Source organism: Cydia fagiglandana, chromosome 16, assembly GCF_963556715.1.
Source record: "Cydia fagiglandana chromosome 16, ilCydFagi1.1, whole genome shotgun sequence".
NCBI lineage: Eukaryota > Metazoa > Arthropoda > Insecta > Lepidoptera > Tortricidae > Cydia > Cydia fagiglandana.
In genome coordinates, this window is record NC_085947.1 from 11,394,874 (window position 1) to 11,683,231 (window position 288,358).

Consider the following 288,358-nt stretch of genomic DNA (forward strand, 5'->3'; position numbering starts at 1 on the left):
TGCCGTTCTTTGCGTAATGGTACGGAACCCTGCGTGTGCGAGTCCAACTTGCACTTGGCCGGTTTTTTTTAAATTAAGTACCTCTTGGAGAATATCAAATAACTGATGAGGGCAATGTATCTCGTACGATATTATTGATTGGCGACATTTTATTTAGTTTTCGGCGAACATTTGCTAAGTAGGTAGTACTAATAGCCATCTAGGAAAATAAGTACGAAATATGTCCAAATAATTGAGACTATCAATTTAAAGCATAAAAAGATAGAGCAAGAGCATCTGCACTGATAGGAAAACAGTAGGTATCCAACTAAGGTCTTTTCGTACGCCGCCGCTGTGAGTAGGTAGGTATTTATCGCAACGCACGAAGTTACGCGCGACACAGGTACCTACATATGTGACGTTATCTATGAAAAGGGACCTTATTGTCGATGGCGCTTCCGCCATTATTAACGATGCTCTGATATAAATACCACGCCGCGCGACGCAGTGCGTCGTAAGCGCCATAGACAATAAGGTCCCTTTTCATAGATAATGCCACAATTAGAATTCATAGATAATGCCACAATTAGAATTAGAACTTACTCGTTATTTTGACTGACTTTCAACTTTGATGAAATCGGAGATTCCATTTCCATATTTTGCAGTCTGTAAATAAAGATAAATTGTAGTATATAGTGAATTGTGTTACGTAGGTAGGGCTAAAAAGCACAAGTCAAATAATTATACTCACTCGATGTAGTCTAAAGATATAGTATCATCTTCGGCTGTGAAATTATCCAATTTTCTTCTTTTCCTAGAAAGACAAAAAAGCAAAAAGTTTAGACGCATGACAAATCACGAGCTGAGGTTCAAACCCTCGATAGGTGGATGGATTGCTAGAACGCTTTATGCGTGTAATTGTGTGCGTTACATGTATTACTGTGTGCTCGTATTTATAGGAAGGCCCACTACACCGCAACCGCGTAACTACGACTCACGGACACGCACACATAGACGGCAATGTTTTCTGCTTTGCCGTGGCGCTAGTGCCGCGTGGTGTAAACGTCGCGAATCGCAATATCCTTTTAAGCTATTTGGATGATGACTTGATGACAGTGTTTAACCGGTAGATGGAGCGATTATTAAATTTTAGAATGTTTTAAGTTATATGGATTACTAATTAGTACGATCAAGTATATATTAAATTAAGTAATAATTACTTATTTTCACTGTGTAATAAATATACATTTTTACTTACGTTTGTTCCATTGTTTGTTGGAATCTTCTGAGTTGTCTTTTTCGAGATGTCTTCTTTTTAATGAGTTGCTTGTTACCCATTATAGGTTTTGGTGCACACGGTATACACACAACACACACTAGCCACAACTAGCTAGCTAGCTAGGTGCTAGGACACACAACACAGAACAGTTTTTATAACTAAATCTTATATTTGTTTTGGGGACACGTAGTACAGGTCCGTCTGGCACGAGCGCTCAGCCATCACTGTCTCATTTCGAAAGACGGACGGAGATAGAACATGCAGGCCGAAGTCAATATTTTGTTACGATAGAATTAGTTGATGTTTATTTATTTTAAAAATATTGCCTCTAATTATCGTTTTTCTAAAGCTGTCAAATTATTGTTATAGTTATGATTGATTTTTCTCCTTTTTTTGTTTCATAGTGTCACATAGTAAAGAAACAAGTAAAGTTGGAGTATAAATTCGAATTGGAGGTTACTTTGGGAATAAATTGTATCGAGCGAAGTGTTATGAATCGTGTATCGAAAGCTGTGTTATGAAAGATAATATAATCAAGAATTATATATATTTTTCCCACGTCTACAAATATCAACGTTTCTTAGAAAAATAGGATAACAATTGGGGTATTTTTACATTTCTGGCTCAGGGAACGGCCTTAAAAACTAATACTTAATAACAATTGATATTATTAAGACTTATAATTAAGATACTCCTTTATATTGTAAAATGAGTTTTTTAGTAAGAACTTTTTTAGTTTGTTGAAGAATGTTGAATCTTTCTCTACATGTTTTAGTTCTGACGGTATGTTGTTATATACTGTGACTGCCATATGATAAGGACCGGAGTTCACTATTTTTAGATTTGTGAAAGTGCTAACTAATTTGTTTCTTTTCCGCAGATTTTGATTCCGTGGAAAGTTATGACAAATGAATGACCAGTGACAGTTACCTCTTGTTGCCAATTAACATAATGACCATGTTGGAGTTTGAGTGCTGGCGCGCGTCCTCCAGCCACGTGGTGAGGTGGTTGAAGGTGTCCCGCCGCGTGATGTCATACACGAGCAGCGCCCCCGCCGCGCCGCGGTAGTATGACCGGGTGATCGACCTGGAATTTGTTTTGTATTACCGCATATCATTTGTTGGATAAAGGAGGTACGCGTATCAGTAGGTAGCAGAGGCGGCGTGTCCATAAAAGCCGATTCCCACCGGCTTGCCTGTTTTTGGATGTTTGAGCAGAGTTATAAAGGAAATATGTAAGCCAAATTATCCCCCGCTTGCCTACGGATATGCTTGACGCGCCGCCACTGGTATTAGGTAGTGGGGGATTCGATCCCAAAATCGTCAGCTTTTGAGATAGGCTTACAGTCACTACTAACTAGCTAAACAGCCATACGTACAAACCTTACATACATATACATGTATATAGGATAGGATGTAGACCAATTTTCAATCAATCTTCTTAGCTAGAATATTTAAATCCGCTGTTGTAAAACAAAGACTGAGAATGTCATTTTGTGTATAAAGGATTGCCCTCAAGGGTGGTTCACGTTTGTATGGGAAAAATTCAAACTCTAGCTAGAAGAAGCGGCACCCTCCCATTTTGTTACACTTGTTTTATTGACTAAATATGCCAAGTTTTGTAATCTTATCTCAACTACAAGGGGGTGCTCAAACACTTTGAAATTTTTCAAAGTTGTATGAAATCCAAAAAAATTAAGTTATTATTTTTTTGAGTTTTATGTAAGTAGTAGTTTTCACATTATTTGAAAGTGTGATTTAAAAGTTATTTGGTGAAAAACCATTTTTATTTCTATTTTTTATGATTTTTTTAGGTGAAATTCAAAAAATCTTACTTTTGAAAAATTATAAAAAATTGAAATAAAAATGTTTTTCTACTTAAAAACTTATAAATCACATGTGCAAATAATGTGAAAACAGATACTTAAATAAAATTTTGAATAATAAATACTTGTTTTTTTTGGTTTTCATACAACATACAAAATTTTCAAAGTGGTTGAGCACCCCCTTGTAGTTGAGATAAAATTACGAAACTTGGTGTATTTTATCAGCATAATAAGTGTAACAAAATAAGGGGGTGGCCCGTCGGAAAATAAAAAAAAATGTTTTTTGAACCACCCTCCTCATCCAAATGTGAAAGAACTTATCAATCGCTCACTTCCCCACACTTGTACGAAAAATGGCTCGAGTCAACATACTGAAGTCAGTAAAGGTTGGTTTGTTCAGTTCAGTCATGCGTGAAATTCTTTAAAGCACACTTCTGCAAAGGAAGACTATAATTTATAATGTAATTAATTAATTTATAATGTAATTAATTAATTTATAATGTATTATTAACACATCACAAAATAAATAAAAACTCAGGCCACTCCACATACAAATTTATTTTTACCTAATAAAATTATTAGTATTAATTCATCTTTTCCTTTCTTTACGCTCTCAAATGTTTAGTTTTGGGTAACTTTAAAAAAAAACAGATGATTTTACATAATGATTTTTTTTACATGGTGATTTTATGTAAGTAACAAATGAAACTCTAGGTCTAAACTTTAGCAATATTGTATAAGTACTGTTTGTAAACGACTGTATGTTTCTAAAAAAATATAATATAATAAATAAAATACCTGTTGCATTTGTTGTGCATTAATAAAGAAATTATCAATGTGTAATTTAACCTTAAACTACTAAAGCATGAACTATTTGGATCGAAAACAAGCAACGTTAACAGACCAAATAGCAACCTCAATCCCAAACAATGGATACAGAATGTGTATTTCATACAACAAGCCTTTACTAATCAAGTATGTTCACCTTTTATATTGTTATATTTATAAACTAGGTGAACACTTCCTAATCTAAGTTATTGATTAAGCATTATCTTTGTTTTCTTTTCTCAATACGCCGTTAGTAGGTAGCCAAAACAATGAAGTTGGTTACGGATGCAGTTTGTTTTGTTATTAAAATAAAAATCTTATTTGATCTAGAGTTATTTTAGGTTGGTGCCTAATATTTTACTTATGACGAAGGAAGTGATTTTTTAAGCGGCATAAAATAAATAATAGTACCAGGTACAGAACACTCACTCTCTCACAAAACGCGTCGGTTACGATCAAGACAGATATGGCCGCTAGGTGGCGACAGCGCCACGCGCGCCTTATGGCTAGCCACCAAAATTGGTGTGGAATGGATGTACTTTTAGCTACCTGTAGCAAAGCGGCAAAATCGCAGAGGGCGCCACGCCTGGTACCGGAAATCCACACTTGCTAACTGCAACAAACCTTTAAACTTGTACTTTTTAATGTGGAAAACAGAACATACCTGAATGCTTCCTGTCCAGCCGTGTCCCATATTTGCAGTTTGATCTGCTTGCCATCAATGGTGATCATGCGGGCTCCGAACTCCACTCCGATGGTGAGATCATGCACCGGCTGGAACCTCTTGTCCGTGAACTGTAGCAGCAAGCATGATTTGCCGACACCTAAACATTCGTAACATTACAATTTCATTGATTTACAATAGGTAAACTATCTTCTAAATTGATTAATGCAATTAGTTTTAACTATTAAATTATTTTCATAAAATATTTTCATTTGTTTTTATTTCAAGTAGAAACACTACTATATAAATTATAAACTGAAATTAATGACATATACTAAGAAGAAGTGACCAAGGCCTCCAGCGCCCCAGGCTGGAATCGAACCAGCATCCTCTGCTATTGCGGCAGGTGCCTATGCCATTCGGCCACCGGGCCACAGCGGCATATCAATATTTATTTTATTTCAGTTTGCAATTTGTTTTTATATTGGATCCATTATGCACACATATGAATCACCAAGCTGTTATTAAATTAAAGGCACAGCCTAGTGAGAGAGAAAGAGACTGCATGCACTTGGGAGGGACAACATTATTTACCCTTTATGGTAAAACATTGTTTTTGTTAGACAGTATGTATTCTGTACTACTATTCTGTGACTGAACACAACAATTAGTAAGGTAGAGATGTAGTGTAGATATAGATTGAACACTCATACTGGAAACATTAGTCATACAGATCAATAGATATAGATAGTATGTTTATTGTAACAGGTGAACTGTAACTGAGAACAAAGTAATCTTGGTTATGGGTTAAATCTCCAAATATAGTCTCATTTCAATCATAGACAGAGAGAATCATACTATCTTTGTCTTACACTAGTACTAGCACCCAAAAGAAAAGGATGAGTATAGTTTTCCTAGTTCTTACTGACTGACAAATTGGTCTGACCAACTATAGCCAAGTTGTAATGTAGAGTTGAGTTGCTATTTCATCCCCGATAGAATATTATAAAGAAGACAAGGTTTTAAATGTGATTTTTTTATGAATCAACATATGTTGGTATGAATTTCTTATATCAATAATTTTCATGTTAATGATTCATAGCTTGACTTTACATGATGTCTGCAATTAAAAACCGGGCAAGTGCGAGTCGGACTCGCGCACGAAGGGTTCCGTACCATAATGGAAAAAAAAAAAAACAAAAAAAAGCAAAAAGAAAACGGTCACCCATCCAAGTACTGACCCCTCCCGACATTGCTTAACTTTGGTCAAAAATCACTTTTGTTGTATGGGAGCCCCATTTAAATCTTTATTTTATTCTGTTTTTAGTATTTGTTGTTATAGCGGCAACAGAAATACATCATCTGTGAAAATTTCAACTGTCTAGCTATCACGGTTCGTGAGATACAGCCTGGTGACAGACGGACGGACGGACGGACGGACGGACGGACGGACGGACGGACGGACGGACGGACGGACGGACGGACGGACAGCGAAGTCTTAGTAATAGGGTCCCGTTTTACCCTTTGGGTACGGAACCCTAAAAATGTACATATGATATTGCATTAAATGGAACCTAAAACATTTCTAGATGCTTATTTACATTACATAATTAATGTGCCATTTCTAAAACTAAACAACCAACAGAAAAACAAACAAAGGAGGTCCTTGACTTGCAAACTTTTCTTGTTTAACTGATCTACTCATAGCCTGTTTGCCCCTATAATAATCACTAACGAATTTAAGATATGCGCTGAATATTAAGCGTTCTGAAACGAGCGTGGGCGGAAAACAAGAGGCAATATAAGATAACAATCATCCACACATCCCTTACACCACTAATAGACACGTAACAAGTTATATGAACCATCGTTAAAGCTTACATCGAAACTTGTGACGGACCTATTTACATCCTAGATAACACGGAACGAAAACAAAAAAAAAATTAGTAGATATAATATCAGGAAATAAAATCAATACCTGTGTCGCCAATGATGATGTATTTGAACAAGTAAGCGTATGCCATTTCGAACTGTTATTCTTCAGATCTTAGTAAATACCGAATAAGAACAAAGACGGGTAATGTTTTAAAGCGCAATTGTTATTAATTGAGACGCAATTTTAAGATATTTCACAGCTGGTCGAAGTAACTTGTCATTGTGGAAAAACTGAAAACTGATTGAATGTATGAATGATTTAGGGAACGAAAGAGTGAGTGAAACTTGAGGCGTTTTTTTCGATGACAACCACAAGCATGTAGTTAGAAACGCGAACAAAACTGATATTGAACCGATTAATCATTCGATTCGATCATTTCGATCATTCAGTCAGTGCGAAACTGAACTGAAAACAACACTATTTTGAAGGCGAGTCTGTTGAACTAAATGTCAATTTGGGTTTTTGTTATTATTCAGAAATGTAATACTTCTCATGCTTCTATAATGTTACTTTAATTGATTGTCGTCATAAATGAGCAATAGTTTGTGTTTTGTGTAAAATTAATTACCACGCGTTTAATCTCTACTCAACTTGCTTTTGGTAACCTTAAAGTTAATTAATGTTTACAATGCCGACGAATTTCGTGATATCGTAGCCATGGATTCTATCGAAGACGGTGGTTGTGTGAGAAAATCCTATAAACTGAATAGTGAAGATGATATAAGTAGGAATTGTAAAGGAGCATCAAAACAGCGAGGTTTGAACGAGAATAGTGAAAATGTGCGTCCTGCGTCGGATTCCATTTCCAATGACACAAACTGCGTACCACCGAATGATACCCATTCAAGGCGCTTGATCTGCTCGAGCAGCGGCGAGCCAGGGCCATCGGGGAGACTCGCCGCTGACAGTGAGGAGTGTTGTAATAAAAACATAGCTAGCAGCCAGGCTGTAGGTGCCAGGGTGAACAACAGTTACCTTGAGGTTGCAGGCAGCAGCAAGGGCGATACTATTGCGCGAGATAATGGCATCCCCAGCACCCAGGAACTACAGACCTGCCAGAGGCACAAGGTGTGCCAGGAAAAAGCTGGAAACACCTACAATTTAAATTTCCCCTCAACAAGTGCCACAAGCAGGGTTTGTGATAATTTCTTTGACAATGCAGGACTGAGAGAAAATAGGAAGAGGCCTTCAAGTTTGAAGTTAAACAGGCCTAACTTAGATGCAGATGACAGCTCAAGTGACACTGGTAATGATGACTACTCTTTAGGCTCTGAAGATGGCTGTATCTACACTTACAGAGGTGGGGAGCACTTGGCAGACCTGCCTAGCTCCTTCTTCAGTCTTGACATGGGTCTCCCCCTGGACAGACACCTGCCCATACCCCCATTGTACCAACAGCAACCTGCAGGAGCAAATGCTAGGGAACATGGTTCTAGAGCTTCAAGCCCTGATATGGACTTTTTAGAAATGGACTTTGACCCTGGACCCTCTTGTGAAGTGGACACAGGTGACGAGTCCACACCGGATGCCGATTTAGATGTGGCTGTGAACATGCCTGAGGAGAATGAGCCAGTGTTAAGGGAACCTACACCAGAATTTGTTCCATTAAGGAACCCAGAGCCTAGTAGACCGGTTAGTTCAACATCACAATGCCCGGAGCCTTCTAGCCACCATTACAGCATGCCATCCACTAGCAGAGGCATTCCTACAGCACACAGTAGTGCAAGAGAAGATTCAGGGAACAACTACACCTTTGGCCCTTACATTACCCATGTTAATTTTAAAGGAGAACAGCTGAAAGTTCGTAGAACAATGGCTCGGGGTCCCTGCATTTTGCCTGTCAGCCTGCATCTTACAAATGGAGACTTGATTACACCTAGAGAAGTATTACATCGTAAGTATATTTAATTATAATTATGCTGTGCAGGTCAGGAACAACATAACATTTTGCCCTCATTATGCATTTAATTTCTAATTAGAATAATTAGGACTGTTGAGGCAAGTAAGCTTGAACGCACAACCTTGGCTTTTAGGGTTACCATACCCAAAGTGTAAAAACGTGAGTCATGACTCTATGACTAAGACTTCACTTTCTGTCTGTCTGTGTGTCACCAGCTCTATCTCATGAACCATGATAGCTAGACAGTTGAAATTTTCACAGATTACGTATTTCTGTTGCCGCTACAACAAACACTAAAAAGTATGGAACCCTCGGTGGGCGAGTCTGACTCGCACTTGTCCAGTTTTGTTTTCAAACTAAATTTAAATAGGTATGAAGTTAAATATTTTATTTACCTAATTTTGATAAATGCATCCAATAATAATTTCAGTTTTGTCCATTAAGCTGCGTAACACCTCAAACATTGATAATGCTACGGACTGATAACAAACATTGTATTATAATGATGCTTTGTTGTGAGCGCAGTGACTAATTGGTCAATAATTAGGTTGCTGTTAAGTAATGACTATATTGGTCATTTAACCATAGTGCGTATGAGGACAAAGGCAATATCACTTTCAATTAAAATATGGTATTAGTTAATTTGAAACAAATAATATACAATACTAGTGTATACATGTCCCCACACCACTGCCCTATTGCACTCACATAGGGGATGAATATTGGGATAAAAAAAATCCTGTCCTTCAGTATATACATTAATAAAGGTCTGTGTGCTGAATTTGATCAATTCAAAAGCCATTCAGAAATTTTTAGCGATGTAGGAACAAATATCCAAATATCTCACATATGTAATAATACTCACTGAACTTACATACCGTCACCCACCCTGTTAACTGTACATCGGTGGACCTTATGCCTTTAGAAATAGAAACATCATTTATTTGCCAGAAATGTGGTACATAAATTAGGTGGTAACATTCTTCTTAAATCGAACATCACATCTCACTGAGAGTATAGGCATGCAAATTTTACTTACAATCTAGCATTTTAAGATTACCTATATACATATTTACAATTACAACAAAATGGTACAATTGCCAACACAAAATATAAATAAATTCAATGTTAAGAAATAAGCTCCACCAATGTACAGTTAGGAGTGTTGCTATTTGTACAAACCTATGGTTATGGAGAGCTTGCAACTTTAGGAGAGAATACTGTGGGTTGGTATTTTTTAACCATTATCAATTTTTTTTTTCGAATGTCTTATATTCTTATATGGTCATGGTCAACATTAATGTGTCATTTACTATGCATTATTCCCAGATGACGAAAAAATGGAAGAAGAGGAGGCGCCCCTAGCACATCAGATCAACCAAGGTGAAGGCTCAGGGATCGACCCTGTCAATGTCTCCACCGCTCTGTTCCACATGACCATGGCGAAGAAACTGATGTTGGAGAAGAATCGATCGGATGAAGAGACTGAAGGAGTTGCGGTGGTAATAATCCATGTTATTAATTATTCACCCTGTTCTAGCCTTTGCCATAGATATCTAGGGACTGGCTTTACGGGCAATAATAATGAGGCATGACAGGGGCCAGTACAGCGGTGTGAAACCTCTACAACGCGATTGGTTGATGAGTTCGAATCACGCGCGCGATTGGTTGACGAGTTCGCATTACGCGCGCGATTGGTTGACGAGTTCGCATTACGCGCGCTATTGGTCGCAACTAGTTGCGTTAGAATGCACGATTGGCTGGAATTCGTGAGTAACACCGCTGAACTAGTACCATTTTTAGTGCCCTATTAGCCCGTCCTTTGCACCTCTTGGGTGCCTTAGGACAACAACATTAGCCCATCCTTAGATATTATACGTTAATGCTGGTGGCCGAAATTGGCTAGGAGTTTCGGCCTCCGCGACTTAGTATCTAATGTAGTTAATCACACAACAAGAACACTACAATCTTTTCTGCTTTGCCTTAAGGTTGACTGGTAGAGAATGCCTCATGGCATTAAGTTCGCCTTTTGTACATTAAGTTGTTATTTTGAGCAATAAATTTAAAATATACAAAATAATTTGAAGATTTTTCTCTTGAACATCAAATGACAAACTTATTAATGTATTTACCTACAGTCCGGGGAAGGCCCGTCAAGTTTAGGAGTAACAGAACCGCCTACCAGCATGGTGTGGTCGGAGCGGGAGGCCTGCGAGCGCCAAGTGACGCAGATAGGCGTCAGCGCGTGCGGCGCCACCGCCGTCGTTAATGTTTTCGTGAGTATTTTATGTCTAATATTGTCATGACGTAGACCTATTTGTTACGGATGTATACTCTGTATCTTTAGGTATTTAAATAAAAGTAAACAACATTTACTTCAAATGGTTCATAAAGCCAGTTGAGGGTAGATGAAAACATTATATGATCAAATAATGTAGGTTAAAGTAGTCATCCAGGCGGTTTTGTAATTGGTCGGTTAACCAATAAATGTTATAACTACCCGAAAATGTACAAATTGTATGTTTACTTTTATTTCAATAACTAAAGATACAGACGTAGATAGATGCACTTTTGTCTCAGGCGATGCTGTTTGTCACTTTTATTCCTTGGATCGCGGGTACTAAGCTCAACTTATGTCCTAGCCACGAGATTAACTCTTGGCAACTCTAGGGAAAAAAACGTGTCCAGTTTGTTCTCTATTTTTACCTACATGTGGCTATCAGGTCAAGTTTGGTATCATTGCTGTATAAATTGGAGACGAAAAATTCATTTATAAAAATAATAGTCTTATGTCACTATTTTGCTCTTCACAATCACAATCACGATTTGAACTAAATAAAAATCAATTTTTATAAGTTCTTCTTTATTATGAAAAATAACACTTCAATAGGCATGCATAATTATTATGAAAATTATATGTGACGTCGTCAATCAAAAGGTAACACTTTGTCGCTTACCATAACGACGAAATTTGCTTGTATCTGGTGTCATTCTGAATCCCTAACAACGTTTGTCCTAAAGTCACTTGCCCTAACTGGTTTGTCCTAATGGGCACATGCCCTAACGATCAATTGTCATAACGATTATCTTCCATAATGTAAGGTTCTGAAAAATGGTTAGGTTTTAGAACTTGCTGCCACAAAAGTGGGTTAGGTTAGGTTGGAACTGCGACCCTCGCAAAAAAAAATGCTTAATAACATTAGGATAAGTAATCAATATTTAGGGAAACAAAAATTAGGGTTTTTAGTGTTAGGACAACTGTTCATTATGACAAACAATATTAGGGAATGCAAAGATAGGTGAAAAGACTTCCCTTGTATCTTTATAAGAATAACCTGACAATGTGGTACCTTTTGATTGGATACGTCACATATTATAATGATTTTTCGTTAATTTGGTTTACAGATTGCATTAGGCGTTCCAGTTAACATTGAAAAAATCAATACAGCTGTTGGAACGAGGCAGAGAGCTAACAACGCGCCAATACCCAGGTAAATGATAATCATTGACCGGGTCCACACAGAGCGAGCGTACGCGCGAGGCAATTTCCTCGTGCACAAAACGGGCACTGACGTGTCTCGGCCGAGGCGGCGCGCGCGAGGCACGTCTACGCGCGTATGCTCGCTCTGTGTGGATCCGAACGCTGTGAAGTGTTGGAAACGTTGGCATATATTTTTCACCACACCAGCTCGGAAAGGCTTACTTTGCACTTCAAAAACGGATAGCAAAGTTGCATTTTATTCACATGTGAGGCAAAGTAATCAAATGCCAATTGAGAGTTGTTTTCTTATGATTGCTCGTAGAATTGACTTTTAAGTGATGATTTTGGATTATAAATATTTAATAACATTAATTTGGATTTAATTTGGTTTGGTTTTGTTTGATATTTTACTATTTGCTTCGGATTGGTGTGGTGAAAAATTTTGTGTTTCACTCGGGGGCAAATTTTGTTTAACCCGCGTTCTTTGAAATCCTCGCAACGCTCAAGATTCCATTTTTTGAACCACTCGTTACGCTCGTGGTTCAATTTTGGAATCTTTCGCTTGCTCGGGTATCAATATTAGCACGAGCGGTTAAACAACAACTTTGCCCCCTTTTAAAACAAATAACTATTAAATTTATTATACTATGTGATATAATCCGTTTACATTACGTGAACACTTTGTCGACAGGTACCTGTTATCGCGTTGCGTGGCCGGCTGCACGGCGGCCGACCTCGTGAACGGGATCCAGAAAGCTTCCGAAGGTCTGGTGGCCGCCCGGTTCTTCCCCATGTATCCGGAGCGTGCGGTGTCCCTGTCGCATTGGCTGGCGGACTGGATATCAATAGGTCAGAATTACCCCACCTGTCATTTAATTTCGCCCCTAGAAATCAGCCGTCTGCTTTTATTCTTGACCAAGCTCCGACCTTATCTTAATTGCCGACCGCTTAAATGAGTCCTACTGGGTGGCGAGGACGGTGCGAGCGGCAGGCGTACGGCGCCCGCACCTTCTCCGAACTCTTAACGATACGAACAGTTTGCTGCAACCGACCCTAAGTCGCGGACTCGTTTAAGCGGTCGGTCTATTCTATAGTGTATTTTTTGTGATCATTCTAATACAGGGTGAAATTTAAATCACTGGCCATATTCATTCCCGGCACTAGGTTACACTTAAGGAATCTATTTAGCGAAAAAAAAGAGTACACTTTTTTTTAATTTTCATTTTTCAATTTTTAAATATTTTCCACGAGTCGTGGTCACCCTATTACCACAAATGTAAACAAACCTAATAGTAGGTTTTAACAACAACACCAGCAAAACCCTTATCTGACCTTCACTAAAACTTATAATCGTTGCAATAGGGTCCACCCAGTTAGTGTTGGCGATGGTAGGCAGGTTTATCAATTTCGAGGGTAGTCTAAACTAAACCATTCCGCGCTAGCGGTAAACATAACGGTAAGCATAAATGATTAGTCACTCGTCACTCGCCAACCTTAAAATAATAATCGCGCGCGTACTAAGGTTAAAAAAAATGTTTTCGAACCGGGAATATTACGAAGTGGTACGGTGTTATTTATTAAGTGGTGAGTGTTTACGTGGTGCACAAAGATTATACGAAATGGAATCCGTTCCACGCCTTCGCAGACAAGGATTGAATCCAAGAGTACCATCTCGTGGGACTTTCGTTAATTGCGTCGATTTTTAATCAAATGTACGTAAGTTGATTCAATTTTTTAAATACGCCTGAATGCAAAGATTCCTGACCTAGTTTTTACTCATTGTTTTTAAGCCACGGAGGTTTTGTTAATAATCATTAGTCAGAAATAAAATTTTAGATTAAAAATGGGTTGCCTTTGCATTTTGACGGTTCTAAGCCCGTTAATATGAAAGGAAAAATTAGCAACTTATGTAGGTAATCTCGCTGCAATAGGGTTCATAATTGGTGACGCGATTGCAAACAGCGGGAGGGGCGGGGTGTCAATGACCTTAACTGATAAGAGAGAAGCGGGTGTAGTGGGTAGTTGTCGGTTCACCATAACGTACGAGGTTTTTAGGACAACTTGATGATGAGTTATTTCGAAAAAAAAGTAATGAGCGCTATTAAAAGAAAAAACACGTGTTTAATATTTTTTCGAGTTCTTTCGGTTGTTTCAATTTGGCCAGTGAATTAAATTTCACCCTGTATAGAGTAGTCAATTTTAACATATACCTACAACAAAGGCGATTTTAAGTGCATGACCTCAATCGACGGATAGATTGGACTGTTAACCCTTTACCAGGGTGACAGTTAAAAAATGATAATCGAATGTCAGTTCTACTGATCGAAAATACGACACATTTTTGAAGTGTCGTAGTTGTGGGAAATATATATCCCTTAGCTTGATAAACGGTTAACATAACTAAGCAGAAAACCGAAATATATCTATGAACATAATTAAGATTACAGACGATTTTGTGCAATCGATCGTCAGAGAAAGATTTATGTACTTGATTGATCAGTTTTTTTTTGCGTAGCATCATTGGTTTTTGAAAATGTGTGGCAGTAAAATAACTTCTTTAGCGAAGCCGAGTTTTATCAATTTGAATTACTCCTACCGTTGGATGCAAATTCATTAGAAATTAACGGTTATTATGTATCGATAAAATGTGTTTGAAATTGAGAAACTTTTAATAAAAATTGTAATCGGTCAGATCCTCACAGAGTGCCCTTGCCTAATGCGTACTCGTGACCTAATCTTGCGCGGACACATATTACGCCCGGAGGAGGTAAAGTCTCTCGAGACCAAAAGGATCCTGCAGCTGTTTGAAGTTGCAGGGTTGGATCGAGAGTTGTAGTAGGTGGCGATCACAATAGATCTGGAATGGTCGCAGTGATACATAGGCTTTGGAGCCTTATATAGCCCCTAATAAAGAAGAAGAAGAAGAATCGGTCAGATACGGTTAATTAATATTTTCTCCCTTTTTATTGCAGGGGCCGTCCCAATTTTAACAATGAACCTGCAAGTGGGCTGCGAAGGCGAAATCCCCGACGCGTGGCACCATCAAATGGTGTTCGGCGTCTCACCTCGCGGCATTTACCTCAGCAACCCCGTAGAGTGCACAAGAGAATGCGCGCTGTGGCCGAAACTTACGTCGCCGTCGGTTCTGCTGGTTAGAACCAGGGACGTGCTGTCGAGATTCACCCCGGATACCGATCTTACCCCGCTGATGGCTGTGCCGGATAGGAGGTTCAACACGTTTAACGTTTTAGGTGAGTTATCGGAATACTTTTACTTTCGAAATCCTATAGAGTGTACAAGAGAATGCGCGCTATGACCGAAACTCACTTTTCATCCGGGATGAGATAGCTTACGTGTTTGGGTAGCTATAGCTACCGTTCCTCAACCCACTAACGAAGCGGCAGCTGACGTCCACGAGGGTTCATTACACATCGCCCCTAACCACTTTACGAGTTATTGCCCGGTATGCGGTGACCGATGACATTTGCGCCTGGTCTTCGGTCTATTAGGCAGCGGCAGTAAGAATCTATTCTGTGATTAAACTATATTTAACCATTTACCAGGCTGACAATCCAAAAATGACTATCAAATGTCAGTCTTACTCATCGAAAATAGAACACATGTTTGAGGTGTCATATGTGGGAAATGTATATCACTTAGCCTGGTAAAGGGTAAAAAGCCCTCGTTTGAATCTTAATTTTATTTTCAGGTCAAGTAGTAAACGTGATCCGCGAGTGGCGCTCGGCCGGCTGGGCGGCGCACGGGCCGCGCACGCGCTACGTGCGGCTGCCCGCCGCCTACCAGGCCGGCGTCACCGTGGCCGCGCTCACCGGCTCGCAGGCACACAAGCGACTCACCACGGCCGCTCAACTGCCCATACTAGCCCCGCATGTTGAGAAGTTCGGCGTCGGATAGTGAGGAACATGAGGTAATAGTGTGTTGCACTGATGGTAGCAGAAACCTGTGAATATAACCTGTACTAGATGAAAACCCGGCTTCGCTCGGGTAAAATAAATTATAATAATAGGTACTAATTTTGAATTGAGTAATTATTTACTTTAAGACTTCAAACCTTCATCAAGGCGGTTACATACCTATCTCATCTCCGATAACTTTAAATCCATAACATACAGTATAACTCTAAACGTACTATTCCGATATATCTAAAAACAAATATGTAATAAAAAAACGTAATCTAACCCAGGTTAGGTTTTTTAACTACACTGGTTAGTTACACTTTTCTGGTAGCAGTTCGGTTCTGTAAGGGTCGCAGTTCTAACCTAACCTAACCCACTTCTGGTTCCAGTTTGGTTCTATAACGATCGCAGCTCTGATCTGACCCACTTTTCTGGTCGCAGATCGGTTCTGTAAAGCCCTTATTTATAACCCCCCCCCCCCCCCAAATCATCCATAAATCATGCTTCGAATGACCCCGTTTCCTCCTACGTCATGCTACCATCGTCCGATGTCCGGACCCCCCCCCCCCCCCATTTGAAATGACGTAATTTATGAATAGCCCCAGAGGCGCGTTTTCCGGGCGGGGCGCGAGCGTTTAAATGAAAAAGCGGCGCGTGAAAAAGCGGCGCGCCCCGCTCACGCGCCGCTTACAAAACGCGCCTGTGTAATGGGAGCCTTAAATGTTATATACTAAGAAAAACCGACCAAGTGCGAGTCGGACTCGCTCACGAAGAGTTCCATACTTTTTAGTTATAGCGGCAACAAAAATACATAATCTGTGAAAATTTCAGCTGCCTAGCTACTTACATATCACGGTTCATGAGATACAGCCTGGTGACAGACAGACAGACGAACAGTGAAGTAAACTGAAATAAATGTCATATACCTTCTAAGAAGGACTGGCCAAGTGCGAGTCGGACTCGCGCACGAAAGGTTTCGTGCCATTACGCACAAAACGGCAAAAAAATACGTTTGTTGCATGGGAGCCCCACTTTATTTATTTTATTCCGTTTTTAGTACTTATTTGTTGTTATAGCGGCAACAGAAATGAAATATCGGTGAAAATTTCAACTGTCTAGCTATCACGGTTCATGAGATACAACCTACAGACAGACAGACGGATAGAGGTGTCTTAGTAATAGTAGGGTCTTGTTTTTACCCTTCGGGTACGGAACCCTAATAAAGTGTATAGATTTGTAACCGGTCAGAGATGCAGAGAGAGATGCTTTCTAGTCACTAATAGCCTTGTATGCTTGTTTGCCACCAACATGGCATTTTAATAAAAACTTACTCATTTCATCGCTCATATCCAGCCTAGTATTGGCTTTAATATATATTGGGTCTTATATTTTTTTTATTAAATTTTTTAATATTTGTTGTTATAGCGGCAACAGAAAAACACCATTTGTGAAAAATTCAACTGTCTAGTTATCACGGTTCATAAGATCATGAAATACAGACAGACGGACAGGGGAGTCTTAGTAATAGGGTCCCGTTCAACAACAGGGAAACATCAAAGGTCTGATAGGATTCCTCGAGGAGCTGGGCTGGCAAGACTAGCCCACCCCATATCACGCAAAATAGGCGCAAGACGTCGAGTTGCGGAAAATCGCCCGTACTACAATACAATACAATAGGGTCCCGTTTTTACCCTTTGGGTATGGAACCCTAAAAAGTGACCAAGGCCTCCAGTGCCCCAGACTGGAATCGAAACAGCATCCTCTAGCGGCTGGTGCCTGTGCCATTTGGCCACCGGACCCCAGCGGCATAGGTCGAATTTTTCCAAGTATATGCACTTCTTACTGAAGGCCCAGCGTTCCACCTGGCCACCCCTAAGGTAAAATTGAAATTATGTAGAATTGGGAATATGTAGAATTAAGCTTCTGTAAAATTGAAATTATGTAGAATTGGGAATTTGTAAAATTGAAAATCTGTAGAATTGGTAATCTGTGATAGGTATCTGTAGAAATGAGACTAAACCCTTAGTAATAGGCGTCCCGTTTTTACCCTTTGGGTGCAGAATCTAAAAATCAACCTTGTTTTGGTACTATGTACTAAGCTTCACTATGACTCTGTAATTGTAGCAGTAATTAATTTTGTTTTAGTTGTCACCTGACGATTTATTTAAGTCAAACTCTGAAGTTAATATTCACACTTTTATTTGAATCAGCATAAAATATATCTTTTTATATATACTATATATATATATATATTTTAATCTTATATTCAACTTACATTGATTCCGGAGATTACTTCTTCTTAAACCTTGCGTTTTCCCAGCCTAGCGCCGGGGTCTGCTTTCCTGCTCAGTCTTCTCCACTGCCCGGTCTTCGGCATCCACTCACATCACTCAGATTCTTTGAAGTTAGTCTAAAGCACAAATATGTCCACCATACACTGTAGTTGTTCGCACTGGTTCACATCACACTGGATCATATAATCAGAGTGGAGTCAACTGATTCTTTAACTCAAGAGTTTCTTTGAATTACTTTTGTGACTTAACTTCACTTTCATCTCGCTTTAGTTTGTCAAGCACATTCCTTCAAGGTTCTTCCTTCCATTCTGAAATGTATAAATACAACTGAGTATACTGTATATAAAATTTGTGTCCCGTCTGGTCTAGTGGGTGGTGACCTTACCTATAAAGCCAAAGGTCTTGGGTTTGAATCCTGGTAAGGGCATTTATTTGTGTGATGAGCCGAGATATTTGTTACCGAGTCATGGATGTTTTCTATGTATTTAAGTACTTCCAAAGAGACGTTCAGCGCTATCAGCTATGAACTTTGTAACATGTAATGGGTCTCACATATGGAATACAATGGGAACTATTGTCATAAACCAACAATTGTGGCAAGGTTTGTCCAAGTAACAAAATTATGTGAGAAATTATGTATCAACAACAAAACAATAATGAAAGTTGAAACAATTATATGGTTTGAAGATACTCACGATTTTCGGCATAGGTTTATATATTTGTTTTACGCGTTGGTGCCGTGTCATCGTTAGTATTGTAGTCACAAACATTTAAACTGAAAAATAAGTTTCCGTTTTTCATCAATAATGCATCTGTCATCTTACACAGATAGTGATTATTATATTCTCTTTGCAGAGCAGAGCAGTGACAGTAGTCGTTTTTTTTTTAAATAGGCTTTCTACACGCTCGAACCAAACACCTTGCCGTATGTCACACGCATGCCGGATCTAAAGGTAATTCAGAGTTTCCGAACGCACTTGTCAATGTCAACCAACATGACCGACCTTTTGTTTGACATTGATATGGCATTCATTGTCGAAATTTTTTCACTTTTAAATGCAAAATACTCGACAATACGAATTTTGCGGATACATGTTCTCGATTCAAAAGTGATATTTTTTCAAGCTCTTTCGATTGAGCATAATTTCATTTAGGTCTACCGTCAGAGCGGCTCGCGTTTATAAGGAAGAAGATTACAACTACGAAGGGCACTATTGGTAAAAAGAGTGATAATTATAAAGGTATAGCTACTTTATGAACCCGTTAACTATCGTCGCCGTCGTGGCCGCGCTCAGGCCGCGCTCACCGGCTCGCAGGCCCACAAGCGACTCACCACGGCCGCTCAACTGCCGATATTGGCCCCGCATGTTGAGAAGTTCGGCGTCGGATAGTGAGGAACATGAGGTAATGGTGTGTTGCACTGATGGTAGCAGAAACTTGTGATTATAACCTGTATTACAACTACGAAGGGCGCTATTGGTAAAAAGAGTGACAATTATAAAGGTATGCACCTACTTTATGAACCCGTTAACTATCGTCGCCGTCACTGTGGCCGCGCTCACCGGCTCGCAGGCACACAAGCGACTCACCACGGCGGCGCAGCTACCTATACTAGCCCCGCATGTTGACAAGTTCGCCGTCGGATAGAAGTGTTGCACTGATGGTACTTGTGCGAGCGAATATAACCTGTATTACAACTACGAAGGGCGCTATTGGTAAAAAGAGTGATATTTATAAAGGTATATGCACCTACTTGAACCCGTTAACTATCGTCTCGTTTTACCGACTCCACAAGAGATTCACATCGGCGGCTCAACTGTCGATATTGGCCCTGCATGTTGAGAAGTTTTCTGTCGGGTAGTTGGGAGGTAATAATGTTGCATTATTGGAATGTGTGCGAGCAGAAACTATAGAAGGAAACAAAAAGGTCGCAATTTGAAAAAAGAGTGGTAATTGTAAAAGTATGTATGCGGGAATAATTTATGAACCCATTACCAACCGGCTCAACGGCCCACAAGTCTCACTACGGCCGCTCAACTGCCGATATTGGCCCCGCATGTTGAGAAGTTCGGTGTTGGTTAATGGTATGTTGCAGTTGTTTCACTGATTGATGTGTGAGCGGAAAGTAGGGTTATAACGTAACCTATTTATCGAATGATAGGCAATAAATGTACTAGCATATTGGGAAAACGGCCCGTCTGCCCATACTAGACCCTCATGTTGAGATTGGTGTAAGGTAGAAAGTAACAGTATGATGTAATTTTGGAATTCGTATGAGCAGAAACTTATTATATAACCTGTATCACAACTACATTAGGACCTCTATAATCCGAACTAATTGGGACCCAGACGAGTTCGGATAATCGAAATGTGGGTGTTTTCGAATGAAATCAAACAATAACAACACCTTTTAATGTAAAACCAGTACGGTATTTTCAAATTAGACGTCGATATTAACGTTGAAATATAAAACACCTATAAATTGTTTATTTTTTATTTTTGAAGTCGTCACGGCAATTGAAATTTACAGTAATGTGTAACCAGCTAAAACAAAATTGTTACAATTACATCTGTCACTGATTCAATCCATAAGTTTTTTGTTACTATGAAAGTTATGTGATCATCTATCACATATCAATCCAAAAATGTTTCGATTTTTGCTCTGACTGTCACTGTGTCACTAGATTGTGATGTTGTACGTAGATATTGACTTTAAAAAATAATGTACTAATTGGATGCCATTGTGAATGCAAACACTCTTTCACAAGGCGGAGTCAACCGAAAAAAACCACATTGACTTCCATTCTGTATCAAAAGGGGCTTAGGGCAAAAGACCTCAAAAAGTTACTTTTGGCACTCACTAATAAAATATATTATGATCTTTTCCTGTTCTGAGCAACACATTTCTACGTATTGTTAATGTATAAGTACCTGTTATTTTTATTATTATTGTGTAATTTTCAATTATCATCATTTTTTTAACACCATAAATAATTTGTATCATTCTATGAACACTGCAATATGTAGCAACCCTGGACCAATTTTCTATCTAATGCACTTATATTTTGTAGCACACACACAATTACACACAATTTTTGTAAAGTTTGATTTTAAATTTAAACTTTCATAAAGTGCATTTTCCCTTAACTCTCAATTGAGTCGCTTAACTTCAAACTCGGGTAAATCCATCTGTCAGATTATGCGATTTTGGTATTAAGAAAACGTAATAAATATAGCTGGTCAAGCAGATCTTGTCAGTAAAAAAAGGCGCGAAATTCAAATTTTCTATGGGCCTATATCCTTTCGCGCCTACATTTTTCAAATTTGCCGCCTTTTTCTACTGACAAGATCTGCTTGACCGTCTATAGATATTTGCTGAGAGGGTCCAATGGATTTACCCGAGTTTGAAGTTAAGCGACACAATTACGCTTCAACACTTTCCTGCAGTAACTTGGACTCTATGGCTACGTTAAGGACAACTATTAGGTACTTTTGTAAATTTCAAATTTCAAAATAATATACGCTGTTGCTTTTACGTGCCTATATTTTACGATTATGGCTAAATCTTATGAGAAAACGTATGCATATATGTATTTTAGTCTTAGCCCTATAGATAATGTACAATATATTTTGTAATACCAAAAGTTTATTGTTCCAATAAACCAATTTCTCATAAGCATTTTGCCTATATTCCTTTGCGTATCTTCATTAATACAGTTATATTGTACCTTTAATACTTTATAATTATTATCGACCCTTTACTGTTAATATTTACTTAAATTAAGTATTGTTTTGTGTTTCTTTTTTCTAGATATGTTTTTAAAGTTTCGCTCAAACGTTTGATTTCATTGTGTAAAATTAATTATAGGACTTTAGCGTAACTATGTATTATGTATCGTCAGTAGAGGTTATGTTTGGCTAAATTTTATTAGCCATGAACACGATTGTAAATATAAGAAGTTTGATTCGTTCACCGCCACACAGAACACCAACACTTACAGTGGCGGATTTGCCCTAACCTCCTAAGACCCAAGGTCCTACCTATAGTACTTATTCAGTTCAATGAAATTTAAATCATATTCGATTGGAACAGAGTTGCTTTTGCTTTGTTTCGTTCAGTTTTTTAATAGCGCAAAATCAACTCTATTTCCTACAATAAAGGTTAAAATTTCTATGGCAAATATTTTATTTTTCATTTGTATGGCTGGGCCTTAGGAGGCTAAGGCCCAGTAGTCCCGGGTCATGGGGGGCAAAAAATTATAGTTCGTTTTTTTAGCATTAGAAATAAGGTAAACAATCTTGATGTGTATTTTAAACGAAAAACACATTTTAAAAATAAGTGATAGCAAATATGTTCAATTATGAATCTAATACGATTATTTATATTCTTCTGCTTTCATAAGTAATAGTTACTGATTATTAAAAAGCGTTTTTCAATAAAAAGACACGTCAAGATCGCTTACCTTCTTTCAAGTTCTTTCTAATGCTAAAAAAACGAACTATAGGGGCGGCAAATTGTGACAAAAAATTCGCTGATGATAACAAGAAATAACTTAAAATGTAGTCAATATGATGGGTGCTGCGAAAGGGGCGGCTACAGGGCCTGGGGCCTGGGGCGGCAAAGCCTGCAAATACGCCACTGAACACATTATTATAGCGTAGGCCGCACGCCATTTACGACAGAGTGTCGTTAAAATACACACCGTAAAGTGTGGATCACATTTATCAGTATTGAGCCGTATTTTATATGTATACGAGCCCCGATGCACATGTTTTCGTCTAGTGAGACCATTTTTTGAGGTTCTCGCGTTTGTTCAAAAATAATGTTTTTGTTTAAAAATTACTAATATTTAATGCTTATACTAATGTAATTTAATTTTATATGGTAATACTCTACAATAACTAAATCCAAATACAAGAAATACCGTTTGTACTGAAAGAATAAAAATAATGATTTTTTATTTTTTTATTGACGGGTAGGATTACAACATATGTGAAAAGGGCTATTACTAGGGAAAGCAATAGGGCTCTGCCAATGTACTGACAATTTTGTTTCGAGCTCATGCATGCAACAGTGCTGTAGGTGAGGACAATATGATTTGGACAACGTTTTTGAAAAGTCCTTTTTTTTCACCAATAAAAGTCTCATGCAATTTTATTATACGATCAAAATAAACTACATTAAACATTGCTATTATGGTTCCCATTACTGGGTCATTTTATGTTCATGTGTATAATTTATTACAATAAACAAAATTGTTGCGTGGAACTAGACGAAATAATTTGCATCGGGGCTCGTATGATAAATCGCTCCTTAATAAGAAGATGCATACGCAAGCTTTCAGCTTCCCAATGCGTACGCGCCTTCATACTAAGGAGTGATTTCCCATATACCTACTCGTATAATGCGGCTCGCTACATGTATAGCAATGTCTCGGATACGAAGACCGACTTATCTCCTTATTCATAAAACTTTACGGGCCTGATTTAGTTAAATTATGTTATATCTCGTTCTTAGAAATACATAAGTCAAAATGACAGATAAAGACAAACGATTCATGGCTAATTCAGGGCAGTAACGCGGTAATGAATAACGCCATTAATGTTTAAGGTGTGGCGCTGAATGTGTTAAGTGATAGTTTACAGGAAGAGGGACCTTATGTGTGCCACACAACGTCGAAATTTCAATAACGTAAGTTCCCTTTTCCGTTGTTTATGACGAATATGTATTAGGGCAAATTGGTGCTTACTAGTCAAAATTATATTAGCACATGTTATCTTATTTCTGATCCAATAAACCTCTGTAACCGACCTACTGCACAGTTTATCCGACAACACAAAGTTACGTATTCAATGTGTTTATTTATTAACTTATGGTATAGACTAGGAATCCTCTAGACAGAGCTTAGAGCAATTATTTCATGAAACCGATGCTGTCAAAAATACAGGGGTGCGGGGGACGAGGTAAGCGAGTCCCACAAAGACACTTGACTCGAAAATGGAGTAAAACTACCGTATATTTGCGGCAGAGGGGGTAGCGCTACTATGCTATGTCTGGAGGATTCCTAGTCTATGTCTTATTGTAAGTCTGTGGTTATTGTGGCTTGGTGCATGAAACCCTATATTCGTGACTTATGGGAATTGGTATAGAAATACTCTCCAGTAAGGCTTAGATTGTCTTCAAATTGTAAATAAGAATATTTTTGATCAAGCCAACCACCTGACTAAAGTGTCAACTATGGAACTTGCTAACTATGTAAACAAACCGCCATATTGATATTGTCATAGTCTAATAAAACATGGTGTTCTCTTCCCAGAGTGACACAAGCCTACGTCACAATAACATTGCCACTTTATACATATACGCTATCGCATATTACCATATAGCGCTGGATGACGTAGGCTTGTCAGTCACGTGACCACGAAAAGACGGGAAGAGAGTACCAGGCGGAGTATATTATTATACCATGGATATTGTCAAAGAATAATGAATTTACTAGTGACTTGTTTACATATCAAGTTCCATAGAATAACACTATAGACAAAACATCTCATATAATTGGGTGTTTTATTTGTCCATAGAACTGTCAATTCTAAACAAATCAAATAGTATTTGTATGAACGCCGCAGCTCTATGAAATTAGGGTTTTATTTCTATTTTAAATTTTCCAATCCCACGCACTGTAATGACTACGTTCATGCAAGCCAGCTGTACCATTTCTACAACCATGTAATATCTTATGGACGCAATAATATAATGCGTTCAATCCTAAAAATTACCACCTCCGGCCAAATTTCAACCTTATAATAATGTGTATAGAGTTCAAGAGTGTACGATTGTATTACGGTCGGTGGTAACTTCTGGGAATGACCTGTTGAGTCATTGTATTCTACTCATAAGCAAGAGACGGCAACATAGCAATGTAAAAGCAATGTTATGTTATGTATAACATTATATTTTTGGAATATACTACGATAGAATACGGTTGTTTTATTTAATACGTAAACTGTTTTAACTTTTCCTGGGTTACGCTCAATAATCAGAAATACACCGTTTGATTTTGTGTTAAGGTCGAAAATGGAATAAACACAACCCTCAGTCAGCCTCTAATGGCTCCTCTACACGATGGGCCAACGCCGGCCATTCCAAGGGACACATTTATGGGTTAGAGGGAGCAAGTGATATTGCTATCTCATTCTACCGCATGGCTGCGCCCCTTGGAGTGGCCGGCGCTGGCCCATCGTGTAGAGGAGCCATAAACTAGAAAATGTAATGCAAATCTGATATTTTTAATATCAATAGATATCATTATCTTGAAGCGATTTACCGACGGTGGGAAACCTAATACCTTATTAAATAAAAAATTAAGTAAATAACTTTAATATTAGAATCAATTTTATTCATAAAATAATTATCTTATTTTACTTACAACAGTTAAAACAACATTTAGATATTTAATACATTTAAATCAACATTAATAATCATTACAATTTATATTTTATGTTACACATTTTTCTCCAAACAATTCTAGTTTAACTAGAGTCAACCAAACAATCAAAACATATTTTTTATTTAAATAATCTGATAAATACTCTATGTATTGGCACAGTTTAATGGGTCGATCAACTATTTCTTGTTGTTATTCTGTCCCATGAGCCAGGAGACAATAGAAGCATAGTTTCTTAGAAGAGCTGCTGTACCATGTTCTACAAACGTGCTTAGTAGACTGTAGATGTCCCATTATGGAAAGGCCAACTAAATAACTACCAAAAAATTCAAGTTTGGTTCATTTAAATACGAAATAACTAGTATTTTAAGAGTGACCCAGGAGACCGTAAGGGCAACTAGTGACAAGAAAAAGTTGATTCACCCTAATGCTATGTGCACTAGATAGGCGTGCGCCTGGCGGCTTTGGGCTATATTAACAATTTGTCCTCTGTCAACGAAAAAACTCTTTTTATACATTTAACATGTAATCTGACATGAATAATTAATTATTACTTGAGCCCAAGAGTTTTTATTTTTGCCACGACGTGCGCTGCAATCGCATTTGGTTCCCCGACACTGTACTTCACATATAGCCAATACATGGAGTTATAATTGTATTGTGCGACAATTCTATCTATAGTGGAGCGTATTTTATACATTTCTGACTAAAATTCGAGGTACATTATACATAGAAGTTATCAGTCTTTGAAGTCATGTTTAAAGTCCCATTTAGACTGTTATTTTCGATACATTGCTATAACCATCTGTGGTGGTGGTGGTGGTGGTACAATGAAGTCAGTCGATCGACCAAATACGGCAATATAATGAAAATCGCATGTAAGTTCTTGAACCGTCTAAAATGGGGCTTAATAAGTACAGTCAGCAGCAGAAGGTTCAAAGCGCGCCAGGTGTTCAAAATGATCTTGACGCGACTTTATTGTTAAGAGAATAAGAGGTGTCAAGGTAATTTCGAACACCTCGCCCGCTTAGTAACTTCTGCTGGAGATTGTACTAAGAGCATAATATGTACCTAATATAAAAGTTGCCAACACCTTACAAACACCTCCACCCACATACTACTACACTGATATACCTAAAATAAATTTTAACCCTGGACAGATTTTGTCATACCTCATATGGCCCTCGTTAAATACAAACTTTTCTTTTTTTAATTTGAACCTTGTGGTGCAGTAAATTGGGATGAATTTCATTTGTTTGGATAAAACTATGAATAAAAGAAATGCTTCTAGGTATTTGGTTTACGAAAGGTTCTATAAGTGTAGCTCCTAAATCAAATATACCTTGTGAAGGCTTAAATATTGACCATTTGAGTTAAGGTAGTAAATTAATTGGATTAAAACAATTTGTCATTCACGAATATACATAACATAACACATTCAGTGCCAGCGCGATATTGAAAGAAAAAACGTGAAATAAGAATAGCAACCTCAGTATTTCATTAGGTATATCGTAGCAATAGTTTATTTTATCCATATGCATAATAACTTATTTGACTTAGATGTGTGGTAAATATCGAAAAAATGCCCATAAATATATTTAATTCAACATCATTATATACAGTCAATTCGTTTTAAAACATGTACAGTCAACGGTAAAAATATGGGTGTAAGTACAAATCATTTCAAAAATATGTCCCGTAACTCTTTATGTCAGTGAATTAAGAACTATGGGACATATTTTTGAGTAAGTTGTCTACACCCATATTTTTACCGTTGACTGTACCTACTCATATTAAAATAAGCAAAACTAGAGAATATGTCAACATCACATATGGATTCCTACTGATGTAATTAAGATGTTAAATACAGGGTTACTCTTTTACCGGTACAATACATTTTACCACATCATTGGTATCGATAATAGATCACATTGCACAAATATTTTTTTTTTATTTCGCTACAATTAATTTATCCTTCACCAATTTAGTAACTTCTGGTTGCACTAATTACAAGGTGTCAACGGTATGAAATCGCGCGCGATGACGTAAACAAACAGTTGCCAGTTCGTGCGTTTGCTAATTGATGCGTAAGGCATCCACATTTTCTAGTACTTTAGCGGATAAGTTCGGGCATTGGTATTTTTGTTTTTTTGTTCCCAAATAGTAGTAACAAAGAATGCTGGTATTTTTTATTTTTGGCAACAATTACGTATGTTGATTTATTGTACTGGTAAAAAAGTAACCCTGTATATAGTGTATCACTTTAAATAAACAAATAGGTAGCTATGTGATCAGACCTTCGTCAGTAACAAGTGCCTTCGACGAGAAAAAAAAACTAGTAAATTATTGAGCAATGAATAAAATCGACTACAATATCAAAATTTGACGCAAAACTACCAATCACTATTAGCATCGTCAATAAACTTTAACCGAGAGCTTTGGAAAATATATAAACATGTGCAGATGTAGTGCATAATTTTTTTCCATCGTATTTTCTCGGAAACGTTCGTATTTGTCATGCTAGTTCAGTCAATGTCAGTACTTTTTTTACCGAGACTGACTGAAGTAACAAGACACGTTCGTAAGTTTCCGTGAAAATACGATGGAAAATATGCACTAGATCTGTATTATTTTATGATGTTATTTATCTACCTACACACCAATACCACTTTTCCAGCCTATCAATAGCTCCTCTTGTTGAGCATATCAATAAGTTTGACGAATAGAGTAGGCGACAGATCTTCGGGCATCGCTCGAGCTTGGCTTATCAGCGAGTCGTACATTTTCGCTTCCGTTTCCGCGTAAAGTTCCGGCAGTTGTAACTGTCTGAAAGAAAAAAATAATTTTTAATAAAAAAACAACTGGTTGCACTCCGGGAGTGCCGTCAGAAGTGAAAACTCAACGACATTGTAACTCAAAATATTAATAACAGCGCCATTTAGTGCAAAATGTCTGCAGCACTATGTATAATTGAGGTTAACGCCATCCAGAGTTATTTCGTCGCATTACTTGAAACCCCTAAGCACATCACTATGAGTAACTACAGTTATATTAATACCAGTTTGAGGGAAACTCACTAGATGGCAAAACCACAATGACATTGTCCGTCACACGTGACGTCATGCAAGCGCCCTGCGCCGCCTAAAGGAAACAACAGGCTCAGGCATACATTTTCGCCGCGCGGTAGAAAGAGAGGGTTACGCTTTACGCCTTACGCTGTCTCGAGTCTAACATTTTTCCCCACCTCAAAAAGTGCACAGCGCCGCTAAAGAAGTTTTCACTTCAATTACCTATATACCTACTTATAATTCAATTGATGTAAGTAAGATATGCACGTGGGGCGTTTTTATAGAGATACGTAAAGTCCTTTCTTGTCTTCGGTAGCTATTGCTACCGCACCGGACCGTGACCTCGGTACCTACTCATCAGTTATCCATGTGCCAGAGAAGCATCTGCCAGGGAGAACTGGCGTAGAATCGTACGTCGTTGACCACGACTGCACTGCTCAGAAATCTCATAAACAAACCTGTATAGTATCCTTATCCGCTCAATATGCGCCGGCTCGCGGCTGCCGTAGCAGGCGCAGAACACGGTCCTCTGGTTGGCGTCGCACCGCTGCAGCGCCTAAACCGCGAACCACGAGCACTTGCCCTCTTGGATGTCCGTGCCTTTCTTGCCGCTTACTGACTCGTCGCCGTAGCGAAAGAGAGGCTCTCAGCTACGGTCAAAGCGCGTATCCTCAGATACTTCGGACATCTGACGCGACGTGGAGAGCGGGCCATGGTGAGACTTGTTGTTGGCAATGGCAACGGCTGTAGGACAGGAGGACGTTCCCTATACCCCACTTAACACATGTGCCAGAGAAGCATCTGCCAGGGAGAACTGGCGTAGAATCGTTCGTCGTTGACCACGACTGCACTGCTAAGATAAGAGTAATTCAGAAATCTCTTGAACAAACCTGTATAGTATCCTTATCCGCTCAATATGCGCCGGCTCGTGGCTGCCGTAGCAGGCGCAGAACACGGTCCTCTGGTTGGCGTCGCACCGCTGCAACGCCTGAACCGCGAACCACGAGCACTTGCCCTCTTGGATGTCCGTGCCTTTCTTGCCGCTTACTGACTCGTCGCCGTAGCAGTCTATGTAGTCGTCCTGGTGAACAAATTCAATTTGGTTACTTTTTCAAAAAATTATAAACCAGACAAGTATGGGTATTAAAATCTTTTTAATTTTACCTACTTTAACTGTATGACCCTGCACTAACTCGAATCTCTTCGGTTTAGATCATGGTTGACTGACATAACGTGGACATAACAGCCTACCTAACAATAGTACCTATATACTCCAACCAAAGTGCCCACGTCGCCATACTAGCTGTATAGAAAAGTGGATAGGTACTTATGTTACGGCACCGACTGTATCTATAGTTTTCCTCAAGTGACCTACTTATGCAAGATAGAAAAATATGACTGATTACAATCTGAGAGAGCTCAAGCATGCGGCGTCACGATTTTTGAATTATCTATCTACATTTTAAGACAATTCGGTGGACTCGACTGCGATCGCCAACCCGCCTGCCAAGCGTGGCGATTATGGCATTTACCCCCCAAAAAAGGGGGAGGCCTATGTTCAGCAGTGGACGTCTTATGGCTGAGATGATGATGATGATTTTAAGACAATATTTTCCTTTGTGTATTCACAATGGGGGGTTTTAATATTAGACAGACCTAGCAATTATACTGACTCTTGAATAAACGCGTTGACAAAAGAAGAGCACATGTAAGATCATGTCTAAGCTAGTATTTAATGCAAATTCACGCATTAATATTCCAAGTATTTCCTGTATGCGATCATGGCACGGATATGCAGATTTTATAGAAGCAAGAGTTGGCTCTGGGTAGTAGGTTTACGTTTTACTACGAAGTAAGCAAAAGCAAGTATGGAAATTTTTAATGCCGAGGCCTCAGTCCAAATTAATTTATCGTAAACGGTTTATATTTCAGTAAACACTGAACAAATTGGTAAATATTTATCACATTGATAAAACTTACCTTGACACTAAGGTCACTAAGTGGCAATATTTCGTTAAGTGATAACCAAAACTCACTAATTGCAAAAATATAATTAAACAAAAATTAACCTTATTTTGGTACTAGCAGTTCTAAATTTGGCAACAGTAACTAGCGGCTTTTGGTCGTCACCTGACGATTTGTCCAATGACTCTCCCCCTTGATGCACTTGAGCGTATATTGTCATTTTTGTTGAAACTAGGCTGTATATAGAAAAGAACAATTGCATATGGTTACGACTTACGACCCTTAGACGTGAGGGTACTACTAGAAATTTTAGAAAATAGGCACCTGAAAGAACCTGCCAACAACGAGGCATACAAGGTAAATGGTCTCAATAAACATTAGACAGACCCTTAAAATATTTAGCATGTGGATATAACTTACCTCGATACACTCTAAATGACAATATTTATACTCACCTTTTATATTCACTTCTTAAGCTAATTATACCTTTTGGTTTTGTTTATTACGAGTTTAACCGGGCTGCATGGAGATAGCAATGGCCACGAACACCTCACACTTGAGGTAACGACACAGAATAATTACTAGTGCTAGGTACAGAAGACTCACTCTCTAACAAAACGCGTCTGTTACGATTAGGACAGATATGGCCGCTTGGTGGCGACAGCGCCACTCGCGGTTTATGACTAACCACCAAAATTGGTGTGGAACGGATGTACTTGTAGCAACCTGTTGCAAAACGACGAAATCGCGGAGTGAGCCACGCCAGGTGACGACTAGAAAGAAGTGTAAACATAAGCACCTGTATTTGAAAGAATCTGCCAATATCGAGGCAGATGTCCTCAACCTTCTTATGCTTGGCCTGATCCGCAAGCCCAAACACACCGGCAGCTTGAACGTGTAAACATACCTGTATTTGAAAGAATCTGTCAATATCGAGGCAGATGTCCTCAACCTTCTTATGCTTGGCCGGATCCGTGTTGTTGGCCAACAGCAAGCCCAAACACACCGGCAGCTTGAACGTGTAGTACGCAGTCTTGTACTTGACGATAGCGTTGTACTGTTCTATCGTGATCCGACTGTACTTGTTTTTGTGACGATTAGAACAGACTAGTCGTTTTTGTGACGATTAGAAGAGAACAATTGCATATGGCCACGAACCTCACACATGAGGGAACGACCAGAAGGAAGATCAGTAAACATACCTGTATTTGAAAGAACCTGCCAATATCGAGGCAGATGTCCTCAACCTTCTTATGCTTGGCCGGATCTGTGTTGTTGGCCAATAGCAAGCCTAAACACACCGGCAGCTTGAACGTGTAGTACGCAGTCTTGTACTTGACGATAGCGTTGTACTGTTCTATCGTGAACAGACTGAAGTCGTTTTTGTGACGATTAGAAGAGAACAATTGCATATGGCCACGAACCTTACTCATGAGGGAACGACCAGAAGGAAGATCAGTAAACATACGCACCTGTATTTGAAAGAATCTGCCAATATCGAGGCAGATGTCCTCTACCTTCTTATGCTTGGCCGGATCCGTGTTGTTGGCCAATAGCAAGCCTAAACACACCGGCAGCTTGAACGTGTAGTACGCAGTCTTGTACTTGACGATAGCGTTGTACTGCTCTATCGTGAACAGACTGTAGTTGTGACGATTAGAAGAGAACAATTGCATATGGCCACGAACCTCACACATGAGGGAACGACCAGAAGGAAGATCAGTAAACATACGCACCTGTATTTGAAAGAATCTGCCAATATCGAGGCAGATGTCCTCTACCTTCTTATGCTTGGCCGGATCTGTGTTGTTGGCCAATAGCAAGCCTAAACACACCGGCAGCTTGAACGTGTAGTACGCAGTCTTGTACTTGACGATAGCGTTGTACTGCTCTATCGTGAACAGACTGAAGTCGTTTTTGTGACGATTCGCCATCGTCAGATCTAGGTGTTGCCCGATTGAGGTTTGGAACAGAGTCTGCAAATGAAATTTTGATTTTATATTTCTTATATGGTGAGCTGCCGCGTAACAACGTATGTTGCAATAGTGGTACAAAATACCTACCTTATAGTTTAGTGGAAAGAGGCTTTAAAAACACTCGTGTCGATTTAAAACACTCCCTTTGGTCGTGTTTTAATTTATCGCCACTCGTTTTGAATTTCCTCTTTTTCGCACTTGTATCGTAATAGTACATTTCGATGCTAGTGCGGAAGGTATGTCATTACTTCACGAGTACCGAGATATCTTGCCACGAGCCGCAGGCGAGTGGCAAGACTCGGGACGAGTGAAGAATGACATTTCCGCACGTGTATCGAACGACGTTTTTTAATACAGTTGCGAAAAAATAAGAAAAACATTGTTAATCGTACACTAAACAAAAGTGGTAACAGTGACAGCTCGGTTAGACGTCGTCTTTAAGTATATTATATCTATGGGCGTTTGGCAGCTATTCCGTTCCATTCAGTCAACTTATTAAGAACGGAATTTTCAATATTGAATATTAAAAAATAAACGTGTTATAATGATGAAGAGGTAAGTAATTAAATATGAAATATGTAATATTTTTCGTATTCTTACATTAACGGTAGGTTTTTATGCTGATTACGACGTTGAAAGGAAACTAATATTAACACTCATCAATAAGTAGTCGTGAATTGGAACAAGTATAAATTTAAAAAAATTGGAAAAGTAAAAAGCACTAGTTCGAGATAACCAACTTTCCGCACGCTAAACAGCTACGTAAAGTAGCACTTTTTGAGCAACTGTATTAAAAATAACTATTTACGTTTTTTCACATCTGTATATAGTCGTTAAAAAGAGAGAAAATTTTACAGTACCTAGCCTGCTAAATTTGAACGATATTCACCGTTAAATTTCAAATCGTCAGGTGACAACAGAAACTTACTAATTACTAAAAACAATATAATAAAAACCAACCTTATTATAGTACTAATACAGTTCACTATAGCTATGAACTTGTAGTGGTAGGTATTTACTATTTAGTGAGTTTTGGTGTAACCTGACGAAATATGAGTGATACTGATGCTTACTTTCTTACCTCATTAAACAATTCCAATATCTTGGTATAGAACTTCTCTCCCCCGAACTGCGTCTTGATGACGTGGAACATGGAGGAGTAAATCAAGATGGCGTCATTAATGGCGCGCGTGCCGACGTCCGGCAGACGGTACCAACACGGCATACCGCGGCGCGTCGACGAACTGTCCATTATGTCGTCTAGTATGAGCAGGTATGCTTGTAGCTGAAGGAAACACAGAAAAATAACCCTTAAAACTATAACACGGAAGGTCCTGAGTTCAATCCTCCTCGGGGCTCTATTTGTAAATAATGATTCTGGTTAGGAAAATAATGCAAAAAGAGCTTGAAAGGTTATTTTGGGCGTTGTAGAGTTATGAAAAGAGTTAGTTAAGTAGAATATGTATCTAATCTAATCATTTTTTTTTTTACAATTGTATCGGTACATACAAAGATCAAGACTCATAAGTCATAATTAAACACTTGTAAATCTTTCTCGTACAAATTAGATGTGCGCGTATGCTTGAATGGACACAGTTCCCCAAAATATAACTCGGTACTTTAACAACGCGTGATCATATGCATAGTACCTACCTGTATCTCCTTAGGATCTGTGATTTCAGTTGTGTGAAATCGTAACTAAATAGTAAAATAGTACGAGTAGTAATAGTAGTAGTATCATAAATATGATTACGGGTACACATGCAACTTGCATGGAAAATAGGACATGGTGAGTAAAGTAAGGACCCCTATTCGACAAGCGACGTTTGACGTATCGTGTTGATCTCCCGTTGATGTGGGAAAAATCATAAGTTCTCGAATACGTACAATAAAATTTGACATTAACAATCCACAGTTAGGGTGACAAGCGAACCAAGCCGAACCACCCTTAGTTTAGAGTTGAGTTTTGGTTGTACCAAATGATATTATCCACCGTTGATGGAATCAACACTCAGTATGCAATAAAATCTGACAGTTGTACTTGTCGAATTTGGCCCAAGTAAGTAAGTAAAGTAAATACACTTTATTGCACCACAAAGGAAATACTATAACAGATTTACAATGTATATAAAGGTAGCAACAGGCGGTTTTATCGCTGTAAGCGATCTCTTCCAGACATCTTTGGGGTTCCTTGGAGGATGGTGAGTTTAGTTTAAGTAGTATAAAAAAAAATCGAATACAAGATAAAGACACTTACCATCTCCACACACCAGCCAAGCATTTTCGCTGAATGAATGGTTTCGTCAGTTACATTCCCTGGTTTCTCAAACATCTCATACGCAAGGAGTGTTGTCATACCTCTCGTTTTCTTCCCTCCTCCTAAGTTATAATCCAGCGTCTGCAAAACGCAACTAATTCAGTCACACCCAACCTTAATCACTTTAATCAGTCTGTAGCTAGCCTTAAAGGAGCCCACTGATTAACAGTCCACTTGACAATATCGGCCTGTCAGTTAGAACAAAATTTTGACAGTTCCGAACAACTGACAGGCCGATACCGTCCGGCGGACTGTTAATCAGTGGGCCCCTTAATAAATTCTTACCAACCGCCTCACATAAATGCTACACCTAGAAGTACTTCGTTTAGTTACCTTTTTCACCCAATTCCCAACTTCGGGGACGTCTGCAAACTGTGTGTTAGTGGTGATAGTGTCCATGATGCTTGGAAGCGCGTCCTCAAAAGATTCTTTCGTCTTTTGAGTGATTAGTTGAGATGCGTTACTTGATACTGACATTTTGCAGAAATTTAATGGTTTCATGTACCTGAAAATAAAATAAAAACATGATTTATTTTTCTCAATATACAATTTCACTTATAATTATACGAGGTAAATTCTTAGTAAGTAATTTATATTGAGATTATCAGTTTGTATTCCTTCATATAAATATAAAAAAGAACACTATAATTTTATTAATAAAGTTATTAATTTTCATTGACATTTATATGATACCTAGTAACACGATTTCATTATTCGCTCGGTAGACACTAGAATAGATGATTTATACATTATACACCCTCGGCCAACTGCACTTAAATTAAAATATTAATTCAAATCAGTTGTTATCGTATAGTATACATATTACAAATATCCAGTTTCTACATTGTATTATGTTTCTAAATAGGTACCAAAAAAACCCTGGCATTGAACTATAAGTTTTTTTTTGTGTCAGAAGACAATAAGTATCCACCTTCAAATTTAAATACAAAAGATTAAAAAACTATATTTTTTACCGTAATTGTTTCATAAAATAAATTACACTGTTATTCATTACTAAACTATTTATGAGCTACTAAAAGTACTAAATAAACTATCTTTCAGAAAAAGAAATAGTAAAATTGTAACTGTCTTATAGTTCGTTTTTTTTAGCATTAGAAAGAACTCCACAGAAGCAAGCGTGCAGTTTTTATCAGGCTCTTTAATTGTTAATAATTATTGAATTATCTAAAGTAGCATGGTCAATATATATAATTTACTTCAAATTATTACCGCTAAAAGTGCCGGATTTGGAACCACAAGCTTACTTCTGCGAAGTTTTTTCTAATGCTAAAAAAACGGACTGTAGTATTCAGAGGACTATTCGTTTTTAACAGCGTAAAATGTGTACCTCCGAAATACAAATAACGAAGTTTGCTTACCATTTATTATTCATATCTTCAATTTGTATTGAATTCTTATCTGATTCAGAACTTCCTGAGATATATCTAAAAGGTCGTGAAGTAAGGTCTCAAGATAACTTTCAGACAAAGGTGACGTTTAGAAATGGTAATAAAGAATAATTATCTTTGAATCCTTTAACACCGCGCTGGTGGAAAACAAGCACACGGCTTCTAAAAAAAGCTATAACTCCCTAGGAAGTTATAGTTTTTTCCACAATCTATAACTGTCGCGGGAACAATATATACATTTTCACTTAAGTACCTACACCTGCATGAAATAATATCTTTTCCGAGCAGGTGTGATGAAAAGTACCTAAGTAAATATTCTTTTCTCAAACATGCAATGAAATATTGATGTTATGTTCCTTATAATAGGCTGCGAAGTATGACGTTTCAGGCGCGGCTAGGACAAAAGGTCGTTAATGGAATTTCATACACATCTTGCAGGCCTAGGCCGGCAAAGTCCTCTTTTTTAATTTTCATTTCACAGATATTTGTGACACAGCATCGTGGCATTCATCCATAAAAAAAAACTAGAGGCAGTATTTGCTTTATGGTTCGTAATGACACTCTGCCACTACGCCTATAAAAAAAAACAAAAAAACAATGTTTGCTATAATTTGCAGTTTTATTTGTAATAAATCAACATGAACTTAATAAATAAAACATTCTATAATTTTAAATTATAAATTTAACTACTTACACAAATAAAAACGTTTAAAATATTTCATCTAAACGTTAGCGGTAAAAAGGTCTACTCAAACACGCGTGTTATATTTTTTAAATTGTTATGGAGGTAAAGTTGAAAAATATTCATTCATTCATTTTGACTTTAATATATATATGAGTTCCGTCGAAATAATGAAATTAATATTAATTGTATTCGTAGGTGTTGGAATTGGCAGCGTAAGCAGAATTATTGATTTTAAATAACTTGCTGCCTCTGCCGCCAAGTCAAAGACGAAGTATGTATATGGTTGCTTATGGCAATTTTATTATTTGAGAAACTAAGAAAAATGGCTTACAGTTTATTAGAAACAGTTTTTTGGCATATTTTAAATGAATGTAACTACAAATTCGTCAACACTGTGGAAATTATACTTATTTACTCCATGCATAAACCAATAATGTATGTGAAACATGATATCAACATGAATGACTATGTAAACTTATGTGACGAAAACGACAGTCAGACGGATACAAGGCGAAAAAATCAAAGATACATGAAAATATACAGGTAGTAAAAATACACGACTCGTGTAAAACATACGCGTGATAATGATATAGGTACGTGTTGGTTATATTTTGGGTGTAGTTTACTTTTAGTTTTTTCTATAAATAAAACTTGGGTTTCGTGGATTTTTTATTTTATTTATTTCATTGCATGTTTGAGAAAAGCACTATACATACCTTGGCGGGAAATGGGGTTGCCCGCGCTCAGACCTATCCGGCCTCGCTTCGCTCGGCCGTCTATATGTCTTCGGCCGGCAACCCCTTTCGTCCCGGCCTCTGTAGTAATGTACTATTATTGTGCACCATTAAGTTAATAAATAGGTACACAGAACGCGAAAGCGAAGCATATAATTTCATGTTCAAGAGATTAATGTCTTTTTCTCAATCACGGAAAAGTAATAATAATAAAGAAGTAAAATAATACACGAGTACCTATTCTAATAGGTGTCGTGATTCGTGATCAGGCATTACAATAATGATGGAATTTTCAAGAATGCGTATATGAGCCACTTGGCGGTTTAGGCATTGTACATATATTTAGGTAGGTATAAGGCTGCACCTGACTTTTTGGGAGAGCGCTTTATAGACAAAGGACGGCGCCAGTTATGTTCCAATGCCATTGCCATGGGTTTTCCCAGAAACTAGGGTACCAACTAACATCCGTCGGGCCTTTTACCGTACCGTATGAGTTTATTCTAGTGCCACTGAATAACATGAATGCATTGACGTATAGGTATCTAAGGACTGGCCTTACGGGCAATAAGAATGGGGCCAGTACAGCGGTGTGACACCGCTACAACGCGATTGGTTAATGAGTTCACACCACGCGCGCGATTAGTAATCACTAGTTGCGAGACTGCACGATTGGCACGAATTCTTCAGTGACACCGCTGAACCAGTACTATTTTTAGTGTTACGGGCCCGTCCTTAGATATTATACGAAAATGCATGAATGTAATTTTGCGCGAACGTAGCCGAGGGCACAGCTAGTGAATATTTTTTATCACTGTGACACATCATTAGGTATGTTTAACTATTGGCAGTAAAAAAATCTAGCTCAATACCTATATTTAGTTACATAATATGTGAAAGAAGCTAGAAGCTAGTTCGTCTTAGATTGTTTGGTTACAATGGTGGTAATCATTTTAACGATATTTCTTGTCATTGCTTACTTCCTGTATTACCACTTCACAAAATACAACAATTATTGGAATGAACGAAATGTTGTTGGCCCAAAACCGACATTCTTCTTCGGAAATGTAAAGGATGCAGTTCTCAGAAGAAAACCTTTTGGTCACGTATTCAAGGATATCTACGATATGTACCCAGAAGAAAAAGTGGTAGGAATGTTCGTGATGAGATCCCCAGAATTGTTAGTAAGGGATTTGGATGTGATAAAGAATATACTAATAAAAGACTTCGATGTTTTCTTGAGCCGTGGCTTTGAGTTTAAGAAAACGGGTTTTGGAACGAATTTGTTTCATGGTACTGCTGATACCTGGCGACTGCTACGAAGCCGCTTGACTCCACTTTTCACATCAGGAAAGCTAAAGAATATGATGTATATTTTAAACGAATGCGGGGAAAAATTTGTGGAGTATGTAATCCGAGTCACACAGTTAAATCCGGAGCAAGAAGTCCGCGATATGACACAAAAGTTTACCCATTCTGCCATAGTTGCTTGTGCGTTCGGCGTAGACATCGACACTTTTAATCAAGAACACGAAACCTTTCGTAGGGTCCACAATATAATGTCCCACATGTCCCTTAGTCGTGACCTGGAGCTGATGTACCCTGGAATTATAGTGAAAATTGGAGGCTCTCTAATTTCAGCAGAAGTTATCACATTCTTTATCGATTTGGTCAAAGGCGTCACCGAGCAAAGAAATGGTAGACCAACCAATAGAAACGGTTTTATGGATTTAATGTTGAAAATGAGAGAAGAGAAACACATTTCCGGACCAATGAGAAAAAACAATGATACTGAGACGAGATTGGAGCTAACTGACGAGGTCATAGCGGCACAGGCATTTAGTTTTTATGCTGGGGGTTATGAAACCAGTTCGGCAACCTTAAGTTTCTTACTGTACCAATTAGCTCACAACCCAGAGATCCAAGACAAGGTGGTTGTAGAAATAAAAGAAGTACTTGAGAAACATGATGGCGTGATGACTTTACAAGCTGTTTTCGATTTATCTTACATGGGCCAAGTTTTTGATGAAACATTAAGAATGTATCCAGTTGTTTCTGATTTGAAAAGAAAGTCTAATCGCGCCTATACGATACCCGGTACAAATGTAACTATAGAGAAAAATCAGTTGATTAAAATTCCAACACTTGGTATCCATTATGACGAGAAGATATACCCTAACCCTGAGAAGTTTGACCCAGAGAGATTTTCCCCAGAGAATGTGGCAGCGAGGCACTTATGCGCATATTTGCCTTTCGGACTTGGACCTAGAAACTGCATCGGTAAATGTCATGATCATGAGTTATTTTGGTACCTAATATCAGTACTACTGTTTCAGATCTAATTGATATGTAGTTTGTGCCCTACAAGTATGTCGCCTTCAGATATATCGGAGCGACCAAAGTGTTAATTATATCTGAACACGGACTCCCAAATGCCCAAAGGTCTAATGGCTGATGTGCTTTGATTCTATATTCTTTTTTAGTAATAAATGCTTGATAGACTGGTCATTCTGCTGTAATTGTGCGAGTTTATCATAGATGAATAGGTGATAGTCTCGATGCGTGAAAATGCATCCGCAATCACGTTATCTTGACCACTTACATGCCTGATATCGCTGATAAATTCGCTAACGAATGACAGCTGTCTGAAACGGCGAGGATCGAGTTTCTGACTCGGATGCATTGACGTATAATATCTAAGGACGGGCCTTACGGGCACTAAAAATGGTACTAGTTCAGCAGTGTCAGCAGGCTTGTTTCCAGCAAAGTTGGTATTTTGTTTGATAATTATTTTCTGTATTGCATTATTTCAGGGATCCGCTTCGCACAGCTACAATCGCGGGTGTGTTTGGCGAAGCTCCTCTCTCAGTTTCGGGTGGAACCTTCTAAAAATACCCCCCTTCAATTGCAGTACGATCCTCGGCGTATCATATTGTATCCTATAGGCGGTATACCGATCACCTTCATTAAGAGACATTGATATATGACGACGCGGCATTACATCTACCTTTGACATTTAGATGCAATACGTACGAACATATACTTTATTGCGCGAGACTAGGGTATATAATTGAACAAGTTTTTCAATTGAATGAATATAATTGAATTGGTTTTTAAATTTAAGGTATTATTCAATTCAATTCATTTATTTAATTCAGACACACATATCCATAAAATTGTTAGTAATTACATATTCACAAGACTTATCAAAACTATGGTTAGTAACATAGTATATGCAAGTAATTTAAAAATAAAATAAAATAAAATCCAGAGTTAATTATTATAACTGAATAAGTTTTTCAACTGAAAGTATATAATTTAAAAAGTTTTTCAACCGAAGGTATATAATTGAATAAGTTTTTCAATTTAAAATAAGTTTATTTTAATTTCTAAGTACTCGACTCGAGTAAGTATTATACATACATCCTATTACAATAAAAAAAAGTTACAAATGCTGGATGAGTTTTAATTTTGACTTTTGAGATCAGGATAAGTGAGATAGATCAAATTAAATTTGTATATAATATGTTTATTGTTCTTAAAGTTTTTCTTTATAACGATCTTTGGTAATGGTAACGCCTTAAGCTGTAAAGCTCTGGTTTCCTAGGATAGTGGTGCCGTCATAATAGCAGTCGTCTCCATATAAAATACTACTCCATCCATCTGTCCAGAAATAGGAGCCCCTACAACACAATTTGCCCTTTCAGGTATCTAAACTTCTAAAGCAACCTCACGAACCTATCCCATGACTGATCTTACGATACTTACGTTCAGATCAGTTGGCGAGCGGACGCATCAGGCCAGGAACAGGAACGTTTCGTACCGTTAGTGTTGCTTTGAAAATATCTGTCCCGCCGAGTTTGTCACCGGTCCCATACGTAGGTTGCCCTGAAAGTTTCGGGAATTGCATACTTAGGAACGTATATTTGACATGTGTTATACCTCTTTGTTACAAGCATAGTCTCATTATTCGAAAACACTGGCCACTTAGAAAAAAAAAACAATGTTCTATTTTCAATTGTTTTTTAAAGTCGTTGAGTCGCTGGTGAAAATGGAGCTGTCCCGCGAAAGTTTTAGAGCAATGATTTATTATGACTTTAAAAGTGGATTAACACAACAACAATGTGGAGACCGATTGACTATTGCTTTTAGTAGTGAAGCACCTTCGAAGACGACAATATACAGGTGGTATTCGGAATTTCAACGTGGCCGTGTGTCTCTTGCGGATGACGTACGTGAGGGTCGACCGAAAACTGCCGTTACCGATCAAAACATCGATGTTGTTCGCCAACTGATAAAAGAAGATAGGCATGTTACATATCGGGAAATTCAGGAGACTTTAGGCATTGGAATGAGTCAGGTACAAGTTATTTTACAGCAAGAGTTGGGCGTGCGGAAGTTGTTTTCCCGGTGGATTCCTCACTTGTTATCTGACGACCAGAAAACGGTCCGTGTCAATTGGTGCCACAAAACCCTAAAAAGATTTAATGGAGGAAGCTCAACTGCCGTTTTTAGTATTGTGTCAGGTGACGAGTCATGGATTTACGCATATGAGCCTGAATCCAAAAACCAATCTCGAGTATGGGTTTACGAAGACGAGCCGAAGCCAACAAAAGTTGTTCGTTCTCGCAGCACGATCAAAAAAATGGTAGCCACGTTTGTCTCCAAATCGGGTCACGTGGCGACTATTGCTCTTGAAGATCGAAGAACTGTCAATGCCGATTGGTATATAGGCGTTTGTTTACCGATTGTTTTTGCTGAACTGCGAAAAAATAACCCTAACCGCCGTATTATACTACACCATGATAATGCCAGCCCTCATACTGCTCAGAAAACAAACGACTATCTGAAGGGCGAAAAAGTCGAATTACTGGACCATCCTCCGTACAGCCCCGACCTAAGTCCCAACGATTTTTTTACTTTCCCGAAAATAAAGAATCGGTTGCGTGGTCAGCGTTTTCAGACCGCGGAAGAAGCAGTCCACGCTTATAAAATGGCCATTTCGTCAACCCCCAGTTCAGAGTTCAATAACTGTTTTGAAAACTGGTTTCAGAGAATGAAAAAGTGCATTAAACACAAAGGAGAATACTTTGAAAAACAATAAAAGTACTTTTATTTCATTTAAACGCGTATTTTTTCCAATTCCCGAAACTTTCAGGGCAACCTACGTACCTACACTTACATACATCACTGGCTCAGTGACCCAAAGAGGATCTTGGCCTCTGACACAAGAGAGCGCCATTCTGCCCTATTCTGCGCCACTTCACGCCAGTTGGGTATTCCGAGGGCGGACAGGTCTTTTTGCCTACTTACACCTACCTATACCTACACTTACTACATTTAAATCTTCTTGGGTCAGAGGTGTAGGATTAGAGCCAGCGTAGCTTTATTTGACGTTCATAAGCGCATTTTAATATGCTTTCTTTAATAAAGATTTGAACGGTTCAATAAATGTGATCCTTTTATTTGAATTCAAACCAATTCTCAATTTAGTGGTAGTATGGTTAACGAGTCCGAATGCTTATTACTTTATGAGCTGCTAGTTAGCATATATATTAGCAGGCGTGGCTCACTCCGCGATTTCGTCGCTTTGCTACAGGTAGCTACAAGTGCATCCGTTCCACACCAATTAATAAGTCGTAGCCGTAAGCCGCGCGTGGCGCTGTCGCCACCTAGGGGCTATTCATAAATTACGTCATTTCAAATTAGGGGGGGGGGGGGCTTGGACATCGGATGATGGTAGCATGACGTAGGAGGAAACGGGGTCATTCGAAGCATGATTTTTGGATGATTTTAGGGGGGGGGGGGTCAAAAATCTATGACGTAATTTATGGACAGCCCCCTAGCGGCCATATCTGTCCTGATCGTAATATACGCGTTTTGTTAGAGAATGAGTCTTCTGTACCTAGTACTATTATTTATTCTGTGATATTAGTACTGGATACATTGAGGTACTGCGCCCTCCGCTTTAGGCCTTCCCTCCGTCATAACATAAATCAATTCAGCATCCCCGATTAACTTAACCTCGTGCCGCCCAAGAAAAAAAACGCAAGATCAGCTAAACGCCCAGTGTGCAATATATGAGCCATAATATAGTGAAGTCGTAACTGCCCACGCACTTCAAATATTTTTTTTTTACAAAAATCTCGAGCAGGATTTTTTATATTTTTTTCTGGGTATATGTGAATAAAAATGAATACAGTAAAATGAATTCTACCATCGTATCTTTTGTTCATTTAAATGCACATTGGGTTTTTGATTGATGTTATAAGTAATATAATATACTTTTTTAAATCAACTTTAAGGCACGTAATCGCGATAACGTAGCCTCTGACTATTATTATTCGTCTTAAATAGTTATATAATAAGCAACGTAAATCAAAAATAGTAATTAGATAATTTTTTTAGGTTAGGGCCACTTTTTCATGTATGTTAACATTCATATTTGACACTGAAATGCTTTATAACACGGTCTGAAAAATAGTTAATAAACTTCCTTAACATAAAATTTAATATCCTTCTTATTAATATATAAGTTATTGTATGTTTGGTGTATTTCAGTATCACTTTCTTCGAAACTTTTTCACTAAGACTCTAAATATTTGGTTCATCACCAGAAAGTTGGTATTCAGGATCACGAATTTTATTATCTGATGGCAAAAAGTCTTCCATCGCGTATTCAACAAGTAAATAATTATGCAGACCTAAAAATAAACTATCAAAAAAGAACCTTCAGTTGTAGGTTATATTATGTATTTTTATAACAGTAGCGCCCAGTGTGCAATATGATGAACATAATCTTACAATTAAGAAAAAAATATATTTATTTGTGCCTTTGTAAAAAAATTACAGTATATTTCAATAAAACAAACATTTAGGATAATTTTTATGTCACTCTCTAAACGAAAAAAGACAAGGTTCGTTTAATAAATCAAGATTATATACCCATGTGTCGCGTGTGTTTGAATAATTGCGGAAGTACAACACTATCTATGAATATCTGTCAAACGTCAGCTGTCAAAATGGTCGCCACTGAACCGACCATTCACGACCTCTAGATAAATTCCAATTTTGCGCGAAAATTATAAACTTACATCTGATTAACTTTTATGTACAGCGTATTGCACACTGGGCGTTTAGCTCTGAATTTAATTTCTTAAGTCTGGGCAGTTATGCTGAGTGTCACTTTGTACAATGTATTGCACATTGGGCGGCACGAGGTTAAAAGCGATACCTACCAAACCTCTTAACCGATTACCTAGTTGTTTATCTGATGGAACAATCAAGATATACTTGAGAATATCAAGATAAAATTACAATTTATATCAAAAATCTTGGTGGCTCTGTCGCAGCCAACTGCTGAAATTAGCCAGTTAATTAGTTGGCTGAAGAAGAACCAGCCACGTCATTGATCGCAACGTTTAATTAACCAGATGGCCGAACGTCGTATAGTCATTTAGTTATTTTGGACGTTGATGAATTTTATGTTCTGTTAGGTTATAGGTTCGAACTTTTTCAGATTACATTTAAATCACTTGGCTGAGTGAACCAGTCCTTTTCAGAGACCTGGACTTTCAATTTTCAATAAGTTGTTAAACGTTAAGTGATCCTTCATCGGCCTAGGCGACTAATAAGCTGGCTAACTAAACTACGAGCCCGATGCATATGTTTTCGTCAGGTGACCCCATTTTTTGAGGTTCCCGCGTTTATTCAAAAATAATGTTTTTGTTTAAAAATTACTAATATTTAATGCTTATACTAATGTAATTTAATTTTATATGGTAATACTCTGCAATAACTAAATCCAAATACAAGAAATACCGTTTGTACTGAAAGAAAAAAAATTATGATTTTTTTTTTGACGGGTAGGATTACAACATATGTGAAAAGGGCTATTACCAGGAAAAGCAATAGGGCTCTGCCAATGTACTGACAATTTTGTTTTGAGCCCATGCATGCAGCAGTGCTGTAAGAGAGGACAATATGATTTGGACAACGTTTTTGAAAAGTCCTTTTTTTCAGCAATAAAAGTCTCATGCAATTTTATTATACGGTCAAAATAAACTACATTAAACATTGCTATTATGGTTCCCATTACTGGGTCATTATATGTTCATGTGTAAAATTTATTAAAATAAACAAAATTGTTGCGCGGAACTAGACGAAATCATTTGCATCGGGGCTCGTAGATGCCTGCGACAGCTCCACTTCTTTTAAATCCACCCTTGGGCCCTAACGAACAATCTTTCCGAAAGAAATCTTTGGTTCACGAAACTAATGCAAGTAGCCCATTTAATGTTTTTAAGTATTTAATGTTAGTTACTGAATCACGGAAAAGTAATAATGTTTTAATGTTTATATATAATAAAAAAAGTAAGAATAAGATACAAGTATATATTAGGTGTCGTGATTAGGCCATAAACCGTGATTTATTTATTACATTATTTCAGGGATCCGCTTCGCGCAGGTACAATCCCGGGTATGTCTGGCAAAACTCGTGTGGAATGGAACCCCCCAACAACATTCTCGTCAATTCTAGTAGGTACTAACCATTACTCTCATGTTGTATGTATCCCAAGAGCGGCTTCATCAAAAGATATTGACCATCCTTGGTTTTTCAAAGTAAACTCGTTAGTAGAAAAATAAGAATAACTGGAAGAGGGCGTCAAATTAGTTATACAAGTGAACCCCCAATGCCATCTGGACCGTCCCAAAAACCACAGCAGCAACGAACATCCGTCGGGCCTTTTAAGGGGCCCACAGATAACCAGTTCGCCGGACGATATCAGCCTGTCAGTTAAACGCAAAAGGTGACAACTGTCAACGAACAACTGACAGGCTGATATCGTCCGGCGAATTGGTAATCTGTGGGCTTCTTTACACCACAGTGAGAACCTACATTTATACTAATAGTATGACGGAATACCATGAATTTGTTTCCCCGCAAACATATTTGAGGGCAAAGCTAATAGTCATTATCGTATTACATTACATATTTGTTATCTCTGGTGTGACATATCATAAAGTGTGTTTAACTATTGGTAGTAAAAGAATTATCTGTATATTTATAACAAGAGAGAAGTTAAGTATTTTACTTATTTTCATTAGCAGTTTGAAGTTTGCATTAGATTGTAAGGTTACAATGGTGGTAATCATTTTAACGATATCTTTTGTTATTGCTTCCTTCTTGTACTACCACTTCACAAAGTACAATAATTACTGGAATGAACGAAACGTTGTTGGTCCAAGGCCGACCTTCTTCTTCGGAAATGTACAGGATGCAGTACTGAGAAGAAAACCCATGGGCCACGTATTTAAGGATATCTACGATATGTACCCAGAGGAAAAGGTGGTAGGAATGTTCGTGATGCGATCCCCAGAATTGTTAGTAAGGGACTTAGATGTGATAAAGCATATACTAATAAAAGACTTCGATATTTTCGTTAACCGTGGTTACGAGTTCAAGAGAACGGGTTTCGGAGCGAATTTGTTTCATGGTAATGCCGACACCTGGCGACTGTTACGAAGCCGCTTCTCTCCGCTTTTCACTCCTGGAAAGCTAAAGAATATGATGCATCTTTTAAGTGAACGCGGGGATAAATTTGTGAAGTATATAGCCCGAGTCACACAATTAAATCCGGAGCAAGACGTCCGCGATATGACACAAACGTTTACGCTGGCGACCATAGCCGCTTGCGCATTTGGCATAGACATAGATACATTTAACCAAGAACACGAAACCCTTCGTAGGATCGATAGAAAAATATTCACCATGACCCTTAGTCGTGACCTAGAGATGATGTATCCTGGAATATTAGTAAAAATTAGAGGCTCACTTTTTCCAAAAGAAGTTACCACTTTTTTTATCGATTTGGTCAAAGACGTCACTGCGCAAAGAAATGGCAAACCAACCAATAGAAATGATTTCATGGATTTAATTTTGAAAATGAGAGAAGAGAAGCACATTTCTGGACCAATAACGAAAAAAAAGGATATTGAGACTGGTTTAGAACTAACTGACGAGGTAATAGCGGCACAGGCATTTAGTTTTTATGCTGGGGGTTATGAAACCAGTGCGACAACAATGGGTTTCTTACTGTACGAATTAGCTCTCAACCCACTAATTCAAGACAAGGTGGTGGTAGAAATAAAAGAAGTATTAAAGAAACATGATGGCGAGATGACCCTACAAGCTGTTTTAGATTTATCTTACATGGGACAAGTTTTCGATGAAACATTGAGAATGTATCCAATTGTTTCTGATTTGAAAAGAAAGTCTAGCAGCAACTATACGATACCCGGTACAAATGTAACTATAGAGAAAAATCAGTATATTAAAATTTCAACGCTCGGTATCCATTATGACGAGAATATATACCCTAACCCTTTGAAGTTTGACCCAGAGAGATTTTCTCCAGAGAATGTGGCAGCGAGGCACTCGTGCGCATATTTGCCTTTCGGACTTGGACCTAGAAACTGCATCGGTGAGTGTTATGAGTTATGAGTTATTTAGGTAATTTTAGAAGTTTATACATATGTACATTTTTAACCTATAGTTTGTGCCATATGATATGAGTCCTCTAAAAGTATATAAACAAAACAAACTACGTGATTGATGTTGTTTATTTTGTATAAGTAGGTACATTATTTTGAGATTCACTAGCGACCCGTCCCGGCTTCGCACGGGTTAACAAATTATACACCTAAACCGTCCTCAAGAATCACTCTATTGATTGATTGATAGGTGAAAACTGCATGAAAATTCGTTCAGTTGTTTTTAAGTTTATCGCGAACATACAAAAACACAAACAGATAGACGCGGCGGGGTGACTTTGTTTTATAAGGTGTAGTGATATGAAATTCATAATATACAATTATGTAATTATGGAATGTAATTATGTGTGTGTTAATTTATTCCTAGGCTCAGATTCAACGGGACTAAAACGCTTTAAATTTTCGATTAGAATTATCGCAAAGCTGCTATTTTGTCTGATATGTTGATATGAATTTGAATTGTGACATGATGATAATTAGTTTTTGTATTGCATTATTTCAGGGTACCGTTTCGCACAGCTACAATCGCGGGTGGGTTTGGCGAAGCTCCTCTCTCAGTTTCGGGTGGAACCTTCTAAGAATACCCCCCGTCAATTGCAGTACGAGCCTCGACGTATTGTATTGTATCCCATAGGCGGTATACCGATCAACTTCATTAAAAGACATTGATATATGACGACGCTGCGCTATATCTAACTTTGGCATATAAGAGTTCTGCTCTGATATCCATAACAACTTATGCTACTCCCCTCCCCTTCAAAGCCCAAACCCCCCGTAACTCGAATAAATGTATTGTTTTAATAGAAACCTCTATACCACGAAATTATTTACTAACAGACCATTTACTTTAAGTCCATAGCTTATTTAAGACGAAAACTCGTTAACATGAACTTTTTGGCGTTTCCCTTGAGATTCGTGCTATTGAAGTCCTACCCTATTTGGATATATAATTATATATGTGTAATTTTATATACTTACCTGTGTATATATACATATATTTTGCAAAAACAGAGATGCGTATGACTACAGATATGTCGTGCGCACAAACACACAAAATTAATTTCCAGGATACTATGGTGTGTCCGCCAGGCTTGGGCCGCATCATCCAGGATAGTATCCATCCTGGCCCGACCACAACTAGATAATAAGATTATTTAATGATTGTACGTATTCATTATTATTAGGTGCTATATAGTGCCACCAATCCCATGAATTGGTGCTTATTATTGAGTCATGGTTGGGCCAGAGCGGCTACCGCGAAAACCGAAATTCGCACATTGCGGGGATCTTTCTCTTTTACTCCAATGAAGGCGTAATTAGAGTGACAGAGAAAAATCCCCGCAATTTGCGAACTTCGATTTTCGCGGTTATAGCCCATGGATCCATAACCCCTAGGGTGGTCTTTTCTTTCACCTAACTGCCTCCAGCGGCTAGAGGAGGAAAAGGAAAACTTTTCCATTTCGCCCCAGATTACCATTGTGATATAACGTAATGTTATGCCAGCTATTTAATCCAGTAAATTTGTCGAATTTTGTAACCTGGCTCTTTTCCGTCAAATCCGGTAGTTCTGATTTTCTGCAGACTTGTTTATGATGTTGGCCCAATGGATAATCCAAGTTTGTGACCTCGAGCGCCGAACGCAACTTTGTCAAAAATAGAATAAACCGCAATTTTTTTTAGATTTGGGCGATTATAACCCTAAAGTACTAGTTTTTGGTAGTAACTTCCTAGGTCGTTTTTAAAGTAGACTAAATTTGCTACAATATGACACTAGAATTATCTCTGTACATCTAATATTTTCCGAGATAAAGCCTTTCAAAATTTTATGCCATAGTAAATGGCGATAATCATTTTAACACTATTTATTCTCATGCATTTTTTCATTCTTGTACTATCACTTCACAAAATATAACAATTATTGGAAAGAAAAAAATGTTGTAGGCCCAAACCCTACTTTTTTCTTTGGAAATATAAAGGAGGGGTACTCAGAAGAAAACCCATTGGCATCGTTTTCAAAGGCAGAGGAAAAAGTGGTAGGAATGTTCGTAATGAAATCTCCTGAATTGCTAGTAAGGGATCTAGATGTCGTGAAGAATATACTAATCAAAGACTTTGACATTTTTGTGGACCGTGGTGTTGAATTTAATAAGAAGGGTCTTGGAGCAAATTTGTTTCATGCTGACGGCGATACATGGCGAGTTTTGCGAAGCCGCTTCTCCCCGCTTTTCACTTCTGGAAAGTTGAAGAACATGATGTACCTTATAAGTGAACGTGAAGATATGTTTTTAGAGTATGTATCCCAGGTCACACAGTTAAATTCGGAACAAGAAGTTCACGGTATGGTACAAAAATTCACCCAGGCCGCCATATCCGCCTGCGCGTTTGGCGTAGACATCGATACGTTCAACCAAGAACACGAAACCCTTCGTACGATCGACCGTAAAATATTTACCGTCAACTTTGCTCGTGAACTTGAGATGATGTATCCTGGTATTTTAAAGAAAATCGGAGGCTCCCTTTTTCCAAAAGAGCTCAATAAATTCTTTTTCGATTTGGTCAAGGACGTAATTGCGCAGAGAAATGGTGAACCTACAAATAGAATCTACTTTATGGATTTAATACTGAATTTGCGAAAAGAGAAGCGCATTGCTGGACGAATGAGAACAGACGATGACATTGAGAGGAGTATAGACATAACTGACGAGGTCATGGCGGCACAGGCATTTGTTTTTTATGCCGCGGGTTATGAAACTAGTGCGTCAACTATGGGTTTCTTACTGTATCAGTTAGCTCTCAACCCAGAAATCCAAGCCAAGGTGGTGGCCGAAATAAATGAAGTAGTCAAGAAACATGACGGTGAAATTACTTTGCAAGCTGCTTTGGATTTATCTTACATGGGTCAAGTTTTCGATGAAACATTGAGAATGTATCCGATTGTTACTGAATTGAAGAGAAAGTCTAACAGCACCTATACGATACCTGGCACTAATGTATCCATAGAGAAGAATCAGTTGGTTAAAATTCCGGTGCTTGGTATCCATCACGACGAAAAGATATACCCTAACCCTGAGAAGTTTGACCCAGAGAGATTTTCTCCAGAGAATGTGGCAGCGAGGCACTCGTGCGCATTTTTGCCTTTTGGACTTGGACCTAGACACTGCATCGGTGAGTGTAATCTTAGTCCGACTGTATTATCAACATATTACCTCAATAAGTGCATGTAACTGTACATATGTGCCTGTACTGTGTCTAAATATTAGTGTGCTAGCGAACTGCGGAAAATTACGCATACTTCTTTATATATAAACGCGAGCCGGTTTAACGGTAGACCTAAATGAAATTATGCTCAATCGAAAGAGCTTGAAAAAATATCACTTTAGAATCGAGAACATGTATCCGCAAAATTCGTATTGTCGAGTATTTTGCATTTAAAAGTGAAAAAATTTCGACAAAGAATGCAAATGTTCAATTTGTTGATTGTCATTTGACAGCGTTTGTTGCGTTTAGAAACTGCAAACATGCTTACAAGTTAGGTTGGTCGTTTTTTTTTTTAAATAAAAACCAAGACGAATATTACTGTTTATTTGATGACTCCGGTATGTATAATGGTTATTATTTGCATTAAGTTTCGTTTCATATGGATATGTATACCGGTATAATTATTACATAATTTTTTTTAAGCCAGAACGTGCGATAGTCTGTTACGGCTTTTAAGACGATAGCAACACTGCCTAGACGTCAACGACGGCTGTTATTCGAAAATACTTTATCCGGTACTCCAGACGTGATAAAAACCTGTTAAATAGTGTATTGTGTGTGTTAACAATAAAAAAATAGTCACCGAACATAGTGCAAAGTACAAACGCCATCGTAACATAACGAGATTTGAACTTCAAAGCGTTCCATGGGAGTATTGTGTTTAGTATAAACATCGGTCTCTCAGTTGTATTTTAATATTTCAGAATGGTTCCAAATATTCTTACATGTCAAGGCACTACTAGCTACCTGGAAAGCAACCTTGAAGCAGCTGTGATAAACTAATAAGTGAGCGAGATGAAAATGACGTTGTTCAAAGAAACTTTGAGTTTAAGTGCCAGCTGACTGTAAACAGTGTGAAACAGTGAAAAAGCTACAGTGTATTGTGGACATATTTAATAACTGTGCTTTAGTTTAGACTATGAATCAAATTTGAGGTGTATCGGTGAATTGGAAAGTGAATAAAAGCTAATAAGTTATCTCTGGAGTCAATGTAAGTTGAATATAAGATTAAATATAATAAGATATATAGATAGTATGTATATATGTCGCAGTCAAAAGTGTGATCTGGTCAAAAGAACTTTTAACCGACAAAAACAGGCAAAACTGCTTTTGACTGAGCGTGTTGGTCAAAAGTTGTTTTACCTGAAAATCATTGGTTAATAGTAATTGTGACTGTTACTATCAGTCAAAAGTACTCTCAGAGATAGGTAGGTTAGGGTTTTTTTTTTGCTACGCTCAAAAAATGTAACTGTTCCCAGAGTTTGGTAGGTTAGGGTTATATTTTTTTGCTACGCCCTAAAAACGAAACTGCTGCCAGAAATAGGTATGATTTTCAGGTAAAACTACTTTTGACCAACATGCTCAGTCAAAAGCAGTTTTGCCTGTTTTTGTCGGTTAAAAGTTCTTTTGACCAGTTCACACTTTTGACTACAAAAGGTTGGGCTGGACATATGGCAAGGGAAGGTAAAGATAAGTGGGATAGAGAGGTAGCGGAATGGTATCCTAGAGATGGAGAAAGGAAAGAAGGAAACCAATAATGAGGTGGTCGGATGACATAAAGAAGCATGCGGAGCCGAATTGGATAGGGACGGCAAGGGATAGAGAGCTGGGGGAGGCCTATGCCAAGAAGGCAGACTGAAATAATTATTAAAAAGCAATGACATAAAAAATATTTAATAAAGTTACTAAGGAAAAAATATTGAAAAACTAATTTATATAAATGAAATGTGAATTTATTTAAATGTAATATGTACTGAAATTTAATTTTTTGGGCAATAAAGGCTATTCTATCCTATTCTATTCTAATTTGACAGGTGACAACAAAAAAAACATTAATTCCTGCTAAAATTTCAGAGTCATAGTTAAGCGTAGTACCAAAACAAGGTTGATTTTTAGGGTTCTGTAGCCAAAGGGTAAAAACGGGACCCCTATTACTAGGACTCCAATATATTATTAGAACAAAACAAATTATTTTCAGAAAATATTTAATTTAGGCTTAGGGATGGCGAGGCTCCATAAGCCTTCAGTAAGTAGTGCATAAGTATACTTGGAAAAATCCGACCTATGCCGCCGTGGATGGCCCGGTGGCAGAATGGCACAGGCACCTGCTGCAATAGCAGAGGACGCTGCTTTGATTCCAGCCTGGGGCACTGGAGGCCTTGGTCACTTTTTAGGGTTCCATACCCAAAGGGTAAAAACGGGACCCTATTAAATACTAAGACTGCTGTCCGTCTGTCTGTCACCAGGCTGTATCTCAAGATCTCATGAACCGTGATAACTAGATTAACTAGACAGTTTACATTTTCACAAATGATGTATTTCTATTGCCGCTATAACAACAAATACTAAAATCAAATTAAAGAAATATTTAAGCGGGGCCAATGAAATGAGTAAATTTTTTATATTATTTTAATATGTTTTAATATGACATGTTGGTGGCAAACAAGATACAAGGCTGTTAATGCCGATGGTAAGTGGGAGTTTAGACTAGACCTCTGCTTCTCCAAGGGACTCACATTGCTGACCGAGTAAATTTTTATTAATATGTTTTAATATGACATGTTGGTGGCAAACAAGCATACAAGGCTGTTAATGCCGATGGTAAGTGGGAGTTTAGACTAGACCTCTGCTTCTCCAAGGGACTCACATTGCTGATCGAGTAAATTTTTATTAAAATGTTTTAATATGACATGTTGGTGGCAAACAAGCATATAAGGCTGTTAATGCCGATGGTAAGTGGGAGTTTAGACTAGACCTCTGCTTCTCCAAGGGACTCACATTGCTGACCGGTTACAAATCTATTACACTCATACTAGGGTACCGTACCTGACTAGGGTACCGTACCATACTAGGGTACCGTACCTGAAGGGTAACTAAAAACGGGAACCTATTAGCGATTCCGACTCGCACTTGGCCGGTTTTTCTTAGTAGGTATATGACATTTGTTTCAGTTTTACTTCATTGTCCGTCTGTCTGTCTGTCTGTCTGTCACCAGGCTGTATCTCATGAACCGTGATAGTCAGTTGAAATTTTCACAGATGATGTATTTCTGTTGCCGCTATAACAACAAATACTAAAAAGTATGGAACCCTTCGTGCGCGAGTCCAAATCGCACTTGACCGGTTTGATATTTCAGGCTCCGTCACACAGGCGCGTTTCGCGTGCGGCGCGTGAGCGGGGCGCGCCGCTTTTTCATATAAAACGCTCAGGCCCGGCTCTGAAAACGCGCCGGTGTGGCGGAACCTTTATTTCAGTTTACTCCACTGTCCGTCTGTCACCAGGCTGTATCTCATGAACCGTGATAGCTAGACAGTTGAAATTTTCACACATGATGTATTTCTGTTGCCGCTATAACAACAAATACTTAAAAGTGTTCCGTTCTTGATGGGTGAGTCCGACTCGCACTTATCCAGTTTTTTTTTTAACGAATTTAATATTAACGGATAGGCATTAATATTAAAGAATGAAATAGTAGTCATAATTTCCATACTTTCACTTTAGTGCCATGAAGGGTAGGTACAAAAGGGTTCCCTCTTTTGAGATTGGAAAGTGGGCTAGGTTATAAATGCGGCCTTCACAGAACCGATCTGCGACCAGAAAAGTGGGTCAGGTTAGAACTTTGATCCTTATAGAACCAAACTGCAACCAGAAGTGGGTTAGGTTAGGTTAGAACTGCGACCCTTACAGAACCGAACTGCTACCAGAAAAGCAGATGAGATTTTTTTAATTACATATTTGTTTTTAGATATATCGGAATAGTAAATTTTTCGAGTTAATGTTACGGATTTAAAATTTTCTGAGATGAGATAGGTTTGTAACCGCCTTGATGAAGGTTTGAAGTCTAAAAGTAAATAATTACTTAATTCATAATGAGTATTACCTATTACTATTATTTATTTTACCCGAGCGAAGCCGGGTTTTCATCTAGTAAATTAATAAGTTCGAACATCGAATATCGCAATTCCATTATCTGCGTCTATGGCTCTTGCATATTCCAACTATAGAGAACTCTGTGCGTTTATCCTCATTATTGGATTCACCGAGAGCAAACATGTTTTTAGTATTGCATTTTTTCAGGGATGCGCTTCGCGCAGGTACAATCCCGGGTGTGTCTGGCGAAGCTCCTCTCCCAGTTTCGGGTGGAACCCTCCAACAACACCCCCCGTAAATTCCAGTACGAGCCTCGACGTGTCGTGTTGTACCCCAAAGGCGGTATTCCAATAAACTTCGTCAAAAGGCAATGACGTACTTAGATCGTACTTAAGAATACAAGGCCAGATTATCCTGCCATAGCGTCGTCACGCATAAAAACCCTATGTTATATTGTTCAATTGTGTATGTACTTTATTCTCGCGCAATAAGTATACATTTATTCAACGCGAGAATTCCATCTTCACCAATTAGATGGCTGGCAGTCCTCTACTGTGCGTCTCTCCAGAAACTTCCTGCTTCCCACAGCTGAACTATGGAATGAAGTGTTGCCTGCGGTATTTTCGGACCGTTACAACTGTCAAAACTTCAATAAAAGAGCATACTCAGGCCGGCAATAGCACTCCTGTGTTCCGGGTGTCCACAGGCAACAGTAATCGCTTCTTCTCGCTTACCATCAGGCAATTCTTCTACTGGTCATTAAAAAAACGTAACATAGGAGTGTGGTAGGAGCCCATTCCCACTTGTCGGCAGTCGGGCCTGCATTTTAATTGGACGTCCCTGTGGCAGAACATTTTATATGAAGCTGTTCACACTTGTCTGACACTGATTTTTTTTTGCCACTGGGACATCCAATTAAAGTGGGAACTGGGTCTAAGGGGAAACAGGATTAGTAGTTACCAAGGATAATACGTAAATGCCTTGTGGATACACCTTTGGGACTGTAATTTTCTAACCAAATAAAGAGAAATTGACTACTGCTTTTTGCCACATCACATTCAATAATATTAAAGTAGTTTATTATTTTATATTTATAATGTAATTAAGGTTTACTCGGGTAATTCCGAATGTCGAAAACTGTCGGATAATTCCGAAAAGAGACTTTTATTATGATGGAATTTAGGGTGATTTTCATCTGAATTTCGGAATTATCGGACATTCGGTGTTACCCGAATACACCTTATATTAATATATTATGAATTAATTATTAATGTAATTGACCATCATGAGAAGATAAAAATAATTTTGACGAATGTAGCAAATTTATAGTGTAATTATCATCTTGAAATAAATAAATCTAAATCTAGTAATAATAAGAGAAGGCTTCTGTATTATACTTAGTTAACCCTTTGATGGCTACAGTGGTCAAGGCACAACATCAGATTGCCATGACTATGACAGGATGTCCAATACCAACACAAATTGTACCATCAAAATATCTCACATAAAACTAGTATCTACTTTTAAATAGGTTTTAACTTATTAATGGTGTTGAATATGTTCAAATAATATTAATTAAATGCAACAAATGAATGTCTATGTTTGAACAGGTGTTAAATTATTGTTGCATGCATTTACGTCAATGATGAGTTTCTTCTACAGATACTGGAACTAATATTATGTACACAGATGAAATTTAATTAATAAATAGATAATATATAAATTAATGAAGGGTAGTATTTTGTTGCCCCACTGAACCAAATAATTTTTCTACTGATATTATAGAAAATATAGTAAAAATATATAATCTATTACATCCTGTACCTGGCTAAATAATAATAGTCAATAATCTTACCTGGGCAAATGTCTGTGATTCCTGAACAGTGTACTGCTCCTGACCATGGATCTAAGTAAGTTTGAGGTATTCATCTTCCAATAATAATTTGGCAATGGCCTAATGAACTAACTTTCTCCTGGTTAATGACCGAATTCCTGCAGTTATTTCGAATCTTTGAAAGAGTCACACAACTATGTTCGTAAAATTAAATAGCATGATAAAAATACCGTCCTATAGCGGGCACTTGATAAACAGATGCAATATGCAAATATTAGTACAATTTCTAACGTTATTTTAAAGTTAAAATATAAAATACTCGTCTATAACTAACTACTTTTCTTCAAGTTCTGACTGCTTCATGACTTGTAGTGCAAGTGGCATTTATGTCAAATCAATGTCACTGTCACGTTTAGTTGTCATTTTGCAAACGTCAGCTAACATGCCATCGGTTTAAAAAGTGTCTCGAATTCATTTTTAGAAATTGTGTTTATTTGATTTTTTCTTGGAGGATATAACCAACGGAGACGCCATGTCTAAAATTTTCGGTACAAAATAGTCTGCCGTTTTTTGCGGGGGAGGGGCACATCAAATGTATAGGTACGTCATGTCAGATAAACGTCAGTCCATACATATAATTGACATGTGGTTGACCATTGGCCGCCTATTTTCGACAGAGGGGAATGCCTGTTAATGGCGGCTCCATTGTTAATTACTCCGAGGATTTTTTATTTCTATACTATTTAATGTCGCATATGTTCTCCTTGTTTAATGTGAAGCCCCCTCCAGACTATGCGCGTGAATCGCGGGCGAAGCCGCGAACGCGAGTGTGGAGCAAGGCCTGTTCACTTCCTAAGAAAGTTTTGTCCCCAAATAATTGCGCATGTGTGCGCCTTAAGCTTCTATGTGTGCGTTGGCCTCCGGGAAAAAGTTGCGAGTAATAAAAATAAAAACATTTTTCTACAGCAACATTGCTCCCAACTCTGATTTAAATTATGACGAATTTTATACAATATTAATCATAAAACGGGACTTAAAACGCTTAAAACTTAATTACATGCGATTAAGTTTTATAATGAATATTTGCTTCCAACTGTCTTTATCAATGTTCATAAAATATATGGAGGGTAGGTACGTCTACCCACCATAATAAAAAATATATTTGTCAATGACTCTGTCCAACTGCTGTGGTTAAAGTTCATAACGAAAATTTTATTTATTAACTCTTTAAATAATACATACAACGTGTACCGCTACGTACCACTTAAGACTGTAAGTCTGTACCTACATGGATTACAGCAATGCACATAGAAAATGTGCTAAATGCGGAGCAACGGCTGTTGAAGCAGCCAGAGTGAAATTTACAACTTTAGTGGGTTCAGAAGGAACCGAGTCATAACGCATCTGGAAAGCGTATTAATTAACCGTGAAGAAATGTATGAATACAAGTTGGAAATCTGTGTAAAATGCCGTGTGTAAAGTGTAGTGTATCTGTGTGTAAAGTGTAATAGGTAGGCATGCCTAATGTTATTTGTATAAAAGGTACTGAAAACTTTGTGAACGCGCTTTATTAATGTCTATTTTTTTATTAAGTTGTCAGTTGCCAGTTTTCAGTGTATATTTTTATATGTAAAACATTTTTTAATAAATAATATATATAATGTTATAAACATAAACATGCCTTTTATTTAAATTAATTGATAATACCACAAACAAGGGGTAATATTTGCATCTTGCATATATTTCGTGACATGAAGATAACAAATATGTTTATCAACAGAATTACTACCTACCAATACCCGCCAGGCTAAACCGGTTGTTAACTTTAGTTCCATTGGTACACAAAGACGGCGCCACTAGTATAAACGTATAAACGGTTGGGGACATTTTTTTGTATGGAGTTACCGTTCTTCTCCTAGTGAGTATTATATTCTTTGGTGTGGAGTCGATTTCGCAGGTCTGCGTTCAGGACTCCACACTCGCGTTCGCGGCTTTGCGCCGCGATTCGCGCACGAATGAGGAGGAGGCTTTATAAAAATTATCACTTATATATATTTGTATACATCTGTATAGTCATGCCATTCATTATGCATAAAATATTTTGAGCTTTTTTATAGATATCTTGAATAATTTATAAAACTAGATAAAAATCAAGCTGACAATTTAACAACACGAGTAACATGGTAACTCATTGGTAACTTGACTTGAAAGAACACGACAGTTGACACTTTACGTTACTCTGTGAAAATACGTCATAAACTTACCGCGTCAAAATCAAAATGAAAGTAAATAAAATGGTTTTTTATTGTGCGTATATGATTAATAAGTTGCCTATACTACTCTCCGTTTACTACTATTTCGTCAGTAAATTACTAGAGAAGTATAAATGTATAATGTCAATAATGTTAACCAAATATATTGGAGATGGAACTCCATCATTTTAAAAAGTTCCAATCCGGCATCAAATACTTATCATTTTTACAATGCCTGAGCCAGCTGAACTTTCGGGGTAAGTTTGAAAGCTTTCCTTTACTCATGCTTTACGGAGTAGGCCTAACAAAAAGGAATACCTAATAACAATAGTAGATTGTGTTACAAGGAATCAAAATGATATATTTCAGTCAAGGGCGTACAGTACATTGAATCCTGAATGAAGCGATGGATTATAAATTAGAATCCTGAGCGTAATGAGGGATTCAAGTGTTAACGCCCAAGACGAAATAATTTTGATACCATGTGACACACTGCTTTTCACATCAACTGAAAATAAAGAAATCTTAGTGTTGACACAATCTGATGCTTAAACAGATTATTTAAGCTAAAAAAAACAATGCACAAAAAATATAAAAATATGTAGTGTGCTTGAACAGAAAAGTGTTACTTTGATCCCTCCTAGCAGGGAGGAAAAGTGCCACTTTGATCCCGCCTAGCACGGAAGAAAAAGCTCATTTCCGAATAGATGGTGTGAAAAAGTGGTATAAAGTTATCGAACCATAGGTTTAAGAGTTTGCCACTTAACTAAGGGTGGTATTCCACCTATCCAATTTCTTTGTTTTATTCCAAAATTTTATTTAAAAACTAAACTACCGTCTGCAAGAAAACCACCAAGGAACTTCATTGTCTATTGCTAGTTATACCAATAAAAGTTTTTGCTCAGAAAGGCAAGTACCTATTACAATCACTAATTCATATTGAGTACTTACTACAAGTTTCCACCGTAGGTTTGTATGTTGTACGTACCATATCATGGCAAATACCAGTATATCAATATACATTCAATGGGCACAAAACAGTCCCAAAGAATAAAACATTATTGTTTGGGACTGTTTTGGTGGTTTGTCAGTGAGTAAAAATCAAACACTCTGATTCATTTTTATTTAATAAACAAAATTTGTATATTTACATCTACATTTTCAAAAGTCGCACATACACATCCAGCTCTAACAATATAATGATTACATAAATACATCTAAATTAATTGATATATTATATTTTTAGAACTGAATTTTATATCTTAATTAAGAGAAAGTGGTTATTGGATCGACAAACTTATCTAAGCTTGTTAAAACTAATAATTGCAACATTTCATCACACAATCATACACATCTTTCATCACAAGACTATTAATACCTTTCCTAATTTATAAAAATGCTCCAGCTATATATAAAGTTAATAATTACATTACATTTTGTCAATTCATAATCAACAAAAACATTATTAAGTAATAAAAAAAGTCCAGCTTTTTCTTTTATATTTGTCGCCTGAAAATGTTGTCCAAGATTTTGAAGAATAAGTCGTGAGGTAGGCCTCTTGTGACCTGTTGTATTTGTGTTCTAAGGAGATCATACGTAGTGTCTTCATACACGGAGTATGTGTGGGGGAGCTGGAGGGATTCATACAGATCTTTAATTTTCTCTACACTTTGGGGGTTTGAGTTGCCATAGTGTTCTTCAATGACTTGTTTCTGGGTTGAGGATGCTCTTTGTAATGCTACCACCGCCAGCCAAGTGCACTTGCCTTCTTGGATATCGGTGCCGTTCTTGCCTGTGACTGCTGGGTCGCCAAAGCAATCAAGAAAGTCATCCTGAAAATTAGAGGGCATATTATTAAGTTGTGTAAATTTATAAGGTTCGATTGACATATTTGAGCATAAATTACTTCAGCAGGCATTTTATAATTGCTTTTGTAGGACTCCGAGGATAGGGCTGAATAAACAAGTTCTTTACTTATTGGTAATGTAAGTTTTGTTGAGATACATAGACTTCCACATGTGAGGAGATTGTAAATAGGTACCTACAATGTGAATTGATTGATCTTGATCATAAATTCATAAAACAGTGTGGACACATATTACATGTCTAATGATATTCGACTCTTTATATCCGGATCATCAAGTATTCTAGCTATTCTATTTCTAATCAAACTCGCTTATTAAATGTAGTTTTCCATCACGGAAGGGTGCTTTATGCTTCAATCCCAATAAGGATCATTTTATCTGAAATTTCAACAGAAATTTTGATAGAATTGCATATGAAGCATAAGGAGGACCCTTCTCTAATGGAAACCCATATTTAATTAGCAAGTTTGATAATCAACAGCACCAACCTGGATCTGGAAGAACTGCCCCATTTCCAGCAAAATAGTCTTCGCCTGCCTATGCGTTTCCGGGTCATCAATTCCAGCCATGAGCAGAGCCAGCCCCACAGGCATTTGGAACGTGTGGTACGCGACCTTGTACTTGGCGATCGTCAGGTATTTCTCCATTGTGAAGTTCTCAAGGTCGGGCTTGTCGCCTTTCATCATTGATTTTTCTAAATACTGGCCGGTGGAGCATTTCAGGAGCATCTGTAGGTATAGACAAAAATGTTTAAAAACTTACTCTTTGTGGGTATATTTTTTAGTAGGTATATATCTACCTATAGTCCGTTTTTTTTAGAATTAGAAAGAACTTCGCAGAAGTTCGCTTGTGGTTCTAAATCTGGCACTTTTAGCGGTAACAATTTGAAGTAAATTATATGTATTGACCATGCTACATTAGATAATTCAATTGTTAATAATTAAACAATTAACGAGCCTGATAAAAACTGCACGCTTGCTTCTGCGGAGTTCTTTCTAATGCTAAATAAAACGAACTATACATAAAAGTTAAAACATTTCCCTAAGCAAAAATTCTTTCAGCTCCGACTTTCGCTGTCCGGCTGCTCTCCCCTAACTACAGGTCGCATTTTTCGTGCAATTTACAATCAATTCTCGTGAAATTTTGCAAGAAGTTTCAATAGGACTTTCGAAGATCTATATTGAATCCTTATGAATGAAAAAAGGTTCGAATATATCAAGTGAATATGTTAAGTAATCGCTTTTCATCTTCAATTGTGCCTTATTACGCATACCTAAATGCGACGAATCCTAAAAATAAACAGTTGATAAACGACCTTGAATAAAATCATGATACCTAGGTAGTTATTTGCGCTTATCAATAAGTACCTAGGTGCCTGGCTAGCTACCGCTGGCTACCGTAAAAAAATATATACATTTTTAAGTAGGTACTTAGTTGATTTCTTTTAGTGACGATCATTCAATTGTAACAAAACTTAGCAATGATATCGGAAGTTTAGCAATATAATTGTGACGTCCCACGGATAAAGGTACCTTATGGCGGTTGGCGCTTACGCTATTATTAACGTCGCTCCAATATTATTGCGGCGCTATGTAAGCGCCAGCCGCCTTTTGTCGTGGAACGTCACAATTACACATGATATCGAAAAGAAAACTGTTTAACTATCGGATAACGATGAGGTAAGTGACGAATAAAACGACGATGTGTTTCTAGGCGCATTTAATTATACCTACCAATTCAATTATTAAAAATGTAAGTACCTACCTATCTACATATATATTCGCAACGTCGGTACATGCAGATTATCTATACCTACACATCTCCTGTACTTAAATTCAATTTGCGTGAAGGTTAGTCATTAGTCATTAGTGTCATTACTGTTATTAAAACCGTGTTACTGTACTGATTATAAAATCACGCAGTACCTAGGTTTATAATTGGTACCTACTTATTCAGAAGGCTATGTCAGAAGGTCTTTAGCCACAGGCCTTAATATTTCCATTTGTTTCCCAAATACGCTCGGTAATATCGTTATTATTATAGCCAACAGTAAAACAAACAATAGACATGAGTATCAATTAGCTCTTAGCACGATAAATATTTATAAGTGTACAAATAGGACGATTTCCCGTATGTCTGATAAGATAACTAGAAACTAATTATGTAACTATGTAATGAAGGTATCTAAATGTGAAGTTTTATCTATGCCGGTTGCCGGTAGTTACGGTCCGCTGACCAAAATTAACGACAACGTTAATTTTCGTGATACGACAAATATATTGTTGTAGGACTATTCGTAGATCGCCGCCAAAATCTAGGTAGCGGAAAAATATGCGACGGTGACCACTTTAAGACTACAGAAACGACCCATAAATTACAAATAACGATCGGTTGTCAAGAGTAAAAAAGTTGTTGTGTAGTATACAATGATTTAGGATATGAGAATAAGAATTAGTAGGTACTAAACTACAGGCTACAGTATTGATGATAGGACGCAACTTGCGTGTTGCGGGTAGTAACGTAGTATTTTACAACCGAAGAGCCTGTCTGGTGACTTGGTGAGTCGCGGTATTCATTGACACTTATGAAGCGACGCCTGTGATCGGAGTCAGACTAGACAAATTCTGAAGGCTCTTACCTCGTTAAACATTTCGATGACATTCTTGTAGTAGGGCTTGGCGCTGAAGTGCCTCTTGAGGGTCGAGTACATGGCAGACTGGACTAAGATGGCGTCGTTGATGCCGTTGAGGCCGACTTCAGGGCGGCTGTGCCAGCTGGGGGCGCCGCGTCGCATCTCGCGACCTTCTATGATGTCGTTCATGAGCAATTGATGCGCGTGGAACTGAAATTAGAAGAGTCATATCGTTAGGTACTGATATTTAATTTGAAAAGTTAAATCGGTGTAGTTTATCCTTACATTATTATTTGCTATTACCGATTGGCTTTATTTTTCCTAATTAGAATTAGCTGCGGTCAGCTCTATTGCCTGGCAAATAAAATCTGGCAAATATAAGCAAGGTACCTCATTTCTTGACCTTGTCGTAATTTGCCAACAGGAGAATATCAATAGGGTCTATTGTGGATCTTAAGGTTTTACTTTTTCGAGACAGTTTTATGTAGCTCTACATTTTACAGAGTAGGTACCTAACAGTGTCGTGGCGTCATACACGGTTATAAGAAATTACTTATTTATTTAAGGATTATAAATTAGTTGCTTACATATCCGAAAAGCAAATGTGAATTTTACAATTGTACCCGACAGAGGAGGATCGTCCCTGACGTTTCTCTAACTGACTGTAACTTCAATATTATTTCAAATTCCTCAAACGTGAAGTTATTGGCAAAATTAGCTAAACGTCAATTATTATGCGCTATACTCGTAACAAGAATCAATAAATTTAGTACTACCACTAGTACCATTTGTTGGCTACCGCTTGTTTATAGCAACTATCGAAACAGACGAAACGCGTTCAATTCACATGCCTGACTTATTTCGCACCAGCTAATGTAAATGATGTATTGTAGGTACTTGAAAGGTCTCATTTGCAACATTATAAACTCAGTGGCAAGTAATTAAACCGTTAAACTATTTGGAATCTTATTTACAGAATGGAAGGAGCATATTCACTTTGTCGTGTTGAAACGCAGCACGCTGTACCTGCGTGTCAATTGAGGCAAATTACGAAACCATGTTCAGTGAGTCGACGTCGACGCAAGTGCATATATGTACATACCTTATACGCATTTGTAAATATTTAGTTGTATATTGTACGACGGTGTCTCTCGAAACTTGTAGGTAACCAACTAACCACTAACCTTAACTTTGTACAATGTGTACATGTACTTATAATTAATCAAGATAGAAAAATATAAAACCCACTATGTTACATGAGGACATCAACTTATGGAGGGCATATTATCTAGGCTTAGCTGATTTTGTCGAAAAACTGTTAGGAGTAGCCTATTATATTCATGATTATAAATAATGTAATGTAAACAAAACGATTTAAAGTCTGAAAAAGTTCTGTCTGCATCTACATAACTTGTTCCTAAATGGGAGCGCAAAACTCGTATAAAATAACGTTTTTATCGCGTCGCCATTTCGGGCACACAGGACGCAAAAAATGGCCTTGAAATAAACGGGTTCCTAACACGCAGAAAATCTTTTAACAGTTCTATTTGAAATATGAGTACTTATATAGTATTTATAGATGCCTATATTAGTTCTAGAGTTCTTTTTGTAGGAACAATCTAACTTGATACAATAATGGGCTTCTGTTTCTTTCCTTTATACAATTAAATGCCATAAAAGTAATTTAACATGCAGAATTTAATCTAAGTAGTTTGACGTTGTGATATGCTGATATGTTTATAAATAAATGACTTACAACGAGTCGAGTATCTAACATGTTATTATGTCAGTGGCTTGGAATACATCACTTAGTAAACAACAAATAAAGTAAGTACCCGTAAGTACGTAGTACAAACATTATACGCGTATCCTATGCAGTCACGTCCTTCCTCAACTACTTGGCTATTAATGGTCCGATTGTTGTAAACACATTCTACGGTTACCTAAACATTTACATAGAACTAAGCAGCAGCAGTGCCTAGTAGATACAACAAGTAATCAATTAAGGTATTAGCCATAAATAGGTTTTCATATTATATCCAACATACATCCATACGTTATCAGGGTTATTATCTCCGCTGGACAACCGGTTTGACTTGTTTTGTTTAACATTTATATTATAACGCAAAGCAACTGAAATGCGAATAACTAATACTTTTAATTAAGCAGATAAAAATTAACATCGGCGAAACGTATACTCATTTCAAAATAGAAGAGCAGGCTCAGTCATCTCCAGAGATAGAATTAGTTGACCTTTAGCATGTTTGTATGCAATAGAATAAATAGGTACCTAAGTTAACCGTAAATAGAATAACTGAACAAACATTATTACATGATAAAATATTGAGCGTTCTCAGCGAATTCACTGTTGAAAAGTAGAAAGTTAACCTTGATTGTTTTTTTTTTAATCCATATTTCTTGACTTCGATAAAAGGCCAAGATTTTTTTATATAGGTATAAATTAAATACCTAACCCTCATGATGTCGATGATCAATTGTAAAAGTACCTAATGGAGTGTTATTCATTATTTGACCTGGTCAGTTCAAATACGTACGTATTAGGTTGTTTGTGTTCCTTATCGCGCCATCCATAGCAAGAGCAAGACGATAACTCTCGAGCAAATATAATACATTTAGCATAACTAACGTAATTCAAGGTCTGCTACCCATGTGTTATTTAATAATTCGTACCATTGTTTTTACATAATCTGGTTAAATCAAATATTTGAATATTTCTTATAGAATTGGAAGAATGATTTTGTATGACAAAATCCTATTTTGTATGACTATCCAAAACAATGTGTATATTTGCTATACCTACATATAGGCTTGGCCTTTAAATCGCTTGACCTTTAAATCATAAAATTCATAAAGCTAAATATCAGCTTATTTTTAACATCAATCGTTTTATAAAAATAAAATAAGTATAAACAGTTGTAAATACACCGCAGGCCCACGCAACTGCACTCAGTCTAAAAGAACCATCATCCCAGTCCTGTTCTAAAAATAGCCGCGCCCATGCGTGTTAGTCGTGTTACCGCATACCATCCTACCAACAATCCGTATCAGTAACTCGCAATAAATACTTCGACTTTGTGTTAAACTCACTAACCATGCGACTCCGTCCGTATTCACTAACTTTGCGATGAAAAAACTTTAGTAAGTATTTAATTATATCTACCTGTCAAATTACGATTTTTATGCCACTGCGCTTCCTTTCAACAGACAGTGACTGCATAAACGCCGTAAATTTGAAAGACGAACACACTTATTTTTATCATAAAATACGTGGTCCAGTCGGCCCAGAACCTAAATAAGCCCCATGACATTATGGTTTACGTTTGTGTCTGTTAGGTAACTTATTCGGTATCCTAGCGAAATAGGTAGTACACACTTACCATTTCGGTGCACCATCCCATGACGTTGGCCAAATATACGTTGTCTCGACTAAGGTTCTCCGGTTTCTCCAACATTTTGTAGGCCATCACGGTAGCCAGCCCTCGATTTTTCTTCCCATTTGGCACGTTGTATTGCAAAAGCTGTAACAAAAGCAATATTCATGACACGTTTTTTATAAACACAAAGGAAATAACGAGCACATTGCAATTTATTATAGGTAATGTTTGACCAAGTGCTGGCAGTTTTATTTGATTCGTCATCAATGTTGTGAATATTTAAATGGAGACTCAACTCAAACGGCGGCCGATGCCGATGATATCATTGTTTGTTAAGACTGGAGATTATATTTTAGCGAACACTAAGCCAAAGGTCGACCACGTGTTTTGTTATCAAATAATGCAATAATAACGCGATCAACTCTGATAATATCAATACCTAAAAACGCGACCTGATTATAGGTTTTATCTGCGATTATTATGATTATTTCGTTGTACACGGTCACCGAATTATGTAGGTATTTGCGGGACCATGGTAGTAACTAAAAACCTAAATAAACTAGTAAGGCGACAAATTGAATGAAGGTTCGAAAGAAATCCCACACATACAAGATATCTATTTATAAACAATCCAGTCCTCTGCAATTTGAAACTGCTTTCTCCGGCTTTCAATATCCACACATACGACGAAGGTGCACTGTACAGTTATGCACTGGTTTATTATAGAACTTGAAACTTAAAGAATTACATACTAATGTATTTAGGTACACAAGAACACAGCACACTACATTTTCTACAACACCTATAGTGTTACATATGCAGCTCTTTAGCTTGAGTTTACCAACATTGGGAAAAATGTTATATTCTTTAAAATGTTTGTAAGTACTTACCTATATGATCGTTGATCAGTCATTAAGAATGACATCGATTGTGAAAAATTACACTGAGAAATGCAATACGTGCAATACCGCACTACTTCGCTATAAGTATTGCACAAAAGAGCCCACTCAATTTCGATTAGTAAATGTAAAGAAGCTTACAGTCTAATGAGTTTAACTTCTTACTGGGCAAATCCATAATCCATATTAGTGAACTCAAGCTGCTACCCACTGACTAGTACAAAACGTACCTTAGCCAACCATTTGCTGGCTTCCGGCACGTCAAGATGCTTCCCAGTCTCCGTGAGGTCCCTCACGATGTCCGGGAAGCAAGCCATGAACTCCCTGGACTGGTCCTTGGGAACGGCCAGTCCACGGGTTGCCAGGGGCATTTGCTGGGGTGTCAGGGTCGACAGGAATCTAGAGACCAAAAACATTCGCTCACACAGCTGACAGTGCACGATAGTTCTGGCTATAGAAACTGTGACTCCTACAGAAAAACTCGTCGAATACAATAGAAAAGCATTATCGCATCCATCCAGATGATCAATAAAAAATCCTTTGACAGGCACAGTGTTAATTTCCAGTTTCTTTCAGACTTTGACTTTCAAGGTATCAATCAATACTTAAATAAATATTATAGATAATACATAATTTGGTTCGGAACAGACTTATCTGGGTTAATAACACTTAAATAGATATAGAATTTATGGCATTTTGTTGTAGTGCGATCACCGATCACGCAGAAACGAACGCTCCATGCATGATGGATAACAAACAGTTGAAATAAAAAATATGTACTTAAGTACCTATACAAGTTATGTCCTATTACGTGGGAATTAATTGCAAAAGCATTATTTTATAAGTCGACCATGCATATTCGATGTGACAAAAGATAATCAAAGGTTTTTTTTTTAATATTGCATCCGGCACGTGCCTTGCTGGTGCTGGTGCAAGTTTTGTTAAAAAAGAAGAGGGTAAAGCTATGTATTTTTCTTTAATACAAAGAATGAAGGTGAACAAAAATATTACTGCATATGTATTTGGGTACCTGGTACGGTATACCCGACTCTAATATATATAGAGCCATTTATGTAAAGGTATGCCTTTGTTTTAATTTCTTATGAGTTCCTAAAATAACATTATTTATGTAGAGTAGATATCTAAAATACCATATTTGAGCATTATTTAATTACTTAACTCATCTAATTTGTATCTAAATGACTGACTGGTACTGAATACTTAAAATCAACTAATATAAATGGTTTCGTATTGAACCGGTCTTCATGGAGTTAAGCTTGATCGCCATATCAGTGATAAATGGTAATATAAAAAATGCTAGCCGAAATAGGTTAGGTATAGAATTCTAGATAAATAACATGTGTCGCTTAACTTCAACCTCGGGTAAATCCATTCGACCCTCTTAGGAAATATCTACCGTATTACCTTTTTTTAATACCAAAATCACATAATCTGACAGATGGATTTTCCCGAGTTTGAAGTTAAGCGACTCACATATAACACACCAAGTAAAAGCCTGAAAGAAACTGTGAACGTTACAAAACTTGCAAAAAGTTTCGACTAAATAAATTAACTTCGCGCACGGTTAACAGAGTTCACTGACCTGTGGTATTTCTGCAGTTTGAGCAGCTTCTTTGGGAGTCCGGTTTCATCGTTGCCCGGATGCTTATTGGTAGGTTGGTCCAACTTCGGAACCATGGCATCAGAGTTTGTCACGCTGGTAGTTTTGCTGATCTGCCGGCGGACTTCATTCTTGTAAATCTGGACGATCTTCTCTAAACTTCTTGCCGTTGAAAACATCTTGTTTTATTTTTTCTTGTATGAACTGTCTGTTAAAATGTTGACGTAATTTGTATGCGCATAAATTTAGCAGTCAAGCCTGCTTGATTCTCATAGAATATCCAAATTCAGAAACAGTTATCGCAGTCGCGCGCGCACGTCTGATCAACATGGGCATGTATGACCGACTGATTCTTTGTTGTGTTTCGCCTCCTTGCCTTGCCTTGCCGGTTTCACTACACTCAATCAAAATACACTATAGTGATGCACTTTGTGTTTACATCTGATTCATCGATATTACATTTCTCTATTGTTAAATACATTGCAATATACAATAAACATCATTGTTATCAAATGCCGGCAAATACTACTATTACTTACGGAAATGGACGTTAATGATGCAGCAACTGTTATTATTTTGTAAATAAATAGATAGGTACAAGAAAGAAATGACAACTGTCATAAGTATGTGCCTATTCCGATTTCTGTATGAATTTCATATTTACATCAATAAATAAATGTATAATTCTTACATCACAATTATGTACATACCTAACCTCAGAGATAATCTCGTAAGAAAAAATAATATGTACATATTAATACAAATAAGTAACATGTACGAGCTACATCAAATGCCTAATTAAAGTTTTGAGTTTGGTATAAAGAAAGTACGGGTGATTACTACTTTTTTGGCCAGTGAAGTACATATGTTGTTTACTTGCCTAAAATTTAATTTGTTTACATCGACTAACAACAACTCAACAAATTACATTTTGTTATAACTTGGTTTTGTTACACAAGTGACAAGTATTGATGGCAAAACAAAAATATTGATGGCATTTTACAATGTTGTACGAGTAGTACGAGTAGACTTCTTATTCGTCTTTGTAGCAGCTCTACAACTTTCAAGCAATTGTGTTTACTGCATGACAGAAAAATTATCAATAGCCGTCCAACCGGCCCAACTATCGATAAAGCCAATAGATGAGCATCGACCTCTGCCCGTACCTAGCGAGCTGCGTGCGCAGCAAAACAAACTCGTTGCCCCCACCTCGGGGCTGCCACGCGGGCTACGTCACGTAGGCACCGGGCACCCGGCAACAGCGAGCGCCACCATACCGGGTCCCTATTCACAACCAAAATACATGAACAGGCCAGTATAACTCTGACCTCAGACTGCCCAATAGTTACTAGGAATGTAAGGTTCTGGTTTTAATGGGATCTACTCGCCGTAGAGATAAAATGTTTGACGGTGATCATGCCGGTGTTCCACGCGTTCTTAAACGTGACCCAATTTTTACAAGCGTGTGCAAAAAGCCACGTATGCAACTATCCGACCATCCAGCATATGGCTCAATATGATCCCATACAAAATTACATGTAGATACTCTAAATTGGAAGTCACTATTTCATCAAATTATATCTTAATGAAACAGTTTTAAATAGTCAGGCGTATATTTTCTTTTATTGTGTATGTATGTATATTTACTTAAGTAGGTATTATAATATCTCGATCAAGTCATTAACGAGAAATATTAAATTGGGAACATGCAATTGATGCAATCGTAACTTCTTAGCAATGTAAATTAGCTAATCAGTGATGCAATGTTATGATGTTTGTTTACATACTTGACAAATTATAACATGGTAGACATAATAAATTAAATTATTACTTCGATTATGTAGGTGCCATTAAGAGACTAAGTAGTATTTGTTTACCCAAAGTTAAATTATTAATAAAAATGGATAATTGCTTGACCCTCACCTGATACTCTACTTGTACTTGTTACTGTAATTTGGAATGAAATTGGAAAAATCTATACTTAAATAATATTTTTAACACTCAAGAGGCACTCAAGAGAGTCTTTACCACTTTGTGTAACTACCTAAAGTTTCTCTATTAGTTAAAGGTCTCCGACGGTGGTTGAATCTTCTTATACAACACAACAACAACAAGCTGTTTATCTATAAAGTGAATAAATAACGGTATCTAATCTAGGAGTACTATTTCTATATATATAAAAGATTCTGATAAATTGTCATGGATATACTTTGTACTATATTCATATCCTGTGAAATAAATAAATCTAAATCTTCTATTTGAGGCTATTTATGTGACCAGATGTTGTATCTCTCTCATGAACGCTTTTTATGGATATCTAGAAGTGTCCAGTCTATAACTCATTGAAATAAGTAGTCACGCTCATAACAACTAGAATAACTAGATCAAGGCATGGCGAGGAGATCACCTTAGTAGGTAGGAGATACATAGATTATTGCAGCGACCTAGGTCCAGATTCAGATATCATTAATTGTGAAGTCCCAGGGGAAAAGGTACCTTATGGCGGTTGGCGCTTACGCTATTAATACGAATACTATATGGATATATGATTCGAAATAAATAAATAAATAATTGAATTGAAATCGAATATTATATAGGTCGAGATTGTACTATACCAATGATATATCTTTAGTCTTAGTAGTAGAGACGGGCTCCATTTTCTAATTTAATTTAAAATTATGTTTTGTATTTAATATTACTATTATCTTTTCCAGAGCGGTTTGTACGAGCGTTTCAACTGGGCCATGGGTAATATGTATTTTTTGCTTCATGATTGATTTCTCTGTAACCAGGCAGAAAGTAGTAATTGCACGGAGTTGCTTAACCGTTGCCCAACGGTAAACTGTTACAAAATGTCGTTTGCGACAACTCAAAAAAGGTCATAAGCCGAAAGTATATTGTCTGGAAATATATATGAATCATAAAATGGCACTTTTAAACTGGTTATTTAAAATTTTACAACACCATATAGTTTTGATAATTTATATTTAGTGATACCCCGCAATTTCCAACGTACTAAGTATACGTGTGTTTTTACACACTTTTTAATGAATATTTAGCTTGACCTTTTTGTTGTTTATTTATTTATTTTTTGGATCAAATCTTATAACTTAAATATGAACCTGGGAGCCGAGCCGATTTTTGAATTTCGATCGCTAAAAAAAATCGCTTACCTTCTTTCAAGTTCTTTCTAATGCTAAAAAAACGAACTATAGACATGCAAATGAGAATAAATACAATCAGCAATAGAAATATGTTTCACATTTTTTCATCCACTATTTTAATTTAGTCAAACATTGACATTAAGTATATGAGGATAAAATTAAGAAAAAAAATAGATAATTTTATTACACTTACTTACCTACACATTTAAATATTAAGGCATTCTCGATGATTAACTTTACTCAACTTACATAGGATAAGGAATTTCAACCTTTGACTTAGAATGTTTTATTTTTAAAAGATAGATGGATGGATGTATATACCTGCCATTAAAACCGACTAGAGCAAAAACATTAATAATAAAAACAAGGAAAAATGTGTAGATAAAGGTATTCTGTATGCGTTGCAATAACATTAGGATGCAAGCTCAGTAATTCGTTTAACTCTTTTGGGTGAAGCACTAACATTTTGCTAGAATCCACAAATCCCACAATCAAGTTAACAGATTATCAGTTTGTACAGTTAACAGTGGGCATCTAATAGTGTGGTGAGTAGTGTAGTAATATCAAATCCTCCTAGGCTTAATTTATTTAAAGTTCTACACTGCATTATCTTTTTCATGCAATTTCTACTCAAATTCGTCTTGAATTTTTCGATCCTAATAAGATACCTATATAAATGACAAAACATTTCCATACCTCTATTTTTGGTTCTGTCCAATTCGGTTTACGTCATACGTAAAATTTATGTCAACTGAAATAATAATCTGTAATCTTGGCATACTTATTCTTTATTCTCCTAATAACTATTTAGTATTGAAAGAGCTCGTTATTCTGAGTAGAAATAAAATAATCTGTCATCTGTGAGCCATTATAAATTTTATAATAGCATTTCATCAAAGACGACCGCTTAGGTTAATAAAATAAACTCAACTGTTTGCCAATTCATTTGATTTAGTAAATTAAATTTAAAACCATAAATAGCTAATATTTAATGTTATTTTTCATCTCAACTCAAATTAAGACGAAACAGGACGTCAGCCCGATCTTAGTTTTGAGATTTTGAGGTGAATATCGCCGTCGCGCTGACGGGGGTGGCGCTGCGTAGTGAAGGACTATCCCTGTGTGTGTGGTGCGCGCACACAGACGCACACGTCACTTTGCCTTCACGGGCCTCGCGAAGCGGTCGGCCCGGTATAGCTTTGCTACACCTAGTTCTTTTCTTATAGTACAAACTTATTCTTCGGTGGTAACTCGTTAGCTCGCTACCGCCACTAAGCGTTTACTTATTTGATTCGGTCAAATTGTGTTTTTTGAAAAACTAACTAAAGCCAGTATTTTATGAATGTAGTATGATACCTTTGGGTATGGTGCTTTACGCACACTAGCGTCCTACCCCCTCCCCCTGACGCAATCCCCCCTCCCCCTTTTAGCTTTTCCCGGTTGGCAGTTTTATTTTTATTTTTGGGGGGGTTGCGTCAGGGGGAGGGGTCGGGACACTAGTGTGCGTAAAGCACCATACCCCAAGGTATCATACTACATTCATTGAATGCTGGCTATAATTTGTTTGTCTTCCCCATACATTAGAACACAATTTGACCGAATCATATACCCTGTTATTGTGATTTAACTTCTTGACTTTAGGTACCTAACTGAATTCAATATCCGTCTACAACCTGCAATCAAATTAAAATCTTAATAACTGTTTTATTAGTGGTCCGATATTTAGGGTTGCGTAGTCACCAAAGAAACCCTTATTGTTTCGCCATGTTCGTCTGTCTGCCTGTCTGTCTGATCCGAGGCTTTGCTTCGTGATCGTAAGTGCTAAAAAGCTGCAAGTTGGCAACTTATTGGCATGGATACATGAATCATGCATTGCGACGGAACGGTAAAATAAAAACTATTAAAAAAGAATTGCAGACCTGAGACCTCCCATACAATATTCGATACCTTTGGGTTCAATTGGCGTAAAGGACAAAATGCTATTTTTCAGGAGACAGATTTTTTTAAATGATGATTTATTTTTGTTGTTTATGGAGCTATATTTTTGATGTGTATTAAAAAAGTACTCAAAATGTTAGTCTCTTTAACCTGAATTGCAATCATATGTACAAATTAAAAACGAAAGAAGTTAATGTCCTAAAGAATTGGTCAAAAACACTATGAATGTCCTTTACACCCATGCTGCGTTTTTGATAATATAGTGTATCTTGTTTAGTAGAGGTCGTAAGTGACATTCTGAGACTATTTTATTCCAAATTCGGGGTGTATTAGTTACCAGCCACGGTACCTACACATGTTAACTGTTTTCAGCATAGTTTATAACGAAGCTTAAAAATGTATCAAACGGTAGTTAATGATGCTAGGTATAACCCGATTAGGTGCAGTTGTTATTAATATTTTGCTAATAATATAGTAATAATAAAGAAAGCACTGGGCCCTGCCACGCTGCTGGCGGCACCCTAGGTTAGGTTTTTTATGATGTGTTTATACTTATTTTTTGTTGTTTTTTTGTGTTTTTGTATTTTACTTTTATATTCATGTTATAAATGACCTAGCCTAAGAAGAAAAATAAATAAAAGAAAAATATTGTGCTAATATAAAATAATTACTTGCTCACAAAGTAGCTAATATTCGGGAATGAAGGTAAATTAAAAGTCCCAGTGCTTAACACTAGCCGCCTTTAATCATAAAATGACAGCCTTTAGTCATAACAAGGGAAGTATAAGATCAGCTAACGATGCTAAGAATTAGCATATCAAGCATTTGGAACGTCCTTAGTGAATAAAATACTATAATTCTATAGTTTCAATTTTTCAAGATGTCTTATTTCAAAATACGAAATAATAAGATATTAAATCGTTTTTTTATTCCTATTTAAGTAGTAATTTCTGTGTTATTTCATCCCTGTTAACTGTAGCTGCAATAATTTCTGATTTCAAACACTTAAAAATATCTTCTGTTAGAACTATGTACATATTATGAAACAAGTAAGTAAACGAATTAATTATAACCGATTCGGTCATTAAGAGCCCTTCAACGTGCACACTAGCGCCACAGTTAAATAATCGTGATTATTTAAATTTAACGAAAGATTTTGAAAAAAGGAGGCCGCTACGTACTCTATTGTGTATTGATGTACCTTTTGAATACATCAAACTAGTTTTTATGTTCCTGGTTTCGCCGATCTAGGACCTCAAAACAAAAACGGCCGTTTTAACTTTGGACGCATAGATTGACGAATCCAGCAACATAAAAACTAGTCTGATGTATTCAAAAGGTACATAAATACACAATACAGTCCGTAACAGCCCCCTTTTTTCAATATCTTTCGTTAAAATGAAATATTCACGATTATTTAGCTGTGGCGCTAGTGTGCGCATTGAAGGGCTCTTAAGTATTAATTACCACTTCGACCAGATACGTTCCAATTTTTGTGAGTGTGTTTGAAACGAAGCATTGTTCTTTATTTCAACTAGTTATTGTAGCCAAGCTCAACCAATGACACAAATAATTAAATTACCCACAAAAAACAACTTCCACCGCACAGGAACGGGTAATAAATAGTCAGGAGCGAGGCAATGGGCAATCGCTGATACACCTTACCTACAATCCAAACTATAACATAAAACGAACTTTCATTACTGTAGCGAGATCTTGTCATACTAGAACAACCTTTGCGAACTCACAATTTAACACAAAATCCGCTTTCATACATAATAAAATCAATAAAATCCTAAACAATCCCATGAATGTAAGTCTACTGTAACCAAATGGCTCAAAACTAAAACATATGAGAAAACAGAGAGCCTTTTACGATTACTTTTGAGTACCATCACACACACACACACCACACACACACACACACACACACACACACACACACACACACACACACACACACACACACACACACACACACACACACACACACACACACACACACACACACACACACACACACACACACACACACACACACACACACACACACACGCGCGCGCGTGCAGGCTTGAGTACTTTTCCGATCACATATTTTTATTGTTGTCTTTATGTTGCTTGTAGTTAATAGTTATAATTAATGTATTGCTTGTAATTAGTATATAATTATTATTTGTAAATAGTATAGGTAGTAAATATTTTGCGACTTGTAAATAGTGTAGCTTAGTATTAGTTACATTTCAATAATAACGGAAGAGCGGTGCCTCCCAACACAGGCATATATTGCTTACCGGGAGACACCATCCCTCAAATTATATGTACAGTTTTTATGAAATAAAGAATTTTGTATTTTGTACCTGTCTCGTTCTCCTAATCAACAAGAAATGCGAGTCGGAAAGGTTCAGAGTGTATTATGCACAGGCTAGTACATATGTTATTGTCGCAAGACTATAAGAGATTCCACTGCGAGAAACACAGTAATAGTTGCGGAAAAACACTGAGCTAGTTTTCTAATTTGAAGGGCAAACGTTATATTTTGGTAATAAAGGATCCATAAAACTATTTATCAATTTGGCTTTACAGACCTTTACGTGCATGAACAAAGATAACTGTGGAAAAAACTCTTGCGTAAATGCTTTCAAATTTGACGGCAAACATTACATTATAGTAATAAAGGTCCCAGAAAACGACTTTTTTGATAGTCTACATACTGCTACGTCCATGTTATTTGTTTGCAATTTGGAGTTTAAACGACACAAAAGTTAGAAAAGTCCTTTACAATTTGTTCGCCTCGTATACTTAAGGTAAAATCATTTTTAGGACGGGTCGTAAAGGGCAAGTAAAATAATTTCAATAGTCAAATAATGTCCTTTACGACCATCTTGACCACACGATATGAAAAATTATCATGACCAATGAAGGGCTAAATGACGACAAAGGACATGTTAGTATTGTTAGTCCTTTACAACATAATTTAATTACAAAAAAAAGAAAAAATAACTGGTCATTTACGCCCCTTGAGCTAAGCTGTTTTTGCAAGCTCATAGTGTAAAAATTGGGTCGTAAAGGCAACTTTTTACGAGATATCGAAATTTTAACTATACAGAACAAAAGCGCTTTGAATTCTGAACAAAACTGTATATTTATTTATTTAATCGTATGGCATGCATGATTAGGCAATCAGAGTACAGCTTTGAGGTTGTTAAGCCAGGTATTAAAACTGTATATATAACTCATTTTCGCTAAAATGTCCTTTACGTCAATTGAACTCAAAGGTATATACTCGTATATATATATTTTTTTCTTATTTGCTTAGTCCCCTTACCCCCTTACCCTTACCCTACCCTTGGATAGGTGTTTCAAAACGAATAAAGGTCTCCTTAAAACATTTTTTGATAAATTTATATATTTTCGGAAATAATCGCTCCGAAAGAAAAAAAAATATCCCCACCACCCCCTAACTTTTGAACCATGGTCCAAAATCATGAAAAAAATCAACAAAAGCTTAATAACTACTTTTAATGAAAACTATATAGCGAATATGACCGGACTCCAGTCGGTTTTGAGTTATTGCAAAAAATCTTCTGTTCTTAGTAAAAATCTAAAAATACGCAACACGCTCTGTACTCCCTTGTAAACGTATGATACTGACTTATCGCCCCGGTTTGGCCTATTTTGACAGAACGGTAACTACGAAACTCTACACTGATCATGACTCGACATGCTCTCGGCCGATTATTATTTTTGAGTCAGATTTGGATACATTTAGGTACCTATGTTTGAGGAGCTCCTGATTCTGGTCGGAATAAATACGAAACCCCAATTTGGGACAACAGTATAGTACAAGTTCAAAGGTGTGATTCCTCATTGGATTCGGAATGATGTTTAGAAAAATGTATTCAAAGCGTTTATTACCACAGATATGAAATCAAAAATTATTATTAAATAAAAGTGTGTCTACTCAGCTTTGTATGAACCAAGAAATAATAGTGTTAAACGGTTTCCCCTGAGGCAAAAGTGCAATAGGTATTACTTACTTCACTAACTTTGCCTACTAAGAGGCAAATCGCGACTTTGTTATGGTTTATCGATAACTTCTCACATCACTAGATTATCGATATTACATGTCGACTATTGCCCATCACTTTTCTGTCTGTGTACGTATTTAGAAACTTGAACCCGCCCCTAAAATTAGTGCGATAGGGACAACTGCAGCTGAGGCGAAAAATCCTGCGTAAAAATGTCAAAAATCGAGGTTTCGTAGTCCTCTTTTTCCTCCTCCAAATCTTAACCAATCGTAACCAAATTTGGAAATCTGAAAGATTATGAAATTATCTGTGTCGGACCGTTTTGCTTTTTTGGCTAACTGATATCAGTTTTGAATATCACGCCTCTCATTGCGGCATAGTCAATTAGGCCATTTTGGCCATTTTTGAAGGGCTCTAGCGCCTTAAAAAACAAAAATATCAAAAAAAGCAAAACGGTCCGACACAGATATTCACAATATTAATCTGTGTTGAAAAAATCATTGCTCTAGCTTCAAAAACCACGGAGGAAAACGAGGACTACGTTTGTATGGAGGAATGACCACTCCTGTTGGCTCTTAATATTTTTACCGAATCAGGGCTATAACCACGAAAATCGGAGTTCTTGAATTTCGAGTAACTATATCTCACTGTATATAACGCCTTATTTGGAGAAAAGAGAAAAATGCCCGAAATTTGCGAACTTCGGTGTTCGCGGTAGGCCCTCAGAAGCGGTTCTGCATTTCTTAATTGAAATAAACACGCTTCCATTCCGTGTAAAAATAACCACTTCTTATAAGTCTCTCAAGGTTAAGTTCAAAGCGCTTATCGTTAGGTACATAGAAATACATAAATACAAAACGTGCTAACCTGCAATATACAAATACATTGCTTCTTAAAAAGAACCAATATGCCCGATTGGTATAAGAATACAGCAATGTAAAACAAAAAATATTGCATTGTTTCTGTGATGTAGTCTTATCTCACTGTCTTGCACGGATTATAATAGGTACCTACTCAGAGGGGCAATTATATTTAATTGTTTGCAATCATGTTCAATTGTTCACTACATGGGATAAGTTGATGATAAAAAAGCTGAAGTTTTGCATAATCTGATAACTGTGCGAAGCCGTTTAATTTTTCAAAAAGATATGTGAAGTAGGTCTAGAAGCCTGCCTGTACATAAGTATTGTTGGTACACTTAAAAAGTGAAATATGGCTCTGTTGGTAGTGGTTTATTTATCTTTACCTTGTGGAGACTGATTATTAAATAAAAACACTAAATAAACATAAGTGTAGTAGCCAGATATGTTAGTAGAGAGTCAAATATCGAGACTAACAAGTTCCATCATGCAACCTAAATATAAAGCAGTGAAAATTTCGCGCATACTATTTTAGAATGGAGATTAAATAATAAAATAATTGCTGAAATAGTCCGTCAGGCTTTGAAAAGGTATACTTTGGCCGCCCATGTTTATTAATCGCGAACCAACGACTTAGAAAATATACCCGATTGGTATAAGAATACAGCAATGTAAAACGAAAAATATTGCATTGTTTCTGTGATGTAGTCTTATCTCACTGTCTTGCACGGATTATAATAGGTACTCAGAGGAGCAATTATATTTAATTGTTTGCAATCATGTTCAATTGTTCACTACATGGGATAAGTTGATGATAAAAAAGCTGAAGTTTTGCATAATCTGATAACTGTGCGAAGTCGTTTAATTTTTCAAAAAGATTTGTAAGTAGGTCTAGAAAGCCTGCCTGTACATGTTGTTGGTACATTTAAAAAGTGAAATATGGCTCTGTTGGTAGTGGTTTATTTATCTTTACCTTGTGGAGAATGATTATTAAATTAAAACACTCAATAAATATTAGTGTAGTAGCCAGATATGTTACTAGAGAGTCAAATATCGAGACTAACAAGTTCCATCATGCAACCTAAATATAAAGTAGTGAAAATTTCGCGCATACTATTTTAGAATGGAGATTAAATAATAAAATAATTGCTGAAAAAGTCCGTCAGAATTTGAAAAGGTATAGGCCGTCCATGTTTATATCCATGTAAGTAAAGGCCGTCCATGTAATCGCGAACCAACGACTTAGAAAATAGATTGTTTATTAATCGCCAACCAACGACTTAGAAAATAGATTGTCCGCCCACGGGGAGACTATTGAATTTATTTTACGAGAATGGAATGGATCTTCTTAGATATAACGCTGCCTACGTATTTAAAAAGGACAAAGTTTGTGAATCAGCTTACAGCTATACATCAGTTACAGCTGGGATAAGTTTGTGACCTACTTTCAAGGAGGTTATTGCTAAGCAACCTACAAGGGCTACAAGTAACTCTGTAGTCTGTGTGCGTAGCGTGACAGGGCTATTCGGATTTCAAGATAATCACAAGATCTAGAGACGATTTAGAGATCAACTAGATCTACATTAGATATCGACTAGATGTGACTTGGATATCTAAGTCATAACTTGTCGAAATCGTTCAAGACCTCCAGAATCGCGGAAACGTCAAATTTAACATATCTATCTTACAAATATCATTAAATTATCCATATTGTAACTTGTTGAAGTCTAGTAGAAATCTAATTCATTTTCCGAATCGAGCCGTGAGTCGCGTGACAGACGTCCTTTACAGGGAGCGCCTAGCGAAGCATCTTAGTAAAAGCATAATTTAAACAAAAAACAGTGGCTGAGTGGCAACCCTTACGTTACATTTTTAAACCTACCCATTTTAAATGTTTTATTCACTTATTGACTGATGGTCTTGTTGATATCGTCCGAGTCATACCGAAGGGCGGATATTGGCTACGCCAATGGCGAATAGATTTCAGTATTTTTCAACTTTCCTTTTAAAACAATGCAAATGAGATCCAATCGCCTCTTTGTAGTCAAAATAGCCATATCAGTTCAGTTCACAACCAACATTAAAAATTGGTTGTCTTCTTAATGCTAATATTAATTGTCGAGAAATGGCTGATAATTTATATAAATATTTGGATATGTCTCAGGTCTCAGATGTCTGTGTCCCACGTGATATCTACATGTATTATGATAATACAGAGTGATTCATGAGACGTGAGCAGGACTAATCCTGCACACTCAGTAACTGATAATTGATCGATCACCGTCGTATTTAGGTGAAACAACCACACTTTTTCCTATTTTTTAACTTTTTGGCGATGGTAAATTTAATTCTCTACAATCATGGTCACCCTACAAGATCTAATTAATAAACATAAAACCTCTTTAACCGTAATGACAGCGTTATGATTACGAAAAAAATAAACTGTCAAACTTGAGTGAGATACGACTTTTCAAAAGTAACCAGACCGTGATGAGCAGGGGTCGGACAAAAAGTGCGGATGACGTAAAAATGACGTAATCTTGCACACAGGATGATGTTTGAGTTTGTATTTAAACTTCCGTGGCACGTATTCGATTGCCACAATATTCGAGTAAAGATGACATTTTAGAGCGTTTTCTTATAGGTACATTAGTAAATATAAATTTTAGCTAAATATAATCGTGAAGATGCAATAGCTAAACAATAACGAAGTCAATTTATTGTTCATCTGATTGACAATGTGTCAGTCAAAAACGTACTTACTCATTTCAAGTGGCGATATCGTTCAATAAAGAGGTTGATAAATGATAAGTGATAATTGTTTATGAAAATCAAAAATACTATTTGAAATCATCCTATAAGTGGTTTGACGTCATCCGCACTTTTTGTCCGACCCCTGGTGATGAGTTGATGACATTCAATTTGACACAGAATATCGGTAGTTTAGTATTCTAATTGTAGGGTGACCATGCATGTCGTAAATAAATTAATAACTTTTTTTTCAACACGACTAGAAAATTAACGTTAACCTCACTAATACTGGTACGAAACAGTTGCTTATAATTTACGAAATGCGCAGTGTTAGTCCTGCCCACGTCTCCTGAATCACCCTGTATATAGACGAGTATAATTTTGCTTCTTATTTTGAAAACGGCGGGTGTTAATGTAAATTGTAAACAGTTTGAGGGTCAAAGATCGGTACCGGCCAGTAGCATTGTCCACCACAGACATTTATCGTGTACTAGATTAACCAAATGAATTAAACGAGATGATTGATAAGTGCTCAGACATGACAGGAGATCCGCCCTTATTATATGAGTTTTACATCATATTGAACAAATTCTCTGAACCGAGAGGTCGACCTGCAATCTTCGTTTGCATCTGCGCGAGATGAACGCTGTAACCGCTGTCAAGGTCAGTTTGAAACAAAGTAATGATAATTGTATCATTTGTAATGATTTAATGATGTTTATCACCAGGTTTCGCGGAGCGGCGCGCGCGCCGGCCGCCATATTGGCCGCCATTGTTGCTGGTTTCCGGAAAAGCGCACGGTTTGGGGTCACTGAGTGTACATCAACTTGGATGCGTCTTATGTTAGAAGTTCGCTGGATTAAAGCTAAAGGTAACTAGTGATTCTAATGAAATATCTGCAGAATGTGGATGGTAAACTTGGTTTTTTATAATCTTAGACTTTTTATAGTATGTACCTACCTATATTTAGCCTCATCATCATCATCATCATCTCAGCCATAAGACGTCCACTGCTGAACATAGGCCTCCCCCTTGGACCTCCATTCGTACCGGTTGGAAGCCACCCGCATCCAGCGTCTTCCGGCGGCTTTAACAAGGTCGTCCGTCCATCTTGTGGGTGGACGTCCTACGCTGCGTTTGCTAGTCCGTGGTCTCCACTCGAGCACTTTTCGACCCCATCGGCCATCTTCTCTGCGCGCAATGTGGCCTGCCCATTGCCACTTCAGCTTGCTAATCCGGTGAGCTATGTCGGTCGGATATTTAGCCTATGTAGGTGTAAAAGCAATCCAACACTTTCACATCATTATCTGCTAAATCATAATTCATGATATGAGTCAGTTCCTACTTAACAGGGTTAGTAGAATATCAAAATAGTTTGATGCGTTGCATGGAAGGATCACTTCCAAAAAATACTTACGGACTCTTCAGGGAATACAATCTACACTCGTTATCCGAGAAATACAAACGGTCAGCATAGCCTCAGCATGTCTGAGATGTAGAAGTTTTCCTTGTTTTTACATGTCTATTAGTCACCTCTAAACGCTCGTAAGTATTATCCAGTTTTTTTTGTACTAAATTACAAATTAACTTACAAATTAATACAATATAATATTCTGCTTTATACTCTTAATACTTAACACAATTAACTTGGCCAACAAATGGTTTGTTCTGTACTATATTTTGAAAAGGGGAGTAGGCTTGTTACGTGGATTTATGGTCACTGAATTCTTTTCAACCACATTTTCCCAAACATAACGGCATTGTCGAAAAAGAATACCTAACAGTTATAGTTCAATACGTATTAGTTTTAATGAGCACAGTGAATTCTGACCAACAATGACAAAGGTATTTTAATATGATCCCAGTCTATACTATCCTTCAATGGAAAAGAGTGATAAATAGATATGAGGCTTGTAAAGAGTTAGAGCGTTTTTCGAATGTATGGGGTATGGCGCACTCGTTCGGTCAGTGCGGGGTCGTCATGGAAAATTAGCGATGCGTGGCGATGGTGTGATTCGCCCACATCAATGCTCTCCTATTGTCGTCCCCCACTAAATGTGATTTAACTGAATTATTGTGTAAAAAAGTCCACAATTTGTTTTTGACTGTCCTGTGGAGTGGCCGCGCGGCTCCCGTGGAAGTTGTTGAAGTGTGTATTGGACTGTGCCTACTGAACTGTACTGTGCTACGCTACGCGATACGTAGAGACTCGTGACGGGAAAGCTCCAAGTAAGTGCTTCTTCGTAGCGATTGAAGAAAAGCCTGAAGCTACGAATGCCCTTTGCGCAATGACGTGGATAGTTTTGTGATGATGTGTTGAATATTATTTTCAGTACGAAAGTGGTTACGTGTTGCGTTGTTAGTTTAATCTTTTATTTGCAATAAATGTGGTATATAAATTAGGTGGTGACACGGATTTTGTATCGAACTTCACATATCGCCGAGAGTGTAGGCATGCAAATTTTACATCCAAACTATTTTGATTAAACTTCCTTATAATAGGTATATCTTCACGTTAGCATATATACATCTATCTTAATCTATATCCATCCATCTATAGTTGATATTGCTCCCACGGGATCAAAGATTTTATTTTAGTTAGATGCATGTCACTAAGACAGCGTGATAATCAAGCTATAAGGCGGTGGTTACATATTATTATTACTGGCTCTGTGAGTTGTAGAACTGGTTGTAGACCTCGCGTTAAGCTAAGAAAATGAAAAGTGAAAAATACTTAGTTCATTGAGTCGTTATCACAGTGAACTCACAATAGTCTTGAGCGCCATAAGCGCTGTTGCCACTTAAGTCCAAGCGGTTGGCGCTTATGCTATTATTAACGCCACTGCAATATTATTGCGGCGCTATGCAACGTAAGCGCCAACCGCCATAAGGTACCTATTGCCGTGGAACGTCACATATACTTACCTAATAATTATTGACCATCTAATATATTAATTAACATATTCTTTACATAGTTTTCGATTGCAATTTCAAGATTGATTTCTTGCGTTTTATGCTACACGTATTATTATAGCGAATAGCGACATCTCGAACACATTTATATTTTTTACGATAAATGAAAAACAGTACAGAGAAAATTTTAAACAGGAGCTAACAAACTCTTAAAATAAGTTACCACTCTGTTTTACTCAACTTTTGTCTCTTTTATTTCCCTATTTTATTAAGTTTGGTGGTTCGTTTAGCCTCAATGTCGTTTATTATCATTTTTTTAATTTATTATTTAGTAGATACAATTGGCTCAGTTTATAGTATTTTTTCAAATTCGATGCAGGGTAGGGGTTTTCGAACCGACTGCAATTTGTATGAAAACTGCACGCCGATTGCACGTCAACTGCAAGCCCGTTAAGCCCATGATAATGTCCCAGCACTGAGTGCCAGAGACGTTATCTAATGAAACAACTACTTAACTCTTTCTAAAGCACCGAGTTTACACTTATCTATATAGTAGCATGGTCGGGTGGGCGGCTCCCGTGTTTGCGCAGTGCGCTGTGACTGCGTTATGCAACCGCGGCGCGTGCGTGCCACGTGCATACGCACCGGAACCGAAAGTGTGGTAGACGGCGAATTGATTTGTAAACTCATCAGTGATATATCGATACAATGCAATTCTCGCGGGCTAACCCATCATGATTTCAATAAGTTGAATACTTATCGATCTTATACTTAGCTACATATATCAATAAGCTTGTCTGCGAAGTAAATTTAGCGCAATGCCGCTGGAATACATATGACATCATAAATATGGTACGAGAGTCAAAATAAGGGGTCAAAGTGTGATCAAAATTATTTAACTTTAAACAATCACAAAAGTATCGAAGTCTAAGATCAATTAATAATAATAACAAAATCCTTTTCACCACACCAGCTCGGAAAGGCTTACTTTGCACTTTAAAAACGGATAGCAAAGTTGCACTTTGCTATCAGTAATTCACATGTAAGGCAAAGTAATCAAATGCAAATTTTGAGTTGTTTTCTTATGTTTGCTGGCAGAATTTACTTTTAAATGATGATTTTGGATTATAATCATTTGAATTTGATTTGATTTTGTTTGATATTTTACATTCAATATTTGCTTCGGTGGTGTTTGGTGAAAAATTTTGTGTTTCACTCGGGGACAAATTTTGTTTAACCCTCGTGCTTTGAAACCCTCGCAACACTCAAGATTCCATTTTTCGAATTATTTAATTTTGGAATATTTCGCTTGCTAGGGTATCAATATTAGCACGAGCGGTTAAACAACAACTTTGTAAATGTGCTGTGCTGTCAAAATCTTTGTAGACTAAGGGTTCCCCCAAATATGTCAACGCGGAATCGGCAAAATCCGATGGAAAAAAGCTTTATGTCTGCGCAATAAGAGCGAAAAAGTCGTCGTTCGGCTCGGCTCGCATCGGCCGGCGCCGGCCGACGCGTCGACGGCTTATTCGCTCTTATTGCGTGGACATAAAGCTTTTTCCTATCGGCTTTTGCCGAATGCGCGTCGATATATGTGGGGAGACCCTTATCTGTGGTCTAACTCTAGCTAGAGTCGGACCAAGAAAAGTCTGCAGTGGATTAGATAGCCCACGCAGTGCAAGTGTTATTTATACGTGGTCAGACTCTATCAAACGAATTCACATGTTCCGGGGCCATGGCATGTAAGTTGACAGCTTATTCGATGTGACTTTTACAGTTGAATAGTATTTAAACATAAAATTAGACTTTATGTTATAAATGACCATGACCCTTCTGTTTAAAAAGGGCAAACTGAAAAGAAGACTAAGATCTCACTAATAATAACTTAGTAGCAACCTACAGGTTTAAGTACTTTGCAAACATTTGTAAGTAAATTTATCATCACGTGCAAATTCATGTGGACGATGATAGCGGCAAGTTCTGTAAATGTTTGAGGATTAACGTTGTTCAGCCGTTGGATTTTATTCGTTGGTAAAAGCTCAAATTAGCTCATTCATATTTACACAGGAACTTATTAGGTATTCTCTCACTGTAGAGACCATTTTATTAATATAAATTACTAAAAGACATAAACACTAGAGATAATAATAGCAAATACAATTTAGACGTAAACGTACTGGTGCTCGACGCGGTCCCAGTACATGTCATCTTGAAACTTAAGTCATTGTCATTCATTAGAGGTGACAGCAAGGTGTCATCTATTGGGCATTAGCATGTCGAGCACTAGTACGTTTACCTTACGAGTTTAAGACCCAAATTGTTATATTTGTGCAGTTCCGTAAATTATTCATGGTAAGGAAACTTAACCTTTTATAAATATTTTGTTTCCTAAAATTCTTAATCTACTAATTCTCTGATGAACATAAACAAAATGTATGAATTTAGAAAGTGCACATTCTTCAAACATTCTTGGGGTAGTAATATATTCTTTATATAAACGGCTTCTAGTATATTAAACTCCGAAGCCTACATACATATAAATTCCATGTCATTGCCTCGAATGGGTGCGCCTTCAGGATGTCGCAAGGGCCGTGTCGGGATGCTGCCTTTCCCACGGCCGACCTAGCCGCTCCTACATTTCTACAATACTCCGAACAGTTTTCACACCGTCCCGCGTGAATGGACATGAAATGTGATGGAACAGTTTCAACAGTTACTCGGGACTTCTGACATCCGCATTGCTCTTTAATTGATGAATGATGGGAGTGACCCATATATTGTAATACATTTTCTCATGAGTCTGTCGCACAATTGGGCAAAAGGACGAATGCATGCGTATCTATTGAACTTCTGAACCCAATATACTTCTTTTCTCAAGTTATCATTATTCTAAAGACAAGCATTGTCAATTTAATTTGGTACCTACATTGTATGGAAATAGGTATGCTGTATGTGAACGAGGATTAGACATCCTTTTGTTTATTTATTTCTTCATGAGCTTTAACATCATCTTTCTTATGGTAGTCATCTTGTAGTTTCGTCCTCAGCAGCAAAATCTACGCCGGTATCAGTATTTCCGACAAACTTGTTTCAAGGCCTTTCAAGCTTCTCTCCTGGTATTGACTAGCTGTCATGATCTTGGGTGTTTATGTCTATGTGCATTTTTCAATAAGTAATTGCATACCTAGTGTCTATTTATATCGCGATTATTATACATCTTGCGATGTCACTTTGCTAGCTTTATAGCTAAATATTTTTTTATTTCCAAATATGTGAGCCCCACAGAAAGATCATCCACAGTAAGAATACCTTATACAAACAATACCTTGACCTCTAGATCTGCAGTACTACTTCGTTTCTACCCACTGGCCCGTTGGAGACTGATAAAGTCATGTCAAGGTAGCTTGTCCAAAAGCATGGCGTCAAATTAACCCGCTGGGCGAGCCGGTGCATTTTATCCTTTCTTTTTTTTTTTATTGTCTGAAAAGGGCTCTAGTTGCCTGGATTGGCTAACGCTACGTCTTACGTAGGCGAACAACGCGCGAACGCGGCGCGGCGCGGCGCGGCGAAAGCGGCCGCCGCCGCGCCGCGCCGCGCCGCGCCGCCTGACATTCGCGTGCAAATCGCGCCGCACCGCGTTCGCAACGAGATCGCTTACGTAGGACACTTCTATGGGCATCAAAGGATTGACTTCGCCGCGCCGCGCCGCGCCGCGTTCGCGCGTTGTTCGCCTACGTAAGACGTAGCGTAAGTCGGTGAGAATCTACACATGGACAAACTTAGAGGAACACAGAAAAAAAGTTCAATTACTAATTTTGAAATTACTTTAGGTGATATAATCCAGTATATAACCTTTTTTTTTGCGTTTCTCCAAATTTGTCCATGTGTATAGTTTTAATTAATCGCCCAACCATAATTTGGATGTATGTATTAGATAGGTACAATGGACACTTTACAATGGAGACTTTATGAAGTCAGGGAGCAACGATTTATTAAAAGTCATAATTCGCACTACAAACCGCGCGAACACTGGCCAGACAGCGATTTCACGATACAGATAACTGTATAAAATTTGGACGCGACGTCATATCGTGGAAAATGCTGCGCGAGGACATCGCTCGTGCACAATAACCCGGATGCCTACATCCGGTTTCCATCGGCACATTTTGGTGAGCGCCAAAATTTTCATAGTTTTGGGCCTCATCGCTTTGTCATTCAAATTTCTATATTTCGTACAGCGTATGCATTGAGGCAAATTGTTTGCAAAGTACGCCTAGTACATGCGTATAAATGATACGTGTTTTGCTGAACGAAGAGTTAATTTTATTACTACATAATAGTTGGTCAAGCAGATCTTGTCAGTCAGTGGAAAAAGGCGGCAAATTTGAAAAATGTAGGTACAACCCATACAACCATTTCCAGTCGCCGTTACGACGCGGTGTAGACACATCTTGTGTCGACACCGTCTGTTTCGGTCACAATTCCAGTCGCAGAGTCGTCGCCGTGTCGACACAGTTACCAGAAATGGGGAAGGGTCGACACATGACACAAAGTGACATAAAGTGTGGTCGCCGTGTGCACACATTGTTACTAGTTTGCGACTACTTTATGCCAAAATCATTCGTTCATTCGTTCATTTTGTTCCTGTCAAATGGAAACTGTCAGATGGAAAAATAGTTAAATAAAAATAAGTGACATTAATACGCCATCTCTAAAACGGATTACAAGACGTAATTATATATTGTTTGCATTTATATTACAATAGGACTTAAATTATTATGGGGAATTAAACTGCTCGAGTGATTTGATAAACTAAGTGTAATATAATCAACGCGCCACCACATTGTTTTAGTTTAGCCGGAAATGAAATTGTTTACTTCTCAGTGCTTGTGTTCATAAATATATTATTTGATGCATTTTTAGTACTTCGATGCGTATACTATACTTAGATAACAGAAATAACGCTTTACATACTACGAAACTTGTTAATTATGATGTATAAATATGGTTTAAGGCTGAGAAATATTGCAGTCACAAAGTAGTCGCAAATGTTTCGACTTTGTGTCGACTCTGTGTAGACACATGACACGCGCTGTCAAAAGTAATAACAAAGTTACTCGATTTGCAAAATGGCTCCTTGTGTTCATTTGTTTTCAGATATTCTCAAAGTGTAAAAATGACGTGGTCAGAGATGGGACTTAATAGATTAACTGTTTATTCGACTAAGGCCCACTTGCACCGTCCCACTAACCCTGGGTTAAGCGGTTAAACCGTTAACCCAGTATCAAATTGTACTGGTAACCATGGTAACTCCAGGTTTAACCAGTTAACCCCGGGTTAGTGGAATGGTGCAAGTGGCGCTAATTAATGGAATAAAAAAAGTTAATCCTCAAATTTTAATCACGATTAGGTTAGTCGACCTAACATAGATTGAATTTGAATGAATCTGAACATTAATCGAATAAATTATCGATTAAATCTCGGTTGGAAGTTGACAGGGGGCCATTTTTGTACGTAAAAATAATAGAAATGTCTTGCATGCAGATGGTAGCCAAACACTTTGTCATAAAAGTCGAGATGGGTGTCGATTTATAGGTTTTAGGGAGTGCCGATTTCGAAAATGATGACCATTTTGGATTCCAAAATGGTGGCCATGCACTATGTCATAAAAGTCGTCATGGGTGTCGTTTTATAGGTTTTAGGGGGCGCAGATTTCGAAAACGATGACCATTTTGGATTCCAAGATGGCGGCCATGCACTATGTCATAAAAGTCGTCATGGGTGTCGTTTTATAGGTTTTAGGGGGCGCAGATTTCGAAAACGATGACCATTTTGGATTCCAAGATGGCGGCCATGCACTATGTCATAAAAATCGTCATGGATGTCGTTTTATAGGTTTTAGGGGGCCCCGCTTTCGAAAATGATGACCATTTTGGAATCCAGAATGGCGGCCATGCACTATATCATGAAAGTCATCATGGGTGTCGTTTTATAGGTTTTGGGGGGCGCAGATTTCGAAAACGATAACCATTTTCGATTCCAAAATGGCGGCCATGCACTATGTCATAAAAGTCGTCATGGATATCGTTTTATAGGTTTTAGGGGGCCCCGATTTAGAAAATGATGACCATTTTGAAATCTGAAATGGCGGCCATGCACTGTCATAAAAGTTGTCATGGCTATCGTTTTATAGGTTTTGGGGGGCGCAGATTTAGTAAATGATGACCATTTTGGATTCCAAAATGGTGGCCATGCACTATGTCATAAAAGTCGTCATGGGTGTCGTTTTATAGGTTTTTGAGGGGGCGCAGATTTAGAAAACAATGACCATTTTGGATTCCAAGATGGCGGCCATGCACTATGTCATAAAAGTCGTCATGGATGTCGTTTTATAGGTTTTAGGGGACGCAGATTTCGAAAATGATGGCCATTTTGGAATCCAAAATGGCGGCCATGCACTATGTCATAAAAGTTGTCATGGGTGTCGTTTTATAGGTTTTAGGGGGCCCTGATTTCGAAAATGATGACCATTTTGGAATCCAAAATGGCGGCCATGCACTATGTTAAAAGTCGACATGGATGTCGTTTTGTTGGTCATGGTCATCATTTTCGAAATCTGCTCTTCCTAACACCTATGAATCAACATCTATGACGGCTTATATGACAAAGTGCACGGCAGACATCTTGGAATCCAAAATGGTCATCATTTTCGAATTCTGCACTCCCTAAAACCTATAAAACGATATCCATGACGACGCAAGTTATCTTTATTTTCAGATCTAACAAATTGCTACAGAATACAAAGGACAAAAAAAGAAGCGAGGAGGTAATGAAACAAGCAAAAATACAGATGATTGCTCGACGCAATGGGATGCTTCTTAAATTGTGTCCAGATTTTTTGTCATAAAAGTTTTTATTTTTCACATATTACTCTCACAAGTTCCGTGACATTTCGACCTTGTAATTTTTTAAGTAAATGTTTTTGTTTATCTGTGAGGATCTCACTAGAATAATATAATCAAGGTATGTTTATATTTGATGATTGAAATAGTAACGCAAAAAAATATATATCTGTGTCTTATATTCCTGCCGAAGACTTTTATTTTTCCTTTTCCTTCTACACAAGTTTGGTCAAGTAATAAGAATTTAGGGCTCTCAATTTTATTTTGACTTCTACAACATTAAAGCTACGAGGCCATGTTTGGTATCGTTTTCGTATAAATTCGCAGTACCAAATTTAGTTATGGTATCACATTGACACCATTCCAAAGTAAAAACATATACTTTCTTAAAAGAAACATATTCTTTCTTTAAAAACTCCTCTTCACGCTTAAACTGCTGAACAGTTTTAATTTAAATTTAGTACACATATATATTGAGTCCCGAGACAGGACATAATAAGTTATCTCAAAAATCATCCTTTAAAGGTGTGAAATGAGGTGTAGGGGGGAATTCAGAATTGACTTCTTGAAGTTAATACTGTTTAAGTTTAGGTCATGTTTTTTTTATCATTTTTAACTAAATCAAAGATGTAGACCATCCCAAATTTAATATAAATCAGTTCAGCGGTTATTGATTTCCCGTACAAATTTCCACGCCACTTTTCACACCTTCAAAAGATGATTTTGGTTATAAGATCTATCCTATGTCCTGTTCCGGGACGCAAACTATTTCTATACCAAATTTCTACGAAATCGATTCAGCGGTTAAGCGTCAAGAGGAGTTTAAAATAAACCGGCCAAGTGCGAGTCGGACTCGCGTATTAAGGGTTCCGTACATTAAGTCCGACTCGCGCTTGACTGCACATTTCTAATAGGTTTTCCTGTCATCTATAGGTAAAGAACTATTTTGTGTATTCAGACAGACAGACATACAGACGCACGAGTGATCCTATAAGGATTCCGTTTTTTGCTTTTGAGGTACGGAACCCTAAAAAGATATTTTTTTATTTTGTGGAATGGTGTCAATGTGATACCTTAAATGGATTCAGCAACCCAGATTTATACGAAAACGATACCATACACGGCCTTGCACCTTCACTGATGTAGATATATCAAGATAAAATTGAGAGCCCTAAATAAACTTTCAAGAGCGGATATCTCAAAAACTATTCAACATATCGAAAAAATTGACGGAATAAACTTGTAACAAATTAAATTAACTTGCATTTTGTATAAGTGGCCATGTCGCTAAGATGCATAGTTTCCGAGATATAATCGAAAAACCGGAAAATGGGACCTTCAAAGCCCCCTCTCTTCCCCCGCTCAAGGGCTACGGCAGGGGACTTTTGATATGTTCACCTCCTAACTTGTCCAAACCAAGTTACAGAGTCAAAAATTGTGTTCCGAGCATTTCCCTCTACAACTTTTTGGAGCATTCGTTGGCTGACCTAAGTAGCTTATTGCATTTCTTTAAAAACTTTTCTGTAAAAGGTTGACGGGTGTTGGGTGTTTATATGGTTTTGGTCGATTATTATCATTTGCATCGCCCATGATGACTTACTAGAATTACTTACGAGCACACGAGACACTAATAGTAGTTTGACAAACCTTGGTTTTCAAGAGGTATTTTATATTGACATTTGCTGTCACAAATTTGCTGTCAGATTTAGTCGCAAACCGCACGCAAAGTGCACACAAATGTGTCGACACCTTGTTACGGAAAAGTGTACACACGGCGACGACACTTTGTTTCGAAACAATTCTAGACACATTGTGTGGACTCTGTTACGACACATCTGACATTTAGTTACCACTTTGATGATTCTGCGACTGGAATGGTTATATGGGAAAGGGATATCGTTTCATAGAAAATTTGAATTTTTTTCTCATACTGACAAGATTTGCTTGACAATCTATATTTTCTGCTTTAACCTCTAGCCGCCCAGAGACCTATAAAAAGGTCTCCTGATCCATTCTAATTTGAATTTTGTGTTGACAAAATAAAATTTCATTTTGCTTGGCAAGGTTTGACGTATCCTCGGACCTCTAGCCGCCCAGAGGTTAAAAACCACTAAAATTATTGGGCTATCGAACGCACTCATAAAATTGTACTAAGTCAATCAGACATTGGTATTGTGAGTCGCAATGAAAACTAATATGGAAGCCATATATGAGCTTGAATCAGATTCAACAAATAACTTCTTACTGTTTTGAAATGGTTTTGATATGACCTTAACGACCTTTTTGTTGATTGACGCGCATCTCAGCACGCACGATGATTCATTTTGCATGCACCAATCAGCAATGGAGCAATTTTTACTTTGAAATTTATATTTAATAACAGTTAGTGAATTGTTTAGGACGTTTAGGTGATTGAAAGTAATAAATGGTGGAAGTTAAAAACCATATCTACTTGGTCAAACCAATTTGTCAGTCATTAAGAACCAGGAAAACTATACTCATCCTTTTCTTTTGGGTGCTAGTACTAGTGTAAGACAAATATAGTATGATTATCTCTGTCTGATTGAAATCAGACAGTCCTTTGACAAATTATATCTACGATCCAATACGTTACGATCTGGGGCCAAATTCGACACGTACAACTGTCAGATTTCGCATCCATGTCAAATCAACAGTTGATTTTATTGCATACTGAGTGTTGATTCCATCAACGGTGGATAATATCATTTGGTACAACCAAAACCATCCAAAACTCAACTCTAAACTAAGGGTGGTTCGGTTTGGTTTGCTTGTCACCCTAACTGCCCATATAACCATTCCAGTCGCAGAATCATCAAAGTGGTAACTAAATGTCAGATGTGTCGTAACAGAGTCCACACAATGTGTCTAGAATTGTTTCGAAACAAAGTGTCGTCGCCGTGTGTACACTTTTCCGTAACAAGGTGTCGACACATTTGTGTGCACTTTGCGTGCGGTTTGCGACTAAATCTGACAGCAAATTTGTGACAGCAAATGTCAATATAAAATACCTCTTGAAAACCAAGGTTTGTCAAACTACTATTAGTGTCTCGTGTGCTCGTAAGTAATTCTAGTAAGTCATCATGGGCGATGCAAATGATAATAATCGACCAAAACCATATAAACACCCAACACCCGTCAACCTTTTACAGAAAAGTTTTTAAAGAAATGCAATAAGCTACTTAGGTCAGCCAACGAATGCTCAAAAAAGTTGTAGAGGGAAATGCTCGGAACACAATTTTTGACTCTGTAACTTGGTTTGGACAAGTTAGGAGGTGAACATATCAAAAGTCCCCGGCCGTAGCCCTTGCGCGGGGGGAAGAGAGGGGGCTTTGAATGTCCCATTTTCCGGTTTTTCGATTATATCTCGGAAACTATGCATCTTAGCGACATGGCCACTTATACAAAATGAAAGTTAATTTAATTTGTTACAAGTTTATTCCGTCAATTTTTTCGATATGTTGAATAGTTTTTGAGATATTCGCTCTTGAAAGTTTATTTAGGGCTCTCAATTTTATCTTGATATATCTACATCAGTGAAGGTGCTAGTGCTAGGCCGTGTATGGTATCGTTTTCGTATAAATCTGGGTTGCTGAATCCATTTAAGGTATCACATTGAAACCATTCCACAAAATTAAAAAAATCTTTTTAGGGTTCCGTACCTCAAAAGCAAAAAACGGAATCTTTATAGGATCACTCGTGCGTCTGTATGTCTGTCTGTCTGAATACACAAAATAGTTCTTTACCTATAGATGACAGGAAAACCTATTAGAAATGTGCAGTCAAGCGCGAGTCGGACTTAATGTACGGAACCCTTAATACGCGAGTCCGACTCGCACTTGGTCGGTTTTTTTTAAACTCCTCTTGACGCTTAACCGCTGAACCGATTTCGTTGAAATTTGGTATAGTTTGCGTCCCGGAACAGGACATAGGATAGATCTTACTTATAACCAAAATCATCTTTTGAAAGTGTGAAAAGTGGCGTGGAAATTTGTACGGGAAATCAATAACCGCTGAACCGATTTATATTAAATTTGGGATGGTCTACATCTTTGATTTAGTTAAAAATGATAAAAAAAAACATGACTTCAAACCTAAACTTAAACAGTATTAACTTCAATTATACGAAAACGATACCAAACATGGCCTTGTAGCTTTACTGTTGTAGAAGTCAAAATAAAATTGAGAGCCCTAAATTCTTATTACTTGACCAAACTTGTGTAGAAGGAAAAGGAAAAATAAAAGTCTTCGGCAGGAATACAAGACACAAATATATTTTTTTTTTTGCGTTACTATTTCAATCATCAAATATAAACATACCTTGATTATATTATTCTAGTGAGATCCTCACAGATAAACAAAAACATTTACTTAAAAAATTACAAGGTCGAAATGTCACGGAACTTGTGAGAGTAATACGTGAAAAATAAAAACTTTTATGACAAAAAATCTGGACACAATTTAAGAAGCATCCTATTGCGTCGAGGAATCATCTGTATTTTTGCTTGTTTCATTACCTCCTCGCTTCTTTTTTTGTCCTTTGTATTCTGTAGCAATTTGTTAGATCTGAAAATAAAGATAACTTGCGTCGTCACGGATGTCGATTTATAGGTTTTAGGGAGTGCAGAATTCGAAAACGATGATCATTTTATAATCCAAGATGGCCGCTACGTATTTTGTCATAAAAGTCGTCATGAATATCGTTTTATAGGTTTTAGGAAGTGCCGATTTCGAAAATGATGACCAGTTTGGAATCCAAGATGTGTGCCGTGCACTTTGTCATAAAAGTCGTCATGGATATCGTTTTATAGGTTTTAGGGAGTGCAGAATTCGAAAATGATGACCATTTTGGATTCCAAGATGTCTGCCGTGCACTTTGTCATATAAGCCGTCATAGATGTTGATTTATAGGTGTTAGGAAGAGCAGATTTCGAAAATGATGACCATGACCAACAAATGACATCCATGTCGATTTTTAACATAGTGCATGGCCGCCATCTTGGATTCCAAAATAGTTATTATTTTCGAAATCTGCGCTCCCTAAAACCTATAAAACGACAGCCATGACGACTTTAATGACATACTGCATGGCCGCCATTTTGGATTCCAAAATGGTCATCATTTTCGAAATCAGCCGGCGTATTATGGATAGCTTTATCCATCTTTATCCACGTGATAAAATAACTGTCACTGTTTAACACCGTGGGATAGAAAGTGACGGACACCGTTTTATCACGCTGTCACGTAGACAAGAACGACCATCATATCCGTACAGGGCCCCCTAAAACCTATAAAACGACACCCATGACAACTTTTATGACATAGTGCGTGGCCGCCATTTTGGATTCCAAAATGGTCATCGTTTTCGAAATCTGCGCCCCCTAAAACCTATAAAACGACACCCATGATGACTTTTATGACATAGTGCATGGCCACCATTTTGGAATCCAAAATGGTCATCATTTTCTAAATCTGCGCCCCCCAAAACCTATAAAACGACACCCATGACGACTTTCATGACATAGTGCATGGCCGCCATTCTGGATTCCAAAATGGTCATCATTTTCGAAAGCGGGGCCCCCTAAAACCTATAAAACGACATCCATGACGACTTTTATGACATAGTGCATGGCCGCCATTTTGGAATCGAAAATGGTTATCGTTTTCGAAATCTGCGCCCCCCAAAACCTATTAAACGACACCCATGACGACTTTCATGACATAGTGCATGGCCGCCATTCTGGATTCCAAAATGGTCATCATTTTCGAAAGCGGGGCCCCCTAAAACCTATAAAACGACATCCATGACGACTTTTATAACATAGTGCATGGCCGCCATTTTAGAATCCAAAATGGTCATCGTTTTCGAAATCAGCGCCCCCTAAAACCTATAAAACGACACCCATGACGACTTTTATGACATAGTGCATGGCCACCATTTTGGAATCCAAAATGGTCATCATTTTCTAAATCTGCGCCCCCCCAAAACCTATAAAACGACATCCATGACGACTTTTATGACATAGTGCATGGCCGCCATTTTGGAATCGAAAATGGTTATCGTTTTCGAAATCTGCGCCCCCCAAAACCTATAAAACGACACCCATGACGACTTTTATGACATAGTGCATGGCCGCCATTTTGGATTTCAAAATGGTCATCATTTTCTAAATCGGGGCCCCCTAAAACCCATAAAACGACATCCATGACGACTTTTATGACATAGTGCATGGCCGCCATTTTGGAATCGAAAATGGTTATCGTTTTCGAATTCTGCGCCCCCCAAAACCTATAAAACGACACCCATGACGACTTTTATGACATAGTGCATGGCCGCCATTCTGGATTCCAAAATGGTCATCATTTTCGAAAGCGGGGCCCCCTAAAACCTATAAAACGACATTCATGACGGCTTTTATGACATAGTGCATGGCCGCCATCTTGGAATCCAAATTGGTCATCGTTTTCGAAATCTGCGCCCCTTAAAACCTATAAAACGACACCCATGACGACTTTTATGACATAGTGCATGGCCACCATTTTGGAATCCAAAATGGTCATCATTTTCTAAATCTGCGCCCCCCAAAACCTATAAAACGACACCCATGACGACTTTTATTACATAGTGCATGGCCGCCATTTTGGATTTCAAAATGGTCATCATTTTCTAAATCGGGGCCCCCTAAAACCTATAAAACGACACCCATGACGACTTTTATGACATAGTGCATGGCCGCCATCTTGGAATCCAAAATGGTGATCATTTTTGAAATCTGCGCCTCCTAAAACCTATAAAACGACACCCCTGACGACTTTTATGGCATAGTGCATGGCCGCCATTTTGGATTCCAAAATGGTCATCATTTTCAAAATTGGGGCCCCCTAAAACGTATAAAACGACATCCATGACGACTTTTATGACACAGTGCATGGCCGCCATTTTGGATTCCAAAGTGGTCATCATTTTCGAAATCGGCACTCCCTAAAACCTATAAATCGACACCCATCTCGACTTTTATGACAAAGTGTTTGGCTACCATCTGCATGCAAGACATTTCTATTATTTTTACGTACAAAAATGGCCCCCTGTCAACTTCCAACCGAGATTTAATCGATAATTTATTCGATTAATGTTCAGATTAATTCAATTTCAATCTATGTTAGGTCGACTAAACTAATCGTGATTAAAATTTGAGGATTAACTTTTTTTATTCCATTAATTAGTCGAATAAACAGTTAATCTATTAAGTCCCATCTCTGACCACGTCATTTTTACACTTTGAGAATATCTGAAAACAAATGAACACAAGGAGCCATTTTGCAAATCCAGTAACTTTTTTATTACTTTTGACAGCGCGTGTCATGTGTCTACACAGAGTCGACACAAAGTCGAAACATTTGCGACTACTTTGTGACTGCAATATTTCTCAGCCTTAAACCATATTTATACATCATAATTAACAAGTTTCGTAGTATGTAAAGCGTTATTTCTGTTATTTAAGTATAGTATACGCATCGAAGTACTAAAAATGCATCAAATAATATATTTATGAACACAAGCACTGAGAAGTAAACAATTTAATTTCCGGCTAAACTAAAACAATGTGGTGGCGCGTTGATTATATTACACTTAGTTTATCAAATCACTCGAGCAGTTTAATTCCCCATAATAATTTAAGTCCTATTGTAATATAAATGCAAACAATATATAATTACGTCTTGTAATCGGTTTTAGAGATGGCGTATTAATGTCACTTATTTTTATTTAACTATTTTTCCATCTGACAGTTTCCATTTGACAGGAACAAAATGAACGAATGAACGAATGATTTTGGCATAAAGTAGTCGCAAACCCGAAACAATGTGTGCACACGGCGACCACACTTTATGTCACTTTGTGTCATGTGTCGACCCTTCCCCATTTCTGGTAACTGTGTCGACACGGCGACGACTCTGCGACTGGAATTGTGACCGAAACAGACGGTGTCGACACAAGATGTGTCTACACCGCGTCGTAACGGCGACTGGAAATGGTTGTATGGGTGTGGATTGTTAATGTCAAATTTTGACATTGTACGTATTCGAGAACTTATGATTTTTCCCACATCAACGGGAGATCAACACGATACGTCAAACGTCGCTTGTCGAATACCACCCCTGTTTCATAACCTCGTAAGATCGAAGCAAATTTTTGCGGTTTTGAATTTGGAACTTTCTTTGTACTTGTACAAGCACGCCGGGACTTACGAGAATAAACAAAGTTAGTTTATCGAGCTCTCCTAATAAAGCAGCATAGTTATGATTATGACCGATGTAATGCAACATGCACATAATACACGTCAGGAAAGATAAACCGCGTGATGTCACAAAGCGCACGCATGCAATACAAACATGCATGCACTGAATGACTGCCTCTTTATTCACGTTATCAGTTTTCTTTATAACTTCATTCTATCTTCTATTTTGACGTACAGTCAGTAAAACTATTAGCTTAGGTATAATGTGGCTATTATATTAAAAATATTGATTGTAAACATTTATTTATAAAATACGTAAATAAAGATGAAAATACGTAAATAAAAATGAACAATTGATACATAATGTAGAATTAAAATTTGTAAAAAATATATAAATGATAAATACGTTACGTCAATAATAGAAATTGTATGCAGAAAATCTGTAGATAACTAAAGGACCGTTCCCTATCCACTCAACCGTCCGGCCCGCGAGACTGTTTTCCTGTCACCCGTCCGGGGTTTTTTAGCGACGCACGCCCCGCGCAGCGCATTCACAATTTTCTACAAAAATTATAACTACACTGCCACCAAAATTTTTTTAGAGCTAACTATTTAGTAAGGCTATGTTGTCGCATCAAGAGAATTAGTAAATAATGCCGAAATATTCCGTTAGATGGGTCTGAAATCAATTCTTTCTTCCACCCCTTTGGATAAGTAGTAAGGTTCCCGTATTTTTTTCGGATACTATACTATCGTCGGACGGTCAAGTGGCTATGTTAAGGTTAACCATTTATGCATGGCTGCATGCAATAGAGATCCCTCTTGGGATAAGATTGTACTATATTTATGTTCTGATGTACCTGTATTCCTCTCTTCCGTGCAACACAGTGGCGAATTTGCAGTCTTTGCCGCCCTAGGCCCCAGGCCCTGTAGCCGCCCCTTTCAAGCCACCCATAATATTGACTACATTTTGAGTTATTTCTTGTTACCATCTGCGAATTTTTTGTCACAATTTGCCGCCCCTAAATATCTTGCCGCCCTAGGCCCGGGCCTACTGTGCCTTAGGGCAAATCCACCATTGGTGCAACAAAGTGTTACTTACTTAATTTGAAATTCAGTGAGAAGCGTGAACAATAGCCAATTATGCATTGAAACATAAAATGTAACTATTTGCAGTTTTCCAGCCCAATTTCACGCGTCTGCGCAAACTAACGGTATCGATGACCATGTTGGATCCATTACAAATAATGTCCAGCGATCAATAGCAGTACAGTTATTGTGCCCTTAGTACAGGCATTTTCTATTTTATCGACTAAATGGATGCTTTGTACTTCGGTGGCACGTACGCCGCACGCGCATACCTCTGTAATATGAGGAGAGTTTGAATAAAAATATTTCATATTTTATGACAATATATTGTTATGTATACATACTGTGATGTTTATTTTAAAACAATCATTTGAAGTTATTAACTCGTATCGAACAATATAAAAACCATTGAAATCGGAGGGCCTACCCCGAACCACGTTCGCGTTGACCTGTTGCCCCTCTGTCGCACTTGAAAATTAGTACGTAAGTGTGACAGGGAGGCAATACGTCGAACGTGCCCTCAGAATACACATCAGCCATGATTCCGGCGTTATCATAGAGAGAGTGATGTCATTTAAGTGTTGCCATGAAGACAGTATGGATATAATTAATTTAAATATAGATAGCATATCTGACAGATATTTACTATATGATAATATTGAACATGGAAAACAAGAATTTTGTAAATAAATGCTGTATCTTTAGCTATTATTTACTTTCTCAATAGCAACAGGTAAATCATGGTATAGCGAGCTACGCGCTACGAGCGTAGCCGATAACACGGGGAAAACCGTATGTAGCGAAAAGTACCTACGAACAGAGAGCTCGCTGTCTATCGCTGCCCGCATTGATGTGTTAACTATCGTAATCTGCTAAACATTGCTGCGCGCCTACGATGGAATCCTATATGCATTACATCGGTTGTAGCCACGTAGCATATTTTAGGTAATATGAAAATAAATCGATACATATATTTATGCGCTGCGTGCATTGCGACGTTTGAGCGTATTTCGAATTTTTTCTTACGCCATACACACTGAAAAAGTCTTCTTATTAATGCTGATAATTATTTGTAGGTCAGTTTAATCATAGTGAATGATGAAACTAATTATTTTGAAATACTATTTTAAACGAAATAATATTTTCCGCTGTATTGAGTTCTATTATTTACGATGTACTTAATATTGATGGCCTTCTGAAAGTAGGTAAACGACTTCATAATTTTCCTATACTAGCGGCCGTAAACATGGTCATTTCAATACTATTTTAACTACTTTAAGTTGTTTACACAAAAGAAACATTCATAATACCCACACTACATTTTCGGTACCTACGAGTACATAAGAAGATTTTACACAATGAACAGAAAATCTCTTCAGTTCCTATTAATAAATAAATGTTCTCTACCTAAGCATCCAATGTTTGTGATTCATCTATACTTATCATCATCATCGAACTGCAATGATTGCTTCTGAGCTGAGGCTGCCGCGCGCTGCTCTCATCGATTGGTTTCCTGAGATCTTGTCTAAACCAAATTGTCGGTACCGTTAGGCTGACAGTATCATAGAAGCCCTATCATTTTCCAAATTTAAACGTAAAGGCGGGAACAATACGTCAGATCTTAACCCCTCACACACACATGTGATACCTACTAACTTCAATTGGGTCGTAACGCCACAGTTTCAGATGTGTGTATGTGTGTCACTACATGTGTGTTATGTTGTATGATGGACTTACGACGGGTTAAATGTATAGGTGTACTTTTACACTGGTTGAATGTCGCGATAGACTGTAGACCAATGCACTGGCGTCTTGCCGCCAGGGTGTCTTGCGACACAGACAGGACTACTGACAGCGTAACGGCTTTACATGTATTTCCTTGCGGAAAGTGGCGCTTGAACTCACAGTAAACCAAGAAAACAAATGCGCATCTAGGCACAGAGAGATATAATATTTTAGTTCAACCTTGCTCTCAATTGTCCACCATATTCACCCGACGCAGCGAACCGGAGATCGTTTTGCAAAAACCGTATTCATGTCCATAAAACTATGATTAACATGACTCATGAACTGATTTAACTGTAATTGCCCACACGACCCTATGTTCGTAGCTTACCGAGCACAAGCGGTCGTTAGCCCGAGGACGCTGAGTTCGAACAGCGTAATTGTGATCAATTATCAACTAACCCAGCGGTCGGCAACCAGCGGCCCGCGGGCCGCATGCGGCCCGTGAACCTCACTTGCGGCCCGCGAGCCTCCCTCTGGCTATTTTGTATGTAATATCGACAAATGACAATGTATGATAAAGTCATAAATATTAACAAAGTGCGGCCCGCGTCAACTTCGTTAACTGCTATGTGGCCCTTGGCTGCTAAAAGGTTGCCGACCGTTGAACAAACCTATCAATATATGTTGCAATTGATGAAGGGAACCCTAATTTCACGGTGGTGCCCAACTTCAAGTAAAGTTTGCCGCAATCTCAGAAATCGGCATGAATTCGCGGGAGTTGCAAAAAGATGAACTGTCGGTACAGTCAGCGGCTGATTTGACTGTAATTGCCCACACGACCCTATGTTCGTAGCTTACCGAGCTCAAGCGGTCGTTAGCCCGAGGACGCTGAGTTTGAACATGAACAGTGTAATTGTGATCAATTATCAACTAACCTATCAATATATGTTGCAATTGATGAAGGGAACCCTAATTTCACGGTGGTGCCCAACTTCAAGTAAAGTTTACCGCAATCTCAGAAATCGGCATGAATTCGCGGTAGTTGCAAAAAGATGAACTGTCGGTACAGTCTGCGGCAGAGATAAACGTTTTTCTGCACTATTCATGTTGGAAAATGATAATCTGCCGGCCGGCGTATTATGGATGGTTTTTATGGCACGTGATAAAATAACTAGCACTTTTTGACACCGCGGGATAGAAAGTGATGGACACCGTTTTATCACGCTGTCACGTAGACATCATATCCGTCGGTACTGAGCGGCTACCGCGAAAACCGAAATTCGCAAATTGCGGGGACCTTTCTCTTTTACTCCAACGAAGGCGTAATTGGAGTGACAGAGAAAAATCCCCGCAATTTGCGAACTTCGATTTTCGCGGTTATAGCCCTGAACTTTGCATGCAACCGGACAGCGTTAGACAATTTTACTCGTGTTAATCATGGTGTTATGTAATGTTTACGAATGGGTATCTCTATTCCTTATCGTAGGTGAATAGAAAAAAAACCGGGCAAGTGCGAGTCGGACTCGCGCACGAAGGGTTCCGTACCATAATGCAAAAAAAAAGCAAAAAAAAAACGGTCACCCATCCAAGTACTGACCACTCCCGACGTTGCTTAACTTTGGTCAAAAATCACGTTTGTTGTATGGGAGCCTTACTTAAATCTTTATTTTATTCTGTTTTTAGTAGCTTATTCCTTGTTATAGCGGCAACAGAAATACATCATCTGTGAAAATTTCAACTGTCTAGCTGTCACGGTTCGTGAGATACAGCCTGGTGACAGACGGACGGACGGACAGCGAAGTCTTAGTAATAATAACCCTTTGGGTACGGAACCCTAATTTTACCCTTTGGGTACGGAACCCTAAAAATAACATCTATTTAAGTATTCTTGCAGAGTGATTGGTAATTCGGTACTTTATGGAAAGAATGGTCACTTGTTTGTTACATGCCAAGATTAGGTAGTTATTTTTAAAATTACGTACTTACCTAATATTTCCTAATATTGATAAGTGATAACTATCCTTTACCTACTGCATGATTGATAATATTTATTGATATGTGACATGAAAATATTCTGTGTAGTAAAGACAAGTGCCTCCTAAATTTTAAATTGGGATCATTTTAAAATTCCGTTTAAAAATTATTAAAAAATCCGTTTAGTCCGTTTAACTCAATTTCGCAATGCAGCTGCAATATCAAATTAACTTCTTTGAATTTATCTAAATGTAAGCGCACTGGGCTCATAACCTTATGATTTAAGAGTATATAAGGAAACTAAAGGATGATTTAATGAAGCGTCTGGTTGACATAACTGGCGACCGAAGAGCTGGCGGCTACCTCGCACAACGTATCAGTATTGCGATACAGCGGGGAAATGCCACCAGCATCCTTGGTACAATGCCTCAGGGGCCTATTTTAGATTTAAGCTAGTTATTAATTTTGTTTAGTTGTACCACTGTATATATATTGTATGTAAATAAATGATTTAAAACGTCATATTTTCATAGAAATATGACATTACCACATGAAGATTTACTATACAATAATGATAGGTACCTACGAAAACGTAGATATCCAAACTTTGATTCCGTATTTACGATGTTTGCGTTGTTACGTTGCTGAATAAGATGTTTGCGTTTACAAAGCACATTTATTAGGTAGAAAGTGTCATTAATAAACCAGATTATGAAGCTACTTGCATGGTTAGCGGATCTTTTGTGACTCTCAGCTCTCTCTCTGGCTCGTTCAAAACTTGTCTCGTGAAGGAGCATGAATGCTACTTAAAGATAAAGATAAAAAATATTTTTATGCACAGAAAAAATACAGTGGTAATACACGAGTTTCTGTGGTAGGAGATGATGGTGCATAACTGACTTGGCATTCGGAGATTCCAGGAGTCCCCGCACTAGGCTAGGCCTGTATCGCGGGAGACCAGATGTACATTCTCCATATATACCTAAATGATCTATCTTGTAGTAGTTTAGTCCCTTGTTGAAACGCACCGATTTGTTTCCAGGTGGCCATATGAGCGGTCGGTGACGAGGGTCAGTCAGCAGCAGGAAGATGAAGCCGCGAGGGGCGAGCGTCATGCACGCCTTCACCGCGCTCACCATGCTCACCATGGCTAACGGTATACATTACTCATTTACATGTAGGTACATGCATAAACTTTACTGACGCCTGTCCTGTCCCTCTTTCACATTGAGTGGGACCCATAGAGTATATTGAATAGTAGCGGGGGACCGAAAAATAACGCATATTTTTGTTGTTCTTAGGTAAACATCATTTAATCTGCAAAGTATTTTTTTCAAAGATATATTACACTAACTTAATGCCTTAATGGCGGACTTAATGCCTTTAGGCATTAAGTCCGCCATTTTTACATATTTTTCCTGTGCTTGTGCAATAAAGTTTAAATAAATAAATAAATAAATATACTAATAATAAATATTTGATTCTGATTCTGCTGCGGGCAGCAGCGTCCCTCAAATTCGGTGTACTCGACTGCGATCGCCAACCCGCCTGCCAAGCGTGGCGATTATGGCATTCACCCCCCAAAGGGGGAGGCCTATGTTCAGCAGTGGACGTCTTATGGCTGAGATGATGATGATGATGATGATTCTGATAAAATGGCATTAGGTACTTCATGTGACATGTATGTATCTCTATAGAGAAATGGGTGCCTAAGCTTCATTATTGGCCTGTAACATTAATAAGATGATGGTTTAATTAAACAGCGTCCATAAGAGTGCGGCACTTCCGCAAATGGCTATTAAGACCAATATTTACAAAAATTCGTACGCAGGTTTCAGGGGGAATGGACACTCTAAGTTTACTTCTTTCTCTATGGGTTATGATTACATCTATAGTCCTTTAATATGTTTCTGTATTTTCTTCAAATCTACTCGTATAATATGTAGCAAACTCGGCCATCATTGAACGGAGACACACCCTCTAAATTTGACGTCATATGGTCATATTCACACCTCGGTAATTGAAAGATCACAATAACGTTCACAATATTTACAGCTGTAGGTATACTCGTATTGATTTATGAGGCCGGATCGACAACATAACGATTAGAGTGCATTGCAAAATTTAGTTAGCAAATATTTACGTACAATATAATTATCATGTTTCAGCTCAAACAACATGTAACCAAGGAATGGGAAGAGTGATGTACGAACGCCTTCCCAATCAACAACTTCACGGATTCGACGATGATGTCGTAAGTATACATTTCCACTTAAAAATATTCCTATACAACGCTCTAATACAATTACACCAAAACCTGATACTTAACACTAAGATGCTAATGGAAACTATTGTTTCTCAGGTACGTGAAACTGCCCCGCCTTTTCGTGTGCTGGAAAAATGCCAGGACTTATGTTTACGAGATAGATCTGGAAACAGTTTAGTCAGGACATGCAATTCCATCGATTTCCAACCTGGAGCGCGTATTGCGGCTTTCAGTCCTGAGCCGGAGTATGAAGAGTCGACGTGCTATTTGACGAGAGAGCAAGCTGCTCCTGAAGGCATTGGCACTCTTATGATCGTACCCAACAGCGTTCATTTCAACGAAATTTGCCTAACATGTAAGAACCTACCAATCATTACATATTCGCGACACAGGCAGAACAAGATATTCAAGACTAGTCAAATTGTCGAAATTGGGCTGATGACCGATCAACTTGGATCCTTATTTAGTTTATTTTTTACAGCAAACCGTCCGGAACGAGAATGTCCCTCTCGCCGCTACGTCTTCGAGAGGCATGCCAGAAAACGGTTAAAACTTCCATCGTCAGACCTCAAGGAGATCATGGTCGCCAACCGAACGGAGTGCGAAGACAAATGCTTAGGGGAGTTCAGCTTTGTGTGCCGTTCGGCGACGTATGACTCTGCTTTAAGGACCTGTTCTCTAAGTAGATTCACTAGAAGGACCCATCCCGAACTTTTGGAAGATGACCATAATGCCGATTACTTGGAAAATACTTGTCTTAACGGTATGTAGTTTTTTGACATTATTTTTTATATTTTCTATTCGCTTTCAAACTAATTTTTCAATTATCTCTTAGCGGAAAGGAGATGTGACGGCCTCGCAGTATTCATCAAGGAAGAAAATAAACGTCTCGGAGGTCCTTTCGAAGCTGACGTTTTCTCCAATATGACCTTGGACGAATGCCAATCTATGTGCGTCCGTGCGGAAAAGTAAGTGTACCTACTCTTTGTACCAGTTAAATACAATTATCCGGTAAGTATATGGTTGTATGATTGTGTTTATTTGATTGTTATTTTTAGATATTTCTGCCGATCTATCGAGCATGACGCAATGACACGCCAATGTGTGCTTTCCGAAGAAGATTCCGTCTCTCAAAAGGACGACGTGACTGTCAGTGCATCACCCACCCATCACTTTTATGATCTTGTTTGTCTCGACAATCGTGAGTTTCATTTGTTTTATTATCTTAACGTTTAGGCTAACAACAAATACCTAACTCATTTGTTTCCAAACTAAGACATATAATTGGTACTTATTCGAGAACTAATGAACTGACTAAGCTAACAATTTATTTGAAGGTGACTGTGATGCATGAAGTCGAAATAAGGTTTTTCTCACAATTATGATCAGTTTCTCATCGGGTGACAGCTCGCGGCACGGAGTACCCGGACAACAGCGTGACGTCACACCTGTTCTCTCCGGGCCGGCGGCCGGACACCGCCTTCCAGCGCTACAGAAACAGCCGGATCACCGGAGAGTTCCATTCGGAGATTACTGGACGGTCCCTGAGCGAATGTCTCGACGAGTGCCTTAGACAAACTAGCTTCCAATGCAGGTATAAAACTGTAAAAACATAATCTTATTCTCATTACCTTATCTTGTAATAGGCACTTGTCCCAAATAAACAGTCCCAGATATAATATTTAAAATAACCTATTGTTCACTTACAAAACAAGCGATGTCAAACAAATTCGCTGCAAACGTCTCTATAACACATTTCAGTTCACTGTCCGATATTGGATGACACACAAAGTTATTTTTATACTGTTTATTACAGATCGGCGGTATACAGTGATCGCGCCAGGACATGTCGTCTCAGTCGTTATAACCAAAAGGATGGGATGAGGCTACTTTACGATCCCGATTTTGATTACTACGAGAATCTAATGCGTAAGTATATCCTATTTTGAACGAGAGTAACGGAAGAGATCAATAACCACTTGACAGTTTCAATTGGATACTCAATAGACGCAGTTTACGAGTGCTACTGTCCTCAAAAAGGTATAAGTGGTCAATTTGATCAACCACGTGGTATGCGACATTGAAACCATCTGCGCTCTAGAAATAGAATACGACCCTGTATGAGCTTAAATTGCCTGATATGGTAATAGCTCTGTTGTTATTCTTCGGTAACATAATTGTTGCATTACAAAATAACACAATTGTGTTACAAAAATAGGTGACAAAAACAATAAGATCTGATAATGGCAGGTGATAAACTAGTTGAAAGATATCGATATTTTCATGACCGCTTTTAAAGTGTCACGTTTTTTCGTGGTGTTCTAAATTGTAATTTGAAAGATATCGATATTTTCATGACCGCTTTTCTGCCATGCTAACAACATATGCAATAATCGCAGTTGAAAAGTCATGCCATTGTTTATATCTTGTTTTCTTTCAATAAGTAAGTTCTTTATTTAAACGATGATTTTCGTGCAAGTACTGCACATTGAATAAGCAGGGCAGTTTTAGATTTGTGTCACGTTTTTTCGTGGTGTTCTAAATCGTAATTTGTGTGGGGAAACAGACCAGCTAGTGAGTGGTGAGGCTGATGCTAGCGGCGGATCGCAGGCGCCGTGGGGTCGACCCTCTACTACAGGTTCGGAATAGTGCATGGTAGACCTGTGGCTTCTGTATTCGCATGTCATCATTTAGATCATCTGTGTTTATAGAATTTTATTATTATATTTATTCTATGAGGCTTCATTGTACTGTATTGATATTTATTCTATGAGGCTTCATTGTGCTGAGACGTTAACCCTTCGTATGTATAAGGTACTGATCAGAGCGAACGAAATTAAACCTATTGTATTAAACAAAGGATTTTAATACGTCATCAGTGCTTGTAATCAGTGCTTAGGCAGACGAAGGGTTAAGTTACCTTTTATCAATCATTTCGAATATTATTCACCTAAAGTCGATTGTATGAAAAACCATCTTGTCACCGTATAGGTAGTTCGATCGTATATAGTTCAGTAACCTCCTTACTAAAACATAACGACCTAACAAGCGGCCAGAATTTTTAACGCTCTTTTCTGTCACGAAATGAATGATAAAAGTAACTTACGCTATGCAACATGCCTCATTTGGTGAAATACGAGTAACTTGTAGTTTATAGTTGTATTAGTTAGATTGGTTTTTTTAGATCATTTCATTTTAGTATCAGGCTTTAGGTTTCTACGTACCTATCCAGTGTAGTGCCAGTAGGAGCAGTAGCATCTATCTAGTCAGTAGTTTATAGTATAATCTCTAGAATCTAGAAGTCTAATCTCTTTTAGGCCAGTCAAATTAGACCCAAAAAATCGTTTTGAGGAATTAATTCCCAGCAAGCTGGAAATCATTTTAATATCTTCATTTGGTCATACTTAAGTTCGTATAATCCGAGTTTGCTCCATCCCAGGAGGTGTGGATAAATTCAATTTACATTACAATGTCACTACCAGCAAGGTTGTTGTAGATCAGACACTGGTGAAAAAAAAATCGAATTATAACACGATTTTACACAAAAAAAAGACAAATTCAAAGTGGTGGCCATTTTTTACAATCTTTAACTACGAATTCATATCAAGGTATTTCTTCGGATCCTCAGGTGGTAATTTTTACAAGCAAAAAACTGAAACAGTAAAAAAATCCACAAATCCTAGAATGGAGCAATCTCGGATTACACTAATTTTATTTAGAATCAAAGGAAGATATTAAGACGATTTCTAACTTGCTGGGAATTAATTCCTGGAAAAAAATTAGTTTGACTGGCCTATTTGGCGAAGACTAAAATAATTATTGTGAATTTTCATTCGTTCGTATTTCAGAATTGTGTATTGTGTACTTTAATAAACATTATTTTATCCTTCATTCCGGTAATTAAGTGTAAATTAATTAGCATGTTTTGACGTAGTTTGTTTACCTTTTATTTCAATAGGTATTGTTCCAGTCTGCGAATATCTGTTGGAACAATACTGTCGCAATATGCAATCAATCCTTTGGTACATGTGACTTTGTTTATTCAATAAATATTTCAAACAGTCGTAGTTTCGTGATAAACTCTGTAGATAAAGCCAGTGTTTGGTTTATAATTAGCTTGTAGAATTTATTTTTAAACTGTTTACAGCTTTGTGTGCATGTTAAGTATTTTAAGTGGATTTGGATGTATCTACATATTTTTACTTTACTAATTCACATTGGTTATTCAAGGAGGTAGCGGTGACCGCGACCGTGACCGCGATCGGGACCGCGACCGGTACCCCGACGACAGCTACTCGGACGACGAGCGGTACGGCAGACCCGATCGCTACCCCGACGACCGCTACCCCGCCGGGCCCGACTACCCGGACCGATACAACCCGGGCTACGACCGCTACCCTGACGACAGATACCCTGATGACAGATACCCCCCTGGAATAGGCTTCAGTCCTGCCGATAGATACCCAATAGACAGATATCCTAGCTCAGATCGGTATCCAGCTATTGACCGTTATCCACCAGGAGTTGATAGATACCGTCCTGGATATCCAGGTGTTGATAGATACCCCACACGCGACAGGTACCCTACCAGCGATTCCCTGCCATATCCCGGATCAAACAGAATTCCCTTCGACTATCCAACTACTAACGACATAGGCCGTTACCCACCCCAAGAGCGCTACCCTGTAAGCAGATACCCTATTGACGTCTACCCTGACAGATACCCCGTCGATCGGTATCCAGCTGACAGATACCCGAACCGCGGTAGATACCCCTCCAGACCCGGATGGAACCGGTATCCTGACAGATTCGATCAGGACAGATATCCCAGCACTAGCGACTGGGGACGGTACCCGTTCGGCAGCCGGTATCCCGTGGGAGTGAACCGGGACCCGGTACCGCTCGGCGGGGACCGTTACCCGGATCTGTATGACAAGTATCCGCCGACCGGATCGTCATATCCTGGTAAGCACAAATTCCTTACACAACTTACACATTAAATTAAATTCTAAATACTTACTCTGTTTAGCTTTTCTCATCCTGAAGTTTAAGTTGAAATTATTTAATAATTTTGAAAAACATCAAAAATGGTAATATTGTTTGTTAACCTAAAAATCTCTAGATCATCGATTTCTTCGCTGTGAAAAATCTCGTTTGGTAGGTATACCTAAACATCTTCTTCCTGGCGTTATCCCGGCATTTTGCCACGGCTCATGGGAGCCCGGGGTCCGCTTGACAACTACCTAACATGCCCTAAAATAATTATGTACCGGAATATATTTATGAATTATGATACCTACCTATAGGTGCCTATCAATAAAATTTAACTTAAAGTCTGCGCTTAACTATCCTAAATTGCAATTTCCTTATATAACACAGTGTTCCATTCGCCTAAGTTGTTCTTCATGATTTTATAGGAGGTTATGGCCGTGGCGATTATCCACCAGGAGACCGTTATCCAGTTGGAGGTGTCCGTCCAGGTGCTGATAGGTAAACAGACAAATGACAAAAATCATCGCCATGAGAATAAAACACACTGCATCTTACTAATCCCCCTTGTTACAATCTACAGGTATCCGGTTGGTGTTGAACCTAGACCAATTTATCCTGTACGTCGGCCTGTGGATAGACCCGGAATTTACCGCGACACCTATCCTCCTGGTGTAAACAGACCAATCGGTAAATTGAGTACATTTTCTTTACTATAACTATTCAGATACAGATACCTATTCATATTTATGATTACTCTATTGACGTTTGGTTTTTGCCATGAGCAATTCCGCCCTCTTTATGACAATACGAGTATATATAATTATGACACACATTTTGAAGGTGGACCCGGTTATTCTCCATATGAGCCAGACGGACCTATCGCACCGGTTGGACCAGGCATCCCCATCGGTAACCCTCTAGGAGGAGCCCCAGTAGGCGGGCCTCCAGTAGGGCACAGGCCGTGGCAAGGCTCCCGTTGTGAGGATGACAGCTTCAGACAAGTTGGACGGCAACGCATGCAGCGCAGATTCGTAAGGAGATTTACGACTGCGCAATCGTTGGCGCACTGTCAGAGGGAATGTATCGAAGCGAGGGATTTCATATGTCGGGCGTTCAATTACAGGTACTTAAATAAAAATAATACTTTTTTAAGATTTCTTTCTTATACCTGTTTCTAATAAAGGAAAACCTATAATTAGGCTAGGACGCATAATTTTTTCTGCTTGGGGCAACCTAACAACGACTCCAAAAATGACTTAGATCATGTTACATCAAATTCCATTAGCGGCTTATAAAATAAGTAAATAAATAACAGCGAAACGTCTAATGTCATAGAGAGATTTTACCGTTTCGTTCGCTATGGCGCAAACGATTGGCATCATTTAAATAAACCATCTAACAGGACAGGCCTTGATTGTTATCATGTTACAAAAAAAGGCTTCAATCCTTACGATATTTACAGAGATGTGCCCTACGGAAGCTCACCTCGCGACAATTGCGAGCTCAGCGACCGGGACACGCGGGAACTAGACGCCGCGAATCCTGCGCATTTTGATAACACGGCCAATGACTACGATTTTTATGAGAGAGCGCTTGGACGTATGGCTGATGATTGCTTGGATGGTAAGTATTTAAAATTGTAAGGTCAGAAACCTGAACCACGTAAATATTTGCCACTTTAGTTTCGGACAATGCTTCGAAATAAAGATAATCTAATAATTTATAGGAAGTTGTATAAAACTATATAACACCTGGTGCATATTAGGTACCTACCGCCTTTTTTGCTACTAGTATTTAATATAGGTGTAGGTAGGTAGGTATAAGTCTATGCCTTAACTGTGTGCCAAATTTCCGATCAGATGAAACTCTTCCACGGAATAATCCTGGTCTGAAAAATAAACAAAAATATTTACTACGAGATATTTTTAGCAGACTTCTATTGAACTGAATGCAGGACGAATTCCATGAGCATGAATTTAAAAATGTAACTTCGATTAAGGTATAGGTAAAGTGGAACTTTAACGTTTGTCTTTTGTTTGAAGTATCGCAAGTGTGCAATGAAGATGGCATGGAGTTCACGCTCCGCCTTCCAGAAGGGTTCTTCGGACGAATGTATACGTACGGATTTTATGACCGCTGCTTCTTCAGAGGAAATGGTGGAGTGTCCAATGTCTTGCGCATCACTGGAGCACATGGGTATCCGGAGTGTGGCACGCAGCGTGTAAGTACCTAATAGTTTACTTATCTCTTATTCTCTAGATGCGTCAATAAAAATAATTGTTACAAAGTATGTCTACAAGTTGTTCTTTGTTTCATGTCTCATTTAGACTTAAACCAAGATAAGTCTGTAACGATTTTGATAGCACACGCAGTGTAAGTGTTAAGTATTTTAAACGTCGAATATCTATGAAATTATGACGTATAAATAACACTTGCACTGCGTGTGCTATCAAAATCGTTGCATACTTGTCATGGTCTAACTCTATATATTTGAGGTTGCAGTTCAAACTGTTGTTGCTTTCTTATACCAATGTAGGCTAAGACCTAGATATACCTAATACAAAAGTAGGTACGTAGTAAGTGTTTGTATTATTTTCTTCATGGCCGGTGACGCTTTAGATGTGTCTGATGTTTGAGTTAGTGAAAATCAATATCTTATTATGCATATGCATAAGCCTATATTATGGCTCCTCTACACGATGGGCCAACGCTGGCCACTCAAGGGACGCATTTATGTGTTAGAGGAAGCAAGTGATATTGCTATCTCATTCTACCGCATGGCTGCGTCCCTTGGAGTAGTTGGAGTGGCCGGCGCTGGCCCATCGTGTAGAGGAGCCATTAAATACATGTTCATAATTTATGTATCTAATTGTATGTCGAATCCTCAGACCATCTGCTACCTAGATGTTTTAACACTAACCAATGTAGGCAAATGTCTACCTAATTCATTCGATCCACTAAAACACCCCTTCTAGTACGGCGACACAATGACAAACATCGTAGTGGTACAATTCAGCGACAACGTCCAGACGTCGCGCGATAAACGCTTCAACTTGACATGCCTGTTCCGGGGCCCCGCGGAGGCCGTGGTCACGTCCAACTACATCGGGGCCGGGTGAGTTGGTGTTCTATGTGATAGTGTCTGGTTTGATTACATGACATGGGTTACATTATTATTACAAGATAACCCTCGTTGCTAATGTACGCCTCTCCACGTACTAAATAGTTTTTATTTATTATTATTTTAGTTATTTATTATACTAGAAGTTACAACTTTATTGTTACATACAATGCTCCACAAAACTACATTTAGTTTGACTGTGGAGTCTCAGTATACTGTATAATACTATACTTAATTAAATTTAAAAATTAGAATAGGTTTACATTCGTTGTTGAAATAGGCAGGTATATCATGAATACACTATAGGTTAGCGCATTCCGGTGTTGCCTATGATCGCATTCAATTAATCAGCAACGAAACACGCGTAATAAACGCGTTAAACACCGTGTACGGCCATACAATTTATATCGATTCCATTTCCTGACTGTAGGTATCTTTAGCAATCACTATTTTAATTGACTTCTAAGTAGGTATGCGATATTTTGGTCATTAGGTATTCCGTACTAGGTACCTTGTCCAGATCGGATTTCATGTGTTTGTATTCATTGTTCCTGGGCAGACGATCATATTTTTTTATACTTATCTGCAATACCGACGTCTTTTCATACCAACATGTACAGGTATAGTTAGGTACCAAATTAGCAAATTTCGTTCGCAAACTGCAAGGGTCAGAAGACTCAGAATCGGTCATAGAGCTTAACCCGTTTTTGGCAAAGGTCGCTAATAACCATGTCATGTCATCAAACAGACACGGTAAAGTATTGTTGGATTAACCGTTAACTGCGTGACTGAAAGTTAGCGCTTTTAGCTTGCAGTAATGGATATGTCCGTTTTGTAAACATTAACTGCAGCCTGCTTGCAGGTATCATGCTAGGATGTTTTGGTTTAAGCCGATTTCTCGTGTTTTTTATTTTCAATAACGGTGTATGGCTTCTGGGACTGGGGTTTTATAATAAAGTAACGTTTTTAGGCAAAATGTAGGTACCGCTTTGGCGGAGATGTCAATAGGTAAGGTAATTTCCGATTTTATGTTTATCACATTGACATCCGTCAAAGTTCAATATTTTGACCGAAAACGTTACCAATTGTTAATATGTTTTTTATAAACGTTATCTCTTGTATTTCGTGTTTGATTTCGTGTGTTTTGAGAAGCTATTTTATAGAAAATATTGAAGAGATTTTATAACGCCTTGATATTATTTTGGCTTTATATTTAGTAATTATTGATTGGCGTTTTGATTTTGAGTGCTGTTATTTCACTAACAGCTACTAACAAATGACTTTGAAAGGATTCAGAAAAATGCGGCGATATACTAACTTATCATTACATTTACGGACAAGATCATTAGAAAAGTTACAACATTGTACACCATAATTGAGATAGAGTCGTGGTAAAGATTTTCTAATTATGTTAAGGGGCCCACAAATTACTAGAGCGGCTACCGCGAAAACCGAAATTCGCAAATTGCGGGGATCTTTCTCTTTTACTCCAACGAAGGCGTAATTAGTGACAGAGAAAAATCCCCGCAATTTGCGAACTTCGATTTTCGCGGTTATAGCCCAGTTCGCCGGACGATATCAGCCTGTCAGTTGTTCGGAGCTGTCAAATTTTGCTTTTAACTGACAGGCCGATATTGTCGGGCGGACTGATAATCAGTGGGCCCCTTTAGATTTTTTGTTTTGGACTTATTGTAAGTCCAAAAAATTACAAAGAATCAACTACCGAGGCCGAGAGAGAGAGACATTTAGTTTGAATTCATTCAAAGTCAGCTAATATTTATTTAGAAATATAAACTTCACGTCTAACCGTAGTTTTGGGTATGATCTCATCGACAGATCGGGCAGCCCCATACCGATAGAGTACCTCCCGGAGGAGAGCTCGCTCAACTCGAAGGTCCGGCTTATGATCCTGTACCAGGTAATTTATAGCAGATTTATTTGGCCTATTGCATCTTCAAGGGATCCCTTTGACGCCTGATTAAATCTTCCTAAGCTCGCACCTTCTTAAGCTTGTGCCACGTCTGCGTATCTCCAGCAACATCTTTGCTATCGCTCCAGCTCAGTACTACAACAGCTCATAACACAACTCGCTTTCGATGGCCCTTAGTCACAAAGGACCTACCGCGAAAATTGAAATTCCGTTATCTGCCTTTCTATCGCTTGAATATTCAAGAATTATAGAGAGGCAGATTATAAAATTTCGATTTTAGCGGTAGACCCTTTGTGCACAAGACGCATATGGCCGCCCTTCCGTCCGCCCGTTTTCTACCTGAAAGAGACAGTTGTTTTATTCTGTAATCTGAGAATGGTGACCTATCACGTGGTACACCTACCTATACCGGGTGTACCCTGTAATATGAGCAAAAAATTTAACTGTAGGCTGTACTCCTCATACTGATCAACATTTGTTCAGCGACTTTTGAAAATAACTTGTGCTTTTATTTTTAATACACTTTAAAGTTTATTCTAAGACGCAATGTATTGCGAAATTTGTTACGTTTAAGGCGTGACAAGCAACGTCAATCACAATGATATGGCGTGGCGATGGCGTTCCACTGAAGATAATATTTATTTTGTATGAAAAATAGGGAGTTTAAATACTTCATAATTTTTAAAAGTTGTTGAACAAAATTGTCACCGTTTGAGGAGTACAATCTATGTTTTAATTATTTGCTCATGTTACGTTCAAATTATTTTTTGCCAGGGCCGTCCGACCACGACCATTGCTGTTGGAGACCCGCTGACATTCAGGCTAGAGGCCCAGGATGGATACAACTACGCGACGGACATCTTCGCAACGAACGTCATTGCAAGGGACCCGTATTCCGGAAGATCAGTTCAGTTGATAGATAGAGTGGGGTAAGTCCAAATATCTCATACAGATCTATTCGACCACGTCGCTAAGATTCACCTGAATCGTTACATACTTATATTATATATCAGTTACTATAGTACCTATGCATCAGCATAAGTAGTATGTAATGTATGTCCTTGAAAAATTCTGCAAAACATGTAACTACCTGCAGATCTATAAATAGCGTTTATCTGTTGTTTTCTATGTCGCTATATTTGCATTATGATTTAAACATACCTACAAAAGCTATCATATAGTTTGTTTACATGCTTAACATACATGGTGTGTCTGACCGTGGGGCTTTAAATCCAGGGCTTGATTTTACTCGCTAAACTGAGCTATTTTATAAAAATGTATGATAAGTAAAAAAAATCGGGATTTCGGGGTTGGTGCCATAATAAAAGTAGCTCAGTTTAGCGAGTAGAATCGAGCCCTGGATTTAAAGCCCCATGGTCAGAACACATCCTGTATAGTATACCAAGCTACTGACGGAATTATGAGTACTGAAATCAGTACAAAAATATTTGCCGAGTTGTAAAAGGTTTACGATGTAATACGAGTCAAGTAGGTACTTTAGTTTTATCTAAATGTAGTAGGTAATAATATATCCAGGTAGAGACGCACAAGAGCGTAGTTTCAGAAAAAGAATTGGATGTAAGTAAGTAGGTAAATACTAATATTTGGCTTTAACCAAAACTCTCCTCACCTAATTTTGGATTTTATGAAAATTGACTTTTTTAATGTTCTTCGGATACAGGTTACTTTTAGAAAAAAAAAATGCTATCAACAGTTTTTTTAACTAGGTACCTACATGTTGTCCTTATAAATTATCCTGTTATTAAACAACAACACCGCACTGTTGGATGTTATGTCTCATTTCACGATAAAAATGACACAATGACCATTATGATACCAAGACGATGGCAACACATGATGTCGGTTACACCAGCAATATCAACAACCAAGTTTGTCTCACATTCTAAAGGTCACGAAAAAATCACGATAGATCACGTTGGGGGAGGGGGGTAGGTATAAGGAAAGCTCACGTGTATTTTTCTACAGTGAACGACACTAAGAAAAAAAACCTACCACATTAGTAGACACTTTTTCTCTGTTTCGTTAAACATAAATATTCACTTTGCACTTCAAAATAGCGAGTCTATTTAACGAAAACAGAAAAATAAATAAGATTTTCTGTATACAATGCTATTTAGGTACTTTAAAATTAGGTCGAATGAAAAAATTTCAAAAAAATACACGTGAGGTAATGTGGGGGGAGGGGGGGTCGCCAAAACCTCACCAAAAATCACCAAGGGGGAGGGGGTCAAAAGTGGGCGAAAACACCTCGCGTGATTTGTGCACCACCCCTAGCCAGGAAATTATTAGACAGAAATTTCCGCGAGTACTAAAATTTTTATAGGTACTAAAGTAGTCGTGGACAGTGCGCGAGTTGGAAAAGGGGAAGATAGATGCCCTGGAGATGTGGTGCTGGAGGAAAATGCTTGGGATATCGTGGACGGATTTCCGCACCAACGTGTCCATACTCCAGGAGCTCGGCATCACACAGCGTTTATCGACCGTAGTACAGTCGCGCATACTACAGTACTTTGGCCATGTCTCTAGGCGAGATAACGACTCCATAGAGCGACTGGTCGTACAAGGAAGAGTGGAGGGAACCAGATCGCGCGGCAGATCACCTATGCGCTGGACTGACCAAATAAAATCCGCAGTGGGAAACCGCGTATCTGACTGTGCCAGACAGTCTGCCAACAGGGAGAGATGGCGGGAGATCGTGCGAAGAGCTGTGTCCGCCTCTACTACCGATGCGGACGCCTCAACGTGACCACGACCGCTCTGTCAAGAGCGATACGACAGAGAAGAAGAAGAAAGTAGTAGAACCCTTACGCTAACCTCGCGGTCCATTTCGCAGATGCCCGGTAGATCCCGACGTGTTTCCTGAGCTGGACAAGGGTCGCAGCGGGGATTCGCTAGAAGCCCGCTTCAACGCCTTCAAGATCCCAGAGTCCAACTTCTTGGTGTTCGAGGCGACTGTGAGGACGTGTCGCGATGGCTGTCAACCGGTTAGTACATAATACCATCCCTTGCAGACCTAAATGAATGGTCAGTAGACTTACTAGGCGCCTTTACTATTCTTTTAACGACCCAGCTCCTTACTGTCTGATGTGAATGTTTGCAGGGATTACGACTGCCAATAAGTAGGTATAACGTCAGTATTAGACTTCGAAAAGTATAATAATAATCATGCAGGGATCGTAACCAATCGAATCGTGTAAGATTTAATTATACAATGTTTCGGAATTTTATACCAAATGCGAACAGAAAGTCACGTGATTTATTTTTCGATTAAATTATTGTTACCTTGGTCAGCTATGCACAAATGGTAGGTACAATTATACTGTCCCTTATAACCAAAAACGACCTAACTATCTTTTTTTTGACACTAGACAAGAACCAGACCAGTAGGTGACCAATATGATATGAATGAATGATGACCATGTGCGCACTTAACGTGTCGTGTCAGGTAAAATGAGATTTTCAGAAGATACCGGAAAAAGTTCACCGCATCTAAGGATATCTCGTGATAAATTTAACCATTTACCTACCGCAATAAGAAAAGCCTTGCAACAATAGGAAAACTTTACTGACTTTTTCCCAACCTTTATTTCCTAACACGATTACCTACAGACGTAAACAAGGCAACTTAACTTACGTCAATGCCTGCACCGTTATTATTATTTAAGCTGTTATCATGCTCCATCCAGTTCTAAGGGGTATCGGAAGATAACAAGGGTTATCGCTTGATCCTTACATGCTCGCAAAACAAGGACTACCTATATGCAATTAATGATGGCGCCGTACTGTGTCGTCTGTGTCAGTGTTATTTTATCAACTGTAAAATAGAAGTCGAAAGAAATGCAATGGGAAGAAAAGACGAAATCCATTTTTTTAGTTTTTACATCCATGATTGGCAAATTCTCGCTTGTTTTTCAGGTAATAGGCTAATACTAATTTAAGTACAGTCAAAAAATCGTTGTTTTTTTTAAGATTTATTGGAAAACGTTTAGCTGTACAAAGAATTGCTCACGGACACTCACGGAGTATTTATGAGATCTTGCAATTGACCATAAAATTTACAATTAAAACAAGTGAACTTATTTTATTATTTTTCCTTTGCTATACTTAAATAAAAAACTTAAAATAAATTAAATAAATACCTATATTACTAAAATATATAAAGTAACGTGGCCAATTTCGACGTTTAAAAAACGATAAATTGAATAGAAAACAACCTAATTTGCTATAAATAAATCGTTGATAAGACCTTGTCGATGATATCATCGCTTTCTTGAATGAAAGCGGCGTGATGGCTCGACCTAGTTAACCCGAATACTTCACCCTTGTGTTTATCTTTATGTGTCCAGTAAAATCAATCGAATACGTCAATGACCCAACTAAATTTATCTCAGGTTAATGCAACAACACGCACTCTAAAATATAAATATTATATACATGAAACGATATCGAAATTTTTGATACGCCGACGGAAAGTTTCCGAATATGCGGACTTTTGCACGTGGAAAAACATAAGTTCAGAGATTTAAACAAAGTGGCAATAAACGATTTACCGAAATTAGATATTCATTCGGTTTAGTATCTGCTTCAATACCTACACATCAAGCAAGTAGAAGTTCTGGTCTTAGTAATGGTGCTTCTCTACCTAAGAGTATCAGCCTAGGTATATAAGGTTTTAAATTCTCTATCTCCAGATTGTGATCGAATGAGAAAACTTATATCTTTAAATGAGAATATGTACCTACCTACAAAGTATATTGAGACGACTCGACTTACTTAATGCCGAGAGGTGGTTCCTATTATATTTGTAATCCATTAGAATCTATAGACATTTTCATCCCAATTTTCTTCACAGGCGTACTGCCCAAGCCACACAGGCCGCTCCGAGCCATCCTTCGGCCGCCGGCGACGAGACGTTAACGGGACGCTTACGATCGCCAACGACACCGCCGAAGCCGACACGGACTCGAAGACCGATAACCCGGAGAAGGATGACAAAGGAGATGCTGTGTACAAGGTGTCGTTTGAGGAGGCGAGCGTCGACAAATATTTGAAGGACGAGGTGCAGGAGACGCCCAGCCATGTCAGGAAGATGATTGAGGTAGGAAATATGTATCTACTTTTGGTTGGTCTTTAATAAAATAATAAGGTTCGATCCATGGAATATTTACTGAATATATTTAATTGTTAACGGATTAGGTAATTAAAAACTGGTTAAAAAAATACTTATAGGCCTTGCTCATAAATCATAAAAGAAATTCTTTGAAAATTACTTTAGTTTCGCAACTCGAGTTCAACGGTGTGTTTTCATGATGGGAAGTTTAAAAGCAATTACATATTTTTTATTAGTTTTATGGGAGAGTAGATTGAATAACCCACATTTAAACCTAGGTATATAATTAGAGTCATTAAAACGATAAATATTTTTTTTTATAAGTAGGTACTTATAGTGGGAGTCCAAGTGTCGCAAACATCCTATTTAAATATTAGTTTAAAAAGCCATGTAGATCTTAATAGGGTCACTTATCAATTTAAACAAACGATGTTTCTCAGGTGTTCGATAATCGCAACGAGTTACTTGAAGAGAGTGGACCGGACTCATCACCAGTCGTCGCGGCCGTAGGGGTTTGCGTGTCGCCGCACCACTACCGAGCGCTGCTAGTCGCCCTCTGTGTGTTACTGTCTCTCCTGTTGGCGATGCTGCTCGCGGCCTTATACATTTACAGGTATTTATAACCATTGTTTATGTTGTACTATAACTAGGGCAACTAGTCATGTACCGGCGACTAGTCGGGAAAGCCGACTATCCGGCCTCATTTGTAGTCGGCGATTAGTCGGCGACTAGTCGGCAAAAATGGCCCATTAGTCGGCACTTTATAAGTGACAGAAAACCAGGGCAAAAAGAAATAAACAGCAAATATTTTCATAAGCTTTTCACCTATTTTACCCAAATTCCTAATTAGGGTGCTTACGAAAACTGTTGTTCGAAATATTGACCATGTGATCGCTTTCTTGTGTGCGATTGTCCGGTCGTCGTATGAAATATAGCCTTAGGATTTTTTTATTTATTTTATTTTATTTTTTAGCATTACTACAATATGATAAATAGTGCGAACGATTGTTTTTTTAGTGCATCTGAATCGAACTTAAACCAAACTAATGACCTGGCTGACTAGCCGACCAGTCGGCCGACTAATCGGCTTCGGTCGGCCAAATGAATAGTCGGTACATCACTAACTATAACCTTTTCATATAGGTGCTACAGTATATATTACCTAAACCTACTTATTCCAGGCGTTATTGGCGCGTGGTCCGCAAGAACATCCAAGCCTCAAGTGCGGCGCCTCCGCTGCGGTCCGTCACGCCTGGACCGCGACCCACTCGTCCCTCGCTCTTCTCCGCTTCGCATCTGCACAAACCTTTCTCGCTCAGGTAACTATAATGGATGATCCTATTCCGAGATTCAAACCTACGTCTTCACGTTGCTTTCTGATCGCAAAACACGTGAAAGGATCGCTTAATACGATGTGTAGCGAGCGTTTAAATTTCGAATGCATATTTACAGCTTCACGCACCGTTATAACTGGTCTTGACTAGCGAATATATAGATTAGATAGGTATAGATGGTCAAGCAAATCTTGTCAGTAGAAAAAGGCGCGAAATTCAAATTTTTTGAGATGTTATCCCTTTGCGCCTACATTTCTCAAATTTGCTGCCTTTTGCTACTGACAAGATCTGTTTGACCAACTATAGTTAGGTACTGAATCAAACATTATCTGTACTCTTAAGGTATACGTAGGCAAATGTCCAAAAAATTCAGAGTTGTGGAATACTGATGAAAACGAATCCAATTATTCCAAATAAAACCAATTACAATTTTATTTTAGTTTAGGCTAGGCTATGGATTGTTATTTGATTCCCAGTATGAAATCCTAACGCCTACAATAAAATATTAGCAACTAATTCACGTCTTACATTTCCAGTGGTCTGGGTAGGACGTTTGCCGAAGTCGGCGAGGAGTCCGGCTCTGCGGGCCGCCTGGCGAACGCCTTCGACGACGGCAGCGAGCCCATCTACACGGACCCCTCCCTCTTCGAGCGCTCTCGCTCCCTCCGATCTCTGCACTCCCTGGATCTGAAGCCCGAGCGACGCGCCCATTAAACGCCATCTAGCGGACAGGCCAAGTTTTAAACAGCTAGAATAGAGGCCTATTCCGTATAATATGTATTTTTTACTTACTAAATCAGCAATGACAAACTTTGTATGATCAAAGTAACATAATTAACTGCCATGATTGTGCTCAGATGTCCGTCCATAAAATAGATTGTAACGTCCAGTAATGTACTTTAATTGTAAAACGGTTGTTTTAAGTCAATACTAATAAATATTTACAGAGATTTTAATTGCCTCGTCTTATTTATTCGACTTTAGCATTTATCTGGTAACTTTGGAAGTTACTGTAGGTACACCAATAGGAAGACAAATTGATTCAAAGAGTAAAATTTTGTAACGTAGGTAGTTTTTAGGGTTCCGTACCCAAAGGGTAAAACGGGACCCTATTACTAAGACTTCGCTGTCCATCCGTCCGTCTGTCACCAGGCTGTATCTCACGAACCGTGATAGCTAGACAGTTGAAATTTTCACAGATGATGTATTTCTGTTGCCGCTATATTAACAACAAATAGTAAAAACAGAATAAAATAAAGATTTAAATGGGGCTCCCATACAACTAACGTGATTTTTGATCAAAGTTAAGCAACGTCGGGAGTGTTTTTTTTTTGCATTATGGTACGGAACCCTTCGTGCCCGAGTCCGACTCGCACTTGCCCGGTTTTTTTTTAACTGCCTGCCTTTTTAAGTCAATCCATTTACTTTTACAAGTGACACAGTTCTGTACTATGGCTCAATCTTGCATATCAGCATCTTAATATCCCTTTGTGTGCGGTTCTGTTGTTATTACTTATTAAACATACCTACGCTAAAATCATTAAGCATCATAGTTTCAGCTAGTTCAACATACAAAAAACCTACTGAATTATGAATGGCATAAAGGAAAAAAAACCTTCTGTTATTTACATTTATTTCAAAGTTATTTCATAAACCTTACTGCTAAATTCATAAAAATATTACATGTGATAAGGCGCAGGAGTTGGCACACTCATAAGTGGTGAGTCCAGGTACTCCATCTCAGTAGTACTCGGCCCCACTGGCTCCGTTTGCACAGTCATCTTCTGTTGCAAAGTCTCATACAGCTTATGTACAGATTCATTGTGCTGTGTGCCGGGTTGCAATGCTTTCATGAGTGTCTGTATTCTAGTTTCTGGAAGCTTAGGATGTATATACCACAGCAGCTTCAATAAATGTCTTGTGACATTGTCTTTTGATAGACCAGCAAAGAAAAATTCATCAAAAAGAACTGTACTGAAATCCTCCCCTTGGAATTCATCAGGTAGCTGAATTAGTAGGGCAACCAGTGCATGTAAGAATGGGTCTTCATATGCTCTGCCATCTTTACAACTGCCCAGGATACTGAGGATTCTGAGTAAGGCTCCACGGTCCCGCAATTTGGCAGCATGCAGGGTGTAATACATAGCTAGGACACCGCAGACTGAACTCTCTCGCATGTAAGCCTCACAGGCATCAGGAGGGGGCCCAGAGTGCTCAATAGTTGTAATAGCCGATTCTCTTTCATCTGGGGGAAGTTTGTTATGAGTGGCTCGTACTTGGTCATCCACCATTAGGGACATTAATGCTGGTAAATATTTCGTTACCACTTGGCTATCTAGCTTTGGTTCTTTAAATTCTTGTGAGTCTATCATGACCCAAGCACTAAGACCTAGTGCTAACATCCTTAAAAGCAGTATTAGTATTGTGTTATCTCTTGGAAGACCTTCAGTGTTTATCAAGTGTTGCAGGATTTTTATGGCCGAGGTGGCCAAGAAATTAATAGCATATGGATCACATAAGGTCATTGATAGGTCACCCAGTACTTGTTCCTGACCTTTCTTTATACTGTCTAAGAATCCTTGCAGTTCTCTGGACCTTTTAATGTCTACATTACGCTCCCTGATGCAAGCATCTAAACACCATGTGAATTTGTGACAAGGGTCAACAGAAATAATGTCCTGAATTTCCAAATCATGGAGAGCCATCAATAATTCAGCTCTCAGCGTACAATAATGTACATTCCTTGTCCTTAAAAATAGGGTGCGGAGAAATTGTAGAACCATGTCATATAATTTAACGCTATTGCCAATCATGTGGGCGAGTTTCTGCACAACCGCTCCTTGCCTTCTGACTTTCGGTGAAGGTGAAAAGAACAAATTGTTAAGATTCTCATGGTCAAATAATACATTCTCCTTTTCTCTGATATACTGACTTAATAATGGGGATACCTCATCACCAAATAGGGATTGGTTGTCCTGCCAAATTTGCCGTTTCACTTCAGTATCTGTGTCATTATACAGTTCTCTGTCCCTTACTAAAACTCTGAGGAACTTGTCGTCGATATGCGGTGTATTCTTTAGAATACTCATAATAACTGGTCGTAAAGCCTTCACTCGTACAACTGAAAAGCTTTTATTGAGCAATTCCTTGAGTTTTTTGTCATGTTCCCTGTTCTCTTTAGAGCCCAGTTCATTGATGTGCGATGTGAGTTTATCTCTCAGCTCTTCTAATACCGATGTATGAAAATCTAGTCTGCGGACGCCATGGAGATCGAGTAGGGGCAGCATTGGTCTCAATGAAGGCAACAGGATACCGTTTTCGAGTTGAAATTCTTCTATAGCTTTCAAGGGATCCGTGCAGCTCGTGAGTGCGTCTCGAAGGTAGGCTTGTCCGGGAACACCGACATCTTCTAAGCCAGTGCCTGGTAACTTACTCGATGAAGCCATTGTTGCACAGATAAAAACGTAAATTAACCACACAAAATTATAGAAATCGCTAATAAACAAACAAAAATAACACTACAAGTAGTAGCGTAGCATCATTTCTTAGCAAGTTGACATTTCCACCATACCATGTCAGATAAGACAACAGACATGCAACATGCATGCAACAGACAATAGAAATGTCACTTTAAAATTAAAATCAGGCTAGCCAACACGGCCAACACACAATGTGACAATGTTTGTCTAAGTAGATGAAATAACTGCTGAATTTTTACATGAAAATGGAAAGAAGTGCTTGAGCAGCTTGCTAGTTGTTTTGATTTTGACATTGACAGTCGGCACAAATGCCAATGCCAAGCACTGCGTTGTATTTACAATGTTCAAATAAAAATCAAATATTTCATTGATTTATATTGTGACTTGAATCTATTAATTATTAATAGTTTCAGCATTCCGTCTTGAGTGTTGGATAAAATTCTAACCTATAGTAAAGGAATCCCTATTTGACTACGACGATGTCTGCAACCGTAACTTCGTCCGCATTTGCAGATCAATCAAAGCAGAAAACGTAATGTTTAATCTACTTTTTTTAAGCATTTATGCAGTATTATTCTTCGAATGTCTTTTTACTAACCCGAATTTATCTCTTTAGTTTGTTTTGCGGCGATGTGAATGGGAACTTCCTCAGTTTATTTTCCCGCGTCGAGACCATAGTAAAGAAGTCTGGCCCGTTTGATGTCTTACTATGCGTCGGAAATTTCTTTGGCGAAGACAATTCACAGTTGGATGCCTATAAAATGGGCTATAGGAAAGGTAATTTTATTCAGATAAATCATAGAAAAGAACTGAATTTTTGCACTACATTCAACGGGTTAGGTTTTGTAACACCTGATTGTTTTTAGTTCCAGTAACTACTTATGTTTTTGGGCCGAGCAATAGTGATCATTGTCAATACTACTGTGAAGAAGGATCTGAAATTGTTCCTAATGTGGTATATATGGGTAAGATATTAATTAAGTTATATACAAACTTGTCATTTATTGTCATACTTTAGAAATGTACAATCACAATCAGATATATTGAAGTGGCCAAGGTGCTCACAAATATCTGAACACTCCTCTATTGTCAAGGCGTTAGAGTGTGTGTACAAATATTTTTGAGCACCCTGGCCGCTCCAACATATTGGATGGCGACTGTACACACCTTTTTGCCTATGCCTAGCTTGATTTTTAAGAATTTAGATTTTATTTTACAATGTAATTAATCTCTTATATTTCCAACGGGATCAGGGGGGATCATTCTTATTGGTTAATAATATTAACAATTACTATTTCCAGGCAAAAGGGGTATCTTCACAACAAGCCAAGATATAAAAATAGCCTACTTAAGCGGGTTATCACGTAGAGAGCTCGGCAAAGACATGCCCATGTGTACATTTGAGCCCAGCGACTGCAGCGCAGTGAGAGATGCTTGTTTCCGGGGCCAGAGTGAGTATAGAGGCGTTGACATACTGATTACTACTCTGTGGCCTGCGGGGATACAGCAAGATGAAAATCAAAAGGTAATAACTTGCTTGACTCCATAGAGTCTTAATAGGGTTATAAATTTCTTAAAAAAAAAAGGCTATATTATATTATATAAATTTCTACAACATAATAAGATTAGAGTAGAAGTATAAAATAAACCAATTAAAAGTAGAGCAAGATACCAAAGTAAACACTTTAGTACACTCAAAAATGAAGAGGAAATATCAAAATACAAGGAAAACCTAGGAAAGTATGTATATAATTTGGAAAAATACAACATAAATGACACAGTACAAAAATTCCACGACAAACTAACAATTGCAATCCAAAAGAGTCTACAGAACGCATGTAGTACAACTCAAGAGACTCCGGGACGCAACATCCTGTCAGACCGCACAAGGAACTTGATGAAACGGAAACAAGAACTACAAAAAACTGCAAACAAAACCAGAGCAATGAAAAACGAACTTAAAGCTTTGTACAAACTAACAAGCAAATATATTAAATCGGATTACCAGAATCATAGATCTACAACACTTGAGCAACACTTAAAACAAAAAGGCAGCCTAAAAAAAGGATACAAAGAACTGCAAACAAAAAGAACTTGGATTGACGGATTAAAGGTATCAAATGGAACCAAACATGGTCGCGGGGAAATATTAAACATTGCAACAGATTTCTACCGGACTTTATATGCAAATTGCGATACAAAAAAACAAGAAGAGTTTCACAATCAAGAAATAATTATCCAAGAAAACAAAACACCTATAACACCAATAGACTGTAAGGAAATTATAGAAACTACCTGTAAGCTAAAGTCGGATAAAAGCCCAGGAGCGGACTGTATCACAAATGAAGCCATAAAGGTCGCCCAGGAAATTTTAGCGGCACCGCTAGCAGTCCTATGCAATAAAATATTGGAAACACAGGAGACGCCCATCCAATGGTCAGAATCAAGCATTATTTTATTATATAAAAAGGGAGATCCTAAAGACATAGGCAATTACAGACCCATTAGCTTGTTACCAGTAACATACAAACTTTTCTCTACAATTGTTAACAATAGAATACGTGCAACACTAGATAAGAAACAACCTGTGGAACAAGCTGGCTTCAGGAAAGGATTCTCGACCATGGACCACATTCACACTTTAGAGCTTGTAATCGAGAAGTATCAAGAATTCCGACGCCCATTATACATTGCATTCATCGACTACCAAAAGGCGTTTGACACAGTTTCCCACGAGAGCATATGGACGACTCTAAAAACTCAAGGCATAGAAAGTGGATACATAAATATATTTAAAAACATCTACAAAAAAGGCAGCAGCAGAGTGAAGCTGGAAACCATGGGTCCGGCCTTTCCAGTGGAAAGAGGAGTCCGTCAAGGTGACCCCTTATCACCAACTATTTTCATTGCCGTACTAGAGAACGTCATATGCAGCTTAAAATGGAAAAACCAAGGCCTATTTATCAAAGGGAAATATCTCAGCCACCTCAGATTCGCAGACGACCTGGTGCTGCTCGCGGAATCGTCCCGAAACCTGCAATCCATGATAGATGGTCTCCAAAATGCAAGCAAACAAGTAGGACTGGAGATGAATATAAATAAAACAAAAACCATGACCAACTCAAAACAAATAGATATCATTGTAGACAACAAACCATTAGACTATGTTGAAAGCTATATATACTTAGGAAAGCAGATTGGTTTCAACAACAAGAACAATGAACTAGAAGTTGACAGAAGAATCAAAAATACATGGAACAAATATTGGTCTTATAAAGAAATATTTAAAAGTAGCATGCCAATAACTCTTAAAAAGAAGGCTATGGACACCTGCCTCATCCCCAGCTTAACATATGCTTGCCAGACATGGAAGTTCACAGAAAAAATAAAAAATAAAATTATTACTTGCCAGAGGGGAATGGAACGAAGCATGTTGAACATAAAAAAGATACAAAAGATAAGACATAGTAAAATAAAAGCAACAATAAAAGCAATAGATGCTCTAGAACACGCTAGAAAGCTAAAATGGAGATGGGCTGGACATGTGGCTCGCCTTAAAGACCACAGATGGACAGCCATAGTCACGAACTGGAAAGGCCCAGACGGTAAGCGCCGAAAAGGCAAACCAAACATGCGCTGGGAGGAAGACATGAAAAGAATTGCTGGTCCAAATTGGAAAAGAATAGCACAAGACCGTGAAAAATGGATATCTTTGGAAGAGGCCTTCACCTAACGGGTTCCTACAAATTAAATCAACAAAAATATATTAACAAACTTATGTATAACAAAAGGAAATAAAAGGCTTTTTATTTTATTTATTTATTTATATAAAATAAACGTCTGGGTCCTGAAGGGTGTCAAAATAAGTCAAACAAATTTAGCAAGAGGAATGATGCTAGAAAAAGATAGACATAGAATACATATCCTTATTAACCCTTTGGTGCCCAGCAACATCACAATAATTATGATTTCACATATTATTTAGTATTGAGATTTTAAATCATATTGTATGTTTTTTCAGATAGAAGTAGAGCAAGAAAGAACATCAGATTTAATAGCATGGCTAACTATGCATATAAAACCGAGGTATCATTTGGTGCCTTCACCAAATAAATATTTCGAGAGGCAGCCTTACAGGTAACATTACATGCTAATTCCTACAGAGATGTACATCATACATCAGTACTAATAACTAAAAATTATGATAGACCTATTATTAAAAAAAAAGTAATTTTGGAGTAATCCAACATTAATTGTCTCTAGAAAGTAGGGTCATTACGTTAGTTTACCGTCCAGTGCCTGTCTCCGTCCACTTGGCGAAGTTTCTACAGAATCGCGTATAATTTGAATATATGCCTGTATATTCAAGAAATGCGTATCATTTGAATATATAGGAATATATTAAAATGATACGCAATTCTTTGTAACAACCAAAGTGGACGTAACGCCAAGTGAACGTAAACAGGCACTGGACGGTGAACTGACGCAATGGCTCTATTTCATAAACTATATTAGGAAATCTGAAAGAAAAATCTAACTTACACCAGGCATGGCTCACTCCCCGATTTCGTCGCTTTGCAACAGGTACCTAGCTACAAGTACATCCATTCCACACCAATTTTGGTGGCTAGCCATAAGCCACGCGTGGCGCTGCCGCCACCTAGCGGCCATATCTGTCCTGATCGTAACAGACGTGTTTTGTTAGAGAGTGATTCTTCTGTACCTACTATTATTTATTCTGTGCTTACACACATTTGGTAATACCACCAATAAACCAATCTAAATTAAAAATTAATTATTTTCATATGGCCTTATTTACAGAAACTTAAGTGTCCATCAAGACTACAGAGAGAGCGCAACTCGGTTCATAGCGTTAGCGCCCGTGGGCAACAAGAATAAAGAGAAGTGGATCTATGCATGTTCCCTGCAGTCCATCAGTAAGATGCGCATGACGGACTTGCTGCAAGCCACTACTGATGAGACAGCGTGTCCTTTCGATCCGGAGCTTTTGAAGCAACATCAGCCGGGGAAGGTTGTTAAGGTAAATTCAACTGTAATATAATGTCAAATGGTATTTAGGTATTTAGCCATAAAGGTTCTTGGCCCTGAATGTGCATAAGGGTCAAAATCACTGAGCAATAAATGAGATTTGTTTTTTTTTTGTTGCAGTTTACTGGCAACGGCCAATTCTTCTACGACATGGACGCGAGAGATGATGACCATGGCGGCAAAAGAAAAAGGAAGGGTGACCATCAAGAGAGAAAGAGGAAGGAGTTTGAGCAAGGTTTGTTGCCACATATGTTTTTCTCTCACTCTCACTGAGCGTAAACGTGAGCGAGTCGAGTCGCGTAAGCGAGAGCTGTGCGGTCCGGGGTTGCGGATATAGCATGTTTTTGAATTTTGATTTCTTGTAAGTTTTAACAAAAATAAAAAATTAGGAAATCCATGAGTTCGATCAATAATAAATTTGCGCATTCTTAGAAGCACTTTTCATATTTTTAGCTTTTGTGCTTGTATTGTTACAATTTTTTAAAGTGCGTTTTAAACCTATGTTCGTAATATTTATTTATCAGGATTTGAATCGATGAAGTCACTAGAAAAAATCCTCTAGATTGCTAATAACATTTTTGATAACCGTATTATAACCTAAAACCGGCCAAGTGCGAGTTAGACTCGCGCACGAAGGGTTCCGTACCATTGTTTTAGTTTTTGTTGTTATAGCGGCAACAGAAATACATCATCTGTGAAAATTTCAACTACATAGCTATCACGGTTCTCGAGTTACAGCCTGGTGATAGACAGACAGACAAACGGACAGACGGACCGCGGAGTCTTAGTAATAGGGTCCCGTTTTTACCCTTTGGGTACGGAAACCAAAAAATGCGGTACGATTTTTCAAAAACCCCGTTCTCTGTACCTCTTAAGATTGACCGGTAGTATTTATCTTGTATCCGCAGATCAGTGCTGGTTCTGCCTGGCGTCGCCCACCGTGGAGAAGCATCTCGTGATATGCGTGGGCGAGCATTGCTATCTCGCTCTACCCAAGGGGCCTCTCACCCCGGACCATGTCTTGATATTACCTATTACACATCACCAATCGGTTCTTAAAGTAAGTATAATAAATCTCTAACTAACACCATTGAAATTATTGGACAATAAACCGTGTTACAAGTGCAATAATGTGCATTGTTACTTTAATTTTTTGATAGTACTTAGTGACTTTTGCTTGTCACCCGACGAAATACTCAGTTGTAATAATCAAAATTGATAGACGGATGAACGTAACTTAGACAACAAAATCATTTTACTCGTACTATGCTTTAGAAGTTTAGATCTACTTTTGTGCCTATGATTTCGGTCAGGCAAGTCCTATTTTACGTCTAAAAGTAATGTCATCAGGAATTATTCACAAAGAACAATTTCAAAAATCTAATAGAAAGTGGTTAAATTATAGATCACATAAAATAGATAGGAAGGAGTATTTTTTTTCCTATAAATGGCTTTTACTTCTCGCAAATTTTAGCAAGGTCGATTCTGTCAAGTGTAGACTTTTGACTTGTGAGACGAGAATGCTAGGTTAAATTTTGATTTAATTGTGTTTAATTGAATTTTAATAAGTATGACATTTTCCAAAATGTGTCATTTGAAAATGTACCATATTACAACACACTTAAGATCAATTCCTATTCCAGGCGCCTGACGAAGTAGTTTCAGAGATAAAGAAGTTTAAAGACGCGTTACGCAACATGTACGCGTCCAGCGGCAAGGCGGTCGTGTTCTTCGAGAGGAACTACCGCACCTCGCACATGCAGATACAGTGCGTGCCGGTGCCGAGGGCCAGCGAGCCGCAGCTGCTCGAGGTGTTCCAGGTACGCTAATATCGACCTCATCACTCATGTGATACAGTTGATAATCGATACAACAGAGATAAAGAAGTTTAAAGACCGCAGCTATAGCAGGTGTTCCAGGTATGCTAATATCGACTTTATTATCTATTCGATAAAGTTCATAATCGAATGCAAATGTCGACTTTATCGCTCAGTGGCCCATTTTATAAAGCTACAAGTTACAATTTACAAGCGGAAGTCTCTTTCTAACCCTATGTGTTAGAACGAGACTTCCGCTTGTAAATTGTAATTTGTAGCTTTATAAAATAGGCCACAGGAAGTAATAGCCACGGACCTGTATACTTGTATAGAATCCGGATAGTACTGTTACTTGTTTGCTAATCATATTGACCAGTGGTCGGCAACCTTTTAGCTGTCAACACATAGTAGTTAACGAAGTTGACGCGGCCCGCACTTTGTTAATATTTATGACTTTCAGACATTGTCGTTTGTGAATAATACTTACGTACAAAACGGCCAGGGAGACTCGCGGGCCGCAAGTCAGAGGTTCGCGGGCCACATGCGGCCCGCGGGCCAGCTATTGCCGACCGCTGATATTGACCATTAACGGTAAAACGGTTCACAAGAGAGAATCATACCAGAGGGGGCAGAGGGCTGTCTTATGGTTTTATTGACGGTTTTTCTGTATTGACAGGACGAGGCGGGCATCAACAGCGTCCAGATAGAGGTGCTGCCGCCGTACTCGGAGATGAGCCAGGTAATCCAAAAATTCTGAATATGTATAAATATATATGTTTGTATGTGTGTGTCTCTCTGGCACCGTAGCATTTAAACGTGTGAATCGATGTCGATGCAGTTTCATTTATTTAAAAGCAAGTTTTCTAGCGGTGGTGGACATGTTTTATCAAATTCGGTTTATCCGTTTGTGTTGGGGGATTTTTAAATTTAATTTTATTAATAATTTTTCACGAATTAAGGTGACGAGGCCCGGGATGCCGTACTTCCACGCCGAGCTCCCCAGTGGCGAGCAGCTTTTTGCCAACACCAAGCAGAACTTCCCGCTGCAGTTCGGGAGGTATGTCAACTCTTAGCGTCACTTGCACCATCCCACTGACCCGGGCGTGTCTCACTCCGCGATTTCGTCGCTTTGCTACAGTTAGCTAAAAGTACATCCGTTCGACCCCAATTTTGGGGTTTGCCATAAGCCGCGCGTGGCGCTGTCGCCACCTAGCGGCCATATCTGTCCTGATCGTAACAGACGCGTTTTGTTAGAGAGTGAGTTTTCTATACCTAGTACTATTATTCATTCTGTGCCCGGGGTTAACCGGTTAAACCGTTGTCTCATAGTACTGGGAACCATGTTAACTCCAGGTTTAACCGGTTAACCCCTGGTTAGTGGGATGGTGCAAGTGGCCCTTACTGACGTGCCGTTGAATCGTTTCCAAAATTGCGAAATTAGCGCACGCAAAAAAATCTAAAATTTCTCATTATTTTGTATGGGAATGGAAATTTTCCATTTCCATAATGAAAGTTTCTCTTGGTTCCTGTGAAAAATTTCTGAAATTTCCTAGAACTTTTCGGAAACTTTCCGCAACTAGTTCAAGTCCGTCGAACGCTCATTCATTTTCTTTTCTTTTTTCAAGACCTATGCGTATGGTTCTTAACCTTTTGAACGCCAAACGGCACATCCATTTGTCGTGGATGATTAGTTTTGTGAATAAATAATGCCATCCTAAAAGTGGGGTGTTTTTCAGTAGATTTTCATCAAAAAACGATCGACGTCAAATGCCGTCTTTGGCATCGTAGTGTTGATTTTGCGTTGACGTCAATTGCCGTCTGTGGCGTTCAAAAGGTTAAAATTCTGTTTCTGTTTCAGAGACGTCCTCTCGGGCCCCGAAATCCTCGACTGCGAGGACAAAGCTGACTGGCGGCAGTGCCTCCTCAGCCGCGACCAGGAGGACGCCTACGTGGCAGAATTTAGGACGAAGTTCCGTCCTTACGACTTTACGGCGGACGACGACAGCGATTGATTCTGGGCCTGGCTCGAGTACTTGATTGACAAGATGTATGTTATATCAGGTAACTGCGTTTTGGTCATATTTCTTGTTTCCGTTTTTATTAAACTATTCCTTGTGCTCGACATTTACGATTAAATTGTACAGTCATCAGCAATAGTATCTTACACAACTAGGGCCGCAAAAATATGTGACACGTTCTTATTTGGAGCGCAATAAGAGCGCGTCATATATTTTTGCGGCCCTAGTTGTGTAAGATACTATTGCTGATGACTGTACCTATTATTGTATCTGTCCACTCCATGCGTGTAATTCATAATAAGATACTGATCAGTTCTTCAGTCTTTCGCCTAGATAATTGCGTTTTGGTACGTTTACTTCGAGTTTTTCGGAACTTATGTACGAAATATCATTTGATATTTACCACTAGCCTTTCGGTGAAGGAAAACATCGCGAGGAAACCTGCATACATCTGCGAAGAAATTCACAGGTGCATAAAGTCCCCAATCCGCATTGGGCTAGCATGGTGACTATAGCCCAAGCCCTCTCGCGCAGCGGAGGAGGCCTGTGCTCAGCAGTGGGACGTAAATAGGCTGAAATGATGATGAATGATGACATTTACTTCAGTTTTATTGAAACTGTCCCATGTTGGACTAATTATCTACCTATATAATTAATTCCGATACATGCGGATGTGTAAACTTTGGATCAAGCAAAATCGAACCTCTGATCAATGATATTAGCACGTGAAAACTATTCTCAACTTGTATATAAGAGTTGTATATATACTATCATATACCTTTGTATATAAGCACATCATTGTAGTTGAAAAAGTAATTTTGGTTTTGATAACCAGTCTAATCTTTGCTGTAATAATCTTTACTATTTATTCATCGAATCTTCAATAATTTTAGTAAGAATAATTACTGCTAAAAATATTAATCGTTGATTAGGATACAGCTCTTGTTGTTGCTCTTTAATACCTTATACTTACATGAAATAATGTATTCTCTCAGTACTTTATTTTCTTAAATATATACGAAAAAAATATCCCATTCACATTTATCATTTCATGATAAAATTTTTGTAAGAACAATTTTATTTGTCGCACTTCAATATCAGTTGGAATGGTTTCAGTCAAAGTGGAACTAGCTAATTAATGAAAGATTTATGTATTATGGGCATTTTCATTTAACTTGTACAAGTTAAGCGCGACTTAACTCTTGTTTCAGTTACCTCTAACCGTTACATTCCTGACAAAATGTATGGGATTTGACATTGACCGTCAGTTTTGTAACGATTGCTAACCGGCCGTTATAGGTGTTCAATTAAGTGAAAATGCTCTTATAATTATTGAAAATACCTACTTATCCTTACTACTTGGAACAAGACAATTAAAATCGTTGTAAAACGACCTGAGAACAATTAAAAATGAATGTAATAATTCTTCTTCAAATGTACGTAATACGTGTAAATGTTTTAGGCGTAAGTGAAAAAATAAAAACACAAATTTTCAAGTAAATGAATTTTTATTTTCGTCCACATCATACTGTCCTAACAACTCATTTGTTTGCTTTATAAAAACATATCTGTAACAAGATGATTAACTAACCCTTACACGTACGAGTATCAAAGTATCGTAACATAACTCTCAAAAATGATATGGTACATTGACTAGAATTCAAACGACTTTTGAGGTCTAATATATTAAATTATTTAAAGTCTCGAAAGTAAATGACATACGTTTTTGTAGGTCTAAATAGTTCGCTTTTGACCTCCGATGTGGTCATATTCAGTCCAACTGGTTCTGTTTGCTTTGCGGTTCCACTGTAAAGGTAAATCAAATTGCTATATTTTGTGTTAATTTTTGATAGTGCCATTTAAAAATACATAAATTTATGATAAGAGAATTAGCCACGAATAACGGTTCGGTATATTGTCATATCTAGCGGTGCTCGGTTAAGAGGTCGGAATCTTATAATATACAATGCTGCTTGGCACAAATATTTCTTTTTTGAAGCCATTTAGTCATTAGTGTATCTTGATTGGAAGATACTCTTACATCCTACGTTATCCCGACTGACTAGCATTAGGGTTGTGTTTAGTATATATATAAAATAGATCTCAATTAAATATAGGGCAGTCTTCGTTGGAATTACGAAAGTCAACGCAAACGATTGTAAAATAGTAAAAATTCACACAATCCACTTAAAAATATTTTATCGAATACAAAATGTCGTGTTAAGTGTCCAACACTCGCAACTATTTCTACTGATACAGTTCGAATGTACATTAAAGTTAACTTTCTGCCGTATTCACCAAAAAACTATAGGTAAGTGTATTGTCTTGTGTTACCGTTTACTGAGGATTGTTTATTTACTAAGTTTAACTATGTTTAGACCCTTCACACACTATCGTTTCTCGCCAGCTTAAATGCAGTGTTTGATTTTGTTTGGTATCCGCCATGGCCATGGCACCACTGGCAAAATAGTGTGTAAACGCTCTTAAGGTAGGTAGTGGTATGCGGTTTACATAAGTGTGTTCAATTTACATTTACTGCTTTCGGGGTTTACAAAAATGGGTTTAATATGAACTTGGATGTGAATAATTATTAATATCTTTAGGGCATTGTTGAAGTATGTGTGAAGATATTCGTAAACAGCTTATTGTGTGTTACCACAACTGAAAAATGTCCATAAAGCTACGACATATAGGTATTTGAGTTACACGTTAAGGTATGTAAGACATCTTACAGTTATATAGACGTTAAGAAAGACTTGCCAATCGAAACGAACGTTTCTGATAAACTTTACAACAATAAACAATTATAATGAAAATACCTATGGGATATAATTTTACAATTACATCCAAAACTAGTTTTAAGACTTTGGTCAATAAGGCATTAAGTTTAAATATATACTTTTATTTTTAATTATTGTTCTTCTTATGTTTACATTCGATAATAAGTACACAGTAATTACAATAATATTTACAGAGCGACAGAGCCAAGAGGCTACCCTCAAAGTCGAAAAAACAAAACGATTGCCGTGTCCTTTTCAGACCTCGCTCTTATATGATAGAGTGAAAAGGATAGAAAAATTGTTTCATTTTCGAACTTTGGAGATCTCACCAAGAATCGGAAGCCATGAGCGGCGTTCCGAATACAGAATTGAATATCGTAAGTGGCACTAAGAGTAGTCATTTACTATACCTACCTATCTATCTACAGTCGTATGTACACCACTAGAAGTAGGTACGGAAGTATAGAAATTTGGCAACTTCAGTAAATCGTTTTCAACATCATTTGTATTTTATAATAATTACAATACATAATATGTTAGCGTAGTCTCGATCGTTATTAATACCAGGAAATGGGAATATAATTGTGCCGCGCTAAACAATTCTGCTGTGTTTAGTTACTTGCGTTTGAGAATTCGTTCAATTTGAAACTTCGTTGAATCTGAAGGTATTTGCCCTGGTTGGCCCGTTTAATATCAATCGCGCGTACACTTTACAAACACGCAAGAATTAAAGATGCACACATAACAAGAATTGCATATTTGTAATGATTACAATATTTTTTTCCTGGAAATGTATAACGCATGCGGCCTGCGAACCTCTCACTGGCGGCCCGCGAGCCTCCCTGGCTATATTGTATTGTATGTAGGTAATATTGACAAATGACAATGTCTGATAGTCATACATGTTAACAAAGTGCGGCCCGCGTCCACTTCGTTAACTGCTATGTGGCCCTTGGCTGCTAAAAGGTTGCCGACCGCTGCTCTAGCAGATAGCCTTTCGCTTTTTCAGGACTATAAGCATGACCGTGGTTACTAGGTTGTAGGCCTATAGTGACAGTAGTTTTATTGGTAGATGTTGCCGAAGCGTTCCGCGCCACGGCTGTACCGCCGGAAGGATTGCTCAGCTAATCTTCCCTGCATTCCACTGTAAAGACAACGGTCCACATTAAGTATTAAGCGTTATTGACATTATTAAACCACTTGATGAAGTAGTATACTCGTAGTACTATACAATGTACAACACACCTCACAGGCTTAATGACGCGTTTTTAGTAATCCACAAATAGGTACCCAAAACAATTGTTTTATTGAATGAATCGGTTAATATTTTCCAGCATGTTAGTCTCATTCTTGTGACTGAAAGTGCGGCTTCTTAGCCTCAAATTGTCCCATCCTGCAGAAAGCACGAAACTTGGCATGCATATAGTTTTTACGTTTATAAGAATAAATAAAAGTAGAAAACAAGCCGAGAAGTTACTGTTCCCCCCTCCCCCGACTTTTATATCCCCATTTATATTTTTAATAAATTTTAATCATAACAGAACGCTATGTCTAGTGTATTCTCAATAAAATTCTCTACAATATTGTCTTTGGAAGACTAGCGGCGGCGGCGGCGGCCGCAACCTTAGGTGGAAACGAAAGGTCCGATCGCTGTGTCTCGCTCCAATCAACCTATGGGCGCCGCCGCCGCCGCCTGTCGCACAATGTCGTGGCCGAACCGTCAACATTATATCTCATCGCAGAGCTTTACTCGACTCGCATTCATCGTGAACGCTACTCGCTTATGTACTATTAGTGCTTGAAAATGAAGACCTAGGCTCCGAAACATGTCACGCGAGTGAGTAAAACACATTGAGTTAAACCGTAAGTTATTGTGTTGTATATTAATGCAATAAATAAATGATTACGAATGAATTACACTGCAAACAAAGAAACACAAAACTGCCTTCAAACAATGGTCTTGACCAGCGAAATGCTATACATGGAAGTATTCTGTCCGCTCAATTATGACCCAACGCAAACTACCCCGCGATAGGCGGTACTTACAAACTGCTCGATTGGCAATCTCAGTACGACCGAGATGACAGTCAGTGACAAATGGCTAAATTGATTTATAAAAACAACGTTTTTTTGTAATTAAAAATATATTCATGTGTCGTGAAGTGGTGCAGAAGTTATTTTAGTTCATACCAAGGACAGTGGAATCACTTTTCACTTGTAGTAAACAGATAACTTCAGTAGAATTTGGAAAAAACATGACGATTTGTTTTGAATACTACCGTGCTAAGCTAAAACGTAACAACTGCATACGACTTTCATAACAACATACGACTTTTTAAATTGCGAGGATAATAGGGATGGTGTTATGCTAAATGAAGTAGACTATTTTATTAACTTGTGTTTGGTTTAGGTATTTTCTATATACTTAATTATAAATGTAGTAATAAATTCCTTCTTACAGATTTGTATTTTCCTTTTTTATTTCATGAGATGGAGCTATAAAAAAACTACCTAGTTATTTCAAATTAATAATAAAATTTGGTATTGTCATTTTACATTACTTTCCATTCAGATTCCCACAACATGCTATTCGCAGAGAACTATGGAAAAAAGCTGTCCAATTAGAGAGACATGAAATTGAGTGGATGCCTGGCAAGATATCTAGAATGTGTTCTATTCATGAGATATAACCCGTGAGATAATCATACCCGGTCTCCTATATGTAGATAAATTTTTCCTATCATGCTTTCACTGAATTAATTTAACAAATACACACATTATCTGAAAATGTTGATCATATGAATCCACCCTCTACTGTCACATATATGTAGGTTCTCTCTCAAGCCATTTCCGTTAGTAGAAAAGAGCGGCAAACATATTAACTCACATTATAGACGGGTCTAACGCGAATTATATTCAATTACCTTGATTTACCGACGTAAATCAGTTTCGTTCCGTATAATGTGAGTTAATATGTGTTCAAAACGCGAAAGTTTAAAATATTATAAGAGCGGCAAATTTAGAAAATGTAAGCGCGCGAACGGCTGTGGTCCAATACAAAATTTTAATTTTGCACCTTTTTCTACTGACAAACTTGCTTGACCGGCTATATACATATAAAATATTCTGAACTGAAAGTGGGGATTTATTGTGACTCCGCCTGTTCAAATATTTTTGACCCGATTCGTGTACCCATATAAATTTTGCAGACTGTATAGCCAGTCCGATTTCTAAGATCAAGTTCGCCATACATTTACTATGGCGTACTTGATCTTAGAAAAACGGACAGACTATACCTGAAGGTGACTTCGCACTGCCATGCAGATTGATAATAAAATATACAAAATACTTATTATAGCGGAATACATTTATACAACAATGATATATTTACTTATGTTGAGTTAGTCTGTCATGTCATAACAACATTTTAACTAGTTATCTTTTAATCTGCATTAAATTATTATACGTGAATTATTTGACTGGTTCTTCACTGTATGGCATAAACCTATCCCTGTCCAAGTCATATTCTAATCAAATATGAACCACGAACTCTCAGCGGCCAGTACGTACAGCAAGAAGGTTATTAGCGGATTAATGTCGCTGATTGGTAGTTATTGACATTATATGCATTTCATCTACACTTACCTATGTACCATTAGTATAATAAAGATGACTATTCTTTCGTTTACCAGCTTTGATTACAGGCTCTGTAAACGCGTCGTCTTATTTGAATGTAGGCGTAATTGTGTGTGTGTGCTAATTTGGCCCGAGAATTTGAATGGTAATGTTCCTAAAGGCGGTATCCTTAGTTATATATGATCGCAGGTCTTGACATACTTAGACATGGTCAATCTACGTGGAAATACCTATTCTTAGATACATTTTGTGCGAGATGGTAGGATGGGTGTGTGAAATTAACAAGACATTTAAAATCAATCGAACCTTAAAATTGTATTAAGTCCGATCCAGATTAGTGCGCGAACCAAATATGCGTAGCCGATGTGCACATTGATTCCTTAAGGGGCCCACTGATTAACAGTCCGCCGGACGGTATCGGCCTGTCAGTTGATCGGAACTGTCAAAATTTTGTTCTAACAGGCCGATACCGTCCGGCGGACTGTTAATCAGTGGGCCCCTTTACGCTCATTGGCTAATAGCCTAATAGTTCTTGTACAGTCGTGGCTTCCGCGTGCGATTCGGGTTCTAAGTCTGGGTGCATATTAACGGGTCGGCAACGACATTGCGCGACTTGCAACGGCGGCAGCGATAACCATAGATCAAACCTTTCGTTCCCACCTATGGTTGTCGCTGCCGCCGTCGGCAGTCGCGTAATGTCGTGGCCGAGCCGTAAGCGGGCAAACACACAAATGTAAAACATGAAAACATCAAAAGTAGGTGCAGTATTTTCTTTGGAACACCGGGACAGTCGCGTTCAGGGCTATAACCGCGAAAATCGAAGTTCACAAATTGCGGGGATTTTTCTCTGTAACTCTAATTACGCCTTCATTGGAGTAAAAGAGAAAGACCCCCGAAATTTGCTATTTCGGTTTTCGCGGTAACCGCTCTGAAACTAGTTTGTTTACTTTGAACCCAACGACACCGTCTACTGTAAAAAGACGCAGTGTTAACTTGTGTAAGTTTATATTTCCCGTACCTATTACCTATAGTGGGATTATCTCGTGAGGGCTACCGTTGACGATCGCTAACATAAAGCATTCATCTCTTCATAGTTTAAAGCTAATGTTACATTATATAGGCGAGAAGGAGGTATGGTGCGCGAAGCCTTCATGTAGAAAAAACATATCTTGAAGACATTTTAAATATTGAAAGGCATGGGAATTGGGAACGCGTGTTTGGTAGTGACGTGTGTCTTCTCTACGTATAAAACTGACGGCCGTGGTTCTCATGCGTGCACCGCAGGGGCTCCTAATGCAAGTAAGATGAATGCTTTATGTTGGCGACAAGGACCACTGCAGACATAACTAAACTCAAGGCCTGATTGTCTATTGAGGCTGTCTCTCAAAGATCTGACAGATTTCCTTGACCATTTAAAGTGTCATTCGATGGAACTTGCTAACTATAGGTAAACAAAAGTATCTAGTAATTTGATCATTTTTTGACAATTTCAATATGGCGGTTTGTTTACATAGTTAACAAGTTCCATAGAATGATCTGCCTCTGATTTCAGATAAAGCTGTAGTGGTCCTACTATGTATGTACCTAAAATGTACAGCGTTACGAGTAACATACGGTCGAACCGAACCACGACCTTGGTTCGTTCCGTATTGTTTGATCGCGTATCTATCCAGTACGTCGTACACAGTAATATCGCTCTCTAACACACAGCCGCCGTGTCCTTATATGCACCAAGGTTGTGATCCGGTAGAACCGTGTGTTGACGGTTTAAAGCCTGGCCACGCCACAACATCGCTTACGTTATTACACGTTAATCTGAAACGCCTCGCGCGGCATCTTGTCGCGCTTGCGCCGGGGCTCGTCGGTGTCGTCTGAGAACCGCGACGGAGGGTGGATGTGGTCGTTGAATGAGGGGTAGTTGGATATGCTGAAATGTTTTAGGATTTAGTTCTATGGCGGGCGGTTCGAAAAGTTACTATGAACTCTTCAGTTCAATAGTTGTATGTCTATCGGACAATTGTAATCGAAAGATCAAGATTTTATGTGCGAGAGGAACGCGTTCGTTTGATAAGTTGTTTTGATAGTTCCAGAACCAGTTATAGAGTAGCGACCATTGTGGTTGTGATAACTAGATAATTTCTCGATGCCTCGTAGAGGAAGGCTTCCTTTCGCACGTGACTGCGGTGCCGTTTTGTAAATGTTGATAGTTTCTTAAAATTATTGCAGCTATTAAGACCAAGGAAATTAAAAAGAAGAACGGGTCGTATTTGCACTACGCCCAGATCCACCAGAATTTTAGTTACAGGTGACAGTCACCTATAGCTGGGTTGTTGTCGATATGTCGTTGTTAAGATACATCGTTTTCGTCTCTGCGGTACCACAAAATAAGGCCAATCATTTGAATCTGAAGCTTAACGCTATGGCTGCTATACTTAAGTATCCATTCTCATGCACCTGGAGCTATACTATTACAAAGATGGGCATCGTTCTGACAATGCTACTGTTATAGTGTTAGTCACCTGAATGTTGTCTCATCGTTGTGGCTGCTGTAACCACTGGAGCTCCTCACGTGTCGCTTGCCCATCGCGCCGGCTTTACCCTTGCGGGAGGGGAACGCTTTCCTCACGACGCCCCCCACCGAGTTCTCCGAGGACGAAGAGGATTCTTCGCGCTCCACGCTTGGGTCTGGATAACAGTTTTAAAGTTTAATTTTGTGTCATTTATTGACATTGTAATAGAACGTGATGATTTTGAACTACCTATTTTTTGGGCAAATTCAGTCATGATTCACGAAGCATACCACCAGAGTGTCAGTTACGAAAGCTCCTTGACTTTTCAGAGAATGCTAGAGAGCCGACTTTTGGTTGACGCGGTTACGTTGTTAAGGCGTGGAATATCATCTCGCCAACATTCTAATACCTATTAAAATACCTACTGTTGTACTATTTTAATAATTCATATTTAGTGTATCTTTATATGTTTAATGTACCTGAATGTATTTATGTGTACCTATATATATGTTTAGTTATCTAGTCACTTAAGTATTAAATTAGCATGATTTCGTTATCATGCGATTTGTCGAGGAGAATTTATTCCCCTATAGCAAGTGACGCCTGAAAAGGACAAATGCTACATTCTATACACCAGCGATCGGGCTATTTAGATGGTTAATAGCTGTAGAATGTCTGGCAGTGTTGTTTTGTTTCTATTATTCATTATAGCATTAACCTTTTGAACGCTAATGACCGATATATCCGCACCGCAGGTCCAACGCCAAAGACGAATTAATCGGTCGCAGAGACATAGATCTACGCGCATATGCATAAAGTTCAATTTCAATTTTTGATAGTTCGGAAAGTGGCGTCCGAGTGGCAGCTTTTGTGTTTGACACGGCGTCGAAAAGGTTAACAGCTGTAGAATGTCTGGCAGCGTTTTTTTTGTTTTTATTATTCATTATAGCATCAATCAGTTGAGATGGATTAATTTGGAATGCAATAAGCCAATCAGTAATACATGAGTTGGGATGCGCGGGGCGCAGGCGCGCGGGCTCGCTGTCCGAGTGCGGCGCGCTCGCGTCGTCGCTCGCGTCGTCCTCGTACTCTGTAATGGGCAGGTGGAGCGTTAATATCTTCTTCACCTCCGAGTCCGTGGAGCCCAAGTTGTCCGACTCTGCAATGCAATGAGAACTGTCGGTTGGGGACGTGGGGCCGGGAAGGTCGGGAAAGATACGACGGCTCGGTTGGAGAGGCAGAAATGTACGTATATTATATATGACTTGATTTGTAGTCCTATGGTGATTACAAGAATTTGAAAAGGTTAAATATGTGAATGTTCGAGTTATAATACTGTCCTAGTACATATTAAGCGCTTTTATTTAATCACGAGTATGTAGGTAGGTACCTATTATCTACCCTTAACGGCCCGGTCAGTGTTGTGGTCATCAGAAGAGTGACGGTTGATGCTATTAGGTATAGGTAGGCGTCATACAGTCACATAAGTACGTCACAAAACAAAGTTAGACGACACTCAAATCTAAATGATAAGTTGAGCATTATTACCTTTCTTTGTTAAATGTCCACATATGTCAGTTCATAAGTTATGACAATTTATTAGCATTTTATTTGGGCGTGGTAACCGGAAATTTAGTAGACGCAAAAAAAACGAATTACTTTGATTTATGTTAATTTAAGTACCTACGTATAGGTACTAACTAGTCTTTTTACTTGATAGTAATTTAGTAAATAAGGTATTAGTTTATTTTGATCTTTAGAGGTCATATCTTTCCCGAGCATTATGTGGAGAGGTAGAATGTAAAAACTGAGCAACACAACAATGGAAGACGCTCATGATTCGCCACCAAGGATCAAAATTTCAAAATAGAATTAATAAAACTTCACGTGGCCAGTGAATATGGAAAATAATATTATTTAGAAAATATAAAAAATACAACAATGGTAGTGTCAATGGATATACATAAATGACTGTGGTGATTTGGTTATGAGTTAAAGTAGTTAGCATGCAGTTGCAATTTTAGATAACAATCAAATTTCTTATCAGTAGGTACCTAATCGTATCACAGAAATAAAATCGTTAAATATTTTCATAATCAAATCATAATATCAAAGCATGCTGCAACTTGATAACAGAGCCAAAATGTATTAATTATTATTATTATTTTGTGTCTCCTTTTGGATTTCACGGGCCTATAAATCCCGGTCTTTTGATAGGCTTGCGTGGGGATATAGATCCAACACGTAGAGGCCCCTTGGAGAGCTTTAATGTCATGTAGAACGCCTGCTGGAACCCGTTCACAGGCGCAACAATAGACACCCATGAACCGGTCGCAGCAGGCATTGGGACTATTGTAGAAAAAGTGAACAGTATTCCGGTCTATGGATTGATGTTTGGGTGGACAATGAGATTGGGCTATTGTAAAAGAGGTCCGGACACCTGCCATAACAATGTTAACACCGTCATCGAGGCAGGCGGTGACTCGCCGCTGACTAGATGGGCCCCTGAAACTGTCGTCGCGAAGACGACCAGGAGCAACATCGGTGTGAGCGGCTCAGGGGTGTCGAGAGGTGTGCGCCGCTTTCTACCCAGTGACTGTTAACAGCCACTGTGCCAACTCGCGTCTTATGCATCTTTCACTTCCACCCCTGGAGCATATAGCTCTAGCGACTCCTCTCTGGACGGCCAATGAAGGCAAGCCAGAGCTGAGAGTCCTGCGGGTCCCCTTGGGGTCCACTCCGACCGACGAAGACACGCCGGAGACGGAGACCCTGACCGACTCTCGGGAGCACTCGGGTCCGTGGGGTCGTTACTCCCCAACAGCTCGCCACAAGCTGCCCTGCGGGCTTATTATTATTTTGTTTCTCCATTTTGGAATTCACGGGCCTACAAATCCCGGTCTTTTGATAGGCTTGCGTGGGGATATAGATCCAACACGTAGAGGCCCCTTGGAGAGCTTTAATGTCATGTAGAACGCCTGCTGGAACCCGTTCACAGGCGCAACAATAAACACCTATGAACCGGTCGCAGCAGGCATTGGGACTATTGTAGAAAAAGTGAATAGTATACCGGTCTATGGATTGAAGTTTGGATGGACAATGAGACTGGGCTATTGTAGAGAAGTCCGGACACCTGCCATAACAATGCTAAAACACGTTATCGAGGCAGGTGGTGACTTGCCGCTGACTAGATGGGCCCCTGAAACTGCCGTCGCGAAGACGACCAGGAGCAACATCGGTGTGAGCGGCTCAGGGGTGTCGAGAGGTGTGCGCCGCTTTCTACCCAGTGGCTGTTACCAGCCACTGTGCCAACTCGCGTCTTATGCATCTTTCACTTCCACCCCTGGAGCATATAGCTCTAACGACTCCTCTCTGGACGGCCAATTAAGGCAAGCCAGAGCTGAGAGTCCTGCGGGTCCCCTTGGGGTCCACTCCGACCGATGAAGACACGCCGGAGACGGAGACCCTGACCGACTCTCGGGAGCACTCGGGTCCGTGGGGTCGTTACTCCCCAACAGCTCGCCACAAGCTGCCCTGCGGGCTTATTATTATTATTATTATATGTAAATGCACAGGCAGCTTAAAGCTGATACGTGCACATCAATGTCCACTTGTGTTTTTGTGAATTGAAATGACTTTCGACATAAAAGGAAACCTCATTGGAATGCAGTTATCGTTACTTTGTATATTCAGGGACCAGTAGGTATTACTTCGTTATCTGATTTTAATAATAAGTATAGTTGTTTTCGAATAACAAAATAGGGGGATGGCGCGGTCTCATGAAACTGAAGATGTAATAAACTAACAGGTCCTAATCTAATACCCTCGTGTAGCCACATAGATTTTTTAGTACAATATGAATTGGTCTTAAAAATAAAGTTTTGTGAGGTGAATGAAACTAAAGTAGATTTCATTATCATTTCACAAGTTGGGAACGGGACAAAGTTTCAATAAATGCAAACAAATTCTGCAGCATTCCACGGGATGTCAGATTGTAAAAGAATAACACCACAAAGCCGAATCAGTACTACAGCATGACAACTAGCTACTATACATTTTACAAAAAAAACTCTGATAGGTATGTTACAATACATACTTTGTGCATGCTTACCTTTACAATTACAACACCAGTTACGCTCCCATCGGGTTGCATAAAAGGCCATCATTTGTCAAATTGAAATCTCAATACTTAAACTAAAACGGGTCCAAATTAAACTCCAATAGAAGGTGCGGTCTACTTGAAGCAAAATCAATAGTCTAACTACTTATAGGTAAGCTTCTTTTAGACTGTTTGCGGGGTAGAAGTGAGGGGAGGAGGTACCTTGGCTCTCGGAATGAGGATCGCGGAGACGATTTCCTTTTCTTCTCACTTTCGTGTATTCTGGCTCCTTGCCCTGTGAATATGATACATTTTTAATTACCCAATTCTTCAAAGTTAGAGCTTGATTCTGAATAGTGCTGCCAAAATGTACTTGAGTTTTCAAGTTTGTCATCTGAATGCTACTTCAGTCAGCCCCAGTAGGTTTCTGAGAAAATACGATGGAAACTGACTCACTACATGTGTACCTTATATTTATCATTCTGCTTGAGGTCGTGGTAGACGAAGGAGCCGCGCACTGAGTGGTACGGGCCGCTATAGACATTTCCACTATAGCTGCTTTCGCTGTAAGTAGGCTTCGTTAGCTGGAACGTTGCATATGGACAGATGTCTTCGATGTATTCTGTAACAAGAAGAGTTAAGTAAAAGCTACTTTATAAAAACAGGTTGGCAGTCTGAAAATGGGAACAAAACCGCAGTTGAGTACGTGAAACGTTGTGTGCCTGAGCGTGTTCGATCTCGACCCTTCAGCTTAGCCTCAAGTCTCGCATCGCTTGGCGATTTCGGGCCTTTGGCCTACGCAGTCCCTTGCAGCTTATAGTTGGGCCTATATGAGGCCGTTTGCGATAAGGCATGTGTAATAGTGTAGGTACCGTTGGACGCGTGCTTGTAGTGGTGCGGCGGCGCGGGGTGCTGCGCGCGCGCGGCGAGGTACTGCTGGTCGCGGTTGACCTTGTTCTGCAGCTGCGCCACCGACGGCGACTCGCCCGCCGCGCTCTCCGTCGCCGCCGTCTCCGTGCCGCCCGCTTCTGCCACGAGAAACACGAACGTTAGTATAATCTGACTCCACAGTCAAACAAAATGTAGTTTTGTGGAGCATTGTCCTTAACAAAAAAGTTTTAACTTCTTGTATAATAAATCCCATCAAAAACATTACATGTAAAAAGATGCAAGTCTCGGCCAGTGTAATTGTTCTACTACAAAAAAAGTTTTGAGATGTTATGTGAAACCAAGTCGGTTATTTTAATCAGTGCCAGGGGGTGTTAAACCGTATCAATAAGATATCTTTAATTTTTAATACGTATAATGACTTGGCCATCGCACGGCTGCATAATGACACAAGGATCATCGTCAACTAATAAAAATAATTAAACGTAAATCTAGCGCGCTAATCGCATGCAGTTTGAGCATTAAGTATACATATTTATGTAATCAAGCAGATAACTAAATAAAAAAATAAAAATAAACTTACAAGAACATAACACATTCAAATGACGTAAATCAAGTCACATACCTAACAAATTACACAACAAAAACGACACCGTTAAAAACTGTGATTGATGTGTAGCACTGTTCAGAAGTTATGACAAAAAAAAATCACGACGATGCTTTTAGAGTTTGCTCGTCACGCTAAAGATGGCGCGTCATTTGGATTTACTACAGTTCATGTTTTCACGATACTTACTGTTCCTCCGCACTAGTAGTACGATGGCCACGAGGGCACCGAGCACAAGCAGCGACAACGCCGCGGGGAGGATGACGCGCGCTCCTCCTAGCGAGCGCGCGCCCGCTGCCGGTACCGGGGGTGACAGTTCCCCGTCTATGACTATAAAATAACAATTAAAATTTATTCGTAAGACTCATTTACAATGTCAATTAAGTTAAAACAACTATGAAACGCGAAAATGAATAAGTTAAGAAGGTCAATTCTACAAAGTGGCGCCCAACGTGGGCGGGCCCTTTATTGTCTATAATATTAAACTTCATCTAAAATCCTATTAAAAAACATCCTATGGTCTTATTATTATTCAAACTCAAAATTATAGCTGTCACTTTTGTTTTGGATTACCTATTTGTTTTTACAGTGGAGGTAAAGGTAATTACACACTATGCCGGTGACTTGTTGGCGCCTTGAATTGTAGGAGCCTTTAAAGTACGGTTTCTGAATTTAAACCTCATTAAAGTATAAAAGGTTATTTTAACTTACTGCCACTAATGGAATGAGTAGTGAAGTTATATAACGCCACGGCATGTCCCGCGTTGTTATGCGCTGTTATCCGCAACTGGTATTGCGTAGCTGGCGTCAGACCGGGGACGCTGAAAACTCGCTCGGTCGCTTGGACGCTGTTAGATACTAATCGCCACTGAAATAACAAACACATGGTGTCATTTGAAATGTTCAAGGGAAGAAATTTCATATAAAGTCTGATGAAAATACGCTACCAATGCTAAATATTACTTGTTTTCTTATATTTCCATGTTACTCTGTTTAGTGGCGCCCAAACGTGGGGCCAATTATTTATAAATAAATTAAATAACATTTTTATAAATTCTGATGGAAATACACTAAAAAAGGTAAATAATCTTACTTGTTTTCTACATAAGTAGTGCTTACTTGTGATTGGCTAACTTCTCTGTATTCAATAACGAAGTACAGGATTCCGCATCCGCCGTCGCCCCAGGAGTCTAACCACACGGTTACAGTGGTCGTGTTTAGAGTTATCATTTGCGAGTGTTTCGGTTTTACTGGCACTGAAAGAGGCATTAAGAGTCAGATTTAGGGACAATTTCTTTCGGTAAGGGTAAATCTCCAATTACAAATTAGATACGTAATCAAAAAATCTACAGTCATCAAATATAGAAATGTGAGTAGTTTATTCCTACTCATAAAGTAAGGATGACATAATTATGACAAATTGACTTCTAACTGAAGCATGTTGTGTCATTACACAACACGTTTATCAATTAAGTCATTAGTGCCATTGCACTAATGGCGTAATTCATAAACGCCTGTCAAATTTACCAAGACGTTGATTTGTAGTTATTGGAAAGAAACACAATAACCAGAGGTTTGTAAAGTTTCATGAATTAGGGGGAAAATAATTAAAGTGTCCGTCTATTTACCAGTTCCTTTAGTGAAGGCATGAACGATATCGCAAGGCAGCCCCGTCCCGATGCGGTTGAAGGCCGTGATGTACAGCTGATACCGAGTCCCGCACCAGAGGTTTGGCAGCACGTGTTCTGATGTTCCAGCCTCCACTTGCAACTCCTCCCAGTCTCCATGCTCGCGTTTGTAGTTGATGACGTAACCTGTAAATAAAAAATACGATCAATGATTTGAGCACAGTATGATCTTGTATCTACCTTAATCATAGCATTAGGCTAGCATGGAAACCATAGCCCAAACGAAGGTTTAGAAGAGGTTCTACAATGATCTGATGATAATAGATCCATGGGTCCATGAGATACTTTTTCATGCTTTAACATCCTGTAATTACCATGGTGATATAAAAAAATATAATACAATACAATGATAGCCTCAAGTCTTTAATTCGATAATACTTTCAGACCAGTTTCAGTCTAAGCGGGTTTCATTTGGTTCACTAAATCCGCCTGTACGGATATAGTTGACACGTGTGCAACAAGTATGTAAGGGCTAGGCCGTGTGTATCACACAGATAACTGAACAGGAGGCAAACATAGCAAGACTCAGGTAATATAAATTAGAATCTAGTGATATAAATTCTTTGTAGTTACCCAATATAGGGCTTCCTCCGTCGCCCTGATCACTCCACTGTAGATGCAGCGAGTCGGCATACGAGTCGACGACGGCCAACACCGGCGGCTGTGGCGGCACCTTCACTTCCACGCTGTAAGTGACCTCGTCCCGGCCGTGCGGGTTCTCTACCGCACAGGTGTAGTTACCGCTATCAGCGTATTGGCTCATGCTGGAAAAGTTAGGGTTTACCGGTATAAACAGAGTATTCTATGTTTTGGCGGTATGACTAAAAATTAAATATTTTACAAAAATCACATAGTATTGTCAAGCTGCCCTGATGAAAGTAAAAAAGCTCAACTTCTTACCTGATGATGAGTGTGCCATCAGCGGTAACGTTTTTTCTTAACGTCGATTCGAGGGAGGCACCATTCATGCTCCAAGTCGTCGAGGGATTCGGGGAACCAACTTTATTACATGATAGCGATATGTTCTCCTTCCATGGTGTCACTATGCTCCGGCTAAATGAGGTTATTCTTGCTGGCACTGAAATATAATTAACAAATATAATTAACAGAAATATATAAAAAATGCTTTTGTCAGGGCTACCCTGTATTAATCGAGCTTATGTAGGTAATCTGCTGAACAGACGTAAGACGTTTTTCGGGACTCCAATCCCGGTTCACTCGAAACAGTCACACGAAACACGTGTATGGAAAATGGAATATCGTTTGGCGGACTTTCTCAGAGTAAAACCTTAGTACCCTAGTACGGTAAAGTATTTTTTTTTCACCATAATAATTATTTCACTCACCAGAATCAGACGGTAGGACAGTGGCAACTCTAGTAGCTTCTCCTTCACCGAGCCGTGTAGACGCTGAAACCCAAAACTGATGCGTTGCCCGCGGCGGCGACCGTGATGTCTCATGAGACAGTGTGCTTGGAGACAACATACGCTTGTGGGTACCCTCCTGAAAATCATAACAAATTAACGTTTATTACACATTGCATAACATACCTAGCAAACAAAGACTTGTTAAAGTTCAAAAAATTTTGCAAGACTTTTTTTTAGATTTTAAGTCAAAGGTTCGTACCTCCCTCCCATCTTCTATGACGCTCATATACAGAGTGTATCCCACTAGCACACCGTTAGGGGAAGCGGGAGGCAGCCATGACACGAGGATTTTATTACGCGAAGATACCACTGCTTTGATGTCCGCAGGAGCTGACGGCACTGTAATTGAAAATTTTGCTGTTACTATAGAGGTTGAATACTATTTTAGGAAAAAACGAGTGAGGGCGAAAATTACAATTTTTTGTAACAGCGGTGAGTGCCTTTATAAGCTCTCGCCATAGGTACCTCAACTTTGATGGTTACTGTCCCTCTAATGATTCTGAATTGATCCAATTTAAATATTGTGACAAAGATCCCATTTCAGTATTGTGATCAATATTGTACGAAAAATAAACCTGTTAGCATGTCTTAACTTATTTTCTTCTTTTTATTAATTTTCTTGTTTTGTTTTGTTCGGCATGCGTTGTGCTTTGATTATTTTATATAATTGTGATATTTAATTACCATCTTCCTCAGTGTGACAATAAACGGGAGCAGCCCGGACCCCATCACCAGCCGCGGTGAAAGCGCACACTGTCACGGAGTAGTTCGTATACCGACGCAACCCTGACAGAGTGGTGTGGAGGCCCGATATCTGCTTCGTTACGGCATCTTCGTTTCCTGTAACGGCATACATTCCCAAATATAGGTATGATTCTTCGTTATCTATGTGTTTTCTCAGTCGGCGTTGTTAGAGTTAGACGAAGAAAAGTCTGCAGAGATTTTAACAGCAGTGCCAATTTTATTACTTAATACGTCATAACTTCATAGAAGTTTGACGTTTAAAACAACACCTGTATTGCGTGTGCTGTCAAAATCTGTGCAGACTTTTCTTGTTTTAACTCAAGGTAAGTTCTGGTATTTTACGCTATAGCCCGGTTCGACATCTATAATCAATGCATGTTCTCCACCTTTTTCAGTTCATAAAGTGCGAGAAAGGCGCACTGTATAACTTGTCTCCATCAGGCTACCTATGCCATTAAGTAATTAACAGAATGAGGTTGTTATTATGACTTCAACAACTGTCCATGGTAATGAATACTTACCATACCAATCAGTAACCGGTGCGTAAGTAACTCGGTAACCCTGTAGTACTCCGTTCCGACCGCGGGTGGGAGGGGGCTCCCAAGCCACGCGTACTGATTGAGAGCTCAGCGCTGTGCACTGCAGCGATCCTGGTGGTAGGCTGGGTACTGAAAATATACACGTAATGATAATATCACACATGTAATAATAATGACCGAATGTACCGTCAGAAATGGAGAGATATCGTAAGAGAAAGTTTGAAATCCACCAACATAACCGGACATGAAGACCAGCCCAGACCAGACCAGGTTGGAGGGGCAACCCCGGCTGTCAAACGATAAGCAGCTGATTTTGCTAGGTCCCTTGTAATTATTTAATTTTAATGATATTTCATGTAATATTAAGCATTAAAAGTGTGAATCAAATAGTTTTAACATTAAGTTTTATGTATACATAATAAGTGAAGTGCTTTAGTGACGTTTACTAGTGTCTTGTAATATCTCGGATTTGTAGCCGTTACAGGTTATAAATTTGAAACCTACGTTCGCCTTGGAATCCTTTCTGGGTTTTTTTTATCACTAATATTTACTAAGTGTGTTTATAATAAAGCGTTGATCATTGTACAGGGTTAGAACGCAGTGTAGATACAGTCGATCGTCACTATTTCACGTAAGTACGTACCTAAATATCACTTAGCTTGAGTGAGCGATTCCTTGTTTATTTTTGGGTTTAATTTCAATTGCAAAACTGTCTACAATGCTTACCCGCAGAGCAGCCGCAGCGGCTCGCCAGCAGGAGACTGATAAACTCCAACTTACCTTGCTGGAGTTGAAAATATCCAAGGAATCTTGTGCTCAATTGCTCAGTGAAAGGGAAGACAGTGAGAAGGAACTATTATTAGTACTTAATAGCAATGATAAGCTTAAAAAGGAACTGTGCTCATTAGAAGCTGACTACAATAATGTAAATTCAGAGCGGGCCCGGCTTCAGGAGACGGTTGACAGGTTCACTGAGTGTAGTGCTGCGTATGAGCAGGCCCTGAAGGACATCAACTCATTGGAGAGAGCACTGCACGACGCCCACGAACAAATCTATGAGTTACAGGAGGCCCAACACAATGCAGCAGCGGCACACTCTCAGAGCTTGTTCGAAGAACTGGTCCGGCCCGACTCTCAGTTGGTTGCCGCACCAGTTGAAAACCTTGTGGCCACTACAGATTTAGCCTATGATACTACCACACCAAGGTTAGTAAATTGCAGCGGAAACAAACTAAAGAAATATATTAAATTAAATAGACTCATTAAAAAAAACCAAAACTTGTCTAAAATAAATAAATTGTTTTTTAAAAAATTGAGATTTTGTAAAATTAATGTTAATTTAGTGGATAAGTTAGATTTATATTCTACCCAGTTAGAAAATAGTCAACTGCAATATGAAACCGACACACAGACTTTAAAATTAAAAATTCAGAGTTTGGAGGATTCCATAGAATCCTTAGAAAATATAAATGAGAGTTCTAAAAAGGTGATTAATGAATATTCTTTGGCCATGGATGATTTAATATCCCAGATTAAGCTTAATTCAGAACGGTTTGAGTCACTGACCAATGCCCAGTCATGTACTTGCAAGCAAGTGACTGAACATTCGTCGACCAGCTTGCTCGACCTAATTAAGCCTGTGTGACGGTTTACCACAACAGCATGTAAATGATAATAGCTCCTTCCACACTACACAACAAAGCACACCTAAACCTAATGTTATTATGTATTCTGATGAAATTGGAAGCAATATGAGCTCATTTTTAAGCTTTTACCTAAAGGGACTTAGTACAATCAGCAATTGTCTGCCTCACAGTAGCTTTGAAAATATCTTAAAACAAATTTTAAATGACAGTAATATTAATTCTAAGACAACACTGCTTATTCTTATGGGGAATAGGGGTAATGTGAACAAAAATAATTTAATTAAATACTTTGAACAGTTAAACTCGCTTGCAGTGCATGAAATTATTTTTTTCACATTCCCCTATTGTGAGCAAATGTCAGAGGCAGAAAATACCACTAGACATAAGTTAAATATATCTCTATATAATCTTTGTACATATAGTAGTAAGTTTAGCATAATTGACACTAACAATTTTGTTAGTAAATACCATATGCCTATGGTGTTTTTGACTAAAGGCAAGTGTTGCCTTTCAAATTATTATAAAAGACAAATAGCTTTATCGCTATCCTATTTACTTGACATTTCTGCCAAGAATTTGGCAGACAATTCTGCTCCTATTGAGCAGCCCAGTATGAACTTGGAATTGGTTCCAGTCATAACCAATGATTTAATAGATTTAAACTAGCTGTTAAGACAAAAGATTCTGTCTCTGGCAATTTAGTTTTAAATAAATATAATGAAAAATACTGCAAACATGGAAAGTATATCCACCTGGTGCATCAAAATATTCAATGTATTAGAGGAAAAAATTTGCAGATTGAACTTTTTTTGAATGATTTTAATATTGATATTTTATGTCTTACTGAACATTGGTTACATAATAATGAATTAATGCCCCAATTTAATAATCACCAGGCGGGAAGTTCGTTCACCAGACTTAGTTCCATACATGGTGGGTCATTAATTATATTAAATAGTCAGTTAAAATTTAAGGAACGTAAGGACATTGTATCCATGTCTGTTGAACGGACTATAGAACTAAGTGCAGTTGAATTAGAGCAATTTATTGTTGTCTGTGTGTATAGGCCGCCATTAAGTAATTTTGAATTATTTGAAAACATAATGGAATCTGCCCTACGTAAAATATCATCTTCTAGTAAGAAATTGCTTATATGCGGCGACTTTAATGTAAATATTATGGAAAATTCAACAATGTCTTGTAGATTATTGAATCTTTTTAAATCTTGTAATCTCAACCACATGTTTATGGAGCCCACTAGAGTGACTGCTACTAGTGCAACCTGTATAGATAATATTTTCACAGATATTTTTCCTATTGCTAAAAAAGTTATCAGCAATTTAGAATCTGACCACTTAGGTCAATTAATGGTATTTGAGGCATTTAGGAAAAATACCATGAGAAAACAAATAACTTTTGTACCAGTAACCTCGGACCGCGTGGAAAGAATGAAGCTAAGTTTAGTTCAGGCGCTACCCTTTTTGTCTTCCGATATGAGTCCTAATAGTATGTATAATTCATTCTTTCACACTTTTATGAATCATTATAATGCGATATTCACCTCAAAATCGGTCGTAGTTAGTGGTGCATCAGTTTTTAGTGAGTGGGCTACTGCGGACTTACATCAAAGAAGACGTGAACTGTATGCCTTATATGAGGAACGGCGGTTTAATCAGAGTGATGAATTTAAAGAACATGTGAAGGCGTATTCGAAGAAGTTTAAAGTAGATTGTCATATAGCTAAGCGAAATTATCTAAGTCAGAAAATAAAAAGTAGTTCAGACATTATTAAAGCAACCTGGAAAGTAATAAATGTGGAGACTGGTCGTTCGAAACACACAATTAAAGAACTTAAACTAAACATTGATAACAAAATTATAGATTCTAATTTAGAAGTAGCTACAGAATTTGAAAAATTTTTCACCGAGGTACCAGTATCTACAACTAAGGATTTAAATTCATCACCCTCATCTGCTGTTACATTATTAAAAGATAACGCTCCAGAGTGTTGTGGAGACCTTCATTTTGAACATGTTTGTACCTCAGATGTATTAAAGGCGTTTAAATCAATTAATGTCAAAAAAACTAGTGACCTCTGGGGAGTCTCTGTCCATGCTGTCAAATCCTTAGTAGAAATTGTAGCGCCTGACTTGGTAGTTATATTTAACAACAGTGTTGATTGCGGCGAGTTTCCTGATCTAATGAAACATAGTAAAGTAATTCCTTTATTTAAATCTGGTAGCAGCTCTGACCCCACTAACTTTAGACCGATATCTGTGCTACCAACATTTAGCAAGATTTTTGAAAAATTAGTTCTTTCTCAATTAGTACGACATTTTAACGTTAATAATTTGATGCATAATAAGCAGTTTGGTTTTACACGGGGTCGCTCAACAACCGATGCTGGTGTTGAGCTAATTAAGCATATTTTCGATGCCTGGGAGGAGTCACGAGATGCTTTAGGTGTCTTCTGTGATTTATCTAAGGCCTTCGACTGTGTTTGTCATGAAACATTAATCAGGAAACTTCATTATTACGGCGTTAGAGGATCGGCACTGAATTTACTTAAGTCCTACTTAAATGGTAGAATACAAAGGGTCGATGTGAATGGACAGCGATCACCTGGGTCATTGGTCTCTATGGGTGTACCACAGGGGTCAATATTGGGGCCTTTCCTGTTCCTTATCTACATAAATGACTTGCCATTCCTTGTTAAGACCCACCATGATATAGTATTGTTTGCAGACGACACCTCACTTATTTTCAAAGTCAAACGACAGCAACAAGCTTACAATGATGTAAACAATGCTATTTCAAAAGTAGTAAATTGGTTCAATGTTAATAATTTAATGTTAAATGAGAAAAAAACTAAATGTATTAAATTTGTCACTAGTAGTAACGTAAGGCATGTGCAAGCAAGTGTCATTGTGAAGGATGAGGAATTGGAATTAGTTGATAGTACAGTTTTTCTTGGTATAACTTTAGATTCTAAACTCCAGTGGGGTCCCCATATTGCTACTCTTTCGAATAGACTGAGCTCTGCAGCTTTTGCAGTGAGCAAAATCCGTCAGTTAACTGATGTGAAAACAGCTCGATTAGTATATTTTAGTTACTTCCATAGCATTATGGCATATGGTATTTTACTGTGGGGCGGTGCTTCAGAGATAAATACCATTTTTGTTCTGCAGAAGAGGGCTATTCGAGCAATATACAAAATGAATCATAGAGACTCACTTAGAGATAAATTTAAGGAAATTGACATAATGACAGTGCACTGTCAATACATTTATGAGAATATTCTGTATGTACATAAAAATATTGTAAATTTTAGGAAAAATTGTGAAATCCATAATATTAATACTAGAAATAAACATAAGTTCGCAGTGCCCTTCACTCGGCTCCATAAAATTAAAAAATCATTCATGGGTAATTGTGTAAGATTTTATAATAAACTTCCAAACCATATTACTGAATTATCTATTAATAAATTTAAGAATTATGTAAAGCGTAAACTTATTTCCAAAGCTTATTATACCACACAGGACTACATGAATGATAATACAACGTGGGATTAATTGTTATTCGAAATGATTATTTATTTATTAGGTATATTTGATTATTGATGAGGACATTGATATTCCGATGTAATACTATCTACTTGTTTGTTACTTATGCTTTTTTTGACATTTAGATTTTATTCTAGAAATTCTAGACTAGTATTTTTTTATACAATTTTTTTTTTAATGTTTGACGATCCTTTTGTGAAATTCTTAGTGTTAAATTTGACATGTATAATAATCCAATTTTATTATGGAATAATTTAACATCAATAAATTGCTCTGATAATTAGATTAAGATTAATTACGATTCATAAGAGCTTGTTGCTAGGCCTACATGAATAAAGTATATTTTGATTTTTGATTTTTTTTTGATTGAGCCATGTGCGTCATTCAAAACAGCCACGACCACTCTGACAAGAGTGCACGACTGAGAAGAGCAAGAATAACAATTGGGATAGGCCAATTATACCAATATTGTAAATTGATATTACGAAAAATAAGGGCTGTCTCATTATGTATTATGTGATATTAATTTTGGTATACCTGGAATTTTGCCAGGTTTCAAGTAGGTAGGTATTGAATAAGATTTCTCACCATCTTCCATAGTTGTTGCAGTGGTAGGCGGGGACGCAGGCCCCGCACCTCTACTATTATACGCTTGAACAACGACAGCATACGCAGCATGTTTCTGAAGCCCCGAGAGCGTGGTTCTCGCTCGGGCTGTGCCGGCGCCCTCGACGGTACGGACGGTGTAGGAGGCGCCACCTGGTCCGCTTGCGCTTAGAATTGTACTGTTGCTGTTTAACTGGAAATAACAATTTGAACGTGGAACGAAAGCTAGCAATTTATGCTATTGGGTTTTTCACGTGCCAATGCGTCATTGCGTAAGTAAGCAAATGATTTGGAACCAATTGAATGGTTAAAATAACCTATGACATGTATAAAAACAGAAAATACTTTCTTCAAGAAATTAATCGACAATGATGTTTATTGTATAAGTATATGTGTACGTAGTTCATAAATTGAATTACCTCCTGAAACCCCACGTAATACCCCAAGATGTTCCCGTTCCACAGATCTCTCTGTGGAGGCTCCCAGCTCACAATAAGCTCGGTGGAGCTCTTGGCTTCCACTCGTACGTCCAACGGAGGACCACTCGGCACTGAAAGAACAGACGAATTTGGTAAAAGAAATATCATTACTTTTTCTCCAAGTAAGTACCTAATACCTAATACCCAAGCGACGTAGACAGGCATAGGATGACATAAATTTGTCCAGATTTAGCTTCCCCTTTTAATTTCTTTCATCTTATTTTGCCCGTAGCGAGCATCGACCAATCTTCCTTTAGTTTCCTTTGACCAAAACCCTTGAATTGAAATTGGCTGGACTAAATAATTGAAATTGAATTAAAATTGTTAGGAACTAATTACCTTCCTCAGTTGTGGTAACTTGCACAAGCTGGCTGGGCTCGCTCTGTCCGAGCCTGTTTTCTGCGATGATGCGAAGGTGGTACGATGTTGCTGGCTGCAGGTTTTGTACGTTGGCTGACGTCACGCTGCCCGGTACTATTACTTTTTGAGGAGTCGTTGGCCATGGTTCTAAAAATGAAAACATTTTCGTAAATTTTATTTGTATAAATGTGGGGCTTTGCAACATTGTCGTAGTCATTCAATCGAAAAACATAAATCTGAAAGATTTAATAATATAAATTACATTACAGTTAATTTTACCTGGTGCTTCCTTATATTGTACTATATAGTTTATTATAGGACTGTTTCCTGCGTATGGTTGGGTCCAAGATATTTGAATCGATCGGGACTGCTGGTCTATTATTCTTATATTTTTTGGCATTTCAGGCACCTGAAATGAAAAAGAAATTTAAAGGCTAACTAATATATGATTGATAGGTACCTAACTAAAATAAAAAAATGCGGTGTAAAGTATAATACTACAATACGAGAATCATACCTACTAGCATGAGTTGCGTTCTTGCGCGCGATTCCATACATCTAGCGCGACTTCAATTATGGACTCGCGCGCGAGAACGCAATTTCTGCTAGACCGCCAGAGCTTTCTTGTATATGAACTAAACATATTACAACAAAATTGTAATGTTTAAGTAACGTATATTTAAACTAAATGTACTGAAAATTTCTAGCTTAAAAAAAGATAGCATGTATTTGTATTACCTCTTGTATCACAAGATGTATGAGCATCTCATCCTGACCGTACGCGTTGGAAGCCCTACACGTGAGCGCCCCCGTGTCTTGCCGGTACGTCTGCAGAATACTAAGCTCGGAAACTAGGCCATCGTCCAGAACTTGCTCTCGGATTGTATATCTGTAAAATAACTACCAATTAAAACTTCTACAAAACAATAAGGAACTACTAGTACGGTTTTCTGCTTGCTCAAAAACTGAGAAGTTTCTAACTTGTTTAAAGTGATTCCGCCTCTTAGCTGGTTCTGTGAGCGTACAATCGTTGTATTACGCTACTACTATTTTTTAAAGGAAATTTCAAGTCTTATCAGCAGCCAAAGAGTGAATGTGTATGTGAATATGTGCGTGGGAGTGTGACCAGACACAGCGCACTGCAGATATGCTGTTTTCCCTGCCTGGACGTTACCCACCTCTGATCCAGGTGGTGAGCGATGGTGTGATGGTGAGGGCTCCTCCAGCTGACCTCGAGCGCAGCGTCACCGGACGCAGCGCACTGCAGATGTGTTGCTTTCACTGCCGGTACTGTACCCACCTCTGATCCAGGTGGTGAGCGATGGTGTGATGGTGAGGGCTCCTCCAGCTAACCTCGAGTGGAGCGTCGCCGGACGCAGCGCACTGTAGATGTATTGCTTTCCCTGCCGGTACTGTACCCACCTCTGATCTAGGTGGTGAGCGATGGTGTGACGGCGAGGGCTCCTCCAGCTGACCTCGAGCGGAGCGTCACCGGACGCAGCGCACTGCAGATGTGTTGCTTTCCCTGCCGGTACTGTACCCACCTCTGATCCAGGTGGTGAGCGATGGTGTGATGGTGAGGGCTCCTCCAGCTGACCTCGAGCGGAGCGTCGCGGGACGCAGCGCACTGTAGATGTGTTGCTTTCCCTGCCGGTAATGTACCCACCTCTGATCCAGGTGGTGAGCGATGGTGTGATGGTGAGGGCTCCTCCAGCTGACCTCGAGCGGAGCGTCGCCGGACGCAGCGCACTGTAGATGTGTTGCTTTCCCTGCCGGTACTGTACCCACCTCTGATCCAGGTGGTGAGCGATGGTGTGATGGTGAGGGCTTCTCCAGCTGACCTCGAGCGGAGCGTCGCCGGACGCAGCGCATTGCAGATGTGCTGCTTCTCCCGCCGTCACTTGAACGGTCTTACTCTTCATCGGAAAACGGGCTGGAGCTGCAATTCAGAATTCGTAGTCATTTGTCATGTTTATCTTTATGTACCTATGTAGTGTTATTTCTATCCCTTAACCTTTCAAGTTTAAACTCGATTAATATAAATTTAAAATAAGTTAACTCTTAAGTATCTACCTATCCTATTGTTACTTTTCTGAAAACTTTGGTTAGGTAGTGATTTAACATTAATTTGAATACCTTTTGGAGAGAAAAGTTCTCAATCTCAACTCGATATATAAATACTTACTTTTATGTGCGTAGATATATAACTACTTAAAATGAAACAAACGAGAGGCATTCTAAATATAGGACAGACTTAAAAAGGAGCCTTGAGGTCCTTGAGGATAAATTGCTAACAAAAGGACTTCTTTTAGAAATAAAACAAGATTAATAGTATCTAGTTACGTAGTGAAGTCTGACTACAAATCTTGATTCTCATTGTTCAAATTGCTTTTGATCCGTCCTACTAATACAAAAGTTAAAAGTACTCTATCGACTTTTATTGGGTGATAGGATTACCGAAGTCAAGTTTAATTAAAGCAACTTACAAGTAAGTCATGGCGAGGTAGCTCAAAGGTAAAACTTTTAAAAGCTGATATTCGGGAGTTCAAAAGTAATGAACTGATATTCGACGAGTAAAACTAACGAATGAAGAGCACTTCTATATCCAGAATTTTATAAAAAAGAGCCTCAACGATGATTGACGAATATGTTAATCGATTTATTATGTCAAGTTAAGTACCAAATAGAGACATACTTACAGTGGGTAGTGATCCAGATAAACATGTGATTCTAACCTAAAGATAAAGTACCTAGATCACTCTCGCTCGGCCTTCAGGCCGATTCAAAATTTTCAGAGGATGGAGGCTTGGGTTACAAAGGGGTATTAGCTTCATATGATTTTGGACCAGTTTTTGTTAATCTAAAATAAATTTCTCCATATAAATATATTCAATACACTTCACTATTGCAACCAAAAATATAAAACTTCCTTTTAAATAAAGATAATATTATGTCCTCATATTCTTCATTGCCTTTGTGCCGCCTGCAGGAGGAATTCTTCGTTTAGGCGGAAGGTTAGATATTGTCTACGTTGAACTAAAAAGGCTGGAAAGATTTACGGCAAAATGTTTGTGGCGTTCAGTGATATTTATGGGCGAAAACCTATTACATATACCGCTCCTTTTTACCGTTCATCTTTATACATAAGATAGATCATTCAATCTATGTAAGTAATGTGTGCTGACAACAATACGAGGATTCGACCTTTAAACATTGTTTTATTTAATTTCCGGAACTTTAAGGGGCCCACTGATTACCAGTACGCCGGACAATATCGGCCTATCAGTTAGAAGCAAAATTTGACAGCTCCGAGCAACTGGCAGGCTGATATCTTCCGGCCAACTGGTAATCTGTGGGCCCCTTCATACTTAAGATCGCCCGGCAAAAATAAAGTAATTCTAAGCGTCAGTAAAACCCGAGACGATAAACATGCCGGTCATCTAAAGCTGTACATATACATATAATTTAAAAATATACCTATATAAAATAACATTTTGCAATGCGAGATATTTTCTTTTAAAACATTTTTAATTTTGGTTAAAATCCACATTGTATTTTATAAGTATTTTACTTCCAGTAGGAAAAAGGAACAAAGAATTGTAAAGCCAGCTTTTCTCTCGAGGCCGAGGACTGGAAGTATACGTTTTTGCGTGGCTAGTTTTTAAATCCTTTACAATATTTCCTGTCGAATTCTGTCTTTGTCTGTTATCTACATTGATTTAAATATTGTTTGTGTAGTGAGTTTCAAGGGTATTCGTAATAAATTTAAGGTTGTAACTTATTTATCAAATAATCGGCCTTTGTGCAAAACGTTACCCTTTTAATATCGTCGATAAACATCGATAATAAAAAGATAATCGAAGATTTCAGCGCATCGTCTAGTTAAACGGTATGTCGAAGTTTATCTCCGCAAGTAAAGCTCGTGTCAAACCGAAATAAACTAGCGGGAAATACAATTACGGTTCGAAGCGAGGAGCTGTTTACAAACCGGGCGTGGACGTGACTGCCCGGGCGCGGCGCTGGCTATCGAACTTCGAGAGATTCTTCTACGGATGTTTACACTGGCTACTTGTTACAATCTACATATATTGAGGTCGGGATTATTCAAATATCAACAATGACCCACAATAATAGACAAAAAGATCATATTCCAAGGATACTATAAATGGAACTCTTGAAAGAAAATACCCTTTTATTCACTGTTACTGAATGAAAGCAACCGCAGCAGAAAACTACTTAGCAGTTACCGCTGCACCGCGACTGATACTGAGCACAATTGAAATTGTATTACTTTCCGATATTTGCCATTCAACAAAAGCCAATAACGGCGAACACAAACACGTACACGGTGAACTTATTCTAGTGGAAACCGACTGTCTCGTTTTCCAATAAAGAGGAGACGTATTGCGACGTACGGTCATTGAGTTTTCTGCTCAGACGCGCGCGAAGCAGCCGCGTCTTCCCACCTTGCGACCAAACTATTTGGTACAACAGTAAAATTATTTGGTACAATTGTAAATAAATAAATAAACAGCCGTAGAATAAATAATAAGTAAGTATTCGTTAAGGCAACTTATGTTGTATTTTTTATGGAGTATTTCGAAATAATAAGTCTTGCTTTGTTTCTGAAACCGATCACAAAATATATTTTTCGCATTCATAAAAAGAAAACGCCGACCGCGTTGAAGTGACCCGGATATAATTTTGAAGTAGCGGTGCCACTCAGCGTTCATCAGACGTAGCAGAGTGGCGAGAAAATGGACTTCCTCCGATATTACATAAGTACAATAGAATGCTGCCAGTTCAGCAATTTGAGCGAGTTATCGGGCGCGGTGGAATTCTATAGAATTAAATAAAGTTCGCCCGGGATGGAGCGGTTAGATATAAAATTATAGGAAAAGTTGCCGACCTTCCGTGATTCGAATGATAATTGAAAAACCGGGCTACTAAGGAAAGAAACGTGACAGAACTTCTAAACAATATTAATACAAAGATTCTGTTATTTTTTAAACAAAGCTACTGCTTTTTTATGCGCTCGCAACTGAAATTGTCGTCGAGAGCATTATACAATTTTGTGTAATGTCCGTTAGTGTGTCAGAAGCAAAAAGATGCACTGATACTGAATATAGTTTAAAGATATATTTACCTACTTTATTTACAGTAGTCGTTTATTACTAGATAATTCAGTCATTCTATTGCCTTTATTTTAGCTAAAAATATGAAAACACAAATAATAATATGAATGTAAAACCGATAAACAGTGGCCTCCGAGAAAAATGCGTCCAATAAAACACTTGAAGCGCTTCTATATCCGTCCTCCCAAGACGCAGCTCTCTCTACACTACATATAGTTGAGTTCCATTGTTTTCAATAGGGAGGATATTTCCACGGCGTGCTACTAGCAATAATGACGCAAAAGAATTTTCATTTGAGTACGGTCGCTTGTCCCGACCAAACTCATCCCAGCGATGGCAGCCATCAAGACATTCCACAACTTTTCGCAGACGGTTTGACAAAAAGATGCCGGGTTTTAACGCTATACCCACAGATGGTGAAAAGTCATTTTCCCTTCGCCTCAAGTTTAACTCTTGTTTCATTACTTAAAGTAGTCGCAAGTTTTTGGAATTTTCGCAGGCCTATTTTAGTCCTCGCGGTTTTGCTGATTTTAATTTTCTAATTTTTTCAGGCCAGACAAAGTTTGAATACATTCTGTAAAAACCGTTGTAGGTAGATTTGTGTAAGATAGTGTCATAAAAATGTATAAGTTTTTCTTTCATGATTTCATGAAAATAAAACTGTTCATGGAAGAAAAACCAGTCATTCTACCTAAACAAATGATAACACAGATTAGATTTATTAAAATAAGTACCTAATCATGAAGAACATGGCAGTTAGCTATATGTAATAGAAATTAAATCATTAGGTAATAATATATTATTCGTTAAACACCAGACCCATTCATTTCTACTAAGCTGCATTAGTGTTATGGAGGTGGTTATAGTAATTTCGTTTAGTAACACTCACCATTAACTTTAAGAAATATGAGCTTGCTGAGTCCCGCACCGATATCATTTCTAGCCTCGCACAAGTAGTGTCCCTCGCTGTCCTTGGCCACCCGCTCGAACACCAGTGACCCGTTCTCCAGCACTCTGGAGGTGCCCTCGAACATGAAGTCCTTGTATTCACCAGGAGTGTTCCCTAAAGATAATAAAATTGTTGTTAATAATATAGAAATGAACCCTTTGATCTGACGGGCTATCTCATACAATTTGGCGGTGTGGAGCGATCCGCAAGGACGGTCCGCGTGACACTAAAACCAGCCTAAATCCCGGTCTTTTGATAGGCTTGCGTGGAGATATAGATCCAACACGTAGAGGCCCTTTGGAGAGCTTTCATGTAATGTAGAACGTCTGCTGGAACCCGTATACAGGCGCAACAATAGACACCCATGAACCGGTCTCAGCAGGCATTGGGACTATATTGTAATGCTAGTAATGTTCTATCTTATTATTATGTTGTTAAGTTTTGCAATAAACGAAACTATAGATAGTGACGGAAGTAGTGTCACCCAATGTATGGGACGTGCAAGTTTTGGTATCGGATGAATTCACTTGGCACAGATGTAGTATACATCAAGCTAAGCCAATCCAGCCCGGTAGCCAACCGCCACCCCCTGGTGCATGGGTAGGCAGGGGGGCATCCAAAGTTACACGCCGTATATTGGCTTCTATTTACCTACCACCTCGAGTTTGGTATCATTTCCAGATAAATCGGGCATGAGCAATTCATTTTTGAGACCTTTCATGTACAGTTTAATAGAAAAAAAATTCAAATATTGATGAATAAATCAAAATCGGTGTGCTATTTTTTTATTCAACTATTACTATTATCAGCCGAAACTAGAAATGCTAGAAAGTTGAAATTTGCACACCATGTAACATTTATAATGTGTACAAGAGATAAGAAGCGATATTGAAAAAATCAACCCCAAGGGGGTTGAAAAGGGGATGAAAGTTTGTATGGGGTTCATGTTCTATTTTAAGTTAGGAATTTCAAACTTCGTTAAAAGGTATACTATTAAAATACAAGAAAACTAATTTCAGCGTTTTTGAACATTCATCCCCTAAGGTGGCGAAATAGGGGTTGAAAATTTGTATGGAAATCAACATTTTATTCGAGTGTGGGGCTTGAAACTTTTTATATGTATGTGCATATTATTAGAATACAAGAAAAGTATTTTCAGCGTTTTAAAATATTCATCCTCTAACGTGGTTAAAAAGGAGTAGAAAGCTTGAATCCATCACAAATTACTTTGACTGCCCCCCCTGCCTACCTGCCAGGGGGTGGCGGATGTCTACCGGGCTCAAATAGCTTAGCTTTACGTATATTAGATCTGTGCTAAGTGAATTCATTTGATACCAAAATTTGCACCTTATGACACTACTTCCGTCACTAAGATAACAATGTTGTTTTAAAAACTATGAAGTGGAACGGTGCATTCAAATAGCCAATTAGAATTGGTCGTTTAAACATTCTTGGTGCACATGGGACACATACTCGAGCGCGTTGCATTTCCCGCTACATACTTGCAGGCTAGTTCTAGTTTTAGTTATATTATATCTCATTCCGATATGATACTCAATCTGTCAGTGTCAAAAGTTGGTTGAAGAAATGTCACTTTTAACACTGACAAATCAATATCGTCTCGGAATCAGATCTAATAATTAAAACTTGAATCGGCCCGTTAGGTACGATATCGACATGCATATATGCTCTACGAGTGCTACGACGTAGCACTTTGGTCTGAAGCTGTACATCGAAAAGTGTTTCTCAGCCGGCCTAGCCAAGGTGACAATCGCTATCGCCTCGACAACGAAATGCTTTGTGTCTCCCTATCACTCTTTCAAATTAGTGGGACAGTGACAGTTGCGTTTCGATCGCTACGGAGCGTTAGCGATTGGCATGTATGTTGTCTACGGAGCCTGATGAGAAAAAATAAACAGGTTAATTTTAGTCAAAAGCTTACCAACAGCTTTCTTCCAGGTAATTATCGGTTTCGGGTACCCTTCAGCCTGGCATTGGAGAGTCACATCCTGGCCTGCAGCTACTGCCACGTCGTTTGGCTCCAGTCTCCACCGTGGAGGCACTAAAATATAAGGTGAGGTTAAAATAAAATATCTCTATTTTAAATACTGGTAACTAATATACAGAGCTCGGCGGGGGTGAGCTGTTTTCAGAGTTTGCACAACATGGACATGCCTTGTCATTCGATGGTATATGTGGTGTAATTTAATAACTAAAGAAATTATTTTATTTAGGCTGCCTTTCCGCTACGATATTTACGTCGCCATTAAAACAAATGAATTTTATAGCAAGCTTTTTTAGTAAACCTCTTCAAATAATATGTATATCCATCCATATGCTACTATTAAAGTTTATTTGTACACAAGGCATTATCATTTTAGTTTATTTATAATTAATAAAGTTTTCTTTTAATATTTCTTTCTAAGGTGCATCTATATTAATATCTACACATGACACAAGTGACGTCAAAATGGCTCACCCCTGCCGAGCTCTGCTAATATATGTATAAAAAGAATAATTAGTACCTATTATTTATTGAAAGGTTCTCGAATGGCGACCACGTACCGGAAGGCGCAGCGTGGGTAGGCCCCCCACAAGGTGAACTGGGCGACCTGGTAACGCAGACGCAGGGGGGGCAGGAGTCCGCTGGATGCGGGTGGCGCAAGACCGGTCATTGTAGCACTCTTTGGGGGAGGCCTATGTCCAGCAGTGGACGTTGGACGTCCTCTGACTGATATGATGATGATAATGATGATTTATATAGATACTCAGACTTACCATTGACAGTGAGCGGAACTGTAAACCGTTCAGAACCAGCTACATTCGACGCTATACACGTGTAGTTTCCACTGTGAAGCGAAGTGATGTGCTCGATAACCAACGACGCGCTGTACTCGTCCATTCTTCTCGTGATAATCCCACTCGGAGCATACGGGGATGACGTCACGGGTTGGCCGTTCTTCTCCCAACGAAAGGCAATTGGCAAATCCCCCTCCAAGATCTGGCATGAAATCGCTGCTCTCATGCCTTCCCTCAGCAAATTCGTTAGAGGCTGAATAGGCAAGATCTTCGGTTGAACTGCGAATATACAGAATGTGGTTGACTTAAATTACATATAATTCTATATTATAAAACGAATTATAGTGGGAATTTTCCATGTCAGCGGCTTTAATCAAATTTTAATTAGTGAACCTAAATGGCGGTTTTGGCGAGCGGCGGGTCGTCCAATTATTGACCACGTGACAACGTCATAAGTGCTTGCGGCTTCCACTCCTAAAGCGATGGCATTCAGCGCATAAATATTTCTTGTTGACGCCGTCCGCTGAAATGCGATATATTTGGCTGTCGCGCCGGAACTGCGCCACTCTAAATGCATCAGGGGAAACGCTTGCCGAGCCTAGCGTCCACGGGAATTGGGCGTGAAAATATAATTAGGAATTTGAAAGTTTTACCTTTTTTGCTCGAACTTCCCCCTACCACATAATTCGCTACGTTGCGCTTCAATCCCCAAGGACCGGTTTATCAAAAGTTTCGCTATTTGTGCGGGCGAGTTTGGTAGTTTGTTTTTATCCAACCTTATATGATATATTATGTAATGGTTTTTAGTAACAAATGTGTCCTACGTTGGGTTTGATAAATTTCACTCTCAATGAATTACTGTACTTTAATTGAATATATTTGATTTATGAAACCCAACACATTGAAATACGTACGTATGTAAGAGAATGATAAATTCCTCTGTATTTTTTTCTTTTGTCGGATTGGTATCAAAAAGTACATGTCAGAATGTAAATTGAAGCTCGAATTTCGGTTACCTTTAAAATACAAACTGCGTTTACATTTTGGATAAAAGTTTGTGTTTACTGTTAATTATCGTAACCTCTGTTCACAGGCTTGCTCAGTGCTCAGTCTGGCGTGCCCGTGGTCCCTATTTTTATTTTTTTATTGCCCTATTAACCGGGAAAAGCTGCGAGTTTAATGCCCGTAGATGCCGCGGGAATGGTAAACGTGCTAACTTTAATGAATTACGGATGAGTAACTCCGCCCCTTTTGAATTTGTGATTTTATAGCGCTCTAAAGCTTACTAACAGAAAATGAAAAAGGTTTATACCCCAAATTCTGATTAAGTTTCTCTTTAGAAGGTAAAAAATTCAAAATAAGACTGTACTTACAACGGGTGTATTACAACGGGTGTGATTACATAATACCTACTACTGAGGGATGTAAATGAATTTAGAAAATGACTCTGAATATCGCGTTGACACGCGTCGAGTGTGTAAGCTGTCAATGGCCGCTCCACTGAAGAGCCAGGCTTCATGCATTTATGACACTCTTGAACCGCAAAAAGAAATATAGAAAAAAAATATTAAAAAATCTGTAAATATTGATTCATAAATTCCTCCTAGTTAAGAGTTGGAGAACTCTTCACTGCAAATTAGCTTCTCAACAACTTCTGGATACGTGTGAAACTGTGAATGTGATATCCTGAATGCATCCTGGAAATTAAACTAGGATTTGTATGCGAACCACGCGCGTGTTGCTCATCTGTTGTTTCTGCCGTTTTGTTTGGTTTGTAATAAGATTAATCTGAGTTCATTGTTGAAATAGACTTAGAATGTGTGCCTGCTGCGGCATACCGCATTGCACTATTAATTTGTCTGGTATATGTGTGACTTAAGTATTTGCCAATCCATTTGGCATAATAAATAAATAAATATGGATCACTTGCTTGTTTAAACGTAAGCACAAAGTGCATGAAAGGTAATTTAAAGAAAAAAATATCACACCAAATTATTAAAAGTGGGTCACCGAGATAAAATGATATTAATGGTGAATCTACCATTGAGTATGAGTTTACTTTGTATGACGAGGTAAACATAACTATTCCTTTATTGAATACATAGTTACGTGTACTTAGAATTTTCACTTCGACCGTCAGCCATGCGTAGGTACGTGCCGGGGTTTTTGCCTCGTTGGGTTTGCTTTAAGATAAGGGCGCCTTAGAGCACTGACTTAGAATATGCACTTTACCTAGAGTATTTTGTAAAAATGTTATTATTTGTCCTTGAATAAGTAGTTGTGTGAAGTGACTTACAATCTGCACCTCGACTTCCCGACGAGCTGGATGGCAATGTCTATTCGCTACTCTGCATGTGTAGTTGGGTATGTACCTATAGACTCACCTACAATAATATGTTACTCTTTGCAGGTGACTGTACCGCGTCTTCGCCTCGCTACGTTTGCCTCAAGATAAAGGTAGATAAGTGACAGAATGTGCACTTACCGTCTTCTCCCTGTAACGGTGTTATTTGTTCTTGAGTAGTTGTGTGAACGGACCTAGAATCTTTAACTCGGCTTCTCGGCGTGCCGCGTAATTTTGTCTGTATGCCGCTTGAAATATGTTCGCCTCTGCGTTTGCTCCAGGATAACGTCTTAGAAAACCGACCTAGATTGCACTCAGTAACTTTCAATATTCGTCCTTGAATAGTGTGAACTGACCTAGAATCTGCACCTCAACCTCCCGGCGAGCTGCATGGCGTTGTCTGTTCGCCGCCTGGCATGTGTACGACCCGGAGTCTTCGCTGAAATGCGTTTGCCCCAAGACGAGCTAGAATTTACACTCAGTAACTTTAAATATTCGTCCTTAATAATTGTATGAACTGACCTAGAATCTGCACCTCAACCTCCTGGCGAGCAGCATGGCGTTGTCTGTTCGCCGCCTGGCATGTGTACGACCCGGAGTCTTCGCTGAAATGCGTTTGCCCCAAGACGAGCTAGAATTTACACTCAGTAACTTTAAATATTCGTCCTTGTATAATTGTATGAACTGACCTAGGATCTGCACCTCAACCTCTCGGCGAGCAGCATGGCGTTGTCTGTTCGCCGCCTGGCATGTGTACGTGCCGGCGTCTTCGCCTCGTTGCGTCTGCTCGACGATGAGCGTTCCGTTTGGGAACACTCGCTGACGACGATTCAGTGGCAGCGTTTGACCATCTATAAAAAATAGTTTTTAAAGTTGAGTTGAGTTGAGTTGAGTTGAGTTGAGTTGAAGTGGTCACTTTAACTGACTAAACAGCACAGCATTTTTCTGAGAAAACGAAATAAAACTATCATATATGAAATTTGTTTGGTATTTTAATGACAGTTTAAAAACTTGCGCACGCCGTAAGTGCGCGTCAGCTATAAATGTAGATAGCTTGCATTGCAAAACATTCTAGTATCTGTGAATTATCGTCCTTTAATAGATCGTCGTTATTATTATCTTTTAAATTTCACTAACTACTACATTAATCATCGAATCATCGTCTAAAATAATTAATCTATCAGGAAAAGCTGGTCAAAAGAAGAAAGATTTGAAATATTCCTATTACACACCTAGACTAATCCCTAATGCCCTTAAATGCCACTAAAGGCCACTTGCACCATCCCACTAACTCGGGGTTAAGCTGTTAAACCGCTAACCGTGTGTCAAATTGTACTGGTAACCACACACACATATTTAACCTGTTAATCCCGGGTTAGAGAAATGGTGCAAGTGGCCCTAAGTATCCTCGTAACTGCAGGCGACAATTTTATTGCAGCATATTTTATTATGCCGGAATCTGGTGGCCAAAATAAAATTCTAATTGTAAGCTATGTGGACCGCGAGCGGAACTCGGCCGAGAGCCGGGCAACCAAACGACCTCCGACAAATTTCAGCCAGTTACCCGCCGAAAGTTTACCCGGGACGCTCTAGCCTATTTCCACATTAAACTACTTCCACACATTATATGGCCCACACTACCTTTTAGTATGAAATACACGTGCTGACTAAAAACAAAGTTAGAGGAGATAACTAAATGCGTGTGTTTGAATAATCTGATCTGAGAGACGTCGCTTCTGTAAAAAGTTTTAAGATTTTAATTGAAATATTGATAATTGTGACTTAGGATAAACAGTTTTTATAAAACACCGATAGTTGAATTCATCACAGAAATTCACTTCCAGTCTCATATCGAGCCACTTTATCATTCAGAAAACAGTCTTTGCTACGGCCGAACTAGATATCTCATAACCGATATTATCTATAGAAAGAAAACTTGAATTCTCATAATACATTTTCTGCTTTAATCAAGATCGTTGTGTGGCTCGAATATAAAGGTAATCTTTTGATTCGCACGGGTGCTCAACCTTTTATATCAATACAGGTATCAAAAACCTTCGGTCAGCTTAATGAGAGTGTTCTATGAAAAAGATAAGGCGGAGTTGTTGACAAGAGTCGCTACGAAATAGGAGAAATTACTAAGGAGTGACCGAAGAGCCGTAATTTAATCTTCCACAGTAATTCTGTTAAACGCGGGGGATTTTTCACGGTCTTATACATTTTTGTCGGAATTTTACTTCATTATGCTCTAAGGTCGCTTGGGCGGAAGAAAGCCCATCAATCGGAAGTCCTCAATTTGTTATTTTTTTATTATCGTGGAGCAGCCTCAGCCCTGTCGCTATTGAACAACGTTCCTGTTTGATAACTTTATTCTGTCGCAGTCCATTTATTTACGACCTTTTACCGTTCAGTCAACTTTAAATAGAAACTAAAACGTTATTTAAATTAATGGTTTCAATAAAGTTACAATTTACTTCATAACGCCAACGTATGGTTTGATGATTAAATTGTATACCTAAATGTGACATTTCGTATTTGCAACCAAAGTAATGGACATACGTGTGCTTATTTTTCAAACTCGATGGGTACGCTTACAGACGTTTTTTTTTTATTTTACGAGATTTTGCGTTTTTAGGATTAAAGTGACATTCCATTTCCAACTGCAGCTGCAATACTGTTCATTTTCTATGGAAATTGACAATGACAGCGACGCGTTTCCATAGTAAAATAAACAGTATTGCAGCTGCAGTTGGAAATGGAATGTCACTCTTATGGTGAAGACACCTGTCACCCTACCCATCGAATTTGAAAAATACTATAACTCGGGGCACGAACACTAAGCTAAAGTGAATTTTTTTTTTAAAGTGGCTCTATATTTGACATGATATCGTACCTCTTGAGAGTAATAGAGGATTTCAATGACCAAATGCATAAATATAGGTACGTTTAAACTTCAATAATCAACATCAATTAGTATTCGCGCCCCGAGTTAGCACACGTATGCTAATGAGCCAAAATCCTAATAATTCAATAATCCTTGACCCACTTTCTTCAACCTAGTTTTGAAAGCGGCATATGAATTCCCAAACCACACAAAATCAGCTATAATCCGTCTCTCCGAACAAAACTATTGGACGAAACATTCACACTTCGTCTATCACGTCCAAAGATCGTCTATAACGTTATTCGATGACGTTACGTAAAAAGAAACTCCAGAGGGCCTACCGCGTACCCCGTTCGGCGTGTTGCCTCTCTGTTACACTTACGTACGAATATACAAGTGCTACAGAGAGACAATACGTCGAACGTGGCTCGCGGTAGGCCCTCAGTTTCCTCTAGTTTCCTTAACGACCTGTTGCTACGATACCCCTCGAAGGAGAAATGGAGTAAGGAGCTAAGGAACTTATATAATGTAAGTGCGGCTTTCTTGTGAACTACGGCACGAAGTCGCGACCCCCGCGGGAGCTTAATTCGTTACTCTTTCGCTTGCCCATTTTCTTAAATATATTGCTAAGTAGGTATGTTGCGGGTCGGTAAGGATTTAAGAAAGGATAATGCGGTCAAGTGGCACTAGGGCTTCAAGGGTTTGGATATACTAATAATGGTATAGAAAAAAGGCTAGATTAATTATATCACTTGAACTTTTGCCTTGACTGAGTCTTAGGTATTGGATAAAATAATTTAAGTAAAACTGGATACTTATGTATTTTAGTTATCTGCCGGTGTATTATGGATGGCTTTATCCATCTTTATCCACGTGATAAAATAACTGTCACCTTTTAACACCGTGCGATAGAAAGTGACGGACACCGTTTTATCACGCTGTCACGTAAACAAGAACGACCATCATATCAGTACTGAGTACCCACAGCACAAACCTTGGGTTCACTGTGGGGCTTAGTCAATTTGTGTAAGAATATCCTTATTTATTATTACATCAATAACGAGGTTACTTGAAACCACCTCATAATTAAAGTGATATCATGCTACATCTCAGACTACCATCCTTCAGGAACCAGAGAATGTTTTATTGAGTCCGATTATCGATTACGCCTGTCTTTCTGATTGAAAATTCTGTACTAACTTTGGCCTCCTTGACCCCTATTCGACAAGCGACGTTTGACGTATCGTGTTGATCTCCCGTTGATGTGGGAAAAATCATAAGTTCTCGAATACGTACAATGTCAAAATTTGACATTAACAATCCACAGTTAGGGTGACAAGCAAACCAAACCGAACCACCCTTTGTTTAGAGTTAAGTTTTGGCTGTACCAAATGATATTATCCACTGTTGACGGAATCAACACTCAGTATGCAATAAAATCAACTGTTGATTTGACGTGGATGCGAAATCTGACAGTTGTACATGTCGAATTTGGCCCCTTTACTGATGTATTACATGATTACTAGTGTACGGTGTATTAACTCTGGCGACCTGTCAGTTTGTAAAACGCTTCTACAGGGAGTTAACGGGTCTTCCGTTACGTAGATATTTGTGTTTTAAGTCACTTGCAGTTCTCCGGCTTAATCAACAATGCGTTGCTGACGATATCAGTCAATATAAAGTCGTCAGCGGGATTTAAATCACAGCTGTTTCTAATGCAGACTTCATTTAAAATTCACTAATGAGCTGAAAACAAAAAAGCTTTACGATTAAACTTCCCGGAATTAAACGGCATTATGTATGAATAAAACATGAGATTTGAGAACACTGGCTTGTCATTCCGCTCATGCAATATGAAGGAGGCTAGGATTATTTTATACGCAAAATCGTTTCACAGAATATGGCGAGAGTTTATTAAAGCTTTCATAGAATGCGATAGGAGAATAGTAAATAAGACGTAGACTTCAGAAAAAAAAACAACCTGGGATATACCGAACAATATACCCACAGAATTTCCTCTGAAATCACTAGCGAAATTTTTCGTAATGTACTTATAGGTACCTACATAGGTACTTACCTATCTATAGTTCGTTTTTTTTAGCATTAGAAAAAAGGTAAACAATCCTGACGTGTATATTTATTAAAACACTATTAATAAGTCACGGCAAATATGTAACAATTATGAATCATATAAAATTATTTACATTCTTTTTAGGGTTCCGTACCCAAAGGGTAAAACGGGACCCTATTACTAAGACTTCGCTGTCCGTCCGTCTGTCCGTCTGTCTGTCACCAGGCTGTATCTCACGAACCGTGATAGCTAGACAGTTGAAATTTTCACAGATGATGTATTTCTGTTGCCGCTATAACAAAAAATACTAAAAACAGAATAAAATAAAGATTTTTTAAGTGGGGCTCCGATACAGCAAACGTGATTTTTGACCAAAGTTAAGCAACGTCGGGCGTGGTCAGTACTTGGATGGGTGACCGTTTTCTTTTTGCATTTTTTTCCGTTTTTTTTTGCTTTATGGTACTGAACCCTTCGTGCGCGAGTCCGACTCGCACTTGCCTGGTTTTTTGCTTCCATTTTAAGTAATTATTTAATGATTTTCAAAAAGCTTTTTCAATTAAAAGACGTCAAGCACGCGTTGACATTTTCTAATGCTTAAAAAACGAACTATAGGTAGGTAGTAGTATTTAACATGTGAATTTGTATTTTTACGTTTGCTGTAGGACATGGCAATTTCTATAGTATATCTACGTCCCTTTTTAATGGTCGGATCTATACTTCCGGGAATTTGTTATAGTCAATTACTTCGGACCAAATTTTTAGTCTGGTATCTGTAATTGTTTTTATTTTAATTTTTTAGCCACGTATTTTATAAATCTATATTGACTGGTTTTGCATATCAATGAGCCTTGAAATTGATTTTCAATTTCTGATATAGGTAGGATTCAGCTTTGTTACATGATTCTAGGAATACCTAACATTTAACAAAGCTAATGGAGTATATTCGTCATTTCTCGCGATATCGGGATTCTGAATAATATTTGGTTTATCTATGATTTAATAAATGCATGTTCACTGTACCTGTTTTATAGTGACACTGGTATTTAATTTAAAACTTTTATAACTAAACTAATCAAAATATTTAGCTTAGAATAAATTTAAAAATGGAAAAATTACTGTCTTGGGTGAGACTTGAACTCACGGCCTCTGGAAAAAAAGAAAGAAAAAAGAATAAAAATATGTTCTAAAAAATATAAATATATCTATTTGAATAAATAAAATATATATACTTAAAAGTAACGATAACTATCGTCGATGTGGTCATATCCGAGAGAGCGGAAAAGTTTTAGTGATAATGTTAATGGAGGCAATAGGAGGAGGGTTAATTAATTTATTTTGCCTAAAACTAGCTCTGCCAATTGTCTGCGGGTACCTAACTAAGACTTTAGCACCAAATGTAACTAAGCAATCACAATCAGTATGGTAATTCAACGCCGAACGCTAAAGAGCGTGCAGATTGGGGTGCCTAATAATAGCCTTTCGAATTGTGTTAGACAAACTAGATACGAATATAAACTTTCACTTCGAAGATTACAGCAGTGTCTACATTTAAAAATTGTGAAAAACAGTGTTCACGTAAGTGAGACAGTTTAATGAGTAAATTGGTTTTTAAAACCCAGTAAATAGCGCAACATGTACCTATACTTTATACATTTTTGAACGACGCTAAAATTACTTGGTTAAATCAACTGTTACAAACATGGATTAATTTAAAATCATGTACTTAACGCCAGTAATACTGTATTAAGAGCTGTTTTAACACGTTCGGCCCAGCAACGTTTTATAACGTCAATATTATATCATAATAAGAGACACAACGTGTATTGACTTCAACTTTAAATGTTCATTAATTCGCTCTACGTCGTATAACGCCAAGAGCCCTTACTATGACCCTAGTAGCTAATTCCTGTGCCACAACGCTTACAATTATCAAATGCCTACCGCCACAATTTATCAAGTTTTGTCGGTATTATGTGAACGACTTTGACACACGCACACATGACCACATTCACACACACAACGTTCATTCACGTCGCCCAAAGTGTCGGTGCACCCCGCAGTATTCGCTGTGTGCCGCATCGGAGTCCGCTCATGTAATAAAACAAGGCATCTCTGAAACTGTTTCAAGACTTTTCGTCCCGAGAAGGTTCGCCGGACTCCTTTAGCGATGACGGGGAATACGGTACCGATGAGGATTATGATCCAGGACTTCTTCAGAAAGTGACAGCTCTGTAAGTTACACGTGACCTTCTACTTCAAAACCACCTACATCTAAAATCAAAACTTCGGCTTCAAATGATTCAGATTCTGGCGATTCCTTTAGTTCTGGAAGCATATTTAATTTACGCACGACACGTAAACCCACCAAAAGGGCTAGCTTCGTCGGCTTTCAGTACAAATGCGGCTGAGGCAGATACTATGTCAATTGAATCTCTCCCTGGCTTGCCTTTATTATTTGAAAATAATATACTTCGTGCATCACAGTCACCTGGAGAAATGGAGAATATGCCAACGCCTCCTCTTTCACCACGAGCTGCAGAGAGGAGTGTTTACCAGCTTCCTTTTCCATCACCGCCTATCGCTGAGGTGAACCTAGATATGAACTCAGGATCGTTATCGCCGCTGCCTGAACAGGTACAGCATAACTTAGTGCCGATATTGCCAGTAAGGTCACCTTCAGATAATCACTTGCCATCTCCCGATTTGCCACCTGTAGAGGGCATGGATAACTCATCACTACCAGTTTCTTCACCAGCTGCAGAGCCACAAGGCCACACTTACATCATACTCCTATGCCTACTTTAGAGGAGGTGGCACCTGTCGAGGTAGAAAACCACTAACCGCCGACTGTCTCTCCTCAAACGTCAGACTTCACTAGACGTTGTTCTTATGGCAATATAAACTACACACTATATGCGACACAACGTTTATAGGCGTCAACGTGTCGAGACGTTGTGTACTAATTTAATACTAAAATGTTGACTACGTAAGGCACAACGTTATTAAAAGTTAACGTCTTTTGACGTTTGTGTCGCATTTCAAAGCAATCAGGTTTGTGTGAAGAGCAGAACGTTTGTCAACGTTCAAATTATTTGTATGAAAAATTATTGTGTCGTAAAGTGAGCACCTGATTATCGCGGCGGTGGGCCGAACGTGTTAACATTGTATCCTTAGCGTCAACAAAATCGGCCGTCGAAATTGATTTCGTGCTCACTCCAAAATCGACTTAATCTATATGTCAGCAGCCTGTCCCGCCTAGGCACTAAACTCTGTGTACTGGGTTGATATTGCAGTCGCTTTTCGAGCTAGAGCGAGTTGTAGCCTCAGGTGAACCAATATAAGTGGGATCTGTTTGCTATATAAAGATTAAAAAGACTGTAACACCTTTTAACCGAAACTGACAGATCTGACTGGACCTTACCATACGGATGGCGTTGCTTCGTCTAATATCAGATCGTTTCGGAACTTTGGCAGTGGCACTAACTCAATCAGCGACTGTTTCGAGCAGTAGCTTGAGTTTTCGCCGATTGAGTTATATTAATTATGTAAGTGTGTAACGTAGATACGTTACGTAACCTAGGTTACATTTATAAAATTAAATTAGATTGTAAAATAACTTATATGGCATTAAAATATAAATACTTTAATAATAATCACTTGTCTTAAATACACTAAAATAATATCACTTTAATATTATTTATACAAAACTGTTCCCTCTAATTGCGACTCACTGTACTTCGAGCAACACTCTTTTGTTCGACGTAAATCGGCTAGCGGCGTCCCCGTCCCGCGGACCCTCTCTCCGCGCGGGCCCGCGCGCCAGTCGATCAGGAGAGGACAGATCTAGCTTTCGTCGCCGGCGCACGCTCGCTTGCCTTCGCGCAGCGACGTCTGTCGTGCCCGGCGAGAATGAATTTGTACGATTATATTTATTCATTCCGTTCCTGCACTCATTTAGTGCAAATGGAATCATTTTTTTTAGTGTTTAAAATCCCCTTTGGGGAGCCTAGTTACGGCTAGAACCGTAGCCGTGAAGACCAGCCGGCAGTTCCTGAGCGGCCCAGCTGACGTCCCTCAGCTCGTCCGTCTCAGTCTCCAAACCCGCAGTGGCTCCGGCAGCTTCAGGGGAGTACTTGCGTGGTGGAACTGACCTCGGAGCAAAATCAGTACCGGCCTAGGACCCTACCCTACGACCTATTCGTGTGCTTGCGGCGGAGAATAAATTAGTTACTTTTCTTAACTCTTTGTTTAATTTCCTCTCCGCCTACCCGTAGCTCTGGCGCCTCACCGTGGTTTTTTTAAATAGGGTCTGATTTTGCTCTGAGTGGGTATCTGTGGTTTGTGTGTTTGTGTGGTGTTTTGGTTTTTTTATTTTTTGTGAAACGTTTTTTTCCTCTTTTTATTTTTTGGTTGCCAGCAGCTACAGTGTACGGAGTGGTATATTGTTGTAAATTTGTTTGCAATCTCTTTGTATCGTACGCACTGTATAGTCAGCCGCATTTGTTGTATTAATTATTTTTTTTGTTACTTCTTTGGCATTTTTGTTTGTAACCGGTATTAGTCGTTTTTTTTCATTAGTACAGTCGGCCATATTAAATTGTGTCTTTTAAGTTTAACTAAATTGTTACTTTGTTTTTTTGTACATTTACGCTCCGTACGCATTAGTTGCATTTAAACGCTTTTTTGATTTATATTTTTGTGTTGTTTTTATTTTCTTTCTTTCTGCTTCTGCTTCTTACATTTTCTTTCGTGCTTTTAAGAAAAACAACCAAAAACGTTCGTAATTTTTTTTTTATTACTGTTGTAACAGACGGAGTATTTTGTTGTTTTTTGAATCTGTTCAACATTTACCCAATTTTTCTTGACTTATTAATAACCAATGGCTTTGACAACTAAATTCTTTTCACTTCCAAATACTGTACGCACAGTGCAGAAATTGCGTAATCAATTGCGAAGTGTGGCCTCCTTTTCCTTCCGGAGATATTCATTTAATTTAAAAATAGTGCGTGATACCTCCTATTTAGCAAGGTACTTGTAGGGTTTCTAGTTCGTGTAACGAGACACCTCATTATTATTTTGTAATTGTGCGTTAGTAATTAAATTCTTGAACGTATTTTCGAGTAATTACTAATGTTTTATGCAAGCGTGAAGTATGAATGAAGATTTATGGAAGCGTATTAACAAGTGCTTAGTTCTGCGGATTTTATTTCATTTAGATGACATAAAATCCTTGACCACGCGCCGGGGTATTGTAACGTAGATACGTTACGTAACCTAGGTTACATTTATAAAATTAAATTAGATTGTAAAATAACTTATATGGCATTAAAATATAAATACTTTAATAATAATCACTTGTCTTAAATACACTAAAATAATATCACTTTAATATTATTTATACAAAACTGTTCCCTCTAATTGCGACTCACTGTACTTCGAGCAACACTCTTTTGTTCGACGTAAATCGGCTAGCGGCGTCCCCGTCCCGCGGACCCTCTCTCCGCGCGGGCCCGCGCGCCAGTCGATCAGGAGAGGACAGATCTAGCTTTCGTCGCCGGCGCACGCTCGCTTGCCTTCGCGCAGCGACGTCTGTCGTGCCCGGCGAGAATGAATTTGTACGATTATATTTATTCATTCCGTTCCTGCACTCATTTAGTGCAAATGGAATCATTTTTTTTAGTGTTTAAAATCCCCTTTGGGGAGCCTAGTTACGGCTAGAACCGTAGCCGTGAAGACCAGCCGGCAGTTCCTGAGCGGCCCAGCTGACGTCCCTCAGCTCGTCCGTCTCAGTCTCCAAACCCGCAGTGGCTCCGGCAGCTTCAGGGGAGTACTTGCGTGGTGGAACTGACCTCGGAGCAAAATCAGTACCGGCCTAGGACCCTACCCTACGACCTATTCGTGTGCTTGCGGCGGAGAATAAATTAGTTACTTTTCTTAACTCTTTGTTTAATTTCCTCTCCGCCTACCCGTAGCAAGTGAGAAAGACAACATAATTTGAGACGTCATAATGAGAAGTCTGTACGTATAGATACTGTGATTCTTATAATTAGCTATGGCGAGTTCGTGAGGATTTTTTTAACAGTTTCCATGTTTGATCTTAAATCGTGTCTAATGTTTTTACTTTTACAATAAAATTGTTATAAATCACGAGGTCACGTTACATTGGTTCGCCTTACAACTCGTCGGGCCTGAACTCACGTAACCCTACAGTGCCCGTGTGCCTCTGCAGCTTTAAGCCGTATATCGCCGAACCAATTACGCCAGCGTTTGTACTCGCTGAAAGCAGGTTTTAACTGCGATATTTTTATCTCTAGATATGACCTCATGTCGAGATATGTCAACGAGTACGCTACTTGAATATGTTAATCATAAAAATATAATAATGGCTGTTTACCAACCTTTTTTTCTGAGCTATCTCAAAGATAGTAGACATAAAAACATTCGCGTATTACCGTCAAACATTTGAACAAGCCAGATAATTAATTCCAAATCTTTGAATAAATAATCCAATGAAGATAACTCCTTATAGCAGCAGCACCTACCTATTTGCCGTCATTTGCAGTCTTCCATACCGGAAAGTATGTTACAAGTAGTTAGTAAGTTAGGTTATCTTGCCTCGGTTAATATTGGGTAGGTAAGTCTCAAGAGCAAAAACCTATTAAATACTGCCTCAACTTAAATTACCGTTCACGTCGAAAAGTGTTAACTGATTTACTTCAGTAAACTAAGGACCACAATGCGCTGTGTAAGGATTCAGAGAGAACTGGGATTCTTGCCAAAACTCAGTAAATATCGCCCGGAAATTTGCCAATCGGTTCGAAATACGAGTCAACATAGCTCAACACCGTCTGATGGTTTTATACTGCAGACGCTTAAGGAATTCCATTTATCTCTAATGGTCCTATTATTATTAATACTTACATCGATGTCGTTTTTATCGGAATCTTTCAAATAAAATAAGGTTTGAATAATTGATATCGAATTTGTAGTTCGATTTGGCATTGCCGTAAATAAAAAATCCTCACTGATAAGTCAGTCTATTACGTCAGTTGTTTTTGTCAATTGATAAATAAAAAATATTTTTTTTACTGTTTAATATATTCACAAGAAGCGATCAATGTTTAGTCGTATTGTTCTTAGAAGGTTTTAAGTAAGTTTCATGGGTATAAAATACATTACTCAGGTGCAAATGGTGTATCTCTGAGTGTGTTAGCAAGATACAGTAGTATACATACACACACAGTAGTATTCACATGCATTCTTGACCCTTTTAACACCAAGTTCCCTAAAAGGCGCCGTCAGTTATTGTGGCAATATTAGGCCCTAAGAATGCTTATAAAATGTTATGTAGCATATCCTGTTAACTGCTAGAGTAACCTTTATGCTTCCAAATAAGATTTACTTTTGGTACTTGCTTTTAACATTGATGGCGTATACTGTACACTGAGAGATGTATAAATTGTATAAATGTGAGATTTTTAGACAGGTGACTGATTAAGTAGGTAACGTTGAATCTACTCACCTCTCTCCCAAGTAATAGACTCGATAGGATACCCGGCGACAGGACACTTGATGACTAGGTCGCTCCCAGCCACGGCGGTGACCTTCGGCATCTCGCGGATGAACGGCAATCCGTAAACGTTGACCCTCGCCGCGTGCACCGCCTTGCCCGCGGAGTTGGTGGCCACACACGCGTATTCGCCGCCATCTTGTTCAGTAACTCGGCTGACGTTAAGATGGCTGACCACGTCGTCCTGTAGCGTTACGTGCTGGCCGACCACAAATCTGGATAGAAGGTTACTTATTAAAAAAAAATTCTGCAGGTTTAACATATCATTTTTACTATATTTTACTGTCGTTCATTAAATCCAATAAACAATAATTTCCAAGAAAATGCTTACGCTTACGCTTAATACTTAATCTAAATAATTACGAATTTCATAATTAAATATCTTAAATATCTATATCAAGCTTAAAACTAGAAAACCAATCTCTATTTGCTAAATTTTACCCAAGCGTTTCTCTCCAAAAAACTCCTAAGCCATAGATGCAGCAAATATGCTGATATTTCTAAGGGTTAGGAGTTTTTTTCGGCGAACAGAAGAACAAAAGCAGGAAGACTTTTCCCTTCTAATTCACGGAGCCTTTAATAAAATAGGATGCAATAAATCTGTTTATACGTAGTAGATTGTTTCCGCTATATCGACACATCATTTGTCTAAATCGGTTATGGGGCGAGCACCAGCGTGAATTTCTTCCCTTTTTGGCTTTTTCGCAGCAAACAACTACATTATAAAGAAGAGTGATGGATTATCACTCATGTCAAATTTATTTTTCTTAAGTGGATACGCTTTGGTTTTTAACGATAAAAAGCAAAAAATGTGGTATGAAAAATATATGCATGACATAATTTGAAATTTGAGCTTGATGTGGGGTATTAACTATGATTGAAAATTTAGATTTCTTATGGCCATTATTTTGTCCACTTTTGGGGTTACAAAACCTCTTATTTAATTATTCACATATGCAGCTAAACATCATCAAGTTGTTAGGTAAAGAGTTCGTAAATGTTGTGTACAAAATTACTTTTTAAACATTAACAGCACATAATAAATATTATATGTAGTGACAAAGGTTAGAAATGGTTGTCTTGAGGGTGTTCGTGTTCTGACTTACATATCTTTGTAGGTAAATGTAAATACTTGTAACTTTGACTCGTATCTTCTCAAGCATACATACCTAGAATTGGTGGGTATAGGAAAACCATCTAGTAGCCACGTGAATTGAGGTGGGGGGTGGCCCATCGCTACGCACTTGAGTGACACGCTGGGGCCCGGCTGAAGGGTCTGCTCCGAAAACCAATACACCAGCTCTGGTTTAGATTCTGTAACAAAGATAAAACATCGATATTTCATTTACTAAACAGTGGTATTCTCTCTCTGGTCGGTCCCTCATTACTGAGGATCGTGGTCACTGGAATCCCTCAAATAAACAATCTGTCTCCATCGGTTGCGGTCCAAAGTAACCCTCACTACTTGATGTAGCTTGGAAGAGGCGGTGGCCTTTATTTGGTCAGACCATCGTGTTGGTGATCGGCCTCGTCAATGGTATTACCTACGTTACAACAAAGGAATTATGCCCTCCGTTTTTATTTCTTTGAATATTTTTTAATAAAGTATGAAATAATTAAATACAATAACTTTAACTTTGATCGTGGAAAACGTATTGGACGTATGCGACTCGATTTTTAATTACATATAAAATCTCTTTCAATATAATATTTAGCGGGCGGGGCGGCGCGGCGGAAAGCGCCGAAATTCTAAAACGTAACAAATATAAGAGCCTCGGTAGACGGTAGAGAGTACAATTTTGTACCATTTGGAGTTGAAACTCTAGGTCCATGGGGTCCCAGCGCGCATAAGTTGTTCGCAGAAATAGCGAAGCGTCTGGTTGACGTAACTGGTGACCGAAGAGCTGGCGGCTACCTCGCACAACGTATCAGTATTGCGATACAGCGGGGAAATGCCGCCAGCATCCTTGGTACAATGCCTCAGCGGCCTATTTTAGATTAAGCTAGTTATTAATTTCGTTTAGTTGTACCACTGTATATATATTGTATGTAAATAAATTATTTAAAAAAAATATTTAATATATTATGTACCTGTTTTAAAGCTTTAAGGCTGCTGAATCTGAATTATTTAGTCTATAATTAAATATTTTATATAAATGAAATTAATATATTTTTCTCCAATATGCTCGGAAATGTTCACCTTACTGTAGCAAAAATACTACGGGAAGTTCTTCGTTAATGTCAAACTCTAATTAAAAAACATCAAACTATCGCTGTCCTGTTCTAGCGGACGGGAAGTAAAAAAACACTACAGTAATAACTTATTACTGTAGTGTTTTTTACTTTTTAATAATAAAAAACGCAAACGGCCAATTATTATTGCCGTGAGCCGCTTCTACACGACCCGATCAGCTATGATTTCACGTGTATGATCGTGCGAATACTGCTTAATAAAATCAAAGATTATTTTTATATTTTTTTTAAATCTCATCCGTGTTCATAAAGCTTATATAGTTTGTCAAAGGACTTTCTCATTTCAAACATAGACAAAGAGAATCATACTATCTTTGTCTTACACTAGTACTAGCACCCAAAAGAAAAGGATGGGTATAGTTTTCCTGGTTCTTACTGACTGAAAAGTTGGTTTGACCAACTATATTGCACAATTATATTGAATGAACGAATACTGAATGGCAGAATAAGTTTGTAACTTAAACTTTTAAAAATTAATTAAAGAGGGAAATTGTTTTTGACATTTTGGATGTGAAGGTTTGATAGTACATCATATTGTTTTAATAGTACATTATTGCAGAGGCCGGGAAAGGGCAATTCGTGGATGAGTTTCGATTTTGTCGGACGACGCGAAGCATATATAGTGCTTTTCTCCAAACATGCGAGGAAATAAGCTAAAATAATTATTATTTAAGCATCAAGCATCACTCAAATCAAACCTTCACATCCAAAATGTCAAAAACAATTTCCCTCTTTAATTAATTTTTAAAAGTTAAAGGCACAAACTTATTCTGCCATTCAGTACCATTCAATATTCGTTCATTCAATATAATTGCGCAATATAGTTTGTCAAACCAACTTTTCGGTCAGTAAGAACCAGGAAAACTACACCCATCCTTTTCTTTTGGGTGCTAGTACTAGTGTAAGACAAAGATAGTATGATTCTCTTTGTCTATGATTGAAATGAGAAAGTCCTTTGACAAACTATGTAAGCTTTATGAACACGGACGAGATTTAAAAAAATATAAAAATAATCTTTGATTTTATTAAGCAGTATTCGCACGATCATACACGTGAAATGATAGCTGATCGGGTTGTGTAGAAGCGGCTCGCGACAATAATAATTGGCTGTTTGCGTTTTTTATTATTAAAAAGTAAAAAACACTACAGTAATAAGTTATTACTGTAGTGTTTTTTTACTTCCCGTCCGCTAGAACAGGACAGCGATAGTTTGATGTTTTTTAGTTAGAGTTTGACATTAACGAAGAACTTCCCGTACTATTTTTGCTACAGTAAGGTGAACATTTCCGAGCATATTGGAGAAAAGATATGTATCGTATCGAAACACACAAGAAATTACCTACGGAGACAGTACGAATACCTAACGTGCACTAAACAAACCCGAAACTTTTCAAGTAGATGTGTTTATGCGTATAATTTGTATTGTCATATTTCTTTTCCGTAATAAACAGTGCCACTTGATTAAATTCCACTAATCCTTTTCTGGCTCTGCTCCTGGCACGGCGCCGGATAGATTCCGTTTTAATTTTCATGTCGATTAAGCGGCATGAGGCCGGCATTATGGGACAGGCCGGGCCGCAAATCCGGCCCGCGCGCCCGCCGGCACGACCGCCCTTCGCTTAGATTAGTATTTTTCTCGGCAAATTTGTGAAACAAAGAATACATTTTTCTTAGCCTTATAAACACTGAGCCTCAATTTGTATAACGCTGAGAGAATAAAAATAAATCGAATTGATAACTTGTCGCAAGCAAGATTCGGAGTTTTGTGTTTAATAATTTATGGAAGTTGTGAAAAGAATTAATAAATATTTAACGCTTTCACGGTTTTGAACCGTAATATTTTCATAATACCCTAGCATTTTCACATAGTATTGCAAGTATGTAGCCATTGCAGGCAAGATTTTAGAATCTAAATTGTTTAATAAAACATAGCTGTAACTTTTGAGCTAATTAAAGTTATATTAAGTTTAGTTTTTAATTTGTTTTATGTTTAGATTATGTAGTGTAACTGTTTGCCTAATAAATACAAAATCAAAATTAAATATATTTTAATATTTAACTTCTACTGAGCCACTCGAACTAGCACCGATACCTATAAAATGGAAACCACTTTGCACAACGTTGTCTTCAGAAGAAATTCTACTTACACCGGCAGAGCTCACTTTTATTGTGCAACATCTTTTGAACGGTATAATTGCCGTCCACTGGTCTTTTTACGTCCTTCCATCACATTTAAGCGGTTTAAGTCATGGTCGTATTCGGGCTCGCATTTAAATAGGATTGCCCGTTTTAGAAATGTCCTTTTTGCCTCCCCGTTTAAGCAAGACAATGGGACTGGATTAAATTTATGTCATAGTTGTCCCAGGAGACCCATGAGTCCGGGATTTGAAGTAAAACGCAATAACACAGTCCCTTCATTACCGGGTACACGCGCCGACTATTTTACAAAATTCTCACGACCCGCATTTCCAAGTGATTAAGTGTAACGATATTGTAGGGGTTAGCACATCGTGGTTTTTGTAAGTTGGCGGAATTGTTGTTGTTGACGGTTTGTAGCATGTTAATGTTGGTATTACTGTTGCGGGAATTTGTTACATGAGGTCACTATTAGACAATACCATGGTTGTACCTATCTGCAAAACGATATTATTTGTCAGGTACCTAAGAAGCATGTTTATTTAAGTTTTAATTGACATTTATGCATGTACGAGTAGCAGTCATATCTATTTATCAGTTATTTACTACATGAACCCGCAATGAATATAGGTACATATTAATTAATATATATACATTTAATTTGACACTTATATCTGCATGACCAATTATTGCCCCCTATACGGCGTCAAGAGGGATTCTGGGAACAAATGAGGCTTGTTAACAGAAGGTCAACGGCTTGCATAATTTATCGGGCAGCCGTCTCGCGCACATGCCCGAGTCTTTATCTGGGCCATTCGGCAAATCGTGCATAAAATTTCTCTATATCGTGAAAATTGTAAATTGGCATTTTTTACTTGTAGGTAGACGTACGTTCAAGTGTAAAAATATGGGTGCACAAATCATCTCACAACACTATTAGAACTATAATATGTTTGAGTAATTTGTCTACACCCATATTTTTACGCTTGACCAGACTTATTGATTTTAGAATGCTCAAGTGGGTTTTTTGGCAGCTGTACACTTAATGGATCTCTGGTCACTGAATTTTGAAACGTTAACGTATGGCAACTGCATAATATACAATTAATTAATTTTGTATGTATGTATACTATGCAACTATGTTGTGTTCACGCGTCGTATCTACTTTTGATAGTATTAAATAAATATAAATATTTGTTAAAAATATGTGGGTTACTTTCTAGTCACGTTTCCTGATTGATTTATATATTCGAATTTCATTTCTACGGTAGGTTACCTAAGGCGTGCGACTTCCAAACCAGACGTCGTTGGTTCATATCCCAGCTCTTGCCAAATAATGTTTAGTAGGTATGTATATAGGTTCATACAGACTCATCCTGAGTAATCAAAACAAATCCCAGTAAGGCCTAGTTTACTGTTTGAAACCAGATTCCGCTTTGATAAAAACCAGTGCCAGCGTGAATTCATGGAACTGTATAGCCAGACCTAAAATCTTTTTTTTTGTTTTTATTAATTAACAAATACCCATCATTCATGTTGGCGGCAAAGTTACTTTTCCACGAAGTAAAGCAGACTGTAAGTAGTTTTACCCAGGGTTATTTTTTATATCCTGAAACATGTTTAGACAGCTGGATTCGAACAATGACAGCCGTATTCGAACAATGAGATACGTCAAATACTAGATTGAAACGATATGGATTGGATATGTCAGTGTCAAACAAGTGTCAAAAGTGACGTTTTTGTTTGAAGAAAAGTCAATTTTGACACTTGTTTGACATTGACATATCTGATCCATATCGTTTCAATATCTAGTATTTGACGCATCTCGTTGTTCGAATACGGCTGATAGTTTACGACTCTAGACTAAATCTAGCTGAATCCAACCACAAACATGTCTTAATATTTTTTTTTTATTCTAATTATATTATTACAGCGTAAGATTGTACGATTGGAAAGAGAAGAGGAGGTAACCCTGATTCCCTCTATGTCGTAAAAAATGTTTTTAAATTTTACAATAGTTCAGCTATAATTGCTTTAAAAATATATGACATTTTCCGTGTAAACTACCTACATTACCCGCTTTATGTATAGCGCCGCAGTTGTGTAGAAAGTGTAGTAAACTTAATTTGTAAATCAAGAGATATAGCTGAAGCTAGCGATCCGTCCCGGCTTCCCATGGGTTAACAAATTATACACTTAAACCTTCCTCAAGAATCACTCTATTGATAGGTGAAAACGGCATGAAAATTCGTTCAGTATTCATTTTGAGTTTATCGCGTTGTACAAACATACAAACAGACAGACGCGACGGGGGACTTTGTTTTATAAGGTGTAATGATTCTTTTTTTTTATAGTTACTTTGTATCTTTTAGCTTGGTATCGAGTAGTTTTGTACAAAGTTTTATACTAAAAAAATGTAAGTTGTAACAAACTTTAAAACGCAAATCGACATAAAGCATGAGTTTAACTTAACGTGCAAGCAGCATGGAATCTCTCTCTTCTTTTTCCTTTATCGAGACCTTTTCCTCGTATAAATGTCTACTAATTATCTTATAGCTGTACTAGTAGTAGAAAAGGTTATGATAACAAATGAGCTTAGTCAAGAGAAGGTCAATGGCTTGCATATTTCATCGAGAGAGCCGTCTGGCGCACCCGTCCGATGCTTAATCTGGGCCATCCGGAAAATCACCCAGTTTTCTCTTATACGTGGGTATTAAAATACTGAAATTTGTTTTATTTGCTGTCAGATTTCACTTAAATGTTTTCGCTTGATCGCTTTTACTGTCAGATATTTAAAGAGCTTTTATCTGTTATTCAGCCGTGTTTTGCATAGAAAGCCTAAGTCTACTTTATGACAGTTTTTTGAAATCAAATGAACACGAGCTTTTCTGTTTTGTGAAACACGGTGTTAGTCTCTCTAAATCAATATTAAAATCAAACTTGTTTTTATATGCCTTTTCTGGTTTTAGATTTATTTATTTTTTGCTTATATGCATATTATAAAATATTTAGTTTCAAAATCCTTACGAAATGATGTACAGCATATACTAAGTAAAAGTTCTGTTACTATAATATTCTACTTTATTCAGAAAACTAGGAAAACACAACTTAGCTCTTAGTCAAGCGCAAGTTATGGCTGAACTGTCGTATTCAAAACAAAAGATAGCGACATGTTGAATTGCAAAATCGAAAGTTGGTGTGTAACATTACCACCACCACAAAACTAATCATATGGAAACCACATGGTTAGCCACCTCACTTTCAATTATATTTTCGAGTCCACAAAAACAGAACAAATGTTGTTGTCAAAGCTTTAGTTTAACTTTCAGTTTCATGAGTTAAAATCCCAAAACTAATACATAAACATTACTTTGAGTAGGTGCCATATGTTGCCGCGGCGCACCTTATACCACATTTGCAAGGCTAAGTATACGCGGCTCTGGCGGCACGATTGTCAAATACTTCTCTCAGACTGAATATAATTCAGTAATGCAGAATACATAATTAAGTTATTTGACTTAGTTAGTTCAGGAAATTGAGTGCATAATACTTTGGCACATTGTATTGCCTATTAAATGAGAAATCATCACAAAACATATGGAGCCTTACAGCACCATCTACTTCAACTGTCACACCCGATCTCCTACAACTAAAGGCTCTTTGCTGAAACTAATGTCTTATAAAAATTAATTACCAACATGAAAGGTATTACTTAGTTTCATATAAATTAATATTTATATATTCGGTTACATAAATATTTTCAAATTATATTTTTGGAATAACAAATTAATTTAATTTCCTACAATAAGTAATATAGCCGCAAAACTCGGAGAAAATTAATATTATCACCTTTTCCAATAAGCAGATGTCGCCAACGTAAACTAATTTATAGGTTTAAAGCTAACACGATAACGAGAAATAAAAGTATAATGCCCACTCATTTACTTTTATTCCCATAAAACTTTCAAAGCTCTATATTAACTTTTATTCAGACACGCACAATAACTTCCATTTACTATAAAATGTCGCATATTCCCTGTGCACTTATAAAGCAAAAGAATAGATCATTTCCCCTTTATGATACCCTCACGTCTAGTTCTTTAGCTTTGTATAGAATTTTAAAATTAACCCGCTCAGCTAGCTCCAGCGGGTATAAAGCAGAGTTAACATTCCTACCCCTTTTCAAGTGCTTGCCTCCGGTGAAACAGTATAACTAGAACCTCATATTATATATAGTTCAAGTTAATACAGAGATCACACAGTTTCTTCACAGGTTTACTCGAGGCCAATATTCGGTAAGAAACAAGATTATTAGTCCCGTACTGGTTGACTTAAGTAAAAACGTTCTAACTACATACGAGGTTCATATAAATTTAGTGCATTTTGACAAACTCTATTATCCACTATAGTCTCAAGGCAGATAATAAATGGAGACCGTGTTTGATATCCTGTTCCAAGCGCAGTTGTATTTCAGGAAACTGATCGACGAAGCCGTCAGGCGGAGTTAGGATTATGAATACCTAGCTAGGGGAGATACATTGAACTATTATTGGCTTACCTATCTAAATTTACTTATCATCTTTACTGGTTTGGTTGTGTATTTACTGGCTTTAAATGAAGTGAAATAAAAACAAAAGCTACGTCTTATTATACCAGGACCAAACCCTTAGCACCTAAGTAATGGAAGGTGCATCTCATATTGTCTTTACATGTTTTTTTTCTATTACCAATCTAAAATGTAACAAATTACTTTGACGCAGATATATTTAAATAAACCGGCGGGCACAACTAAGTCACGAACGCGGATAAACATTTTAATTAAAAAATAGAGTAGGTCTCTAGTATCCTTCGTTCGTTGTATGTACCTTTGTAGATCGATCGCTCAAATAATACTTGTTATTATATAAACATTGGTTCAAAGTATTGATTTTTACAATCGTATAGGAATTTAGATCAATAAGGTCCTTTGTGTAACAGTTCTTTCTTTCCCAGGATTTTTGTAAATGCAATCCTTCTATATGTTCAAGTAAATGCATTGCGCCGCCAGTTGTTGTAGGACAAATTGAATTGGATACGTTTTCTGTCGAACAAACTGCTTGGGTCGAGGTAAAGAACGTTGACTGAATAGAAAATTCAAAAGAACTAAAAAAGTCTACATTAGGGGTAGCTATGGCGGAGGTATAGTTATGAATATGTGGCGGCACGACTTGCACGCCAAGGCCCTGCTTATATGGAACCCCTGAAGAGCAGTGACACCAAATAGCGGGGACCGAATTAGTAATAAAACAAAGCGACTTATACATACACACGGCGAAGGAAGAAAGAACCTTATGCGGTCCAGGATAAGATCTTAATTGGAAATTTGACGCAGGAGTATTTAGTGCGGGCGCTGGATGCGCCCGCGGCAAACGTGCCTGCGTCGCTGGAACTCTTTGTTTGAGCTGAAGGGCTGACTCTAATAGCTTGCAGCGAATCCGCGCTTAAAAATGGACTTTTAAATATTTTATGAAGAATCTGGGCGGGTAGCGGTCGGGAAAAGTTGAAAAATTACAGACACACGTGGTGCAGAGAAAATGTACAGTACACCCGTCGTTATACCGATCTCGTTTTTTCCTAAACCTGCCTGTATCAATTATGGCGACAAAAAATCCTATTTCGTTTTACAAGGCCGAGTACGCATTATCAAGGCTGTTAAAATGAAAGGTTGAAATTTAATATTTTTCCTCGTTGCACGCGTAAAGCGAGGGTGTTTTTCAGGAGGCAACCGGAATCATCGCTTTTTGAAATATCGATTAATCTGAAATTAATTTTTTTTTGGGGCGTTCTCAAGGAATGTAAGCCCATTTAATATACAGTTTGTTGATTAAGATAGTGTGAAAGGAACTGAATATTTATTAGTTTGTTTCGAACCAAGATTAGGTAATTGTATTCAAAGTAAACTTGAAACAAGATTCACATATTTATTTTGTTTTGTTTTGTGGGAATTGATTGTCACAAGACGATTGATTTAATCAGTTGAATTATAAATTATATACAGGGTGTCCCAGAAATCGACGTCAAGCCGTAAACGGATGATAGACCAAGTCATAACAGTTATCATAAAAATACAAAAAAAAATCCAACTCATGTTCTTTAAAAAATATGGTCACTTTAATAATTCACTAAAAAATCCACACCCTGTAGTGGTTCTTTAACTCTTTTTACTACAAATTCCATAATTTATTAGATTTTTTTTTATTATTATGTAATCTTGAATAATGCTTCTGTAGATTTTTGCCTAAAATTTAAAGCCAACTGCTATTACTTGGAAGAAAATTACACTTTTTCAAAACCAAATTATTTAAATTTACTGTGTCGCCCAACTTTAACTGACTGTACTGAAAAAAAAATGTACTACGCTAGTTTGGCAAGTAACGTTAAAAAGTGGCGCGTTTAATAAGGATTCCAAAATGGTATAACACTTCCTAGATTACTTTTGAAATAATTGGTCAATTTTTTTTTTGTAAATAATCCCAGTTTTTTAACAAAATGTCCATACTTCCTTAAAATGACTTTAGCTTACCTAAAGCTTTGCTCAACGCCGTTTCTTTGTTTGATAGAGACGGGAAGAGTCATTTTGGAGTGTGAGCGAGATAAGAAATCAAATTTCCACGTAATTTAAGAGCAAGGTTATGATATTGACTCAATCTTTTTACTTTAATTTAGGACCAGTTTTCTCATTAGAAAAAAATTAATTAAAAAACAAATTATCAGATTTCTTTTTTTTTTTACAATAAATGTTCAAACTGCCTTCCTTCAGCGGCAATGCACGCACGACATCTTCTTAAAAAAGATCGGGTTATTTTCCGGGCAAATCTTCCCCTATTTACAAATTCAACCGCCTCCGTTATTCTTTCCCGCAGCTCAGCTAAATTCTCAATTGTTTTTGAGTACACTTTCTCTATAACCGCTCCCCAGTAAAAAAAATCTAGGGGATTTAAATTTTAGTAAGAGAACATCTTGATGAAGAATACCCTTGCTCAGGTGGATAGGGCGCGCTGGGACAGTCTTGTGGCCACCCCGTTCGCCTGATTTAAATCCCCTAGATTTTTTTTACTGGGGAGCGGTTAAAGAGAAAGTGTACTCAAAAACAATTGAGAATTTAGCTGAGCCGCGGGAAAGAATAACGGAGGCGGTTGAATTTGTAAATAGGGGAAGATTTGCCCGGAAAATAACCCGATCTTTTTTAAGAAGATGTCGTGCGTGCATTGCCGCTGAAGGAAGGCAGTTTGAACATTTATTGTAAAAAAAAAATGAGATCTGATAATTTGTTTTTTATTTAATTTTTTTCTAATGAGAAAACTGGTCCTAAATTAAAGTAAAAAGATTGAATCAATATCATAACCTTTCTCTTAAATTACGTGGAAATTTGATTTCTTATCTCGCTCACACTCCAAAATGACTCTTCCCGTCTCTATCAAACAAAGAAACGGCGTTGAGCAAAGCTTTAGGTAAGCTAAAGTCATTTTAAGGAAGTATGGACATTTTGCTAAAAAACTGGGATTATTTACAAAAAAAAAATTGACCAATTATTTAAAAAGTAATCTAGCAAGTGTTATACCATTTTGGAATCCTTATTAAACGCGCCACTTTTTAACGTTACTTGCCAAACTAGCGTAGTACATTTTTTTTTCAGTACAGTCAGTTAAAGTTGGGCGAAACAGTAAATTTAAATAATTTGGTTTTGACAAAGTGTAATTTTCTTCCAAGTAATAGCAGTTGGCTTTAAATTTTAGGCAAAAATCTACAGAAGCATTATTCAAGATTACATAATAATAAAAAAAATCGAATAAATTATGGAATTTGTAGTAAAAAGAGTTAAAGAACCACTACAGGGTGTGGATTTTTTAGTGAATTATTAAAGTGACCATAATTTTTAAAGAACATGAGTTGGATTTTTTTTTGTATTTTTATGATAACTGTTATGACTTGGTCTATCATCCGTTTACGGCTTGACGTCGATTTCTGGGACACCCTGTATATAGCTAATATAAAACCACTTGGCGATCAAATTGTTTTGAAATGTATAATGATTTCTGAAACCAACTTCACTCATTCTATATAATATCAGTCGTAACTGTTTTAATAGAAGATGAAGATTGATGACCGATAATGGCTTCTAGACCGCAAACTTGGCGGCTCAAATATAGCGGAGCGGGCATAGTTTCTGATTACTGTAGGACAGTTGTAATTTGTTTTTCTTTTTCCAAAGATAAGTTCATAAATAACTGGCACGGCAAAAACACGGTGGGCCGTAGGTCACTGCCAGAACTTTGACGATTGTTTACGTAGGTAGTTGGATCAACTTGTGACACGAGGCTTAAGTGGAAAACTTTATGAGGACCTTTTGTTTACTATTTTCGGATGTGGACCTGACCCAAAATTACTACTTAGTTAAGTACCTACTTGTATAGCGTTAAGGGGATCTCCCACGCCAACGCCTTCGATCTAAATCCCTTAATTTTCTAATGTTTTGCTTTAAGCAATAATCCGTTTTTTAAGTGTTAGAAATAATTTTGTTTTTTAATTAAAATTGGTAGGTAAATACTAAAATACAGATAAATGACAATCAGTGAGATGTCATTTCCCTACAACTTTAATAAGCAAGCCTCTCTTTGGTCGCTGTTGTCGATAAATTTAGAAAAGCATTTGACAAGTTCTGATTGGCTCCGAGAACGATACGTTCATTATTCAAGGTAAATAATTAAAGCTTCCTAACATAAGGTACCGTCAACTGTCGAGTCAACGTTCAATAAAACAGCCGAATTCACTTAATTATTCTGCTCCATATTCCAGGCTTAAAAATATACCGAATGTTATCCGTTCTCGTCGAACGTCTGAATAAATATTGAAAGGAATAATAAAATACCTCGTGTGCCTGTGAAGTTCCAGTCGACGTCGTGCGACTGCGCGCTGCGGGCGTAGGGGGCTCGCCGCGAGCGGTTGGCGGTGACCCGCGGCCGCTCGGACACTGCAAATACCGGCCTTTACAAAAATAGAACACACTCAAGAATATACTACGAACCACAGACAAGACACCTCCAGACTGAGCAGTAGCTCTACCCGCTCAACCACCACAATATACGTTTTACTCCATTTTCGAGTCGAAAGTCAGCGCAATTCGGGAAATGAATTAGATATTCACTAGATATGAAATAGTAAAGATATGTAACGTTCCACGGCAAAAGGTACATTATGGCGGTTGGCGCTTACGCTATTATTGACGCCGCTACAATATTGTGCCGGGGCAATGGTACCTTTTACCGTGGAACGCCACATATCTTTACTATTTCATATCTAGTGAATGTCTAATTCATTTCCCGAATCGCGTCGAGTGTCTTTGTGTGACGTCCGTGTATTTGAACGGACCAATCACGGCACGGGACCTCGCTCACCTCGTCCTCCGCACCCCAGTATTTTTGGCAGCATCGGTTACATGAAATAATTGCTCTAAACTCCGTCTAGAGGATTCATAGTCTATGCTACGAACACATTGAGAATAAACAGTCCCAAGCGACATTCATGCCAAAGCAGGAAGTTCGTATGAATTGGAAAAATCGACCGATTTCTTTGCTTATCGTACTATTCACAGGAGCTTTTAAATTTTGTCATATGAGACGTTTTGCATTGGATAAGTAAAACAGCTTCCTTGCAAAGTTGAGTCGAGGTAAGCAGTTCTTACGTTTCCTTTGTGAATAGCAGATCTGAAAAATGAACCTCTATTTCGTTTCTTTCTAGTTCGCTTTGAATTTACTTAGCGATACGTTTTAAAGCGGTGTTCGCAGTTTTATATTTCTGTTTCAAAGTTTTAAATTTAACCATTCGAATTTGGGTAAAAACTGTTTTTTTTTCCTATCTAAATTAAAATAAAAACATTTATAGATAACATTACATAATTGAATCGATCATATATTTTCTAATAAATACAGTGAGTGCGTAGCCCATTCCACAATTTTTGTTTTATGATTTATTATGTTTATAGTAGTATTTTATTATACTTTTATATCTACATTATATAGAAAATGTGCATAAAATGCAAAACTGTAGCTTTGTACAGGCATACAAATGTTGTAACCTTTATTTCAAAATCTAATAAAAGTGGCTAATATATTAGTCTTGAAGGGCCTCTGCGCTGTTGGCTTCGGCCCCACGTACGCCTCCCAAAGGTCCGGGACCCCAAGGCTGATAGTCGGCGCCATTCGGGAAATGAATTAGAGATTAACTAGATACGATATAGTAAAGATATGTGACGTCCCACGGGTAAAGGTACCTTATGGCGGTTGGCGCTTACGCTATTATTAACGCCGCTCCAATATTAATGCGGCGCTATGCGACCATAAGCGCTAGCCGCCATAAGGTACCTTTTGCCGAGGAACGTCACATACCTTTACTATATCGTATCTAGTTAATCTCTAATTTATTTCTCGAATCGACCCGTAAGTCTAATATCTCTAAAAAGTAATTATAAGTAAATTTCTCACCGTCTATTAAATACTCCGCTACGCCATAAGCTTGGTCTCTGCTGTTGGAAGCGAAGCACTGGTAGACACCCTGGTCCTCCTTCTGCGTACCCTTGATATGTATTCTAAGACCGTCATCAGACAGCCGAATTCTCTCATTAGGCTTGACGGCTTTTGCGTTGTGCACCCAGTATTGCTTCTCGATTGGATGCCCGAAGACTTTGCACTCGAAAATGATATCCGAGTTTATTTTTGTTCGCAATGCTTCTGGCTTTATTCGGACGGAGATGGGTTCTGCAATATGAGAAATGAATCCCCTTACTATGCACATTTGCACGGGAATAAAACATGTGATGGTAGATTTAAAATTGAATTTTTATGTTTGTTTTAGCTTGAACGCTGACATTTATCACTTTGCCGATTAGATTTTACGTGAAAATTTCTACTCGCTTTGGTTAGTAGAAAGTAATACGAGTAAAAAAAACCTTTCGCTTAAATCGCAAATGTTTTTTAAACTTCAAACTACTTTTTTAACTACTGTTTTTCGGGGAAAAATACAAGACTTACCTACGGCAAACGACTTTTAGTTTGAATTGAGTATACTGCAGTATATGGCTCATTTATGCACCAACTCTGCCTTTTGTGACACATGTACTACGAGTATCTATGTAAATGTAAACCAATAGGTAGACCAAGACAGTTCTTGATAATGATATCTTTAAAGTATTTGTGAGGCAGCTTAAATAAACTTGGGACGTCTCCCATGCTTGCAATATTACGACTAAAGCTATTTTGACAATACAATAATATGTTTTGCTCATAAGCGGTGTTATAGAATGATTAAACAAACAGGAACGGAGACCTGGTCTCCTTAGGGTAAGATGAGCGCACCGCACGGCCATGACCGGCCATCCACAGTGAAAATCACTAATATCTTTGTTCAGCAATCATCGACTGTAGCCTGGTTGTTATAATCATGATAATGCTATAGCGGCGTCTGCTCTATCAGCCCACAGCGGCTGCCCAGTACCTGTGACCACGAGCGAGAAGTGTACGGACTCGCCGCCGGCGGTGTTGTTGAGCCAGCACACGAGCCGGCCGGCGTCCTCGCGCCGCACGCCGCGCACGCTCAGCAACCCGCCCTGCAAGTGCGCGCGCGTCCATAGCGGCGTCTGCTCGATCGGCCCACAGCGGCTGCCTGCGTACCTGTGACCGCGAGCGAGAAGTGTACGGACTCGCCGCCGGCGGTGTTGTTGAGCCAGCACACGAGCCGGCCGGCGTCCTCGCGCCGCACGCCGCGCACGCTCAGCAACCCGCCCTGCAAGTGCGCGCGCGCCCATAGCGCCGTCTGCTCGATCGGCGTCAGCTGCTCGCGGTGCTCGCGAAACCACCTTTGAAAACAAACGTTAGAATATATATATAATATATATAAGAGAATTTTGCCTCTTTGATATGTTGAACGAGGTCACGAACGCTAAGTACTTACTTACTTTTTACTTACCTATAAAATAATCTGCTTTTAATCATGCTCATTCTTATTATAGAGTTTTTGTAACCCTTTCAGTTTATACAGTAGCGATAGCGATTAATTAAGTTACTTAATAAGAGCACATATGTAATGTTTCAAGAGCATTAGGTATAACATTCGATCGCTGAATAATACCAATGCATGGCTCGATACTCTCGATAGTTGATAAATGCCGAACTCCGAAGTGAGACTCGGTATAAACTACTTTCGATCCAAGCGCTTAATCTGCGACCCAGAGCTCGGCAGCAACTTTACCTGCTTTGAATTGTTAAACATATTTTGCTCGAAGGAGCTCACTTGTTAGTGGAGTGATAGCCAGAGGCCGGCTTTACCGCAGGTTTTACAGTGTACCTAGTTAAAAATAATAATGGATATTGTTTCAAATGTATTCTGCGAAACGGGATCAATTTACCACGAATAAAATGCTTGATTGATTGATTGATTGTTTTTTCTTTATACAGAGTACCTATAGGTACTTAAATGCCGGCTGTACACCTCTCGTCGAGAGTCTCGGGCGAAAAGCTGTCGAGGAGAGCGCACCATGTACACACTCGTTGAATCATTTAAACCGCGGATGCCCGCCACGATGGACATAGATACTGTTGCCGCGATTTGTCTCTGTGCTGCTAGCTACTATAATTATTTAGTAGCTAGCAGCACAGAGACAGCATTAAGCCATGGAGAAGAAGGAGGTGACGTATTCCTGTTTGTCACCATCATTGTATTATTTAAAAAAACTTTATTATATCGGCAAAAAACATTTCTCTTGTGATGTTTATGATGATAATGATGACAATTGTCACAAGATTTCAAAGAACTTTCGGTCATTCTTGACAGCAAATGAGTTCTGTGTCGGAATTTCGTGACAATTGTCGTATTTCTTGTGACAATTGTCATTAGCTTCGCAAAATAAGTACTTATTAACTGGCGATATAGTGGAGTTTTTTTTAATTAACACGTTGGTGGCAAACAACCACACCGCCCGTCTGATGGTAAGCGGTTACCGTAGCCTATGGATGCCTGTAACGTCAGTAACAGTGATGTCGATAAATGTCGCACCTGTCACGCTGGTGAAATAGGGCCCAGATGCTTTTGACCGATAAAAACAAGAACTGAATAATCCAAGTGTGACAATAAATAATTGCAAGATGGATATAAACTGTATATCTGCTAAGTTCCTTCAAAATGTGATACCTACACCTGTAAATTTACAATGAAGTGAGCAAATATGGAAAGTTTGCCAAATCGGACCGGAACAACAATATGCTAAATGTATCAGTTTAAGAATATTGTATACTCGTACACGTTATAATTATAAACCTTCATTCATAAAACAAAGACAAACAATTAACAACGGAGTCTTTGAAAGGACAGACGACGCAAATATATATAAAACTATACAAATTTTAAGTAGGTTCAACAATAACCTTATATATTGGGAATTTCTGTTACTTTACTATAGAGACAAATTCAAAGTTTGTGATTACTGACAACTGTTGCTTCGATTTTTTCTTACGACAAAAAAATCCCTGCAAGACTGGGTTAAACTTTAAAAAAACAAAGTGCAATCTATTTGAGTGTTGTATTGCACCAAATTTGTTTTTGTATGTTTTATTGTTCCGTTACAGTTAAAACACTGACGGTCCGATTTGAACTTTGGGATACGTCAAATATTACGGCTACCTAGATACGATATAGATTAGATACCTATGCCAGTGTCAAATATAACGTTTCTTCAAACTAAAACGTCACTTTTGACACTGACATATCTAATCTATATCGTATCTAGGCGTAACATTTGACGTATTTTAAAGTTCGAATTGGGCAGTGATTATTTAAATGCACGTAGAACACCATCTACATATCATACTCATGTATAACTCGTGGGAAAGAAAGGACTGCAAGCGGGCACGCTTATGTATGCCGAGTTAGGTACCAAGTCTTTTAGAAATAGTTTTGAAAGGAGCTGAAATGAGCGAGACATTTGCATTCTAAAAGATTTCCTCTCGGCAATGGTGGGACATGAAACTTTATGGTGTATTCTAATAGATAACAGAACTGAGAATTACGCCCAGTTGAATACTTTTATGGAATGAAATGTTAGCATAGGTAATGTATGTAAAAATAAACATTTAAGAAACATGAAATTCTGAATAGGATTTTTATTTTGAATATGGACGAATAAAAATTATTTAAAACATATTTCGAATGTTGTCCTGCACTCGTTGGCTGCCTACCCCCTAATTCATAAAGCTGTAAAAAGCCTCAATCAGTTAATTTATATCAGTTTTACCTCTTTATTAAAAATACATACGTCCAAAGGACAGATCAACGTAACGTATTTATGATTAATGTCACTAAATAGTTAAATTCAATAAATGATTGACTGATTCCACAAGAGAATTTTAACTAACAATATTATGATTAGGTAAACAAAAACACTGTAGATATAACTATTGATTACGGAAATCTTTAAAAATAGGTATCCCTTGTCTAACGCGAACAAATATACGTAGTATCACCGATTGTAATTAAGAACAACGTCGCAAAACTCCCGTATTTGTTTATTTCGTTTGCGAAGTCGGCTCTCCCGAGACGTTCCAATGGTTCGAATTTGCTCGGCAAATTTAAACGATGCTAAGTAACTAAGTTTTAATTTAACTGCTTTTTATGACTGCAATAAAATCGAAGTCTTAACGATGTTCCGGAGGGCGCGAATGATGATGAATTAGTTATCCGAGTTCGCTTGGAGACCAACTTTGTTTTGATTTTTGAGTACTTAGTTGAGCTGTAAAAAGCAAGTGAATGCTTCAATACAGATTTGAAAGAGTAAAAATACCAACTTGATTACAGCTCTTCGTAATCAACACTCTAAGAACTAATAGAATATGGTGCTGTCAATAATTAAAAGTTAAACTTCGTCCATATTAAAAGCCAATGATGATAATGGACGTTTTCTGCTCGAAAACAGAAACTTTAACTTTAATTAGGTCCTGTATTATATCAGACGTTGCTGTCTTGACTAAATACTCTAAGACGAAAGTGGCCTACCGCGAGATACCGACGATCGATACAAACGAAGTCTCCATTTTCCTCTTTGGAATTATCATTGTAATCTTTTTATGTATCCATGCTTTTTCGTTAGATTTTTATTGTTATTTTAATTATAAAAAAAAGTTTAAACTTCGGCGGTCATGCACTGTCCTCATAATAAACCTATAGTTCTAACAACCTTAGTATATAAATGTCGGCGGTCGATCGTAAGATCAGGCGGATCGTAATGTTCTTGTGTAATGTTTTGACGATAGTCACATTAAACCAATATATCCTACCTACTTATATGATAGGTTCATTAGGTTGCTTCAGATGCCCGAAGGTCAAACTGCCCAGAAATAGGAGCCCCGCGTAGCGGGGCTCCGTCAACTCAGGGAACGAGTCAAAGATTTTCACGTGTCACGATATGCCTAATAGGAATTTCACGATATGCCTGATCTTACGATCGGCCGCTGACATATAGATATCGGTAGTAATACCGGAACATTTTCTGTTTCTGTCTCTTTATATGCGAACTTCACGAACGTGTCTTACTATTTCAGTCAAGCTCGGTACAAAAAGTATTGAGGTTGACTGAAGTACCATGCCAAATACGAATGTTTCCGAGAAAATACGAAGGAAAACAATTACGCACATCTGTAGTTCTGTTGAAGTGGTTATCTGTTGGTACCAGAGGCACTAGGTAGTTACTTTAAATTTAGCTAAAGTTAGAATTTGAGTTTCCGCCGAAGACAAATATCCAAGGCGACTGTGGCCGCCGGCACAATGGGGTTATTTGCCCAAACATGGGCAAGTTGCCGGGCAAACTTAGCCTTGTCAACAATGTTTCACTGCCGAAGGTATTAAGGTTTAGCATATAGAGTTTACATCAAAAACGAATCTTATATAAAGGCGAGTTCTTGTGAGGAAACGCTTACAACTACGTAATCTAATGGTGTAGATAAGTAGGTAGGTGAAGTTTTTCATTTCTATCATAAATAAATGATTTACTTTTAGACTTATCTTTGTTTAAGGCACGTTTAAAAAGTTAATAGTAAGTTTATAGTAAAAGTGTGTAAAAATATGGAAATCACTGTCATCTATGTGGAATTGTATCGATTTTTTCATTTCTTATGCTCTGAAAGAGGGTCATTGTTGTTCTAAAAGGTGTGCAGAAAATGATACGTTTCTGCACTAGAGCATTTTACGGTCCAAGTACGACTACTTATATGAATTTTTTTAAGATAAGGAATTGAACTTTGGATTTAAATGGATTTGTTATACAATTTCCATTCTGATATTTATTTCCCCATCCCATAAATAACGATAATTTTGCTTAAATTGTTAATTGAAAGTACCCCCAAGATTTACTAAAAATTTGTCTAAAAAAACACATGCATTTTACTTTCCTCGTATTCGAAATGAAAAGTAGAGTGTTTCATCATCATCATCATCTCAGCCATAAGACGTCCACTGCTGAACATAGGCCTCCCCCTTGGACCTCCATACGTGCCGGTTGGAAGCGACCCGCATCCAGCGTCTTCCGGCGACCTTAACAAGATCGTCTGTCCATCTTGTGGGTGGACGTCCTACGCTGCGCTTGCTAGTCCGTGGTCTCCACTCGAGCACTTTTCGACCCCATCGGCCATCTTCTCTGCGTGCAATGTGGCCTGCCCATTGCCACTTCAGCTTGCTAATCCGGTGGGCTATGTCGGTGACTTTAGTTCGTCTACGGATCTCCTCATTTCTGATTCGATCACGTAGAGAAACTCCGAGCATAGCCCTCTCCATAGCTCGTTGAGCGACTTTGAGTTTTGAGATGAGGCCGATAGTGAAAGACCACGTTTCGGAGCCGTAAGTCATCACTGGTAACACACATTGATTAAAGACTTTCGTCTTGAGGCACTGAGGTATGTCGGACGAAAAGACATTACGTAGTTTCCCGAACGCTGCCCAACCGAGTTGGATTCGGCGGTTGACCTCTTTCTCGAAGTTGGACCTACCCAATTGGACTACTTGTCCTAGGTAGATGTACGAGTCAACAACTTCGAATACCGAGTTCCCAACAGAGACTGGGATGGGCACAACATTGGCATTTGACATAAGTTTCGTCTTGTCCATGTTCATTTTCAAGCCCACCCGTTGTGAAACTCGGTTGAGGTCATCGAGCATCATGCTGAGTTCCTCCATCGACTTTGCCATGACTACGATATCGTCGGCAAACCGAAGGTGAGTGATGTATTCGCCGTTGATGTTGATGCCAAGTCCTTCCCATTCCAGGAGCTTGAAGGCGTCTTCCATTACGGCAGTAAACAGTTTCGGAGAGATAACGTCTCCCTGCCTTACGCCTCTTCGCAATGGAATCGCCCTCGTGCTCTGCTCCTGTACTCGGACCGACATGGTGGCGTTACTATACAAACACTTCAACACTTCGATGTACCGATAGTCAATATGGCATCGCTGAAGAGACTCAAGCACCGCCCATGTTTCCACCGAATCGAAGGCTTTCTCATAGTCCACAAACACTAAGCATAATGGCAAGTTATACTCTTCGGTCTTCTGTATAACTTGCCGCAGCGTATGGATGTGGTCTATGGTACTATAGCCTTTTCGGAAACCGGCTTGTTCGGGAGGCTGGAAGTCATCAAGTCTGTGTTCGAGACGGTTCGTGATGACCCTTGAAAACAGCTTATAGACGTGGCTCAGAAGCGTGATGGGTCTGTAGTTCTTCAATAGGTTGTTATCACCTTTTTTGAAGAACAGCACCACCTCGCCTCTATTCCATGTTTCAGGCGTTATGCCCTCGGACAAGACGGAATTAAAGAGCTTCTGGAGGACTTTAAGTACCGGTGTTCCACCCGCTCTCAGAAGCTCTGAAGTGATTCCGTCTTTGCCCGGCGCCTTGTTGTTCTTAAGCTGCTTCAGGGCCATCCTAATCTCGTACAGACTGATGTCCGGGATATCTTCGGTATAATGTCGGGACAGCTTGGCTCTTGGATCTCCTACCAAGCTGTCAACGGGCTTTGCGATCGAAGTGTATAACTGTCCATAGAACCTCTCGATCTCACCTAAAACCTCCGCTTTGCTCGACGCTATGCTGCCATCTTCCCGTTTCAGCTTTGTCAGCTGGCTTTGCCCAATAGACTTGTCCTTTGCGAACACTTTGGAGCCTTGGTTTCGCTCAATAGTCTCTTTAATACGGTTAGTATTAAAGAGACGCAGATCATGTCGCAAGGACTTAGATATACGTCTATTGAGCTGCCTATATGACTCCGCGTCATCGGGAGACTGCAACTGTAGCGAGCGTCGTTCAGCCATGAGGTTTAAGGTTTGGTCGGTCAATTTCTGAGGTCTATCTTTACGGCGGGGTCTAAAAAACTTATACCCTACTGTGTGGACAGTTTCCACTAGCCCGTCGTTGATTTCGTCCACTGAAGCCAAGTTCTCTAGGCAAGCAAAGCGGTTAGAGAGCTCGAGTTGAAAGCTTTCGGGGTTTTGAACATGGGCTCGAGTAGGTCGGAGCGTAGACTTCATCAGGCTGGACCTTTCAAGTTTAATATTGATATTCAGTGTGCCTCTTACGATTCGGTGATCACTACCGGTCTTTACCCTGTTGATCACAGAGACATCACTGAATATCCGTTTCTTGTCGGTCATGATGAAGTCTATCTCGTTTCTCGTGGAACCGTCAGGACTCATCCAGGTCCATTTTCTGTGAGGCGGCTTCTGGAAGAAAGAGTTCATCATGAAGAGTTCCTCTCTCTCCAGTAAGTCGGCCAGCCTCTGACCCCTAGGGTTCCGTTGCCCATACCCAAATTGCCCCACTCTCAACTCATCCCCGCTTCTCTTGCCCAACTTTGCGTTGAAGTCCCCCATAACAACAGTAAAGTAGGTTTTAGAAGTATGTATGGCCCTACTTACGTCCTCATACATAGCTTCTACTTCATCATCGGAGTGTGACGAGGTCGGTGCGTATACCTGAATGACCTTCAGCGAATATCTTTTGGATATTCTGAGTATTAGGTATACCACCCTGCTCGACACACTGTCGATGGTTATTATGTTGTTTACGAGGGACTTGTGAACGAGAAACCCGACACCACCTTGGGACTGTTGGTCGCCCTCCCGGTGGTAGAGCAAGTTACCAGACTTCAGGGTTGTCGTGTCCTCCCCCTCTCTACGGACTTCGCATAACCCTACAATGTCCCAGTGTAACCTGCTCAGTTCCTCTTCCAGCTCGCAGATCTTTTCGTCAGTCCTCATAGTGCGTATGTTGTGTGTTACCAGGGCCAGTCGTCGTCGGGGCGGGTAGCCGGATCTTTGCCGGAGATTCTTAGCACCCCTGACCCCGCTAATGCCCTGACCGCTACCATAGCCAGAGCACCGGGGGTCGCCGGAACCTCGGGGCCGTCGTTTTATTGTGCTCATCATGATGGGGGGTGAATGCCATAATCGCCACGCTTGGCAGGCGGGTTGGCGTTGGCGAGATGTAGAGTGTTTAACTCGGGTGAAAGGCATAATTTCAAACTCGGGCTATTGGCGCTCACACTGCGTTCGAGCGCCAAACTACCTCGGCAGAAAAGAGTGCCTTTCATCCCTTGGTTAACAATCTACTATTCCAGGATCGTATCATCAAATCTAACCTTGACTTGATAACAATGACACCAACTATAAAGTATACTTTAATACGAAAAAAATCAATCCTCCCGCCTTTTTGAAGTCAGTTAAAACAAAGTAAGTGCAAATTGCAGAATCTCATTGTTAAGATTTACAATCAACATTAGCATTTACTGCTGTTGAGAAAATGAGAATACAGTGTGATGCAGATGAGGCAAACAGCACCGCGACCGCAAGGCGCTCGGTAGCTCGCTGTGTTAACACTCCCCTCCGTTCGACAGACTTGAGAGAGTTGAGAGTTTGGTTTTGTATCGAGATGAGACCTATACCTACTTAACATGTTACATTTACATCAGATTTTTTTTTAGTACATATTTCTTGTAGATTTATTAAATGGTACGACATAAATACTAATAAAGCGCGGCGTTGAATGTGTGAGAACAAAGTGTGTGGAAATTTCTATAACGCATTCACTGCCAGGGGGCGTGGCCTAGGAACAAACTTGTATGGCGGTGAACGCACATGTGCGTCGGGGGCAGTGAATGTGTTAAAAAGCTTTCATTTCACTAACAAGTATAAATTGCAAATTTATACAGTGAAAGCCAAACGGGGAAATCAACACATGGAACATGGAACGCTCCGCTCGAGGTAATAGCTGATCACAATTTGAATGAAATTAACCTTTACCAACCTACAGACATTTGTAGAACGTGACAAGAAACTTAACGAAAAGGGAGGTAATTAACTGATTTACTCACACAATCAAATATTTCCTCGCTAAGATACCCGTTAATGACTCTTTCCTGTTTACTCATTAAATGGAGACAATGAAGAAATTCGTTTCATGCATGACACACTCGTTTAAATTTGGTGTTGAATGATTTAATTATGAAAATCTATTTAAATTACCCGGGATTTGGTGGCAAGTGCCACGTAGGTACACGTAAATACATTTACGAGGGTATAATGCAATTTGGCGGGTTTGCGAGGCAAATTGCTCCTTGGCAGTTAAAACGAATCACGTAGCTCCGGATTATAAAATTGCGGTGAAATCTCAGCGTGGGATCAAAACGGATTCGCGACGAAATAAAGCACCCCGTACTTTATCACGCACGGAGCTAAAGGGTAAATTTAAATTGAAATCTTTCACGCCACCTCCCTTTCATTGTCTGGGCAGCAAGAAAGGTTCCATAGTTATTACGCTCGTAAGCTCTGAAACAAATAATAAAACCCTACGCAATACAGCTTTGAACAAAGTTTCCATGGGCAGTTGTGAAATTATTGGTAAAATAGAACGCCACGTTCTGCGTAGGTTGGGTTTGATCTCGTTAAGGGAGGCGCTACATTTAATCTTTGCCAAAATGAAAAGCGTAAGGCGCACCCCTCTAAGTGGATATGGGTAAGTGTGTTCCGCTCGAATTCTCACGGAAACAATTTTATTTCTGGAACCTTTTAAACGAACGTATTTTTGGTAAGTTCACGTTATACTAGGAACATATACGTATCTCGGCAAGTCGGCACATTTTCACCTTCGACGTTATTACTTCGAACTAACCGCTCTTTCTTACTAATACAAAGTTAGTAGTAGTAGTTAGTAGTAAACTCTTTATTGTACAAAAAGACATATTAAAAATAACATACAATTAGCAAGAAGTACAAAGGCGAACTTATCCCTTTGAGGGATCTCTTCCAGTTAACCTTTGAGTAGATGAGAGGAGAGAGTGAAAAGAGGATGACAAAAGAGTGAAAAGAGGGTAACAAAGTTAATTCGGGCTAGCTTCACTTACCCCCCTCATTGCACAATGTACATAGGTACTACAGTGAAACCTGGTTAATTGGCACCTGGATAAATGGAAAACCTCAATAATTGCAACCAAAAGTCCGGTCCCGGTCCCTTGAGACCAAAAGGCCTCTATAATTGAAATTTTGGAACCTCTATAATTGCAATTTAGATTTTAGTGCTTTTCGTAATTTTGCCTCTATAATTGACCACATCGCAACTTAAGACCTCTATAATTGACACTGTGCTAAAAAAATCCGTTATTTTTGCTCTTGTTTTTACCTCTATTATTGAAACGAGTCTTGCTTATTACCTCTGTAATTGAAATAATGTAGGTAGTTGTATACAGCAGAAACAATATTTTAATAGCAATGATCATTTTGTTTATATCTCCATCCAGAATTTAATTTATTTATTGGGTATCTATCACAGCCTGTAGTAGGTGAAATAGTTTTGATCAATAAAAAACAAAGTATGCTTTTAATTTACATTCTAATAAAACTTTCTTCTACAATTCAAGGGAATTTTTTAAACCCAAATGATAAGAAAATAAAGTGGTAATTAATGTAGTGTAAAAGTGCAAGTATAGACGGAAGCAATATATAGAATGTAAGCGTGTAAATCTACTTAAAATGGTTATTTGCACCTCCATAAAGGAAATTTGTCAGAACGCAACCTCTATTAATGAAAACCTCTATAATTGACACAACGATTTTTTGAACCTCGTTAATTGACACGACCTGCTTAAATGAAAAACCTGGTTAATTGACAAAAATTGGCCGGTCCCTTGAGATTGCAATTATCCAGGTTCCACTGTATTTGACTTGATCCCTAAAGGCATTTTTAAATTGCTGCCGCAACAGATAACTTTTTAAGATAGGTAGACTGTATAAATCTACTCTTATGAACCTACGTACTAAGGTGTCGTCGGGTGCAAATGGCTTTGCGACTTTTGCAGTGCAATGGCGACGCGGTAAAATGTCACACGTTTCAGCTATTTGTATGCTTAGTGCAGAAGCGAGGCTTTTAGTTGGAAAATGCAGTAGAATATGACCTTTGTAAAACTGCAAAGCACATCCATTATTGATAGTTTAGTAACCTACGTTTGAATCACAAGTTTTAAACTAGAAAACGTTGCTTGAATATAAACTAGGAGGTTTATCGTTTGCGGGAATCTTTTCCTGAACAAGAGCATGCATCAAAAGCTTTGTTGGGGAGGGTAGTATATTAAAACGATTTTTACGACAGTTTTAGCGGTGTGTCGTAAATAAAAGGTCGGTTGTAGCGTGTCACCCATACCGGTTTAAGGAAGTGAGCGTAAAAGTAAAACTATTTACTAAAACCAAACTAAAACAATTTAGAAACCCTGAATGTGGATATTGTGGATTTATAATTATTTTGTTTAGCTACTTACATATTGTTTGAGAATGTTTATGTATATACGCCATACGATTAAATAAAAAAACAATTTAGTTGAACAGCCAAAGCGCTCTTAACCTACACTTTGCATTATTCACTGGCTTTGAGCGCAGATTTAAAGCACATTAAGGGTGAGCTAAGTGCTTGCCGATCTGTTTGGTATATAGCCAAATACAGTGAAACCTGGATAAGTGAGACTTCAGGGGACGAGCAGATTTGTCTCACTTAAAGAGGTATTTCACTTACCCAGGCTCTCAGTTAGCCAGGTACAAATAAATTTCTGTCTCATTTACAGAGGGTTCCATTAATAGAGGTGAGAATAGACTATCAATAAAGTCCAAGTTAGAGAGGTCATAGATTGACGTTACCTCAGATACAGAGGTCAATTCCTATAAAATTCTAAAAAACAATTAGGAAAATGTAATCTTATAAATATAGTCTCAGTAAAAGAGGTAAAATACATTCTCTGTCTCTGTTTTAAATGTGACTATAAAATCGTTCGTTCGTTCGGTTCGTTTTATCTCACTAACAGAGGTAATTCAGTGCCAAAGTGTCGGGACCGCACTATGAGTCCCAGCTATATAGAGGTTTCTCACTTATCCAGGTCTCACTTAGCCAGGTTTCACTGTAATACCTAGGCATAAGTATATGTTTCCATATCAGCCGGGACTTCGGCAATGTTTATGGTTCCAAAGCGTAAAATTTCTGGGTTAAGGGGTGAATTTATATGAGTTTTGTGGCGTAATATTAAGACAGAAGTGGGAAATAGTGGGATTTGTGTAGTACTCGTAATTTTCTTTTAAGTCGGCCCTTCTTTGACTTTTGAAGATAGAATTGATAAAAAAAAAACATGTATGCATGGTATACTTTCATACACTAAAACAAAACACAACTACAAATAACAACATGGATAAAGCCACGAAATGGTCCCGCTTGAGCATGGTGCCGGTCTATTGGTCAGCGCTGATCTTCCGTAGGAATTTGTGATTACACAGACTGCGATACATAAATGCGATCGATTAAGAAAATAGAATGAAAATCACCAGCTGACAATTATTTGGCATTGGCAACACTTTCCAAAAAATAAAAATGGCATCGGAATGAAAATTGCTCACTGCATCATCAGATCAATAAATGATTTACCTGTAAGTGGGTACTGGCCAGGCGTGCGCCGCGCACGGCAACCGCACGTCCTGCCCGGCCTGCACGCGCCGGTTGCGCGGCTCGGGGCCTACGCGAGGCCTCACACCGCCTTTCGGCTCCGTCACTATTACGTGACCTGTTTAAAAAAGAATAATGTTTACATTATCATCTTCATAGAATCATTTTGTCTCAGAAGGACTTAGAAGAACAGTCTGCCAGCGAAAAAGGCTCATTGAGAATCGAAGTGTAATTAACAACAGATTTTTTTGAGATTGGCATTGGTGGAAGTGTTGAGTTTTAAATGTGTATCATTGAAAGTAATAAATAAGTACTTACCTATGAAAGCAATAAAAATACTGATTATAGATTACTGCATGTAATCAAATAGTTAAATTTTTCGACTGCTGAAACGTGCTTGTGCTTCGTAACTAGCACAAAGTTAATGATTTTATGGTCAAAGAGCGAAACAATAATTTACATAACATCGTTGCCATATAGTAAAAGGAACAGAAAACAATTTATATAATGAGTCCGTGCCTCGGCAGTCTGTCACTAAATACGAGCGAAAAACATTTACCAATGCGTTAATAATATTATTTTCACTATGTATTGTATTGTCAAGACGATATGAGTGTGTTCTGGTTCCGTGCTTACCGAAGTACTGACTGGTGTAGGTGGTCCCGGTGACCCGGTCCCGGACCCGGCATCGGAACGCGTCCCGGCTGCCGGCGCGCACCGTGCTTATGTACAGCGAGCCGTCATCTAACCTCTGGTACCGGGGCTCTGCGAATACAATACCATGTCAATCACCAAATTCCTATTTTAACCCTTATCTTGGCAAGGCTCAAAATATGTTAAATATAAACATTTTTTTAGTTTTTCGTCACCTATTGAGCATACTGGACTGTTAAAAAATAAGGGAAAAAATCCAGGATTTTCCAGTTTCGGAAAATCATATGTATCATATTTGATACAATGCCAATCCCTCAACAAAATAGTTACCTACTTTTTAGAAGAAAAATGTGGATTTTAATAAAAATAAAACATGTAATGCAACAGAAATTATCATTTATTGCTAATTAAATGCAATCTAAAGCATCAGATGACTATTACACCTGTAAAAATAAATTGTATCTACGAATACCTGATCACATGGGCGGAAAATCTGATCCCGTAAACTTTCAAAAAAGTTGTCAGCAAAAAGTTGAGTAAAATATGAAAAGTAAACAAATAATAAAAAGTCATAAAAAATATTTTTTTTTACTTTGGGGGCATTTTTGCCATTCACATATTTTTCCGTGCTACGGGTTACGGCGTAGCAATAATGCTACGGCGTGCGAATATACAGTTAAATAACATCTAGTACTTTAAAAAAATCAAAGCTCAATAACTAAATAATACGACAACTAATACAAAATACTTGAAACATGTTTTGAAAGCCCACAAATATACAAAAAAAATAAAAAAAACATGTAAAACTATTTTAACGACAACTTGGCAATGTATTAAATGTAATACAATTCTTTCAATATGTACATTTCTGAGTTCTTGGCAATGTATCAAATATAATACATAACAGTTTACTGTAAAATTCTGTGTATTAAATGTTTTAAAATTCAAATGCATTGTAAATATTTATGCACTAACAGATAGTAAATGCATCAAAATGTAAATTATGGAAAAATATATACTAATCTAAGAAATAAATGCAAAACTTCCAGTGCGAACCGAAATCTGGTGTTTCCGTGACTCCATGTTGATTATTACTAATTAATTTAAAATGACACTTGTGTCTATTATTTTTTTCTATAAAAAAGGAGGGTAGCTCGACATATTGATGGAAGAATTATTGTGTTAGGTAATAAAGTGAACCTGCTAGATTTTTTAAAGTTCAATGTATCACGGGTGTTACAATGCCAAGATAAGGGTTAATAAAGTCGAAAGAAGTTTAGTTTCAACTTGTGAGTACTGTCCTTATTCAAATGAAACGCATCACCGATATTGGTTGGACTGTTTCACAACAGAGCTGTTGGTATCACTAGGTAGTTTTTTTTTTATCAGTAGGTATAGGTACCATATCACATATAATACAGATATGGGGCTGGTAAGTGTTAGAAAGATGCATGGACGGTAATTACTCATAGTACTGGTTGTTTTTTGTTAATTGTCATGTCATTGTCAATTAAATAGTATTATTCATGTTATTGAATAAGCGTAAAATTAGAGAAGGTTTTGAATATACACTAATTTCGTTCTAAAGTTAACCAACATTATCAATTGCTTCATCACTCGGGAGCCTGAAGGCACTACGTAACTATGTACAATATCTTAAAGTTATTTACTTACTGATTTAATATTTATTGCCACTGCAATATTTGAAGCTTGAGATGGTTGTAATAATTTATGTATTTGTGGAAAACATCTTAGCTACGATGCCTGGAAGGTTGGGGCATCCCAAGAGAGCTGTCAGCTTAAGGTTCGTACCGAAAGTCAGAGGTTTGAGTTTGTTTTGGTATAATTTATTAGGAGTTTGAACGAAATTAGACCGTCTACTACTTACTGCTTATGCATGGTTAACTAGAGTTCGTCTAAGCTTACTTTGCTCCGACTTGATAGAACAAAGTTATGAAGTGTCAATGTAAACAGCATATTCTCATACAAATCAAACTTTAATGATGATTGATGACATTGACATCTTGGTCCGATTCTATCAAAAACGACTCGACTCGACTCGACTTAGGTGCGTCAGATAGACTAGCCGTATAATCGTAAGATTTGTATTATATTTGTATATTGTGATTTTATCAAACTTGAATGGAATTGTCAAGATTTCAATTCGGTTCCGAGAGATCTTCTATAAAACTTGAGTCTGGATTACAACCCTAATCCGAATTTAAAAATAAATTTGAATGCACAGAAAAATAGTAGTTTATAGGTCAGGTTTCTATTCATTACTAAATGTTATACAAATATAAAAATGTAAAATATTTACTATTTTATCAACCAAGGTTAAGCATTAAGGATAATAGATATAATAACAAAGAAACGAGGAAGAAAAGCAAATAAAAATTTGAACGGTTTTCATTTTCACAAATGCGGTTTATGAGGCCACTTGGGCCAAATGGCTGGCAAAAACTTTGTAACACCAAATCCTTTATTGTTCTACCTACTTGAAAAGTATAAGGGCAAAGAATAAAGGTAGCCCTCAAGAAAAGTTATCACTACCACGGGACTCACAATGGACCCAATCAAGGAAAAGTAGGAGGTTGCAGTAAATAAAGTATCCGAGAGGCAATCCTTGAACGAAAAGGCAAGGAATGTGAGTCAGTAGCAGCGTAAACAAATGAGACCTGTCAGACGCGCCGGAGGAAGTCTAGCATTGACTTTTATTCGAAACTGTAACTTATTCCGTTATGGCAGAGCTGGAAATCGAGTGTTTCCTTCGAACAGACAAACAATTCAATAAAGTATTGCTGTCTAACTGTCTAAGCAGAGCTTGATTCTAAAAACCTCATTCAGGGTTACCGAGCAACATGTCGGGACGAAGTAAATTGATTATACTGGTTTGTTTCAACTCGTAATATAATTAGTGAATTCCGTTTCCTTTTTTAATATCAAGTCCCCTCTTTGTGTACAAGGAACACATATTACGATAGTGCGTCAAAAAAGTATCTTCATTCGTAATAAAGGGGTTGGTTGTATTTTTATGCCCAAGTGTAAGATAGGTTTCGTATTTAGGCAAAATAAAACTTTGCCTTTCTCGTCTATTGCGTCTAAAAGCCTCCCCAGACACCCGTAAAAGTACACGATAAAAAATATAAAAATTACTGCCAAAAGTGCCAAATTATGCAGCACTTAGATAGAATAGAATATTAAAAGACGACATAAACATTGTTACTATATTTGCCTGAAAATAATTTAGTTTCATTACCGTTTACTACTTAAACACACAATTAGAAAATTATTTAGTCAAGAACGAAGGAACGAACAAGCTCCGGTTAAAGAAACAAAGGGTCTTTAGATTCAGTGATCGGAAATAACAATTTAGTACTTTATATTTTTAAAATCTGATGAGAACATATGCATTGTAATTGTAAACTCCCATATACGCATTAAGGCATGCCGTTTGCGTTTCTTCAACCCGACTGCAGATTGCATACCAACAGAGAAATGGCGCCCATTTAATTTCTTGCATTTAAGCCGAAATATTCAGCTTCCTACATACAAGTGCCGGCAGTTATACCTTACACACGTGGAAATCTACCTGTAATATTCATATTCAATTTGTATCCGAATGTTTGGATGGCTTACGCCAGTTAACACCCCAGCCTACCCAGAGTTTCATTTTAGACCCAAGCATTTTTCTTCCGAAAATAAGATATTTACGTGATGAAAATGTAATTGCGTGTGTCGTCTCTCACTTGACAAGCACTTTGATGAGAAAAATTCAGCAAGAGTTTTCTTTCGAGAATTGTTGGCTACATTTAGGTACGAAATATGCTTTCCTTCCATTTACCAGTTTAATTTGAGGGTACACTTATATGAGAAAGGTATGAGACGTGGTTGTTACTTTACACATATATTTATATATATGTATAATGCTAACTAAAAGCTTGCAGAAACATTCTATTTAATTTTAGAAACTAAGTATATCTTAGGGACGCCATAACCACGGATACGTCCTAATGCCAGGACTCGTTTATTATTAAGCAACCGGTGGATTTTGAATACAACTTTAGTGAACACATTAAATTTTAATACATAAAACCAATTATGTTAATCAACTAAGAGATTCTCTAATCTTTTGAGTATTTAGCGTTATTTCGACCCTTACTTAACTTCTAGCCGCCCAGAGACCTATAAAAAGGTCTCCTGTTCCATTCTAATTTGAACTTTATGTTGACAAAAAAAAAATCATTTTGCTTGGCAAGGTTTAACGTATGGGCGGCTAGAGGTTAACTTCCAGGTCAACTAATGAAGCGCAGAATAATAAAATAAAAAAAGCGGCCATAGCTTTATAAAAGCAGTAAAGGAATTAGAAACGACAAAGCAAAACGTGTGGGTGAATGTTTTTTGTACCAGACTCGCAGTCAAAGTGAAATTAGATACCTACGTGGCGGTACTAATGGTCTAGCCGATTTTTTTATAGTTTTTTCTTGGATTTTTTTATAGCTTTTACGGCATAATATCAAGTCATTTAGTAGAAATACCTATGCGTTCCTTAATACAAATAACATGCTTCTTCTGAAAGTGATCTTCTAATATTATGCTGGATCTCTGGAACACAATACATGTTAATTCATAAAGCCGAGTACTTTTCAATTTGAATAGTTGATGAAGTTCGTAATTATTCCTCAAGCTTACGTTGATCATTCCTTATTCACACGTACACGCGACGATACACTGAAGCACGGCGGCGTTGCCCGCCATCACTCGTATCACGCAGACCCGCGGTGAACACACTGACCTAAGTATTGGAAAACGTTGACTCCGTTCTCGCCGAGCCAGTCGGTGGAGCCGACTCAGTACGGCAGAACAGTACCTACAATGGGGCACGGGGGCGTTGCCCGCCATCATTCTTGTCACGCAGACCCTCGGTGAACACACTGACCTAGGTATTGGAAGACACTGACTCCGCCCTCGCCGAGCCAGTCGGTGGAGCTGACTCGGTCCGCGCAGTGCGGCTGGATGATACATCGGAGCACGGCGGCGTTGCCCGCCATCACTCGTGTCACGCAGACCCGCGGTAAACACACTGACCTAGGTATTGGAAGACACTGACTCCGTCCTTGCCGAGCCAGTCGGTGGAGCTGACTCGGTCCGCGCAGTGCGGCGGGACGATACACCGGAGCACGGCGGCGTTGCCCGCCATCACTCGTGTCACGTAGACCCGCGGTAAACACACTGACCTAGGTATTGGAAGACACTGACTCCGTCCTTGCCGAGCCAGTCGGTGGAGCTGACTCGGTCCGCGCAGTGCGCCGGGACGATACACCAGAGTACGGCGGCGTTGCCCGCCATCACTCGTGTCACACAGACCCGCAGTAAACACACTGACCTAGGTTTTGGAAGACACTGACTCCGTCCTCGCCGAGCCAGTTGGTGGAGCTGACTCGGTCCGCGCAGTGCGCCGGGACGATACACCAGCACGGCGGCGTTGCCCGCCATCACTCACTGACCTAGGTATTGGAAGACACTGACTCCGTCCTCGCCGAGCCAGTCGGTGGAGCTGACTCGCTCCGCGCAGTGCGGCGGGACGATACACCGGAGGACGGCGGCGTTGCCCGCCATCACTCGTGTCACGCAGACTCGCGCTAAACACACTGACCTAGGTATTGGAAGACACTGACTCCGTCCTCGCCGAGCCAGTCGGTGGAGCTGACTCGGTCCGCGCAGTGCGGTGGGACGATACACCGGAGCACGGCGGCGTTGCCCGCCATCACTCGTGTCACGCAGACCCGCGGTAAACACACTGACCTAGGTATTGGAAGACACTGACTCCGTCCTCGCCGAGCCAGTCGGTGGAGCTGACTCGGTCCGCGCAGTGCGCCGGGACGATACACCAGCACGGCGGCGTTGCCCGCCATCACTCACTGACCTAGGTATTGGAAGACACTGACTCCGTCCTCGCCGAGCCAGTCGGTGGAGCTGACTCGCTCCGCGCAGTGCGGCGGGACGATACACCGGAGGACGGCGGCGTTGCCCGCCATCACTCGTGTCACGCAGACTCGCGCTAAACACACTGACCTAGGTATTGGAAGACACTGACTCCGTCCTCGCCGAGCCAGTCGGTGGAGCTGACTCGGTCCGCGCAGTGCGGTGGGACGATACACCGGAGCACGGCGGCGTTGCCCGCCATCACTCGTTTCACGCAGACCCGCGGTAAACACACTGACCTAGGTATTGGAAGACACTGACTCCGTCCTCGCCGAGCCAGTCGGTGGAGCTGACTCGGTCCGCGCAGTACGGCGGGACGATACAGCGGAGGACGATGGCGTTGCCCGCCATCACTCGTGTCACGCAGACCCGCGGTAAACACACTGACCTAGGTATTGGAAGACACTGACTCCGTCCTCGCCGAGCCAGTCGGTGGAGCTGACTCGGTCCGCGCAGTGCGGCGGGATGATACACCGGAGCACGGCGGCGTTGCCCGCCATCACTCGTGTAAAGCAGACCCGCGGTAAACACACTGACCTAGGTATTGGAAGACACTGACTCCGTCCTCGCCGAGCCAGTCAGTGGAGCTGACTCGGTCCGCGCAGTGCGGTGGGACGATACATCGGAGCACGGCGGCGTTGCCCGCCATCACGTACTCGTCTGGCACGCGGACTTCCCACGGCGTGCTTAGCACTGCAAACAAACTTTGTCTTATTTTCATTAGCTAAAACCTAAAATTTATGATAAAAAATTGTTGCAGGCAACTTCTTGAATTGAATTAGGTACTATGATAGATGCGTTTGACAAGATGTAACAAATGCTAATGCAAATGCGTGTAAAACTGGATATTTTGTTATTACTTATAGGAAAAGTGTTAAAGAAATTTTAGTAACATTTGACATGTTCACATAGTTATTGTTATTGAGATCCTATTGTGTCCCACTGCTGGGCAAAGAGGACTGTTTAAAAGCATATATTATTATGTATTTCTAAGACTAAGTTCGTTCACATTAAGATACGTTCCCACAACCTCAGACTTAAGTTCACGTAATAAATAATGTACATGTAGTTGAGATGAGAGTTGAAAATATGTTATAGGTGAAACTATCTATAAGTCCCTTAAGTCGCTCCTGAATAGATCCCTGATCGGAGTGTCAGGGTAGGGACGTTCTGTCAGCGCTATATTTATAATCCGGTGACTTTAGATCATGTGTGTGGAAGCTTAACATGCTAACGGATGTTGGATTGTTACTGACGTGGTCCATTGTACAAGTAAATACGTTAATTCAGTTAGGTAGGTTTTAAGTATGTGCAATTTTTAATTTGAGAAAGATAGCTCATGACCGTGGAACTACTACGAACACATGGCGCAAGCCCCGTAAGGTAGGTATTTATGTAAGTTATTCTGTGGTATAATCGTATTCTTGTGAAACAAGCAGGAGACTTATAGTCAGAAAGATGTGGGTAGATTCTCCGTCAGCTTTTCGTAAGTAACACCTCTTGCTAGTAAGCGCCGCAAATAGGTAGGTACATACCTAAGGACGATTAATTCACAAACAATTTAGATTTATATACCTAATTGATGGCAAAAAATTGACATTCAAATAACACAAAAATAACGTATGGCGCTTCCCACGGACTCATTGTTAGGGTACCTGCATGCACGTGTACGGTCCTCGACAGCACGGCGTTGTCCGCGATCCGCAGCCGACACCGGTACGCGGCGGCGTGCACGTCCCGCCGGTACCGCGAGGCGGGGAACGGCGGGAACTCGAGCGAGCCGTTGGCGAGCACGTGCCGCAGTCCGGCGAGCGGCGTGGCCGGCGTGTTGTCCACGAGGAGCCAGTCCAGCTGTCAAAGAAAAATCACATAATAGTTCTCCATGTTGTATTTGGCTGATGAACAAAGTATAAATTAAGATATATTCGGGCAATGCGTTACAAATCACATGCGAATGTCGGGTAGTTCTGAAAATAGACTTTGACCTAATGGAAGTATAAGTGATTTTCGGAATTACTCGAATACATCTTTAAAATTCGGGTTTATTATTTATTTTGAGCCTCTATTTCTGAACTTCTTGCACAAGTTAATGGTATTTTATTATGAATAAATTTACTTCAGTAAAGCCCAAGGGTACCTACACTATTGAAAATTTAAAAATGAAAATGTTGATCAATACAAAAACCTACCAACAAAGTAAATAATTATAAAGAGACTAGCAACGAAAAGTTCTTCAACTGGCTATATTTTGTGCCAACTTAATAAGTGGTTTTATTTATTGTGTTTGTTAAGAAAATGTAATGAATTACGTACTTAATTACCTAAGTCCTTAAAACATTTTTTTAAGAATGAAATTTGATGATGTTATCTTGTTTTAATAACCGACTATTAAGGTAAGAATTATGATTTTGGCAGTCGATGTGTACTTTATTTGTGTCGCGTACGTACCTACTCTACGACTTTGCGTGTACCGTAGCGTTAGACATCGGTTACACGCTAAGTCTGGCGTCAGTTCAGTCCATCAGTCCATTCGAGTTTTGACTGATGCCAGAATGATGGAAAATGGACACGGTTACACGATCAGTCTAGACTGACAACAGACTGATACAATTACGACACAGTCGCCGTTTGGACACAGAACGCAACACAGTCATTTAGTCTTGTCTAATATGGTGACTGACGCGAGAATGACAGTTTCTCCTATCAGTTTTCTGTCATTCAAAATGGACTGACGAATATTATCTAAAAATTTAAATTTTCATCAATCCAGGCCATCAGTCCGCGTGTTACACGATAATTCTCCCGTCAGTCTGACCAGACTGATGGACTGAACTGACGCCAGAATTAGGCACTGGTCCCACCGCGACCTAGTAAGCTATGAGCTATCGGCTATAAACATGAACAAAAGATAAGCACTCCCGTGTAAATAAAAGAGACACGGCGATATTTATAGTTACTCGCCCAGCGGTGAGCTATAAATATCGCCGTGTCTCTTTTATTCACACGGGAGTGCTTATCTTTTGTTCGTGTTTATAGCCGATAGCTCATAGCTTACTAGCTCGCGGTGGGACCAGTGCCTTAGCGTGTAACCGATGTCTTAGGGCAACATTCCATTTCCAACGACAGCTGCACTACTGTCAATTTTACTATGGAAATTGACAATGACAGCGACGCGTTCAGTACCGGTAGTGCAGCTGCGGTTAGAAATGGAATGTTACCATTAAGATGTCGGTGTAACATTTACATTTTAATATTCGATTCGAATGAAGTGTCAATCGATTCGTTTTATACCTACCGTACCGTAGTTTCTCTTGTACAAGACCGGTTATTTTAAGGATTGGCTAGACAATTTAATATTATTGCAGCTTTCGTATTTTCATACCTCACTCAAAATTAATGCCCAATATTTTTCTTCAAAAATATATTTAGCTTTTAACTTTGGCACACTTTACGAGTAATTACCCAAGGGTGCTGTAAAACTGAATTGAACATTAAATTTAAACTTTCTCAAAATTCGTTTCAAGCTTGGCGAGAGTGATATCCAAGATAATTTTATATATTTAGTGTAATATGCATTTGATAGCGTACAGTAGGTATATATTAAGTTAATAGGAATGATACGTTAGGACATAAATCTAAAACCTTTTTAAGGATTAAATTTAATTTTTATTCATGGTTTTACCGCTCAGAATTTTCATTTTTACGTAGGTAAAACTGTTCAAATTGCTTTTTTTAATCTGCTGACATTTTAACTTAACTTAAGCAGATATAGAGTTAGACCAAGAAAAGTCTGCAGCGGTTTTGATAGCCCACGCAGTGCAAGTGTTATTTATACGTTATAATTTCATAGAAGTTGGACTTTAAAATAACACTGGCACTGCGCGGGCTATCAAAATAGCTGCAGACTTTTCTTGGTCTGACTCTAGGTATATAGAATTCTAAATAATATACTTAGATACCTATTTTACCTTTACCTTTATCGGTAACTTTCTAGTACTACGCAGAGGCATAACAATTTCGATCTTATGGTACAACTTTTTGGCGTAAAAAAGCCAACTTGTTGAGATGTTGCGGTTTGTACGACAGCTAATACGCTACAGCGCCATATTTATAACGCTCCTGGGGATTTTTGGGACGCCGTTCCGTTCCCCGATGCGTCTTTTACGTGCAGCGGAGTGTTACCAACTTTTATTTATACGTACGTAAACACTCGCTCGCGTACAATGTGGAATATGAATATGACACTTTTATAATGAAATATTGTAAGGCTTTTTTATATTGTAGGTATGATAAATGATAAAAATATTGAACGGTAAATAAAACAAGTGAAAAATAGCTGTCATATTAGTGTCAATTTTGCCGTTAAACGAATAAAGATTCTATTCCTATCGATATTTTGTGCACTCTTGGACAAAATTCATACCTGTAGCAAAATTTTTGAACCAAAAACGATCTATATAATCTGAAAAAATCCATGTCAAATCTTGTAAGTTTTGTGTTTACTTTAAGTACGTAACTTCGGCAACAATGGTTCCATAGACCATAGAGAAGATCTAAATAGTAGTGTCGATTCTGTAAAATTGCTTATGGTCATAAGAAATATGACAACCTACGTAATATTTATATGTATTAATCAAAAAATACCTAGGTACATAAATTCGTGTAACACATAATAGAGTTAAGCCATGAAAAGTCTGCAGCGATTTTGATAGCTCTCGCAGTGCCAGTGTTATTTATACGTCATACATATTTTCGTAGAAGTTTGACGTTTAAAATAATACTTGCACTGGTTCGGCTATCAAATCCGCTGCATACTTTTCTTGCTGTGACTCTACCTTCATATAAAAATTAAAGTTATTTCGCTTCTACGGGCCACTGGCCATTGTTATTATAATTGTTAACACTCCAAAATGATAACCTTAAAATTAATAGTTCTTATGTCGATAAATCACATTCACGTGCCCATTAATTTGGGTATCGTCTTGGGTCGTCCCATTCGTTTTTCGTCAAGTTCTTAAATTAGCCCTATTCTCTTTTCGTCACTCATTCTACATTCGTTACAATCGTCGGTGGCTTTCAATGTAGAATAAGTGACGAAAGTAGAATAGGACTAATTTAAGAACTTGACGAAAAACGAATGGGACGACCTAAGACGATACCTTAATTTGGTTCCGGTAAATTAAACTCACAAGGTTCCTCATAGGTCAGTGTGTTGTCCACTGAACGGATACATTATCACCCTTTTCACGCTAAATTTTTTTGTCCGGATTTGCTAGACGATTTAACGTGAGATCGTTACATTATTTCAAGTTGTGGGAGTAACATAAGTACATGTGGAGTCCGTCTCATATGTGCATTGATTTGAATTGTACAAAGCGAGGTGGTTACATTATAAACGTCATAATAATATTTGAAGACATTTTGATACATTGGCATTGCATTGTTTTTGAGGGTGTAGTTTATTTTTACCCGACTACGGCAACGCAAAAGCAGGGTTATGATTATAAGTAACTATTAGGTACTTAATAAAATTTATTTTCTTCCGTACTGTAGATTTCTTCCTACCTACCTAATAGTTTGTATTTTCTGCCGACATCATAATTACATGGAATTTAAATAATAATTTCCTTGCTGGACCCTTACAGGTTTGTAACCTTCTAGTTGTTAAAAAAACAACGGGTTGCACTCCGGGAGTGCCGACAGAAGTAAAAACTCAACGACTAGTCCAAAATGTCTGCAGCACTATGTATAATTGACCCATCCTCCTTTCTATTGAAAAACTTTAGTTCCGAAATTGCTGGCCAGTGAGCTTAAATTTGAAGCGTTAATTGTTTAAAATTCGAATAGAAATTGTAAAGTTACCTTGCAAACCTGGCATCTAAATATATTTGGTCATGATATTTTGAGTTTTATTCGCCAGTACTAGAGTTCACTTTTATTAGCGATTTCATCAAGATGTAGCTTTATTGAATTATATTTGAGTGATATAATTGATATAAAGTTAGAATGTAACTGTGAGATCCTCGTATTTCAGCCCGTACAAGATTAAAACATTGAGCTTTATTGCTTAATATAAAAGTCCAGTTTGAAATAATTGACCTGATTATGATACGTTATGACTAAAGTTCTTTGGTGAATAATATTGTCCGTGACACATGACGTCAGCGTTACGTTACGCGTTACGCTGAATCGAGTTTAACATTTTTTGCCCACCTCAAAAAGTGCTCAGCGCCGCTAAAGAAGTTTTCACTTCAAAAACTGCATGATAATGGCATTATGCATATCGTTAACTATTATATTGTCCACAGGAAATAATATTTTCCGACGCGATTTTGACAAAAACAACAATGTGCTCGTACATACGTTTCCACTACCTACGCACGTTCCAGTATTAAATAAGCTTATTTTTCGCATCGGCCTAATAATGTTTGTTAGCAAACGCCTCGTCTCGGTCCCTTACGTTCCGCTTTCCCAGCGTAATGCTATAAATCTCACAGAAGGTTAGGTTAGCCTACTCGTAATATATTAGGTAGGTGCAGCAGAAATCTCATAGTTGGTACATAAATAAATGTGACGCGAAAGGGATCACATCAGAAAGTCGTAAAATTATACTATCAACTAGCAAAGGCCAAATTTAAACGGATTATTGGTTTGACTTTATGATTTAAGAATACAAACTTTAACCATAAAATTACATGAAAAAGCTAATAACTTTAGGATTTCTAATATTATGTCAGCCTTATTGTGATCCAAAAAAGCGACCAGTTTGGATTGCTACCTTTATAAGCATATACGGCCCGTGATACAAAATTTTATATACTATCTCAACACTTCTCTTTATCTAAAATGCTTTCTCATATATAATAAATCTTAAATTATTCATACACCTCTAGTACGGCACTATTTTTATGCAGCAAAATTTAAATTAATGTTCCTCTAATGGACATAAAACCTCATTACACAACATGATTAAAAACTCCTACTGTGTCTTGACTGCGTAGGCTTGGGCACAACGTTGAATATTTTAAAAGGCTCAACGTTTTCCCAAGCCTGACACATAAATCCCCCGACTTAATGTTTAAACCAGCCCTATTTTTTGAACAGTAGGTTAACAATACCCTTTTCAAAAATGATCATTGATGTTGATTACATAAAATTATTCAGTTTACTCGCATTAAGTCACTCGCGCCACACGCAGCACGCAGTACGCGATACACGGTCGTCGTGAACGCTGCTCGCACTGTTAAGTAGTTCTTGAAAAAGGAGACCTAGGCTCTCCTACGAGTGACATAATGCAAGTGAGTTTAAACCGTAAAATTATTCAATGTTAGTATGTCTCACAACAGTTTAAATTCCATGATCATTGATGTTGACTTCCTCGCTTCAGATTAAATCTCTCGTTGTGTCGAATTTAATGGTTATTGATGTGTACAAAGTAATTAACTGGTGAAGACATTTATGCAGTATTTTCTATATCACCAGCGTTAATCAAGCTAGTCGTAATCCACAATTTGATTATTATAATAACTTAATAACGCACGGATTATAATATATTGCGACCATCATTTAAATAAAATAAATATTTGGGGCCAATCTTACAAAGATCGACCTATCCCCAAACTAAGCAATGTTGGTACTATGCAACGATAACATTTTATTCAATTCACTTGAGACACTCCTCTTTTATTCAGCCGGCTGAAAGTGACGATTTTGTTTAGTCAAAAGCAGCGACATGTCAATGAATGTGCAATACAGATCACTCTGTAAAACAGCGTAGGATTTCAATACTCGTCTCTTTGAAGTTCCATTAGGCAGCGTTGTCAGCTGTCATTTAGCTTGTCTCTTGCAATATTCATCCCTTTTATCTGAACGCACTTCCCCTGTCCCGATACGTCTAGTCTCCCGCGGTCCCCTGCCAACTCTCCTAGTATTTGCTTTTCCCACGCCACGATACTCGTTTCTAATTCCTGTGAGTGGAAAAATATTTGTTTTCAGTCCGAGTTGTACCTATATATCCCTCGTTCCATACGAATGCGCTAAGTCTGAATGAACAAAGCTGATTTTTAAGGTTCGGCAAGAATAACGATGTTCGTTATTGAGCCTTTGATCCTGTGAAGTGAAAAAAGTTGGAAATTACGTTCTGAATTTGAGGTTTCGGTTAAAGATTTACTTTGAATCATAAAACATACAATCATTGAAAAGGAAATCGGCAAAGCTTTCATTGTGCCTTAAACTGGAAGAAATTTACAAAATTCTGTTTATTCTAAATGAAATATCCGTATTCTAAATATTTTAATGATTATTATTCTCTAGTAGCATTTGGATATGTCGCTAAAATTTACAACATTTTATACCGAACTATTTTAACACGGAAAACACTCGATTATTTTCTAATTAAACTTTTGTTTATAACTGCCCGCTATTGCCTTCCATCCCAGTAGTATAACGCTGTCAAACATGGCGTCTATTCACTTACTATTTTTTTTTTAAGGTTGTATAATCCAGCGTCCAAATCCTAAACGATAAACTAGCAGCATTTCCATATTAGGTTTAGAACTTCACTCCGGCGATTGGTAAAGTAAAATAGCAGGGTACTTTGTAGTAGTAGATAGATGGCAGCTAAGTATGAGATCGAATTGTACTTAGTTTAAATATCTACATAACTACTTAATTTTACTAGCTTTAAATAATGTATATGAGTCGTACGCCAGTTTATTAATTCAATAGAAAACAGGTATATTATATACTTACCAACCGACTCATTTAATTGGTATCTATATAGGTACATTTATGTAAGTAGTCAATATATGGATTTTATTTAGAAAAGTCCTATTTTTATTTTGCTACACAGAAAAGTGTATGATTCAGCATCCATGCTTTAATTATACAAGATGTTGAATGAGAGAGGCTGTAGTGGAATGTTCTCGGCACAATGCCCTAGTCAGCTGCGAGAGCAAAGGCACTGACAATGCAGTTACTATGAATAATTGCTTCCTCCCTCTAGCACATGTACAACTGGAGTTATATAGATAGATGAAAGATAGCTTTGTAATACCTACTGGTTGGCTGGAGTGCACAAGGAATCATAACAAATCAAGTAAATAATGACAATAGTTCCGTTTTAATATCCTAGAACAGAGGGGTTACCGCGAAAATCGAAATTCGCAAATTGCGGGGATCTTTCTCTTTTACTCCAATGAAGGCGTAATAAGACTGACAGAGAAAAATGCCCGCAGTTTGCGAACTTCGATTTTCGCGGTTATAGCCCCCAGATGCTACGGAAAGGCACGTGGCTATTTTATAGTTGTGTTTATTATTACATAGTTCTATTTATTATTTTATATTATAAGATCTTAACTGTACCTGTGGTCCACAAATAATGTTGTATATATTTTTAATTAAAATAAATAACTTTTTTTTATACATTATTTGCTTGCTTTTCGGTGAAGGAAAACATCGTGAGGAAACCTGCATACATCCGCGAAGAAATTCAAAAGGTGTATGTGAAGTCCCCAATCCGCATTGGGCCAGTGTGGGGACTATAGCCCAAGCCCTGTTGCGAGTGAGAGGATGCCTGTGCCCAGCAGTGGGACGTATATAGGCTGAATTATGATTATTGTTATTTATACATTATTTAAAGCTTCGGGTGGATTTGATCACGTATTGTCATCTTGGCTAAGTTTAGTATCCCGGCCCGGCATCTAAGAGTAGATACCTAAACAAAAACAAAAATGATCCAACACAATACTCAATGTACCTACTTATAAAAAAATATAGTCACATTCGTTTCTTGTAAAACAATTAATAAATACTGAATCGTCGAATTTAATAGATATCATTTGTAACAAAATATTTACGTACAGTCTAATTTACGAAAATTAAGCATAAAAAGGAATGTGACACCTCGAAGAAATATAATATTCACTTCAGACCAAAACACAATTCATCATCGGCATTGTGTTTCAAAAGAACACGAGTGGAAAATAAAAGGGATCATCCCTTTGAAACTTACAAGTTTTATATTTTTCTTTGTACTTTCATCTTTGATGGAAGTTGGGCTTTGTTTGGGACGGCTGTTAAGAATTCGAGATCCTCTGATGTAAACCCAAGTGGTCTGACCGACGAACATGGTTGGTAAGCTTTACGATTTGGTATTATATTCAAATAAATAGGGAAAACAATGATAGTTTTGTAAACATATTCTGGCAGCTTTGTCATATTATAACAAAAAAATTATCAAGGGTCTAAGACTAGAGAGACTAAGGTCCAGGGGGGCAATTTCGACTGCGGGAAATTTATACTAATCGAAATATCTTCAATTTTTAAATTATTAACTAGAGTGTCATTATATGTCCAGATAGCGAAAAACATCTTTTTATACCTTATTTATTTAAGTATGGACCTAAGGTAGGTGGGTAAGTTTTATTTATTTTATTAGTTTGTTTTAATTATTGAATTAATCTCTGCCATAATACCGATAAATACATCTCAGAAGGCAGAAGGAAACGTTTAAGTATCTAGCAGTTATTATTATTACTTGTATTATTGCTAAATAGGGAATTATTCCGTTTCACTTGGTTTGGGTTTAAACCTTAAAATAAAAACCCTGAGCCAACTAAAACTTTGTGGTAATGAATAATTATATTAATCAATACCTGCAGATTGAAATATTATTACGTTCAAAATATTGATATATAATACATCATGAAGGCATTAAAATTAATAATTTTACAAGTATGAAGTTTGATTGAGGGCTAAGATAGCCTCTCAGCGGCAGGATTTATTGATCAAGACATCTCGGAAGGTAGGGTTGCCTCAAGTTCTATTTGTAGAGGGTGAGGACGTCCAATATTCGGATGCAAATATCCGGCATATTTCAATCCTGCGGAAAGGCGCAAGGAGTGGCGATTTACTTTTGTTTACGTTCTTGAACCGAATGTATACGTTTTGTAGATTTACATTATAACTTTAACTTTTGTTATGTGTTGCTTGTAAACAACATGTTTGCAAGGCGCTGTGAAGATTTAATTTAAATCTAACCTTATTAATAACCGGGAGGCAATAACTATTGTATCAACCACATAAAACAGTGTACATATTATTAGGCATATTGCTATTCAAATGAGTTAATTTAAAAAAAGAAACTGTAGACAATTATGAATGAACTTACCCAAATCAACTTAAAGCTAGCAGTTATATAATGAGTCATTTTACCAACGAAACTCCAATAACCCTTTGGCAATTGAAATACATCCTTTAGATACCTAAAACTTTTGTAATTAAACATTGGCTCAGCCATATTTGACTTTTATCTGGAAGTTTAAATTTATTGTAACAAAGGAGATCGATGGTTAAAGTATCAAATTTGTAAACAGCCCGGCCAGGAGAATTCGTAGTCGAGTACAACAATTAAGGAGTTGACAACTCGGCGTCTTCATTACGAAGAGTAATTAATTCTATTTATCCCGATTCCGCGATGACTCGCTGCTGAAAAGGAATTAGTTGCGTTTGTCTTGAGCTTAATGAAAATTATAGAATTAGGACATTACATATTTACTATCAAATGATGGCTTTTTTTAAATCAAAAAATCTGAATCGGGTTTACGATTTAAAAAGCTTGATTAAATCATACAATCAGAATCAATAGTAAAAGCTTCAAAAGTATAAAACGTATAGGTCTATAATTATAAGAGGCAAACAGATACTTTTGACCTCAAATCGTAGGATACCTATATCTCTATTTGTAAAACTCTTAAGATGTCTGTAGCACTATGTATAATTTTACTGACCCATCCTCCTTTGTATTGAAAAACTTTAGTTCCAAAATTGCTGGCCAGTGAGCTTAAATTTATAGCGTTAATTATTTCTTGCAGACCTCGCATCTAAATATATTTGGTCATGATATTTTGAGTTTTATTCACCAGTACTCTTCTTAGAGTTCACTTTTATTAGCGATTTTTTTATTATTAGCTTTATTGAATTATATTGGAGGGATATAAAATTTAGAATGTAACTGTGAGATCCTCGTATTTCAGCCCGTACAAGATTAGAACATTGAGCTTTATTGCTTAATATAAAAGTCCAGTTTTAAATAATTGACCTGATTATGATACGTTATGACTAAAGTTCTTTGGTGAATAACGTTGTCCGTCACCCAAGATGTCAGCGCGTTATGCGTTATGCGTTACGCTGTCTCGAGTTTATCATTTTTCCCCACCTCAAAAAGTGCTCAGCGCCGCTGCCGCTAAAGAAGTTTTCACTTCAAACGAGAGTGACGTTTTTTGCAGCATTACTATCATGATTATGACGTTCAATCCGTCATTCATTTTGTCAAGAAAATTTATAGATACAGTGGCGGCATCAACGTCGCCGCAGTAATGCACTTGCATGACGTCCGAATACTTTTGACGTGTTGTTCTAATCATTACTATTTATGCTACGATTATCAATATCACGGAACCCTGCGAGTCTCTGAAAGCTTTGTTGTGTATTAAATAAGATTTATAATTCAAACTTAATGATTAATAGGTACCTAGTTTTCAAACAACAGCAATACACAATTGTAAAACACGCGAGAACATCGAGTAAATATTCCGAGACATTCAATTTTTCATCGGCATTTCCACAGTTATAAAAGTACTTAATAAACATAAAGTTTCCACATAAACCTTTGTGCGTCGAACAAAAGTGCCGTACCTATCCTATAAATTTTCATCGGAAGGGCACGCAAGCAGTACTGGGTAATATTCAATTTCTTAAAAGCGTCACCGTGGAGCTGGTATATTGCAGAGTTAAAAGGGCGTATAGATGTTGAAGTGTCAATGTTTATAGGCTGTTCCGAGGCAGGTCTGCAGAGTAGCACTTCATTAGGCGAGGCCGCATCTGCGACCCGCATTCCTGCGATTGTTTGCTCCTCGACTTCAGCTGCTGTATTTTTATTACTAACGAACACTGTGCCTCAGATGAGCCAATTTAAGTGTGAGCTGGAGATCCATAAGAACAATGAGTAACAGAAATCACTCTTATAGTTGTTGGGCAATTACTTTGTTGGGTTGTAGGGTGTAATAAGTCTGCTACAGTTCGCTTTTGCACCCCCATTCCATTATTAAAAGATAATCCGTTTGTACATATACCTCTTTTCATATTTGCTTCGGATTTTATTAAGCTCGTCGGTTTCTTGGAATTGCGATGCTACAAAGAAAATATTCAAAAATTGTAAGTATGAAATTAATAACACTTTCTGTACCAATATGAAATGTAAAAGGATTTTTATTTTTATTTGGTTTAGAGAATGTTGCGCTTCTTTAGATAATATATTAGTGGTTTAATTGCTTATAATTTGTTATTTATACTGCTAAGAATAGTTCCACATAGTTAGTACCTAAACCGTGTTAAAGTTAGACTGGTAAATCATAAATAATTACCTTTTTCTCAAAAATGGACGGCAAAGTCGACTATGCCGTCTAAAAAATAGGTCGCGAAGCGCGGAGTTTATGGTCAGTCAAAATTTAAAAAGTTAAAAACATTGCAGTCTCGATTTTGGGACTGCAATGTTGCATACAAATTCCATTATTTGTCGAGTTCCAAACTTTTTAAAAGTTCAAATGGCCATATCAAATGAAGGCACAGGCCCATTAAACAGCCAAACAGATGATTAGTACCGCGACTATTTAGTTGTCTCAAATAGGTTGGCGTATTTTCGGCAGAAAAATACACTTCTATTTTTTTATTAAAAAAATAAAAAGGCGGCAAGGGCTTTTCTCTGTGAAAATATATACGTAAGAACGTTGCTTTTGTAAAATGTTTATATGATATTTATGTTTCTTGCACCATTTTTGAGAAAAGCACTATATATGACTCGGCTGGAAGGCTACTTGCTGGCTTCGGATTCAATTAAACGGACTCCCAAGGTCGTCCGTTTAAAACGAATCCTCAGCCTGCAAGTAGCTACTTCCGAGCCTCGACAATAATGTACTATTCACTCTTGCTTTGTAGACAAAGAAAAAGTAGCGAAAGGGACCAGGAGATTTTGTAAAACTTTCATTATGAACTACACTACTTAGACTATACGGGTATATTGTGCCAGAAGATATTATTGTTAAATTAATACGTCTCTCCGTACCTCACCTTTAACCCTAGAGGAAACTTGAACATGATAATAGGAACATCGAATCTGGCAAGTTATGTAAGTAAAATTACGTGCGCAAAATGATAAATGTATTCCAAAATGGCGACGTTGATAAACTTCAAAGAAGCTATGTTAATTTATCTGTATCGGTATCATTTGAAGTTTCAAGTTAAATTTTAGAGTTGCCTTAAGCAAAGCCATTCTGTTTAAGTATGGTATGTAATCTTTGGTACCGTGCCACCTGGTAACGTATCGTACGTACGTACGGGTTTATACTAAAATAGGTAACCTCTAGTTATCTAATAGTATGTGGTGAACTTGCAGGTGAGCAAAGATATTTTTGGAAGTTTGGAACGTTGAAAGTAGGTGTTGTTCTATTTTTTAACCGACTTCCAAATCCCAAAGGAGGAGGTTATCAATTCGGTTGTATGTTTTTTATTTTTTTTATTTTTTTTATTTTTATTTTTATTTTTTATGTTTGTTACTCCATATCTCCGTCATTACTGGACCGATTTTGAAAATTATTTTTTTGATTGTATGTATATGCATACAGATTGGTCCCGTTTTTGTCAAAATCCAGTTCTGATGATGGGATCCATGAGGAATCGACGGAACTCCTCAAATCTTAAAGGCATACATATGGTGATTTTTGTGTTTTTATCAACAAATCAAGCATATACATTCAAAAACGTGACATTTGATGAAGTGGAACTGCTGATGATGATCAGAACGGAACTCTTCAACGACGCATAGTTCACCTATGGCGATTTGTCCTCTTCGTTATGTTTGTTAAGCAAGTTAAGTTTTTAAGCCACAATTTTGTCAAGCTTGAGTTCTGATGATGGGATCCATGAGAAATCGAGGGAACTCCTCAAATTTTAAAGGCATGCGTATAGAGATTTTTGTATTTTCATCAGAAAATCAAGCATTTTCATTAAAAACTGTCGCATTTGATGAAGTGTTACTGCTGATGATGATCAGAACGGAACTCTTCAACGACGCATAGTTCACGTTTGGCGATTTGTCCTCTTCGTAATGTTTGTTAAGCAAGTTTAGTTTTTAAGCCACATTTCTGTCAAGCTCGAGTTCTGATGATGGGATCCATAAGGAATCGAGGGAACTCCTCAAATCTTAAAGGCATACGTATAGAATTTTTTGTATTTTCATCATAAAATCAAGCATTTACATTAAAAACTGTCGCATTTGATGAAGTGGAACTGCTGATGATGATCAGAACAGAACTCTTCAACGACGCATAGTACATGTTTGGTGATTTCGAAATTCGATTTTGACTTGGACTGGGACCCGGACTCATACCCGGATCCGGTTCGGACCCGGATTCGGACTCGGACTCGGACCCGGACCCGGACTCGGACCCGGACCCGGACTCGGATCCGGACTCGGACCCGGACTCGGACCCGGACTCGGACCCGGACCCGGACCCGGACTCGGTCCGGGACTCGGACCCGGACTCTGACTCAGAGACCCGGACCTTGACCCGGAAAACCACTATGATACCTAAACTAAATAAACCACTATGATTACCTACCATAAAATGTGGGTATGATGATGCCAAACCCCTCCCGCTCAAACTCCCGTACACCGCACCGCATGCGCCGTTAAGTGGGTTAGGTTAGGTTTGAACTGCGATCCTCACAGAACCGAACAAAAGTGGGTTAGGTTTGGTTAGAACTGCGAGTCTTACAGAAACGAAATGCTACTAGAAAAGTGGGTTTGATTAGGTTCGAACTGCGATCCTCACAGAACCGAACTGCTATCAGAGAAGTGGGTTAGGTTTTGCTAGAACTACAACCCTTACGGAAACGAAATGCTACTAGAAAGTACTGGTTTTACCTCCTTTTCTACATAGTGCACCATCTACCATAATCTTTCACCGGGCCCCATAGAAGTCGGTTTTTTTTTCTTAAAAATTATTTAAGTTATTAAGAGGATAGGGCACGACCGCGTCTCCATAGAAACCTATTCCCCATGTTCCTCTTAGAACGCTTGTTCTCTGCGCAAACTGAACGATTGTCTATTTTCGCATTTAGATATAAGAGCCGCTTTTTATTTTAGATTTAGTAGATAAAAGGTGAATGATGACTACAATACTTACAGCCTAACGTATGATTCTTGAACCATAAAACATAGGTACTTACATAGGTATAATATTTATTATTTATTTAGTTATTTATTATACTAGAAGTTACAACTTTATTGTTACATACAATGCTCCACAAAACTACATTTAGTTTGACTGTGGAGTCTCAGTATACTATAAAACTATACTTAATTAAATTTAAAAATATCCATCAAACTTCCAAACCTAGTCAATAAACGACGAACATTGAAGTTTCAGGTGGCACATAGATGTATCGCGAGTCCCTTATTGCTTTTCAAGTTCTCTTAAGAATGTTTTTATTGCCGAGTTCTCGCGGTTTTTCCAAAGTTCGCTGAATCACATTACATCGTTCAGCTGCGGAACGCAGTTTGACTCAAAACAATTTTATAAAGTATCTTCAACAGTTTGAAGGATTATGAAATTAAATTAATTTTTTGTCGAACGCAGTTTTATACAAGACAAAATTGTACACTTTGTATAATTTATGTCAATGTTTTAGGCCACAAACTGCACAATTGTGTTAAATACACTTAAATCAGTTTGTAGTACAAATATTCAATTCAAGCATAGAAAAGTGATTATAGTGTGTCATAAGTACATAAACGGTTGATTCACGAAAACTGGCGCGGATTTTATAGGAGAATTTCGACTGTTTAGTAACAATTACAGTACCAGTCCAACGCCAGCTCTTTTGAATCAAAATATAACTAGTATGTAAATGAAAAATGGATATTATACAATACAATACAATACAATACAAATACTCTTTAGGAGCATTCCACGGGCTGTCCCGTACAAACGCATTGTATTTCCTGTGTTGCGACTTTTTTCTCGGCATTTAAAGCAGGCAATTATTTTTCTGTGCATATTTTTGACCATTTGTCATAGAAAAGGAAACTCTTATACCTTTAAATCTTCAGAAACTTCGCGTTTGTACGGGACAACGGTAGACAATTTCATGGAATGCTCCTTTATTGCACACCTCATTACAGAAAATAATACAAATAATACAGGAAGTAGAAGTATATTAGAGAGGGATATTATATTGTATACACAAACGAGCAATAAAGTGACTGACAAATGATAAAATGCAATATTCATTTACCGATGGAACGTCAAGTAATATTTCTCACGAAGCACTTAGCAGAATGGCTCGTCAACACAATTAATATCCAAAACAATAAATATCGGAGGCGCCATCAGTGTCGAATCCAAATAATCGAGATAAAGAGGTACAGTATCCGGTGATAAATAATACACATCGGCCTTTGGAAAGAGACTCTGTTAACTTCGACTTCGTAGACCATTGTCGAACACAAAAGGAACGCTGGCTATAAATAGTTTACATGAATCCATTGATGGATTTTAGGAGACTTGTTAGTTCAACATACCTAATCTATTTAGATCCTAGTACTCAATAAAGTCTGCTCAAATTCATTGATAGATCTGAACGCACAAAAGGTCCACTCGGATCCATGATGGATCCTACCAAATAGATTTTAGTGGGCGGAGGGGTTCTGATCAGTTATAAATGTAAAATTTGTTTTATGGGTGTAACATCAGTATCTTATGTGTAACCCCCCTGATTGAGGTTGCGGGTTTTGGGTATTGCGGCCTATATTAATGAGAATACCTAGAGAATAAACGGTCTTGGCGTGCATAGACATCCTTATTTCCCTGTAGGTCGGCGCGACCGTAAACTTTCAGTACAACTCCGTCGAATGGAAAAACTTTATTTATATTTGAGTTGGGCGAGCGGGTTTCTGAATACTAAATCAGATTGGCGCAGGGCGTGGTAACAATTCATGTCGCCTCTACGCCTCCACTGTATCCTTAATAAAATATCATCGATTTATTTACGTATGGTTGGGGCCGCGGTGCTATCGACGTCGGAGTTGATTTAAAGGTTACTTTTGAGTCTTTTGTGCTTAGAATTTAGAGAATTCCAAGAAAACCGACTTAAAACGAAAATTTTTATATTTTATATGCTCTAGCAACTGATATGTTAGAAAGTCAGTGCAAAGCCAAATCATAAAAGCCTCAACACACTGTCCACCTGAATGCTGAAATAAAATTTGTATAGCCAATGTTGTATTATAAACATATCTATGTCAGGTAAGAATATGATCTGATGTTAATGTTATCAGTTACTTTTAAAAGACTTTACACAATTCAAATATAAATTCATAAAAACTACATTGCTCGAGGTAGTGAAAGATAAATTGTCTACAATGAAAAAGAGTTTTCTTTAGAGACGTGTTGAACAAACCATAAAGCGGTAGTACAGCGTGTCATCACTTTCCAAGTAGATAAGTGTTTTCAATTGTAGCACCGTGTATTGTTACATAAAGTGGCAGATTTGGCTCGCGACATCTCGCTCGACTGACATCGAGAGGGATCCGAGACGTTAGAATCCTTCATACTTTCCCTAGCTCCTATTTCCTTGAACTATAAAGTTGGAAAAGTAACCAAGCTCTATGATAAAGGTCGAATCCCTTTGTTTGACATAATTATTGAACGTTATTATGTAATGATTGTCTGATTATCATTAGTCATAATTCTGCTAACTTTTCAGGATTTTCATAAGGTTATCCTATAAATAGGTTAGGTTAGGTTTGTTTAATGGCAATCCTGAAAAGTTACACGTTTTTGAGAAAAAGCAAATTATGACTAACGAAAATACGGACAAACAATACATTATGACTTAAAACTTTATGAGAAACAATAAAGACCCCCAAATAAAGTATATGCAACTAAAAAAGGCATAGTCGAGGCAGCAGAAGCCGGAAATAGATTGTGTTTATTCCTCGAAAGAATTACGAAATGAGACAAATCGAGGAAATATTCGGCTTGCTGTCTCAATTTGTTATTGTGTCTTATTTCATTAGTCATTCGTTTCTGCGATAAATCTCCCCTTAATATAGTCAGCGGGAGTCAAGCTAGCTTATTCGGATTTTGTTGACAACATTAACTTAAAAGCCGGGCTTTATATATCGAGATGCTTATTATAAACGAAGTGAACTATTATAGAAGATGACTTAATTTTTAGCAATAACATAATTACTACTGGCGACAAACTAATTAAAGAGTTTTTTCGTACTACTTTTAGAGCTATTTTACAAGTATAAATAGTGAAGCTTATTTGAAAACAAAGTGAATAAAATTGGTGTAATTTCTTCTCTATTTTGTTGTAATTTAAATAAAAATACGAAAATTATATTAAAGGGCGACTATATTTGATGATATGACAGATGTGAGTGAAAATTTGGTGACACAATTCTTTTTAATATGTTAAATTAAAATTTATGTCATTATCGAATACATTACGAACGTAAAAAGGTTGCAGTCTGAACATGCCGCCCGCCAAGAACGACTGTTCTTAACTAACTTTGATTACAATGCAATGCTGATATTAAACTAAACAAAACTACTAAATTGTAATCATTATGATAATAACTCTCATGTAAATCTTTCGATAGCTCTGATAAGGTTCACACAACATAAACAGTTCCTTCAACTTGAAAACATAACAATCATAAAAACAGTTAGGCGAAACCATTCATTACATGAAACCAATAAAACAAAATAACACCAATGTGTGTTATGAATAGTTGAAATAACAATACAATACATTGAAACAAACAATTAATCTGCTAAAGGTAAGACACAAAGCTTAGACACTGGTCGTTTGATTAAAGAATTTTTATAGCGCAACGTGACAACTCGCGTAACGTTGTCCACTCCAGGGTGTTTTTCAACAATTTGACCTAACAACCACCGAGCTGGAGGCAAATCAAGCTCCTTTACTAGAACCACATCTCCAACCTTTGGTTAAGGTACAACCTGTGTCCACTTATATCTTTTCATGAAACGTGTAAGGTATTCTTGCGACCAACGCCGCCAAAAATCCTGTAACATTCGCTGTAAAAGTTGCCATCTTCTTAATGAACTAACTGGTGAATGTTCGTAGTTATGATCTGGAACAGCTAATAAAGGTTCACCCACCAGAAAATGTCCGGGTGTTAAGGGCATGGGATCACCTTGATCTTGGATACATGTCATTGGTCTTGAATTTAGACAGGCTTCAATCTGCGCAAGCACTGTAGTTATCTCTTCAAACGTCAGTGTTGAATTGCCAATTATTCGCTTCAGATGAAATTTACAGGACCGTACACCAGCTTCCCAAAGACCTCCGAAATTGGGGGCTTGTGGTGGAATAAAGTGCCACTGTGTTCCGTTTGTAGCCAAGCAATCTGCGATCTCGGGTAGAAATCTTGATTTTTCTTCATCAAACAACTCTTTTAACTCTCTGGCTGCTCCCACGAAATTTGTCCCATTGTCACTGTATAATTCGCTGCAATGACCTCGACGTGACATGAACCGCTTGAATGCAGCCAAAAACGCCTGCGAAGTCAAATCGCTCACTGCTTCTAAATGTATAGCACGCGTTGCCATACATACGAATAGACATATGTATCCTTTGTAGGATTTATTACCTCGACCTTTTGATACCCGTATGTTTATTGGGCCTGCGTAATCAACACCTGAATGAAGAAACGCTCTACTTATGTTCACTCTCGGTGAAGGTAATTGCCCCATCAGTTGAGGTTTGTTTGTTGCTGCGTATCTAATGCAGGTGACACATTTCCTGCAATATAATTTAACTATTGATTTAAGACCAATGATGTAATATTTCTCTCGAATGACGTTTATCATCAGCTGTGGCGCTCCGTGGAGTGTAACCTTGTGTGCATTTCGTATAACGAGAGTCGTCAACAGCGATTGCTTTGGTAAAATGATGGGATGCTTTTGGTCTTCATCTAATTCAGCGTAATGCAGCCGCCCACCAACTCGGAGTAATTCCGAGTCGTCCAGCTGTGGATTCAGAGTGGTAAGTACACTTTTCTTGCTTACTGGTTTTCCTTGCTTAACATCCTTCCACTCTTCAAAGAATGCGTGAAGTTGACACTTTTTTATCATTATTATCAACGCATCATCAATTTCTTTCTTTAGGAGGTACTGATGTTTTGGTTTCTGTTTACACAGGAATCTGCGGCAATATGCTACGACTCTCAGCAACTTCGTCAGCGATGAGAATTTCGCCTAGATGTCGTCAACTTCGCCGTGATCTTCTACTGAAGTAGCAAGGTGAGTTTTTATTTTCCTTTCTTCTAAATTTGTCTCCAATCCCTTAGGATTAGGATATTGAATATCCTTTTCATTCAACCATGAAGGTCCTCTTAACCAGAGCTCCAAACCAATCAATTCAGAGGCCCGAATGCCCCGTGATGCACAATCTGCTGGATTATGTTCAGATTTGACATGTGACCATTGGTTACGGTCTGTGACAGTCAGTATCTCTGAACACCTGTTCCCGATGAATGTTTTCCAACGACTAGGATGACTGCTCAACCACGCAAGCACTATCTCAGAGTCAGTCCAAGCGTGTATATCTGATTTCGGTATGTTCAAAACACCCGACACTTCAATAAGCAGTTTCGCTAGCAGAACAGCACCTGATAATTCCAATCTTGGAAGACTGAGTTGTTTGATTGGGGATACTCTTGTTTTTGCTGTAATCAAACTGACATGAACTCCTCCTCTTGCATCTATAACTCGCAAGTATATGACTGCAGCAAATGCAGAATTGGAAGCATCACAGAAACCATGGAGTTCTACTAACTTCGCATCAGCCTTGTAGTATACCCAGCGCTTCAACCGAAATTGTGTGAGGTCAGAAATATCTTCCCTATACTTCGTCCATTCTTGCAATAGCGGTTGTGGTAATTCCTCGTCCCAGCCGATACCCGCAAGCCATAACTTCTGTATGAAAATCTTTGCCTTGATTATACTCGGTGCTATCCAGCCTTGTGGATCGTACAACTTTGAAATATCCGAGATAACCTTTCTTTTTGTTACAGGTGCAGACATCGGAGGCAACTGAACTGCGTACACGAACTCATCGGAAGTTCGACTCCAGGTAAGTCCCAATATCTTGTTAGTAGCTTCTAATTTGACTTCTATCTTCTTTTCATCTTGCTTTCCTAAACTGTCTTGTTGTATTTATTCAACATTGCTTCACTGTTGCTTGCCCATTTTTGCAATTCGAAACCTCCCCTTTTTAGCAATTCATTCATTTGCTTGTATATTTCGATTGCTTCTTCTTCGCTTTCGCAACCCGACATCAAATCATCCATATAAAATTCATGTTTCACTCTTTCAGCTGCTAGAGGGAAGTCTTTCCCTTCATCCTTTGCCACTTGTATCAAGCTTTTTACAGCCAGATAAGGTGCTGAAGAAGTTCCAAATGTAACGCGAAGCATCTTGTATTCCTTGATGTTCTCTTCCGGTGTCTCACACCACAAAATACGCTGGAATTCGGAGTCTTCGTCACTAACCTTTATTTGGCGGTACATTTTGACTATATCTGCAATGAAGCAGATTGGATACATACGCCAACGCATTATTATATGGCGCAACTCTGGTTGCAATCTAGGGCCTACCATTAAATCGTCGTTTAAAGATACGCCGTTCGTGCCTTTGCATGACGCATCAAAGACCGCCCGAAACTTGGTAGTTTGTCTGTCTTCGCGTATGACAGCGTGATATGGTATGTAACAACCCTTTGCTTTGTTGTCATGAATTTCCTTCATGTGATTTAACTCTAAGTATTCATCAAATACTTTCTTGTACTCCTGTTTCAGGCGCTCATCTTTCTGCATCTTCTTCTCAAGATAGTGGAATCTCTTCAACGCAATGTCCCGTGAATGACCATCGGCGCAGGCTGGTTCACTATCTCGAAATGGAAGTTTGACAACATATCGTCCCTCTTCATCTCGTGTGGTGGTTGAATGGAAGATATCTTCACACCGTTGCTCTTCGATTGACAAAATCTTATGTTTGTTGGACGGCTCTGCTTCAACCTCCCAGAAAGACTTAAGCAATTCTTCTACAGGCTCTACATGTGTGTGCAATGTTGTAACTTTGATGTTTGTGTTTTGATCCGACTTGACCGCTCCAAATAATATCCATCCCAGGGTTGTATTTTGTGCCGCTAAAGACCCTGAGGGACATTTGATAATACCATCTTGAATAATCCTAGCATAAACCTCCGCCCCTAATAAGATGTCTATCTTATTCGAAGTGTGATATTCCGGGTCAGCTAACGTTACGAGTTCTAACTCCGGCCATGAGGTGATTGATACAGCAGTTGAAGGTAAGTCTCTCGTCACTTTGTCGAGGACATACGCTGAAACACGAAACACGCAACCTGGATTGAGACGTGAACTGATTGATACCTCTACTATGGACCTTGTTGAAGGGCCCTGTTCACCTCCCAAACCTGATGTATCTACCCTGGTTGGTGTGGTTTTCAATTCAAGTAATTGAACTGCTGACCTTGCAATAAAAGACTCTTCCGACCCTTGATCTACAAGAGCTCGCAAAAGTTGATGTTTCCCGCCATTTTGTGATTCAGCTGACACTACAGCTGTTGCTAATATCTTCCGAGGTGCTACACCCTTAACAAAATGGCTGGTGATGTGTGTAGAGGTTGATGGATGCTCCTCAGATGATGAAGCATTGATAGGTGCTTTGATTTGACTCACAACTGGTGAAGCTTCATTGCCAATGGAATGATTCGCCACCGTAGTGTGCGATTCGCCCTTTAAATGTAACAATGAATGGTGCCGTTTGTTACATATTTGGCACGATGTGGTACTTTTACAGTGTTTTACCGAATGATTGTTGCCCAGACAATTGAAACACAACCCTTGTGTTTGCACAAAGTTACGCTTGCTATCAAGATCCCTATTAATAAAATCCTTACAGCTTCTAAGATGGTGATTATCTTTGCACAATGCACAACTTGACTGAGCTACATGAAACGATTGATTTATTTGATTACTGTGAGAATTAAAAGTGCGCTGTTTCTGAACAAAAGTGTTTGATTTTGAATCTAAGAACTCCAACGAATGGTATTTGGTTTCCAAAAACTCTTTGAATTGTTTAACTGTTGGCAAATTATCGGAACTCGATACCAATTCGCTGACCTTAGACTCCCATTGCTTCCTACTCTCCGAATCTAATCTCTGGCTAACAATATAAATTATCATGACATCCCATGTACCAGTGTCAATACCTAACCCTTTCATGGCATTTAATGTTTCTGTTGTGACATCTAGTAATTGCTTGATTGCACTGGAGGACTCGGTTGAAATGCTTCTTTGACCGAAAAACCGCTGTAAAATGCTATTAACTAAATACTGTTTATTGTTGTATCGGCTTTTCAAAAGAGTCCAGCATTGCTCGTAACTATCATTAGTTATGGGTATATGTCGTAACAATTGTTCAGCTTCTCCCTTGAGATGTCCCTTCAAGTAATGTAATTTCTGTACATCATCAATTTCATTATTGTCGTGAATGAGTGAAACAAATAGATCCCTGAAACTCATCCATTCTGTATAAAGTCCAGAAAATGTTGGAATGGTAATCTTTGGTAGCCTGACATGACTGGTCTTTGAAGTTGTAGCCTTTGACATGTGTAACGAAGTATCGGAGTTACTTGGATTTGGTTTCAATCGGTTGAGTGCATCTTTCAGTGCGCATTTATAATCCAAGTAATTTTCCTCAGTTACGTCGTATACTGTTTCTGTTCCATATATAGATTTTTCCACGTCTGGTGCTGCATAGGCTTTAACCAATTCGTCATGTCCTGAAGAAAACTTCTCCCACAGTGATTCCAAATTTTCTAGTCGCGATTCTACATATGTAACTGTCACTCGTTCCTTGGGTGACTTTCTGAAGTTAGTATGTCCTTTCGCGATGCGTACAGAAACGTCAACAAGCCATGATATTTCCGCGTCCATATTGACAATAATGAATTGAAATTACAAGTTGAAGTGTTCCAAAAAAATTCCAAATCCAGAGATAGATGAAAATAAAAATGTTCAAAGTCCGTTGAAAATTTATAATTTAGTCGTAAATAATGTTTTAGAACAAAAGGGTATCATGTCCGCAATACTTTTATTGAGGGTGTACGAAATTGGTCACCTTTCCCCTTTTCATTTTTCCGGGGGGTACGAAACGTATATGATTTCCCCTTTTGCAAAGTTTGTTGAAAATGGTTTTTGATTATTGTAAACACTTTTAAATCCGTAATTGATAGTTGGAAACCCGATGTGCGACACTAATAATTAACTTGAATGTACTCACAGTTTATCTTCTTAGATTGAAACTTAAAAACACTGCACTTCCCTTTATATCCGGTTCATCAAGGACCATGAATAAAATTGGTGTAATTTCTTCTCTGTTTTGTTGTAATTTAAATACAAATACGAAAATTATATTAAAGGGCGACTATATTTGATGATATGACAGATGTGAGTGAAAATTTGGTGACACAATTCTTTTTAATATGTTAAATTAAAATTTATGTCATTATCGAATACATTACGAACGTAAAAAGGTTGCAGTCTGAACACAAAGTGACCCATTTTCGTGGTGCTATTAGGTAGGTACCTATTATAAAGAAACTATAAAATGGGGGTATTTTCATTCGCCGACAAATTGGTTCGCAGTTCGGCGAACTACTGTAGCACTCGTAGTTTTAATAAAAGTGATTTTTTGATATCGCAAGTGAATTATGATGTCAATGTAAAAGGTGAAAAGAAGAAAGATATTCCAATACAAAATATAAAATTGGCATGTATATCAGAGACGTTATAGAATAATGATAAAATTCGGATACAACAGCATAATTACTGCTGGAATGTTACTGTTGCAGCGTCGACTTGATCTAGGGTAGTTTAGCCGGTTTACCGGCCACCTCCGGTTCTCGGCCACTACGTAGTAAAACTGTAATAACATGACAACTTTACCGTATTTATTGAAAAAATGAGGGTAGTCGGATAAATTAAGTTGACATTGACATATCCTAAATTTGTTAGCTTGATAACGTTTTGATTGGCTCGTCAGTGCACCAAAGCAATTTATCAAGTGTGGATGTTGGACAAATTTGTAAAAAAAATTGTGATTCAATATTTTTTCAAGGTAAGTAAAAATATTGTTTTCGTGGGTTTGAGACCATTATTGATGTTAATGTGCATTGTGGATAAGTTGAATTTAAGTTATTATGATTTAAATGTACGAATTTTTTTATATAAGTCAATTAAATGTGATGGTCGGGTAACTAAATGCGATTTCGCAAACATATTTAGTTCTCGGCCGCCCGGCCGAGAACAGGATTGAGGCAAGTAATTTTTAATTGATTATCTTCCCTATTAAAAGACAGCCAACAAAATAAATATTTCAAATAATACTTATTTGTATCCACGTAATTCATGTAGTTAGTTCTCGGCCGCATGCTTATTAACAAACAATTGGTTAAAATCTGCTTTAAAATCTTTTGTATTTGGCGGCCAAGAACAGGATTATAAAAAGTTAGTTTTCGGCCTAGCTAACTTAGGACGGCCGAGAAACCAGTAATATTTATTTTGTTTTCGGCCCTTGAAAATAAATAATTTTTACACTATTTGTATATTAACAAGATGCTTCAAAAAGAAGATAAGGTTTGACTATCAGCGACGAAGAATTTTCGTTATTTTAATGTAACGTCTTCATGATCTTCCTAGCATTGTCACGAATCATAGGAGCCTAGTTTTTACGAAAATGACTGCCATCTGACCTTCCACCTATGTGTATATTGGAATTAATTCGATAATGGTAAATATTACTGGTGATAAGTAGTTACCGTAGCCTATGGATGCCTGTAACTTCAAGGGTGTTACCGACCCATAAAAACCTCCGGACTTACGCACGCTACTAGTTAGGCTACAAAATGTCTTATTTTAATATTTTGAGTATGTTTTGGAAAACTCTTTACGAGATGTAGGTACCATAAAAGTTCCTATTAACGTTCCTTAATGTACTTAATACATTGTACCATTGAATATTTGTTATTTTATGCAAAAATAATTCCTATTGATAGTGAAATAAGAGTCATTTAAAAACATAAATAACAGTGGCCGACAACTAGTTAACAAGCGGCCGAGAACCAAAAAAAGTGTCCGAAAACCAGCTAAATTGCTACTTTTTCATATTTTTAATTATATAAACAAAACGTTGTAATTAATAACGGATTTTGATACAAACATGGTAAGTGTATTATATTTTTAGTCTAAAAATCACAAAATGACAAAGATTGGTCGAATATATTGTTCATAAAATACATTTGAATTCGAAATTTTGCATAACTGGCCGACAACCGGCTAAACTACCCTATATCACTGTAAATTTATCATCTGCCACCTTAAAGTCACGTATAGGCACTGGTCCCACCGCGAGCTAGTAAGCTATGAGCTATCGGCTATAAACACGAACAAAAGATAAGCACTCCCGTGTAAATAAAAGAGACACGGCGATATTTATAGTTACTCGCCCAGCGGTGAGCTATAAATATCGCCGTGTCACTTTTATTTACATGGGAGTGCTTATCTTTTGTTCGTGTTTATGGCCGATAGCTCATAGCTTACTAGCTCGCGGTGGGACCAGTGCCATAAGTAGATCAAAACACGTTCAGTGGGATGGACCAAAGTTCGATTTAAGGAAAATATTGCTCCGAACGAAAACTGATTAACTATCACAATTGCAGTGCAAATTAAACATTCCGTTTATGAGACTAATGCTAAGTCCGAACGGGCGCAGTTGTGGTCTATCGCTGATCCAATTGCGGCCGCGGGTCGATATTGGCGAACTAACATGGTTAATCAACGCAAACTTTCGTTGCAACGCAAAGAGTCGCAATATTAGGGCTGGAACCGCATTAATTTGGTGGGTTGGTTTGGTGGAGTCCGTACTTAAGTTACCTACAATATCTGTAGAGGTTTAGAGTTTATCTAAAGCTAAAGCTTTGAACTAGAAATACAAGTAACTCTTCCACAGCTGTGTCGTAGTTACGTAAGTTTTGTCTGTTTTAGTTACAGAAATATTTAATTTGTAGGTAAAAAAAAAGCGTCATTGACTAACTGTTATTCACTCTCGAAAAAAAATCGATTAAAAGCCCTTTAGTAGGTAAACGTCCCTTTAACAAGAATCAGTCAAATGTTTATTTAAAGGTGGTCGTAAGGTAGTGGTACTGGTGCTCGACGCGGTCCCAGTAAGTACATGTCATCTCAATAGGGGTGACAGCAGGGTGTCATCTATTGGGCATTAGCATGTCGAACACTAGTACCACCACCTTAAATACTTGTCTGGACCTATACATGTATTGCCGCGAGCGAGACGTACGGGCGACTGACACCATTAAGATATCATTTTGATATCACAATATAAGTTAGAATCGGCCTCTTAGTAAATGAGGCAGGCAGGCTGCAGGCTAGCATGCACTGGACCCAAGACAGGGCAGCTTGGAGAGCACTGGTTAAAAGTGTCCACATTTGTCACGTCTCGCAGCCATGAGGACACGACAAGGAAGATGAGTAAAGGAGCATACCTGATAGTCTCCCCTCGTGGAGCAGGTGAGCGTGGCGCCCGTGTTGTTGGTGAGCTCCACGTGCCGCGGCGGTTCCTGCAGCGACGGCACCCGGCGCGGCTCCGGCGTCCTCTTAGTAACAGAGCATACCTGATAATCTCCCCTCGTGGAGCAGGTGAGCGTGGCGCCGGTGTTGTTGGTGAACTCCACGTGCCGCGGCGGTTCCTGCAGCGGCGGCACCCGGCGCGGCTCCGGCGTCCTCTTAGTAACAGAGCATACCTGATAATCTCCCCTCGTGGAGCAGGTGAGCGTGGCGCCGGTGTTGTTGGTGAACTCCACGTGCCGCGGCGGCTCCTGCAGCGGCGGCACCCGGCGCGGCTCCGGCGTCCTCTTAGTAACAGAGCATACCTGATAATCTCCCCTCGTGGAGCAGGTGAGCGTGGCGCCCGTGTTGTTGGTGAACTCCACGTGCCGCGGCGGCTCCTGCAGCGGCGGCACCCGGCGCGGCTCCGGCGACGCGCGCACTGCTGCAACAACACAACCATTACATAAGTACTCATAGTGACCTTGTTTAGGGTCGGTTGTACCAAACTGTTCGTATCGTAAAAGAGTTCGCAAAATTTTTATGTATGGAAAGTTTCATAGTAAAGCGCCGGGGCGCGCCGGCTGACGTTGATCAGTCTGTCAAATGTGGTTGGTGCAACTGGCCCTTAGTGTTTTAACCTCCTGAGTCCTCAGGAGGCCTTTATATTTATTTATTTTATTTGTTAGCCTGTTGTGTCCCACTGCTGGGCAAAGGCCTCGCTCTCTTTTTTCCCCGCGTCTCTTTCTATGGCAATATTAGGCCAATCCTTCCGAAAGACATCAAGATCGTGCCGCCATCTCGTTCGAGGTTCGTGGCGTGAGGCCTTTATAAAGGATTTAATTTAAATCTAATTGTGAATTAAAATGGAAAACAAACAGGTTCCAAATTCAAAATTCCAATAATGACTTGGGGATTATAGAGGTTTTACTCTTGTTTTTTACTCTCTTGGTTTTACACTTTCATAGATTCGAATCCCAATTTGTGTGTATATATTTGAGCTGTTGAACCGTTATTTATACTGTTAACCGTGTAAATGTAACAATTAGTATATAAATGTGAACGTGGTGTATCCCATGATATAGGTACGATATAAGTGCGATCATCCTAATAAATACAAAAAGTTAATTACTTATCCTTTGTCTTTTTTATTTATTATAAAGCGGTTAACTTAATTTCCTATTAAACAAAAATGTTATTCGCGTATTCAATTACCACAACCAATATATTTAATATGTAATTAGGTTTTCATAATTACAAAGCGATTCTTTACTTTTACATACCGCACATTGTATGTGATAAAAATGTAAGCATGAATATGGAATTTAGTAAAATGGATAGTCCAAGTATGCAGTAAAGCTATCCGCCACGGTACCAAAATAATAAAAGAGAATGCCGCAAGTCTCACATACCTAACTTTAGTAACGCTAGTCGGACATCCAGTGGCGGATTTCCCATAAGGCACAGTAGGCCCGGGCCTAGGGCGGCAAGATATTAGGGGCGGCAAATTATGACAAAAAATTCGCTGGTGATAACAAAAAACAACTCAAAATTAGACCAGGCAACAAATTCTCAAAAAAGTACCTATAGAGGGAAATGCTTGCAACACAATTTTTGACTTTGTACCTATTTTTATTTGAACTATCTAGGAGGTGAACATATCAAAAGTCCCCGGCCGTAGCCCTTGAGCCAGGGGAAGAGAGAGGTCTCCGAAACTGCCGGACCTAGTCTCCGAAACTGCCGGACCTATTAAGTTGAAATTTGGCACACATATGTACATAAGTTTGTGACCCAAAGATGAACGTGTAACGTAAATAATAGTACATTGTGCAACATGGGCGTAAGTTGAATATTGCAAACGAGAGTAAGTTAAATCGCGACGGCTTGCCGGAGCGATTTATAGGCTCGAGTTTGCAATATTATTACGCCCCGAGATACACACAATGTTTTTCATCACACTTGCGATACAAAAAATAAGTTTAAAGACAAAAAACTGTTAATTATGGCACTAGAAACTTCATAACTCCCTAGGGAAAACGAAATTTCTATAACTCCCGCTACGCCTACGTGCAATTCCACATTTACTGAGCGAGTGGGATAAAAATGAATTTTAAATACTTATGGCCTCCATATTTTGGGGGGTAAATGAGAAAATTTAAAAATAAAGTTTTTCAAACTATATCGTGTTACATATCAAATCAAAGAGCTCATTGTAAGAATCTCAGATTTTTTTTATAATTTTTGGATAAATAGTTTAGCAGTTATTCAAGAAAATAATTTTAATGTTTTTGTAGGTACATGAAAGTCAATGTTATTGGTAAAACTGTCACTTAAAATGAATAGGTATTTGCTTATTTTTTTCATAAAACCTATGTTCCTATCATCATGTCACAAGGACGTATAGTTTCTAAGATATAATAAGCGAAAAACCGAAAAATGTGACCTTCAAACCAAAGCCCCCAACTTTTGATATGTTCACCTCCTAACGAGTCCAAAAAAGTTACTAAGTAAAAAATGTGTCCCAAGCATTTCCCTCTATAATATATCTTTCCGTTGCCTGATCTAAATGTAGTCAATATGATGGGTGCTGATGCTGAGAAAGGGGCGGCTACAAGGCTTGGGGCCTAGGGCGGCAAAGACTGCAAATCCGCCACTGCGGACATCCCCTCTTTTGAGGCAGGTTTTCACAGATAAAATTTAAACTAAGAATAGAACTTGAAAGTAGCGACGTTTCGACGCTTTATTCATTCAATATTTACCAACCATTATTTGTTGAGGGACATATTCGTGCTGCTTTGTCAAAGATGAAACATCTTAAAACGAGGAAAATAAGACGTAAAAATGTGACACAAATGAGGGTTTTGAGGAGTCAAAAATTGTATCAAACAGACACGACGCCCGTCTTTCTCATCTCTCTTGTGTTTAATGCTTAAAACTCGCGTCGTAATGTAATGCAAAAGTAATAAGTAATGATATTATTAACACGTCGTATTCTTAACTATTAGGTTAGGTAGACTAGACTACACATATTTCGCAGTTAACGCCATAATATGTGTAGGTACCACGGTGGCAGTTGTCCCAATTTCTTTTGTACGTAGGTACGTATGCCTAACTTCAATTTTTGAAATCCTGTAATAGATGGTTGATTTTATTGGACCAGATATTTCACAATATAAACTTATATTTGTAATTTAAACAATATAAACTTTCATACACTGAGAGAAAAATCATCACCAGGAATTAAAAAAACAGTTCTGTACTGAAACAGTTCTGTTCTGTAATGAAGTTTTAGTAATAATTATGGACGTTTCACTATTTCTGTAAAGTTTATTTATTTCTACAAACAACTCAGTACCTAATCCCAAATATAATTTCAACAAACAGATAATAGAAATTGCAAGAACTAATAGAAATTACAAAAGTCAATTTGTTCCTATTAGTTAACTCTCCTTGTCCCCGGATTAAGTTTATTTTTGTAATTCTAAGTGTATTTTTGTTGTATTTTTCTATCCGTGTACTTGTATGAAAGCGTCATTTTTGTTTAAAAGCATCAATGTTACAGTAGCTATCATATATATCGGAGAGGCCAAGGTGCTCACAAATATTTAAGCACGTCTCAAGTCGCTGGAGTGCGTGTTCAGATAATTTTGAGCACCTCGGCCGCTCCGATATATCTGATGGCGAGTGTACCATTGGAACCAATCTCGTGCGATAGTAGGCAGATGCACTGTTATCTGATGGTAGCTAACGGAGGCCGCAGCGTCGCCGTTCGATTTCCGTTCAATCTCGCGACAACCGCGGTGCCGTTATTGCTCTTTTGTATATCTGTATATGTATATCTGGCTTAATTGTGTACTATAATTAGGGTTATTTACATTGATAGTAATTAATAACTAAATACTAGGTAAAAAATGCTTAAAGTTCCTGGTTAGGAAAAAAATATGTCGAGCGATTATAGACTTGAAAAAGGAGCATTCCACGGGCTGTCCCGTACAAACGCATTTTATTTCCTGTGTTGCGACTTTTTTCTCGGCATTTAAAGCAGGCGATTATTTTTCTGTGCATATTTTTGACCATTTGTCATAGAAAAGGAATCTCTTACACCTTTAAATCTTCAGAAACTTCGCGTTTGTACGGGACAACGGTAGACAATTTCATGGAATGCTCCAAAAGGTGATTGATTTTATACATTTAATGTGCTTGAGACTCACCGCAGAAGCTTTATTACGGTATTTGAACTCGTTGAAACTATTTTTGCTTCGGTGAAGCATTTACAGTGTCGTCAAAAAGCACACGGTTTGTTCCTTTCACATCAGTGCTACTGCTGTGCACCTATCTTACAGTATTTAGTAAATGGAGACGTCATGGCTGTCATTTTCTGTACAAAACAGTCTGCCAATTATTGCAGGGGAGGGTACGTCAAATTTATACATGATACATGATTTGTACGTAACGTACAAATAGCCATGTCAGTCCATACAAAAGTTTGCACAATTGTGCAAGTTTTTCGGCAGACGGGTAAGCTCTAAAAGGCGACTCCAGTTATTAAATGCTCTATAGAGGCATCTACAAAGGCAGCTATAGAACGGAGCAAGACTGTCGTTTCCTGGCTGACGTCTGCCTAATTGTACCCACACCGTGGCGTAGACAGCTTCCGAAGTAGTTTTAATACTAAAAAAAAGTTTGTGAAGAATACTGGAGTTTTCTGGATCCCATTGCCAGAAAAGAGGGCTAATACCTTACCAACTAATATTCACTGGCAAAGTAGATGGTAATTAACACACTCAATTACTCATGCTGCCCGATTCGAACTTTAAGATACGTCGGTTAATAAATCTAGAAACGATATGGATTAGATGTGTCAGTGTCAAAAGTGACGTTTTTGTACCGAGACTGACTGAAATAGCAAGACACGTTCGGACGTTTCCGTAAAAAAGGACAATAATTATGCACTACATCTGGCGCCCGTTTCTCAACAGCTTGTAACTTTTAATACAAGCGGACGTCACTTTTTGACAGCTTTTGTTAGAAAGGGACTTCCACTTGTATTACAAGTCACAAGCTTTTGAAAAACGGGACCGTGTACATTTTCTGTTACGGTTGTAGTATTTCCAAATGGATGAACTTGTGATACCGGAAGATGTAGCATGTTGTCGCGGCAATTCTCGGATCCCGTGCTCTGCCGGAAGGTTTGCAGACATGCGGAAATGCAGTCTTGTATTGGAGATTACAGTACAGTACATAGCCATGTATCGGCGATTGGAGAATACATAGCCATAAGGTTTACTCGGGTAATTCCGAATGTCGAAAACTGTCGGATAGTTCCGAAAAGAGACTTTTATTATGATGGAATTAAGGGTGATTTTCATCTGAATTTCGGAATTATCCGACTTTCGGTATTACCCGTATACACCTTATTGAAGTTTACTGGAGATAGGAGTTTAGGAGTCCGATTCAGATTTAGACTTTTTATGGTTTTGATACGACCTTGAAGATAGACTTGGTGATTTGTGCGCAGCTCACGCGCTACTTCACTTAATTTTGCATACACCAATTAGCGTGGTATTTAAATTTAATATACAGTGCCCTGTGTATCAAAATCTTGTAACTTGTAATACAAGTGGAAGTCCCTAACTTGTATTAAAAGTTACAAGCTTTTGATAAACAGGGCAATGGTCGTATCAATATACCACATTACCACAACATCAACCACAAGTTAACCACAAGTTGTTACAGTTTTGATCGTTTTCGTATTGACCGATGGACAATACGTGATAAATCTGAATTGGGTACCTCAGAGCCTACCACCAGTGGGAAGACACTCCTGCCTTCGGTCGAACACGGCTCTGCTCGGCTCAGCATTGCTCCGAGCAATTGTTAGGGTTGCCACCACTTGACTTCCTTTTGCGTGCACGAACACAGATAAGATAATCACTTGAATTTTGACAACCCTAAATAGCCGAAAGGGATACTGCCATATATTAAAAATAAGAATAAGAATAAGAATAATTTATTGAGAATAACCTTATTTCTAATGTTACCTTGAACGTGAACTTTTACTTTTTACGTACATTGTTACGTGCGCCTGAACTAGGAATATAATCCTGTATCTCAGGCAAAGAGATAATATTCTAATTTAAAGAACAATAAACAATAAATAAATTAAAAAGGTGTAGTATATGTGAAATGGAACGCTCTCTTCTCCAGTGTCACTCCTTGCGTGTGGTTTAAGCTCCAATAAAATAAATCTACAAAATTAAGTAGTTTTAATCCAAGATATAATATTGGCGACGAGGACACTCGGACAGCACGCTGCATCGACTAAATTAACCAGGAGAGCATAAAATCGGTCCCAAGTAAGAAATTAATTACTATAAATATACGTGATTGTAATGGCCGTGGCAAACGAACTTTGAGGTATCTATAAATTAAAAGGTACCTTGATAAATCATTATTACCCACATTCATGGATCGACTGAACGTGAAATGAAACGTTATTATGACAGATGTCACTGCGGGTAAGAATGAAAATCAATTGACATTGACAGAAGACGCTGACAATGTTTTGATATCTTTGGTTAAACAAGGAAAAAGAAGTTACATTTACCGGTGTGGAAAAGACATTTTGATAAAGATAGTAAATGAAGAAGGTTTACAGTGCCCGCAAAATCCAACGGTGGACGCGTTACGAAAGTTGTTAAGTGATTACTATCAAAATAAAGAGCAAACCCAACCTAAAATTTCAAAACACAAGACCATGACAAACTACGAAATAAAACCATTTAACGGAGACAATTGGGAGGTCTTCGAACAACAGTTAGAATCTCTAATACTCCTAAATGATGTGCCAGAAGATAAAAAAGTGCCATTGCTTATTACTAAAATAACCTCAAATGTGTTTGAAACATTACAAATTTTGTGTAAGACAAAAAAACCAATAACATTAACTTACAAAGAGTTGTGCGACACGCTACGAGAAAAATATAAACTAACTAAGACACCATTGTTAGACAGAGCTGAATTTCGACGACGCAACCAACTGCCTACTGAGTCAATAGAAGAGTATGTGTTAAATCTCCGAAAATTATCTCGGAAATGCCAGTTCAAAGACGAAGACGACCAGATTAAAGAAAAACTTGTTGACGGAGTGTACTCTAAGCTAATTAAATTTGAACTGATGAAACAAAGTGCTCAGGCAAAATTAGAAGACCTTATAAATTTAGCAAAAACAGTAGAGTCCGCATATAAGCAAGCTAATGGAGAAGAAGAAACTAGCAATATTTCATATGTTAAACCTAATTCCAAAACGCCAAGACAGAGGTATGACAAAAATACAAAGAAGAATAACAACATCAAAAATAAATGCTTCTGCTGCGGGAAGGACAATCACGTCAAAAAAGATTGTACCCTGAAGACAAAGTTTTGCTCGGAGTGTGGTCAGCAAGGTCATATATATAAAATGTGCCCAAAGAAGTATCGACAGACAAACATGTTGGATGTATCAAAAGAAGAAGACAAAGAGGATCAAGCATTGGAAGAAGTAAAAAACTTGTATGAAGAGTATGAAACTTATACCTTTGACAGAGTGAGTAGGATTCCACCTCATTTAATAGAGCTGACAATAGGTTATGGACATAAAGTGCAGTTTGAAGTGGACACAGGTGCCGAAGTATCAGTGATGCCTCTTACTTACCACAAAAAATATTTAAAAGAATATACTATTGAAATAGCTAAAGTAATATTTCGAAATTTCGACCAATCAGAATCCCAGCCACTGGGCATTATTCGTAACATACCCGTGCAGTATAATAATATATACAAAGAATTAAATATATATGTGTCACATGACTCAACGCCTTGTTTAATGGGTCGTGATTGGTTAAGTCAATTAAATATGTGGCCTCCAATTTTTAAGAATGTAGCTTATTGTAATCCTAATATATTGATAAAAAATGTTTCAGATGCCAAACAACTAATTGATCAGGAGTTCGCAGCAGTATTCAGCCCGGGGTGGGGTGCATTTAAAGGTGAAGCAATTTCATTAAAATTAAAAAAAGATGCCATAACCAAGTTTCTGCCAGTTCGTCGTGTTCCGTATGCACTTCGAGATAAGGTAAAACATGAAATTGATAGATTACAGAAAAATGGTCGCATAGTTCCAGTCGAACAGAGTCAATGGGGTACACCGGTAGTACCAATTATAAAACCTGACGGCTCTGTAAGACTTTGCGGGGACTATAAAGTCACTTTAAATCCAAATTTGGAAATAGACCATTACCCTCTTCCACATGTGGACGACATTTTTGAAACTTTAAAACAGGGAGAATACTACTGCGAGCTCGATCTTCGGGAAGCTTACTTACAAGCTGCTTTGACTGAAGAGAGTCAATTGTTAACCACCATAGTAACAGAATTTGGAACATATAAGTACAAATACTTACCCTATGGAGTTAATACTGGCCCTGGTTCTTTTCAAAGACTAATGTGTAAAAAACTAATTGGTATACCAAACACAATTGTGTTTATTGATAATATCTACGTGGCAGGGAAAAGTTTGCAAGAAACGTATGAAACCCTCGTCAAAGTGCTTAAGAGGCTACAAGAATGTAACTTCAAATTAAAACCTGAAAAATGTAAGCTTTTCACTAGCCACATAGACGTGTTTGGTTTTCGCATAAATAAAGAGGGAATGAGTCTCATAAAATCAAATATTGAGCCATTGCTAAAGGTTCCAGCACCGACTAATCTAACAATGTTAAAATCATTTTTAGGTAAAGTTAATTATTACTCCCGGTTCCTAAAGGACATGGCTAAGATTCTTAGTCCATTATATGAATGTACTAAAATAAATAAATTTAACTGGACAGCGGACTGTCAAAAGTCTTTTGACACAATTAAAAATAAATTAGCCTCTGCTGACAATTTAAGACATTTCAACCCGGACCTCCCAATAATAGTAACTTGTGATGCTTCAAACTATGGACTAGCCGCTGTTTTATCAAATCGGGACCAAAATGGTGTAGTTAAGCCTATAGCATATGCTAGCAAAAAATTAAACACAACTGAACAGAAATATGCTGCCATAGACAGGGAGGCCGTGGGAATAGTGTTCGCGGTCACCAAGTTCTACAACTATATTTATGGCCGGCAATTTGAGTTAGAAACAGACAGTGCTGCACTAGTCAGGATTTTTGGACCAACTAAAGGTATACCAAAAATGGCTGCAAAGCGGCTACAACACTATGCTTTATTTCTATCAGCTTTTAACTATAAAATTAAACACATAAAAACTAACAATAATCCAGCAGATTATTTGTCCAGAAATCCTGACAATAAAGAATGTACCAGCCAACATATCCATCCAATATATTATAATGTAGACAAATGTATGCATGTATTACATACAAACAGCATGGAAATTGACTATTTGAATTTCAAAACAATACAAGAAAATACAGAAAAGGATCTACTTTTGAGTAAAATAATTGAATATTGTAGAACAGGTTGGCCTAATAAAAATCTTATAAAATCTGAATTTTTACCATTTCATAATAGGAAAAATGAAATTAGCGTGGAGCAGGGCTGTTTACTTTGGGGACATAGAGTAATAATTCCAGAAGTGAACCAAAAAGCAGTGTTAAAAAGTTTGCATAAAACACACTTTGGCATTATTCGCATGAAAGAAATAGCACGGTCTTATTTTTGGTGGCCAAATTTAAATTCAGAAATAGAAAATATTGGAAAGTCATGTATCATCTGTTTATCAAATCTTAAAAATCCCATAAAATCCCCACAATCATGGCCAAAGCCACCTACGCCATGGTATCGACTTCATGCGGATTTTTTGGGGCCATTTTATAATAAAATGTATTTAGTAATTATAGACAGTTTCAGTAAATGGCCCGAGGCTTTTGAAATGTCAAACATGACAGCCGCTAAAACAATTGATGTACTAGATAGGCTATTTAGCCGATTTGGATACCCAGACCAACTACAGTTGCCTCCAGAAACTCGCGAACTAAATTGACATGAGTTTGACAAATAAAATGATACCAGGAATAGCAAACAAAAAATAGTCACGGGTATATGTCGATAAAATGATATCGATAAGTAGGTAAGTTATTGCACTTACTATACCTAAGTCATAATTATAAAGGGGTCACAACCGATTTCGATTTATATGAATGTGACGAGAAAAGTGGTTGTTTCGATTGTAAGGTCGTGATGTGACGTTACCGATCAAATCAGGAGGTGCGGATGCGAAACTGACATATTTCTATATAAAATATTACAATATTTTTATCCAATATCCTTGTCTCTATTACTTACTATAAAATTGCACAGTTTTCGAAATACCAAGTAACATTTGTAAAATAACTTAAATTACTTAAAGATACATTTTAACTGACCGCGCAACAGTAACGCCGCTAGCGGTGAATTTTCGCTATATTCTCTAATTCAAACTTTTTTGAAAATATCGATATGAACAGCACTGGCCAAACTGTGGTATCATTTGTGCACATTGACCTGTCAATTTAGTTCGCGAGATTCTGGAGGCAACCTTAGTCACAGATAATCAGACTACGTTCACAGGTACGGAATTTAACAAATATTGTAAAGAAAATAACATTAAACAAATATTAGCGCCACCTTACCACCCAGCGACGAACGGGGCTGCAGAAAGATTTGTACAAACTTTTAAATCAGCTGTTACCAAAATAAGAGAGAGTGGATGCAGTATTAACTCTGCGATCAATTTATTTTTGTTTGATTATAGAACTACACCTCAAAGGACTACAGGTGAAACGCCGGCCCGTTTGTTGTTGGGGAGGGAATTAAGGAATAGATTTAGCTGCCTTAAACCTCCACCTATAGTTGAAAGTTTATCTGAAAGGGAGGGGAGAGAGGTATGTAAGAGAAAAGTTAAATTTGTAACAGGACAAAAAGTGATGGTTAGAGACTATAGAAAAGGCCATAAGCCTTGGATAGTTGGCAAAATAGTGTCAGAATCTGTTCCAGAGTTAACTTATATAATTGAGGTTCAAGGTATGATGTGGAAACGTCATATTGATCAAATGGTGTATTGTAATGATGATGTCGATAGTAATTAGAATTAGGTTTTGTATCGTAGGCCAAGTTTAACTTGCATTTATTTATAAATGATGCCAAGATATGAACTATGTACTACTCCTTTTAGATAACTCTAAGAGTTAAGTTTTATATCGTAGGCCAAGTTGAACTTGTATTTATTTATAAATGATGCCAAGATATGTACTTGTTTTGAACAACTCATTAACCAATATGTTAACTCTAGGTTCAAAGCACACTGTAACTGATGTAGTTTATTTAGGGCTACTAGCCTTAATGAATAATTCTTTGCCATGTATTTAGTTTTAAGTAAAACTAGATTAGTTTTAGAATAAGTCCGGGAGAGTGTAGTATATGTGAAATGGAACGCTCTCTTCTACAGTGTCACTCCTTGCGTGTGGTTTAAGCTCCAATAAAATAAATCTACAAAATTAAGTAGTTTTAATCCAAGATATAATAAAAGGGAATATTAGAAAGGGATAGCATGATTCGACCCTGAATCGCTGTCGAACTTCGGGTTTGTAGGAAGTGTCCTTTCTGTACGGTAGTACTATTATTTCTTCTCTGTGCTACCACGAAACACGTTCGACGTGTTGCCTCTCTGTCGCACTTGTAGTGACAGGGAGGCAACACGTCGAACGTGGTTCGCGGTAGGCCCTCTGTATACATGTTTTCTTGTTACTGACGGCATGACTTAAAGAATTAAAATAGGGTTGAAAAGTGTTACTCACAGCTATTGAAGAGTTAAGCTATTTTAAGTTTAAGGCTATGAAATGCTTCTACATCCAGTTTTAGAACATGACCTACAATTACGCACCACATGCTACTCATACTCTGCATGATATTATTATTAGCTTGCTCAAGCACGTCCGTGCGTAATATGGCATGACAGTGGAAACGGCTACGCCGTAGACGTCGTAGGCCGCGTAGCACCCATTTGTAGCGAATGCTACGATGTTGCATTCGCTGTCTTCGGATTTGGCATGAATTGTGTATTTGTAGTCAACACACGTCAAAGTTATGTGGCGATGCTATGGGCCCGATTCGGATTTTGAAATAGACATCTATTAGACATCTTTTAGACATCACCAAGATACGATAACGATATGTTTAAGATCTAACCTGACAAACTTGACATTTGCGCGATTCTGGGGATACTCTTGAACAGTTTCCACAGGATATGACTTAGAGATCCATTACATCTGATAGATATCTTACTCTATCTAACGTAAAAGTGACATTGTTTGCCCGAATTGCGCTGCAAAAGAGAACTAGTTGATATCTAAACTATAACGTATCTAGAATGGATCTAGTACGTGTTGTCTCTTGTGAATATCTTGAAGTTCGAATACGGCAGTATGTTACTAACAGCAATACAATCGGGCATCGCAACTGCAGTTAGTTGGAAACTTGACGTAAGCGACGCAAATTAATAAGTAACATTGAATTTAATTACAAAAACAGTCTTAATATTTTTTTATTCTGTAAAGCGCCATCCATAGGTGCTAGATGCCAAATGCATATAAAATAACAGTAGGCTTACAGTAACAGGTTACCATAGACAATGGTAAAATATTATACAATCGTCTTAAACTCTTCTTAAACAACAAAAGCTTAAATTTAACTGTTATGTTGTATAAAATTTAAGCACTGTTCAAATTTAATCCTAGATAAAAACTTCATTTTCTTCATTATTACTTCGCAAAATACTTTTCCTTTACAAATCCTTTTCCTTTAAAAACCTTTACAGCAAATTCAAACTGCTAACACGCTCCATTACACTCAAGCTAAATAAAAGTTACCACATTCACTATCAATATCCGGGAATGGGTTTCGTTCATCTCTCACATCGTAATGTCATTGTAACTCATAAACATTTGCATAATTCGAGTCAGCGTTCGTTCGGCGGTTGTTTATTTGCGAGATTTGCTGAACGAATGTTGTTTCTGCAAGCAGCCATGGTGCTCGTATACAAACGAGGGCGGGTCATAGTCTCTGACGAGTTCTACAAGCCACTTCTAACTTATAATTTTCATTCGCGCGTGCGTCTCGCTTGCAGCAAGAAACGCAGGAATCCACGCGCGAATGATTCAAAATAATGTCATTTTGATATTAAAACGTAACACATTATTGTTAGGGTTCCGTACCCAAAGGGTAAAACGGGACCCTATTACTAAGACTTCGCTGTCCGTCCGTCTGTCCGTCTGTCCGTCTGTCCGTCTGTCCGTCTGTCCGTCTGTCCGTCTGTCTATCACCAGGCTGTATCTCACGAACCGTGATAGCTAGACAGTTGAAATTTTTACAGATGATGTATTTCTGTCGCCGCTATAACAACAAATACTAAAAACAGAATAAAATAAAGATTTAAATGGGGCTCCCATACAACAAACGTGATTTTTGACCAAAGTTAAGCAACGTCGGGAGTGGTCAGTACTTGGATGGGTGACCGTTTTTTTTTGCTTTTTTTTGTTTTTTTTTGCATTATGGTACGGAACCCTTCGAGCGCGAGTCCGACTCGCAGTTGCCCGGTTTTTTGATATTAAAACGTAACACATTATTGTTAGGGTTCCGTACCCAAAGGGTAAAACGGGACCCTATTACTAAGACTTTGCTGTCCGTCCGTCCGTCCGTCTGTCCGTCCGTCTGTCACCAGGCTGTATCTCACGAACCGTGATAGATAGACAGTTGAAATTTTCACAGATGATGTATTTCTGTTGCCGCTATAACAACAAATACTTAAAACAGAATAAAATAAAGATTTAAGTGGGGCTCCCATACAACAAACGTGATTTTTGACCGAAGTTAAGCAACGTCGGGCGGGGTCAGTACTTGGATGGGTGACCGTTTTCTTTTTGCCTTTTTTGCATTATGGTACGGAGCCCTCCGTACGCGAGTCCGACTCGCACTTGCCCGGTTTTTTTTTACTTTAAATTCCGACGTTTCAGCTGAGTTGTACCAGCTGTGGTCACGGAATGACTGACATCCCAGCAAATGTCAACGGAGAACAATTAAATATACGGCGGTAGACCCGTTTGTGTAATTAAATATGTGTACAAAACGCGAGAGTTTAGTGTTATATTTTTAAAACGTAGGTTTGAATTGGCTTATCGCAGCGAGAACATTAGTAGACGTCATAGTGTGTTGTTGTTGGTATACTGGTTCGCCGTATTCTTGACTAGCTTATCCTTCTTCGGTGTTTGGAATCGCACCCTTGATTGAGGACGATGCTTACTGCCGATGTGATTTATATGAGCTTGTATTTTTAACTAATATTTTGCTAAGCCCTGACTAAGCACACTTGTGTTTTATTTGGAAAGATGTCAATAAAGTACATTATTGGCTTGGAGTATGGCTGTTTATGAAAGGACCGGGATGTTTATGTGTATGGCAGGACCTAATGCATAATTCATATTACCAAAAACAATAGATAGTATAGAGAGCTACAAAGTAGTGTCACCAAAGTAATGTTTTTAAGTAGACTTGTATGTCAGTCCGCAAGGCTTAGATGAATTAATGATATTTGATTTAGATTTTCTGATTTCTGCATAAAATACATAACAATTGTCATCATCATACTTCCTACTGCTAGTCATTTGCCTCTACCAAAAATCTCCACAACGACCAGTCGTTACTGTCTTTATCTAACGGCGTCTTAAGGCCCATCATTTACATGGGGCGAGAACTCGCATGCCAGTTTCATTACATTGTGGTGTTTAATTGGTCGGCTGAATTGAATGTAGCCAATAGTCCTCAATGTACTAAAATCGCATACGAGTTCCCGCGCCGTCTAAAGGATGACTCACATTAGACCGGGCCGTGTCCGGGCCGGAGTTTCCGGCGCATCGTTTTCTGTGGAAAGCATCACGTGATCGCCTGTCATTCTTAGAAAAGTAAGCGCCGGAAGCCCCGGCCCGGACACGGCCAGGTCTAACGTGAGTCACCCTAAAATCAGCTCTTGGTTTATCAATCTATCTTATTGAAAGTAACTTTATCACCATAGAGCAGCTTACAGCAAAGCCCTAGCTCTTATAAACTGAAAAGGTGCGTGAAGTTGGCGATCGCTCATTAGCGGCACAATAGCCTCGGACTAAAACACTTAAGTCCACGCGGGACTGGAAGCGTCTACGCCCTTCTGGTTTCCCAGGGCAGCACAATAGGGCGGCACAATGCTGCTCGAACATAATGCAGTATAGCGGCCATTTAGACCGCCTGCCGTATTCGAACTTCAAGATATTCACAAGAGACGACACGTACTAGATCCATTCTAGATACGTTATAGTTTAGATATCAACTAGCAGCCGTATTCGAACAATGAGATACGTCAAATACTAGACATTGAAACGATATAGATTAGATATGTCAGTGTCAAACAAGTGTCAAAATTGACGTTTCTTCAAACAAAAACGTCACTTTTGACACTTGTTTGACACTGACATATCCAATCCATATCGTTTCAATGTCTAGTATTTGACGTATCTCATTGTTCGAATACGGCTGTAGTTCTCTTTTGCAGCGTAATTCGGGCAACTAATGTCACTTTTACGTTAGATAGAGTAATATATCTATTAGATGTGAATTGGATCTCTAAGATATCCTAGATAGATTGGATATCCTGTGGAAATCGTTCAAGAGTATCTCCAGAATCGCGCAAATGGCAAATTTGACAGGTTAGATCTTAAACATATCGTTATCGTATCTTGGTGATGTCTAATAGATGTCTATTTCAAAATCCGAATCGGGCCCCGCGCCACTTCACTGCGCCTGTATAAGGCTACTTATTATTGGGAAGTCGAACGTGGATTTACGTTACAGGGCGTTTAGTGTTGTTTATGTAGGAAATAAATAGGACCTGTGCGACGTATGCAACTGGAAACCGTTTCTCGAACGGTATTAGTCTAATATTATTAGTGTGTTGCCATGGTGACCCATACGACTTGACAGTTCGTGGACTAATAATATTAGTCTAATACCGTTCGAGAAATGGGCTCCTGATGATTCTTTATCCACAGTATGGATATAAATTCGAATTGTTTTATTGGGAGCTCGTAATATGATGACTATTATCATCATATATCAATAGGTAATTCATAAAATTGAAATAGACACTAATAGCAACTTTTATATTTGCGATGTCACAAACTGCCTAAAACTGTGTGGGATTGCATCCTTGCACAAAATTATTACAATATGACAAGATTCTTGTCGTCGATTCATTATTCATTATTCGTTACAATATAACTTATTATCTATGCATGCAAAATTCAGAATGCTATATATTATCCCGATTAGACATACGAGTATTATAGGATATTAAGGATATAGTGACTATGTTTAATTAGCTTCTCAAAGAGTGAGTTTTAACTTCGTTAATTTCAGGTAACGATGAAACCCAATAGTTTACCGACTACACAGTATCGGTTACTCGACTAACAGTGCTCCTAGTACTAGTAATGCCTATAAACGCCTGTTGTAAACTTTTATGAGCCGGGACTAAGCGGTATTACCGAAACAGTCGCTTAAAGCGAGTTTACGAAAAGTTTACGTGCCTGTAAAGTGGCGAGGCAACGTATAAAAACCCGTATTTTTTTAGTCCTAGTGGCAGGATGTTGACGAAATTTTGAAGTTTAAGCTTGTATTTTTCAGACTTTTAGTACCCAGAAAGTTTTGATTATTTTGTTAGTAAGGAGTTTTTTTGTATATTAAATAGTTGTAAGAAAAACTTGACCACGTACTAAAGTAATCCCGACTAAAGTTTCGCATGTAAGTACCTACTCAATCCAATACAAAATCACGTACGGTCACTACGATTCGGTTTCGCTTCTTCTTTTCAATTTTCAAAATCAAAATCAAAGAATATTTATTGTATGGTTATGGGTGAGGTTTACAAAGGTGGTACAAAATATTTATGTTCTCCATATCCTGCCTTACAAAAGCGTGCAATATTGGTAAGTTGTCTTAGAACTAAATACAATTTTTAAACTTCAATAACACTTTTAACAATAAACTATGCTAGATAGATTCAATGATAATGAATAACGTGTACTAGCTCTGTAAAAAGTCATTTATGCTATAAAAGCACTCATATTTTCACTTTTCGACATTGCCACGTAATTATAAGCTACGAATATATAATTTCCCGCGTACAAACACAGGTTTATCCGGCAAATATCCTCCGGCGACGGACAAAGACAAATAGGTCACGGAGGTGTGCTCAGAATGTCATCAGCGTGATATTGCGTCGCTGGCTGCATTCCGCGCCCCACGCATTTTTATATCGCCCTTTATTTGTGACGTTCCACGGTAAAAGGTACCTTATGGCGGCTGGCGCTTACGTTGCATAGCGCCGCAATAATAATTATTGGAGCGGCGTTAATGCGCCAACCGCCATAAGGTACCTTTACCTGTGGGACGTCACATTTTACCGCCTCAATAATATAACGTCCACTATTTCATCGGCTCAATAAAGCGATATTATACGTTTTTGCTGTATTGATCCGTTTTATGAGATTAATTGCAGTGGCATTTAAGGAACTTTGTGCTGAAGCTTATAAATAATATTAAGCTTTGATATTTTCAAATAACTAGGTATTATGTCCTTTGATGTCTCTTTTCAATTATGGATGTCATCATTTTGCTTCATAAAAATGTATGATTTTGCCTTTACACTTATTATGACTTAGCAGAAAATAACTGAATGAAGGATGTATTGCTTTTCGAGAATAGCTATCATATCCGCAATAATGAAAAACAGCAGTACTTATTAAATACCTGGTGGTGGTTTATTAAGTATCTATCTACTATATAAGTACTTAATACTAAAAATTAAGATTTCGATTATTATAATAGATAATGTATTGAAAGGTATCAATATCATCGTTCGCAAAAATATGTTGTTGGTTACGTGTCCGAAAAACAATAAAGACACGCCCCACGGCCTACATCATATCAGTCAGGTCTGTATTTTTTTTAGGACAGGTAAGTATATTCTGCAGGCACGTGTTTCGTTTAACCAAAGATGCCTTGATGATGACATGATAACAGATGACTTTAGTTATTACCACACGACAATAACACTCTGTTTTCAGTGGAGCTCAAAATTAATTATTCTAGAACAGTGCTGAATAAATGATCCAGCAGGCGCATATCAGTTTAGTAGGCCGAGCCGGCAGCTGCCACGCCGCCGCGCACGTGATGTACTGCCTTCCAGCTTCAGAAGGCCATTACTACAATAGGCCGGAATTAAACTTATAACGCTTTACGAAGTAACTAATTAATATAAGATAATCATTATGATTATTAATCAAACAACTTACTTAGGGCCAGTTGCACCAACCACATTTGACAGACTGATCAACGTCAGCCGGCGGGCCCCGGTGCTTTACTATGAAACTTTCCATACATAAAAATTTAGCGAACTCTTTAACGATACGAACAGTTTGGTGCAACCGACCCTTAGTATGTATATCGTCGCCTAGCAGCCACAGTACAAGCTTTGCTTAGTTTGGGCAAAGAGAATAGATAGTATAGAGGGCTATTGCCAAAATAAATTTTGTAGTCACGGTACATTTACTGCCATCTATCGACACAAGATTAAAACTTAAAATAAAATTGAAAATGTATAAATTAATCAAAATATGTTTACGGATAAATGATTTTTAATTTTTATTGTTACATACTGACCAATGTTCTTTCACTGATATGTGTTAAAATTGTTAAATATCAAACGGTGTCGTCAACGCCATCTAGCCGAGAATAGGCCAAAGGTGTGCGCCATCTATTCGAGAATGACTTTTTCTTGATTTCCAAGGCACGGTTTTTTCTTAGACTTTATTTATCTTATACGGAGTTATATATATCTCTGGTCTGGGGCTAGGTTGATCTGTGTATGTCCCCTGATATTTATTTAAGTATTTGTAACTTAACAACCTAAGCACAGTGTTTCGTCTAGAACAAGCTAGGTGGACAAAAGTCGTTATCAAATTATCTCTAATGAGTCATTAGATATGATAAACAACATGTTGAAACCCCCAAACCCATTAATAGATTATGTCTAACTTTCTAATTTTATGAGCCATAGGGTGCAGAAGTCAGCTAATGAGGTAAGTGCAATTGCACAATTTAATCAGTTGCAATTTTGTGATGCGTTCAACGACATCTCTTACAAGTAAAACGTTATTTTATGAAAAGGTTTGGTAATAGATCTTATAACTGAAGGTAAGCACTTTATATTTTTCATAAAAACATGTTCGTATCAGTTGTAATAATGCTCGTATAGAGCAATAAATATGCACTTAAAAACGTGATGATTTTTTCTTCATTTTATAACTTTGATAGACTAGCAAATACTTGACACCGCTTGACACCGGTCTAGATTTTTGATATTATTTACTTGCATAATTCTATTTTATGATGGTGTATATTTCATTTTGCAGAAATTTGCATAACATTTTTTTTTCATTTTTTTTGCAGAACACGTTTTCTCTATTTTAAGGAAGGGGTTTTTGAAGAATGGACAAATAAGGGGAAAAACGACGAAAATTTCCACCTTTATCAGTTTATATTGGTAAAATATGAGTTACGAGATTTCAAAGAAGAGTCTGAGAGACGGTTAAAAAATATTTTAACCAGTTATTCATCAAAACTGAATACCAAGTGGAATAGTGCGTCAAGATTTAAAGAAGCAATTTGTGGAAAAGTTTAAAAGTGGTATGGATGGCCAAAATATAGAATTACGAGTGTACATAACTAGACCAAGTGCATCAACGTCGTCTGAAAATGTTAATCCTGCAGGAAGACCCAAATTAAACTTCAAAAGTTCCCCTTTTGAAACGGAAAAAACGCTGAGTTAAAGATCTGGTACAATTATGTACCTATATTTTAACTGCTGCCGAAATCCCGATTGATTCGTGATCGACAGAAAATAGAACACGGCAAAAATGTTAAAAAATATTAGAGAAAGTCCACTTAAGCCAACGTAGTCTTGTTCTTACGACAGCAGTAGGTACTTCAATGAATTCTAGGCAGCTAAGTGTTAATGAGGCATTAGCATATTATATTGAGTCAAAATCGACAAATACAAACTTACAAGCAGACTAAAATGTGGTCAATGAAGGGTGATTATCATAAATATTCATTATATCATTATTTGCCCAATGCAAAAGGTACAAGCGTGTTATATCCTTCAGAAGAACTTTAAAAAACTTACGCAAAACAAGGAAAACAATTATTATTCTGATATAATACATGAGTAAGAACAGATTATAAGTTATTAATAATTAACAGATTAATTATTAATAATAAGTTAAGTTTTAATTAATTTTCTATATTACATTTTTATTTTTTTTGTATATTTTAAAGTAAATACTATGAAAATAATGTATCTAATGAACTGTAAAATTTTGTTTATTATTGTGTTAATAATTTATTTGCAAAAAAATATATAATTAATTTAAATATATATTTTATTTTAATTTTTTTACTTTTTTTCATGGTATTTTAAAAATTTTAGTAAATTATATTTAATTAAGCAATACTAACCATAATACTACCCAAAAACACAAAAAAATAATTTTGTCCACCTAGCTTGTTCTAGACGAAACACTGTGCTAAGGATCATTTATTGGAAATGTTTAATCGTGTGTCCGTTTGAACAATTTTTTTCCTGGATAAGGGGTATATAGGAATTTAGTTTAGTGTAACAGAAAAAGTAAATAAATAAATTAAGGATAAATAAATTGTCTACATAAAACGCAGAAAAAAATATAGTACTGGCCACTAATCAATTATATTTTTTAATCTTGAATACCTAAACGATAAGCTACTCGCACAAAAAGATAATCTTCAAATCATATTGTTCAACTGTAATTAATTACTTTTAGACACTTTTTGATCAATTGGTTAAGCTCTCAGCAATGTAGTTATTTAATATCGAACCTACCGTGGGATTCATAATTAATTAAACTACTTAGAAGAAAACCAAAGCTCCTGTCAACAAGAATTTTCTACTGGGTTTACATAATGACACGCATATGATCATACGTTACGTTATGTCCATGTTATGTAAACAGACGTGCGTAAAGCGTGGGGATCAACAATCGATGGCACCCCGCGCCGCGCCGACTTATTCATAATTGGTTTTCAGGCGTTGCAAGTCCAGTATCTAGTATAACTTGATACCTCGTAGTATAACTTGATAACTAGTTAATGAATTTACAGAAGATGAAAGTAATTATGCAGTGGCAATGGGATTCCTGCTGTAAAACAGACAACCACTTGATAAAATGAGTTCTGGACTTGAGACTTCCATTTTAAGAAGTTATATGAGGGTCAATTTCTGAACACGATTTTTTTTCTGTCCGTGATGAAAATCGCGGGTTAGCATCAGATAATACTTACCATTTTTTTTTTACATAAAGAAGCCACACTTTCACACCGGGTTTCATATGAATTCACTGATTAATTGGTTTTTAGAGTACACTTAAAAATACCTAAAGGCTCAAATTACTACTCCCGTGCCCTGTCCGGAATCTACTTTTGAGCATAATGAAAAATCCTACGAAAAATTCTACATTAGTATCACTAATTTAGTGTCAAATACTTAAACTAGATGATATTTACTATCACTGAGCACATACACTATTAACTTCATTGTGGTAAATAACTCGTGATCGAAGTTTAAATTTTGTCCGAGCGCGCGAGTAAAATTTCGTCAGCAAAACTCAAAGGGCTCTGACAGCCGACGTCTGTATCTGAACCGCCTCGTGTCCCGCCTCACCTGTACTGGCAGTATTCGGCTATTTCTCAAAGCAAGCGGATGTACGTCAAGCCGCGGCGTGTTCGAGCAAATCGCATAAGTATTTCGGAATCCGGGTGGGCGACAATTTTTTTCTAATTTCGATGCCCCTTATAAATTTTATTTCCTACATAGCTTTTCAATAATAATTGTCATATTTAGGAGCCCTTTATGTATCTTTATGTAAGCGATAACATAACAGTTTGGTTAAACACGATTTAAGTTTTTGGCGAATTTTTTTATTACGATTTCTAATTTCTGTGCCCTAATTCCCATGGAATATTTACCTAAAACAGCTGATTAAGTGGCACGGGAATTAGAAAGTATTACATTTATTGTCAACAAATTTTTAATTGGGGGCACTGTAAGTTAATTGGCAATGTTTACGTCATATTATTATTACATATATATATATATATATATATATATATATATATATATATATATATATATATATATATATATATATATATATATATATATATATATATATATATATATATTGGCATTGAATATATATTATATGTAATAATAATATGACGTATATCTTTCTATTTCTATAAGTACTATAGTACATACTTACAGGGTGGACCCGAATAACCCGGGCAATTTTAATACGTAAGGTAAGGTGGGGTAAGACGACACTGGGGTAAGACTATCACTTGTATGGAATCCTCGTACTGTTAGTCTTGCGCCACCTTACCTTATTCATTGATCATATTATAACATTAAAATATTATATAAACATAAAACTATTTTTGGAATTATTACATATTATAATACCCGTACCTAAGGTTACATGAAACAAAATGAATCAAATTTACAATGGTTTTTTTTTGTAAATTTGACAGCTGACAGCGTAAGCCGTATAAAGTTTAAATATCTGGGAGACCGAGCTTTGCTCGGAAAACATATACCTACCTAAAAAATCAAAAATGCGCGTTTTCCCAGAGACACCTAGCTAGATCGATTTTTCATCCCAGAAGTCGCCAAGTCGAGCAAAACAAAGTGGCACGGCCGTAACATCAAATCTCAATAACATTCTATCTAAATAACATTTAATTTGAGCATGTAGTCTAAGAATTAATACACTTTAAAATCCCTTAGTTTTGTCACGGGCACAATCACTCTCAATCAATATTATTTTAAGGTACTTCTAGCATACCCACAAGTTCCAAATTTGAAACGTAATTAGGTTTTAGCTTTTTAAGCCAATAAAAATCTAATAATACTGCAATATTAGTCACGTTCTAAAGATAACTGCATAATTAAGATTGTAATTCTATAGAAATATATGCGATAACAACGTTACCTTTTAGTTCTTACAATTATTAGGGAAAGTAAAGGTACACTAAGATGGACGATGTGAGTATGAATAAAGATGTATTATGATATGTATATACATAGTATCAGTATGGTATGGGTATGATTACCCGAAAAGAAGGACAGCCTACAAAAAGAGATGGGATCCTATCAAAAAGAATTCATGTAAAAAGATGCAAATCTCGCAACGCAGTTCTTCTACTCTACTACAAAAAAGTTTTGGGATGTAATGTGAAACCAAGTCGGTTATTTTAGTCAGTGCCGGGGGGTATTTTTTTAGCAAGTTTTGTTTTAGGAAGATTATGATATTTTTGAGAAATTACTTAACCAACCTACACTTTGAAGATTTTCCCGTAGGGCAGGGACACCCCGTATACCTATGTGTAAAGTAAGGCGGGGTTTTAGGAAGATTATGATATTTTTGAGAAATTACTTAACCAACCTACACTTTGAAGATTTTCCCGTAGGGCAGGGACACCCCGTATACCTATGTGTAAAGTAAGGCGGGGTAAGACTAACTTAGTATATTTTGATCGGGGCAAGACTACCAGTATGAGGATTCCATACAAGTGATAGTCTTACCCCGGTGATAGTCTTACCCCACCTTACCTCATATGTGTTCAAACAATTTTTTGGGTTATTTATTTATGAAGGCAGCATATTCGATTTCTTCAGATTAACTTACACAATAACTTCTTCTCACTGTGCCCCTATTTATTTCTTAGTATCATTTCCTATAAGACCATATACCAGATCATACACCTTGTACCTATCTACATGCAGATACATAATGACACTTTTTAATGAATAGTTTTGTATGTAAAGGCGGACAAGTTTACGAAACTACTCAAAGTATTGTTTTGAAATATGTACATTTTACTAAGAAAGAGAGATTAGTTGCCATTAAAATAAAGGAAAGGAAATTAGTCAAATACGTAGTTTTTAGTGTAACATACTTTCGTAGATTTGTCGTTCGAAACTAAAATTAAAGATGGTAAATATGTCCCATACCACTTCAGTATGGTTGCAGTATATTATTGTAGATTAAAATATACATAAATAATAGTTTTAAGTACCAAAATAAGTTCAGAAAACAATTCCCGTGCCGTGTTTTAATTTTCGTCCTAGTAAAATCTAATTTCCATGGACACACTAATTCCCGTGCCCTGACCAAAATTTAAAATTTAAATAACTTTTATAGTTTTATGAATATTTTTATCCCATAAGAAAATTAATATTTATTATATTTTTTATCAAATTCTCAGCATATTTTTTTTTGTGTAATGTTGGTATTTCAAAATTCCATGGGAATTAGACAAAAATGCTCGTTTGGTGAAATTGACCCATGAACACCCTGCAATGCAATAATTGCTAGACGAATGAGCTTTTGAGGGTTGTTAGCAATGAATGGGAAAAACTCAAGATGGAGTGACGTAAGTGAATTAGGGCTAGTAATCATTTCATTAGAGATCAGATTTATTCTTCAGCTCTTATGAATCTGATAACGCTGTAGATCTACGCTTTAGGGAAATTTTTAGGCTTCTTCAATTGCTGCTATCTTTAGCTACTTTCAATAGCTTGTAATATCCGTAAACAAACATTGAAATATCATCCAAATCGCCCACCAAGCATCGACATTGCCAGATTCAAGATGCTTTTTTATGTCGTCATTTATGTAAACTGGCGCCCAACGTGGGGCAAAGCCGGATTAGTGGTGAGCCTCCCGTCACATTTTGTTTATTGGTAATATGTGTACTATTTTATCCTGTAGCCCAAGGTAATGATGATGATGATGATGCATTCCTGTTATCCCACATTAGAGACATAGGGCTCGCAGAAGAATCCTCCATTTGTCACGATATTGAGCGGCTACTTCCAGCTCTTTCCAGCCAAGTCCAGTTAAGCCAGCCTCCTTCTCTACTGATCGCCTCGATCGCTCAGGGTAATACTGGTCTGTAACAACGCAGCCATGATTTTGTGAACGGCCACCTGACCCGCGCGCAGCCAGCCGTGAAGAGCCGTCGCTCGACAAATTACCGGCGTGTGTCACAAATATATTATTATACTTTTAACTTGATTGTAAGAATGAACAGGAGTGTTTTATGACATTTACGATTGCACTGTGGAACTTTCAAACGAGTTTAACTTCTGAATTTAATATAACTTTACAACAATTCTAATTTGTAGTATAGTTTTTTGGAAATGCCATAAAATAAAGTATGTAATTGAGACAGCCCATATCCATAAATATGGCTACATTAATATTGTGTATGTTGCGTTCTTAACATTGTAGCACAATCACACAGATCGACTGTAGGCGTTATTTGCATCTAGAGTTGATAGTTGTTAAATTGAGTGTCAGTCTTCACCCGAGAGGGAGGGTAATGTACCTATGTCCGGTATTAAATTGGTCTTTTTTGACACATTTAATTTAAAAGAGAAGCAGATGTCTGACCAATAGCGAAAACCTTAAGCGATTGACGATGATGTGACAATTAAACAACTTCTTATACTTAACTATATAATACTATACAATTATGTTGCATTTACTTATACCGCCCAAACCGATATCGAGGCTCAAACTGTTTTCCGCCTAAACAGTCCATCCTTTGTGGCGTGAGAGTAATCAACTCACGTTGCAGCGCTCCGTGGCGGAGCTTTAATGGCCTCTTCAGTACTGCCGATGAATCCTAGAGAGCTACGCGTAGGACAGATACCGGAATGGGTATCACCTTTTTCCCGTTTAACGAAGAAAGCTAGCCAATATTTTCATCAGTATGAATGTACGAGTCATCATTCTCTTGCCCTTGTCCCATTCACTTGGGGTCGGCGCAGCATGTCTTTCTCTTCCACACCTCTCTGTCGCCCGTAATTTCATCATTCACTTGCATTCGTTTCATATCATCTCTCACACAGTCCATCCACCTTTTCCTCGGTTTTCCTTTCCTCGTACTTCCCTCCACATTCATTCGTAATACCTTTCTCGTCACATGACTTTCATCCCTCCGCATCACATGCCCGTACCACGCTAGGCGATTTGCCCTTACTTTTTCTGTTATGGGTGCAACTTTCAGGCTTCCTCTTATATACTCATTCCTTATCCTATCCATTCTCGTCACGCCACACATCCATCTCAACATTCTCATCTCCGCTACATGCAATCTCTTTTCATCCGTCACCTTTAGGGCCCAACACTCTGATCCATACATGACGACAGGTCTTATGACTGATTTATAAATTTTACCCTTCAACCGAAGAGGCATTCGGGCGTCGCAAATGGTTCCCGTGACCTGTCGCCATTTCATCCATCCTGTGCTAATCCAGTTTTCACGTCACGGTCAATATCGCCATCGCACTGTACGAGCGAACCGAGGTACTTAAAGTCGGAGCAGACCGGCAGTGTAACGCCGTCGAGTTCTATGGTAGCAAAACTGGAGAGACCGCCAAAATCGCAGAACATGTGTTCCGTTTTAGATCTGCTGATCTTTAGGCCAACATTCTCCAATTTTTGCCGCCATTTCTCAAGTCTGCTCTGCACCTCAAGTTCGTTTTCACCAACAAGCACAATGTCATCGGCAAACAGCATACACCAGGGTGCCTCCTCCTGTATGTCTGACGACAGAGCGTCCATAACAAGCAGGAAGAGGTAAGGGCTTAAAGCCGATCCCTGGTGCAAGCCTACCGTGACACTGAACTTGTCGGTGGTGCCAGCAGCTGACCGGACGCGTGTACAGCATCGGTTGTACATTGACCGGATTAAGTATCGGTTCGATTCTGAAAATGTATTAGATCTCTACTAGACCTCAACAAGTTACGATATGGATAACTTAAAGCTGTTTGTAAGATAGATATGTCAAATTTGACGTTTCCGCGATTCTGGAGGCCCTCTTGAACGATTTCGACAAGTTATGATATTTCATTTCATTTCATTTCATTTCATTTCATTTCATTTCATTTCATTCATTTCATTTCATTTCATTTCATTTCATTTCATTTCATTTCATTTCATTTCTTTTCATTTCATTTCATTTCATTTTGCCCTAGCGATCAAATGAATGGGCAGATTTTAACATATAGTAGATAAAGTATATCACACAGATCACTCTTACTACATGGAACATAATTGTAAGAAGGCGTGGGGTCTAAGAATTTAGTATGAGGCCTGCACAATGCACATACTTATTTTTGCGGGTCCTATTTTTTCATTATTGGTCTTAAGTGAGTGCATGTAGCCTACGATAGAGTTAGACCAAGAAAAGTCTGCAGAAATTTTGAAGCACATGCAGTGCATGTGTTATTTGTAACGTCAAACTTCTATGAAATTATGACGTACTTATAAATAACATTGGCACTGCGTGTGCTGTCAAACTTAGCAGTAACAGGCATTCTAATATACAATTGTTCTTAATCGCATAAGTATATGGCGTTATTCATAAATCAGCCTCAATTAATATTAGTCGTCAATCAATCAATCGTTTGTCTTATTCTGTTATTTTAACTTATCGTAAATTAACCAATTGAGGCATGTACCTAAAGTTTTACGGATAAGGTACAAAAATAAACTAATAACTTGAAATGGATTTTGCATTCACTATATAAATATCACACTGTAATCTGGTGTTGACTGCACGAAATATGTGCACGGATTACTAGACAATAGTCTATGATAGTTCCAGAAACGGGTCATTAGTGCAGTAAGTCTCTGTCTCTGGTCTCGACGACAGGCTATTCGGGCCACGTCCTCCCCATTAGAGCTGATCCACGGATATAATAATAATACGAATGGGGTAAGGAATGAATAAACATTAAGTATACTGATTGCGGTTTGTGACTTTGTATTTGTGATGTGATTTAATAATGCTTAGGCAAATACGTTTTTGTTATAGAATATATGTGACGTTCCACGGTAAAAAAAAACCTTATGGCGGCTGGCGCTTACGTCGCATAGCGCCGCAATAACATTGGAGCGGCGTTAATAATAGCGTAAGCGCCAACCGCCATAAGGTACCCGTGGGACGTCACATATTTTCCTATTACATTCGTACTAAGAAAAGTCTGCAGCGATTTTGATAACCCATGCAGTGCAAGTGTTATTTAAACGTAAAACTACTATAAAATTATGACTTATAAATAACAGTTGCATTGCGTGGGCTATCAAAATCGCTGCAGACTATTCTTCTTCTAACTCTTTACGCAAATTAACATGCAATTGAAGTGAACATTGCTATATAAATGACTTCAAACTATTAGGTATAACTATAGATTCAGGGCTAAACTGGAAAGCGCACATTCAAATCCTCAAAACAAAAATAATCAAATTTATTTACGCTCTTGGCATATTAAAAGCAAACACGGATTTTGAGTCAGCTTTATCGGTCTATTTTGCATATATTTATTCTGGGCTCCGATATGGCGTACTTCTCTGGGGAGATAGCACAGATGCCAATGAAATATTCATCTTGCAAAAAAAGTGTATACGAATCTTAGCGAATGTACACATCCCTAACAGCTGCCGCCCTCATTTTATCAAATATAAACTGTTGACACTACCCTCAATATACATAATGGAGGCTGCACTTTTTGTCAGACAACATACAGAACTATTCCCACCGAAAATCGATACGTATAAAACTAGAAGCCAATATAGAAATAAGCTGTTATTGCCAATATCTACGTTAGCTATGTATAAAAAAGGACCACAGTACAAATGTATACAAATTTTTAATAATATCCCTAATGCTATCAAAGCCGAACCAGATGATAAAATGTTTAAAAATAAACTGAAAACCCTATTAATAGAAAATTGTTATTACACAGTAGAATCGTTTCTCAAAGATAATACGCTAGTTAAGTATGACATTGAATTAATTTAGGATTTTTTAAATTATAACTTGACCTATTCGTACCACTAATAAAACTTATTTATTACCTATAATATTAGAATTAAGACATTCGTAAAATATACTATAAAATAAGTTGACCAAATAATTTAATTAACTATTTATTATTTCAATATATTTTTTGACATTACAATCCTGAATTAATTTTATGTGACTAGCTGACATTTTATTGATTAATTGATAAGTTTAAATAATTATTATATTACCTTCTAGACTTAAATCGTTAAATTAAAACGTATAAAACTGTAAATAAGCATGTATCTACTATTGTGTGCCCTTACAGGGTGTCATGAACTGGCCTTTTAAATTGTAACACCTTATTATGTACATGACAATGCAATATTGAATAAATGACTAAATGACTATAAATAGTCATACATACAGTCAACGGTAAAAATATGGGTGTAGACAACTTACTCAAAAATATGTCCCATAGTTCTTAATTCACTGACATAAGAGTTATGGGACATATTTTTGAAATGATTTGTACACCCATATTTTTACCGTTGACTGTACCTACGTAAATTAAAATGAAAAGGGGTGAAAATCTGCGGACCATTAACGCCACCTGGCACTAGCGATTAATTAGCCGATTTCAACCTTTATTTTTTGCTGAATTGTGAAACTCTGCTTTTAATGAAATACTGTGTGAAAATATTAATTTGTATTTCATTTTAGCACATTATTATTTACTTAAACAGACTTAATGGTACATTACCTCCGACGACAAGACAATCGGGGTCTCCTCAGAGAAAGACTGGCTAACAGGCCAATTCGAACGTACACTGACATCAGAATGACGTCTCTAAATGATGACATTCGAATCGTGCATTTGGTTCGTACTTATCCATGTACCTATTGGTGCGAGCAAGACGCACGATAATTATTATTTTTTGTTGAATGGGGATCCTTTCTAATAACATCCATCTGATCTGAGTCTTGTTTTTAATTTAACTGGTTTTGTTTGACTTAAATAAATGTAGAGAAGTACGGCTCGATTCGGAGAATGAATTAGATTTTTACTAGACTTCAACAAGTTACGATATGGATAATTTAAAGATATTTGTAAGATAGATATATCAAATTTGACGTTTCCGCGATTCTGGAGGTCCTCTTGAACGATTTCGACAAGTTATGACTTAGATATCCAAGTGACATCTAGTCGATATCTAATGTAGATCTAATTGATCTCTAAATCGTCTCTAGATCTTGTGATTATCTCGAAATCCGAATAGGCCTGTTTGTCGAGGGAGGAGGGAGGTACTTGTACCTTTATGTCCACACCTGTACTCAAGGTACAGGTGGATGATAATGTGTTCCATACAAAGGCCAATATATCTCGTAAACTGCGGGAGGGAACAAATAAAATACAAGTTGATTTATACTAAAATACCGGGCAAGAGCGAATCGGACTCGCGCACGAATGGTTCCGTGCATAATGAAAAAAAAGGCAAAAAGAACGGTCACCCATCCAAGTACTGACCCCGTCCGACGTTGCTTAACTTCAGTCAAAAATCACGTTTGTTGTGTGGGAGCCGCACTTAAATCTCTATTTTATTCTGTTTTTAGTATTTGTTGTTATAGCGGCAACAGAAATACATCACCTGTGAAAGTTTCAACTGTCTAGCTATCACGGTTCGTGAGATACAGCCTGGTGACAGACGGACGGACGGACGGACGGACGGACAGCAGAGTCTTAGTAACAGTGTCCCGTTTTACCCTTTGGATACGTAACCCTAAAAAAGACAAATTGAAAAAGTTATTGGTTTTGTCCAGTAAGTAAGCTTACCCTTGTACTTCTGAACTTTATAAAGCTTTTCAGGATTACATTGTTTTATTAATTAACTATTGGGTACTTACTACTTTAGTATCGTGTTTACCTTTCACAAATTGTCTCGAGGTTTTAAGTGATAAGAAACCTACAGCAATGGTTAAACGACGTATAAAATCTGTTAAAAAAAGGAACTGATAAATAAATATCAACAAAGAGAAATTGGAGAGAAACAAATTCATCCAAGTTTCTAATATTTAATCAAAAGGAGTCAGTATCCTCCAACCAAGGACTTCTTAATCAAATTACTTAATACAGATAGGAATTCCGGAATATTCTTTTTCATATAAATTCAATATCATTTCTTATTTAAATTCAATATAATCTCTTATCGAGGTCCCAATTGTGAATTGTAAAACTTGCCTTATGAAGTTTATGTACTTACTGCTGTGGCGCAACGACCCGAAGTGGATCTCGGCCTCCGACACCAAAGACCGCCATGCTACTCTGTCCAAAGCCGTTTCTGTCCAGTCAACGGCATATCTTGGATGCATCGTCACGGATACCAACCAGAGAGAGGGCGAGATACAAGTCCGGATCCAGAATGCTCTACGCTGTGCTGCTGCCCTGCACAAAGTGTTTTTTTTTTTTTATATATTGTGGAAACGAGGCGCTATCGAGATAGGTGTTTGTGTTCTAGTCGAGATAGGTGTTTGTGTTTTGTGATTGTTAAGTGTAGTAAGTGTATGTGTGTTTGTGTGTAGCGTGAAGTTATTTGTGTTAGTGTCCAAGCTAATGTCCAGGAAGTTTATGTAGGTATTTATAAAGTGTAAGAGCAATTTGGATAAAGTTTATACAGCCGGACTAAGCTAATTCTGCAAGGCAATTACAAAGTCTGGGTATCTTAATATTTCGCATTGTGTAATCTATGGCGATACGAAATAAACAATATCAAGTATAATAATTATAGATTTAGCCAACATTAATAATAACAGAAAAAACACGGTTACATTTTGAAGTAATATTTTAGTTCGTATACCTACCTACTTTGACCAGCCCCGAAAAATACCCCAATCAAAAAATGCAAGTTACTTAAAAACATAAAGCAACGTTAGTAAAATAAAATCCTCAACTACACATTTCTGGCTGAAGAATTTAATATAGCTACAAGTTTTAGCTGGCAGTAAACAAAGGCTTAAATTTTGCCCAACTTTATATCATAACAAGGGTAACGCAGCCCAGCCGGGCAAAAATACACGCGGCCCGCGCCGGCCGCACCTGTCTATAATAATTGACCTAATTTATTTTGGAGAGGCTACCTCGGGCTGTGGCCTGTGGGTAAAAAAAGTTATGGAAATAGAAAACAAAAACATGGCATAAAATGTAAACAACTGAAGTCATGATAAAAGCACTTGAAAGAGTTGAGGTGAATCGGTAATTATTTGCACTCGCTATTATGTACCTTATGCTCGTCGTATTTAATATTATAACATATCTCTTATAAATAAAAAGAAAATACCGTAAGTTGACAAATCTAGACGAGGAATTTTTAAAGATTTGACTGTTTAAGAACATCGCATTCTAATGTACGAGTACATGTTTAGTCTCTTTAGACCAACTATTACATTCATATCATTCTTATTCTACCGCATAGCAACGTCTTGTTGGTCCCAGATTTTTAAAATTTGTATATAACAGATGCATAATTTTTCCATAACAACTCTGCACTCTGTTAGCTTAATATAAACCCAGAATAGGTACTAAATGTAGCTTGTGAAAGGAGAACCGAGAAGATTCACTAAGAACAAAAGAGTGAATAAACGAAGGCTGAGAAGTTGGCCGGTAGGTGCTGTAAATAAGTTCACCGGCTCCTTTGCCTAATGGTCCATTGTTGTCGAACTTGACTTGTTTCTGGGAGTAATGCGTCGCCCTAACTTTATTAAAGAGGCTATTTACCAAGTTTATGGAAAAGGGGATTCATTCGGATTTTGGGTAACGTTTTGTAGGATTTTCGCCTGCATTTCGCTGACAAAATTGTTATTGGCTGACAATTGTCTTAGGAAATTTACAACAATACGTTTGTAGAAAAGGATCTCTCTTCGGGCGACTATTGATGTTATTCTGGTATAACCGAGAGACAAAAACGGCCGGAGCGTATGTTTATGTATGAATTCGACGTACAATAAAAAGGAAGTTTGTGAAAACATATGCAAATATTCATTTTAAATTTCTAGCCGTAAGTAGAAAAAGAAATGTAAAAAGGTATAATTCCTCAACAAAAATACTTGTGCTTATTCCAAGAGCAGACATCTCCATAAGCGCACGGCCGCACGCATGTTTGTTATCACTCATTCACTCCACATTTTACCCTACAACGCTTTGCCTAATGTCTGCCACTTCAAATCCAATTTCCTCTTTGGGACTACCGTTATGTATATTAAAAACTGGGTTGTATTGTTGGAGGTATCTCTAAAAAACATGAGAATTTTTGTGATCACTTTAATTAGTCTTAAGTTTGTATTTCGCTTTTTGTATTTTTTAACTTTATGGTGCAATAAAGGATATATACTTACTTACATGATTAATTACTGAAGAAAGAAATAGTTACCTAAAAATCAGTGATTTAGTACATTTACTCGTATATTTAGTACAAAATTGTTTTTACTATTTACAAATAAACCTACCTATACATTTTTCGTTTGAGCGACCTCTGGATTCCTCCTTCCGAAACTGGTTCCGTTGGACAAAATACAAAATACTCGAATACTAAGAGACGACTAAGCCCTCCGCGTGCACTCGCCGCAAAGTCCAACTCCAATAAGACGTCTACATTAACATACGAGATCGTAACTGACGGGGTAGCGCCGCTGAGTTCAGACTTTCTGCTCCAAGGAGCGTAGCGAAGCACAGATTCATGAATTCCATTCGCTTACTAAATGCAGGCGAAACGAACGCTCGGTGAACCATTAAATATATTGTTGGTTACTGGTTAGTTCTTTAGAGTAGAGTATTTTACTCTTTTTTATCACATCAATAATAAACCGAAACAACCGTATGTTCCTGTTCTTTCAATTAGTTTAAACCTGATAAACATAATGTAACCCCTCGGGTGACATAATTATATTATGTCATGTGCAACATGAGAACATGACCCATTTTGCACCTTACTAGAGCAAAATAAAATTGATTGATTAATTGATTTGAGCCGAGTGAGCTGTGGGCCAAGATCGCCACAGAGTGGCAGCCCAGATCAAAACGAGGATTTGGCAGACCACGTCGGCGATGGCGAGACGAGTTAGACTCCTTTTTAAAGGAATAGCCAGAGACTGCACAGGATCGGGAAGACTGGAAAAAGTGGGGGGAGGCTTTTGCCCAGCAGTGGGACATTATATGCTCCCAATAATATAATAACAATAATAATTGATTTGAAAATGATAGCCATCTTTATTTTAACTTCATGACGAACTGTTTGTTTTGTGAGTTTACTTGTTTTTAAATGGTTTACTTACAGAGAAGCTGATATAAGTAACTTGTCAAGACACTAGCACTGACCTACATATTGCACTGATGACCTATGTCATTCTCCGATGTAACTAGACCCAGATCTCTACGTCAAAGGTACTAGGTAAGTTCACCAGTTAGTGGATTTCTTCAGCGATCGACTAGCCCCCGATAGGTATAGGGAACAGAAATACACGGCTGCAGCAACTCTGTGCAATTAGCAACACTGTTCGAGATTGGAATAGTTGCAATACTTGCATTTAGTTGACATGACTGGCATACGTTGGTGTCACATCTAATTATATTTAATGGTTAAACGAACTTACCTTAAGTGAAGTTTGGCCATAATTATACAAGACGCACATCCGAAGAGATTTATATATATACGTTTACAAAGTAGTATTCATTTTTCAATGTACTAGGCATCGCACAATATGTTTAAAGCAAAGAAACATAAAATAAAAAGTACCCTAACTGACATTCCCCTCCCCCGCCCCTCACGCCGCGCTCCCACTCATCGCCAGCAATCGTCATTATTTTTAGAGCAAAGCGCCTATTTTATAAATTTTTGGGGTTAGTTTCTGCGAAAGTGCGTGGGCTTGGGAGGGTTATAAATCTCTTCGGATGTGCGTCTTGTATAATTATGGCCAAACTTCACTTAAGGTAAGTTCGTTTAACCATTAATTATACTACGACGTACATCCTCGAGATTTATATATATACGTTTACAAAGTAGATGTTTAGAGCCAATGTTAAAATAGGCGCAAATAACAAAGTGAACATCCATAATCAATCGTTTATTAGGTAAATTGTTAGTTAATGATTGGTACAAACAAAGCTTGACTAAGACTTACGTCTAAACATGATCATAAGTTGCTTCCGCAAAGACACTATCCTCTACACTAGTCAAGGGGCGATTATAGTATTTCGCGAAAATCAATGAATTTCCGGTCCATCCTGCGGTTCGTTTTATAAGGTCTATTGAGATACCTTTCCTATTAGCCGCCGAAGTGGATGCGTGGCGTGTGCTATGGGCGGAGAAGATAGTAGTATCTATTCCGCTTTCCGATAGCACTTGTTTAATCCAACGAGCGATAGTCGCCGGGCTAGCGTTGTGTACGGGTTTTTTGATAGTTAATATTAATTTGTCTGACTGAGGCTGATTCCTAAGGTGTTTTGTCATCTCTATGTAGGCGGATAATGTCTTTCCCGGACATATTTGTACTTTGTTTGTGAAATAAGGTATAATGAGCCGCGGATTAATGCGTCCTGGAGCAGAAGTTTTGATCAGATCACTGATCATGATTTCTATACCTGAAGCAGTGGTTGTGATACTGGATAGTTGAATAAGTGATAGCGTCTGCACACGTTGTGCAGTTGACAACGCGAGCAGAGCCACCATTTTCTTTGTAAGTTTGTCCAGTGACAAATTTTCGTTGGGATACCAGTTTGACAAATGATCAAGTACTGAATTTGGATCCCAGGTACTGTGATATTTAGGCAAATTTGGTTTGATCCTAAATACCCCTTTTAGGAAACGACTTACTCGTTCGTCTTCACTAAGACGTTTACCCAGTATCAGAGCCAATGCTGATCTCAGACTACTTAAAGAAGAGTAACTTGCTCCGTTTTTAAATTGTGCTGTAAAGAACGTAAGTATTACAGGAATATCAATCGTATAGAAGTCATGTTTTACTTCCTCACAAAAACCCCACCATTTTTTGTATGCACAATCATATTGTTTTAAGGATGATTTTGCTAATGATGCTATTAATATATCAATTATTTCTGGACTTAATAATTGTCTTGAGTACGCTTCCCTGATAATAGAGATGACACCAGGGTAAGCTTTTTCCAAAGTGGGTGACTGCCCCTGAAAGGAGATAGAAGCAAGTCATGATCAGGCCCGAAATAGATAGGACTGCCTATCGATAATTTAGTAAACAACGGATACCAGGGTTGGCTTGGCCAATACGGTACTACGACAACTCCGGTTGCTCGGTCGTTAATAATTTTGCGTAGACACTTTAGAATAAGTGAAAAAGGAGGAAACGCATAGAACAAGTAGGCACTCCAGTCTATCGTGAAGGCATCAATATTAAAGGCTTCGGGATCGCGTTTCCACGAAACGTAATTAGGGCATTTAGCATTGATTCTGCTCGCAAAAAGGTCAATATCTAAACGGCCGAAATTGGTAACAATCGTGTCAAAGGCGGATTGGGATAGGCTCCATTCGGTGTCTATATTAGATCGTCTAGACTCTTCGTCTGCCTCAAAGTTATCTTTAGATTTAATATATGATGCGAAGACGACAAGTTTTTTAGTTTCGCACCACTGCCAAATTTCGCGAGCTAAATCATTTAAGTGTTTGAATTGAACGCCACCGCACCTATTAATATAGGATATTGCTGTGGTATTATCTATGCGCAACAATATTTCTGTGTCATAAAGGTGATTAGCAAAACATTTAAGGCCATTAAATGCGGCTTTGAGTTCTAACGCATTTATATGACATTTCAATTCATCGTCGTTCCAGAAGCCTCCCGTTCTTTCAGTATTACATGCTACTCCCCAACCGGTAAGAGAGGCATCTGAAAATATTTCTAGTGCATATCGTCCGGTGCGTATGCGGTTTTTAGCAGTCATAATATTATCAATCCACCAGGTAAAATCTGACTTAAGATTAGGACATAATAACATGGATTTGTCAAAGTCGTCCCCGTATTGTTTAAGTGCTAGAAATTTTTCTCGCTCAAAACGCTTGGTATAGACCCACCCATAAGCAGCTGCTGGGCAAGCAGAACATAGCAGGCCAAGAAAACTTGCGAATTCCCTTATGACTATAGAGCGCTGTTTACAAATTGTTTTAGCGCGATCATAGATTTTTTGGCGTTTCCCTAAGGGTAACTTGAGACACATTTCTCTCGAATCAAGTTCGAAACCAAGAAAGGTTTGAGTTTGACTAGGAATAAGATGACTTTTGTCGTAGTTTATAACAAACCCTAGCTTAATTAGCAGACTAATTGTTTCCCGGACGCAATTTTGACAATCGGTAAAGGTAGAACCCATGCAGATTATATCATCTAGATATATAGCTAAAATAAGGCCTTTATTTCTCAAAGAGGTTATAAATGGCTTCATCAGTTTCGTGAACACCATTGGGGCAAGGGACAATCCGAAGGGTAGGCACTGAAACTCATATAAATGACCTTGAAACTGAAACCTTAAAAATTTCCTACTAGACTTGTCTATAGGCACCAGGAAATAGGCATCTTTTAAGTCAATAGTGGCCATAAAACAGTTTTTTGACATAAGTTTGTTAACTGTTCGCATATCCTCCATTTTGAAATGTTGTGGAGCAATAAATTTGTTGAGGCTCTTCAAATTTAGTATAAACCTAAAAGTGCCATCTTTTTTAGGGGTAAGAAAAATTTTTGAGAGGAACTGTCCAGGTACGTTTTTATTGCAGGGTACTATTGCGCCCGAATCAAGTAATTTAGAAATTGCTAAATTCAAATGTTCAATTTCAGGTATAGTAAAATCGTTGTTCTGGGGAACTGAGCCTAATTGTACCACTGGTTTATCAAATGGGATAACAAACCCTTTCACGTATCCTAATATTACGGGGTCATCGGTCAGCTCACGCCAAATATTAAAATAGTAGCGTAATCGTCCTGCGTGGGACGTTACCTTAGTTAAGTCGTCTTCGGATTCTTGGGGCTCGGCTTCGGCGCCGCTGGTGGTCGGTCTGCAGCTGGTGGAGGGCGTCTGTATGGCCGTTGGTTGTAATATCGGTTCCTCGGCCCACCCTGTCTGCGAGGTCCTGGCCCCTGTCTTCTGGGTGGGCCTCTCCAGTTTTCCCGATAGGTGTACTTCCTGGTCGCATTTTCATTCCTTCCATCACTTCGTTTAACTTGCAGGCCAGATCTTTCTGCCGTTTTTGATGTTTTTATTTTTTCGCCCAGATTGGCTCCAAAGAGATAAGCATCTCTCTTAACGTCTTTAACAATATTATGGAAATTTTTGTCTAGACATTGGGAGACCAATTTTCTTCTGTGCATGGTGCTTTCGTAGTGTAAATCCGATAGGATTTTACTTACTTGAGAGAGGTTCTGGAGCATCTCAATTTTGTTGACGTCACTTTTTATAACTTTGGACGTGAGGTTTGA

At 38.1% G+C, this 288,358-nt stretch overlaps 12 protein-coding genes and 1 pseudogene across 12 annotated transcripts in view; 5 read left to right on the forward strand and 8 right to left on the reverse strand.

Annotated features, from left to right (window-relative positions):
* The window catches only part of LOC134671987 (uncharacterized), a 2,619-nt gene extending 1,115 nt beyond the window's left edge, over positions 1–1,504 (reverse strand). Inside the window, exons 1-3 of the mRNA XM_063529884.1 lie at positions 1,238–1,504; positions 731–793; positions 583–645 (exon numbers count right to left, since the gene is read on the reverse strand). Of these exons, the coding sequence (XP_063385954.1) occupies positions 583–645; positions 731–793; positions 1,238–1,317 (206 nt within the window). The 5' untranslated portion in view covers positions 1,318–1,504. The remainder of the gene's footprint in view (positions 1–582; positions 646–730; positions 794–1,237) is intronic.
* The window catches only part of LOC134671985 (ras-related protein Rab-2A), a 14,982-nt gene extending 8,220 nt beyond the window's left edge, over positions 1–6,762 (reverse strand). Inside the window, exons 1-3 of the mRNA XM_063529883.1 lie at positions 6,554–6,762; positions 4,576–4,735; positions 2,189–2,344 (exon numbers count right to left, since the gene is read on the reverse strand). Of these exons, the coding sequence (XP_063385953.1) occupies positions 2,189–2,344; positions 4,576–4,735; positions 6,554–6,599 (362 nt within the window). The 5' untranslated portion in view covers positions 6,600–6,762. The remainder of the gene's footprint in view (positions 1–2,188; positions 2,345–4,575; positions 4,736–6,553) is intronic.
* A 194-nt stretch (positions 6,763–6,956) lies between these two features.
* LOC134671968 (uncharacterized) lies at positions 6,957–16,199 on the forward strand. Its single transcript, XM_063529852.1, has 7 exons — positions 6,957–8,405; positions 9,741–9,913; positions 10,550–10,687; positions 11,817–11,902; positions 12,584–12,741; positions 14,865–15,143; positions 15,602–16,199. Exons 1-7 carry the CDS (start codon positions 7,169–7,171, stop codon positions 15,805–15,807), a joined length of 2,277 nt encoding a protein of 758 aa, XP_063385922.1. The 5' UTR covers positions 6,957–7,168; the 3' UTR covers positions 15,808–16,199.
* A 9,282-nt stretch (positions 16,200–25,481) lies between these two features.
* On the reverse strand, positions 25,482–57,579 carry LOC134671969 (uncharacterized). Its single transcript, XM_063529853.1, has 7 exons — positions 57,240–57,579; positions 35,211–35,382; positions 34,818–34,958; positions 33,642–33,845; positions 32,321–32,560; positions 29,510–29,700; positions 25,482–28,377 (listed from the first exon to the last, which is right to left on the reverse strand). Exons 1-7 carry the CDS (start codon positions 57,311–57,313, stop codon positions 28,233–28,235), a joined length of 1,167 nt encoding a protein of 388 aa, XP_063385923.1. The 5' UTR covers positions 57,314–57,579; the 3' UTR covers positions 25,482–28,232.
* On the forward strand, positions 38,621–48,979 carry LOC134672168 (uncharacterized). Its single transcript, XM_063530068.1, has 4 exons — positions 38,621–39,982; positions 40,516–40,672; positions 46,811–48,186; positions 48,759–48,979. The coding sequence occupies exons 1-4, from the start codon at positions 38,641–38,643 to the stop codon at positions 48,923–48,925; spliced, it is 3,042 nt and encodes a 1,013-aa protein (XP_063386138.1). The 5' UTR covers positions 38,621–38,640; the 3' UTR covers positions 48,926–48,979.
* LOC134672169 (cytochrome P450 6B4-like) lies at positions 50,094–55,758 on the forward strand (annotated as a pseudogene).
* Positions 57,580–60,856: 3,277 nt separating the features above from the next.
* LOC134671982 (farnesyl pyrophosphate synthase-like) lies at positions 60,857–70,251 on the reverse strand. Its single transcript, XM_063529880.1, has 6 exons — positions 69,865–70,251; positions 68,492–68,660; positions 67,366–67,506; positions 63,974–64,177; positions 61,824–62,063; positions 60,857–61,302 (listed from the first exon to the last, which is right to left on the reverse strand). The coding sequence occupies exons 1-6, from the start codon at positions 70,059–70,061 to the stop codon at positions 60,967–60,969; spliced, it is 1,287 nt and encodes a 428-aa protein (XP_063385950.1). The 5' UTR covers positions 70,062–70,251; the 3' UTR covers positions 60,857–60,966.
* A 14,066-nt stretch (positions 70,252–84,317) lies between these two features.
* On the forward strand, positions 84,318–125,203 carry LOC134671972 (uncharacterized). The gene is made up of 24 exons (XM_063529856.1): positions 84,318–84,852; positions 106,527–106,640; positions 107,653–107,738; positions 107,847–108,105; positions 108,232–108,513; positions 108,586–108,718; positions 108,809–108,951; positions 109,158–109,344; positions 109,567–109,679; positions 110,317–110,388; positions 111,981–112,715; positions 113,168–113,240; positions 113,323–113,429; positions 113,583–113,865; positions 114,205–114,365; positions 114,785–114,963; positions 115,718–115,857; positions 117,700–117,781; positions 118,568–118,722; positions 120,648–120,798; positions 122,667–122,912; positions 123,365–123,537; positions 124,106–124,243; positions 124,795–125,203. The coding sequence occupies exons 2-24, from the start codon at positions 106,574–106,576 to the stop codon at positions 124,970–124,972; spliced, it is 4,143 nt and encodes a 1,380-aa protein (XP_063385926.1). The 5' UTR covers positions 84,318–84,852; positions 106,527–106,573; the 3' UTR covers positions 124,973–125,203.
* Positions 125,204–125,874: 671 nt separating this feature from the next.
* Positions 125,875–127,818, reverse strand: LOC134671970 (negative elongation factor B). The gene has a single exon (XM_063529854.1). The coding sequence runs from the start codon at positions 127,702–127,704 to the stop codon at positions 125,938–125,940; it is 1,767 nt and encodes a 588-aa protein (XP_063385924.1). The 5' UTR covers positions 127,705–127,818; the 3' UTR covers positions 125,875–125,937.
* Positions 127,819–128,048: 230 nt separating this feature from the next.
* LOC134671971 (CWF19-like protein 1) lies at positions 128,049–136,764 on the forward strand. Its single transcript, XM_063529855.1, has 12 exons — positions 128,049–128,269; positions 128,354–128,514; positions 128,604–128,702; positions 129,039–129,262; positions 131,759–131,874; positions 132,559–132,778; positions 132,907–133,021; positions 133,695–133,846; positions 134,430–134,606; positions 135,280–135,342; positions 135,563–135,660; positions 136,462–136,764. Exons 1-12 carry the CDS (start codon positions 128,217–128,219, stop codon positions 136,613–136,615), a joined length of 1,632 nt encoding a protein of 543 aa, XP_063385925.1. The 5' UTR covers positions 128,049–128,216; the 3' UTR covers positions 136,616–136,764.
* Positions 136,765–140,422: 3,658 nt separating this feature from the next.
* LOC134672231 (cell adhesion molecule Dscam2) lies at positions 140,423–223,499 on the reverse strand. The gene is made up of 37 exons (XM_063530131.1): positions 223,485–223,499; positions 222,669–222,864; positions 221,551–221,706; positions 215,011–215,139; positions 214,357–214,492; positions 202,043–202,227; positions 200,858–201,130; positions 199,246–199,347; positions 187,118–187,262; positions 185,901–186,163; positions 174,113–174,274; positions 171,059–171,358; positions 170,223–170,342; positions 168,221–168,394; positions 163,985–164,135; positions 162,935–163,085; positions 162,476–162,605; positions 162,176–162,343; positions 161,777–161,907; positions 161,340–161,550; positions 155,522–155,668; positions 154,941–155,096; positions 154,456–154,595; positions 154,176–154,332; positions 153,730–153,907; positions 153,403–153,593; positions 152,770–152,955; positions 152,261–152,397; positions 151,853–152,009; positions 151,331–151,471; positions 150,519–150,674; positions 150,114–150,268; positions 149,869–149,941; positions 146,551–146,706; positions 145,557–145,722; positions 144,837–144,964; positions 140,423–140,545 (listed from the first exon to the last, which is right to left on the reverse strand). Exons 1-36 carry the CDS (start codon positions 223,497–223,499, stop codon positions 144,841–144,843), a joined length of 5,718 nt encoding a protein of 1,905 aa, XP_063386201.1. The 3' UTR covers positions 140,423–140,545; positions 144,837–144,840.
* A 19,808-nt stretch (positions 223,500–243,307) lies between these two features.
* Positions 243,308–251,104, reverse strand: LOC134672232 (uncharacterized). The gene is made up of 3 exons (XM_063530133.1): positions 251,098–251,104; positions 249,754–250,259; positions 243,308–244,927 (listed from the first exon to the last, which is right to left on the reverse strand). Exons 1-3 carry the CDS (start codon positions 251,102–251,104, stop codon positions 243,308–243,310), a joined length of 2,133 nt encoding a protein of 710 aa, XP_063386203.1.
* Positions 251,105–276,318: 25,214 nt separating this feature from the next.
* On the reverse strand, positions 276,319–276,765 carry LOC134672233 (uncharacterized). The gene has a single exon (XM_063530134.1). It carries the CDS (start codon positions 276,763–276,765, stop codon positions 276,319–276,321), a length of 447 nt encoding a protein of 148 aa, XP_063386204.1.
* Positions 276,766–288,358: the final 11,593 nt, after the last annotated feature.

What these genes read in the sequence shown, in the direction of transcription:
- LOC134672233 (XM_063530134.1), bottom strand. Translation starts at nt 276,765, where the DNA reads ATGTACAACCGATGCTGTACACGCGTCCGGTCAGCTGCTGGCACCACC.
- LOC134671969 (XM_063529853.1), bottom strand. Translation starts at nt 57,313, where the DNA reads ATGAATACCTCAAACTTACTTAGATCCATGGTCAGGAGCAGTACACTG. An exon ending in TTGGGAATTGGGTGAAAAAG is followed by an intron (nt 34,959 to 35,210) that starts GTAACTAAACGA and finishes TGCGTTTTGCAG; the next exon opens with ACGCTGGATTATAACTTAGG. An exon ending in TTGGCTGGTGTGTGGAGATG is followed by an intron (nt 33,846 to 34,817) that starts GTAAGTGTCTTT and finishes TGTTTCCTTCAG; the next exon opens with CTACAAGCATACCTGCTCAT.
- LOC134671968 (XM_063529852.1), top strand. Translation starts at nt 7,169, where the DNA reads ATGGATTCTATCGAAGACGGTGGTTGTGTGAGAAAATCCTATAAACTG. An exon ending in ACCTAGAGAAGTATTACATC is followed by an intron (nt 8,406 to 9,740) that starts GTAAGTATATTT and finishes CATTATTCCCAG; the next exon opens with ATGACGAAAAAATGGAAGAA. An exon ending in AGACTGAAGGAGTTGCGGTG is followed by an intron (nt 9,914 to 10,549) that starts GTAATAATCCAT and finishes ATTTACCTACAG; the next exon opens with TCCGGGGAAGGCCCGTCAAG.
- LOC134672168 (XM_063530068.1), top strand. Translation starts at nt 38,641, where the DNA reads ATGGTGGTAATCATTTTAACGATATTTCTTGTCATTGCTTACTTCCTG. An exon ending in ATACCGATCACCTTCATTAA is followed by an intron (nt 40,673 to 46,810) that starts GAGACATTGATA and finishes TATTTTCATTAG; the next exon opens with CAGTTTGAAGTTTGCATTAG. An exon ending in TGGACCTAGAAACTGCATCG is followed by an intron (nt 48,187 to 48,758) that starts GTGAGTGTTATG and finishes GCATTATTTCAG; the next exon opens with GGTACCGTTTCGCACAGCTA.
- LOC134671972 (XM_063529856.1), top strand. Translation starts at nt 106,574, where the DNA reads ATGAAGCCGCGAGGGGCGAGCGTCATGCACGCCTTCACCGCGCTCACC. An exon ending in GACCGGATCGTCATATCCTG is followed by an intron (nt 112,716 to 113,167) that starts GTAAGCACAAAT and finishes ATGATTTTATAG; the next exon opens with GAGGTTATGGCCGTGGCGAT. An exon ending in GCGGCCTTATACATTTACAG is followed by an intron (nt 123,538 to 124,105) that starts GTATTTATAACC and finishes TACTTATTCCAG; the next exon opens with GCGTTATTGGCGCGTGGTCC.
- LOC134672231 (XM_063530131.1), bottom strand. An exon ending in GCTCACCACCTGGATCAGAG is followed by an intron (nt 163,086 to 163,984) that starts GTGGGTACAGTA and finishes GTTATTTTACAG; the next exon opens with ATATACAATCCGAGAGCAAG. An exon ending in TCATAGAAGATGGGAGGGAG is followed by an intron (nt 154,333 to 154,455) that starts GTACGAACCTTT and finishes TATGATTTTCAG; the next exon opens with GAGGGTACCCACAAGCGTAT.
- LOC134672232 (XM_063530133.1), bottom strand. An exon ending in CCACGAGGGGAGACTATCAG is followed by an intron (nt 244,928 to 249,753) that starts GTATGCTCCTTT and finishes TTACATTTAAAG; the next exon opens with GGCGAATCGCACACTACGGT.
- LOC134671982 (XM_063529880.1), bottom strand. Translation starts at nt 70,061, where the DNA reads ATGTTTTCAACGGCAAGAAGTTTAGAGAAGATCGTCCAGATTTACAAG. An exon ending in CCAGCAAATGGTTGGCTAAG is followed by an intron (nt 67,507 to 68,491) that starts GTACGTTTTGTA and finishes CTTTTGTTACAG; the next exon opens with CTTTTGCAATACAACGTGCC. An exon ending in TCATCGAAATGTTTAACGAG is followed by an intron (nt 62,064 to 63,973) that starts GTAAGAGCCTTC and finishes CTATACCTACAG; the next exon opens with ATGCTCCTGAAATGCTCCAC.
- LOC134671971 (XM_063529855.1), top strand. Translation starts at nt 128,217, where the DNA reads ATGTCTGCAACCGTAACTTCGTCCGCATTTGCAGATCAATCAAAGCAG. An exon ending in GAGGAAGGAGTTTGAGCAAG is followed by an intron (nt 133,022 to 133,694) that starts GTTTGTTGCCAC and finishes TTGTATCCGCAG; the next exon opens with ATCAGTGCTGGTTCTGCCTG. An exon ending in CGTACTCGGAGATGAGCCAG is followed by an intron (nt 135,343 to 135,562) that starts GTAATCCAAAAA and finishes TCACGAATTAAG; the next exon opens with GTGACGAGGCCCGGGATGCC.
- LOC134671970 (XM_063529854.1), bottom strand. Translation starts at nt 127,704, where the DNA reads ATGGCTTCATCGAGTAAGTTACCAGGCACTGGCTTAGAAGATGTCGGT.